Below are 256,112 nucleotides of genomic sequence, written 5' to 3'. Positions count from 1 at the left end.
TAGCATTTATATTCAGATTTCTACATAAATGTTTCACCCATCTACATCCTCTCTCCATTTTTGCATGGACAGGTCCTGAAGGGGTTTGGTTTGCTGGCACCTGTCCTGCAGTCCCTCCTCAGAGTGCCTGCAACTTGCTTGCTTTCCAGTCAGAGACACAAGCTGAAACTGCCATGGTTTTCACCTTTACTGTAGTTAAGGGCATTTCCTTTAAATCTTGATCAAAATAGCCTTCCACTGCAACACTGACCTCCCACAGAGTACTCCAGTCTCCTCTGGGAGCCATGATTTGATTACTGCACCAGGAAAGGTGGTGACCTAGGCCAACCATTTTTCCTAACCCGTATTGAAGTTCTGGTAGCAATCCCTGCAAGTAACCATTCTTACCCATGGCTTTGCCATGGTGCTGAGCAGTGTGTAAATGGGGAGCATTCACCAAAATCCTTCCTGACGTTGGTGTAGCAGCAGCAAGATGGGGAATCTCAAACCATTGGAGCCCCTGATGCTGCTTGTACCTAAATAACTACTTAAAGGTTGGATGGGTACAATAATAATAACAATAAAGTTTGACTTTATTCTTGCTCTTTCATTCAGCATTTTGGTTTTGTTCAAATCTTGTCTGGAAGCTTTTGGAAAGCTTGGAAATGGAGGCAACCATATCATGGGGATGGGGGAGCAAAGCCATTGACAGTTCTGTGAAGAGACTTCTCCTGCACAGGGCATGCATGTGCTGCCTGGACATCAGAGACCTCTGTCTTTTTTTACTTGCTGTCACTGCAATCACATTTATGGATTTTTCCTGGCCTGCCAGACTTTCACTCTATGCAAAGGAGTGTTCTAAATTTAATTTACATGCAGCTAGAGTTTCTGTTTCTGCATTTTTTGAAAAATGTTATCTTTACTGAGGAACTTAAACAGGCTTATATTTTGCAAGGTTCTGCCAGGGTATGTTTTGTTACAGTCATTACTTGGAGAAAACTTACATATACAGATTCAAAGAGCAAGTATTGGTGCAAACCCAAATGTCTATGTTAATAAAAATGGGGGGAAAAAGAAACTTCAGAAGTTATGAAATAAATTCACTCAAGCTTTTGGATATTAATTTTCTGGGGCTGTTTCTCTAAACACATAAATCAAATTACATTTTTTATTAAAAATTTCATTAAAGGAGATTCTTTTCAGCATTAGCACTCATTCCATTACAACATTCATGCAGCAGCTGGCAGTTCTATCTGTTTATTTTCCTCAAAAGCATGTCAGTTATATGAGCAGGTATAATGTCACCGGTTTTCAGGATTTTTATATATCCAGATACATATTTAGAATAAAATACAAAGGTAATTCTGAGTTATGTGGCTAAGGATAATTTGCATTTCTAGTCCATCTTTCATCTAGAGAGATCCCAAAACACCTTCATTTCAAAAAAGGAAAATTATATGTAGAACTATTTTACCAGCACTGAAATGCAGCAGCTGTTTAACAACCAAGAAAAATACTAAGAATCTCTCTCCTACAATTGTAATGGAAATATGCCTTTGAATTGGCAGAAAGTTACCCCAATCATAGGTCCATGATGGAGCTGGTGGATGAGTTCCTGCAAAAGGTACTACATGATCATAAGTACTCAGGACTTTCCTTTATCTTGTTCCACTCCAAGTGTTTCAAAAGTCCTCCATTAAGAAAAAATATTAATACTTCTCTATTTAGAATATCAGTGTTTCGGTAGGCATGAATTGTGGCAGCTACTGCTGTTCATGTTAATCTATATATGCAGGAAAAAAATCCTTTTTTTTTTTGTCAGAATAAATAAAATAGTAGCTCACTGAAGAATAAATGTCTCCACTCAAAGAGCTGTTTTTGTATATCCAGAGAGGTTTGTACATAAACGTGTAAGAACAAAAAACTTTCCATTAGAAAATCTACAGAAAGAAAATGTTTCTTGAGGAGTGAACACTTTACAATGCCTCCCATCCATCTAATAAGCAGGTTCAATATGACTTAATCATATGTTCTTTCCTTTAGTAAGAATTTTATCAGTTTTGTACTGACTTCAATGCATAGAAATAATATTGAATATTATCTATATTCAAACTTATTATTAGGTTGAAAGCATTAATGAAAAAAGTTTTGAATGCTGTGTTAAATTGCAAAGATAACAGGTGCTCGGCTGAAAAATTGAGGCATCTTTCCACTGGTGAGCTGTTTTGATATTAATCTTTGGTGACCCTAGAAGACAGCTCAGAATGTTACCTATAAGCAATCATCACATGCTGAAAGAGTAAAGTTTTCTAGGAATATTTTCTGACCATAATTATGCATCTTTTAATTAAATCTCCACTGAAAATAGATATCCATGGCTTCTTGTGTTGTGCATGAATTAATAAGGTCTAAAATTTGCAACAAAAATACCTTAAAAATACCTTTGACTGGCGCTGCAATGCTGAATGATGCCTTGTATAGGTCTGATGGGCAACAAACCAGGTCTGTGAACTGCTGGAAACTTTCAATGAGTATTAAAAATCAACCGAGCAATAAAGGTGAAGGTTATAATGAGCAAGCATCACATTAGACTTGGTTAATTAAAAGAAGTGTAAGTCAGATACTCTGGGTATTCCACTGCCTGGATGTTACTCTGGTGGCAGAAAGGAGATCTCCTCCTCATATGGAGATTTCAGCTTTTCACCTGTTGAACTGTTTGAGAGAATAAAGGACAGGAGGCAGCCGGGGCACTGTGCTTCAAGAGGAGGAACTTGTTGGAGGCAAACTAGTGAACAAATGAAGAGATGAGTCAATGAAAGTAAGTATTTCTTAGAGAGCAAAAGTGGAAAAGCAACAAAAAGGAAAAAGATGAAGCCACTGAGGTTGCCAAGTCAGTTTATTTGTCCTGTGCCTACCAGTAACAGCAAAACAGGAAAGAAGAATCCAAACCGAAAGACTGAACCATCGGTGCCAATAGTTTAAATAAAAAATATTATCTTTTTAAAATCAATTTGTATTTCTAATCTTACATTATCTATCACAGGTTTTGCTGAAACCTGAGGGATGTGGACCAAATTTGTTACAGAATCACAGAATCACTAGGTTGGAAGAGATCTTCAAGACCATCAAGTCCAACCCATTCCCCAACATCTCAACTAAACCATGGCACCGAGTGCCACATCCAGTCTTCTTTTAAACACATCCAGGGGTGGTGACTCCAGCACCTCCCCGGGCAGGAGGACATACTACACTGTTGGCATACTATGAAGTGGTTTCATAAGGTAGAAATGTTCTGTAACTCTTGTTTTTTAGAAACCGCATTTTCCGAAACAGCAAACAGCTCATTTTAGGATGCAAAATAAACGCTCATTAAAATGTTATCTATATCTGACTGATAATCTGAGTATAGAATGAAACAGCACCATCTACTTCCTGATGAACTCTCTTGTGTGTGTATGGACTTTAGCTTCCTAGACAGATTGTCAGACACAAATGCAAATTTATCCCAGTAAAAAAAGCCAAATCTATTGCAGGATTGGAAAGCAATATCTCTTCATAATATGTGACCTGGCTGGGAAAATCTTTGAGAGATTTTGTGACTTAACATCTACTCGATCATTAAAGTTTCCTGACATGCTACTTTCCTACTGAGTTTGTGGGGTTTTCGTTTCATAAGAAGTGCAGCACCAACTGAAGGAAATCTCTTCCAACTCCTTCTCCTCTCCTTCCCTTCCTCCATGAATAATGTACATGTACTGACAACAGACACTCCTTCATTCCCAGCATTTTCCTCTTTTTATTGCCAGACACCGTGCTGTGCGCACACTGTCCTATGCCATCTTGCAGTGATGGCATCAGAACCTGACGTTCTGAAGAAGAACACTAGAAGAACCTAGAATCTAGAAGAACTCTAACGTTCTTCTGAGTCTGTTTTCCTTCTCTTGTCACATAAATTGGTTTTTATTTAACAATATTTTTAGTCTCTCTGGATCCTTTGTCAGATGATGGCCGTGTAAGGTGGAGAGATGCTTGGACCACACAAAGGGTTGTGATGCTGCCAAAGGTCAGAAAAGAGGGTTCATACCAGCTTTGTCTTGAGATATTCCCATGCTTATGGCATTTACCAGTTGGAATCACTGGCAAAAACTTCTGGCAGGTTTTCAGAAGCTCTTCCCCAAAAACAAAAGTAAAGTCATGTAGACTGGCTGGAGTATGTGGAAAGATCAGAAAGATCCTCCTTTTGTCACTGGGAGGAAATTTGTATCTTTCAAATTTATCAGGAACAAACACAGTGAATCCCAGGCATGCAGATAAATAAATTTATTTTTCTCATCTTTCTAAAGTCAGTGATACAGAAAGATATGTTTCCTCTAAAATACAAACACGAAGGGCTGCTTCTGCTCGGAAGACAGGGCTGCATAATAACACACAGCAAAGGGTTGGCTACTACATCTTGAGCCATAGAAGTTTAAAAATATATAAATTATTAATATAATAAGTTTTCTTTTATGCCTTTTCCTTTCCTATGACTTAATTATAAAGAAATGTTCTTATATTTTCATTAGAAAGTTTGATAACTTTAGCAATATTACAACACAATGCTGAAGAGATGGAAACAATTTTTTCTTTGTTTAGCTCTATTTCCCTTAAGTGTAGTCCCAGTTGCAGTGAAGAAGAAATCTGTCTAAAAATCAAGTAATTCTAAAAAAAAAGCCTGATACAGACAGTTCTGCCTGAAATGGACAAATAAATTTACATAGCACCATTTTTATGTGAACAACAATATCCACAGTTATTTTCTCCAAAATACTTGGTGTGCCTTCAGCCACTCATGAACTCAGTTGGCTGGATGTATTGCCTCCAAAAGCAATGGCATGATCCTGACTCCTTTACAAGCTGGAATTTATGAACTCTTCTAAATTTGCAGCAGAGAAAATGTCTGCCTTACACCCTGACAATAAGACCATTTGCAGACCTGAAAGTCACTGGGCAGCTTTAGGTGAAGACTGGAGATTTGAGGAGTGTTCCTTTCCTGTTCACTGGTGTGAAGCCATGCAGAGAGAATTTTGCTGGGCTGGATGGGATTTTTTTACCCTGGCAGCTCATGAAAGAGTAAGGCATGTGTCATTCAAATTATTAAGATGTAGTGAAAATAATTGCAAGACTATTTAAATGTAAGTTCTTTCATATTGTGTATAAGATCATTGTGTTAAAAATCTTAGCAATTAAAAAAAAAAATCTGAGCCAGAAATAAAGAATGTTAGTAGTTGTACCTCACTGTAATCTCCTTTCCTGCTGAAAGCACAACAGATGTTTCATTCCCATGTTTACAGTTTTAGAGGCGGGCGTAAAAAAATTGTGCTAACAGGCAGGCAACCATAAGTATTCTCTGTTTGGATATTTAAGTATTCTCACCATCACAGATGAGCAAAATTAAATGGGAGAATAGACTGGGCTGTAAACATTTGTTCATTGAGGGTGCCTTGCATGATGCAAGAGGATCAGTGGTAGGGTGAGGGGTACTGACTGCTCCCATCCTGTGCTCCAGGGAGGTGAGGGGGCCTTTTGAAAAGAGGTGGGAAAAAAAGAGATTTCAACTCTTCTGGACCTGGTTCTCCACAGGAGCATACCAACATGTTACCATCTCAGCCAGGGCCCAAAATTATCCTGGAACCATTGAGCCAAACACTTGCAGCTACCAGCCTGGAACCCCATAACATTAGAGTTCAGTTGTCTCCAGGCTAGGATCCTATTTAGGGGAGAAATGGAGTCAATATAGTTTGTTTGACCTGAGTGGAAAGGAGTTTCAGTGCACTACTGGAATAGCTCTTGAGTGTGGAGAAATGGACTGCTTACTTTTTGTCAGGAGGTCTAATGCTTTCACATGCTTTGCTGCAAGATTAAATTTAAAAATGAAAAAAAAAAACCCAGGGTTTTGTGGTTTTTCAATGTCTTTTGAAATTGCTGAGCAGGTTTATACAGTTATCCAGAAAAGGTAAACAGAAAGTTCCTGGATTAGGTGTACACATAGGCATTGAGATAAAGCATTATGATTGAAATCTTGCTTTCACCATCTTTCTTAAATGTTAGCAGCTGAAGTTGTGTATTCTCAGCAATTAATGTTGTACTGCACTTGAAAACTAGAGCAGAGGGAGACTCCCAAGCACAGAGCTGCAACAAGTACACCTGGTGACAGAAGCTGGCAAAACCCAAGTCAGAACTGAAGTGCAGACAAATGCTGCAGTCTCCAGTGGTGGCAGAGCCCAGGCTGTGGCAGCTGTTGGATGCTGTGGGAAGCTGGGATTGGGTCCCTCCCCAGGCTGTGGGAACACCAGGGCTGCATTTGCATAGTGGTGCAAGCTAATATTAGGAGTGGCTGGGCTCCCAAGCTGGAGTTTACCAGGGGTTCTTTCACTGTGGGGGAAGGACTCACCTCTCAGGATAAAAAAAAAAAAAAAAAAAGAAAAAAAAGTAAAAAAAAGGATGGAGAGAGGGTTTACTTGTTGATGCATATGTTCTTTCAAAGACCAGCTTCTCAGAAAATTGTGTTTTGGGTGATTGTGGCTGGCCCCCTCAGTCAGTCAGAGAGTTTCTGTGAAACACCCACTTAGGCATGGGGAGAAAGGTGATCCCGTTTTACTTTCCAAGAGCAGCAGAGGAAATGGAACTGTACTCAGCCAAGCCTAGTGCCTAGTGTCACCATGTGCTCTCTCTGGCTGTCATGCTTGTCAACCTTCCTCCAAACTCAGAAGCTAAGCAAGCATTTTATTCTTTCTCTGACTCAATCATGAAAATTTTGGTTTTTTGTACGGTGAAAATGATGAATCTTTAAAGTGTATTGGATAGAAAGAAATTATTTTCAAGACTTCAGGTAGCCCAGAAAAGAACACTGCCGTGTGTAAGTTAGAACAGAGGGGTATCTCTGGGAAGTTTTCTCTTATCTCCTATGTTACAAGGGCCATCTTCATCCTGCATGGTGAAATAACTCCCTGCTTGCCCATATCAAATGTGGAGCTGAGGTATTTATTCAGTTCCTAGAATGTATCTATACCTGCCTGGAGGCGCATCTACACAGACTAGAGAGTTGTTTACATAAAAAGAATGAAACTCAGAAGGGTATAGCCTCCTCTGCTGAAAGTCAGACAAAAAAATTCCTCTCACTTGTGTGGACTGAAAACCCTTCAGGCCTGGTTTCAGGCAAAAACCTCTGCAGATAAGATAAGCCTGGCTGCAATCCCAAACTGAATCTCAAACTGGAGTTCTTCCCAGCCAACTGGGAGAGCTGGGAGCTGTGCAGGGGCAGTGCCTCCAGTTCTGAAATACAGTGGATGCCTCAGAAAGGGTGAGAAGAGCTCCCTGGCTGCTTCTGCTGGAGGTGGGGAAAAGGATCAGCAGGGAGATTGCCACACTCCAGATCTTAAGTAGCCTTTAGCATGAGGGGAAGCCACTGACTAAGCAGACACTGCAACCTGTGCTACACCAACACCAAGCTTTCCACAGCAGGAATACACCATGGCAGACAGCTATGCTGGTGGCAGTGGGTGGCCTTGAAGTCCAGTCCCAGGTAAAGCACATCCTAAATGCTGATGCAGGACAGAGCTAATGATCATGCTAACAAGAGCGGTCACCTGCTGGCCAGAATCTTCCTGCTGCCTCCTTTGGCAGTCATAGCACAATTACAGATCTCGGCTATCAGCTAATGTATAATTTTACAAATCTCAATCAGCAACTGATGAGAAGCCCATCGCCAGCATGGAGCCTGGCTCTTCACCCATCAAGCAGCAGGGCTGTCTAACATCCCACATCACAGCAGGAAAATAGCCCTTTCTAGTCTTCCTGAAACAGATTCTGAGGAGACTTTTGTAGGTGTAAGATCATTCAAAATGAAAAACCTCAAAATAAAAGAATTTATGTTTAAAATAATTAAAAATAAAACAAACTATTCTGACAATATGAACTTGGCAAAGAAAAGAATAAAGCCCTGTATAATAAAATTTTAAAAATATAGGACTGCTTTTCTGTTCTTTTTCTTGTCCAACTAGCGTTGTTGTAGAAGCATGAAGCTGAGTTAAAGCTCTGCTAGTCTTTCTGCTGAGAAGTGTCAGGAAAGATGAGTGCCTATCCTACTCCTGTGCTTGTAATGAGTTGTACTGCTTTTGTTTCTGTCCACCCAGTGGAGGCAAGATCTGATATCCCATCTACAGGCAGAGGAGGAGCAGTCATGGTCATATTGCTTGCTTAATAGGATGCTCAGTCACTTTTTGTTGGTTCAGAATCAGCACTACTTGTGCAAGGGGAAGGGAAAGATTGCAGTTTTGGAGCAGAGTTGGTTGCTAGCTCAAAGCTCGTGCTGACCCTGAAAGCAGCACACTGGGATGTAACAGCTGACCAGACCTCTCCACTTGGGAAGGTTGGTTTTCTGCCTCCCTCCAGCTTTGCTTAGGAAGAAGAGAGTGTTGTGTGGGTCACACTTCCTCATACAAGGGGAAAGGGTTCCCATATCTGGCCATAGAGGGGTTATCATTCTCCTCTTCCTACTGTTCCAGAAGAATGAGAATAGATGTAACAAGACATCTTGTGGAGTGAAGGGTGTGCTTAAACAGTAGGGCTCTTTTGTCAAGTAAAAAGCAACTCCAGCCTAGGTGTACTTCAGTTTGCCTTTTTTAGGTGGAATTAACGGAGTTCATGTGCACTCCCTCAGTCTATTTCTGGGCTTTGCTAGTTTATGTAACAAACCTTTTACATCAGTTTGGGCCCAGATCCCATAAGAGTATTCTGAGCAGATGTGAAGTCTGGGTGCTGGTCACAAGGAAACAGAAGTAAATATACAGCCAGGAGTGAGCCAGTGGCAAAGGAATGGACGGGATGCCTTTGCTAATGATAGGATCTGCAATTTTATCTGACTTGACTGTTCAGGAAAGAGTGACGGGAGTGTTTGAGAGCTACCCACTCAGTATGCCAATATTCAGACACCTCACCTTTGTTTTTCTGAGTTGGAGCTCTGTCATCTGATAACACCTAAAAATTGTAAAATAAATGAACCAAGAGGCAGATATAAAACCTCACAGCAGCACTGAACTTTGCACAGTTTAATTAAAATGCCTAATTGGATTAGCAAACAATAATTTGGATTATTAGACTTGCCATGCAACAGTTTTCAAATGCATGATGAATCTCAGCAATGCAAATTCTCTCTGTTAAGTGGGGAAGCAGTTGAAGTGCACTAATTGTTCCAAAATATAGCTTGGAAACAACTTTATGAAATCTTTATTAAAAACAAACAAACAAAGAAGGGGAGCAGAGTGTCCCATCTCTGAAAGTGTTCAAGGCCAGCTTGGATGAGGCTTTGAGCCACCACCTGTTGTAGTGGAAGGTGTCCCTGCTATGGCAGGGGGATTGATCTAGATGATCTTTAAGGTCCCTTCCAGCCCAAACCATCCTATGATTCTATGATGATTCTGTGTTTCTCAGGAGCACTTGAAAAGAAAAAAACAACAAAAACAAACAAACCAAGTTGAAACAACAACAAAAAATCCTTGACAGGAACCTTTTTGGCAAAGTTCCAGGACTGTCAATAGCATTTACTAATTTCATAAGCCTGATCTATAGCTCCCATCAGCAGCTTGATTTTTCAGGTTGGACTAAGTAACTCTGCTTTGAAAATACATGTCCATGTATGCCATGTCAGGTATCTAAACTGAGCAGCAAGATCAAACATTTAGTCTTGGTCTGTGGTCACTGCTCTGACTCTGTATTTGCTACTCTAAACAAGCTTGCAGTAAAAAAGATACTGTGCTAATGCTCAAGCTTGAAAATACCTGGGAGCCATAGTGTCCATAGTAGAACTAGCAAACAAACAGCATGGATTCAGCCAGGTTAGTGGCAGCTGATCATTACAGACAATGATCTTCCATATCTGACAAAAGACAAACTGATTTAGATGTTTGACATTTTGCAAACATGCTTAAAGTGTAAAGAATGGAAACACAGTGAGGAAGTCTGGCACTCAGAATACAAAACCCCAAATCCAATGAGGTGTCTGATACTTAAAGAAATGTCTAGGAACTGGACAGGCTGCAAATGAATTTTCACTGTAGAAGCTTGCTGGAAATGTCACTGAAATATGATTCCCAGTAATTATTTGTAGCCCCAGACAAGTGTCATTGTTCGTGACCAGCAGTGTGAAAGTAACATAAAGTGAATATGTGGAATTCTGTCTAAAACAAACAGCTCAACATTATTTGCTCAGCTAGTGAGGAGCATTGTTTCTGTGAATACCAGCCATAATAGAAGTCTGAGCACAATATTTCAATAATAGCTTAAATAATCTTTGATCAAAGAGCAACAGGGTGGTATTAAGAGCCAGACAGATTAAATCTTCCTCAGAGAAGAATATGAAGTCCCAGACCTCACCACTGCTCCAGATGAATTGGCTGGAGGGACTGGTCTTTTCTCATGCAAGGGATGCAACCAGGCAGTAAGTGAGCAGGGAGGGAGCAGAGCAGGGCTGTGTTCCTTGGGCAAGGCTGTGCTGACCCCCACCTTACAGATGTAGAAGAGGGGCAGTGGAAGATGCCCACAGAGAGGCACAGTGTCCCCTCACTGTCCCTCTGACTGCCTGGCTCCTGCGCTCTGAGGCACAGCTGGGGTCCCAGTCCTCCCTGTCTTGGTGTGCCTTTCTCCATTCCCTTGCTCAGCTGTTCAGGGTAGCTCACAGCAGCTGATTCTTTCCTGGCCCAGGAAGTGGCAGAGGAACTGGAAGGAAGGTGTGAGGCTGACGGTCATCACCTGCTGCGTGCTGTAAGGTGCACAGACTGTGTCCAGATGGACAATACCTGTGAGACACTGTGTTTGCATGGACTTATGTGATTGTCACCCCTCTGCTGAGTGCTGCCAGATGCCCAAAGCCTTGCTGTCCTGCTATCCAGCGTAGAGAAAATAGTGACGTGAAGTCTGAGTGCATTTGAAGAGTTGGATGCAGCAGGCAGGGCAATCCCTTCTATGCCCCTGAAGCACGCTGTGGACACACCACTTGCTTCCCTGCAAGAAACTCTGCCTCAGCCACCTTACACAAGCTATAGCCCCTGGCAGAGGAGGCTCTGTGCCTGCGTGGTGGCACCAAAACAGAGCAACTCCATCAGAAAACTCTTGTTCACATGCTAAGGAAAAGGCATTTGGATGCAATGCTGTCACATTATAATACCTGCCACTGCAGTACAGAAATTCTTTGGTTTCCTACCTTTAATCTGTATATACCTGTGGCTTTCCCTATACACAGAAAGAGGGGATTAGAAAGGATAGTGTGCATTCAGCCCTTGGTATCACAGACTATCCTAACATCTGGATTTGTGCTCCATTTTAGGGTGGAGCTTGGTAAATCAAAATTGTTCGCTGTCTGCGGAATAAAGAAGGAGGGAAGTGAATGTGAGAGGGGATTTCATCACTGTCTCTGATTATCTGAAGGAATGGTGTAGTGGGGATGGATCCAGGCTCTTCTCAATGGTGTTGAGGAGCGGTAACAGGCAGGAACTGGAACAGAGGAAGTTCCACCTGAACATGAGGAACCTCTTTGTGTGTGGGTGACCAAGCACTGGAACAGATTCTCCAGAGAGGCTGTGGAGTATCTCTCACTGAAGATATGGAAAAGCATCTGAACAGTCCTGTGCCATGTGCTCTAGGATGACCCTGCTGGAGCAGGGAGGCTGGACCAGATAGCCCACCGTGGTCCCTGCAACCTGACCCACTCTGTCACTCTCAGCAAGTGCTGCACACCAGTCTTATTGGGAAGAGGCACTCCCAAAATGAATCCTCCTGCCCAGGACTTAAGCCCTGCAATGCTTATCTTTGATGGTGTACAGAATAGCACTCTCTGGTGTGTACATACAGATCCTGAGTTATTCAGGCAAGGCAGCGCCATACCAGCCAGCTTAACTAAATAATCTACTTGTTCTTAGTGCTTTCCCTCATTACAGCATTTTACAAAACCTACCTTAATTAAAGTTCACAGCAGTCCTGTGAGTTAGCAAAATGTCATTATCCCAATTTTACAGATGAAGAAATTGCAACAGAGAGGTGAAATGCTGTGCTTGAGGGCATAGAAGGAGAGTTTTAGGGGCAGGATTAGCCATTGGGAACTTTTGGCTCTGTGCAGCATAGCCAGCCTCCAAGGGCACTGAATGGGCTCTCAGAGATGCTGAAAACACTGCACTCCCCCAGGGCTCCTTTGCAATCTCTGTGTGCTGTCCATAAGGTGACAAAGGACACTGTGTGCTGGCATTTGTTATCCCATACTTACCTTGCAGAGCTAGGCCGTGACAGGCATGTGCTAAGGAGAAGGAGAAAATCGGCAACATGACCTTTCTTGGGCTGTTGTGGAGTCTCAGAGTGCTGCTCTGAACAAAGAGGGGCCACAAACAACTTAGAGCAGTCTGAGGCTGGGCCAAGCCACAGCAGGCACTGTACCACCTTTGACCGCTGCTGGATTCCAGAGGGCTCAGGTCTTAATCCCCAAACCATGCTGCCTTGCTGAGCCAAAAACCTCATGGTGACCACAGACATATCAAAGACATCTACCAGCAAGCTGAGGCAAACATGGATCCAAATGGTGTGACACTGGCAACACATCTGGAGCGGTGCAGGGGGCAAACTTCTACTCTGAGTCATGCAGCAGAGGTCTGGAGCTGGGGCTCCCAGCTTTTGAGCCACCACCCTAGCCAGAAGGCTCAGGTGCGTGCAGCTGACACTCCTACACCTTCCCTTTTCATGTAAATATTCAGAAGGGTGTATTTTTCCTTATAAGAAAGGAAAGCCCCCATTCTACATGTTAAAAAACGCTTCACTGCAAAGCAGAATCACTACCTGCTACTCAGCTGAGCATGAAACATTTGAGTCAAAAGGCACCTCAGGATGTCTCTATTCCCACTTCCTGCTCAAAGCAGGGCCAGCTCTGAAATCAGACCAGGGTGCTCAGTGTTTTATCCAGTTGTGTCTTGAAAATCTCCAAGGATGGAGATTGCACAATGACCCTGGGCAACCTGCTCTAATGCCTAATTTTCCTCCTGATGGTTTGTTTTTCCTTATATCCAGTTGGAACCAGTTGGACTGGTGTCCTAGAAAGTAGTGTGTTGTTTCACCTGTGGCTACTTCCAGATTTCTTTGTTTAAAGTTCTGCTTAAAAAAAAAAAAAAAGAAAAAGAGGCCATGGAAACTTTCCAGTATGGATTTTAGTACAGTAGCACTTTGTCAAGATCTCAAACTGGAGGCTCATGATTACATCAGAAATACAATAAGAATATATATTTTTTTAAAATGTGACAGAATGCACCAACTTTTTAAAAACTCCAGTGTTATTTCGTTTTCTCCCCTTGTTTTTATGACACAGTGCTTTCATGTCTCTGTAATGGAACACAGATCAGAGGTCTCTCAAGCTCTCAAATCTGCATCACATCTTAATACCCTAAGGCACAGGTAACGTGATTGAGATTTACTGCTGAAATTCACCTAATATATTCTTGTTACATCAGTTATGTTAGTCACCTGTTACTTTCTTGAAATTCTTTTATAGAGACATAATACTCAAATTTTCCTGGGAAGTTATTTCTATATTTACTTCCCTGACTTGGGGGAAGGGGGGAGCCAGATGTGTAGTGCGGGATCTAATGCTCCCTGAATCACTTCTCAGTAATTATACACGCACCAAAGCCAGGAATGGTGCGCGCCATGCGAATGAGGGGGGTAACATGGATCTCATTTGGCTTTGTTGTGACAAACCACACCATAATGCCGTGTCGGAGTAAGCCTGACATTTATCTGGTCGTGCCTGTATCTGTGTATGGCACGGCTGTGAAATGTTCTGCCGTGTTTACTTTGCTCAGTGGGCAGGAGTTACTGCACCCCCCTCCCAGACAGACCTACTTACTCCATGGGTATGGAGCACTCAACAGAAATGGAGCGTGGAGTCTCCCAGAGATCAATGGACAAGAGAGTGAGGAGGTGGATGTAACTGATAAGGGGTTGTGCCAGAAGTGGTGCCAGGCTGTTCTGCCACTGGTATCTTCTGGCAGGAAGCTGATGAAAGGATCCTTCCCATGAATGCAATACCGAGGGATACTGTGCTAAAGCTGCAGTGGTTCAGCCCTCAGACGGTGCCATTTGCTGATGCACATTGAGGGCCGTGCCTCCTACACCTCAGACTGCAAAGGAAGCTGTGGTAATCAGCGGCCACATTTCCTGGGGAGCGCTGAAACCCCACTGTGAGTCATCCAGGACCTTGCTGTGCTTACCCCTCCCTCCCTGGTCAGCTCCTGGATGCTGTCGCTGCCTTTCCTCTCTCCCTCTCAGGTTTCAGCTGATCTGCACTGCCTGAGCAGGAGGGCAGCACCGGGGGCAGCCAGCTCTGCCGTGCCTGAAGGGAGAAATGCAGCAGGGAAGGCTGATCCTACCGATGGACTGAGATCCCTGAGAAGGAAAGGGAGTCATACACCTGAACTCTGGCTCAATGGTACATGTAAAGTAGCTGTCATTAAATGTTCTGGACAATACTGACTTTTGTAACTTTCACTTTTCCCCCACCCCCCTCTTTTTTCTTCCTGTTTCCACTGTTTCTGCGTCTAGTTGGGGGACGGAGAGACAAAGCCGGGAGCTGGCTTAGGCACTGCTTGGACCACAGGTGCCACGGTGCTGCTGCCAAAGAGCTGGCTGAATGGAGAGGGGAATTTGCACTGGTGTCCCTGCTGCCAAGGCAGGCCTGGGACTGAGCTCAAGCCTAACTCAGGTTTACTCCTGCGACCTGCAGTGCAGACATATGGTCTGTTTCACTCGAGGCCAAAAGCGACAATTATTTATAACTCAGTCTTGGGCATGGGACTGCACTCCTTTATCTCTCACCAAGATGGGTAAGAGGCAATAAGAGGGTCTTATTCTCATGCTCTTGTTTCTCTCCTCCCTCTCTGACCAGAAAGATTTTGATTGGTTTCTGCTGTCCTTGTTTTGAACGCTCACGTGATTTCATCGGGAAAGTGTCTGATGTGAAAAATACCTGCCTATACTTGGACAGAAGCTGACAAATAACTCAGCAGGGTGAAGTTCCTGCATTTGTAAATACAACATCATTGCTTAGTGTTCAAAGTTCAGCAGTGAAGCAGCCGTATAACCACTAGTATTTCACTGAAATTCAATACAGAAATTCTTAGCTGGTTTTTGTGCACATACCCTCTTTGTACAAAATGGTCAAGGGGAACCTGTGTCCTTTTAAAAGCAGGCCTGTGGTGTTTAGGAGTGACATCCTGGTAAATGGGACATGCAATCCTATCATTTTGTTACACTTCTAGAGTGAAGTGAAATTTTATTAAGTACTGAGAAGAAAAAAAATCAATAGAGTATTGTGGAGTTTCCCCTAAATTTAGCTGTGAGGATCTTATTTGCGCTAGAAGGTTCATCCTGCTGTCCCTGGCATCTCATTCCAGAGCCCAAACTGAACTGAAAGCACAGAAATTACTTCACTAAAGCTCATAAAAGGACAGGGTGACACGCTGACAGGAGCCCCAAAGTCTGCAGCCCTGGGAGGTGGGAGCAGTAAACACAGTGACTTGTGAGAAATGCTGTGCCAGAGCTCTTGGTGAATCATGGAGCCTCAGAGGAAGAGTAGATGAATTTTCTCTCTCCTGCATCAAGGATAGCTAGAAAGCAACACCAAACACACTGATGGCTGTCACCCACTGAGGTGCACCCAAACAGGGCTCAAAATGAATTTTTGATGAGTTAATATTTGTTGTGCCTAAGGCCAGGTTTTGACTTCTGAGTGGGTCCTGGCACTGTGAGCAGACTCCTTGAAATCTGTGGGAGTCCACACAGAGAAATGTGTAACCCACCACAAGGCAGTACATCACAACATGTTTCAAATAATATTCAAGGGCCCAAATCCAAAAGGAACATCTCCAGCTTCTAGAAACTGCATCAGCAGAGAACTTTCCCTTATTTCCATAGAATCACCTGCAAGTTCAAAATTGCCCACATCCATAAATTGGACCAGGACCTTGAAGCATATTTCTGCTGGAGCCAGGACTGAGTACCTGCATTTTTGTGACCATAACTGAATGTTCTGCATGTGCTGGAATCACAAGAATAGACACAATTTCTTGAATCTGGAAGAAGGCCCACATGCCTGCTTTCATGCCCTGCCCTATTTTCACAGACCAAATACTGCTGTAGGAAAAATATGCAAAAGAAACAGGAAAACCCCTGTACCTTCTGCTTGGGGTAAGGCTAGAAATGTTTCAGTTCCCAGAGGTTTGCTCCATAACCAGTAATGAAGTGAGCTCTTAGTCCATAAGATGTATATGGAAAGAAAGCAGATTATACAGTGGCACATCTTGTCTCTGCACAAAAACTGAGGTGCTTTTTAGCATGTTATAGGAGCACACAGAGTGGTTTGAATCCCACTGGTATTTTATTAAAAATATTATTTTTATTGTACATTATTTTCCTATGTGTGGTGAAATATTTTCAGTTAGGAAAAAAGACTTATGTAAAAAAAGTGCTTATATCTGTAACTGCAGGGTTCTGGGGCATGCAGGATGTATTAGGCACTTTTGGTCTATGAAGTTATAGATTCTCTTCCTCAGTGTGGAAAAAGTGCATGGGCAGTCAGTTATCAATAGAGGTATCTATCACAAAACAACCTCTGTGACACTCTAATATTGGCCAGTCCACTATAATAGGTTCCAAAAAATGAAGTCTGAGAAAGGTGATTTCTGTCTCTTCCCTTTCCATGTCCCAAAATTGCCATCTATTTCACCTCTATTTGAAGGTGACAGGTATCATCTGTCTTTGATCTTTAACAGGAAAACTAAGCAACAAATGACTTGGTACAAAGGACATTTTGAATAGGTACAAATGGATGCAGCATGAAGAAGCAGAGGTCAACAATGAACACGTGATCTAGAAACTCTGTCTTCTGACAGCAGTGCATAATTTGCATTAATTATGTCTATAGCCATTGCATCTGACACCAGCCTAGGCTTCTCAAAGCAAATGAGAGATGCCAAATTTGTATCAAGAGTATTGCTTTGTCTGCCAGTGAATTGGACTTTCTGTCTTTGAGCAGAGAGCTTTGTGATCAGGTCTCCAATAGCCATGTTTCTCACAGCAAAGTTTCTCTGTTTAAAGCCTTTAGCATTGCATGAGAGCATTCTGCAACCTGGAAGTGATTATATGTTTGATGGTATTCAAATGATGTTTGAAATGCTGAGGTGCATTTTTGTATGTAAGGTTTGCAAGTTGTGGTGAGTTATACATACCAAAAATAGCTTTTTAAGAATGTTCAGCCAAATGGTTTGCTTTTATACAAGAATATACACAGAGACCAAACCAAGAAAATTTTAGATTTAGTCAGGAAGCTATTGCCTAAATATCAATCAAAATTTTCATATAATTGCAATGTGAACTGAAGAAGAAACCTTGAAGTGATTTTTCTCTGCGGCAGTTTTCTTGGTTAGCAGTTCTTTGAAATGTTTCCTTTTCCTCATGAATAACTGTGAAGTCCTGCAAGACTGCTGCTTTTTTATTCTGGCAAGTGTACTGCAACACATCTGCAGTAGCCCAAAACACAAACTGCCTGGGACTCTCTGACCTGAGACAGAATAAATGGAATAATCATTTACCTGCTTCACTGCAAGTTATGTCAGAGAAATACAAACTATTATATGCATGTAAGATATTTTATATAATTAAGCATACTGTCTATAATATGGAGAGTAAATGCTAGATTCTTTATAAAATAAAACATAAATAGACAATTGAATCCACTTTCTGCTGACCTTCTTGAAGGGGAGACTGTTGTGATACACAGAAACTTCAGGAATCCTCTGTTCTTTAGGAATCTATTTTCTAAATAGATTTTATTTGAGCAACTATTTCCACAGAGGTTCTCAGGCTAAAAGTGACTAAAATGTAACCATTTTTACTACTACCCGGAATAGCATAATTATTCCCCATCAATTTCATATACTCATGAATATGCATGCACTACTACTTTCTTCGCAAAATGGGAGAAATGTGAGAAAACTAACTTATGGCTTCAGAATATGTTAAATATTTCACTTACAGGAATCCATGAACACCGATTTTTTCCCCCCCTGGATTCTACTGACAACAGGAATTGATTTGCTGCACTCTCCTCAGAGAAAAGGTGCTTGGCTGCAAAACTGCCAGAAGCTGCAAAAAGGGTCTGCCTAATATTCTTGCACACACAGATAATGCATATGTGAGTGTACACACATGCTAAAGCACCATTGCTTGGAAAAGCTGCTTGAGGCATATTCAGCATTTAGCTTGGACCAAGCTGACCTATACTGAGAATAGCTGCTGGAGATGCGAGGAAGTGAAAAAGAGTCCCGCTGAGAATAGCAAACCACCACCAGCACCATCTACCAATTAGTGCCCTTGCTTATGCATGCTGAAGACAATCCTACACACCATTGTATCAGTGAGCATCAAAGTGCAAGCTGATTCTTTGAAGAGTCAGAGAATCATAGCATCATAGAATTATAGAATAGTTTGGGTTGGAACAGACTTTTAAAAGTCCCCCAGTCCAGCTCCCCTTTAATGAGCAAGGACACTTTCAAATCAGGTTGCTCAGAGCCTGGTACAACCTGGCCTTGAATGTTTCCAGGGATGGGCTATCCAGCAGCTCTCTGGGCAACCTGTTCCCATGTTTCACCACCATCATTGTAAAACACATCCTCCTTATATAAGAATATATTCTTGCTTCTTTCCATCCACCAGGTTTCTACTCAGCTCCCTACCCCCAGGAGACGTCTGCTAGTGAGAGAGGGAGACTGGTGCCACCGCTGAGAGAACTGAGAAACAGGCTATTGCCAGGCCTGGCAGGACCAGCCTACCAACCAGCAGGGACATGCAGCCCATTTTCAGTGCTGCTGCTGACACTGGGACAGGCAGAAGGGTTTCTGTGAAGCACTGTCAGTGCTGACTGCCTCACTTGTTTAAAAATGAGCCTGCAAAATTTATTAGATGGAGCCATCTGCTTCTCAGTCATTCTCCTACACTACCTCTGACAGTGACTGACAGGAGAGAAACAATGAATTTACAGCAGTGGGTGAGAATCAATTGCATTTCTGATCCCTCTTCAGAGCTGCTTGGAGCCCTTACAGTTCAACCTGGACTACCAGGTAACACATCTCTTGAACTTTTAGGATGCAGGGTTGGTATTCTTTGTCACTTTTGCTTTGCTCCTTGCAAAGGCCAATGAAGAAGAGTATGCAAAGGGGTTGAGTTTGCAATCTTTATTGTTAATCAAGCTAGGAAAGGGGGAACTTCACTGTGACAGCCCCAAGTCTTCTCCTGCCTTTAAAAGGGAGCCATTCAAAGGCCATTTGGATCTTGTTGACATAGAACTTCTGATTTCAATAGTCCAATAGATTTTAATAGTTCTATAGGCCTTAATGTGGTTATGAGTGTATGAGTGCATGTTCCTTGAACAAGGAGTGAACAATGAATTTTTTCATTAATGGATTCCAGTCTAGAACATTAACTTTTTCTGTCACAAGTACATAATCGTCATTGCAAAATGACTTGCAGTTGTGTATGTTTCTTTTGGCTGTTTATTCAATTTCTAATGAAAACTGAAAGCATTGTGGGTTGGTTTCTTTCTGATATTTATTTGGTGTGAAAATCAGGTGCAAAAAATAATGAAGTTTTGTCAAAACAAGAGAAGAAACTGCTTTGATTCACTTGTATTGCAAAGAAATGTATTAGTTCTGCTCCTTCCACTCCAGACCTAAAAAAGAAACCATATGTCCCAAACTTTGGCTACTTTTCAAATTGTACTGGTTGATCTAACTAGCAATACTACTTTTGCCTGCAAACCTCAGATGACAAAAATATGGACTCTCTTGAAGCTAATCAGTGACTTAAGGCAGCAGCAGAGCTAATTTATTTCAGCTACTCAAGCAGATAAAAGAAACAACTGAAAGATGTGGCTGCAATTTCTAAAAGCTGATTCACATGTCCTCAGGAATTAGTTTTTAATACCTGCTGCATAAGCTGTGTATGTTCTTGGTAGGGTTTGTGAAGGAAGCCATGCACGAGCCAAGCAGAGCACCAGCAGTAGCTCAGCAGAGAGAGGAGCCCTCAGGCCAGCTGCTGCAGAAGGCAGAGCACAGGTGCCTGATCTTGCAGTGCACGCTCGGTGGCAGACACCAGACCTGCTAAATTGGATCTGCTTCTCGTCAGCCTGCACACCTTTGCCTGGGGCAGCTCTTCACCCAGGCTGGCTGCATGCTTGGGCTTCCCCTTCTCCCAGAAAGCAGCACCCTCCTGGCTTCTTGCTGGCCAAGCAGCCACCCCTGGCTGGCTGGCTAAGGTGAAAAGTCCTGAGACAGTGATGTCTCTTCCTTCAGCAGTATTGCATGGCTCAGGGGTTCTTTCTGTGCAATGCCTCGCTGGTGCTGCTGGCAGGGCCACCCACTCACAGCTGTGCTCACCACAGGCTGGAAAACAGGCAACACAAGTGGGCCAAAGCCAGGCAGCATCCTGTCTGTGTTGGCTGCCACCCATGGACTCAGGATCCATGACCAGTGCTCATCACTGTGTGGTCAGCTGCTCTTCTGTGCTTTAGGACCCTCTCTGAGTGGCAGCTGTAGTCATTCCCATTTAGAAAGGTCCAAGCTCCAGGCAGGGTAGTGCCCAGGTTGACTTGCTGACCTGTGCTGGAGCTGCAGGGTGTCAGAGGAGTCAGCAAGCCAACACGGGAGCCTGCAGGCAGCCCAAAGAAAACATTGAGGGGTGGCTGCACCTTAAGCATGTCTATCTCAGGGCAGGCTACCAGGAGCCACTTCTCTCTAAAAAATCTGCTAGTCTTTACTGTCACCTGGAGATTGATGCTTAAAATTCTTGTGTTTTCCTCCCTTTGGTATTTTTGAAGTATTTGGGTGTTATATGTCAGTGGCAGCTCACCATACAGGTGACAGAAGGCTGCTCCCTGCTCAAGAGGACTTAGGCCAATGTCTCTCTCCTCTGCTGGCTGTAACACAAGGAGGGATGGAACCTGGGGCACTCGTGCTTCTCCTGGAGGAGCTGTCCATCTTTCCGTGGCATTGCAAAGCACCAGCTGGAAGATGGAAGAGATCACAGGTAGCCCAAGGCCACTTTGGTCTCGGTATTTCCCAGGGGAGAGGGGATGGTCTGTGCTCCATGCCCTTCCTCTTGGGCACATCTCAGATCCCTCCTCTCCGTGGGCAAGCTCACCACTCCTGACCGTGGCTGTACAAAGGCAAATGCCATCTTGGGCTCTTTCTCGCCCTCAGGGAACATTGATTTATCCCATGCAAAGGGGAGCAGCATAAATAGGGCCCTGTGCCTTGCTGCAGAACAGCAGTGGCAGACATCCCGCTCTCGTGGAGCATTCCTGGGCCGGAGTTTGACAGTGCCCTTGGATCAGGCTCTGCAGGTGGGACTGGCAGAGGAGCACCTGGCCTGTGGCTCCCCTGGGGAGGGAGATGTGTGATAAGGGACTGGCCTTTGTGCTGCTCAGCATCATCAGGGCAGGAGCATGTCTGGGCATGCTGAGAAGCAGAATGTGACAACCCCGAAAAATCCAAGTTTGGGGAATACTGATGCATTCAATTTTGGGGGAAAGGAAAGCTACAGAAACAGTTCATCTATTGTTGGTGAGCAGTTTGTGGTATCAGCAGATACAAAGGAGATGTGGTGATACCAAGAAGTGTTTGAGCATTATTAGATTAGATGTAAGAAACATAATGTTGTTCTGAGCCATGTGACTGGGTGATGATTATATTTCTAAACCTACAAGACACAAATGAGTGCTTTATAAAAGAAAGGGGAGAAAGGTGTCATGCAAAAGGGGAGAAAAATGTCATGTTATCTCTTGGAATTGCTGCAACGTGATGAAAGTGATTTGCAGAAATATGCACAACTCACCAAGAAATACTGCCTGTGTCTCATCCCATCCGTAGGAGAAGAAAGCTGGCATGTGTAGAGCTTCTTGATGAGAGTACTGAGCACATCCTCCTCCTTCTCCTGCCTTGCCTGGTGGCATAGCAAGCACGTTTAGCTTTCACTGAAATCAGGAGCTGGGGTCATTTAACATCTACCTGGAACATTTTGCATCTTGCAAAATGAGGTACCGTGAGGCTTTGGGGTTTTTTTTGCCCCCTTGCTGTGCAGGATACCTGCTAAGAGCAAGTGCTAGAAAGCAGAGGCAGAGGTATTTTCTGGTATTCTCTGGAGAGGCTGAGCTTGAGCTCCAGCAATCTGTGTTTTCTTTCTATAACAGCACCTCTCACTGTGGTATCTTAGCACTTGCTAGAAGGTAATCTCAGAGAGTAAATACATGTCCACTCCTCTGAGTTGCCTAGATTGGAATTTGTCCTTTAATTCCATGTTCTGGTGGGATTGCTTATGTAACAGGTTTGGTTTTTTTTCTTCCTTAAAGTAAGGTTATAATTCCATGGTACATAGAATTAGGCAAACATTTCATATCATAAAACTACAGCCTGTGGGTGTGATGGGCTTTGGGCCAGCATCTGTGAACAGACAAATGCTTTTTGTCGTTTTGAGGAGTTAGGAAATCAGACAGATCACACAGAGATGAGAAATAGTAAATGTGTTTAATTAAAAATTATTTTCTCAAGATGGTTTCAATAAAAATATTGAACATTGGAAATGTTGGAACACCTTCCTCAGCACTGCAAATGTAGGCCAACAGGCCTGCTTTAAAGGAGTAAGGGGGAGGAATGGAAACAAAAGTGGATAAAAAGTTCCCAAATGTGTCTCTCTTTCTTAGGGAAGCAATCACTTCCACACAGATGTTGACGGAGAGGGCGATACACTTTCTGTCCACAAAAAGGACTTGGCAGGCACAGTTTGAATGGCTGCATGAGGGACACATGCATGGTGTCATTTTGGTGTCTTGTGCTAGGGTGACTCTCGAAGGAGCAGAGGAAACCACCCATGAGCAAGCAGGTGAGCTGCCCTCTGATTCTTCACAGAAATGCTTGTTAGACCAACTGGAAAGGTTGATACAGGCAGGGTCTGTCCTCTTTCTGTAGATCTGGGCAGCATCTGTGGAGTCTGACTGAAAGCAGCTCACCCTTTAAAGAGTGACACCCCACCAAACCCGGGCAGGGTAGCTCCTTCTAGTACCTCTATTCTATCTGTTTTCTTCTACCTTCTGCATGATGGATGAAATTAGCTTCAACCAGCTGACTCCACCTGCAGAAACACTGCTCTGGCCTGCCTCACCACCAGAAAAGTCAAATCTTTGGCTCAGGGTGGAGAGCCTCTGTGTCTTTCATCTCCTTGATGGCTCCAAGATCAGCCACCCTGTCCCATTCACCCGGGATGAGCTATGACTAAGGCTGATGGAGCAGCTGGCATAGGGAGCCAGCACCACTTCCCAGAAATAGCCAAGCCAAAGGGACACATGGGCAGATTTTCAGTGGTGTGAAGAAGGGCCAACACTGCCTTTCAAAGATGAGAAGGGTGATTAACTAGCTGCCCAGGAAACATTGTTTTCCTCTGTAAAGCAGTCTCTCCTTTGGAGCTGGGAGACACACTGCTAATGCTGCCTAATCACTCACCTGGGACACCACGGTGTTACAGTCTCAACGCAGCCCTGGGAGGAGTTAGGGCTTGGGAGGGCCATGCCAGATTCCCATACTGTTATCCCAGCTCTGGACAAGTTTTCTGTGGTGCCATAAGGTGAGCATTTCTGTCTTTCTACCTTCATTTGCCCACCTGAATGATGGGCCACGTTGATTAGCTGTCTAATAAATTATATTGTGCTTTGCATATGCAGCACATGATTAAAGCATCCCCATGGCACTTGTATAACAACAGGTAAGCATATAAATTTTGGCAGCCCCAGTTTTGCAGATGCATCTGGTTACAAACAGAATTTAATGTGACTTCAAATAAACCATGTGAAAACAAGCTCTTCCATTTGTCTGGATTAGCATAAGCTCTTCCTCCCCTCATCTCATTTCCCGCATGTTTAAACTACAAATACAGCTGAATTTGAATGTAATCCTCATGTCTTTACCAACTCATCTTCACTGACAAAAGTGCATCATTAAGGAATAGTAGTGTAAGAAGTGGGGGGGGAACGACAGACTAGCCTCCTGTTTTTAAATGTGATAAAAGCAAACCCATCCAAATCTGTGTTAGCGAGTAAAAATTTATTCCCTAAGCACAATAAAAGGTATCACAGAGCATACAGGCAAAAAAAACAAAAAAACAAAAAAACAAAAAAACCCCAAACTTATCTTCAGGATTACCAAAGCATTTCTGTAAATTTAGGATGCTTTTCTCAGTTCATAAACACTTATTACATGTAAGCAGACCCAATGCCTGGAGAAAATGTGCCATTTAACCTATTATTGATTACTTTTACAATCTTCAGAAGCAGCCAGATTGTATTTCAGGGCAGAAATGGAGAAGCTGAACGTGCAGTGCATACTCTGGAGAGCTGCCAGCTCTACCTGTGAGCTAACAGGGGGTTGATCCAAGCCCAGTGGACCTGGGAGAGGCAAGTGGTCATTACCTGATACCCTGATCAGGGTAGCAGTGTGCAAGTCAAACAGTGCTTGTTTGTTTGTTTGTTTGTTTGGGGGATTGGGGTTTTAGGGGTTGCTACAAGATGAGCTGCTACAAGAGATATTTCTTTAAGACAAGGATGATTGTCTAGGACCTGAAGCAACTCATCACCTGGAAGTTGTAGAGATCCTTGAAGACTGATCCAGCTGTAGCTTGCTTTGCCCTGGCAAAGTCTGGGACTGTGGGAACTACAGCCAGGTATACCAGCAACCAGACCTGAAAGTGGTAGAAGTGACTTCAGTGTAGAGACCTAAAAATCACTTTTCAGGAAGATTTTGAAAACCCCTCTTCCCCAGTTGAGATACTTCTCTCTGCCATTGCCTGTCCTGCCTTGGAGAAGATAGTGACCACTGAAAGAGATGGTTATTGAAGGCACAGAAATATGTGGCTTGATCATATATCCACTGCCACAATAAATGCAGAGAGAGGAGAAACATCAGGGTTGGCCTGGTGCAGCTGTGGCAAGAGGAAATACTCAAGGAAACCTGTGGCATGTACACATCACCAGAGACACCAGAGTGGTCATACTGAGTCAGGCTATTTGCCAATTTGACCCAGTATTGAGTCTCTGACCACAGTCATAGTGGACATGCAAGCAAGAGTGCAAAAACAGGTGAGGTCTGTTTTCCCAGTATAATCTCCCAGCCTTTGCAAATTTGCAGTTCCTGATCCAGAAGAGTTATTCTGGTATTTAGAAGCTGTTGTGGATGTTTGTGAATTCACCCAGTTGTTTTTGGTCGAATATGAATATTTTACCCTGTCTCTGTGAAGAACTGTTTCCTTTTGCCAGTTCTGCCCTAGCCACTCTCTGGTGTCACTGCATCCTGGTGGGACATCAAACTCACGTGGGACAGCCAACAGTCCCTCCCTACCCATCCTTCTGTGTTCCTTGGTGGGCCTAGAGCACTTCAGTCCCTGGTCATGTCCTTTCCTGGGCTGGAGAGTCTCTGTGGCTGCCCCTGGTGTAAAAGCCATCCCACACTTCTGAATATCCTGGTAAACCCATCTCTGAATGTTTTCCAATCCTCTTATTTTTGGGATGAGGACAGATGTGCCCTTTGTGGAGCAATATTACATTTATGAGGTGCCAGCACTACCTCTATTGCTGAGATCAGTCTTTTATCCAATCCCAGTCACTCTTCTGAAGATGCCCACCACCTCTGCAGCTGAGAACCAGAGCACAGCTGGGCTGCAGGGCACTCACATGCCCCCAGCAGTGATGTTGGCAGGGGGAACAGCTGTGCCACCCCTGCTCTTCCTGATTTGGAGTTGATTGCAGGAGCAGATCCCTGTAAAACTGGCCAAGCAGGGAACAGGGAGAGAATTCAGAGAGGGAGGTGCTTGAGGGATAAACACTTCTGAGACCACCAGCCTTTTCCTCACAAGTTTAATACTTGATGGTATAACAGTAATCTTTTTTCCCCCAGCACGCTAGTCCTGTGAAATGAATGTCATCCTTTTCATGTTGCCCAGACTCACAACAATGAGCTTTGTTTTTACAGGCTGCCCAGCCTAATTGCTGTGCCACGCTGGGAGCTTACAGCCAGTTTCATGGCTTTGCTGCACATCATCTCACCCAGCATTTTTCCAGCATTGCTACTTTATAAGCACCTCCAGCCCCATCAAACAGCTACATGTGTTTCTTCATTTCTTCTGGGTGTATTAGCTGGTGTTGTTCAGGTTGGATTTTATTACTATATCCTCCAGATAAGGCTGCTGCCTCTATGATAGAGTTTTTGCCACCCACTATGAGATTAGCTGCAAATTTAATTTGAAAGCTATTCATCTCCTCTTGATACCTACCATTAACAACAATAAAAGTAGAAATCGCAACTAAGATTCCCAGAACCCCTCGGGTACCTGGCCTTATTTCAGTATACAGTTGTTGATTGTTCAGTTTTATCTATTTACAGTCCTTCAAGTAGTGTTTGGTATACAGAGCAGCTCTCTGACATGCTATTAATCACCTTCTTTGAAATGACTGTAGAAAAGATATTGGGCCAGGAGCCAGCAGTTTTGGGATCATGTTAATGGTTTGCTGTCGTATTTCAATCACTTGCACTGTGCAAAATAACCCAAGATGTCCCTCCCTCAGGGTATTAAGTAAAGATTGCAGCCCCTGTGATAAGGGAAGATTCAGAAAAGCATTAATCTGAAGGGAGCAGTTCGTTGGGAAATACAGGGCAAGAGCGTCATTCCTGCACAGGGATTGCATTTTTTGAGGGCGTGCCCTTTTTAGGAGGAATCCTGTTTCCCCAGCATTCTGTCATTGCTACAAATATTGGGGTGCATTTGGGTGTTTTTCATCATCCAGAGCTTTCAGTTTATACAGATTTAGAAAATCCTTAATTAAACAACAGAAGGCATATTATCCTGTCTCCTTTCATCAGCTTGGTACCCATCAACTACAGCTGGCACAAACCAATTATCCCTGTGGCAACCACAGCTTTTGACAGCTCATGACACAGACCGTTTTCAATTTGTAGGCACCCCATGCTATTTTTATGCTTCTGCAGATGATGGATGCACTCTGCACCTCCTTCTCTTGGACTTGTGCTGTGGCAGTCAGGAGGGAGCTCTGGCATTGCCCTTCACCAACATCAGCAGCCAAAGCTACCAGGGCAGTGGTCTCAGCTCAGTGCAGAATTTGGCCATCCTCATCCTTGGGAAGCAGGCTGTTTCCATCAGGCTGAAGCTGATGCTCCAACTTTCTCACAGTGGCTGTCATTGCCTGCAGCCCAGCACTGCCAAGGTCAGTGATGGTACCCTGAGATAAGCCTGTGGAATGGAACTGCCCTCCTGTGACAGCCATCCCACTGTGCAGGCAGGCTCTGGGATAGTCTCAGACTGCCTACAAAGCGCTGCGATCTCCTGTCAGCTGTGGAGCAGTACGAGGAGATGGAGACCTGTTGCATTATTTGAGAGGAAGGGGAAAAAAACAAACCGGGAGGTCTTTCAAGTCAGCTAGGACGTCAGTTCACAGCTAATTAGAGGGCAGGAGTCTCTTTGTGGGCTGGTGACCAGACTGGCTCTGCTTCATGGCTGCCCTGCAGCTGGCAGCGAGCCATAGATGACTGGAGCTCAGGCTCTGGGCTGGGTGTCACCACCCCACTCAATGGCAGAGCCAGCCAGAAGTTCAGCAGTCACCTCCTGGGCAAAGATTGTCTCCTGGCTCAAAGGGAGATTTAGCATTTTTCTTAGTTTGATCCATTTATCCTTCTCCAAGGGCCCAAGCCAAAAGCTATTGACTTAAATGGGCTTTGCGTTGGGTTTCCAATTTGTTGCAATGAGGCACATATGAAATTGTCCCAGATTTCCTCATTTTATAAGAGTCTTACTTATGTTCCCTCTCTGCTTAGTTCCATGATCCAACAGAAGTCCGAAGCATGTAGTAGGAGATAGTTACTGCCTCAAGGATAAAAAATTGTATTTTTCTTTGCAACATCTCCCCAGGGATTTTTAGTCCAAATCTCTTCTCATGGAAATCAATGAGCATTTTAGAAGTGAGATCAAGGAGGATCCAGAGCAGAGTCCCTCAACATTTTTTGTTTACCTCAGCTAGGCTGCAAACCTTTTCTCTCTTCTTTTAACAGAACACCATGCTGCACATTTTCTGGATAAACCTGCAATATACAGACTTTTAAAGAATCAATATAGATTGTCAAAGAGTCAAGAGTCGTGATTTCCCACACACACAGATGATGGTTGGCTTGTTTTGGGTTTTTTTAAATGTTTAAATGAATACCAAGCAGAATACCAAGTAAGACTCTGAGGAGCAGGAGAACAATTGTATTACTAAATGCAGAACATTCTTAAACTCCTGGTGTTTACCTTTAAAATGAAAACTCTAAGAGCTTGAAGTTGATATTTTATATGTTGCATTTGTGGGTATTTTCTAAAAAAAAAAAATTAGAGAAATTTTCCCTCAAGTATCTCCACGGGTAATTAACTGGATTGACCTTCCAAAAATTGTGTCTTCAGGAGAAAGATAATACTTTGTAAAGTTCTATACTAAAATTGTATGGATTTTTGTGAAGTTGGATGACACCATCAAATATTTGAATACCTCTTTAATTCACTGGTAATTTAGGCTCTATAATTTTAGCCACTGGAGGGCTCCCCAATTTTTTAATTAATTTAATAGGACATATAGTATGAAAGAGTAGAGGAAGAATACAAAGCAGAATGGTCCTAGTCACTACAATCATCTCCACAAATACTAAATTTATTGTGAAATCCAGGTATTCCTTGGCACAACAACTCAACCAAAATACTGGCAGAAAATAATTTTAGTGGTTTTGGTAGAATAAATAGTCCACTATGAGTTGACCAACCAGCAAAACTGGGTGTAATTTTTTAGCTAGATACGCATTAAAAAATAAAGTTTCAGGACTTGGTAACATTATGCAATCAGGTAAATTCCCTGCAAAATCCCTACAAAGTTTACTCTAATATATCAGTACTTTAAAATATCTGTTTTTCATGTGGATGCTTTAGTTATCATTGCAGCTACCCCATGCTCCCAGCCTACCAGCTCACCTCTATACTGCCAATTCGCTGATACCTTTTCCAGGGGCAGCTGCTCAGAAAAACTGCCTTGGTTTTTTTTTTTTTAATAATTATCTACACAGACCTTTCTATACTGAACATGGCTGCTCATGGCCAGAACAGATTCTACTCCTGCTTTTTGCTCTAGCTCTGGGCACTGAGCTAACCATCTTCCAAGATCCTAGATCTGGTTACATGGCAATATCCATGTCAGAGACCTGGTGGTGTCCTTGCCACAGCTGTCAGCAGAAGGAGAGGCCAATAACCCTGACCATGAAAGATTTGCTGGTGAGCACAGGAAGGCAGGTCACGGGCAGGCCTGTCCCACTGGCAACCACTTTGGCAGAACTAGGTTTGAGCAGTTTTTATAGACAGTGTTGCAATCCTCTCTGTCCTACTGACCTGCTAGCTGCCATCCTGATCAGCCACAGAGCCAGGGATCTGGCATGGTTTGGATGATGCAGCTGCACAGTGGCTGGCATGTACTGCAGAAAGCAATGTGAGTGGGAAAAAGCTGAACTCTGAGACTCAGGCTTGCAAATCAAGGCACAGAGAATGCAAACGCTCATCAGTATGGATGCATTTGGTGCACCCCTAGGAAAGAGAAATGAGTGGCACTAATTGTTCCCTCAACTCTTGTCTTTCATACTGCCTTTGTGCAAGGCAAAAGTACCCATACCTCAGCATGGTGAGCAGTAGTTGTAGACTCCTTAGCAGAAAAGCATATTTGCTGCTAATAAAATATTAACCCAGATGAAGGGCTGGTAAAATATTTAAATATCCAACATTCCTCTACTCTTCAGCTTCCCAGCTGGCACAAATCACTACCATGATTTGGAATGTGATCAAACATGTTTCATCGGTACAAAGAGGCTAATTTATAAAGAAGGATTAAACCCTTTGCAAGACCAGGCTGGTTGGAGTTCCTCTTTCCCCTTTTCATGCTGTAAGGCTCTTAAATATTTTTCCACACAGCGCTTTTCACTAACTTATCTTACAGCCTTTTGAGGCCACATATTTTAATTCGGAAACCTGAGGGCTGAAAATTCCTATTTATCCACAAGGCAAGTTCTATTTTGCCCTTGGCCCTATGAACAGCTTTGCAGTAACCTCTCAGCATACCTCGAGCTTGACCCGTAGAAGGGCAGCCAAGGTTACAGCAAGTCTTGGGACCAAAAGAGATGATAAGCAAAGGTGGAGAATCATTCCAAATGTGGAGCAGATACCTAGAGGTGGTGCAAATGAAGTTTGCCTGGGACATGGCAAGGGAACAGAAACAGCTAAGGGAGCACACGACAACCTTGGCCTCAGGTAATGCAGGTGCACATAGCACGGTGATGAAGGCCACATTTCAGTTAGAAGTGGTGTGGAACAGCATTGCTTTTTGGGTTAAAAGTGGGCTGCCTCATCCTTTCGAAGGGAGCCCCTGAGCACTCTGAGAAATGGGACAGGGAGGGAAGTTCTTGTACTTGTCCTGTCATGGCTTTGCTGGTTGACTTCCCTCTCTTCTCCATTTCAAGCGGACAGAAGAAAATTTAGGTGTTACTGAAACAGGAACATCACACAGAAATGCCTTAAACAAAAGCCATTGCTTCTTGGCCACAGGCAAGTCTGAGTCTTCTGTGGCATTTTGAAGCAAGATGCCCTCCAAAAGTCTGCCTTGGAAGAAGACCCAGTTGGCAGCAAATAAATGATATCAAAGGAATGCTTGGTCTGAAAGGTGTATTTTTCACCTCATCCAGAACCAGCTACCCACCAAGCTTACTGCAGTGTCCTGGGACAAGATCCATGCCCCACTGCATTTCTTGTTCTGCTCATCACATTAGCAGAGCTGCAAACACACACACAGAGGTAAGCTTGTTCCAGACATATGCATTGATAATTTGCTAGGTAAATTAATTTAAACAACAAATTGGCATTAGACCTATTTTGGAACTTTAAAATCATTAAGTGTTCAATTATTTTCTAGGAAAGCTTTGAAGTGGTGCAGTTAGATTCAGCTCTCCAGCTGCTATCAGTGAGCTGCAGAATATGGCATTTGCATACTCCTGGCTTGGATGCAGAGAGCTTTCCTGTCTATTATTTTATTTGGTCTAGGTGCAGATTATGGTGGTGATGTAAAGGTTTGTCAAAGTTTTTTTTTCTTATTTGGTTTTAAATTTACATTACAAACACCTCTTAAAAAAGATCCAGTTAATCTCAGCTTGGCCTGTTGCCTGGGAAATTTTCTGTGTGATGTTTAATCTTAAATATTACTCTTGAAGATTTATTTATTTTCTGAAGTGTTTATAATTATTTCTGTTTTCATCGCAGTTTGAAATTGGTTATTTCATGAGTACACAGGTAAGAATGAGACTCTTCCTATGCTTCATGCAAAAATCACCATTATTTTGTTAATCACTGAAAAGAGGTTGCTAATACAATAGCCTGCAGAAGATGAGAAAGGGAGAACTGAAAGGTTTCTGTAAGAATGCCTAGAGAAATGGTAGAAACATGATACAGCTTTCAAACACAGACAAGGCTTCATTCTTTCTGTCTTGTTTGATAAAAAATGAACCACATAGTGAATACTGTAGCTTCATGTTACTCCTGTCAAATCTTTAGTAAGTGGGTGTCCAAGGAATTAGATCATAAGCAGAGGGAATATTCCTCTCATTTGAAAGGTTTCTCATTGTGTTTATTAATTTAACTGTTAAGAAGGCAAAATATGCTATTTTCAAACTGATTCAATGAAGTGAGACATGCCTGACCCCTTTACAGGCTATTCTGAGAGACACATATCCTATGTATCAATGGAAATACCCAGAGAGAATACATGTAATATAATTATTCATAAAAGAGAGCTAAATCACAGAGCAGTTACACATCACTTAGGCTGAAAATATCTTCAATTAAGGTAGGAATGAAGTAATATCACATTTTATGCAAGTTCCCATCAATAAGCCTGACACATGTCAGCTCTCATTTAATAACATATTTTACTTCTAATAATTCCCCTTTTTTTCCAGGTTCAAAAAATATCGAAGAAAGCTCAACTGTTCACAGAAATGAAATGTGGTTGTAGGAGGAATTAAGGTTTCATGTTTCAGGACACAAAATAATCCCCTTCTGAGGAGGCTAAGATGCATTTTCCTGTTTGGAAAGGAGCACCAGCATCACTGGGATGCCACATCACTGGACTCAGGAAATGGCAGAAGTGGGAGCAGAGGGTATACCTAGCTTGATAGTCCTGTGGTTCATACACCTCCACTTCTGTCCCCAAAATATTTGGGGGGTCCTTTCTGCCTGAGCCAGTGCTGTTTGCCTCATGTAAGTAAACAGAAAGGGCCACGTCGTTCTGGCACACAAATGTTTCCAAAGCATTAGGCTTTCTCAAATAAAGTGAACAAAATGCAGCTTCATCCTGAGCAGCAAATGGGAAGGGAGACAAGTGAAAAAAGCACGATGTTAGAGATGGGTTAGGACTGGGGAGTCATCCTGAGTGATGGGCTCTGGGCAGCCAGAACAACATTTCCTGCCCAGGCAACACTGCAGCTGGTGAGCTGGAGAGACGAGGCTGCTCTTTGCCCCCATTAAGCTTCCTAAATCCTGCTCCCCATAGATTGCAGGGATGCACTGCATGTAATCCCACCCCTCAGCACCTGGATCTCAGTGTCTGCAGCATGGAGAGAAACCAGGCTGGGAAAGGAACCAAGAACACATAGAAGCCATTCCCACAGGGAGCTTCACTTAATCCAACCCCACACAAACACGCTCCGTCAGGAAACAGAAGGGCTGCAGCTCCTGCCAGGCAGCTCTAACAGCAGTGTTATCAGAGGGGAAAAGCAAATCCATCCTGCAGCAGCTCTTAAAAAGAAGCTGCCAGGCTGCAAGAGCAGCAATGTAGGCAGCAGCAGTTAGAAACATGAATTTCCATGTCAGCATCTCAGGCTTCTCTCCCTCCATTAGGGAAAGGGTTGCAAACTGGGATTCAGCTCTTTAGGTGTGCAGTGCCATTTTGGGCACCCTTAGATTGCAGAGGAGTTTGCACAGCACTGACAGGTCCCTGGGCAGCCGCTGGAGGCCAGGTGGGAGAGCACAGAACATCCCAAACAGCATCCCAGCCCCATGTTAGGCAACTAACTCAAGGTAAACTCAGAGAAATCCCAACAGATACATGGATCTAAAATTAAAGGGATGAAAGGCAAAATTGCAATGGATTATTGTCAAAATGCTAAATTTAGTTTCTATAAACACAGACATAAAAATATAACTGTACACATTTGTAAAAAGAAATAAAAATAAAATTTACTTTTTTAATGTACTATTATCCGTTGTGAGACACTTTAAATCAATTGAATGGGAAATACAGTGAATTCTGCATAGCAAACACATTTGCTGAGATGTTTTCTGATGCATCTCATTAGTGTTGCTCTTCCAGCAGAGACCCAAATTTTGTAAGTTCAGTGGCATGAATGATTTTCTTGATCTTTTTGGCTATTTTTTATATACTGGGATATGCCAGCCCTGTGCACAGCCTGGCCTCCTTCGTCTCACAGAAACAAAGTTACGTTTTAGTTCCAGTGACAGTGCTGTCAAATTTCTTATGATTTTAAGGTATGGGAAGAGTGGAAGTAGAACTTGAGCTTTTCTTGCTGTCTTGCTTAAACCTATCCATATTTATATTTATTGGTATTTCATAACAGACCAGCTCTCCACGCACTCATTAAAGAGGAAATATGAAAGCAAAAGGGACCAAGTAAGCTGCAAATTAATGCTGATGAAAATGAAGAGGACAGACAGGTATTCCAATAAGTCTTTCCTATCTCTCCCAAGGGGTGCTCCAACAGAGAAATAATCTGACCCTCCAAACTGCAATCTAACAAGTGCAGGATTCCTTCCTGACTATAAACTACACAGAAAGCCCCAAGTGTAACTCTTGCTATACACCCTATGGGAATGTAATGATTTCTCAAGTAGACACAGTTTGCAACAAGTCACAATGTCGAGGCAGAAGAGATTCTCACTGAATGATTTATGGGAATTTAAATTACATTTCATATGGCATAGCTGTAAGTGAAACTAGCCATGAATGTAAAGAAAGAGAAAGGTCTTTATCATGTTGAAATAAATTGCTCGCACGTGACTTGTGAGAAAATTATTAAGTATCAAGTCAACATTTCCCAGACATTCTGGGTAATGCAAAATTTGAATTTTCTTATATCCTGGTTCCAGTTTAGAAGGATTTTTCCCCCTTGTATAAAATGGCAGAATTGTCCTTGTAAAAGACATTCAGGTTCCCAGCAAACTCTACTGTTGCTTTGTTCACCTCCACTTCTGGTCTCCCGAGCTAAATGAAAATTGTTGTGTGTATTAACTCTGCTCTCATGGGCATGAGCTGGTTTACTTCACCTGTTCAGAAGTCACTTAGAAAGTGTGAGTTGTCTCTGAGCAAAGGCAGTGGCTTTCTTCTGTCATTCGTTACACCACATCTTCAGGGCAGGCAGAAGCATCGATTTCAGCGTTACCTTCTTGAATAACATCAGAAAGCTTTATGGTCTGCAATCATGAGCTCATCTCTGTGCAGCCTCTGGATACAGCTATAATGAATTTACCTATATTTATTGACCTGTAAGCTGGCTTTAAGATACACCTGATAACCCCTCGCAGCTGTCCTCCACTGCCGTTCTCAGTTATATCCGCCTGGTTAGGAACAAATGATCCTGATTTCTCTGGAGCTTTAGGATCCGGTAAATGAAGTGTGAATGTGATTTCGCACTAAATGAGTCTATAAAACTAATGATTTAATGCATGACATTTGTTTATACCTCAAAAACATCATGACCCTTTGCACAGATAGCACGGCCGAGGCCCACAGGGACTGGGGCAAATCTAGGGAGCAAAGGCACAGAAATGGGGCTGCTGTAAGGCCAGCAGGGAATTCCTGCAGAGAAGCTTGAGGGCACACATTGCATTCCACACACCCCAGAGCTGCTGCCAGCATTCCTGTCAGCTGGTTGGCACAGGCAGAGGGTGCCTGCCCAACACCTCTGCACCTCTGCACTGCAGCAGCTGCCTGCCCCGTCAGAGTGGGCTGAGCTGTTGTATTTCTGAAAAATACAGGAATGGCAGGGTATCACCTACAACCCTGGACAGAGGAAGGAGGCACAGACATGGAAATCAGGTTCCCAACGAAAGCTCCTGGCTGGAGATTCCTTGCACACTGGTTTCCTAACTGCAGCTGAAAGATCTAAAGTTTATTTCTGTGGAAAATACTGATGTCCTTCATGGGAGGTCCCCATCCGCAGTGGATGCCATGGCTCCAGCAAAAACCTTGGCACTTCGGTGCCAAGGGAGTCAACTCTCAGGTTTGCAGCTGGTGGTTTCTCTGACCTGGGGCTCAAATGGCCAAAAGTTTAAAAAATTGGGAATGTGTGACTCAGAATTTAAAACTGCTGTGGTTCTGTGGGATAAACATTACTGTTGATGTAGAAGGTACATTTTCATGGGCAGTGCACATTTGAAGAAGTTCCTATAGGAGTTCCTTTACGACAAGTCATTACTTTGCTCTGCTGAAACATTATACAAACATGGTATGTACAAAATCTATAGTGAGACAGGGCAATCCTGTAGCTGGCTTTATGATAAAGGAAAGAAGTAATAAGAACACCGAAACAGCTCTCTAAAAGTCTCATAAAGCAAACCAGATTGAAAATCGTTAGTGATAATACCAGTGTAATTCCAGTTTAACTCCATTACACTGAGAAATTACCAATAAATGGCAAAGAAGTGCTTGCTGCAAGCCAGAAAGCCCAGACAACAACAGATTTTGTCAGCTTCTCTCCCATTAGCTATATACAATACTGCTCAGCTTCTTAATGGATACAAGGTTTGAAGCTGATTTTGCTTTGTTCCAAACAATGGTGCCTTCTGTTGGTGTGGCATGATTGCTAGGTATTTTTTTCCTGAATACACGCAGTCATTTCCTTCCACCTTTGCATTTAAAGGTGTTATGCATAAAGACAATGTCCCATAAAATTGTATTGTACAATCTGTGACTCCATATGAGTTCACACATTCCCTGGATAACAGTGTAATATTTGTTCGAGGTCCAGTAGTCACCAACGTTTTTCACTCATTGCCTGTAGGTAGATTTGTTTGCAGTGTGCCATAGACTGTTCATGAATGCCTGTGTTACATTTTCTGAGAGGCTGTGTATTTATTTTAGGACACCTGTACACACTGTCAAGCACCTAGATTCGGCTGGAAATTTCTTTCACATCAATGGGTTTTTCTGTTTCCCTTTTTTTAATAATACTTCAGAAAAATCCACAAGAGCACAGCAGTATAAAATGGGCATACATAAGCACATGTATCTAGTCAAGATTAGAAAGCAAGCTCCCAAAAGCATTCAGAAGCAAACAAAGAGACAAGGCTACCCTTGAATCAAACTGCAACTCCTTTCAGCAGTGTTAGCAAATACTTTTCTGAAATATGAATACTTTCCCCTTTTCCAAGACCAGTTAAAAATTAGTTCCGCTCTGAAAATTGCCTGATACTGCATCTAATTTATCCAAATCTAATCTCTCCATCACAGATGTCACGTGTTGGCTCCAGGAAAAAAAAAAAAAGAAGTAAGCTGTGCATAGCAGAACTCTGAACTTGGAAAGGCTGCTCTTGTGTGTGTGTGCAGACCTGCACATGTGCTTGTGTGTGGGCAAGGGGACATGGCCAGGAAGACAACTGGATAACCAAGCAGCTGGGGAAATAGGTTTAACTGTCCTTAGTCAGAGCTTTGCCATTTCCTATCACCCTCCCCACTGCCACCAGAGCCTCTGGGGACTCGTCAGAGCAGTTCCTCCACATTGCTGGGAGCAAAGCTTACCTGCCACATACTGCCAGGAAAACTCGCCTCCAGGCTGGGGAAGTGTCGGGACCTGTGGCAGGAAGACCAGAGTGAACCTTGTAACCCAGACCAAAGGTTCAAGCCAGCATGTAAACAGAAACTGGTTATGAAATCCAAGTCTGAATTTGGTGGTTGGTGTGAGTGCCATAACCTAACGCTGGTCAAAAACTGATCCTTGGAAACTGAGTGCCTCTTAGGGGTGCTAATAACACCAAGATTGTGGGTTTGATCCCTCTACTGGCCATTCACTTAAGTGTTGGAATCGGTGATCCTTCTGGGTCCCTTCCAGCTCAGACTATTCTGTGATTCTGTGACAAGCACAGAAGCTGACTTCGAGGGATAGACTCACCTGTCATCATTCAGGATGCATCCTGGTGTAGTGCAGCAGATGGGCACGAAGCTGGGTAGGCTTTTGCTGGAAAGGTTCAGTTCATGAGGGTAGGAGAGCAGTGACCCAGCACCAGATGCCTGTAGTCACAGTCATCCTCAGGGAGCAAGGATCTGTCTGGCCCAATCAGAGGATGACTAGGCAGTGACTCTTCTCAGAATGGGGTTAATCCTCTTTAAGCTTCTGATTTTGGCCCAAAGCTTTCCTTATGGCTTCACTGGCACCACATAAATTTCCGTTCCCTGGGCTGAACAGGGAGTAGTATCTCAAACAGCTGCCTCATGTTGGAGCCCATTTCAAATATCCAGATCTTGGTACTGCTTCCCTAGGTGCTGGGGAATGGGGGAGCAGAGAGCAGTGGCTGGTAGCTGCTCAGAGAGTTCTTGTGACCTGGTCTAACCTTCAGTACAGATGTCATCCATAGGTGGGCTGTGATAGATCATGTGTAGGGAAGGCATTTGAAGCAATCTTCATGTTAAACGAAGATTTTTTTTTTTCCCCTGTAATTACCAATTATCATAACAAAGAAACTGAAGGGGCTGATCAGATTTGTATTGAGAACAGTTTTGTTTCCACCTCTTTTCTCTTGTCTTGGGAATAAAACATGCAAAGTACCACAGAAGAAACTTTCTTATAAATTGTTGAATTATAACTAAGCATTTCAGAGGTTACTTATATATCTGTGTATCCATATAAGAAAGCAAAGAAAAGCACCAAGTTAACAGAAATAATTTGTCTTACCTTATGACTAATGTGCATTTTTCCCTTCCTGTATTATGCTGTCATAGTTTCTCTTACACTCAACTGCCTGCCCCTGCAAGCCAAGTTAACAATTCAAAATCTGGAGTTTCTCAAAGAATCCTAATTACTATGCCCCACCACTTGGGGAAGACAGTGAGACACATGCACTCTGTGATGCTTTTGGGTTTTACCCCAATTATTATATAAGCAGTAATATCAGAATGCTGCAAATACAGATGAGGCAATACCTGCTTCTTCATTTTCTTCTGCTTTACTTGTGATCTAAACAATCCCATTTCCCACCTTGACTACTCTTAGGATCTAATTCAGCACATGTGCTGTGGAATTGCTGCTTGCTGAGCTCCAGTTCTGGTTTTCTGGAAGTGTTACATCAGCTGCACTGGTGCACTGGTAGCCATGCTAGTCACTGGTGGATTTATGTGACAAGGTTTTGATAGCAAGGGTGCAAACATCAGCTTCCCATGTGGTGCCACCAATGGGGCTCTCAGCAGTGTCAGGAATCTGGAGGATCATGGCACCTTTGGCCAAGCCAGGTGGAGTCTAGAAACATTGAGCTTTGAAGTAGTAACAGCCCTCCCCATTTAGATTTCTTAGAAAGAAGAAAAAAAACCCAAACAAACATATACCCAAAGAAACATGGGTGAACATGCATTTTTGGAACCTGCAGCCTTTTCTAATGGCTTCCCTTCTTTATCCCTCAGATATTTGAGCTGCATCAAGGATTTTTTTCCTTTCTTATCGCTGATTTTTCCATTTCACTTTGTAGGTAATTTTAGGTCGACAAACTAGTTTCCCTTTCTCTATCTAACATTCACTATAACTTCAGAGGATCCAATTAACTTCCTGTGCTTGTCTTCTTCTCTGCCTTACCAGTTCACCATGTTTGTCTGAGCTTTCCTGACTTCTCATGGATGTCCTGCTCTTCCATGCCGCTCCTTACCCTGGCAGTTAAAATGAACTGTCATGTACCTTGCCTTTTTTCCTTTCTTGTCTCCTGATTCTTGTAAATCCACTTGCCTTAGGGTGTATTCCTGTGACAGGAGCTGTCCCTCTTCTGTGACCCTCAGCATTATATCTCATAGGCCTTCTTTGATCAAAGTGTCTCCAGGGGAAATGGCTTCTCTTCACTGTTCTGTGAACTTTAATCAGTAAAGCTCCAATCCTCACATGCTTGAAGAAATTTAAGTAATTCATATATGAGCAGCAAGAGCACTGTAAATATCATCTTCTCCATAGAAATGTAGACCAGTGAATACGAGGTTAGAAGGCAGCTCTGCACTTGCATTATTGGAAAAGTGTGCATAAAGGGACATGTGATAAATACAGCTCTGTAATGGATTCTGGCTACCACAGGATTTGCTGATTTTCCTGCACTAATGTACCCTCTCTGAGAGGCTGAGAATGAAAGCTTGACTGGGCGTGGGTGCATTTATACCAAACTTTGTCTTCTTGTTTGTCTGCAGCTACTCATTCTCAGACAATTAACTTTTCTAAAATAAGTTATGGAATTTGGAAAACACCAGTTTATTTGGCACAAAGGATTAAACCCAAAGAAATGAGGTGGTTTTTAACAATCTTGGTCAATTTAGCTCTGTTTTCTTTTGAAGATTCTTATTAAATAGTAACCACATTTGAAATGTAGTCTAATTAAGAACAATTCATGAAAGAGAAGGGAAGAGAGAAAGGTTTGACATGGTTGGTAATTGTTAATAGTTTTTCTACAAGCACATTCTAATTCTGCATCATTTGCCACGACTGTGGAGTTGAAATATCTGAGCCTTGACTTCTATGTAAGAAGTAATCCTCACTTCTATTCTTGCATAGGTGGTGAACAGTCTTTTAAAATTTATATTGGTGCCTGACCAGCAGTCCCTCCACATGGCTGAGTGTCTGTTTCTTATTTACTACATTCCCTTCAGCTGCATTCATATTATATGTGAATAAATGCCTTCCTTCTGGTCCTGAGATCTGACACCAAGAGCTGCAAAGACATTGTGAAATACCGTCTTTGAGCACTTTACCTGCTTTAGACAAAGAGGATTTTAGAGCTTAGTCCAAAGCCTACATCTCTGTATTTCTGCAGTTCTTTATTACTTTTCTTCCAGGGCTACTTGCACTTTGACTGCTCAAAAAGTTCTACTCTTTTCCACAGTTCTTCTTTCTCATGTTTCTTATAAACCACCACCAACTATTACCCCCATTATACCCAAGTCTCTTCTTTTAGATCACAGAGCCGCCTTCTGGGCACCACAATTAAAAACATAAATAGAAGGGAAAACTTTATATTTGTGGTGGTATATGGAAGTCATCTTTTTGGGCATCCTACATATTGTTGATGAATACCCCTCAAGACCACCATCACATTTATGCTGGTCTCACTTTTGTTTGTGTGTTAGAAAGCATCCAGTGTGGTGTTTGGTTGATGTGACAAAACCACTCTAAAACAGAGCTCATAATACAGTAGGGTCACTTATGACAGAGTGATAACACTGTCTGTTCCTGCTTGTCATTTTCCAATTCCATGCTAAGTCAGGTGCACTCATCAGGACACTCTATAGTTATTTTGAGAGATTTTCTGATATTTCAGGCTGGTTTTTTTAGTAGATGATCTTTCTCTTGTAGGGACAAAATTTCAGTGTTTTCTAGGCTTTGATGCTCATCTGAATTCAGCAACAGCTTAGAGTTAGAAAAAACAAATCTCTCTAGAGGAGAAATAAAGCAAAAAGAATTCCTCAGCCACCCCTTGTGTATAGCATCTATGCAAAATCAGAAAAAGCAATTGAAAAAAAAATACTGTGGTCTACCCAAATATCTCTACTAAAATAGGCTGCTAAAATAGATGGCATTTTCATGCACAATATATGAAGTGATACTGATATGGAGCTATTTTGTTTTTCCTAAGAGAAAATGTTGGTAAGGTGAAACAGAACTTTTCCATGAAAAGGTTCAATTAACTTGGTATATTGATCCAGAAGGCTTACTAAGCCCAGGATTGATTCTAGAAGGTGAAAGTGACTGAGATTCAAACCAACCAGTACTTAATCATGAAAACATTCTCCTGAGATGAATGAGGCCCAAACTGAAATCCTTACCTCTCATTTTACTCTTGTAATTATTTGGCTAAATATGTAAAACATGGTAGTTTGATTTGAGAGGTAAAGCTATTTCTTCATAAATCTGTTTGTCCAAAAAGCTGCTTGAATCATGGTAAACAAAGGCAGACTTACTCCTGTGACAACCACATTCAGCCAATTTCTGTCCACAGAGTAATTTCCAGGTTATTGTTTGGACTCTCTTTTCTGTGTTCTCTTTTCTAAGCAAGATGGTTTTCTTCACACTGTGTTCAGAATGGACATTTCAGACTCCCCATTTTTTAAACAAAAAGCAAACCTCCTCAGTTTTCTGCCCCAAGCCAAGTTAGATTTGTGTAAATGGCTAAAGCCACAAGAATACCACATTGTGCTGATGTACCCCTGTGCAAGCTATCAAACCTAAATAGTGTAACTGTCTTTTATACATGTGCTTGAAATGGGATTTCTGTCTCTTCCATAACACTTCAGTTATCTCACTTTTTGCTGCTCCTCATTACTCACAGCAATTTTGTATACTGCTTTCTATTTATCATCTGGCCAGGATGAAAGCTGCTGACAATGACAATCAGGGCTCTGTAATCCTTTCCCATGTCTGATGCTCCAAGTATCACCTGTGGCCCTGGGACATATGTCCAGAGAGAGCTCTTGTAGAAAGTGCACAGTCACAGGGATTCCCAGGTGCTGGCAGGACACGTGTGGGAATGCATTTGAAAACAAAATGAGTGAACACATTAATGGAAAGAACCTGCAGTACTGGGAAAAAACGCCTTCTAGGAGTTAATGATCCCTTGTCTAACGTGGCAGTGATGCATTTGGTTGATGTGCTCCTGCTTGTCTTAGCTAAGCCCTCTGAACTTCTGAACTGGACCCTTGTTTTCAGTGTTAGCATTACCAGACTTAGTATGGCACGAGTTGCTGACATGTCCAGACACCAATCTATTATTGAAAAATGTGCCTCTCCCTGAGTCTGATTGGTAGTCATCATGCATTTCAGAGGTAAACAGCACCTGTGGTGAACACTGAATCCAGCCAGCAGGAGCAATGAGTGTTTATTAAATCAGCATTTGCGTTGAGGTGGTTGCAGCAAAAGCAGATAAATTAGTTCTGTTGTACTGTGTGGTGCCTCTCTCAAGATCCTTTCTTCAATATGCTTCTAAAGCCCTGAATTATTATAATGACACATGTGATCTGTTGAATCTGAAAATTAATATTTAACTGCATTGACTTGTTGGTAGTTGCATCACAGACAGATCCTGGATCCCATTTTGACAACGGGAATGAAAACAACAAAAAAAAGAATGGCTTAAATCTGCTTTGTAAGACTCTCATCTGAATCGCTGTTTGTGTTTGCATTTTTACAATAGGGGAAAAAACCTTGCTATACTGGAGTGGGAGTCTCTACCCTCCATTTCAGAGATCTAGGATGAAAGATGCTAAAGCATGTCTAACTGTACACTGTCTGTGAACAGAAATCCTACCTCCTATTGTAGCAAAAATCTGTTCCGTGCCTGACCGGATAGCAGGTGGTGGAAATTTTCTGCATGTATTAACATGGAACTAAAATCCAAGGAGATGCATGTCATGCCTACTTGTACATGCATAAATAGAGAAGTTAGTTTCTGATTTCTAAACATTGTATTTAAAATAAGTAAACAGAACTATAGCATGACTACTGAGTAACTTAATGAATAGCATATTAGAAAACAGGATATCACAGTTCTTGTTAAAAGTTCTCATTTATCATAGCAGACTTGAGTGATTTTCATCAAATAACTTCATCCTGCTGTTCCTCATATTCTTCTCTAAAATATCAGGATAGATAGATCTCTTAAAGAGTGAAGCAAAGATTTGCTGTCAGTCTGTGCATCACTTCATTATAAAATACTGTTTTTTTAAAAAATGTGCACTCAAAACATGTAAAACCTGTAATTTCCATCAAGAAATGTAAACATAGTTTTTTCAGAAATATTTGAGACTTCTACAGTGCTGGAGTTGTGAGGAGAGGGCTTAGGGGTACTTTACAGGACCCGGATATTGTGCTGTGCAGGACAAGTTACAGAAGTTTCCATATTTCCTCATGGCTTTGTTTTGAAGCTAAAGAGGATAGTGGCAGTGGTAATTGAATGTCAGAGTAGGATGGGCTCAGGGATGAACACTGTGGCTATCCCAGGGTACTCAGAGATCAAATAGCATGGCTGATGGCCTTCACCAGCAAGTACAGTCTGACATCTCCAGTGAGAGCCCGCCTGTCACCCAAAGATCAGCAGCTGAGCAATTTGTCATTGTGGAGAGGAAACAGTGCTCTTCCCATAGTGCTGCTGCTGCCCTGTAACCCCCATGTTGCTGCCCCTGGGGCTCTGTGAACCCTTCTGGTCACCTAAAATCATGCAGAAGGGGTTCAGAGTGATGTTGAGCATGTAAATGTGATGACTGGGGAAGGCAAGCATGGGCACAAAGAGCTGGGGACAGGTCACAGCAGAGTAAGTTACGGAATGGCAGAGAGAAGATAAAAGGGGAGCAGGAAAGCTGTGCAAGGAAAGAGCTCAGGTGGTTGTTCCTTTAATTAGGACAGGAGCTCACTGCCACAAGAACTCAGTGAGTCATTCCTAAGATAATTGAGCTGTTGTAGGTGGCAGATTCTGGAAGAGATACAAAACCTGTTTCAGACCACAAGCCAATTTTGGGCTACTGAGGGCCTACACCTAACATGGATGCTGTTCACTTCAGGTTTACACAGCTTTGGCACAACCAAACCACGCTCCCTCATCTATGACAAGACTCTAAACTGGAAAGGTAGGTGGAGCAATCCAGCCAGATCACTATATAGCAAAAAGCATTTTAGGCAATGAAGATAAAACTCATGTGAGTAGCAGAATCAGCTTTTGTCATTACTTGCAGTGAAACCCAGGTGACTCATCTACCCTCAAAAATTTATTTCCATGGTACTCTCAGTGTCATTTTTGACTGCAAAAGGTTCAAGTGAATCATTTATGAACATATTCTGGCAACTCAGCCCAGGGATATTCTTCCAAGCCTGGTTTCTTGATGAGACAAAAATGGAGAATGAAAACCTGCATCAGATCAAACTAAAGCTTTTTTCAGAATTTCACCTCAGCCTAGGAAAACTGAGTTCAAAAATCTCCTCTGGTCTAGGGCCAATTCAAACTTAATGTCTCTGCCTGTCAGAAGGGATAACATATAATTACCTACCTCACCAGGGCATTGCAAAAATTAGTTATTATTTGCATAGAGCTGTTGAGTAATTTAAATATCTTCATCTCAGCTCTCATGAAAGATTGTCTTGCTAAAGTAAATAAACTCTTAGTCTTTTCAAATTGGTAGAAGCAGGTCTCCAGATCACAACTTGAGTAATTCAGTGATGCCCAAAAGAAACAGGCAGGTACCAGGGAATAGATGGGATATGAAGGATCAAATAGCTTGCTTCTGTAGCAGACCTCCTCTTGTAGGATTTTGGACCACGTGTCTGTCCTTCAGATGGAAGACAGAAGTAGTAATTAAAGAAAACATCAGGAAATTGCTTAGTTTTTTGTTTGTTTCCAGTTCAGCTGCCCTGCACTTTCCCTCATGTCCTGGTTAACCACACCTAATGGCACCCCTTTGCCCCCTCAGGTCTCAAGGGGTGCCTGTGCCCCAAGTGCAGTGAGAAAATGCACGCCCTCTGCTCTCATGCCAGGGCTTTGTGCTGCTTTCACCTCACACAGCAGTACTGCCATGACACAGAAGCTGCAATTTGGTTTTGGTATTTAGATTGCACTTATCAAAGCAGTTCATTTGCATTCACAGTCTCACCCGTGATGACACCTGACATTTGAGGTCCATTATATTTGAAAATGTCTTGTCTGTTGCTTGCAAGATAGGAGAAACAAGGTGTGCTGTGTTCCCAAAAATTCCACGACAAAAATCTCTTCTGTCCACTTGCTTCCTCTTTTGGGCATTAGTTCTTGTTTCCATCCACTGTGATGGGGGTGGCACATCAGGACTGAGCAGAGCTATGCAGAGGAGACCTGCTCCAACTGGTTTTTAAGTGCTATGCTGCAGTGCCAGCAGCTGTGGTCGGGACCCCACGCTCCATGCACCACTCTCTCAGGCTGAGGACACTGGCTCTGCATCGGGGTTTTAGGGCAGGGACTTTCCACTCAGAGTGTATCCTGGCTGCACAGTGCCTAGAAAGCCTGACCAGATTTCTTTCTTGGATTGCCTGATCCAAAAGGAAGTACTCAGAATTCAAATTGTTGCACACTTCTACTACAATTTATTTAAAATTCTGGTATCCAGGTTTCCTCCATCCTTAAGACAAGTGGCCCTTCACTCACACAGGGTGCCACCACATTTTTTAGCCAGGCGAGATACATTACACAAGGCTGCAGATATGGTGCCCCCGATAGGTTTGCAATAAGAAAGAACTGTAGCAATCTCGGTGTAGAAAGCTTCTACAGTTATATTTTATTGCCTGAGTGTTCTTAATCTACCTAAACACCCTTAAATCCCTACCTAAAGGGTGGAGGAAGGAAGGAGATCAGGATGAGATTACCATGAAGACAGGGTGTTGAGGAGTCTCCCTGAGGTATGGGAACATTAATTTGATTTCCTAGGCTTGTGCTGTCTACTCCAGTATGAGCTTTTGTGATTTCACCTTCAGAGTCACTCGGGTCTGTAAAAGTGAAAAACCAGTAAATACAGGCATTTCATTTTTCCTTTTCAAGGAAGACTCACGGATATAGTTGGGTTTGAGCATTCACACATTTCTTTGTATTAAAACAACTTTCTGGCTAGGAGTTTCCTGACTGAGATAGGCATGTGTCATCCCTTATCATGGCATAATGAAGTATTCCTACAGGAGCAGAGGGTTTGCCTTGTGCTTTGTTCCTCCATCCAGGATCAATGGAAGAAATGAGAAGATAGATAAAATAGAGAAGCAAAAAGGGACATACAGAGGAGATAAAAATGAGCTGTATGTTCACCCTCCTAACCACCGAGGAATATTCTTTCCTGATTGCATAAGCATTAGTTTTATCATCTCATTGCTTCTCCCCCTCTCTCTACCCATAGCTTTGTTTGGGGCTGGGATTAATTAGCATAAGATGTTAGAGCATATGAATTGCAGCAAACTTCTGCTTTATTCCTCAGCTGGGGTGGCCAAGGCACTTAAAAGCAAATTCTCATTGATGTTTCTGGGAAGAGATTCAGAAAGGATTTTAACCTACATAGTTTTGACATGTAACAGGAACTAAAGGAAAAAGGATTACATTAAAAGAAAAAGATATCCTTCCCTACTCACCCAATCTTTCAACAGTTCATTCCAGTTATTTATATAATGAAAAACAATAGTTCCAGCAGAGAGGGCAATGTACTATGAATTTTCCACTTCTGCATATCTACCCCCTGTGGTAAAGTTCATACCAATGACAAGGAAGCTACTCAAAAAGAACAACTTTTGGGTTTTTTGTTTTTCATTCACAATACCATTTATAACTAAAATCCCTCTGAACCTTATTAAGAAATTCAAGCAAAGATTTTTGCTTCAGTTTCTCACTTATATCAGCCCAAAGGCATAAATTAGAAGCTTATGCTTACATGTGTACCTTATGCATGTAAATGTCCTTGGGCATCTACATTCACAGGAGAGCCCTAGTTCTGCAGGAATATTACCAAAAGATGATACAGTTGTGAAAATATCTGTGAGACTGCCTTTTGAAAAGCAACGGTCCCTGAATGTCTTCTCACTAATAAGTATTTCAAGCTACATTTCAAGACTGGAAGTGCTTTTCTTGTGAAACTGGGTTGGTAACACAGAGATCTGTCTGGCTGGTGGAAAAGGACATGCATGGAATGTCCAAATGTGCCATTCCATGAAAGACCCCCTTATTGTCTTCCTATTCTGATGGAAGATGTTTCTTTTTTTCTTTTTCCCAAAGCTATTTCCTTCTCCTTCCTTCTACCTACGAGTGAAAAGTACGCTCATTAAGAGCGATGAGATCTCCTTTTCTTCATTAAAAGTATATTAAAAAACACAAACCAGAATTAGAGCTGCATAGTGCAGTCCCCATCACATGATAAAGTACCACCAACAAGAAATATTGCTATCAACACTGTCTTATATTCATTAAGCAGGCACTGCTTGAGATGATGCTCAGATTTCCTTCATTTTTCTACTGCATGATCCATCGGACTTTATTTTCTTGTGATTATGGAAACAACTGAACATTACACCTATAAGTTCTAGTTGCTTGCTCTATCATTTTCCTTTAATAGGTCTCAACAGCAAAGAGAAAATTAAACCAGGGAAATCTTGTAACAGAAAATGAAGAATACCTGATTATGTGCATTCAGCAATTACTGAGGAGGAGGGGGTGGTGCAGCTCTTTTTAAGCTATGCCTACAGGGCACTTCCACTGCTTTGGTACATGGGCGTGCAGTTTGCCACTCACTCATATTTTGTGAAGACATTTCACGTAAAATTCTGACTACTTGCAAGACAGTGCTTTGATACCTGCTTATCCAAAATGGAACAGGGACTGGGTTTGCAGTTCATTCAATAGAACTGGCTTTGCAGTTTATCCAACAAATGAAAATGGACTTAGGCTTCAGCAAAATTCCAGCAACAGCCAAAAGGATATTTCTCACAGTTTGACTGTCACTGCCTTGAAGGTTCCTAGGTCCACTGTGTCTGATTGAAAACCTGCCCATGCATTAAGCATCATCCCATGCCATGAGATGCTCCTCTCCCAGCTGGGCTAAGTGATCATGCACTTTGTTTCTGCTAAAGCTTAATACAATTCAGGAGATGAGGATGTTTCTGTCCATGAAAAGGGGTGAGCTGCCTCCAGTAATCATTGTCTGAGCCTGCTGGACTGATGGTACAGGGCACAGAACAAAATCCAGCTGCTGACATTTGGAACAGTGATGGCAGCTGTTGCACTCTCAGTTTCCATGTCCCTAGACCCTTCCAAGGTGCAATGTTTTCTTAGCAGTGGGACAACTGCCCTCCGGGATTCGGTTTCCAACAAGAAATCAGCAGGCTGCATCTCCCTGTAGAAACTGTGCCACCTTGCTGGAAAAGAGAGGATGCAAATGCCTGCAGTGTCAATGGGACATTCAGCTGAGATTTGAGCCTTTGATTCACAAGGAATCTCAAGACTGCCACTGGATGTTATGCAGAAGCTGCAAAAATAAACAAATTTACCAAACTAAACAAATCCCTACCGGTGAGAAATTCCTACTCTGCTCTGGGATTTTTAATGAGCCATGGATATAAGGTGCCATCTTTCCCCATGATAGTGTTCTAGATGGCAGATGGAGCTTCTGCCCTGGAGCCCTTGATAAGTGCCTAAGGCATCGCCCAACTCGACTGCTGCAGCAGGATGCAAATTTGGCTGATTGCAGGTGACGTGGAACTCCCCAGTCAGGCTAGTAACTAGTGCTGGTAACTCAACAGGATAGGAAGAATAGGCAGACAAGTCTCTCCTTGGAAGCAGAGAGGTTCTCATCAATTAGGTGCTGCAAAGGTCACGTTTAGATTTTGGTCCTGTTACTACCAATCTCTGGGGCCTCTCTGGCAGCTCAGTACTACCTTAAAAGTGAAATTTAAGTCCTCTGCAAGCAATTTGCAGCAATATAAAGAAACCTGACTCTAAAGGAGAGTCAGGCATACGTAGAAGATATATGTGCAAAGCTCTGCAGGTCATGAAAGGACTCTGTTTCCAGCACAGCAGTTGGAGATGAACTACCACCATTCTGTTGCTTCTAGGGCAAAGACAGCCTGGTTAAGCTGAGCTGCCCTCTGTCCTCTTCCATAATGCAGGTATCATGCTGCAAGAAATTTATACGTTCTGTGGAGGTGAAAATAATTCAACTAGAGATTTGCCTGTCTCCATAATAGCAATTGTATGCTGATTTTTACCTCTATAATTGTCCTGGTTTAAGGTCTACCAAGAATAATTAAAAGATTACTACCTAGAATCATTAATACAAACATTTGGGCTTGTAGCTGGAAGGAACATGGTCCTACCTTCTTTGAGCATAGGGAGCACTTGGCTGTTTGTTGCTGGAAAACGTGTCACACAAGAAAAGGACTCAATGTCAAAGTTGCAAAGCTGAAGGTAATCCTTGGCTCAGAAAAATGTGCCATGAATTAACTCCACTCAGCTCTTCTGTTCAGAAGACAGAAAAGAGGAGTTTGTGCTAAAGCACCTTGCTGCAATACATATCACATTGTTAATCTCACTTTGAAGCTGAATGCAGAAGCAGCATTTCAATACTTCTAACTAAGAGAGAGAACAGCTCCACATATAAGCAGCCTCACGCTGACAATATTTGTGACCACCCCTGCCTGGGTCTGAAGCCACATGAGACTTTGTTCATCAAGATTAAAGGGGCGCAGTGCATGTTTTGTGAGGTTTCCCAACCTATCCTCAGATACTGCAAGAACTCATCCTCTCAGGCATATCTCCAGGAGTTGTTCAAGGGCCATCTATGAAGACGCTATTCTTATAGAATGTCCTGGTTTGAGAGGAAGTAGGTTTTTTGGGATGCTGCAGTCAAACCAATAAGTGCTCAGATTTGAATATTGGCACCTGGTGTGGCCACTGAAGATATAGATAGGCCTCTGAGAACACAGGGGGTTAAAAGCTGAGAACTCCCAAGAAGAAGCTCTCTTAGGTTCTGTCTGTAGAAGAAGTCAGACCTCGCCTGCCCGGCCCCAGGCTGGGCGGAGGAGGAGAACCCACGAGGCCTGAGTGAAGTAGTCCAGGCCCTAGACAGAGAAGGGAAGTGAAAGCCCCTGAGAGATAGAAGAGTGGAAGAACTCTGAGAGACATCGGGCAGCCCCCACCCTCGAGGGAGAGAGAGAAGGAGCTGGTGTCTGTGCCTGTGCCACCTTGAAATTTGATAGCATGGCCAGCTGAGAAAGAGAAAAGAGGGGTGTGCTGAGAAGGTGCCAGCAAGGCAGCCATGAGAGTCTGGACAAGCAGAGCCTGAGATTTTTAACCCTTTTCTCAGATGATAGAAACCTTATAAATGCTGATTCTCCTGGAGTTGAATGAGAAGAGAGATAGATAAGAGGAAATGGGCCACGAGAGAAGTTAAGAAGAATCCTAGTTGAGAAGAAGTGATAGAGTGGCCTTTAGCTAGACTTTTCTAGCTAGACAGAACCATTTTTTCCTGTGACACAAAGACTGCATTTAGAGAAAAAGCAATGGCTTAGAGCCAAGAGAGTGCAGTGATGTGATGTGAAAGAGTAGCATGAACAGAGACGACAGGTGAGGAGGGTAGTGGTAGTGCCCTCTGTCTTCAAGGAAGAAGAAGAAGAAGAAGAAGATCTCTGTTTTCGAGACCCCTTAGCCCCAGGAAGTGAAATTTAGGGGGAACAAGTGTCCCAAAAGTGAGAGACTGTGCTCTTTTTTAGAACTGAGCAAAGCATCCTTAAAAAGAAAACCCTAGAAGCATCTCTGGTCCATGCACAGTGGTGAGAACACTGGTCATGGAAGGAAGATGCCACGATGGCAAAATGATCTCTGGGCAGTGCCACCTGTGACATAGAAACACAAGAAGTTTCAACTGTGTTTCCAGGGGAAGCCCATGGTGCAAGAGGGACTCCTCTCTCCTTGATGTACTGAGAATTGATTATTTAAAAGATAGTGATAGCCTGAAAGTTGATGATCTAAGAGGTAGAGGTATTGGAAATTTGGTAAGAGGAGAAGAAGAATGTTTTTAGAAGGTTTTCATTCCGAGTTCTGTGTGTTTCTCATTATATATAGTTGTAAGTTAATAAAGTTTTTTTTCCTTTTATTCCTAAGATGGAGCCTGCTTTGCTCTATTTCTAATCACATCTCACAGCAGACATCAGAGAGAAAGTATTTTCATAGAGGCACTAGCATTGTGCCAGAGCCAAACCATGACATAGAACTGTCATACTTTGCAATTTGGGAGAGTTTGCACCTTTGTTTTCCCAAGTAGGAATTATTAATATGTGTTGCTGTAAGAAAAAAAACCCAGTCAGTTCAGAGCATGCATACACCATTTCCTCTGCTGCTGGGATTCATGAGTACTACTACTACATGAGTACTACAAACTACTGCTTCTTTTAATCTCACATGACCACAAGTTGTTTCCCAAATGCTGGCTCTAAAATCAGCTTGTGGTTTTGGAGAAATATAGGGCAAGTAGCACAGCCAGGTTTGCTATGAGTGCTGTGACTGCCTAGAGCACCTAAGGGTGAAGAAGAAACCAAGACTTCAGCACAGTTCCCTCTCTTCTGCCTCCCCAGTCTGGTGCAGCTGTAGCAGTATTCTGCCAACTGCTCTGTTGCTATGCCAGCTTCAGTCAGAGGTTATCTGCGTGGTAATGCACAGCTGCTTACAGGCAGCAGCCCTGCTTTACTAGCATTATACAGAATAAATGAACAAAATGAATGTAAGTTGCTGGAGGACTGCAGGGCACTTTCAGGAGTAGCATAGCACTTGCCACTCAGCCAGATAACCTGTGCCACCTCTGCTTGCTTTCCCTGGGCATGGGCTTGCTGTCCAGAGTTCATTGGCAAAGCCAGCACATTCACATAGCATGCAAGGAGAATGGATGTGTGTGTCCCTGTGCTCCTGCCCTGGGGGGTTTGGTTTCCAACCTACTTACAATACCTTGGGATGTTTTTCTCACACCCTGACCCCCAACTTGGTCACTCCTAATGATCTCTGTGGGTCTCAGGCCAGTGCCTGTGTTGTATACCCGAGAATTAAGGTTCTGCCTTCTGGTCATTGTGATTTAATGCTGTATTGGTATCTATGCTGGTACCCCCACCAGAGATTACTGTCTCAATGACAGAGGCAGTGTCACTTTTCCAGATCTCCAGCAGCTCAAAACCCCAAACCACTGCTGATTTCACCTTGTTTACGTATTTTCAGCAACAAACTGCTGCAGATGAGGAGCAGAGGTGCTCACTGCTCTGCTGCCTTAGCTGGCATGCAGTAGCTCCTGGGAGGTGTCTGGGCATCATTCCACCTTAAATTCCCCTCCAACATGAATCCTGGTGTGGTGGAATAATAGAATTGTTGAGTTTGAAAGACATCTCTAAGGTCATTAAGTCCAACCCTTAACCCCGTTCTGCCAAGTCCATGACACCATTCCATGTCCCTTGGTGCCACATCTACAAGTCTTTTAAACACCTCCAGGGATGGTGACTCAACCTCTTCCTTGGGCAGCCCATGCCAATGCTTGACAAGCCCTTCTGTGAAGAATTTTTCCCTAATATTTAATCTAAACCTCCTCTGCCACAACTTGAGACCAATTCCTCTCATCCTGTCACTTGAGGTATGGAAGAAGAGACCGACCCCCCCCACCTGGCCACAATCCTTTTCAGACAGTTGAAGAGCAATAAGGTCCCCTTGAGCTTCCTCTGCTCCAGGCTGAGCAACCCCAGCTCCCTCAGCCACCCCTCATCATGCTTGTGCTCCAAACCCTTCAGGACCTTTGTTGCCTTTCCCTGGACATGCCCCAGCACCACAGTGTCTTTCTTGCAGGGAAGGGTCCAAAACTGAACACAGGATTTGAGTGCTGAGCACAGGGGAAGAATCACTTCCCTGGTCCTGCTGGCCACGCCACTTCCGACACAGACCAGGATGCCACTGGCCATGAAAACAGCAGGTGCCCAGGAAAATCAGGCTAGCTTGTTTTTTTAATTGACAGAGTTACATTTTCATGGAAAGAACAGGAGCATCTAGTGCCTGATTTTTAACCCAACAGCTTTCAGTGTGACCTAGAGACGCACACTGGCTCAGGCCACACAGGTGGCAAGATGCTCTCTCACAAACTCTGTAAGACCAGCAGATTCCTAGAAATTGCTGATGTACATGTTTTGTTTCTCTGTGCCCTGCTGCTCTTTCCTTTTTGCTTTTGCATGTCTGTTTGCATTCCTTTATCCTGAATCTTTTCTGCTGTTTCTTATACATGCCGGTGCCCAGTACAGCATAATACAGCTTGATTGGCTCAGAATCAACACTTCATAATAAAAATCACGTACTATTGTCTGATATAAGTCAGACATAGTGGAGAATAATTTGATATTTTCCTCTGTCTTATACCAAGAAATTTGAGGACACTTTGGTAATTCTGCTATATAATGCTGTGTGTCACTTTGGAGACCTTCAGAGGCCACTGCTTTGCAAATAGCTATCATTTTCTGAGACTTAAGCAAGCTTTATATAGCAGTTTTTGCATGTAGCATAACTGCAATAAGCACCATTTTTGCCTATAAACAGGTACTACTTCCCATTCTTTAGGGATTTCTTTGGTAGGAGGAATTATATTAAAAATAGACACTTTTAGTTTTGCAATTATCTCAGAAATCAAGTTTAAATGCAGTTTAAAGGGTAACCCTTTACTGACAATGGATTTTGCATTAAATTTTCTCCTCTGTTCTGTGCTGACTATTTTTAAGCAGTGTGCTATGGTATCGCTCTATGAGGTCAGCTGAGATTCAGAAATTAATCTTACTCTCCATTTCCTTGTCCTTCCTACAGTACAGGCTGCCTTTTTCATCAGGTTTTTATCTTCAGCAATCAAGAGGATAATACACTTCAGTGCCACGAAGCCTCAGCCCCACAAAATTCAGATATAGTCTTGATGATGTGAAGTTGTGTCAAACTCTTTTCTTAAAAGAAAGTTAAACTTTACACTGAACAAAGCATACTTACATTGGAAATTTGTACTAAAATAAGAGAAACAAACTTCTGCCTCCCTTGAGAGGTCTGTATTACTTAAAAGCTGCCATTACCTAGGCAGGCAGAGGAGTAACTTACCCATCTTGCACAAAGACTGCAAAGGCATCTCACTGTGAGATGCTCTGTCTACAACACTTTTGAATGCAGTATCAGTAGACCTTTACCCACCAGTTCCCTATTGAGTGGCATTCCTGTGGCTTCTAGGAAAGGTATTGAGCCGATACCAGACTTTAAATAGTTTAGCCCTAGCTGACAACTAAGAACCAGGGAGCTGCTATCTCACTCCCCACCCCTGCCCTTCCCCAGGTAGGATGGGGAAGAGAGTTTGAAAAATAAAGGATAAAACCTGTGAGTTGAGATAAGAACCCAGTTTAATAAATGAAAAAAAGCCATCCTCATCCTCATGTAATGAAAACGGCACTAACAAAAACAGAGAGGAATGAAACCCAAGAAACACAACTGATGCACGCTACAGTAGCTCACCATGTTCTGACTGATGCCAGACCCTGTCCCTGAGCAGTGATCAGCCCCTCCCAGGAACCTCCCCCTCAGTTTATATACTGGGCATGACATTCTGTGCTATGGAATATCCCTTTGGAAATCTGGGTCAGCTGTCCAGGCTATGCTCCCTCCCAGCACCTCCTCACTGGCAGACCACGGAATGCTGAAAGTCCTTGGGGTAAACACTGCTGAGCAACAACCAAATCATCAGTGTGCTACCAACATTTTTCTCATGCTAAACCCAAAACACAGCTCTGTGCCAGCTGCTAGGAAGAAAATTAACTCCAGCTGAAACCAGGACACCTGGCTAAGTATAATGCAGTAATGTGAAGTAAGAAGGAAACTTTTCTTCTGGACATTTAGTCAGCAAAAGCAAGACTGTAAGAGGAAAAAACCAGACACCAGTCATTATGGCTTACCATTAATCAAAGAGCAAAGCAAAACTGGAGATTTGGCCAAGAAGTGAAGTCATGCTGAACAGCACGAAGTCACTTTCTAGAGGAAAGCCTTATGGACACCATTACTAATATTTCCCATCCAGGTGGTGTGGTTCTCCACATCAGCAGAGATATCCTATCAAATGTGGTTTTTCTCTAGTCCTGTGCAGGTTAGGCATTAAAATGTCCCCCACACACTGCAAACAGGACTAAGCTAGTCTACAAGCACTAACATGATGGAGATTTTTAGAGAAAGTTTCCAAAATTTCTGTCTTGCTTTTGGAAACGGCCAACTTGTGTCAGCTAAGATTGGGTCCCTCCTTTCTTCAAACAAGTAAATACAAAAAAGTTAGTCTGAGGCATCCCTGCAGCACCAAAAACATCTCATCCTTATATTTACTGTCAGACAAGGCTAAAATAATTCTTTGCAGAATTATTTTAGGTCTGCAGAGTGAGGACCTGACTGGTAGAAGGAGCCTTTGATGACAAATGATAAATTTAAAGTCTAACAAGCAAGAAAGGCCTATAGACTTGTCTGTCCTGCAATTAGGGTGAACATGCAATGTAGAAGTGCCTTGTACCCCATTTTTTCTCAGTTTCTACTGTGCTTAGACCAATTTGTAGTTTAGGTTGGGACCAGTGGAGTCCTGGTGCTAGAGGCACATTAGCTAAAGCTGTCCCTGTAACTCAGGCAATGCCATCTGCCTCTGCTGTTCATCTCCCTTAAAGATTTCTGGCTTTGGCTGGTGGCTGAGTAGAAAGGGCCTCACCAAATTTACTCATCACTTCTGATACTCCCTGTAGCACCAGGCAGGATCCTGCTGGATCTGACACTCACTCAGAGAGTCAGCTCAGCGCCATCTTCAACTTCAGAGCCATCCTGGATCATCACCAAAGACTAAAATCAGGAGAAATCCAGGATTTTTTCCCTATTACAATTAGTTAAGCTGCTAAACCAGATGATGTGTACTTGGAGTTGTGCAAAGCCTTTGACACTGGTGACACTGGTGACACTGGAACAGGTTGCCCAGAGAAGTTGTGGATGTCCCATTCGTGGCAGTGTTCAAGGTGGGATTTGAGCCCTGCTCCAGTGGGTGCCATCCCTGTTCAGGGCAGAGGGCTGGAACTAGAACATTTTTCAGGTCCTTCCAACCCGAACCATTCTGTGATTGTGCAGACCTTTCTGACAGCTTCAGAGCATAACAAGCAAGAAATCTTTCAGAAGATCCTTTCAGTAGTTGTCTTGCTCAGTGCTCACCAGCTGTTGGAGGCAAAGAGATCTGTATCTCTATAGCTTCAGGCCACATGGCTTGCTCAGCAGTCAGTGTTCCAAGCCACATTTAAAAGGATTGCTAACTAACTACTCTTTGCTATTATCTGTCACTAGACATTAATTTTGGGGTAGAGGTTGTACACTGGAGTTTCTAGGAGAATGCTAATTATGTAATGGTAGGGGAGGGGAACCTTTTGATGCCACAGTAACTGAAGAGAGAGAAATGAAGCCAAACCAATAAAGAATTTAACAAACCAATACAATCAATGGAGCAAAAATCACTTTAAGTGGCTTTGTATTTGCATTCACCATCAAGGTCTCATTTATGCAATTACTGTAATATTCATCCCTTTGCAAAGGAAAAAATGTAGTGATAATTTTTTCAAAATATTAGAATAATTTTTAAAAGTGTTCTTGTAAACACTTATAAGAAGTCTGGAGCTCAATTATTTACCAGCAGTGGTTCAAATTCTAAATCTCACTTTGCTCATCCAAATCACTTATGAGAAGGACTTGGTTTACAGTAAATTCCTTTGGAGCTATGTCCTGCATTGTCTAGGCATTTGCAGAGATGAGAAGTGGGCATGATTTCTGGAAGCACTGGGTTCCTAAAGAAAGTGATTATGCATTTAGGAGCGTTTTCTGAAATATCTAAATAGCTTGTAATTTATTTTTACAGGTTTCAGCTCACTGTGATACCTCTGCAGACCTTACCAGGTATGTATTTGAATCCCAAATGTCTTCAAAAATATACAAAAGATACTGCAACCACCTGTCCCAGTTTGTGTTACTGAGCATTTCATAATTTACCTGCATTTTGGAAATCCTTTGCACACATTTTAAGTAAATATATCTCCGCAAAACTCCCCAGGGGTGAGATAAGTGCATTTCTGAGAAACTGTAAGAGAGCCTGGGCAGATCTATCTCAAATATACTGTTGCCTTTCCATGAGGAAAACTGGTACCCATTTCAGTTTCAGGCTCAGTGCATCTCCTGAGGTACAGGGAGTTTGTGTCCAGCCAGTATGTAGTCCTTGCTGCTGATTCCACAAAGTCAGCACCTAATTTACAGTTTTAACATAGGTAAAGCCTAGATCAAACATTTCTGTTATTCCAGCAAGTTGTAATGCAAGTCAGTCTGTCAGTCATGCCCCCACACAGATCTATTATTCCATTTGATTGCCAGATACAAGCAATTTCAAAACAAATGCTCCTAAAATGGCTTGATTGCTCTTCTTGTAAGTAATCAATTACTCCTTAATTGATTAACAAATATATGATTTTATGATGTCTCTTGTATCGTCTCCCTCTCTGTTTTGTCCGTGTGCTCAAAATAAATATCTGCCCTATGAAAACCCCTCCTCCTTGCCAGCAGCACAGAGATCCTCAGCCAGCAGCTGAGACTGCTTCCAGCACAGAGTAATCTAGTCCAGCAGTGGCCTTTGATAGCCAGCTCTGGTCAGGGCAGGACTAACATTCCCTCTGAGCATGGAAATTGTTGAATTTCAGGTGGGGCTGGGATGAATTCTCTATTCATGTCAACCTGCTCAGCAGCACCTCACAGCAACAGGGCTGCAGTGCTGTGGGGGCAGTCAAATAGTGAGTGGTTAGGCATGAGCAGAACATTCTTGATGAAAGATAGTTGGTGAATCAGTCATAAACCAGCTTGTTACCACTAATGGAAAGATAAAAACTGAATTTCATGTAGTTAGGATGCGACCTTCCCTGGGAAAAAAGGCCAGACTTCAAAGGACCACTTCTGCTAAGTGTCTGGGAATAACCTTGCACAGCTCTGGAGAGTGCCATTTCTATGTCAGCTTGATCTGATCTAGGACTGCATTGCTGCTGAAATTGATGTCCTATTCCCTCTTCTGACTTGTGGTTTCAAGTCCCTCTGCCTGACTTGTAGTAATGGAAGTAAAAGGGCAGGAAAACATGAGGAGGAGGAGGGATTCTTTCTGACTGGGGCTTGCTTGGTTTGCTGCAATAGCCAGGCTGCCAGCCGAAAGGACAGCCTCTGCTGTCTGGTCAAATATGCAGAGGAGAATCATACTGAAAGCTTTCAAACTGCTAACAGCACAAAGTAGGTGATGCACTGCAGGAGTAGCAGAAATCTCCTTTCTGCAGTGAGCACCCCTGCATTGTCTAGAGAGAGTCTGCTGCAAAGGCAGAAGTTGTCATGGCAGAGAAACAGAAGTGCAACTGCAGCATGTTAGCACTGAATTCAACTTTCAATAAATAGGAGCTGAGTAAGCTTGATGTCTCAAAATCAGCTATCTTGTTGTGGTTTTGCCTTTGAAATTTTTGGTGTGGGAGAGAACAACAGGTAAAGTCTCAGCTGCACTTAGGAAATGTGATGTTAAATTATTTTATTTGAAGGAAATTAAACCATCTCCTTCCCAAGTGCTGATCCACAAGCACATTCAATTTCTGCCCTTCTACTGCACAGCTTCAGACCAGAGCCATGTCTTTCCAATTTCTCAGTGTGCTGCTTTCTGACTTCCTTGTGTTGCATCTCTGCCCAGAATTCACCCCCAGGGTGAAGGACTTGTGGGAGAGAGTTTAGTCCTAGCAAAGGCTCACTCAGAACAAGCACAGGGACCATGACCTACCCCTCACAAGGGACCGAGGTAACGTGTGCGAGCAGCCCCACAAGAACAGCCTGCAGCACCTTTCTCTTCATCTGGAGCACATCTGGAAAAGGTAATGTAGTGGCTGAACTGCCTTTCTGTCAGCTCAGCACAAATGCCAGTGCAGAGGAGTTTCATGGGATGGGGTAGTTCAGTGGGGTGAAGGCTGCCTGGGCTGCCTGAGCTTTCATACAACTTCAGGAACATTCTTTATCTGGCTAACACTTGCTTTGGAACACCTGAAAGCACATCCAAGCCTTAGCAGAACATGGCCTCTTTAGCCCTCTCCTCATGGAAAAACTGGGTGTTTAAGACATCACAACAGCATTTAGACACTTCCTCAACAACAACAACAACAATTAAAAAAAAAAAAAAAGCATTTGTCCATATTGCAGAAGGATTTCACAGGGAAGGAGTCTGAAATCGGCATCTCAGATGCTCTTTGTGCATCAATATGTGGAGCTGTTGTAGAAGTTGTTAAGCTTCCTGTTACCTGTCCTGCTCTTCTGCTGTCACTTCAGCTTCAGGAGCTTGCTAAGCTTTGCTGTAATACATCTTCTGCCAGAAACAAGGAAACAAACAAACAGGAAAGCAGCTGCAGTTGAATAAAAAGTTTGAAAGCCATAACAGCAATGCAGAATCTCTGATGCTGGTTCTCAACCCAGTGCATTCATTATCTTGCCCTGCACAACAACATTTTTCCTATTCCTACCTGCTGCTGCGACCACAGCCTTGTTTACCATTCATTTAGTGCACAGTCTTTAGGAAAGGATTTTTATGAGATAATTTGTCTCTCTTCACATGCATAATAAAGAATAAATTAATAACTGCATTAATAAAGCAGCTACATTATTATAAGTTCTTTTCTTTATTGCTAACATAAATCATGAATGCCCCTCCACCCAAATTATAGCACAGAGCACAATTCTTACTCATAACTCAGAACTTTCAATTATTTTTTCAATTTATAGCAACTTACCTTCTCTACCTACTACTATGTCCCCAACAATTCTGTTGCCTGCAGACACTATCTATGAACAAATCATGCATTACAGCTTGTAGGAATCCCATTGCCACTTCAAAATTTAGGCAAAGCATTAACAAAGTTGTACATATCAAGAAGTGGATTAGCACTACATATTTCTTCTCAAATGATTGTGTAATTAGTTCTCATCAACCTCCAGACTTCCATACCAACAGCTGGAATTGCATTCACTTCCTGGCACGTATTGTGAATGATGACTACAGAAATCCTGTGACATTCAGAACTTTGACATGATGAAAATTAATCTTCATTTTAGGAACATGGGAGCAAGCAAATGTGAATGTTAATGTAATTAAAGACTTGCCAATTGGGGAATGTTTGGCACGAGGTTTGAACTTACGACTAACATTACTTTTTCCCGGCTGTGATGCATGTGTTTAGGGAGAAGAGCAATGCATTGAATTCTATACCATCTAACATTTGCAAATAGGTGTCATGCTCACTCTGTGTAGGTGGGTGCAATTCCAAATGAAGCCACCAAACCCACTTCCATCTTGTACTTGGGATATATTACCTGCCTTCACTTCTATGTGGTGCAGGCCTGCTAGTCCCAGTGATGGAGCTGATGGCAAACCATAACATCTGGAAATGTATTCAGTTTTCCACAGGGTTCTCTATTTTGATCCTATAGGTCAGAAGGGGATTTTCTCTTACCAATTTTCATTGCTTGTGGCCAGCAGGAGAGTATATTGCAGCAAAAATAGACATTTCAAATATATTAACCTAATCTCTAGCACACAAGGAGTTTATTTCTTCTGAAAAATCTCTTAATGTAAGATTGTAATGACTAATATTATGTAACTGGGCTAAAGAAATCCAAAAAACAACAAGATTCTTTCTATTTCTCTACCAATATTTCTGATTTGGCACAAGAAGACAGTACATGACTGTGTATTCAAACACTGAAATACTTGGATGCCTGGGAGCAAATTTATCTCCAGGGTAAGTGTTTCACAGGCATTTATTCCATACCCAGCCTACTGAACCCAGCCTTTAGACTGGCATCTGCCCAGAAAAACGGCCATTACCAGCTTTTCATTTTTATTTCAGGCAGAAATGAATTTGTTAGCAGCTGAAGATACCCAACATTCATTTCCCATCTAGGAGAGGCCTAGCTCAAAAGCAAAAATCTGCTGTTGTCTTTCAAGGTCAAAGGCATGCTGGCCCTGGCATTCAATGTCTAACTATAGCAAATATTTCTCTCTCTTACCTCAACACAACCTTATAAGACTATGAGGAACAGGGTGGGTAAAAGCCCAAAGTGGACATGCCACATCCAGGTGCTCAGGAGGACCCCAGATATTCCATGAATTGTGAATTTAGATCATATTTCTCTCATATACTTGTCTTATAGGAAGTGCCTCTCTAGTCTTCCCTCCCAGGCATGGCTCGTTCACTTGAGCTTCGGCAGAGAAAGAAAAGTGGATGAATCTCTTTCTCTTTGAGACTGAAAATGGGATGTGATTTCCCTCAGCCAGGAAAAAACAGAGAGGTCTATGGACCTCAGGGCCAGTCTAATTTTTCTCTTCCCTCCTTTACCTGGGAGGATGACAGCAGTGGGGAAGTTCTTGCGGTCAGGTGGCCCAGGGCAAGGGTAGGGCACTCCCATCCTGAAGAGACTTTTCTTCTGGAGGGGTTTCAGGGGGGCAGGGGATGGGCAATAAGACAGAGATTGCTCCCAGCACTTCTTGAGGCCAGCCTTGAGGACAGGAGAAGGAGGACCAAGGACAGCCTGGCCATCTGTTCAGCTCACTCGATAGGCACCAACATGTGGTAGTGGGATGCGCTGAGATGAAAACACCCTTCATCTACTCTTCCAATGAGCTATGTTGTGGCATCCCTCATTTCTCCTCCATTCTTCCTTTCCCAGGAAAATGCAGGAATGGACCTCATCTGCCATGAAAGGCGGTTTACCCCCTGCTTAATGAATTTACCTTATTATAATGAGTTTCAGCATACTTTCATGAAAGGTTCATGCTCTTAGCTTGGTCCTCTCTTTTTTCAGTTCATTAAACTGATAATGAAGATAAAGCTCAAGTACTAGGACTGCTAGTGAGCTGATCATGGCTAAAGTGGAACACCCATTAAAGCCCAAACTAACTGCTTCAGGTAGACTTTCTAGTTATGAAGCTATCAATTTATGGATTTCACCATCTTAACAAGTCCTGTTTCTTTCATGTACGTAATAAAAATGAATCTATTAAGCTTCAATGTGCATATCCCCAGAAAGAAATGAGCAGGAACATTTTAATTTTCAATCAGCATTTCTGGTGGATGAACACAATTAAGTACTGTCATATAAAATATCTATGATAGCTTTAGGGCTTAGAGTAAAACTACATGAATAAATAAAAGGGCCAGTGAATGAATCATAAAAACTTACATCCAAACCACTGAATTCTTCTTTAAGATAATAAATCAGGATTAACCTAAGCACATGAACATATTTGTGTGTACATACCTATATGCTCAACCTGCGTTTCAAATCCCTTCAAAAACCTCCACTTTTTAAACTAGTCAGCACACATACAGTTGCGTGGTGTTATTCTAAGCAGCAAGAAAATTCTGGCAATCAAAGCTTTATGGTAAAATATTTGTAAAAATTAATTCATAAATATACAAAGTCTGCCCCATTTCCTGTTACAAAGGCTGTTCCACAAGACCAATTGTAAAATCTTTCTTTCCATTATGTTCCACATGTCTGCTCCAGGCAAGCTCCAAGCTCTCCATGCATCCTGGACAATCCTGGTGGAAAAAAAATTGTGATTTAGGTGAAGATGGCACAAGTGATAGACTGGCAGAAGAAGTCAAGGCACAGCAGCTGCGGGGCTGCCTGGTCACAGAGGTGGAAGGAGAAGTTGAAATGGGTGGGGCAGGAGCATCAGGAGCTGCTGGGTGATGTTTTGACAAGCAGGAAAGATATAATGAGAAATAATCTGGAGGGATAAAATCCTAGGACAGAAACAATGACAGATGTAAGAGAGATATTTACTGTTGAACAGGAGCAATAGGAGGTAGATAGGAGATGAAGATCTAGGGCCTGAACCAAGGCAAGAGTGGGGTAGAGCATGGAGATCAAGATAAAGATTGAAGGGGATTCACCAAGCAAATCTGTGGATAAAAAGCAAATAATGAGACTTGAAAACGACATCTGAAGGGAGAAGATGTGTTATAAAGTGGTGGTGGTAAAGTAAAAATGAGAGAAAATATATCCCTACATGCAAGTTTATTTAATTTTCCTTGCACATTTTCCAGAGGAGTGGGATTAATTTTTCATATCTATTGAACATTTGGATTGATTAACTTTTCTTTTTCTCTTTTTAAAGCATTTTGGTGCATAGAATTTATCCTCTGCACACTCCCACAAACACATGTACCTACGTCACAAAGAAATGAACCACTGAAAGATAAAAAGTACTAGCTAAAAAAGTGTTAATGAATTCCTCAGGGCTTTGAGAAGTGATGAATAATAACCACCAAAACAAATATACATGCTGAAGAATATTTTTAAACTGACTTGTTCACAGAAGACTTTTCCCAGACATATTTATTACAAAATACTGTGAAGTGGTTTGTCTGGATTTTGAAGAAGAATAGCCTGGAAGCTAAGTCATAACCAAGTCTGTAATAAAATTAAAAAAAAAAAAGATGAAAAATGTTCAAATAGACCACATTAAAGCTTGCTTATTACATTAGTATTCTCAAAATATTGTTTACTGTATATTTTATCTTTCCTGATGGTAGATCCACATTTCATTTTTCCTATCTGTCAAAACTATTTCACTTAGAGTATTTGTACCTTAAACTCTTTCTCAGTGGCAGCAATTGTATTTCTCTGTTGTCTCATCACCTGCTCCCATTCAGGTATAAGCTTTAGCTGTAGCAATATAAAGCTAAATGTGCTTGAATATTGTTTCACATGATCTATGGAGGCTTTAGATTTCATTAAAGGTTTATTTGTTCTACTGAGTATATGCACTATTTCAGCAGTGTGAGAATTATTTCAGTAGTGTGAGAATAAAATTCAAATAACCAAAAATCAGTATAAGGTCTGCTAACAGTATTTGGCTCATTAAGATTGGATTTGAAATGAGCTACTCAAAATGACTATTTACCTTCTTTTTAACAGTCACAGAATGCTTACATTTTAAAGTCTGTGGCTTTTATTGAATTAAGTAAAAAGTAGGATGTCTATAAACAAAAAAAATACTTATTCTTGAGTTGAACAACATATCAAAAGTTCGTGTCGAGGTTCTAGCAGTGCAGGAAATAGAAGCAAATATATTTTACATTTTATGCCATATACAGCAGAAGAAGGAGATTTTTCCTACTTAGTAAGTGAATCTGCCTATTCCTGATTGAAACAGGCACATATACCTAAAATGTGCAACAGTGGTAAATACCACAGTTTAATATTTAATAATCCTATAATCAAACTGGCTTTATCCTGTGAATGGAATCAATTTATCACTCATTACGTTTTTGTCTGATATCCAGCACTGGGGGTTTATTTCAATATTAGTTGATGATGAGATGGTGTCTACCATTCTGCTGCAGATTGGTAGACATAATTTGGGTCAACCTTTACTGGCTGACAGAGATCAGCAGTCTGAGAGATCTTGATACTGAACAAGCAAAGCTTCACTAAACTCTCCTCTAGTGAGAAGGAAACTTTACCACTCTTATCTGATCATCAACTCTCAGAACAAATTATCAACATGTGATGGAATAAGATTTGGAACAGAAAATCAAACATGAAAGCATCTTTTTTTAATTTTTCCTAGTTTTTGGTGCTGGTTAATCCTTTACAAACTTACCTTCCATTAAGGCCTTGCATGTGGAAGTGTCTTCCCTGGAGTAAGTCTTTTGGAAGTGTTACCTACTCCAGTGGACAATCTGAGCCAGAAAAGGAGTGGAAATGGGGCATGCCCTGCCAGCCCACAGCAAGATTAAGTATTCCCTGGATGAAGCATTCTTCTTGAAGACCTGAATTTTTTTCTGAAAGTGTTGCATTTTTTGACAAGAAAATATGAAATTTTACCTTCTGTCAAAGTCACATGTGAAATTCTCCAGCTCTGACTCGCCCAACACTGGCTTCTTCAACCTTGCAGTACTATTGCCTGAAAAGAGAGCTCCACAGCACTCTTAAAGGCTTTGGAATACATGCATTGCTCCTCCACAAATACCATTAAAGCCAAAGGTGTGTGTGTCTCATCTCAGTAAATCCTCAAGAGCAGACCTTGTGGCTGAAGTATGGAAATGGAGTAGAAAATAAGCTTTTGGTCTGGGCTCCTGTCCACCACTGCTTCTTCCCTGAGGGAGTTCTCTGTTGCACAGTTATCTTTCCTCTTTTTCACTAGCAGGCAAGCGTATGCAAAATCCAGTCCAAGCAAGATGTGACATTTGGACTGACTGAATATTTGCAAATGGACTGCAGAAGAAGCAGAAGTATTGCCCTACACTGCCCTTTCAGATGTGATTTTGCCCTGCAAGTTGTGGCAAAATCACATCTGAAGCCACAATGGCAGCACAGAAAACACTGAGCCCTTATAAAGGGTACTTTGTGTTTCCAGGAAGCTGAGGACAAAACCTTAGCTCCTGAGATGATGCACACTATTGCTGAGCATACACACAGAAAGGGGGCATCAGAGAAGGGCATTACATGGTGCAACACAGAGCTTGAACTGAACACAGGTGTCTGAAACAAAATGCCCTGGAGGACCCACATCCATCTCTCTACAGACAAAATTTGATGGAGAAATTGTATTCCCAGCAGGGATGACAGATGAGGCAAAATATGGATGTACTTGTATAATTTAAAGAAGGATCTGACAATTATTAATGGTTAGTCTTTCGGTAGTATTTTGCATTTACAAATCTCAGTACAAACTGTATTAAAATAATGATAAGTCCTTAAATACACTGGAGTTGAACTAATACAGTTTAGAATGACTGATGCATGAAGACAGAAGAATCCTTAACCTTCTTAATGAATCATGTTTGGGACAGTGGATAGAGTAAGTATTAGAAATAAACATGGACAGTGTACGTCAGGTTGGTAAGATAAAAAATTAGTCACCAAACATGAACTGTTTTGTAGCATTCCAGCTTCTGACTGTTTTGCTGGTAGATTGATGGCCATGGGGTGAGTTGGGTTGCAGTGGGCAGTGATATGAAGATACACAGAGCTTGCTGATGATGCCACAGGCACTGGTTTCCTCTGTCTCCTACCAGTACTGCCAGGGCACTTAGTGATTCCTGAGGGTTTCAGCAGATGCAGAATCAAGTCTATGAGTAACCATTACATCACTGTTACTTTCAGGCTTTTGGAATGGGACATAATGGAGCACCACTAATTAACGTGTATAATTTTAACATCAGTAATGTCAACATTGCAGAATCAAAATGAAAGGCCTGAATGAAGACCATCACCTGCTTGAGCAGATAACCATGAGGATTGTGGTATGAAATTACTTGAGATGAAACTGTTGCCTCCCCAGTCAGGCTGAGAGTGATTCTCCTCTGGGTAGAACAGCACTTCAAAAGCTTTGACCATCCATTAGTTACAGGCACTGCATCCTCATAAAACCCCTGCAATTCATTGGCTCTGTGCCCTGTCTGCTTTTTGGAAATACCAGACACTATCTCAATCTAATATATTTACAATTGCATTTTGAATATATCGAGAATAACTGGCAGACAGATCAATTTTTTTGATAAAAGTGACTCTTCTATATTAAAAAAAAAATCTGTCTAAGCAGTCTGCATTTAAATTTTTCTATAATATATTGCTGTTAAACTTTCTGTGTCTGCTTCAGTGTTTATAAGTAACACCATTATTCCATGACCAGATAAGCACCCTTCATTTTCCATTAAATTTTCTCATCCTTAGCCCCTTGAACGGGGGGAAATGGCAGGCACATCTGATCCAGAGGTTGCTAGCAGAGGCTGCAGCTGAGTATCAACTCACATGAGCGCTGATTACCCACTCTTGCACCCACGGGTGCCTGAAGGGCTCCTCCCAGCCTTGCTGCTTAAGCTTCCTTATCTCTACTGGGGCAAAAGCTGGGTTTGACTGACGTCTGTTACCGACTCCAGAATTCTTGCAGCAGCATGAAACTCCTCAGGTTGTAGAAAAACCCTTTCCCAACAGCACAGTTGTTATTTAACTGCACAAAAATCCATGGCCTACACCAGGACAGCGACATCCAGGCATAACCACACTGAATGCTGTGATTAGACATTCCTGTGTTTCAGACTTATATGCTACTACCAATAATATCATAAAGCATCTTCATATTATTCTCATTCCTCTAAGTGATCTGCCAAAATAAACAAATGTTTATTCTTTCAGTCACGTAAGAGACAGAGGCTTTGCTCCTTTGTGCTCACAGAGATTAACTCCCTCCTGCAGAAGCAAGCAAGAAGAGGACACAGCTCTTGCTATAAGTATAGGTAGCCTGGTAGCTATGGTAGCGAGACTTTGTTGGAGTGAGCCCTGTTTTGGAAATAAGAGTGAATAGGTTACATGAAGTAAAATAAGCACAGATTTGTTTACTAGTAAGCTGCTGTGATAAATAGAAATGAAAAGGATTAGGCATTCCTTTGGGAAACATGTTTCTTCTTCATATTAATTACACTGACAGTAGCTTATTAATGCTGTGTCAGCTTTTGTTTACAGTTTTCACAGACAAAAAAGAGAATTGCTACAACAGAATGTGAATGCAGACATTTATTTTTTTGCTTGATACATGTTTCCATGATTATTTGAATAAACAAATGAAGATAGCCTCACCATTATAAGATAAAGCAGAAGAACTGAACCAAAATTATAACAGAAAACTGTCAAAGCTTCACATTTGCTGCTTGGGGAATGCATAATACATGTAAGATTTTCTTTGTGGAATCAGAGTCATCTTACCCAGTTCACCTTCTATCTCACTTTCCCAGGTGAAGTTTCAGCTTAAGATTTTTGAGGGAACATGAAGAGGTCTAGGTCCTTGAGAAGCCACACTTGTTCTTTTGCTCAGCTACAAAAATCATCATCATATGTTTACATTATAATGATATAGAAAAGTCTGTATTGGTCCCCTAGAAGACATTTGTGCTCCATAGCCCCAGGGAAACCCACATAACCCCCTGCCCTAACACAGCAGGAAAGGCCTGTACTAAGGTCATGCTGTACCAAATATACTCCTGCCAAATTTAGCAAGAAGCACAGAGGAAACTGCCTGGTTTTACAAATAAAACAAGAGCTATCTGTTTTGTTGGAGAGACTGAAATACCGAGGGGAGGACTAAAGAAATGGGTTGTATTTTAAATAACAAATTTAATGCTTGATCAGATCTCTGTTCTAGGTTGTAAACAAAACTCTGGTCTTGCCTAATTTTGTGTGTAGCTGTATCAGCAGTCCCATCAGGACCCTGAGAGAATAGTGGAAAAAGTTGGCGTGCAAGTGTGTTACATCATAAAAACCTCCTTTCCACTTGTTTTCCTGTTTAGTTGATTAATTCTTTTCAAAGTTCCTCAACTTTTATTTCCTCTCTCAGGAGTTTATTGCTCGGCTCAGTTGGTTAGAGTGTGGTGCTACTAATGCCGGTGTTGTGGGTTTGATCCCCATTTGGGCCATTCACTCCAGAACTGGATTTGATGATCCTTGTGGTTCTCTTCCAACTCAGAATAAATATTCTGTGATTCTGTTATCCTGCCTCAGTCCAGATGGGAGTACCAGGTATCCCAGTGGCAGGCACTTCACTCACTAAATTGGGATCTTCAAACTGAAAATGTAGTAATTTTATAGCAGTCTGCCCTGCCAGGGATATTAATCATGCATTGTTTGTGGGGGTTATGCCTTGGTGCTTTGTCATGGAACAAACTCTAAAAATATAAGTACCAGTAATAAAACCACCCTGGCAGGCTGGGACGTGCTGCTGAGGTTTGCTGTCGGAGGTACAGGGAGAAGCTGCTGGCCCCGACACCGTCACCCTGCGTTGTCCCTGGCTTGTTTCCCCCAGATCTCCTGGCACGGCGGTGAGTCAGCCGCCGCTCCTCATTGCCAAACCTGCGTCAGCTGCCTGGCCTTAGTCAGAGAGGGACCAGGGGAGACGTCTGTCCCTCCCCACACAGCCATCACTGAAAAGGCTGTGGCCCTGCACACAGAGTGCTGCTGCAGTGTGCAGGGGCGGCCAGGAGGCTCCAGGAGATGATGGTCCGCAGCTTCACAGGGCTGGCTGGCTCTTAATCACCACCATCCTGTCTCCTGACGGTGTCACAGGCTGTCCTGGTGACAGGGCAGGGTCTTACATCGGGGGCGAAGAAGGTGCCATTCCTTGCCGAGGAACTGGCCCAGGGTCTGGGGTCCTTTGTGAAACCTGTGCAACCTTTGTGTTGTGCTGTCTGGCATGGCAGGTGCGCCTCCACCCCGGCAGGGCAGAGCACTTTGTGTCCCCCCCCCTGAAATGACTCACAGGCTGGCACCTCTGCTACCCAGGAGACCGAGGATGGTGCTTCAGAGACCGGGGGGATGCACCCCCAAATCTCTGGGAATCCAGTGGGACTGAGTTTTCTAAAGAAGGGACCTATCACTAGAAACCCCCTTATTATACTGGTGAATACTCAGATGCCTTTTAGAAAGGCTGTGAAAAGCAAGAGAGGAGGGTGTGTGTTTGCACACAGATACTTACAATGTAAAACAGATGTTCAAAACCCATTATTTTATCTCATGCAAACATTTATAATGTTCCCCTAGAAACAGGCAACCTTCTCTTCTTTGGCAATTAAATGCATGTTTGGCCACATTCCTATACATTGATAGCATCTATTTTTTGTCACATAAACAACTGAGTTAAAGCAATAAATGAAATCAAATAGGAATCTTTTTCTCTCTTTTTCTCATGTTACTTGTCACATGCAGCAAGGAAACTTCCCAAAATCCTATGTGTGTTGCTGGTGTTGTATAATGTTTAGAGTTTTGAGAGCCTTGTTTTTTTAAAGTATATACAGACATAAAATAGTAATACAGTGATATTGAATATTTACCATTACTGTAGATGGTTTTATTTGTAGAAATCCAACTGCCTAATTTCTATTTTGCTCATGTTTGGGTGGATGTTCTGTCATAAATTAAAAAAAATGACCTGATCATACATCAAACAGATGGGTTCAGTTCTTCTAGGTCTGGACTGACACTTATGGGAAATACAGCATGGCTTGTCAACAGAAGTTTTCTTGCCTGAAGTTGCCACACGTGTCCAAAGCATATGGAAAAAGGGAAAGAAAGGGATAATTAAGGACAACATGTCAGAAAGTGAAAAAATATTCATCTAGCTAAAACCTCAGAAAAATCCAATCATTTCAAAGTATAAATCTTGACAAGTCAGATCCCTTCAATGCTAACACATCATCATCAATGACAACTGTGTCCTGAGGGGAGTCATAAAGGGGGAATCCCAGAGAAGAACACTTGTATTTTTTCTTTTTAGACACAGAACAATATGGTCATCAGGCAATAATCAGCCTGACAGCAATCATTCTGGCTACATGAGAGGACTTTTCACAGTGCAATATGAAAAAAGCTGCCTTTTGATACTCAGTATTTAGCCTTGCTGTTGTCAGGGTGACTGGAAAAGAGCTGCACTTAGAGAGATAAAAGAGAAGAAAAATGATAAAACTTTTTTTGAAGAAAGAAAATCAGTTTTACAGAAAGAAAATACTGTTTTCAAATCACACCAATCATGCAAAAAAAAAATTACCAGAACTTAAAATTTAGGGCAAAAGCTGAAGTCTGACATGACAAAATGTTTACAAAATGATTTTCTTTATTCCAGTCAACATTAAATGAGAGAGAAAGGAAAATTACTTGAATGAAGGAAATTAGGGAAAATAACATTTAATGACATTTTTGAGTGACTTATCAGTGGGGCCATTCCTCAGATCTCATAACTCCTTCTCTGTAGAATTTCACTCACTTCACGTGCAGGCCCTGTGCAGCAAGTTTCACAGGTACCCAGCTGGGAATCAGGTGCTGCTGTGCCGCTGCCTCACTGTCCTACCCTATTGCTGAGCTAGTGCAAGATGACCCACTTGAAAAGCTGTACTGGCCCTGCACCTTCCCAAAGAGGCATCTCCTTGGCTTCAGTAACTTAGACCAAAGGCATTGTGTTTAAGGCCCAGTGCTGTGGCACATGGATTTGAATGAGTCATGTATATGAGTAGGACCTTGTTTTATCCCTCAGCAGTGGTGAGGGGGCAGAGAAACAGCCTCTCATTTTCCCATTCATATTTTGAAAACCTAAGACATGATATAATAGACCTCCTAGAATTAGGTAATAAATAAAAGGATAGAACTAATCTGCACATTAAAAAAAAAAAAAAAAAAACTTTCAAAGTGAAATGCCAAAGCTTGTCTGTGCTAACACTGAAATCACCAAGGAAATTTTAAAGTATTTCACTTCCTTACCTCACTTCTATGTACCAGATTGCTGATTTGTCTCCATCACATCTTGTGCGTTTTTCAAAGAACTCTGCTCCAGGATGGACCAGTCAGTGGATTTGTGCTGCTTTTAAAATACAACTTTTAATCTGTGGTAAAAAACAGTTTGTGGGAAACCTGCAAAGCAAGCCATGCAGCAGGGAGAAAGGGAGAACAGTCCCCTCTGTCCCAGTCCATCTCAAGGCCACAGTTCCTGAATGAAGCCTTCAAGGGCTGGTTTCTCTCCCTACCTCAGCTAAAGAAGACAAGCCAAGCTCTTTTTTAATGGCCCCCAACTGTGGAACCCCTGCTGCCAAAGTGCATCCATCAGGATGGTCCCTCTCTGACCGAAGGAGCATGGCAAATAAAAGTGCTTGTCAAGTACCGCATATAGGCCCACAAAGCAAAGAATAACTCATTTCATGTACAGCACTTGGTAAATCGCCCATTAAACAATACAAGAAGAACAAAAAATTTATGTTTGCCCATAAACTGGGTACTATCTGCTTAGTGTGCCAGAGAGTTTCCTGGGAATAAAACTGGTCATGCAACAAAAGGTTTAGTTATGTGCACGGGGGGATGACAGCCCCTCTCTTTCTACCACTGCAGCTCTCTACTTGGCAAGCACCACGGCCCCTTAGCACTGCCTGCCGTGTAGAGTCGCCTCATATAGTGCTGTTTTCTGACTCAGCACAGGACATGCAGACAATGCACCTCACTGAAGGAATAAATAATGTCAGGAGGTTTTTTCACCAAACTGAAAGATAAATGGAAACAAGCACAGAGAAACAATGCAAATTCACAGGGAACCTACACGTGGCCATGGTCTTGCCAGGTTGCTGTCATTTTTGTCCTCAGATAACCTGTGCTTAGTAGGGGCTGAAGCCACGTCCAGTTCCTTGGGAACTGAAATGATGTAAGGATGGCTAAGGAGAACAGGAAAAGAGAGTCAAGTTTACTCAAAACAAACCCAGGTTACTTAAAGCACATGACTGGTTTTCATTTTTTGGCTGAAACAACTCACTGAAAATGTGTTATGTGATGACAGAAAGAGGGAAATTGCCATCTGCTGGTATCCAATACAGCCAACAATATTTTCCTATCCAAGCACCAAAACTGCTTTTGCGCCATATATTCTTGAGCAGCTGGCAATCGTAGCAGAGCAACAAGCTGCTTCAGTGCTTTGACACATGGTGAATGAAAACAAAAGGAAAAAAAACAGTGAGAAGATATTGAAGAGTGGTTTGAAATTGGCAAATTGTTGAGCACTAATCTGCATCTAGACCCCAAATCCTTCATAGCTGGGGGTCGAGTGGATCTGTAGTTTGGGTCGCTCCTTTCAGAAATGCAAAATTCATCTTCCTTCCCTTGCTGAAGGCATCCAGCTAACACACACTGGAATCACCTGCAACCCAACAGATTTAGCACCTCTTTGTGTTTATGTGTGCTTATGCTCCCAAGTGACTTGGATGAGGAACTGCAGCAACTCGGTGCTTAGCCCTGACGAACACCTCAGCTGCAGGGCAGGAGCACTGCAGTGTGCTCCTCACAGGCAGCGTGACATCCATTGGCACTGTGACATGAGTTACTGTGAGCGATCAGGAGCCCACAGATACCTCTGCAGTGTCACCTCCATGATTCCATGGGCGTTGGTTGTGAATGACACTCAGGAGGAAGGCAGATGGAGACCCTGGAGAAGCAGCCTTTGCAAAGCCAATGGATAAGGAAAAGTCACAAAGTTCTTACTGGCACAGACTGGACCAGCAGATGACGCCTAGTATGCCTTTCCTATTTCAGACACTTTTTTAATTTTAGAGCAATCTTTATAAGACAAGCCTGGGTGGCTTTGCACTTTTTGATAAATGTTATAAATAGCAGGTCTGGTTTTGTTTTCTTTTATTAACAATGCCTGTGGTTTTGCTAGCAAGCCTCTGAACTTTTCTATTTGTTTCTGCTGCTGACATCTCATCTCGTCAGATCAGGAACCTGTGTCTGTGTACTGGTATAAACAAAATACATATAAGCTTCGGGTGTGAACTTTCAGAGCTACTTCTTTCTCCAGATTTAGCTGTCTCATAACTCTTGTTTTCCTTTTATCCTTCTCTCAATTCCCCATGTCACTTAATGTGAGCTTCTTTTCTTTCTTGAAATCACAGTATCACAGAATTGGTAGGGAGATCATCCAATCCAACACCCCCTGCTAAGGCAGGGTGACCTAGAGCAGGTTACCCAGGAATGTGTCCAGGTGACTTGAATGTCCTCAAAGAGGGAGACTATATGACCTCCCTGGGCAGCCTGTTCCAGTGCTCTGCCATGCTCAACATAAAGCAGTTCTTCCTCATGTTGAGGTTGTGGTTTAGTTTATGGCTATTGCTCCTCATCCTGTCACTGGACACCACCAAAAATGTCTGGTACCTCTTGACACCCACCTTTGAGATATTTATATGTATTAATGAGATCCCCTCTCAGTCTTCTCTTGTCCAGACTAAACATCCCCAGCTCCCTCAGTCTCTCCTCATAAGAGAGATGCTCCAGACCCCAAATCATCTTTGTGGCCTTCACTGGAGCCTCTCCATTACCTCCTTGCCTTGTGCTGAGGAGCCCAGAACCAGACCCAGCACTCCAGATGTGCCTCACTAGAGCCAAGTAGAGGGGCAGGATCACCTCCCCTGACCTGATGGCCACACTCTTCCCAGAGCACTCCAGGATCCCACTGGCCCTCCTGGCCACAAGGGCACTGCTGGCTCATGGCCAGCTTGCCATCCAGCAAGGCCCTCAGGTCCTTCTCTGCAGAGCTGCTCTCCAGTGGGTCACAGCCCAGCCTGTGCTGGCACTTGGGGCTTTCCTCCCCAGATGCAGGACCCTGCACGGGCCCTTGATGAACCTCATCAGGTTTCTCCCCAAACTCTCCAGCCTCTCAAGGTCCTGAACGGCATCTCAGGCTTCATGTTTATCTGCCATTCTCCCAGTTTTGTACCATCATCAAACGTGCTCAGGGTACATTCTATCCCTTTGTCCAGGACACTGATAAACCACTTCAATAAGACTGGAGCCAGTATTGATCCCTGGAAAACACCACTGACTACACACTTCCAACTGGATTCTGCTGTGCTGATCATGACCCTCTGAGGTCTGACATTCAGGCAGAGCCTGCCTATAAAATAATATGTTTGGTCTCAGAAAAGACAAGCTACAAAAGGTGTAACCTGGAAAAAGAAACCACCACCTCTTTTTCTTGCGTTTGGGAGAGGAAAAGGGAGCCTGTTTTCAATTTCCTCAAAGGATTATACCACTTGTTGCTTCTTTTATGTTTTGCAGGTTTCAGAGTATCTGGGGATTGACTATCACTGATCAAGAAGGACAGGGTGTTCCAAAGGGTGGTAGAGGTGTGTGGTTTCCCATATTTTTTTTGTTCACTGTATCACATTTTTAGCATCCTGCTGCAATATGACTTTTTCTGGCTGATGCACAGACACTGTTAAGTAGAGTTCCACTTCACAGCCTAAATTCCTTACTAAACATGAATACAAAGTGCAGCTATATCTGGGATTTCAATTACTGTTGTGGAGAAATCTCCTGTTGCCACAAAAACTAAAGAGAAGCTCCCTGTGTTTAAAAAAAAAAAAAAAAGGTTTGCATCTTCCCTGAAGAGCTGGAATAATAAAAGCTTTCAAAATACTCCATGGCCTGTCATTTGCAAGCCTCATCTGGGTCTGTGTTTCAAACACAGTTGGTGTATCTCCTCCTATTCTGCACTGCAGACTCCCAGAACTGCAGCTCTTGGAAAAGGAGTAGTTTGCTGACAGAAGATACGGCAGAGGCATTTCAATTGCTTAAACATGGGCTCCTATTGCCTTTTTAGATGGTACAGAGCATCTTGGATAAAGATGGGACTATCCATCTGTCAGTACTAGCAGGATGTGACTCAAACCCCACAGGAGACCCCCACACATCTGGGGAAACAGCTGAGGACCAGGTAGTTTGTAAAACCTGAAATGATGCAGGATCTGTGTGGAGAATAAGGCCAAGCTTGTAGTCTGCGCTATACTCAGCTACTTCTTTCTTTCTTTCTTTCTTTCTAGAATTTACTTCCAACATAAGAAGTAGGCAATGCTTTCTGTGCTACCCAAAGTATGTTTGTTTCCAGTAATTTTGTTTCAGAAGCCTGTCTGTCATTTTGGGCTTCCCTCTTGGACTTACAGATGTTTGAAATATTGGCAGCAACCCCTAAGGTACTTGCCCTGACGCCTATAGTCCATATATCCTATCTGCACTCCACAAAGACAGGCACTACCAGATGCTTGAGACCAGAAGGATGAATTGATAACTGAAACTACCACCAACTGTAGGAGAGAGAATTTGGTTAGACTAGACACTCATTTCAGGAAGTTCAAAATTAAATTAGAGGTATCTTCCAGTTTGAGTAAGACAAATGTTATAAATAAACCCTTCTGTGCTGCACTTTTATCCTGAATCCTGGTGTTTCCACAAGTTGCAACACAGGTCTCACTCTTCAAATGAAATCAAGCCCTCTCCTTATACTTTGGGAAAGCCCAAAGTTCTTTGCCTTGCTATCTTCATTATAGGCACTAATAACAAATTTAAATTCAATATAAAACCTTCCAGCCCATTAGTTAAGGAAGATGCACTCACATCTATACAAACAGAAATAAAGAAATGCTGTCTCTGCAAGTGTTGATTAGACCTTGAATGAGGAAAAGAAAATGGATCTTGGATTCCTGGAATGATGTGAAGTGCTTAATTTGAAAAAACTCTTCCCTAAAGTGAAAGTTTACTTTTTATTTCTTGAGATGTAAATTACTTTTAGTGAGTAAAACTGATGGTTGCTTATTTAAAATGGTCATTACAGCAAGCTTCTTATGATTTTAGGGTTTTCCAGACTATTAGAAGGTGACAAAGATTTATGGAGGGTTGGGCAACTTTTAGGCTTCCATGTTTTTCTTTATTTACCAGTAGAGAAAGTGAAATTTTGAGAAAATCCTGAGCAACATGGGCTACTTTGAGAAGAGACACAGGGCTCAGGTTCACAGTTAAACTCCATTTAATTAATAAGTTTTGCATCTGTTTGTTCCAGGGCTGGGAGGCACGTCCAGCTGGGCAAAGTGGCTCAGCTCACACATAGGTGCCATCTGGATGAATATTTAAAGTCTCAGCCTCCCTGTATTGTGAGAAGCTGTGGGAATCAGCCAGATTCCTCATCAGCTCTGAAAGTGGTGCCTGGCATTCCAATGTGGTGATATGCCTTGATCAGGCATTTTACTTGATAAAGAATTTGGGTTTTCCACTGGTGAATAGATCTGACCTACAAGGAACCCTTCTGCCGCAAATTATGATCCTGACACAGAACTTTGATGCCTGTAGGAGCCTCAGAATGCTTTTCAGCCCATCTTTAAGCTATGAGGAAAGATGACAGAGCAGCGCTGATAGTTATTGGTCTGCTAGGTATTTCTCAGAGAAAGTCAGTAAATAAAAACGTCCCAAGTAAACATTCCAAATAATCATTGGTAAAATAAGAATAACAAGGAATTAAGATGGCATGATTATTCATAATGCACCATTTTTCAAGGAAAAGAATAGAGGTAATTTGCCAAATATATCCCATTTCATGCAATGGATACAATTCACACCTATACGGTATAGTATAAGAATTACCCACAGAAGAGACTTTGGCCCATCAGTATGATCAAGGCTTTGGGTCACTCCAATAAGTATATTGTAATTTATGTTTTTATCCAACCCTCTTCATTTTTCCCTCATATTAGTCTGCTGAAGGTTCCAATTTGAGTGATCTAGATGATTGTATTTGCAGTAGGTAGTAGGAGGAAAGACAGCATGTGTAACAAAGAGGTATTCACCTGTCTGTGAAAATCACCTGTACAAAAAGCCAGCTCATAACTTATGCTACACTTCTGTAAACTCCAGCTCCATAGCAGACACCCTTAGCTATGGACAGAGAGATCTAATGTTAAACAGAGTATTCCCAAAAGGAGTGGGAAAGACTCTATGGTGGATGAAACACCATTCACTCAGTAGCTCCATAGATGTAGGCAGAGAAGCAAACCTGCCCAGCTCAGTCAGAGGAAGCACTTCAGAATGCCAGATTATTTGTAAGAGAGGGTATTTTTATAGCATCCATCAAGTGAATTTGGCAGGATAAAACACTGAACATGGCCCAATCACTTAGTTACCTGCCTAGTTTAACCATCTGCTCAGCTTTGTAATTTGTATGTCACTGACTTATAATCATACAGCATCGATGCTAGGATGCAAAGGAAGAGAGGAAAATACCTTGGTGCCCACATACTAATAGATGTGCCTCACCCATTTTTGGATTTAGTAGATAGAAACTCAAGATGCTAACTCTTCTCTAACCCCTCTCACTAATAATAAAAGTAATCATTTCCTGGGGTAAATATTTACCCAAGCTTTGGCCTATTCCTCTTCACTTCCTAGATGAGTACAACCTAATATTGCCCTTATGGTATCACAGATCTATCCTATACAGTCATTTATTTCTGAGGTAAGCCTTCTTAAAAACACACCATACTTAAATGCTGATGGTCAGGAGCTGATTCTGGCAAGCAATTAGCACTCAAAGAGTGGCTATCTACACAACTACAAACTTTCACAATAAATTACCTGGACATAGAACCTGGTTCTTACTTTTCTCTGCAGCAGGAATTCCAGGATGTATGTCAAAGTAACTAAATGGGAGGAGATGCAAAGCAGCTAACAGCTTACACATTAAAACCTTTTTCTAAATTTCCAGTAATAAACTCTTTCCAAAAAGGTCCTCTCAGGGAAATGGGTCTGCCATGTACCTAATATAATTATCCCAGAGTATGCCTTGATCTGCTATCTTGATAAATACTGTATGGGCAAGGGCACTCAAAGAACTAGCACACAGAAACATGATGCCTTACAGGAAGCTATTGCTAATAATGGAGACCTTTCAGGGAAAAAAAAGAATCTGTGTACCATATGCAAATGAATTGTAATGTAATGAATCGATGGAATAAACATATCCAGGAATACCAAACATAAAAACTGGATGTCTGTATGAAAGCAATGTGTCCTGTGTGATTTCTAAAAATAATTTTTGGTGATAGCAATTATATTGGATGGCAATACTAAACAGCTGTGTCAAAATTACCCTCCTTCCCATGTATTTTTTAGACACATATAGTCTTCCCTCCTATAATAAGTAATTACACACAAGATAGGGCACTGTCCCAATAAGACTTGACTGTACATCAGCTATGCTCCCAGGTAAACAGGGTTGTGGAACTGAAGCCACCTGATAACCTAAGCATTTACCTTTGTGCCAGACACATAGAAAATACCTCCCCTAGCTGATGTGTATACTGTATCATTTTCTCTCCACCCCATTATGGTTCATGTGTCAGCTTTTGGCAGGTCCTTCCTAAATCCCACCCTTGCCACAGGCACACCAGATTATCCCACCTCCCCATACAGTTCTGAGAAATCAGATTCCTCCTAGCTCAGAGGCAGCAGTGCTGAAAAGCTGGCAGTGAGACAAGAGTAGAACATGAAGTATGGGCTAGGGAGGCAAACAGTGTCAGGTATAAGACTGGAATGAGAAGGGACCCAGTAAATAAACCACTTGGATATTCACTTACATTAACCTTGGCCAGCAGCCAGGCATCCAGCCAGCCACTTTCTCATTCCTCCTTCTCAACAGGGCCAGGAAAGAAAAAATGATGAAAATTCTGGGAGGCTGGGGTAAAGACAAGGAGATTGCTTGCCAGCTGTCATTTCGGGCAAAGAAACCTGGGGATAATAAAGCTAATTTATTGCCAATTAAAATAGATTTGGGTAGTGAGAAACAAAGGGGAAAAAAAAGAAAACAAGCCTTTCTCTCTACCCACACCCTGTTTTTTTCCTAGACTCAGCTTCACTCCTTCAAACCACTCCTTCATACCTGTTTCCTCATCGCCCCAGCCCAAGCAGCACAAAGAGTTTGAACTGTCCATGATGTGCCCATCACCAGCTGATGGGCTCAGCTGTGTGTGGGCCCAATGCAGACATGGCTGTCTTTGGCACAGGGCAGTCACTGGCTGCTTCTTACTGTGTTTTCAAGAAGGTTTTCAACAGTTAATAGGTCTATCTGTGCTGGTAACACCTTGCCATCTACACCCAATACATGCTGCATTGGTTTTACTTACTGTTGAACAACAGCTGAAATCCAGTTTAACCCAGTAGTAGGTGGAAAGAGGAAGGGCATTGTATTGCATGGCTCTAACACAATATTCTCTCTTTATGGAGAACATTAGCTAATTCTCCCTTGCTCACCTTCACTGTCATTAACACCCATAATGCAAAACAGCCACTCAGTGGCCTCATACACACAATTCTGCTTAAAAAGAGTTTAGGAACTCGTCATCTGCATTTTGATTAACCTTACCATGCCTTTGAAATGAGACCTGTCATTACCATTACTGCTCCCTGGCACAGAACCCAAAGTGCCATTTGCAAAGATAGCTGTGTCTCAGTCAAGGCAGGGTGAAGCCAGAAAACAACACAAAACAACAATTACAAAGTGCTGAATTTGAGTTTATTATGTGCAACATATGCAGAATTCCCCTGAGTCCTGGAAGATGGAGTCCTCCTAAATCCCTTCTGATTTGGTGCCTCTGCCTCCAAGAGCAAATACAAATAACTATTACTTCTTAAATGAAGCAGATGAGAATTTCTTGGCTTTAGGGATCTTGAAAAACATACCCCAGCTTTCCCAGAGGAATATCTGCGCTGGTTTATTTTTTATTAAATGAGTACTAAAACAGTGATTTATATTTACAGCATCTATGTAATTTTTTTAAATAAACATACATTGAGTAGGAAAGCGATACCTATCATTATGAATAGGTTTGCTTTGCTGCAAAGCTTTCCCTCTAAGGATTTCAAGCCTGTTTCATTTGCAGTCCCTATAGATTATCCCTGGGGATCTTCCCCCTGTGTAAACCTGAAGGAGGTTGGAGGCTTGGCTGGATTACCATTGAGACACATGGGCAAATGTAGCTAGGACTATGCCTGGATGATTTTGATTTACAAAACTAGGTTGGAAATATTCATCTGTCTCTGGAGGAGTGAACAGCAGCTTGTCACTGCTTTTAACATCCCCCTTTCTGCGTAGGGGGTTAATACATTACATTGGATGCTGCAAGGTGAGCATTTAGAGTGGGGAAATATATTTTGTTTCTTTATAACATGTACGTATCTTTACTCTTGGGTGAGCTTCTGGAACAATGTTACTTAATTCTATTGAAATATGTTTTCAGGTTTTTTCCCTTCCAGGTTCATCTTTCTCCACAGCTCATGTTCACAACTTCTCCTGGTTTGTAGACTTAGAAGTCTGCGTAACCTATGCACTGTGAATTTCCTCTATCCTTCTGGTGCTGTGGCTCTGAGTTGTAATCAAACACTGCAACATGGGAGAGAGGATCCTACTTCCAGAGATGATGATCCTGATTCAGACTAAATCCACCCTGTGGAGGCAATGCAGAGAAAGCATCACCTCCAGGCCTGACTGCAGATACCCTCTAGCTCTCAGGCAATGGTCCTTGCAGAAAGGACTCTCTAGCTCTCAGAAATGGTCCTTGCACCTCCTGCCTTTAGAAAGGTGTGCTTTCTGCCATTCACACTGTGCTACCTCTCCTCTTCTTGCAATTCTCTCCAATGAACACGGCTGTAAAAAAACCCCACAGCTCCCCTTCTACTGAAACTTCACTAATTTGATGTCCCTCCTTGCTTTATTGATGGTAGTTATAAAGGCTCATTTGCCATAGCACTGATATTAGAGATATCTTTTCCTGAAGAGAAGGAACTGTTTATGTGAATCTTTTTTAATTTTTCTGGCCCACCTAAGCCACCAAACTTGTTATAAAGCTCTTATGCAGATTATTACCAATAACATTAGCATATTAATTATTCCTCTGTGAATTCCTAAAATGTTAATTCACCACATACTGCTAATTAAAGAGGGCACAGCTATGAAACTAGGCAGAGACTACAGTTCAATATCCAACAGAGTTTTCTTTACCTGACAAATCAGCTTTCACTACTTCTTTTGATACTGAACTGAAAGGACTGCCTGCCTTGACTCACCAACACAAATAGCTTGGAATCCTTAGGCTTGTTCCTAGTTTTGCCCAATAAATATGGACTCCTGGATATCACTATATGCCCTTGTTTCACTCTTTCCAATACTGGCTTGCTTTGAAATCAGGGATTATTATCCAGTTATACTGTTTGGGCTCTGGATTGGACCATTAGCCATCATGGGCAAGCAACTTGACTTGGATTTAACTTGCATGTCATGTTGCATCCCAGTGCACTGGTCTCCAACTCAAAAGCCAGTTTCAGTTTAAGGTATGTTTGTGCTTAGACTCTAATTTCATTTACAAATGCTTTGTAAGTGAACCTGGGACAAGAACCTCTACTGCCGTGCTGCAGTGAGCTGGCATCACCAAACCTCCCTTTTCCCTTCCTGTTGAGGATGTGTCTCAACATCCAGCAGAACCAAGAATAATTGCTGGTGGCCTACAGAGCTTCATACTTCAGAAAAGGGAAATTTCCACAGCCTGTGACTTGCATGTCCCTAAATAATGTTTCAAGATCTGTGCTAGTCAGAAGGATAAAAATCACATTTGAGGAAAGGCCCAGGCTCAGGTCTGAGACTCAGAGGTGTACATACAGCACAGGGTTCAGAGATTTTTGGTTCATGAGTTTTTAACTAATAGGTACAGCAAAATCCACACCCACTTCTGATCTGATTCCCTTTTTTTGGCTAATTATTATGATAGATTCCCGTGAATACATCTCCTTAAGATTTGCTGGTTTACCACCCTATGTAGCCAGCTAATCTACCAAACTAGCAAATTTTGTGAAGAAAGCCCCAAACTGCTGTGAGTCTTTTCAGCAAGAGATTGCGGGAGATGGGAAGTTTGGTTACCAGTTCCATGTAGCAGAAGCTTGCACTGCATAACTTCTCACTCCAAATCTCAAAGCCTGTTTAATCAGACTGCAGAGGCAGGGGCATGTTAGAAGCTCTCCAAAGTCTGCTTTATCTCAAAAGATGGACTGGCTAGGTTGAAAAATACCATTAATGGAAGCAAAGAAAGAAGATAACACACTCACGAGAAGAGAACATCCCTCTGTAGACTTGAGCAGCTGAAGGCTGCAGAACAGAACTGAACAAGCCCCTTGGCTTCCTGATCTGGGACAGATACAATTTTTCATAGAATCATATGATCACTTAGATTGGAAACAACATTTTAAATCAGTGAGTTCAACCACAAATCAAGCACATGACTCTAAACCATGTCTCTCAGTGCCACATCTACATGTCTTTTACATACCTCCTGGGATGTTGACACAATCTCTTCCCTGGGCAGCCTGTGCCAAAGCCTGAAAACCCTTTCAGTGCAGAAATTTTTCCCTAATATCCAATTTAAACTTCTCCTGGCACAATTTGAGGCCATTTTCTCTCCTCCTGTCACTTGGTACCTGGGAGAAGAGACCAAACTTCATCTCCCTTCGACTTCCTTTCACATAGTTGTAGAGAGCCCTCTGAACTTCCTTTTCTCCAGATTAAACAATCCCAGCTATCTCAGGTGTGTCTCATTGGACTTGTGCTCCAGACCCTTCTCCAGCTTCATTGCCCTTCTCTGGACACACTAACTCAAAACTGAACACAGGTTTCCAAATGCATCCTCTGAGCACACTGCTGAGTACAGGGGCTGGTAAAGTGCCCTGGTCCTGCTTGACACACTGTTTTTGATGCAGGCCAGGATGCCATTGGTCTTCTTGGCCACTTGGGCACATGCTGGCTCACATTCAGCTGCTGTTGACCAGCACCCCCAGGTCCTTTTCCTCTGGGCAGCTTTCCAGCTGCTCTGGGGTTATTGTGACCCAAGGACAGAACCCAGCAGCATTTGCTTTAGTGGACCTCACACCACTGGTCTGGTTCCACTGACCCAGCCTGTCCAGATCTCTCTGCAGAGCCTTTCTGCTATCTGGCAGATCAACACTCCTGGCCAACTCGATGTTGTCTGCAAACTGCCTGAAGGTGCACTTGATCCCCTCATCCAGATCATGGATAAAGGAGTTAAACAGGACCAGGCCCAATACTGAGTCCTAGGGAACTCCACTGGTGACCCACTGATGTTTCACCATTCACCACTGCTCTCTGGGCCTGATCATCTAAACAGTTTTTAACCCAGTGAACAGTGCACCTGTCCAAGCCATGGACAGACAGTTTCTCCAGGACAATGCAGTGGGAAAGGGTGTCAGAGGCTTTAATAAAGTCCAGGTAAAAAACACCCAGAACCTTTCCCTCATTCACTAGGTAGGTCACCTTATCATAGAAGGAGATATCGTTGGTCAAGCAGGAACAGCCTTTCCTAAATCCTGGACCTCATCCCTTGGCTGCCTTGCATGTGTCACACGTTGGCACCCAGGATTATCTGCTCCATGACCGTCCCCAGCTGATAGGCTTGGAGCTCCCTGAATTCTGCTTTGAACCTTCTTGTGGAAGGCTGTCACATTTTCTCATGTCCTCTCAACTGGGGTCTCACCAAGTAGCCAGGACTGCTGGCAAATGATGGAAAGTGACTCAGTGGGCACATCTGCCTGCTCCCTCCATACTGCCAGGGAGATCCCATCTGGGCCCAGAGACTTGTGTGTGTCTAAGTCTCATGACAGGTAACTGATCATTTCTCCTTGGATTATGCTTCATCCTGCTCTCCATTCATGTCCCAGCTCAAGGGGCTGCATATCCAGAGAACAATGGCCTTACTATGGAAGATGGAGGCAAAAAAGGCATAATGTGCCTCAGCCTTTTCCTCAGCTTTTGTCGCTTGTTTCCTCCCACGTGCAATTTTTTCTTACTTTGCCTTTTTTTACTCAAGGTAATGTAAAGTTGTATTTAGACTTGCTGCTAAAGAACTCTGGGATCCTCCAATGAGGAGTGCTGTAAAAAGTTCAAGGCACTGTCAGACTGGGAATTATCTAAATCACAGGGAATTAACTAAAGAAGATAAAGCTATTTAACATTCCATAACCCAGTTGTTTCAGAGGAAATGCGGAGAGATAAGTATTAATGGGGTTTTTTAGAAGATAGAGGAGTGAAGAAATGAAATACTGATAATATGTCTTTTGTCCCTTAAATAAGAAATATAGTGTGTCTAGAAAAAGCAGAATCCCTTTTTCTTAGAAATAAAATTACAACAATTACAGAAGAAAATCCCACATGCAAGTTGTTCTCTCATAATTCCTATTAGGACTTGAAAGCATGGATTGAATTTCTATATTTTTGGTAAAGATGCAATAATATTTGCAAATTCATGGCAATGTTACGTATTTGATGGAAGGATCCCCTAGACTCAATATCATGAGTACATTGCTTTGGCATATAGCTTTGCTTTGCAGGAGGAAAATTGCTTCCACTGGTCAAACACAGATGGTTTGATGAGAGCAATGGAAAAAACAAGACACGCACACGTAGCGCACATGAAATTTCAGTTGGTTGGCATACACAACTCTACCCAAAGGACAGAGGACTCAGTGAGCACAATTATATCTGGGCTAATCTGTCAAATAACAATAAATCACCACACCAGTACTGTAGGCCCTGCTCCCTGACAAGCACCTTCCCAGCTTGAGAAAAACCACGTAGAACAAATCATGCAAGCAGAACTCTCATGGCTCTGTTACTGCTGCACCTGCTACAGCAAAGGCAGTCCTATTTTAAAAAGCATGTCTACAACTGTACTGGCTCACTTTGAATCAGAGCTCATATCCAGGTCTTCTTTTGGCTGCAGTCAGTATTTTACTGGCACCATAGAGATATACCTTTCCCACATAACCCTTACCGTTTGAAATGGTGCAGAGAATCCTTATTAACACCTTAAGGGCAAGATAATGGCAGGTCTTTGTTTAAGCTGTTTATCTGAGTTCCACTTCTTATGAGGGGATTTAGCCCCAAAGCTGCCTGAGTGCCTCTGTTTATCAATTTCAGTATGCTAAAAAAGCAAAAAAAAAGACAAAGTAGTGTTTACAACTAGGTTTAAGATCATAGCCAAAGGATATAATTTTGAGTCGAGGCTGTGTGTGATCCTGCTGAAAGTCATAAACCTCTCTGGCTTTAATAGTTCTACCAGAGTGCCCTTATTTAGCAGCTATGAAAGCATAAGGCAATGGCACTTATTGAGAAGCAAAGTTTGTGTCTGGCTCTGTTCAGCTGGAGTGAGCCCTCGGCTCAGCATGGCTAAGTTGGTCTCTGTGCATGTCAGCCCCTCTGTGCCTGCTGGCACTGACATTGCTGTGCTGCTGCAGTTCTGCTGTTCATCCTTCCCCTCCTCCTCTCCCTACAGCACATGGGAGGCTGTAGGAACATAGAGACTCTAACAGAGGAGGTGTACAACTGCAAATGCCTCTAATCCAGGTTGTAAAAGGCACAGAGCAACCAAAATCCAACTTAAGCATGACACAGAATACTGGTCCTGGAGCATTTTGGAGTTTGTTTCCTTCTCCCCATGTGAAATCTCAACAGGCAACCAATTCACAGCGGCATCAGGGGTAGATTAGCTGGTAAACTGCCTGCTCAAGACAAAGGGGCAGCTGAATGAATTGTGATCACATAGGTAGCACTCTAATAACCAGCATTTATAATAGCCTGATAGTACATTTAGGGCCCCAGATTACCCTCTGGAGGTGCCATACAAGGCTGCCAACACCAAACTTGCTGGCTGCACCTTGGCTTGGCCATAACCCCTGAGCAAGAAGACTGTGTATGAGGAACTGACTCTGGGATGGGTCCTGATCCTTGTTTGTTCATACATGGCATAATCTGCTTTTTGGCCCTGCTCCCTGTGCTCCAGCTTGGGGAAAAAGCAGATAGAAGATTTTTTTCTTCTTGTCTTCTGATGTCTAATGCAAGGTGCAAAGGCAGGTTGGAGTGCTTCTTCCTGCAACCTCTGTCCTGGAATGGGGATGTATCACTTTGAAAATAGTCCAGACCTTGGAGCACATCTTTTCTAGAACTACAGATGGAGGGAGAATAGCCTCAGCACTTGCAGAATGAGATTTTAATTTTTTTAATTAGTGAGAGTATGTTAAATTCCATTCTGGAATGGAGTTGGGGAATCTGATGATGAAGAGACAAAACTGACACAAAGAGGGAGAAGTTACAGCTAATGTATTCATAATGCAAGACTTAGCTGTCTCTCCTGGGACAAAATCAACGTGAAACTACCCAAAGCAAAAGAAAGAAGCCAATTTGCATAGTAAGAAGGTGAAGAGCTAAGTGTACAGTAGTGTGTCATACACTTTCAGGGCCCTGGTTGAAGAGTGGTGGGCTGTTTCCATTGGAAGTTGCCATTTTCAAGTTCTTTATGAAAGGAAAGAGAAAAAGAGGTGGCAAAAAAAGAGAGCGATAAACTCAGGGAATTTTTTGTGTTTTAATTTTCCTGTCTACAATCTTCAGCTTGCAGATGAACTTCCTTCAGTGACATGTGCCCATTCCAGGCCTCACTTTTGCTCCAGGCTGGGAGTAACTTGGCTGCAGATCAAGCAATCAAGTGCACTTTCATTAATTCAGGGCTGAGCTGCCTTGCCATTATTCTAACCTTGTCCTCTGACACAGAAAAATTTCCCCCTCCCCACATGCCCTGGGTAGCACAAAGACCTGCTGCTTGGCACCAGGGAGGACTCATAAAATTAGTGTATATATTCAATAAGCACAATGGAGTGGAAATGGCCTAGGTATATTGGTAACACTGCCAATATAGAACTCACAGAGAACAGCAGCTTTGACAACTTTGAAGCAAACAGGAAAAGCTGTCATTAGTGGAAAGGTCATCATGCTGTCAGCAGGGTGAGCAATGTGACAATCAAACAGTTTAGCATTTTGAAAATGGTGCCCAGGAGAAGATGATGTGTCTGGCCTCCAACAGCGTTGTTGTCACTGCCTGTGGGCTTCCCACTGTGGTGCTGGCATTGCTGCTCCCCATTTTCCCAAGATGACACCACAAGAGAGGCTTGGAGAAGGTGGTTGGTGACCAGGATAACACACCTGGGTGAGACACCTCCAAGATGAGCTTGACAGCCAAGCACAGCACCTTGCACAGCCAAGGGTGTGTTGCTGTGGTACCCGGTGAGGACATCAGCAGGAGCTCACCTCAGAGCAGTGCCCACCTTTGTGTGTGGTAATAGGTCCTCATGCCCACAGGATACTGTTTAGACCTACGTTAGATCAGTTCATTGCAAATTTCAATTCCAGCTGGGGCTGCATGCATGTAAATTACTGCAAAGGGGTGATGCAGGGTGATGATTCTCCACAGGTCTATCTGTACCATGTGTTGATGGCAAGTTGAGTATGAATCAGCAGTGCCCTGGTGGCCAGGAGGGCCAAGCATGTCCTGACATCAGGCACAGCATCCCTGGCTGGGCAAGGGTGGGGACTGTCCTGCTCTTCTCTGCACTGGGGTGGCCTTGCCTCAAGCGCTGGGGGCAGCTTTGGGCACCACAATATGAAAAAGATTGAAAAGTTGTTGGAGAGCATCCAAGGGATGCTACAAACGTAGTGAAGAGACTTGAGGGGAAGTTGAATGAGAAGCAGCTGAGGTCACTTGGTCTGCTCAGCCTGGAGAAGAGCAGACTGAGGGGAAACCTCACCACAGTTGCAACTTCAGAAAGTGTTGGACAACGCTCTTAGGCACATGGTGTCACTCTTGGAGTGGTCCTTTGCAAGGCCAGCAGCTGGACTCAATGATCCTGACGAGTCCCTTCCTACTAAGTATGTTCTATAATCTTTTCCATGTGTATAAAATTGGCCCTTTCTGATCCGGTAGGATTTTGCACATTTGTGTGAAGGACTATAGCAGAGATCAGAAGTCAAAGAAGAATCACTTTCTCATATGTGATCCAGTTTTCCTCAGGTCGTTCTCATTCTCATCAGAAAGCCTTTAGAATTCTAATTTCTGTTCCATTTTAAGGAATCAAATGAAATACTTCATGGCTCATGATACTCTGTGTCTTGTTTTCCAGCCACTTGCTGTAACGGAAATAGGGATTTGTTTTGGATAAGGGTTCTTTGTAATTGTTGAGACTGACACATTTAAATAGTGGGTGCACTAAAACATAAGTCCTACAGTAACTGCTATGAGAATATCTTTTGCAGTGTGTGGTGAGTATCTCCCAGCTCTAGTCCATCTCTCCTGCTTGTCTGCCTGAATACCCTCAGCATTGCCAGGATCACCTTTTTTCAGCATGGAGGGCACCGAAACACCCGGTCTAGTCACCATTTAGGTTTATTGATGAATTAGAAAATTGCAAAAGCTGTTATGGGGATCAGTGAATGCATCTATTTCACATAGCCCACTTCTTCTCTCCTAGGCAGTCCCACACAGACTGTTCCCTCTGGAAATTATACTTCCAGTGAGGCCCACTATGCAATGTGTCTGACATCCTGATAGCACATACTCTTATTAGGCAAATCCCAAGGATAACTCAGAAGCTAATGAGAATGGTTACAGATGCATTAACAAGGTCACTGATAAGAATACAGTCACAAATCACCTAATTAGGAGGGGGAAAAATCCAGGCAAGCTCTTTTATATTTCTGTTTTACGAGTCACTCTCTGCAGCCAGCTGCTACCTATTGCTTCTCTTTCTCCTGCCTGCACAGATGGCTGCCAAAATACCTCTCCCAAGCCTTGGGGCCTGAGAAAAGAGGAAAGAGCAAAAACTCCTGAATTGTGGCATTTTTGATGCAGTACAGAAAAACCAGGTTGTGATTCTGAGAGTATCTCTTCAGGCCTGCTTCTTTTGTAGCCTGAAGTGTTGCTCACGTCTCCCTACTGCCCTGCCGAGCCAGTCTCATTCTGCACTCATTTTGTGTCAAAGGACATAGGTGGGATGTGGCACTGAATGCCAACCCCACAGAAATTAGGAGATTTATTATTCAGTTTTTCATGAAATCTAACCTCAATTTAAGAGAATTAAGGTCAGTGAAAATCAATTCTGGCACCATTGGGAAATTTTGATTTCTCCGGGTTCTGTTTGCTTGGCTAGAACCAGGACAGAAAACCAGACACACTGGTATTCCCAAGGGACAGAATAAAGTCACATTTAAATCTGATAAAATGAATAGGATGGAACTTAACACTGACATAATACTGTCATTATACAGGAAATATAAAGCTGATATAATCCATTCCAATTTAATCAAATGCTCTATATTTCTATGAGGTCAAAATAAAACCCACATCAACTGCATGAAAGCAAAATGTTTAAATTTAACATAGGGTTTTTAATTTAGCTGAATCAACACCTTTTGAAATAAAACAAAAAAGTGCTTTTATAAAACTTTTGATGCTACAAGGAAATGCAAAATAACAGAAAGCCCTGCGTCTGCAGCTCTGCTTTAACTACTCCTGCCTTACTGTTAATGGGCAGGAGATTTTATTCTACTCCTAATAATGAGAATTTACCTGTTAAAATATAAACTACTACAGCCTGATTCTATTATGAGTTTATTAAACAAATAATTTGTAAAATTGTAATAATGTACTCCCTATATAGTTGCAGTAATATGTACGTACAAATATAGAATACTATAAATACTGAACACAAATACTTATAATAGCTTTACAAATTCTAGACCAAAATTCTTACATAAGTTATACTGGCTGTATTTATATAAAAGCAGAATATATATGCTGACTCTAGGAGAGGACAAGGCCTTGAAAGCAGAGATATTATACAACCACAATATGCCCTTAAGATAGAAATTTATCCCCCTCTCTATTAATTCACTAAATCCTGCTCACTCTTGCACAATAGAGCAAACTTCCCTACTATTCCCCATCTAGTGAGGCAACTTCATTCTCTGCTGGCACTTTCAAGGTTACTCTCTGCCTGATACCCATGCTGTCTTTTCCTGACTTCGACAGAAATCATCTTGTCCTTCATGACTGGTGTGCAAATGTGTGAGCACTAATAAATAACAGCACTGCTCATTCACACAGCGTCCTTCACAGGGGCACCTTCCAATCCAGCAAAATTAACAACAACGTCAAACAAAACCCTTGCCAACTGAGATATAAGAGCTAAACTGAGTAAGGAGAGAAATCAAGGTAAGGAATAAATATGGGAAATTTATTCATGCATTTCTGGAAAAAAATAAGGGGAGATCTTTTGTAGCTTGGTAGCAAACTGCATGGGGAGCCATGCTGGAATATAATCTTTTTTTGGGTGCTCTGGGTCAGGTCCCCCTACCCACATAGGTACCAGCAACACATGCAGACATGTTGGTGGCAGGGAGTTTCCCGGAGGGAACAGAGGTTATTTCATCCTCTGGGTAGTGAGGGAAGCCCAGATACTGTCCTGAAATATTAGGGTAAGTCTTGCTCTCAGGCAGCTTTTAAGCCCTTCCTGGTGGGCAGGGAGGGGAAAGGAGCAGGGGCAATGCCCAGAGCAGATGCATGAGGAGCCAGCTGCTGAGTCTGCTCAGGTCCCCAAGAGTGGGCAGACAGGACTTTCAGCTCCTGCTGTGAAGTGACTGGGTGGGTGCCCAGCTTGGTATTGGTATCCCAGAGCTTAGGCAGACAGGAGCCCGAGGGTCTGTAAATGCACTCAGCACCTCCCCCTTATTTTAGGTCAGACCCTGCTGCTGGCTGTAACAGAGCTTCCAAACAGCAGGGAAAGGAAGTTAAAAGCCAGCAAGAAGTTACCAATTGAATGTCAGCACTACTCCAGAGCCCGAGTTCCAATTGAAATCAAAATAAATCAGTGGTCTAAGAAGAAATCTGGGTATTTCCCATTTTCAAAGATCTCTATGTCTCTTGGATGAGCAGTATATCTAAACTACCAAGTATGCTGGTTAGCTGGAAGAACTGTGGAATCAGAGAGTACCTTTAGAGAAATGCCAAGTGCCACAGGTAGCGCTGCTCAGAGCTGCAGTGGGTCAGTCGAGTCTCAGCACCCAGAAATCTCCACTGCAGCGAACATTTTGGTGATAAATGGATAAACAAGGCAGCCAGCACAAGACCCTGAGCGAAGCCTATCCAAAGGCAGCATTCAAAGGGAAACACGAATAACCAGCAGCTTGAGAAAGCACAAAACATAAAATAAACCACAGACAATCCTGAGTGTATTTTGGTGGTAGTCCTGCATGTCCCTCTCTCCACTCCCACTGACATCAAAAAATGATACAAGATTGAAAAGCTACACAAAAACACATTCCAAACCTGTGGTTCAGCTTTTCCAGCCATTGCCACGGCCTCAGCAGCAGCTTCTGGCATGCACCCTTAGGGGCAGGGAGGGGAGAACAGGGGGATGGAGCAGGCAGCTGGAGAGGCCCTGCCATTTTCAGGGAATGCATCAGCAGCAGCTTGCTTGGCAGACTCCAAGACACCAGGCACATGCATACACAATTCTGCATATGATTATTTCTAGTTCAAATTAAAAGATGAGATAAAGTAGGGAGTTCATCGGTGCAGAATAAGACAAAGAGAGAGCAATCATGCCTGACAGCCAGAGGTTTGTAGAAACTTCATGAACTGTTGCTCTGAGCTGCTTGCAGAGCTTTGCACCCACGTCCCTTCATCGCTACCCTGCAGCTCCCATCTGACTTCATTGCTGGGTGCCCCATTTATGCTCTGGAGTTTTAAAGAAAACTGAAGCTTATTTAGAGGGTGGAGTTCCTACTGATTTTGTTAAAAAGACAAACACTATCTTTTGGGGTCTGGAAAAAGCACTGTTGTGTGCTGGAAAATTCAGACTCTGATCTCTATTCTTTCTTATTATGAAAGTATGCGCCTTGGTGCTTTCTATAAGGGCCGCATAAGCAAAGCTTTTTGCCTGGTTTTAGAATGCAGATGTCTAAGCCAAACAAAAAATCTTCATGGTTCTCTGTTGTTGGTTTTGGCTTTTTTTCCTTTTCTAACATAGATGTTTTAAACAGTATTACCTGAGATAAGCAAGACCTCTCTCTTGCAGCTGGCATGCAATAAAAATTATAGATTCTGATTTAATCTGCTTGTCCAACTTGCATGATTCTAGCTAATCAAGTAGAAAAACCCCAATAATAATAAAAAATTTGCAGCTAGAGCATCAGTCCTTCCAACTTACTATCTTCTCTCTTCCTAAAACAGTCGCTTATTTATGCCAACATATACCTTACAGTTTGAAGGAGAATATATTCATTTCTCCTGGATCTGAAGGAAAATATATTGTACATTGACAAATCCTTTGCCAGCAGGGACAAACTCAGACTGCACATTAAACCCAGGCCTGCAAAACACAGTTTAAAAAAGGGGATGTAATGTTCTTCATGTGTGAAAAACACCCTATTCTTCAAACTGAATCACATTTCTTTTCACAGACAGGTCAATATTTTATCTTGATTTGCCATATTTAGTGTTCCCAGAATGAAAGTGGGTAAAATAGAAAATCTCCTAATTGTCACAGATTCTGTGAGAAGCCACAATGGCTGTATGTCACCTTGAAAAGCAGCTTATCCAGTACAAGAGACCTGCGTTCACAAATTAATGTAAATTATGTGAAAGCACCAAGGAGTGGAACACAGGGCTATTATTCCCTGAAATGAGTGACTCACAGTATTGCTGCTGGAGTAGAGCTCAGAAAAAATCCCCACTCTTCCAAATCCCAGCTTTGGTTTCATTTCACAAAATACTGTAATTCCACTTTCTAACGAAAGCAGATTTGGCCTTCAATTCATTGGTCTCACGATATTAAAAATTGATCAAATACAATTTAAATTAATATTTTATTCCTTTCTTTTTTTTTCCCATGGCCTTTCCTTTCTGAAGGTAGCTGCACTGGGGTGTTGCTTGCAGCAGCAGAGTCCTGCAGGCGCTGCCCCATCCAGCACCGAGATGCGCTGGCAGAGCTCCTGCTGGCTGCGAGGGCTGGGGAAGGACTCCGCACCCGTTCTGTAAATCTGTGGCAGAACATGTGTGGGCTCGTCCTGATGACATCTTGCCTGGTGGGCACACTTTGCTGTGGGCTGCCTGCCCTCAGGAATGCACAGTTCCCAGCCCTGAGGCATCTTACGGGTTTTTGGGCTAGCCTCCTTCGCTCCAGGGCGTGACAAAATGAGTCTCCAAATGAGCTCAGCCTGGAGCTTCCCAGCCTTGCACAGGACTTTGTCTGCTGAGCACCAAGCTCAAAGCTTGTCCAACATGAGCTGCATATTGGGAAAGCTCTTCCCAGCACCAGGCCTCCATCCAGTCAGGTGTGTCATCCAGGGAGATACATGAACCAAGGCTTCTTGTGTCTAACTCTATACTTATTCCACATGGTACATATTTTTTTCCCCCCAAGAGATTAATTTTTCCCTGAATTATAAAAACAGTGGGAAAATGCTCTGGTCGAAGTAAAGTTATGCTTTGCAAATGTTCTGTTATTCATGTTCCATGTCACTTATTAAAAGTGAAATGTCTTGGAGCTTCACAAATGTACACAGCACTCAGAAGCTGAGGGCAGTTTTCTTCCCTCTTCTGTTCCCAAATTCACTAACAGCTGGTGAAATCCCACCTTGAGTACCGTGTTCTTTGGGCCCCTCACTGCAAAAAGGACATTGATGGGCTGGTCTGTGTGCAGAGAAGGACAAGGAAGCTGGTGAAGGGTCTGGAGCACAAGTCCTGTGAGGAGCAGCTGAGGGAGCTGGGGTTGTTTATCCCTGAGAAAAGGAGGCTCAGGGGAAACTGCATTGACCCCTATAATTACCTGAAAGGAGGCTGTAGTGAGGTGGGGCTCAGGCTCTTCTGTCATGTCCCAAGTGGAAGGACAAGGGAAATTGGCCTTCAGTTGTGTCAGGGAAGGCTCAGATTAGATATTAAGAAACAAAAAAAAAATCACTGAAAGAGCAGTCAGGCGTTGGAATAACTTGCCTGGGAAGAAGGTGGAGTTGCTGTCTCTGGAACAGAGGAGGAGTCTGGATGTGGCACTGGGAGATACGGTTTAGACGTGATTGTGGTGGTGTGGGGTTGACAGCTGGACAAGATGATCTTGAAGGCTTCTTCCACCCCTGATGATGCTGTGAAAGACACACTATTTTCTTTCAAGTTAGAGACAGAATTTAACTGCAAATGAGACAGAGTTTATTAAGCATGATTTGTCATGCTCTTGTAAAAAAACCCAAGTTCTATATCAGCAAAAAATTTAAAGTCTATCCATACTGGTGGCTTCTGCCCTCAACAAGAAACACCTTCATGCTGATCTCAGTCTTAAATGCTTCTACCCTTATTTTAGGATTCATATCTTAAGGTTTTCCACAGCCTCTTCGTGGAGTAGCTATAGAGCAGACTCTGACTTCACCTTCTTTTTTTTCTCTAGAGCAAGCCTTGCCTCTCCTCTTGCACTTGGACATGTCAGTTCTGGGTCAACAGGCTTTTTTTAGTTAACTCTTACCAACTGCACAGTGTTTTTGAGCACTTTTGTGCCTCCCCAGATTTTCCATCTGGCCCCCCTTTTTAATTTCTGTGTTATCATATTTAATTTTAACTTTATATGATTCAGCCATGAAAAATAATTTTGCAGTATAATCTATAAGATAGATATTTTACAGAATAAAAAGCTGAAATGCATTTCTCAGGAAACAAGAAAAATATTCAAAGATGGTATGGTCTCTATTCAAGTTATTTGCCATTTTTAAAATGCTTTTTCCTCTGCTGCAAAAACTTCACCCACTCTTGTATTCCAGCCCACGGCCACTGTGAATAGTTTGGAGCACCCACACACATGTTCAACTTCCACAGGTCTAATCACAGAGTCCTTTTCACAGTGATTTTCAGAACAACATAGATGGAAAAAAATAACAAAAATTGAAAAATCAAGGTCAATTTAAAGTCCTGAAAATTTCCAGGTGGTTCTGCAGAAGTTGAGTCAGACTTGACCATGACATAAGCACTGTCACAGGGGTGTCATGCTGCACCTGCCTTCCTGCCAACAGCTGATGGGACTTTCCAGTTGTTGATCTTTGTGCACAAATCCCTGTGATACTGGTGCAAACAGCTGACATCCACAAATCAGGCTTGTTATTTCTTTTTTATACCCCAAACTGTCTTATCTTTTTACCAGTGAATGTAATTTCGGACAAATCAGCTTAAAAAGTAATGGCAGCCACTCTCTTGCACAGTGGGAGGAGAAATGAAAGATAAGATCATTTTTCTCCTATCTGTCTTTATAATGACCATGAAAAAAAGCCTCTGAAATTAGTTGAATGAATCTTGGCACTTCTTTTTTGGCTGAGATCATAATTTCATGGTTAATTATTCTGTATCTCAATTCTCTCTGATTGCAGCTTCCATGAACTTTTATTACTTTAGCAATATTCCTGGTTATCAAAATCTCAGTTTCTCTTTACCAAGGCAGCAATACCCAAACTCAAAACAATGTCTTGGCTTGTCTTTGGGCTGTCTAATTTCAGGGTTTCTTTTAAGCATACAAGACAGCAAGTGGGGTATATATCTTTTCTAGTCACATTGTAGCTACTGAGCATCATTAGTGCGGGAAACAATGAATTTTTGTTTTTCTTAAGGGTACAGTAACTTAAAATTAAAATCTGAGGAACAAGTTTGGGCAGAATCTGTCTCTTCTCTTTGTCTGTCATACTGCCAGCTGGGCTTTGCCATTCCTAAAGCACCTTTTTCTCCTCTTTTGACAGGAGATGCAGGTTCAAAATTTCATGCAAAACAGAATTAAATACTCAGTCTGGGAAAGTGAAAGTGTGGGCTTTTCCTTTTAGTGTATTTCAGATATAGACTATTTGCAGTAATATTTTTTTTTTAAATAAAAAGTTCCTAGTATACCTGTGATTTTAAGCTGTGTGTCTCTAAAACATTGCAAGGAGAAACTTATATTTTCATGTGAGTACTAATGAATAGATGTCAAAACTCACTTTACATAACACCTAACAATACAAACGCTCCCCAGTTTGATTTTGCTTTTGAACTCCAGTTTAATGGACAAGAAATGAAATTTGAAAGTCCAGTCATTTTACCCTTGCCTCATTCAGAAGTGCTTTTTCTCCTTGGCATTTCTATTGACTGTGTTGTTTCAATGGAGAAAAAATAGTTGTCAGTGTGGAGACAATAATACTGAGTAGCTGGGGCAGGATCTTGCTCTTGAGCGTTGCTTGGGAAGGGCTCCTGTAGTTTCAGGTGGATTAAGCTCACGGCTGAATGTGGATCTGGCTGAAGGCTGGTGGTGGCCACAGGCACTCCTTGACCTTCAGGTGGCTTTTCCACAGCTGCTGTCCTACAGCTCTTTTTGCATTTACAAGGAGCACAGGTAAGTAGTCACAGACTGGTGTCCCCCCAGCAGAGGCAGCTCCCATTTATCTTGTCTTTGGAGGCAGCTGAGGGCACTCCAAGTGCTGTAGGTTCAGGGAGTTGATCAGCTGAAGATGTTTATCAGCGCTCGGCGCTGCCCCTGCCGCGCGCACTCCCGCGAGCGTTTGCGCGAGAGCTCCTTGGTCGCTCGTCAGGCGCCGGCAGAGATTGTTTTGACAACACAGCTATTCCTGATGATTCCCCCAAATGGAAACATTTCACAGCAAAGTTATTCACGCTCTGGGTGAGATTTCTGAGCACAACCAGCGCGCCCAGTGGCTGCTGCTGGAACCACTAAGAAGCTGTTCGCTGACTGACAATCAATGAGTAACATGGGCCTAAGTGTGGCACTGCACAATTCTCTACTCTGCAGCAGGGCGGAGTAAAGAATTGAAGCTGAGCATTTTCCTCTTAGATGAGTTTTCTAACCATTGGGGAGCTGGCTAAGAAATATTTTCATTTTTTGGAGCTAAATTTGCAAGTTTCTCGACAGGTAGAACAGGAAATATCTTGAAACTGATAAAACTTTTTGTCATGGGATGAGGTAGCCCTTTTTTGTCCAGCCTCTACATCAGCAAACTGCTTTTCAGGTGATAAGGAAGTATACTACATTGCTAATGTGGCTGTGACAAACACAGCCCACATCTGATGTACTAGCCTAGGAGCACAAGCATTAGAGTGTCCAGTAGACCAAACAAACTCATGCTGGGATGTACAGATGTGCTGCCTGAGGATGTACCTTCTCACCAGTCTCTGAACAAGCTTCTTCTTTTTTCTCTCTGTATGAAAATAGTAGATTTTTTTAGGGAATATGGTAGATAATATAGCACTTTATAATCATAGGCGTCTTCAGAGTGCAACAGCTCTGTGCTCCACTCTGAAAAGTGAACAGACTCCAAGATGAGAGAGCCAGTTAAAAATAAGCAAAGTAGCCATAAATGAAGCTAAAGGTTTCTAACTATTAAAATGGCAAAATTCTGGAGAAGCTCTGCAGAGCTACTCAGACTAGAGAAAAACTAAGTAAATGAACAAAAAAAAGCAAAAAAAAAGCCCAGCCAAACAAACTAATGTTAGGCTATCAAACTTCATAAAGTTAACAAACCATAGCCCTTAGTACCAGAGGTTATCCTTTTGTTGTATATATTGACCTGCTTTGATACACTTGCTTTACTGCCCTTGGAAACAAGCAAAATCCTGGTTGTTTCTCAATATTATTTGCTTTTCATTTATTTTCTTCTTTTTATTAAAGGCAATAAAAATGGATAAATATGTATTGCCGGCATCAGGTACAAGGATGGTGTTAAAAGTCAAGGTAGTACACAGGATGAACAGTTTAAAAGAGCTGTCAAGAAAAATCATTCTTAGTAAAGGGAAGGTGAGTATTCAAAAATAAAACAAAAACTTCTCTTTTTGACAAATTTATATTGAAAACTGCTTTTATTTTTTTCCCTTACTTTCTTCTCCTCAAAGATCTGTATGTTGGAGGCCTTACTGAAAATTAACTATTGGAGAAGACTCATCTAGGCTGTTTTGATATGGAATGAAATGTTCCCAGCACAGGAAGGCACTTCCCCAAGGAATGGCCATGCAGGAGACCTTGTTAAGGCAGACACAAGTGAGCAGTTTAGTGTTTGCAATGTTTTCCTAACCAGAGAGTAACTAGAGGAATACCTACAAAGCAAGGCAGACAGATGCAAAAAAAGCCTTGCCATTGGTACCATTCATGACCCTTGGGAGACAGAAAATATTATGTAGCCGGGAACGGCGCACAATCCATAAATTTTCTGGTGTATAGGGTTCCTGTGTGCAGTGTTTAAGCAGCACTAAGCTGGAGGGTGGGAACAGAGCTGCAGAAGAGGTTGTTTTCAGTGCTGCAGAGTATCTGAGGGAATGCTGGCTTGCTGAGTTGCTCAGCTAGTTCCTACAAGCAGGAATTATTTTCCCATGTGTGCAGATTTCAGGCTCTTCTTTCCTCATGAACACACAGATGTACATATCACCATTGAAAGGCAACCAAGGAACGTGAGGTGAGAAAAATACAGCTGATAACTTTTGGGGCTCTTCCCTTATTCTGTCAAAGGAAAAGCTCACTCAGGCAAGAAAGGGAACTGATAAACCTTTGAGACAGCCTAATTCATTCAGCTCATCAAAAAGCGAAGAGATGCACACACAGCCCCATTCATCCTGGTGCCCTTGCTGTACATTAATAAGAGATGTATTCACCCTTTCAGGGGCTCTCAGTACATCCTTTCTTTTTGGACAGTGCCTCATTCACCTTCTCCTGAAGTGCTTCTTTCCAGCAGCATCAGTCTAGGAGGCCATCAGCCCTGCATGCTTGATAATTTTCAATTAAAACAGTAACATCTGCATTGTATGGGAGGAAAAATGCTGGGAGACTAAGGAGGACAATTTCTAAGTTTAGCCATCAGAGGTGAATGTAACCTAATTTAAATGTGATGAAATTAGACCATTTGCCCTAATTTTTCTGCATTTAGCATTGTCTCAAGAATACTGATGAGGATAGAATGAACACCTGAGAGCAGCTGGCAGGCAGCATGGTCACTGTGCTGCATCACATTCAAGGTTTGATTTCAGATGGAAAGACAGAGTTATAAAAATGAGGAATAGAGGTAGGCTATCTGGCTCTCCAGCTTGTTTGGGAACAGGAGAATGCCAGCATCCTCCCTTTTCTTTTACTTCTTTTACTTCTGCTAGCCTGCTCTGCCTTTGCATTGAAATAAACTCAATACTGCTGTTTTAGGGGGAGGGTTGCTCTTTGAGAGGTGTTGATGGGGAAATTGGGATTTGGGAGATTGTTTGCTTGCATTTTACTTTTTTAACTAAATGGAGGTAGGAAGAGGAAAGCTTTGCTCCTTGAATCAGTCCATAAGCAGCAAAGACACTACTACTTCCATCTATTGGTAGAAAAGTAAAAATTATTTTACTTACCTTCCAAAGACAGGAATTACAAGAATTTCTAGTGCCATCTATGAGTGAACACAGAGAATTGCCAGTATTCCTATGCCTTATTTTACACACACAGAGACACACAGACACACACACAGATATATAAAATACAGAAATGCACATTGCTCATCTTGCCATCTCTAAGTCCACACAAGATCATTGTGAATAAAATCCTTTTGCAGCTATTTAATACACACACTTGAAAAAATCCTGTTGAAGTTATCAAAACTTTAAAACTCATCCCCATAGTTTAAAGTACCATCCAAACCAGCTGACATTCAATGTGCCATCACGATGCAAAGTTCTTAAAGGAAAGCCTAAAGGAGATATCTATGCTCAAGGCTCTAAACTTCCTAAATGGCAGCAATCCAGGGTCAAAATCTGTATTTGACCCATACCACACTGAAGAGAAGCATCTTCCCACCACCCCTGCTGTAGTTCAGGTTTTTTAAAATACATCCTAATTCAAAACCAGCTGAAACCAGCAAGATTCAAAATCCAGTTGTTGTCCTCCACTCACCCCTGAAAAGAAAAGAATGATCCACCTGGAATTCCCCCTTGGATCTTACTGGCAAGCAATTTAAAACCTCAGAATGATAATTATCTTTTTCTGATACTCAACAGGTTAAATTTAAAATGCTTTTGAATACTCATCATTAGAGACTGTCAGAAGCAGGGATGTGGGAAATCACAGACTGTAATATTTCCTTTTTGGATGTTCCCAGATGTATCAATTTCAAAAAGTGCAACTTATGCCTGGGAGAGACTTTCTATTTTATTTCTCCTCACCCATATCTCAGTCTATTTCCTGAGTGTTTTCTCTCCAAAGAGGACAGCAGCAAAGAGAATTGGCAATCCAGAAAATAAAGAATGGTTATACTGGATTCCATGAGAGAAAAGCACAGAGAAAAGGACTACAGCATATCTGAAAAAACACATTACTGTCCCCTGGGGAAAAATTTAGGAGTTCACATTAAGGCAATATTCATTTGCAGAACCTTCTTAACACAAATTTGCAACATAAAGTATTATAAAGGCTGTCATAAAAAGTGAAACACCAAGCAAGTATTTCCTGGTATTTTTTTCTACTATTGTTAAAAGAACCAGAGCAGAGCCCCTCACCAGGCAGAGCATGGGAGATTAGCTCAGCACCAGCGCTGCCTCTCAGCTCTCTGCAGGGACATTCCTTGTGCAGCAACACAGGCAGTGTGGACATTCCCATCCCAAGTTCTCACATCCACACTGCCCCAGGCTGAGTGAGTGCAGCCATCTGGGCCGAGGGATGCCCTGGGTTTTCATATGGAAATAGACAGGACCTCATTAGGCCATGGAGAGATGTACACAGAAGTAAAAATGTGAGGCCCACTCTGGTTACAAAGTTATTTTTAGTTTTAAGGGAATGTTCAAATAAAAACCTTGTGGAGTGTGACACAATTTCTACATTAAACAGTAAAGAAAGTGTATTCTTTGTTTTGTGCTTCCTTCAGTTTCTCCCAAAAGCAGAGGTCAAAGGAGACTTTCATTAGCTGGAGACTTGCATTTTCTTGATATCAGGTTCATGGTGAAATTCCTGCTAAATATGGATTACCAAAGGAGCATTTAACCAAAAAATGTCCCCCAGAAACAGAATCCCAGGAAGAAACATGCATAATAGTGTATTTCTCATCACTGGGAGGCATCAATGGAAAATGTGAGGGGAATAGAGGGGGGTGTTACATCCATTGTATTTTCATCTCAGTATTTTCCTCTGAATAAGAACATTTTATGTTAGTTTAAAAATTTCATCTGATTTATAGTAGACATGACTAAACTAGTCATTCATTTTCCAGAACCAAGCACAAAGGCGAGATAAAAATCTCCAGAATTTTTAAGTTAATACATTTTAGTTCAGAGACTGTGAATGACACCCTTGTTTTAAAGCAGCTGTAACAGTGAGTAAGTTTGTAAGGGCTCTATATGGGGTTCTGATATGACACTGTGAAACACACTCTGTCCTGCTCTGATCTTTCCCTTCTCCTATAATCCTTCAGATTCTGTGATGTATGTATGTTTCCAGAGTGCATGTACCTAGGTTTTGTCTTTATTCCATCACATGGAAGATCAGTTGGGAAAGCATGCAAGTACTCCTGTCCTTGGGCTTTCCACCCACACCCTAAGGCATAAAGTCCAACAAATCCATTTAAAATGTCAAAATATAACTGCAGACAAGTATTTCCCCTAAACAGAGGCACTATTGCATGTCTCATCTTTCTCGAAATTATTTATTACAAGACAGCAAAATATTTGATTTCTTTACCCAGGATTTTTCTATTTTCACACTCAAGAGTCTGTGTAGATACACAAGGAGAAGCAATGGCACAACTGCCATTGTTCTCGGGACTGTGTTACTGCAATTTCAGCACGTTTCCAAGCAATAATGATATGTAGGTTTTTAACAATGGTCCTTTATCTGATCTGGTTGCCTGAGGTATTCCCCTTCTTTCTGTAAGGTACCATCATGAAAAGGTACCATCAAGGTCTGGTTCCTGAAGCAGAAGAGAACAAAAAGAGCTTCAGTTTTCTAATGTCCATTATGAGGCTTTTATTTTTCTAAATGTTGCTAAGCCTTCATTGGTCTTTGGGTTTTGTTTGTTTGTTTGTTTTTTTGCTTGTTTGTTTTTTTTTTTTTTGTTTGCTTTGGGGTTTTTTGTGGGGTTTCTGTGGTTGGTTTTTTTTTTGTGTGGTTTGGTTTGGATTTTTGTTTCATTTTCTCTTGGAGTTGGGATTTTTGGAGGGAGGGTTTTGATAATCTATATTTAGCTGTATTTTTACCATGAACCATGATATCAAGAAAGTACAAGTCCCCAGCTAATGAAAGACTCCTGTGACCTCTGCTTTTGAGAGAAACTGAAGGAAGCACAAAACAAAGAATACACTTTCTTTACTGTTTAATGTAGAAATTGTGTCACACTCCACACTGTTTCAGGAGAAGAAGAAAGGATATACTTACTTTGGTATATTAACAGTAATTTGGCTATGTGGTAATTTCATGTTATAGTTTACATACAGCTCTTAGTGTGCATGTTAAATGGCATAAGTAAAACTATTGAGAAGACAGTTGATTTAAAAAAAGAAAAGAACCAAACATATTTGACGAAAGCCAGAATAGACCTACAGAAAATACATTTGCAGGCAGTGGGCAGGACTACCATGCATATTTCTTCACGGGAATGGAACTCAGAAGATGCCCTTTGGTTTTGCCCTTGAAAGTAGTGCATCAAGGGAAGAAAATTTCAATTAACTAGAAAGCAGAAAGACAAGTTTTTTAGAAAATTCTTCTGAGAGTTATGAAAATAGATCTTTATTTTTCTCTTCTTTATTACTACACACTGCCTGCATTGATGTAGACTTATAACAACGTTGACCAGAAACACAAATCTCTGTTAAAAGAAACCAGAAATACAGAGGAAATCAAATTAACACCTTTTGCCAAAAACAAAGACGTTAGGAGGCCAGTTTGTTTTGGCTTTTTAAATAAAAATATAATAGTCCTTTTATATTATCACCTGGGCATAAAATTTTTAAATATAAATTGTGAAAATGCATCCAAAAAGTAATGAAATAACCCCCAAATTTCACAGAGCAGCTTTAATACAAAAGGCTTTCTTTGGAGTCAAACCAGCGAGATTTTTTTTCCTCCTTCATTTTAAAGTAAAAAACCCCAACCAAACAAAAAGAAGATGCAAGAGAATTATTCCTCCCTACAAATTTTCAGTTTAGATATCAATTTCATCCCCCTTTGCACACAAATTCCTTGCTCAGCTCTGCTTTTGACCTTTTATTTTTAAAACAAAGGGGGAAATAAGAAGGGAACTTGAAAATTCATGCAAAATAAGGCTACCTAATTTACTAATGCAAACATTCATATTTAGAATCCTGGAATTGACCAGCATATCAATTTGTTCCTGACATTGAAGTTAGAATGTGAAAGAAGGGTACCTCTCCCACTTGCTTGAGATTCAAATGTGTCACACTTCTGCACATGTCCTTCCCCTGCTTGGGCTGAAAAGGATGAGCAAGAGTAGCCCTAGGAGCCAGGATCTTCCCTGGAGAGCCTTCAAGCACGGCATGATAAAGGTAGTGGTTTTGTTAATTCAATCACATGAGTGTTTGCCTTCAGCCACTAATGATGGCAGAACGAGTCCTTCCTTTCATATTTTAGGAAATCCACCTTTCACATCCTCAGTGGATTCAGGTTTTGGGGGGAAGTTTGACCAATCTGTGCCAATTTCTCCCCAGTTCCATACCCTTGACTGCGCAGCGGGTTTGGCTCAGTCTCCTCCGACAGTGGAGAGCACTTCAGCTGGCTGCTGTTCTGGGCATGGGATGATAACCTGGTACATCTCTGGTGCCTGGGCAAAGAACCTGCTGGCTCTGCCTCGGCATTTCCATGGCCCAAAGCAGTTTGTGAGGCGAGAGTACACGAGAGTACAGCTTGTGCCATGATAATCCCTAAAAATTAAGGTCCCTACACTCATCTGTTAATGGGCTCATGGCAGAAATGGACAAAATAAAAGACTGCTGGTATAAATCAGAATGATCTTGTTATCTTCACCAATATAGAGTTAACAATCATTTGCAATATTTGTAAAACTGGCCTCTCATGTGTAATGGATGACACAACACAGCTGCTGGGGAGGAAGAATAGATATGTCCTCCCACATTTTATGAAGAAGCTCCATTTTTTAAAACACTCAGCAGATAGAGGTGACTCCTAAGAAGTCAACATGCATCATGAAAAATCTCAGATATTCTGCTGGTAGCTGATAATTGTATTTTATCTTCAGCTGTCAGTGCCAGTCAATTGCAATGCTAATTAAGGTTGTATCACTTGCTTTCCTTGGGTGCAAGGAATGGGATGCTTTGCACAGGTCTGCACAAATTTTTGCTACAAGCTCTCCAGGTACACTTTGAATTTAAAAAGCTTTTCTACATCTAAGGACCTTGAGTGCATTCCTCTTTGAAACAGGTTTGATTTATTCCCATGGCTGGTGCAGCTGAAAGAACAGAACCAGCAGCAAATAGCTACATCCAGCTCATTTGTTGTATATTAAATGCTTGCTAGTTGTTTCCTCCCTGCAAACATATTCCAAACAGACAAAACTTTTTAGGAAGTCTCTTTACTGCTAGTAAAGCACATAGAAGTTGGAGTGGATCTGTCTGCCATGAATATCATCTCCAAGGGCTATGAGAGGGGATTTTAAGACATGTCTGGCATTCCTGCAACAGAAACTAATGCTGGGATGGCTTCTTGGAGTCACCATCCTCAAATGTTTCCTTTCCACAACCCTGTACTGTGACAAAACAGACAGCAAAATCTTTCATCTCAGCAATTCTGGCTTCAGCACTGCTATCTCAGCAGGATGTGAAGGCAAGGTAAAAAAGCCAACAGTGACTTTGCCTGTAGATGGGTCAGAGAAAATTTTCATGAAAACAATTTTCATTTCATCCATAAGATGAAGTTCAGTGACTGCAGCACAGTCAGGTCCCAAGCTATTACACATGTAATTAACAGCTCAGACATAATATACAGCAGAGATAATCTGTGGGTTTTTTTTCCTTTTGTGTTTTCCATTTGTTTGTTTGTTTGTTTGTGGTTTTGGGTTGGTTTGCTTGTTTGTATGTATTTTTGTTTTGGGTTTTGTTTGGTTTTGGTTTTTGGTTTGGGGGGTTTTAGGTTTTGGTTTGGTTTAGTTTTGATTTTTTTGCTGTTGTTGTTTGGGTTTTTTTCTTTAACTTACTTTATACATGAGATTTAGCTGAAAAAGGATTTGTGAATGTGTCTTTGCAGACACATGACACTGGTCAGGCTCCTGCCCCAAGTACAGTACATTTTTCCTGTGATTTAATCCTCATGAGGGGCAGCAAAATAATAATATTTAGACTTCATAGGACCTGCCACCACCTTTTCCTGGCCCAGCCAGAAAAATCAGGGTACAGCAACCATCACTGCACTGAAGTAATCCAAAGCAACAAAGGACTGGCCCAGCCTTTCCCAATGCAGCACCATGTAGATCAAAGAACTTTACAGAACAGCCATGTTTCAACAGAGGTACGTTTCATAAAACAAGCCTCAGATTAGATAAGCAAACACCCAGCTCTTGCTAGCTGAAGGTGAAAACATCACAGACTCAGGGTCTGAGCCCTTGCCGAAACCATGGCGCAGCTGTGCCCACACCGTGATGGAAACTGGTGGGTGTCAGAGCTGCCCCTGAGCAGCCCTGTTGGGCAGCCCAAGGACAGCAGGGGTTTTTGTGGCTGGAATGATGGTGGTGCAGAGGGGTGAGCAATGTCTGCCTCCTGCCAACCTGGCAGGCAGCTTGCAGTGATCCCCCAAACCCCAGGGCAGCTGCAACATCCAGAGGGCAGCTGTTGGGGTTTTTCCAGGGCACCTGCAGTGTCAGTGCCCTGAGCCCAGGGCCTCATGTGCAAGGCATAGAATGGGCAGACTGCCCACTGTTTTCTGCCTGTTTTGAGGATCAGAAGGGGACACAGATCATTTCCACCAGGCCAGCTGTGAGCAACTCTGTGTGTTTGGAAAGGGATGTCACATACGATGGTGCAGCAAGGATGACCTTGCCTGCTGTGCTGTCCATCATGAGGGAGCAATCTCTGAAGAGCCCATGTGTAAAAGTGGCAGCTGTGTCCGCCTCCTCACTCCTCCATGCCACAGCAGAGCCCTTGTGAGGATGGCCATTAGCTCAGGACAGCACACATTCATTGAGCATGCATGTACATTTGGCTTCAGTCAGGAAGAATATTTGCTTTATACCGAACAGATTTGTAACAACTATTTGTACAGGACCAACCTTCCTGCAGTGAAAGGGAACTAGGAATGTGGAGATAAAGCTGAAAGGTCTCTTCTCAAAGACACAATATCTGAAGAATAACAGAAGCATATTTCTGGATCAGTGGAGTGGAGGTCATAGGCTGAAGCGTTTTCCATCTGCAAAGACTTCTTAGCCCACCAGAGGAGCTTTTTTATACCTGTGTCCAAAAACAAACAACAGAGTCGGGGAAATTTGACCTGAATGAATAGACGTGTTGCCAGTATCTTCCCTACACTATTAAATGGCCAAGAAAATTGCTCTTTATCCATTTCTAGATGTAGATAGAAAGCATGGTTCTGTCAGTGAACTCATTGCCAAAAAAATCATTCCTTGTATAAAATGACTATTTTGCAGATATCTCTGCTACAGGCCTTTGCCATGTTTGATTAAGCATTCATAGCTAGTTCAAAACCTGTAGTAAGCTGCACAGTTACTAATTAATCAATATAAACAAACTGCTGTGTCTTGAGTCCCTTAAGAGGAACGGAGAAAAAGAGAGAGCAGCTATTTTTGCATCACAGTGACTCAGGGGTACTGCTCTACGTGCTGAGCAATTTGTATTTTCCAGAGAACATCCACACCTTTTCATTTCAACAGTAAACTCCAGAGAAGTGCTCCTTCAGCTGAGCACACACTCCACAAATTTCTCAGGTAAACCTGAGAGAGGATGTTTAAGAGTCATACACCTAAAATGTGCCTTGAATACTTGAAAAGGAGAGGTTTTGATGTGTGTCAAAATGAGAACTATTCAGCCAGGAATTGTCAACGTGAGAGCTTAAATCTTACACGTTTAGCATTTCCACCTGGAAAAAGAAACATTAAAAGAAACTTGAAGACCACCAGTAATGTGGGAAAAAACCCTGAACCAGTGTGTACAAACCGCAGTGGCTCAAGGAAAAGAGACATAACCTTATTTGAAGAAAAGGCTTCATGTGTCAGGAAGAGAATAAGTTTGGACAGTAGAGGGACAGCAACACTCTACAGCTGTGACTTCCAAAATTTGGGGAAATGACACAGGGGAGGCAGGCAGCAGGGGCAGGGCTGGAGACACACAGCTGTGTGGTGGATCCCTTTGCTGAGCAGGACCCTGCAGGGACCGCAGCCCATGAAGGACCCACAACAGGATGAGGAATGGGTGGCATGGATCAGCAGAAAAAAACCTGCTGTGCACCAGCCCAACCTCATGGGTCACCTGTCACCTCACTCAAAGGGACAGGAAGGGATTGAGAGTAACATGCAGGGAAGTGGGGTTTCCCCCTCAATAGCCAAAGTAGATATTAAAAGTTTTCTTTTCGTTCTTTTTTTTTTTTTTTTTTTTTTTTTTTTTTTTTTGCAATCACCACAATGTGCTGCTAGGGGGATATTTCTTCTTTAGGATAGGGATGCTCAACATAATCAACATACAACCGTGATGCCTGTGGAAGGGGACTGCAGGGCAATGAAAATATTGGCCCTTCCTGGCTATCACTTCTGAGCATCACTCATCACTCTGCTCTCTCCCTGCCACAGTCCAGACTGACCTGGGGACAAGTGGCAAAAGCGGCCATGCTCCAGCCTACTCCTGCAAACGGAGTGTGAAAGGAGGCCACCACCCTTGCTGCTTCACACAGCCTTGCACCTGGCTGGGAACAAACAGGGACTTTCCTGTGCATAAACACCAGCTTTGGCTCTTTTCTGGCTGCACCACCCATGCCTTGGGTGCGTATTTGGGAAATCCAGCCCCTGCAGAGGCAGTCAGGACCTGGCAACCACAGCAGGAGGCTGGCTGCAGGGACAGCAGAGAGACCCTCTGCAGCCCATGAGGAGTAGCACTGTTGTGAAGCTCAATGACAAACCCAGCCATCATCCACATGATAAGGCACCAAGGAACTTCTGCCTCCTGAGAGAAACTATGCAGCTTTTCACACACAAAACTATCCTCTCCTGTCCAGAAATCATCACAGCTCAGGAGAAACTAATGCCCGCATAACAAAAGGATTACTGAGCTTTCCTTATGAGGTCAGGAGAGCCCGGAGTGTTTCAATCAGCTCTTTGATATTTGCAATCTAGGCAAAGCCCCAGGATACTGGTTTAAGGATTAGAAAAAATAACAGAAATATTTCTTAAACTGGTTTTGAAATCTGTAAATGTTTTATGCAACAGGAAGACCAGGCTCCAGGAATGAGGCAGTACCAGCAGCTTGTTCAGCAGAACAGGAGATGGAGTCCACTCAAGAAATATTTGAGTCTTTTGGGTGGGACCAGGGTTCATAGATACAGAAGAAAATAGAGCTGTGTGAGGCCTTCACGAGTTTGGCATCGATACCTAAACACTGGCTTAAAAATGAAGCTGTATTGGTCTCAATTAAACATTACAGGAGTGCTGAAAATAAAAGAAGGCAGGAACACACTGAGCTCCATGAATGGTTCCCCACTGTTTGAAATTGAGTTCCATTTCCAAGATTTGCTGATGACACTGAGCTATTTTGGGTGTATTCCAGAGGAAACTGGAGAAAGGTGGAAAACCAGACAAAATGTTGTCACATTGAAGGCATGCAGTTTGAGCTGTTTCCAAATTATACCAGGTACTGAATTGAGCACACCAATTTGGAAGAGATAATTTACTCTATTTTAGTAAAGAATTCAGTACCAATCTCTGGACAATCTGCCAGTGGCAAAAAAAAAAAAAAAAAAACCCAAAACCAAAACAAAGCCAAAAACACACCAAAACCAAAACAACAAAAAATCTAAAAGGAAACAAAATGTTACAGAAGATAGAAAGGCTTTCAAGTAGCTCATCAGACAAGTGAGCTGGTATCTAGCTAATCATTCAAATTCTGTTTATCTTCTTTTGAGCAATATAGCTGTGGCAGAATTTGAAGGTATCACAGGATAAGTGTGTGAGTTCCACAAGAAGTTGGGCTGATATAAACCACCTTTTTAATATAGGCTACTCCAGGCTGTGTGGCTTTATGTGCTGATCATATACAACAATAGCCTTGCTTGGGTGTGGTAGTTGTGTCAGCACACAACATAAGTTTTTAAAGAAATCAAATTATATGACTAGTTGCAGCAAACTTTACACCCCCACCCAGCAAAGCACTGAAATGCACTCTGCTCTCTCTTCAGAGAAAAGTCAAGCATCAATGCTGCCTCAAAAGTTTCTGATGCTAAGCTCTGTCAGACTCAGGAAGGCTCAGAGGGCCCAGGATGCTGCGGGAAGTGATGTAGGAAAGGTGCTTTGAGAGAGAGATTGACTTTGTCACCCACGAAGGTAATGGCCAGAGGGAAGGTTCAGCCATCTGCCTGTAAAGTCAAAGTCCTCAGGTCATCAGGGCTATGGCAAAGGCTTTCAGGGAGGAACCCTCTTCAGGATGGGTTCCAATAACATCTGACTAGGTGGGTGACTAGAAAAGATGAATAACATGTTCATGACGTTTACAGATGCTGATTAATTAAAAAATGAAGCAAAGAGCTAATATGCAGCTGAAAGGCAGTAATAAAATCAAACCCTGATGTGTAAGGCATACACATAGAGTCAACACACACACACACACACACACACACACACACACACACACATTTATATGAATGTTCACATCAGCTTCCAAACATAGTAAGGGAAATTATTTTCTGAATTACTGTTTTTATTGACATTGGACTGACTCTGTTGAATGGCTGAATGAAAACACTTTTCCATCAAATGCAACCATCTAATATCTTTCACTGCTGTGCGCAGTCGTGTTGATCTAGACCTTTGCTTCCACAAAGGTGATTTTGATCAGATTCCCGATAATTTTTTTCCTCCTGTAATCGTTTATCTTTTGTATATCTGTGTTGTAAAAGCAGCATGTAAAAGCATTTCAGGCAAAGTCCAAAAGGGAAAGGGTAAAAGTAAAAATTAAAACCTGTTAATTTTTACCTGAGAAATCAAAACTTTGGTTATGTCCTGGACATGACCTTGTAGTGAGAGGAGGAAGCAAAAGGGGTGTGATTCCTGCAGGTGCAGGTGAGCAGCTCTTGCAGTGACTGTAGGAGCTGGCTCTCTTTGCCAAACAAACACATTTTTAAGCCCTTTCAAACCCTTTTGCTCTGACTGGATTCCAGATGGGGCTGCCCACTGGATGTGGTAGCAGGGGGATGGCAGCCAAGGCCTGAACATCTTCCCACCTGCTTAAGGCTGGCAGGATGTTTCTTTTCTTTGCAATTACTCTGTGACCTGTGGAAAAAAAGGTTTTCATGTTTCACTTCTGAGCGCTGGGAGTCAAGGCCACTCACAGTCAGTGCAAGGTCAAACCACTGAATTATTGCTCATTTTCCATTGTTTCCTTCCTCTGGAAAAACAGCTTTTTCACAAACTGCTTGAAAATCCTGGGTCTGATTAGCACTGCCAGGTTCATCTGCCCAGGCACAAGGATGAGGATGCGAGGCACCACCTGCAAGCAGCAGGGAGAAATATCAGGAGCATTGATCTGTGCTGTGTACTCTCACACATTTAACACAGATTCACTGGGCCAGGGAGGCCTCAGTAAGCTGAAAGCATCTCACAGGTTTGAGTGGGGGCAGATTTTTAGCTCTTGGATATTAAGGCTTAAGGGTTGGAGTTTTTTTTTCCATTTTCACATACACCAATCTGAAGAGAAGGAAAAGGAAAAGCCAGCAACCCTCACATATACACATGCATTCAGAATGGATTGGAGAAGTTGCTTCAAAGGGTTTATTTCCTTTGAATCTCTCTGCTTACAAACCCAGCCATGTATTCTGGGTTAGAGCTGCCCTGTGAGAAGTCATGTCCCAGGTTACTTGGGGCAAACTAGTCACTCAGCCCTGCTAGAGCTGGGTGCTGCTGACCTCCTGCTTATCCCCTGTTCCTCATCTGTGGCTGCTCCCCCAAGAGACCTCTCTGCAACACAACTCTGGGGTGTCACAGGAAATGTAGGAAAAGAAGATGCAACTCTGCAATATGTGGGTGACAAAGCCAGCTGATGCTGTACCCAGGGCAGCAGGTCCGATGGACTGGACGGTGAATAAAATGATACTGGCTTTGCTGGTGTGGCCTGACTGGAGTAATTTGGCATACTGGGTGACCTATAGCACATCCTTGCCTACTCCACAACTCTACTGTGCCATACATGCAAAGAGGAGCCTGCAATTTCCCTGGCATAATTGCCACAGAAAGACCTCTTAGCCTAATGAAGTCATTCAGACTTTTATAAAATGGCAGGTACAGCTTTACAAGAAAGCCTGACAATTTGACTATAAGAGGCAAAATTAGTGTGACTTTGTTAGCCTATTTTCAAGGTGTCACAGCAACAGAAAGAAATCAGCAGGACACTCTTGTAACTCCTTGGGTGTCAAATCAAGACTCTTTCAGAAGGCAACACAGAAGCACAAACCACCCTCCATTAGCAAAGAGAGCTTTGATAGCATCTGTGTCTCTCAAGTAGTTTCAGGCTGTGGCAGGCAAACCCCAGTCTTTGCTGTGACACCAGGGGCAGGTGCAGGAGAGCCTTGGTGTGTGTCCCTGCTCAAGGCTTGACCCTTCTGGCTGCCGGTGGAAGAACAGACACAGGGTGAGTGAATGGGCAGGAGCTCTGGGGAAGCTCCACCTCAGCCTCTTGGGGTCTCAGCTCTCCACTGCTGCCCACCTGGCTTCCCCTCACACCCAGCCAGGTGCCCTGCCCAGGAGGCTCTGTCAGGCTCCAGGCATTGCTGGCTGCTGACTTTGCTGCTTTTTTGGGGTTCCAAGCACACCTGCAGCAGAGCAGGACACCTCCATCCGCCCTTCCACCAGCAGCCACAGCTTGGCATCTTACTGCAAGGCTGGTGTGCTGCTGTGGCAGACACCAAACAGCTGCCTGCTCCAGGAGAAAGGAAATTTAAAGTGAATGGCTTTAAATCCAAGTGTTCAAGTCCAGTTGCTCATTTTGACACAATGCCAAGATGTCTCACAAGAATTCATGCTTCACTCTCCTCTGCACAGCCCACGATGCAGTGCAGTCTCTCCTGGTGCAGCCAGAGTTTCACTGTGGCAGCTGCAGCACTGCAGAACATCCCTCTGCACAAATGGCTCGGTTTTGCCTCGCCACATAAACAACAGCAGTCCAGGAGTGATATCTCCTATTGACACTGAAAAACCAGCTGTGATGTTTGTGGGTAAAACCACTGAAAGAGAAGCATTTCATGGCTAACTTGTAGCACACTCAAAGTCCTTGTCTGCTTTGGAATTTACAGGTCTCAAGCACTGCTTGCACTCTTTAAGGACCTGGGGGATGCACAGGACCCCAGCAATGTGGTGATTCCCTACTTCTCCTAGTTGTGACGTGCTGCATTGCCATCTTTCATTCTGCAGGGATGATTACAACCCATGCACCTCATTTGCATCAGCCTCATCAGGCTTTGTGGAACTTAGTCAGCTAAATATCAAATCCAGCTCTTGCAATTCTGCTTACCTAGAAGAAATAAACCTGGATGAATTGAGGAAAAAGTAATCAGCTTATGTTGTTCTGATACGAAATATTTGAAGTTGATCTGGGATCATGAATATGGGTTACTACACTGGTATTTAGAGTATTGTGAATGTTGGGTATTGGGTGCCCCAGTAAAACCTTAAGAGGAGAAGTTGAGACTGCTGCTTGCAGCTGTGTGACACCTGAGGGTTGCAGCACACCCTGGACATGCTCAAGTAACTCTGAGATCCCAGAGTCCAGATGCAGCAGCTCCTACATGCAAGAGACAGAAGAGAGAAGCATGCTGGACAACAGCTGGCCAGATGCATGATTTTCCAAAAATCATGGAAAATGTTACTCTTTAGGAGGACCCGATGGGACTCCTACCATTCACAACCAGAGTCTTGCTCCAGCTCCTAGAGCAGACCACAGAGTCAGGGTCCTGGCCATTTGCCTGGCACTGCTGTTGAACCCTGGGTGAATCAGTCAGCATCATCTCTGCTGCTCCACTGTCCTACAAAACAGATGGGGACTGTGCATTTTCCACAGCATTGGGAAACAGAAGGCATATTATCATGTCTTTCTAGGACCAAAACTCAGATTAAAAAGAAATAGATCAAAAAATCTCTTTAAATATTTACTAGTGGAGATTTTGTTCTAAGTAATGAAAAATGTCTGATCAAACATAATACTCCTTTGCAAATATTAGGGTAACAAGGCAAAGAGAGCATGGAGTGAAACTGCTCATTTTTTTGAGATTCTGCCTTCTTGTGGAGCAAGAAACTCTGAAGACTGTTTAATTTCAATTTCCCCATAAGTAAAAGCATGTTCAAATAAAGCCCAGGGCACGTATCTCTTTGCACTTACAAATCTACAAGTTTTGTGTGAATGTGAGACACACAGACCTGTGCTATTATTTGAAATGTGAGTCATAGAAAAAAGGAACGTAACAGCCAGCACAAGGACAACTGAATGAATTTTCATCAACCTCCTTGATAATGATGTGATAAACTGTCATCAGGGCTTCCTCCTGTTGCCAAAGAAAGCCCCATGACCCATCAGAGCAGGAGGAACCCCTGGCAGGGCCCCTGCCAGCTCTCAGTATAGGCACTGCAAGTCCTTGGTCGTGCCTGATGAAGGCAGCTTGCACATGAAGCGTGGGCTTCATCAGATGATCACTGAAACCAAATTTGCTCCTTGGAAAACATGCACACATTCCCACAGTCCCAGGAAACAGTGGGCTGCCAAAAGAAGATTGCCTCAGCTGACCTGGCCTAGCTTTTTTCCTAGCAGAAAATACGCATTGAAGATCTCTTAGGCCAATTTGCCAACTTCTGCAAAGACCTCACGGTCTGTCCTCATCAAGTCATTGAATGGGCTCGCAACTGCCCTTCCACAAATGCTGAGGGTGGGCAACCAAGATGATTTTACCCACCTGTATTCCCACAAAGGATGACCACAGTGTCGAGCCAAACAGCCCATGTGGGAGCTCCAGGAGAAACCAGTGAATCTGCTCAATGTTTGAACTGTGTTGTCTCAAGGCTTCTTCCTTGGGCACAAACCCTGTCACACTGACAGTTTTATGAGTCAGGAGGTGAAGTGCATCTGGCTGCTGGGGAATTGATAGGAGAAATAAAGGGCTCTCCTTGAAGCATAGCTACGTGCCAAGCTTTTCATGCAAAGTTGCAGCCTGCAGTGTGCTGACCGCACTGCCCTTACAGGCACAGAGAAATCAGGCAGCAAAAAGCAATAAATGGTTTGCCAGAAACCCTTAAAAAAAAGGGAAGAAAGAATAAAAGCACCTGGCTTTAGCCACAGTTTACCTTGGAACAATGTGGTACTCTGCCTTTCCAGAGAAGGTATTATCTTGAGCTTTGGGAGGTGGGTTCTGGCGCAGAATCTTTCATAACCCCAGGATTGGTTTCCTCTCCCTAGAAAGAACATTAGTCCATCCAGAGCAGGTGCTATGTTTGAGCCAAGTCATTGTAAAGAGATCTCTGAGGCCAGTTTCTGGCTGGGGCCCCAGAGTGCCTGGGAACACAGGTGTCAGCTAGTCCTTCTTGGTTCCTCCTCATCTGCAGGGAGCAGGCTGGAGATTAGGCTGGGATCTGCCATGGTCCTTGCTGTGCCTTGTCTATAGGGATATCACTAGGTGGCCCTGTTAGATTGTCTATTTCTAATGAGCAAGTTTTTAATCTTCAAAGAAATATTGTACTGTTCGTGATTGGAGCTTTTAATTTTTTTTCTTTTTTTTTTTTTTTTAATAAAGGGTTCTAATTTTGAAAGAAATCATTTCATGATTGTGGGAGCTTGCTGGGAGGTTTATTACCTGCATTTTGACAGACACCCTTCAAAACCACAACTCTGGACTCAAAGAAATTAAATTTCTTTCAGAAGAGGTTTCTTTGTACATGGCTTGAGATGACCTTGGCTCTAAAGTTAGTAAATGCATATAAATAAAAGAAGATGGGCTTTGAGCAGCTGATAATCTGGTCTGCTTCAGTAGAAAGGTAAACCACAGGTTTGCTACAGTTTTGCTCAGTGCCAGGTGGAAAAGGACAAGGATTTTTTTTTTCAAGTGGAAAGCTGACACATTTGCTAGGACCCCTTACATTTACCTGGAACTGCACAAGGACAAAACATCAGCTTTTCAATCTTGCCATGTGTTACTTGTCCTCTAAAAGGTTATTTGTGCTTCTGTGAAAGGCCATTGCAACATTCAGCTTTTCATCACAATCCTTTCAATTAGAAAAACCAAGAGTGTTTATACAGTGAAACTTGAAACCACTTGTACAGCTGCAGCATGAAGGCAGCTTGGGAGTGAAAGAGTTTGTAACTACAAAAAATCCCACGGTTTCCCAGCACTGAGGATCTGGACCAAGGCTCTGTGTTTCATTCCTTGTACAGCTGCTTGGCTAGTCAGCATTGTGAATTTTAAGGAGAGCACAGAGTATCAGCACATTGTGTTGAACTTCTCTTGGGTCTGCTGGGAGAAGGGAGACTTAAAAGTTCGGAAAAGAAGAAATTACTCTCCCAGTGCCTGGGAGAAATACTGGGAGCAGAGGACGTGCTGCGTAGAAAAGAGTGATGCAAGCTCTGAAAAGTTATTTTTGAGTAATTGGTGAGTTACTTCCTGCAAGCAACCACCTCTGCTACAAAAGAGAGGTTGGCGCTCCACCAGTTAAGGAAAACCCAAAGACCAGTTTGGCTCTTCAGCAGTGAACTGACCTTGCACTCTGAACACTTGATAACTGCTGTAATTCAGAATTGTGCATGCTCCAAAAGACCAGTTGCCACAACAAAACTCACGGAGATGAGAAAAACCAGCGAGCAAAGAAGCCCACAACTCTTCAATTTATTCACCAAACTAAACAGAACAAATCTTCATCCCCAGAAAGGTGTCAGTGGAGAGGGGAGGGAACAGAATATTTGTCCAGCTGGCGCATTATAGCCAGAAAAACTGCATTTTAAAATTCTCACTGTCTTTACACAGGATAAAAAAGCAAGGGGTGGGTTTTCTCCGCTAGCATCAAGTCAGCAAACCCACCAGTGACATCTGCCAATGTCAGTGGAGGGAAATCTATCCTGGATACTGCAGAAATGATCTTTGTATGCCAAAACAGCATCAGCCACAGTAAGAGAACAAAGCCCAGGTTCTCAAAGAGAATATTTCTGTTCTGAACATCTTGACTAACAAAACCATGAAAGGTCTGCCTTAGGACTGAAAAAAGACCCCTCCTCTTTTTTGAAGCCATTTGACTTCCACAGTGCTGGGATTTCTCTGGGAATTTGCTGGGAGGCTGTTAGGAAGACTCAGGCCACATGTAAGAGGAGGCATCCGCTGGGATCCCATCCCAAGGACACAGCTTCCAGCTGAAGAGCTTTGAGATGAACCCATGACCACCTTGCTGATTAGAGCTGGCCACTTGCAGGGCTTTCCAGGGGTTATCTGCTTGGTCTAGCCCTGCACTTGAATAAACCAAACCCTCACATTAAGTGGCAGAGACCACAGCCCATCTGTAAAACCTGCTGACTGAGCTGCCTGAGAATCCCCTTTGCTTACCCATGGTTGCAGGGAAGGTTTTGCAATTAGAAATGGCAAGGCAATTTGGCACAACAAGAGGCATTTCCCACTTAGACATTCTCATGATGACACAGGATCAGGTGGTGTGTCCAGCCATGCATGGCATGGTGACGACAGAGTTCTCTCTCAAGCACTACAGAAGCCAGCAGGTTTGTAGCTGTAAGCTCTAGAGAGATGTGTCACCTTTCAGCCACTGTTCTTAAACTTGAGCACGTGTCCCCTGTTACATGCCAAAAAATCACATGGGTCAGAAATAGAAATCAAAGGATACTTAATGCAGGAAAACCTCCCAGAGAAGAGGTTTCTGCTGCCTGCATCCCTTTCTTCAACAGCGGCACCTCTCATCCCAAGAATAAATTACCCACATATTTCTAAGCACTGAGGCAAGCAACAAGGGCTTTTTACATCTCTCCCAGCCTTGCCTTCTCCATACAACAGTTGTTTTCAATTACAGCCAGCTTCCATCAGCATCTCTCACTCTCCTTGCTTGCAGGAGACAAGTTACATACTGACTTTGTATTTTCACCTTAGTTGTTCTCTGGGCTGTGGAGGAGGAAAGGGAAAGAAAGAGAAAGTGAGTGTAAGTGAATATCAAGAACTTGCCTTAGATAAAATATTCAAATCTTACAGTGAATAATACATGGGAATGGAAAACGTTTTTCCAGCTACGTGCAAGCCCAGTGCACTGTAGCAGAGACCGTACCAACTTGGCTAGCAGCACCCTACAGAGGACCAAAAGAGGCAAAAAAATCTGTAATTAACTAAATTCCCCTTCAACACTGCAGCAGCAGACACAGACACAGGCCATGCATGCACTCACACACACAGCCATTCTTTACTCTCCTGCTCCAGCAGCAGGGATGCTGTGCTCACACACAGCAAAACAGCAGCAGAACTTTCTCGGAGGTTTCGGCTGGAGGCTGGGCTGCCCCGTGCTGCTGATCAGCAGGGACTATCCCCAGGATGATGAACAGAGGTTTGCTTTGCAGCTGCCATCACCACCACTCTGCACTCCTGCCTGCCCCCCCTCTCCACTTTGCTGGTGGCCATAGCAACATCCCCAGCACTGCCTGCAGTGCCAGCTCTTCCCTCCTTCCAAGCAGCCTCCGCTCTAGGAAACCATCCTCGTGAGTAGCAAACCTGTGTTCTCCACACTCACAGCCTTTGAAATCTGTCACCATTTCCCAGCAGGATTCTGACATTCCCCAGGTGCCAGTGGCCCCCTCAAGCCCTGCCTTCCCCTGCCCATCCCACCACTTCCCAGGAGTGAAACGCTGCAGGCAGCAGGCTCAAAGCACAGCTGGCTTTACCTGCTGGCAGCATTTCGTGGGCACCTTTGGAGCCACTTCTGCCCTTGACAGAGGGGATGAGCCTGGCCTTGCTGCAGCTCTGCTTGGTGCACTGGCCCGGAGTGCCTTGCCTCTCCCTTCTTTGTTCCTCTCTAACCAGAGAGTTGGCTGAGTTAAATCCTGGCAAGTCCCTTTGTAAGAGCTGCTGAATCCACCTGGGCACCAGCTGTAGCTGGGGAAATGTCATCCCACTCCACTGGATAGGAAAATGCTCATCTAAGGACATACTGTAGGCTGGGCTGCCTGAGCATCCATTTAATGGGTGCCACACTGCTGTGGGAGCTGCTCATCTCCCTGCTCTGACAAGGTGCAGATGTTTTCTTCAGTGTTATTTTAGTTTCAGGCACAAAATGCACAGAGGCTGGAAAATAAGTAGCCCTAAGGGATTTTGTGACCCCCCCCCTCCATCTGCTGCCTCAGGATACACGTGCACCCCTGCTGTCTCAAGGCACTGTGTACATCTAGAAACCAGGGAAAGGAAAGGGGGAAGGAGAGGGAGCACAGAGGCTCTCAATTCCCACTCACAGGCTCTGGGGAACAACTCAGCACTTGTATAAATGCAGGGACAAGGGCCTGTACTGCTCAGCAGCCAATTCAGGTAATGGCCATGCCAGGCTGAAACTGCTGCTCTGGATCAGCTCTATTCACAGCTTCCCTCTTTCCAATTTTTGCTGGCACAAGTGTTCCAACAGGCTCAGCTTTCAAAGCACTTATTGCTCTTAAAAAAAGACAAAAAACCACAGACTGTCTCTAAGGCTTCCACAAGCATACATACAGCTAGAAGGAAAGATTTTGTTTACTTTTTAAGCTCTCCACCCCTTTAAGACATAATTCATTTATGCAAGAAGATAAAAATATTTCTTATTTCAGGCCAGTGTATTTCCAGACAGCACTAATCATCATTAGCCTATTTGATTACTAAGTAAACAACCTGCTTAAGTATTGATCATTAATCTATGATATCACTTGGATTCATTTTAACTCTGCCCATTAATGTCAGCTGCTGTGAGATGCAAATACAATAGATTCACTTTCCAATTTCTTGTCAGAATATTGTACATGTGCTACTGCAGTATCCCAGGCTCAGATATTGCATTTCTCCCCTGAGGTCCAACAAACAAGAATTTCAAGTGGGCAGCAAATGAATTTTTAGCCTGAGGGAAAATATTTGATGAAAAAAGTCACATTGTTAATAGTTTTCATGGAAAATGAAATGAAAGTGGGGTTGAAAAAAAAAAAAAAACAGGAGTGGTTTTAGCTGCAAGTGCCACTGAGGGCCTGATAAAAGCTGTACCTTGTCATTTTTTAGACTAGTCTCTTTTGCACACTAGGACTCCCACTCAGGCTCACACAAAGTATTCCTCACTGGGTATAAGGTAGGAGGAAGACTGCTGCTCCCCGTGGGCAATGTCAGGAAAGAGAGCCTGCCTGGTAAAAGCTAAAATATAATTCAGGAAGCATTATGATATCTGGATTGACTAAAAACCATTATTTTTATTGGAAGTATTCTTTCTCATGGCGAGAAGTTCTTTTCTCCTGTGAATAGCTAGCACATTCCACAATAACTGTGAAAGCTCAATTTATCCAACAGAAATGTCGATGGAAATCGTCTGGGTCAGCTTTCAGAGTACCACCTTGCACTTTGGAAACAGCAAGCAAAGTAATCTTCCTGTTTTATCCATCAGGAATCCATGGCAGACCAGCCAGGTGGATTGGACAGCAAGTGGGTTTTAGTGCACAGAGCTGCTGCTCAGCTCATGGATTCATCACCAGCTGAGGGAAAAGATGTATTGGGGCATTAAACAATCACTGCATGCATTACCACGTTGCTCCCTTGAAAGTGAGGCATGGGGACTACAGAAATCCATCTGTATTTTTCTTGGATTCGCTATGAGCAGTAAACTGATGTGTAAAAACCCCCCAGCTACAAACCATATATAAAATCCAAGCAGTCCTGAAGTGCCAAGAGATTTCGTAGGAGCCCCTGGTGAGGCAGGATGCAGCTGGGGTAACCTGCTTCTCCAGCCTCCTAATTGCCTTGATCCATTTTCAAGGAAGAGGATAAAATGTCACAATGACATATTTTGCTTGAGCTAATCAATGCTGTGGGCTGCAAAGCGAAAGAAAACAGCCCCATTAATTCACAATAACCTTCTTCTGAAACCTTTTGGGATTTTATGCTTAGCTGCTGCTAAACAGAGGAGGTTAAATAGCAAAAATGCAGAACCACTTGCTTTGTTTCTCAGCTCTGGTGGGCAGCCTGATGAGATGGATGCTGTGGTATGATCCAGACCAGACACAGCAGCTCCCTCAGGCTCCTGTGCCAGCTGCAACACCCACGCTCGCATCAGTCGCTGCCGGGCTTCCTCCTCCGTCCCCAGCGAGCAGCGCAGACGCGCTCTGGGGAGCAGGGGAGCCTCCTGAGGAGCCTGCACGGAGCTAAAGCTGGAGCAGCCTTAGGGCCAGGACAGCTGGGAGGCTCAGGTGGGGAGCAGGACATGCCAAGCATTTCCTGGGTGCCTCTTCAAAGGCCTGCATGGATGAACCATGTCAGAGCTCCTGGTGTGGGCTGGTTTGGTTGGGTAGCTTGTTTGCAGGTTTGCACTTCTTTCCTTAAATATGAACATAGGTTAGGCTTATTCAGGGAGGATGTCCTGAACCTTCTTTCCCAAAACTGTCCTCTTGCCCTGACACTAGAATGTTTTCCCTGCCTCACTGCCAAACCCAGAGGCTTCTCCCATCCCTTTGTATCAGGCTCCCTCTGTGCTCCATAGCCTGGGTGCACTGAGAGTGCAAAGAAAGCCAACAGTTTTCCTAGGATTATTTTTCAACAAAAATGACTCCTTTTTTAGCAAATCTTACTAACTCACTACTGCTACTTACTAGTTTAATTTATTTTAAAAATAAAATCACTCTGAGGAAAGCTTCCCTTTAAAAAGCAAACAGGCTGGTAGTAAAGGAGTTAAAGCCATGGATTTCAAAGCAATTGGAAAGCCAAAAACTTGATAGGTGACACCTGTGGATGGACTATTATGGAAGAAGTTTATAGCTGTTTAGAAAGGGCAAGCAAGAGTAAAATAATTAGTCTGGTATGTCAATGAATAATTCTTCTAAAAAAATGTATTGTTTTAAGTCTGACAGGACACAGGATAAACCTAGAAGTCTCTACTTAGTAAGGAAAATCAAAGAGGCAGCCTGGGACACATGAGAGGTCTGCTACAGGTCATCTTACAAGCAGCTCTATTAGGTATAGAGTTTTAATTTTTTTTCTTTAAGAAAAAAAATTAAGTCATTAGCTGAAGACTTTGGTAGCCTTCTCCCTTCCCAACACAAAGCAATGAAACAGGCAAGAGATTCAAGAGCTTCTTGGGATATGATGGGAATGATTTTCTGCAAAGTTAAAAGGAAGAGGGAGGTTTGGAGGATAGGTAGCTCTCTGAAGAAACAGTATTGAAAGCACACACACAGACACACACTCAGGCTCTGCCAGTGCGGAGGAAGCATAGCAGGAGAGCAACTTGGCTCTGCTAGGAGCTATGAAACAGCCTGAGACTTGAGAAGAATAGAAAAATGGGACATAGGGAAAGCTATTCAGGAGAAGCATGACAGAAGAGCATGAATTTATAAGGGTAAAATCAAAGGCCAAAGACACTGAACAGGCCCAGAGAACAGCAGTATCACCAGGAAAGTATGTAAATTGATACATTAGCAAGAAAATAGAGATCAGTGCTCAGTGGGAAGGGAGCGGCTAACCCTGAGGAATGGAGCAATGCATTCAACTTTGCACTGAAAAAAGACACAGCTAGGAGTGGATGGACAGAAGAATAACACCCAGGAAAAGGGTAAAAGAGCCAAGATGATCCCAGAAGAGAACAAGGCATAGAGTACTCTGGTGAGGTAGAAAATGCCTGAAATTTGTTTAACTGATTAGACTGAGGAAATGTACCCAGATTGCTCATCAGCCTATGGAAGAACATGTCAGAATGACCAGAAATTTTTGTTGAGCACTTGGAGAAAAAATGGCACTTGGTAATGGGAAACAGAACAGCAAAACGGTCCTTAAAAACTTACTTCAATGTCCAGTGATAGCAGAGCAAGGGGTTTCAATTGCAACTCCTAGAAAGGCCCTGGAACAAATAATCTATGTGAACATGCAGTAAGCAAACATGTTACAAGCAACCAACATCTCCAACTCATTAATAAAACCCACATCAAATCAATCTAGTTTTTAACACGTTGCCATACCAGAATATAAAATCTGAGAAAGGCTTTTGGGCATGAAATGGAGATTTTTTTGTGATCTCTTCTCCATCATTTTGGATTTGAGCTGGATTTTTTTTCCACATCCAGCTAGGTTTGGAAAGGAGAAATAATTGGTCACTGAGTGAAACAGGGGAACCTCAGGGGACTTTGGTAATACAGGCGCTTAATAATGTGCCATGAAATTAGATCTCTTTAAATGTTTCTCTTTATTTGTATATATTACAGACACTGCTTTGTATGTCTGGCCATCCAGATCACTCACACTGGCTCCCCACCAGGACACAGGTGCTGCAAAATATTCCTTTAAGCAGCACAGTAGGAATTAGGTTTACAAGGAAATCTGGGGTTCACAAACACCAGATGAATGTAAATACACATTTCTGTGTGCACATGAAAGCGTACTGCAGTGGTATCCAGAGCTGTTTTAAAAATAATTATGTGCATTAGTCATGGGGTTGAGCAAGGAAAGGTTTCATAAAGGCAGAGCTGTCAGCCTCCATCCACACACAGCCGAGTGTGGGGAGGTGCAGGCAGAGATCTAAGACGTGAAACTGGCTGATAATTACCTTACACCACTCAGCAAGAAAAATTAAGCTGTAAAAACCATACAACATATGTGAATTATCACCTCACATGGAGGGTGGGTCTCTGAGGACAGGGACACAACATGCCAGCCCTGGGGGCAGAGGGTGGTGAAGAGATTCTCAGTGCTGCAGCTGCCTGAGGATGGATGGATGGATGGATGGATGGATGGATGGATGGATGGATGGATGTGTAGGCCTAGGGAAGTTCTGGTGAGAGACATGAGACTGAGAGATGTCAGGGTTCCACAGGGGAAACCTGGTGGGTGGCTGCAGGCTTTTCCCTGAGAGGGAATGTGGGCAGCTTCCAGGCCATGGTACCAGGCTGGGCAGGAATGGTACAAGGGGCAGCTGACCTGAGGTAGGGGTCTTGCTTTCAATAAGTGATGGGGATATAACAGAAGAAGATGGGAACACCTGGAAGTTGTGGACTGTGGTTCAGAAATTTTAGCTATCAAGACACAAAAAATCATTGGTTAGATTCCTCTCCTCCTTGGGTTACCTTGGCTCAGTACATGTCATCTGAAGAAATCAAACAACTGACAACCACTGGCCACTGAAAAAAACCCAATTAACCTCAACTTTCCAATTGTTTCAATCCAAATAATTAAGAGAAAAGTAATCAACCTTTTCAACAAAAACTCTCAATTTTCTCTTTTTCCTTTAGCAACCTCCTACAACACATGAACATAACTAGTGGCTGCATTGCAGACACCATCTGTTCCAGCACAACAGCAACTCACCCACTTCTACCCACTCAGCATGACCAGAATTTAGCAGTGCATGCTGCATGTGCAGGGGAGGCACATGTGTTATGAGTGATGGAGGAGAGCAAACTAGGATAAGGAAGGGCAATCACTGCTAGAGGGGGAGCAGAGTGCAGCTCTGCAATGAATCCTTCTTTTTGAGAGGACAGCGAGTTGGCCACACTCGAGGAGAGTGAGAAAAATTTATCCTGGGATAGCCAAATGTTTCACCATCTTGTAAACTGCCTAGTGCTGATGCAGCCATCCAAACCTATTGCTTCCTTGCCACCAGCCACAGCCAGCAATCCAACAATTTTTAGTGTGAAAATCTTCTAGTACTGTGCTTCACAGAGTATTTTCCATGGGTAGGGCATCCCATGGAATATGGGTAAAACATTCTAGTATTCAGCCTGGGAATTCTGCCATCAGCCCTGGCACAGGCAGAGGACTTGAATTCTCTTCCCTCATCCAATAATTTTGCTCTGTGGCCATGAGATTCTGCACCTAACCTTGGGGGAAATACAAATTACTGCATCTCACACGACTCTAAAACAAACTTTGCTTGGCAACAAGACACAGTACCTCGTCTGTGGAGAGCTGTACAAAAACATATCCTCTTCAGCTGAACGTCAGCTCTAGCTACATCCTCTCACTGTCCCCACAGGGAATGCATGAAATCTACCAAGACCTTTTTCTGTAAGCATTTGAAACAATTAGCACAGTTCATGAAGGAGCAATTTCTAAGAGGCAGCAGGAGCACAGTGAGAACAAGGTTGTGCCCAGGGTTTCAATTATCTTTGCAGAAAGGGCTCTGTGCAGAAAGCACTGAGGGCTTCTTCTCAAGGCATGTTGCCAGTGCTGTACTTCCAGTTTCTATGACTTTATGCTCTCTTGCTTGCTATACTTGGATAATCCATGTTCCATGCAGTATCATTCCCTTTGCACTTGGATGCTTTGGTAATTCCATCCGTTCACACAGCTAAAATCCTGCTCTTCAACTATCTGCTGAAGTAATATCTGCCTCATTTCTGTAATTGAGCAGTTATTAATGAAGTTATTTTCTCCTGTATTTAACCCTTGTGGCACACCTGTTTCCTTATATACCAGCACTAGGTTGACTGTGCATGTATGAACTGTTCTGTCCCTCCTCTGAACTAACCTGAAAGCTCATTGGAAGTGGGATTGCATTCGATAGTTACGTGCTCAGCATCAAGCACCCTAACTGCATCAGATTACAAACTTGAATAATAATTGGCTTGATTAGGGCAAAAGGCATGATAAACCAGTGCTTGAATATACACTGAATGCAATCCTTGCTACATAAAGTATTTTATTTTCTCTATTCTCTGCCATCTAAACTCCCTGAAATACCAGGAAATCACTTTCCTAAGTCATTACCCTTAAAATAATCCTCAATCTACATAACCTTGTTATGACAGAAGAGCAAACAATTTATGCAGATGGCAATAAAGCAAGCAAGATTCAGTGTCACTTGAAGTAGTGAATTATGCATGTATTACAGGATTTTACAAAAGCAAAATCCTATGCATATAAATAATGAAACCAGCTTATATACACATTTTTTTTCATTAGTTCGAATCAAGCTTTTACTTGAATACAAAAACTACTGTAGCACGCTAGAAAAACCCCACTCCTTATTTATACATATTATTTATATCACCTGTATGGTCAGCTTCATAGACTGACCCTTTTTAATACTGTTTATGGCTGAGATGTCAAACTGAATGTATGCATTCTCTGCCCATTTTTGGAGCTACTTTTGTTACTCACTTAAATGTTCTGTTTTCTCTCTCTATACATGTGCTCACAGACACATCTATCTCACTCTCTCTATACACCCCCTTCCCATCCTGTCTTCATAAAGAGATAATATTTGAAAGGAATGCCATTTAAACAAATCTTTAGGACTCCTGTAAGAGCACTTGCCAAGATGGAGCTTCTTAGTTACACAGCTGAGGAGTTTTAAGCCAGGCCAGTTCTGAGCAGTTGCTGCCATAGAGGGTGAAGCTGAGTAACAGAGGCCAAAGAGGAAAAATCCAGCATGACCTGCACTAGGCCATGAGAGAACACATGACTTTGAAAGGGAGCTCAGACTGGCTGTGGCACTCCCTGGCACAGGGATTGAAGATGGAGAGCTTGTTCCCATTAGTAAAAATCCAAGGGGAATGGGGAGGAGAACGAAGCATAGCAAGCTCCTTGTAAATGGTTATTCTCCTGTCTTCAGTGGGTCTAATAACATTTGGGTTCTCTCGGTTTCCTGCATCCTGCATAGCATCTAGGCTATGTTCAGTCCTAGCTTTCCTGCAGCTGGAAGTTCTACTTCTCCTCAGTTCCTGCTTTTCTTACCAAAGTAGGGGGAATATCCACTGTATAAGAAAGAGTTCCTCCAGAGGTGGCACTTTCCCAGCTGGGTGCCTGAGACAGCTTGAGACACTTGCTCATGCACTGACATCTCGTTTGATAGAGCAGGCAGAGTCACTGAATTAGCAGAGATGGAATATGACAGTCCTGAGAGCTGTTCTTATGGAGGACAAAACAACATCCTCTATTCAAAATGCAAGTGTCCTCAGCAGTAGAACATCGGGAGGTTTTCTTGTAATAGTGTTTCAAAAGAAAAAAAAAAACCAACCCCAAAACAAAACAAGAAAAGCATCACAAAACAAATGAAAAATCAACCCAGCAGGACAGATGAAAATTAAGCCCTGACTCTTCTAAAAAAAAAAAACGAAACAAACAAACAAACAAACAAAACCCCACTCACAACCAGTCAGGAGGCAGCAACAAGTAACTTTGTAGGCAAAATGTATTTCAGTTTTTGGCACAGTTACCTGAATGCTGGAGTCACTGAATCCTTTTAAGCTAAGTATTATGCATAAGCAAATTGGCCCATTTGAAAGCAGCAACATTATGCTGACTTGGAATCTGTATAATTGAATGCAAAGCTAAAGAGCTACACTACATTTCCATGACATTTGTATGAACATGCATGAGCAGAGTCACACAGATCAGAGCTGAGGACTCTCATGCTCAAAAAGGACAAACCACTTAGCAAGGAGTAACATTCAGTATTTAAACAAGAATTTATCAGGTCTAAAAGAACAGGGCATTTGTACTGACACAGAAAGCTCTGAAGGTCAGAATTACACTTAACCAGGAACAAACCCATTAGCAATCAGCATTCCTATTCCCACAGCACTCTGGGCTACATCAAAGTATTCACTGAGGGTTTTCAGGCACCTTTCCATCCTGTTATTGCCATCTGACACCCCAGCTCACACCATCATTTGTGCCAGTGCAACCTGACTGTCCTTAAGCAATTAACCCTTGGGACTGAGACACAGCTAGTGCTGAGGAAACCTTTCTCTATCAGTGCCAATTAACTAATTTTTTAAACTGTAGCTGATGCACAGATGAACTTAAAGCTCCTGTTATAAATGATGCTGCATCTTTCGTGGGTGCTAAATACAATGAAACAGAAGTAAGTCAGAACACCTTTGCTTAAAAATAGTGTGTCGCAGTTCTTTGAGCTCCCCAGTAGCAGGCCCAGGAGTGTACAGAGGAGTCTGGCCTTTTATCATGCTCCAGCAGAATATTGATGCCCCTCATTCCTGAAGATGGACCTAGGAATCTGAACTGGCTCTGAACCCAGAGACCAGCAGCAGTGATCCCAGTCTCCCCAAATGACTTCCAGTTATTCTCATAGGGTTCATTTTAACAAATTGTGAACTCTTAATTTTGCCACTCAAAATGAAGAAACAAGTTTTCTTAGCAGATTGGCTTTTGCACATGCCACCTCTGCATATTTATTTTTTAGTACATGAAACCCAGTTTAATTACATTATACTAGGACTGACAAAAAACAAGAACTTAATTCCAAATGGGCATGAAACCAGATATTGATAATTTTTATTATATTAGTTAAAATATTTTACTTTGAGTACCAAAAGGAAGATAAGCTAAATTGGTTCACTGCTTGAAAATGCTTATATCACTGAACTAAGGCATGAAAAAGCTAGACATGAAAATACCATATATACTGGGGAATGCCATTTGACATTTATATTCCCAATTGTTACAAATTCAAGCAAGTCTGTTAAAAGGGAGGTTCTCTTGCCTATGACTGCTTGTTAGGAGTCATAAAGGCACTCCTTTCACACTCCTGGCTCCCTGGTGGAGCACCTCACTCCTCTGGTAGCCATTACCATAAGGATTTTAAAGGATTCCCTCGTATGGAGGAATGGAACACCTTCATGTCCCAAAATCATGTGTAACACTCAGCAAATTAAAGCCCTCTTCTCCCTTCTAGCAATCAGCCATGATACAGCCACAAGCTCGGAGTTTACTTCTGCCTTACCTCCTCCAGAGGCCCTTCTTGCACCCTATCTTGCTATCAAGCTGTGAAGATCTTTACATAAACGGCTTCATTTGGATTTCCAGCAAAGCCTTCATCTTGGATAGCTCTCTATGTACGTATAAGAGATTCCAATGTGCGCACATATCCCGTGTCCAAGCTGTCCAGACAGGTGGTTTTGGCCTTGTGCTCCCTTTCACTAAGATTTTATTGAATTCATAACTTCATCATGAAGGGTTATTGGCCTCAAGCTTGAAAAGACTAATCAGTAGGCAGAGCCACGCCTCGTAAACAGCAAAACGTGCTGGCTGACAACCATCCCCGTTCTTAAAAAAATCCCAAACATATTTTCAGGTCAATGCTCTATCCATCTGTTAGTGTTTCATTCAATGTGTTCTCTATTTTGAAACTTCTGAACCTGCATTTCAATATGCATATAAACAGAAATAATTCAAGAACAGCATCACTGGGCTCTGATATGTTGTGAAAACGTGATCACCACCATGGGGCAACAGACGGTGTAGAAGATTACTCAGGCATGCCTGGTGAGTCCCCTGAGAACATGTGAAATCCCAAAAGGAAGGACAGGCTGCAGATTTCATCTATAGGAGCAAAAAAGAAAATCTGCACTCGAGCAAAAAAAAAAAAATCTGCGCTCAAATGGTTATGTGGCCTTGCATGACAAGACTGCAAAGGTTTATTCATTTAATTAATCATGACAATCCTCTTTCATATAACTTGTTACAAGTGAAATATTCCTAGGAGCTTGTGACTTGCTTAGTTTCTTTTTTGTACTGCAGTGTATAGACCAGACATTTCCCATACAAGCTTGATTGCTTAGATAAAATTCAAGCTGGATCCACGTGAGATTTCTTAGATGATTTCTTTCATATCAAAAAGGCCAGTAACTTTTAAGTGTAATTCATATTTGCTTTTTGAATAAGCCACAGCAAAAACATATAGCCAAAAATGCTTTATTTGACCATTACCCATATAACCAATATGCATAAAATGGTGGCTATATTTTTGTTCAAAACAGTTCCAAACCCCAAGAAAGCTCTACTGAAAACATTAAACAACCCTTTATTCCTATAAAAATAAAAAAGAAAAATTATACATTCAAGAGGTTTCTACACTTTAAAACAATAAATTAAACTTTGTAATATCAACATCAATTTACATTTCAAATGACTTAAAAGAAAAGTACAGCATAAGGTACAAAATAATCTCTTTCCTTACCTTCCAAATACATCAAATACATTCTTTTATTCCTTTAATGCACTGGCACCTAAGATCTTAGAAGAAACTATAGAGTGGTACCAGAAAAAGAAAAAAAAATTTAAAACCTCCAGCTAGAGTCCCTAAATGGATATTCTCTTCCAAAATCTTGCTGACAAAACTCCCTGACAAAAATGCTAACTGAACTTTTATGAAAATACAAGCTTAGTGACTAGAATAGTGAAATTTTCTTCAAAACTTGCAAAAACACCCAAACAACTTTAGTTTTCCCAATGGTTATGCAATTTATCCCAGTACTATAAACACATTTCCATATCAGTTGTAATCAAGGTCAGTTTTAACCATTACATCATTTGTGAGAATGAATGGCAGGGAGAATTTTAAAGCTTTTATAGGACTGTCCCCATTATATACCTTGTATTTCTCTATTAAGGCTACACAGTGAAGTGTAAAAACTTAAATAAATTATGTTTAATGCTCACTGCACAGGTTACTGGAATGTAAGCACTGATACTCTTCATTTATTTTGCAAAACTGGGAGTAGAAACAGATTTACATTTGAGTGCATACATTAATTGCCCACTTAATTTCTACAGACAGTAATTCAGTTCCTGCCAAACCCCACGTTTTCAATCATGTATGCAAAGCTCTGAATTAGAAGGGCTCTGATCAGGACTAAGCCAAGTGCTGCCACACTCACCTGCTGCTTGACTGAAGCAAATGAAGCCCACTGCAATTAACACTGCTGGGCTGAGCTTTTTGGTTTTTTGGAATGGAGTGCTTTGATATCCTTGCAAATAGACCTGATCTCACTTTGAACTAGACTGCTCAAGTTAGATAATACAAATACAACCCCACTAGGATCAATGTAGGCTGTGGATTTACCGTGCAGGATATTTCAGTCTCTTTCCCAAAGGAAGGCAGCCCTTTTTCCTTACTTCCTGAATCAGGACTGCAACCAACCATGTGCAAGAAAGTTGACAAATAATGAGGCCTTTGGGCTGATGATGCGCTTTCTGTGCTTTAGTGGCCATACTGCACACCAGCTGAGAGCCAATTTGCTTTATGACTAGGTAAGCTGCCCCCGCAGATAAGAAGGTACTTCTAGCAGCTAACCTTTGCATCTTGTAAGAAAAACTTTTTTTTTCCCTTTTACAAGGTATATTTTGTACAGAATTTGGTAAATAGTCATGCCTTACTTGAAGATTTAGATTTTAACTTTTAAAAAGATTTTATTTAGGGCATAAATTCCAGCTTGGTGCAAGACTACTTCCTGATACTTGGGAGAGTAACTCTAAGGACTATTTACAAAATGTTTATACTCCAAAAGGCTGATAGAAATATGATGCTACTCTGGCTTAAGTTGGTTACTGATGTTAGGTGAGGGGTTTAATAGCCCTAACAAAGCATCTTCTTCCTCTTAAGCATGCAGGTCAACCTCAATAAGGTTGCAGGCAACCTCAACCTCAACAGCAGGGCAATCCAGCCAAACGTAGGTTTCATTTATGTCTCAGGAAAAGACATCAAATGAAAACAGACAATATCATTTCTAAGACAAAAATATTTAAGAGGGTATTTTTTTTTAATGTTACTTAAGAGCACAAACCAGTAGATGAGGAAAATGTTCCACTTAAAATTATTTTCTAGATGGGTTTGACAAAAATTAAATCCTGTGGTCAACAGTATGGCTCTTTACTAAAGAAATTGTTCCAAGAGAAATGATGTGTTCAAAACACAGAAGTGTTTTAAACGAAAAAGAGTAAAAAAAGTACCTTTTCCACCCCTACTTTATCTGTTAAAAACATTTTCATGTTCACAATGTTTGATTTTTTTTTTCTTTTTATATTTAAGTTAAACCCAGGTCTTATCTGCCCCAAGGAGAACATTTCTTACATGCTTTTCCATATATCTCTATGATTTCGACCACTGCTAGCAGCACTGTTTAGAAAAGAGATCAGTTTGAGACTGGTCTGAACACCACACTGCCCTTCAGCAGGTGAAAGAAAAACATCCTTTCTTAAGCAACATCACTTTGCCTGCCTGAGACAAAGCCAGTTTCATACTTGGAGGAAACCTCAAAGGGATTTTACAGGGCAAAACAATAACATTTCAAGAAACAAAATCATGTAAGTCAAGTAAACAGAAGTTAAACAGTTAACAGTAAACTGAAGTGTTTCACTAATGTCTATTAAAATAAACACTTTAATATTTTAAATACAACTTTAATTAAAGGTTAACCTGCATCTAAACCCAAAATAAAGCATAAACTAGGACTACTCTGAGCCAAGTAGTCTGCAAGCAAATGTCCCCTCTTGAGATTAATTTGTCTTTAAAAAAAAAAAAAAAGGACAACAATATTTCCTGGTCTCTCACAGTCCATACAATTTGGTTTTTCCCATAATATTACTGATCTTCAACATTTGCTTTTTATATGAGTGGTAAGAATGCTACTGTCACAGTGGCATTGAGTAGCAATGTAGCACAGTAGTCTGAGCTGAAAAATGGTTAAATCCATTGATATTATGTGGTGGTACTTCTTTAGATTTAGAGAAACTTACTTTTTCTTTAGAATGACAGGCTTCATGATTGTGGATGTTACTGTTTGAAGCTTATACTGTGTTAAGTACCCTAAAACTAAATCATATTGCATTAGACCTGTATATTGAAACTGTTAATGTAAACTACAGTTAAAACAGACAGACATTTGAGATGGCTGAGCACTATCAGTGCCAGAACTTAAATACAAGAAACCCATATAATCAAAACATTGTTTTATATAATGAATTAATCATTCACTTGGCCTTTGAACAAAATATTTAATGAAAACTTTAGCTTCTATATAGCTCCAATTAATAAATGCTTTTAACCAAGTAAACTGGTTGCAGGTTATGAATCAAACCACAAATATTTCCAGGACATGTTTTCTGAAAAGGCTGAAAGAATTAAATAAACTTGCACTTAAATGCTACATTTCAGGATAGAAAAATAAAGCCATTATCAGTGAAATAACTATGTTTAAATTATAATTGACTGAATATGACTATTTTTAACATTTATGCATTTAGTTTGACATAAGAATACTGTCTACAGGGAAGAGCCTTTTTGTAAAAAAGTATCATACTATAAAGCCAATGCAAAGTTCATTATATAGTCCAGAACTCGAGTTCTTTTAAAATAAATATATATTTAACCAAGTACTGCATAGTAGGAAATATGATGTGAAAAAGGAAAACCAACACTTAAAAAACTGAGTGTATATGAAGACTTATTGCTGAATTTGTGGGTACATTTTGACTGCATACAATTTAGTATCAACACCTAAAAGACAGAAAGACAGGATATTAAAAGCAAACCCCTAGATTACAATTTTTGGTTTTTTTTTTTTTTTTTTTTTGCAAAACACCACCAGTATTTAAGGTTTGGTTGTATTTTAATGACTTGTATTTCATACATCTGGTTACACAAAAGGCATTCATGGTTTAGGGCACTGTTTTTCTTATTTTTAACAAATAGCAAGACCTGTCCTTTTCACCTCTATCTCAGAAGTGTTCCCCTGTGAGATTTCTGAAGACATGCTGAATAGGCAGTTTAGTTACTTCCACATCAAATATAAAGCCTCTAAGTTAAAATTTGCTTAATTCTGTAGAAATAAATGTTAGTGTATTTCACAGTGATGAAAACATCAAGGGTTTATTGCTCCCTCTACATCCACCACCACACCAGACATTTTGAATACTTATTTTCATGACCATGCCAGCACAGGAAAAATCAAGGGTAAAACGTTTATGAAGGTTATACAGAATATTTTCTTCACATCTTCTACCACTTGCCAACTGCTTGACAATTAAAAACTTTGTGCTCACAAGTTTGAACTCCCACCAAAATCCCCCCAAACTGACCATGTAAATCTATATCTTTGTGATTCAATTTTTGTGAAAACAAAAGCTGGCAGTAAGATGTTTTCATAATTATGCTTTCATTGCAAGATCAGATCTAAGGCATACTTCATTCAGTGCAAAGTCATCACACTCTACAGAGAGAAGACAAAACCCCTTCAATTCTCCCATATGGACCCTACAGGTACATGTGCAAAACCCAGCAAGACTGAAATAAAGATGGACACAATATACAGGATAATTGTGTAGCTAATATTTCCTCCTAGGTATTAAAAAAAACAAAAACAAAAACAAAAACAAAAAAAAACAACCAAAAAACTTACAGAGATTACTGTTTATATAGCTTTGAGCATTCTCTCTGTGGCCACAAATTTCAAACAAGTTATTAAAATCCAACAGTTCCCCAATAGTATTACCAAACCCATCCAAGTTTACCAAAACAAGAGCAGCATTTGTTGTCACAATATGACAGTCATCCTTTAAATGCACACATACTAACCCAAGTCAAGCCTATACCATGTATCTTGAGACTGGAGTTATACGAGAAATACATTTATAGTGCTTTGGTAAGTACATATTAAATATGAAGATACATAAATAGCAATTGGAATATAGGAATAACCTTGAACACAAAGAAACCATGAGTACTTCCATGAAAGACACAGATGTCACAAAGATATTCTAAATATTTTCTTACAATTTATTTTCTTGCCTTTTTTCAATTCTTTACAAACTATTAAATGCAAGTCATGGCAACTGCAAGGGATGACTCTGGGCAGGGGACCTGGGCAAGGGACCTGGGCAGGGGAATACTTAAAAAAAAAAAGAGATGTTTTAACAGACAGGCACACACATAACAAAGCTTCCCAAGTAATATGTGCATGTCCACTACCATTTTACATTTGGAGTCACAGACTGATTAAGTTACCTGATGCAATTTAGCAAGATAAGAGTGAACCAGTCTTTTGGTTTTTAATCTATGCCCAATCAAGCAAGATGACAATGATCCAAAATATTACAGAAAACTCCAGTCGAAGTGAAATTTGGAATGCACCGTGTAAAGATGAGCACAAACCTATTCACTATTCAACCTAACAAAGCCAAGAAGGTTTCCGTGTTGCCAATTACTCTGCACATCTCAATTAAAACTCTTTTGATCAATGAACAGTAACCAGACATCCTCTTCAGCTATAGCTAAAAATGTAATCTTGGAGAAAGGATCAAGCCTACAAAACACAAGTCAGCAATTTAGCTCATCCTACATGCACTTTCTGGTTACCTCCTGAGGGAAAAAACCATAGTCTTCCAGTAACATGAGAGATGCATATTGTACAGCTGTGATAGTTTCTATAATGAAACTCCAGCTATAAATGATAATATCCATAATACAAACCATAATTCTAAAATACATTTGTGTATTTTATGTGTGTGCATATATACCTCTCTGAAAAAAAAATTATCTAATTTTCTTTTTTATACATATAAATATCTGGCTAATATGCCCCATAAAAATTTTTCCCTATTTAGGACTAATTTTTTAAATAACAGAGTTTTAAACAGTCCCTTAGAATATTTTTAAACACTATTAAAAAATTAATAACTATCTCAGGTTAATCAAAAAGCACACACAAAATAATTTAACATTATACAAATGTGGTTATACTGTTCAGAAAGTCCAATTCTCCCATCTGAAATGAAATATAGACCAGTGTACCTTAGGGTGAATTATTCATCAATGTACAAATTCATTCTTTCTTTCCATGTATATCTTCAGGTGAATTTAACTGCATTTCTGTATAAGCAAGAAACACAGTAAATCTGGAGAACTCTTGCAAAAGGGAGTCGTGTTTCGCTGGATAAGAGCGCTCTGCTGGAGGGCAGCAAGTCAACATTTCATCACCATCTGAACACTAGCAACACCTGTGCCCTTGTAAGCTTCACACCTTGAAATAGCAGCAACATATTTGATGGGTTCAGTAGTAATTTTTCTTCCAGTATTGGATTAGACTACTTTGCATATACAGTAAGTCAAAAGTCTAGTACTTGTGTGCAACATTAATCCACATTTACATCTGAGAACTCATAAATACACATGGAAACAAACATGACAGAGAATTAAACCTCATTTTAAGTTAAAATATTTTCAGTACACATATAGAAACAGCAGTGAAAACTATAAAGGAGATGGACAGCAGAAACAGAAGAAAAGGGGTGCAATAACTAAAACTGTAAGAAGTAGGTCAATGTCAAAAGGGCAAGTTGCAACTAAAATTGATCAACAGAAGATGTAGACTGTACCATCTGCATAAATGCCTAACTGCAGCATTATTTTCACATCACATACAGTAGATGTGATTTCTAAGCAGCATATTATAACAGCTGGCATACTCACTAATAGATTTACGGTAACTGAATACTAAATTTCCCCAGCTCAGTGTACAGTAGTTATGCATTAGCCTTTAAAGCTCCTCGTCAGCCTTTTAGTCAAGGTTACAGTTCCATGGGTATTTAGTATCCCAATAAGAAAGTTACAAATATTCACCTTCAATGGGCTTTCATATGGTACAAATATATTAAATACCTTCTTAAGAAGAATCATCTCAATAATAGGAGTTTTCCTTTTGCTATTTCAAAGGTAACACAAGGAACTTCCAAAGTAAAGGGTGTTTTAAGGCAGTAAAAGATGCGTGTTAAGGTTTCCATGATTGTTTATGGTTGTCTATGTGAATAAAGCATATTACACACAATTGCTGTCATATATTTATCTGTGTGACTTTGTTATACTGTACATGATTTAGCAATCCTCTTGAGAAATTTAAAGTGCCACAGTTCAAATGTGCTCATCTGTCTTTTCATGGGCTTCTAGTCCATTCTAGTTGCTTTCAAACACAAGTCCTTGCTTTACTTAAAGAGCAGGCTTTTTAGGTAAAAAAAAAAAAAAAATTATCCTTCACTGCTGTGCTAACTGGAATCCAGTGGTCGAACCAATCCTTCTTTGTAAACACGAAGAATAGCTTCACAAACAAATTTGTATTGACTCTGTGGAGGAAAGAAAACACAAACATTTACGGATGTTCAGTGAAACTGCTGATTAGACAGTATTATTGAATAGGACTAACAGTTCCATGGCTTCCTTTTTTCCTGAGCAATGACAGGAGAGGCTCTACAAGGATGGGAGGAGAAAATCCTTCTCCTCTGTCTGTGTTCACGGTAAACAAAGCTGACATTTACTCTTCCTTGAAGGACATACATTAAAAAATCACACACCAAGGAAAATATAGTTCTCCAAACTAAAATAATACGTGCTTAATTTTCAGGGAAAAGGAATTATTTGTAAAAACTATGCATGACTTTTGACTAAATTTAATTTGTTATTTACCTTCTTTATACATCTCATCTATTTTAGGGGGGGTTTGGTAGTTATCTGATTATTATGAGTATTCTGAACTTGCCAATCCTGCAGTTACATATTTCTGGGCACATTGAAAGTTGACATATAGGATCTATAGGTGCAATTACCTAACTGAAACCCTTTTATTCTCCCAAACAACTAACAGTACTGCAGAAGGAGTCGCTTTATTTTCAATTTTTGATCAGACCATATATCTCCTTTTGTAACAGAAGGGGATCAAAACCTTTCAAATTAATATATTTGAAGAGTAGCAGCCACATTAATTCTTCTTTCACTCAACATTTTGATCTCAATTAGATCTAAAAGTCTTCACAAATTAGACTTTCTTTTCTGCATTATACTATTACAAAGACTAGCTATTCTACGACCTTGTAATGTAACTATTTGTTGAAAACAATTAGCCTGTATGCCTCTTCCTAAAAAGTGATACAAGGAGACATTATCAATAGGACTCGTGCAGAACTAAAAATCCAGGTAGCCTAAATAAATTTTTTTGACTAACACAATCCTGAGAACACAAGATGAATGAAATTTAAAAGAACTTGCAAAGATCAAAGCATCCTCACTTCTACTACTATTGAAACTACTGTGAAACTACTATTGCCAAAACCCCCAAATGAGCCCTTTTCTCCAAAGTTTCATGACATACATTCAGAGAAGCAAAGCTTCCCATTTTTCATATCCCTTTTTTCCATCTTTGAAATGTTCTCCCAGTGTTCTCCCAGCTGCTCTTGTATTGTCAGCTCCCATCAACTCTTCTGAAGCATCTGGAAACATTCTCCCACCATCTCCCAAAGGGCAGGGCTAAAAGATAACATTTGGACTGTGAAGGACCTAAGGTTGCCTCTATATACTAGCAGCTAGGAATGTTATTCTTGTCTATAACATAAAACAATACATTTTCTTTCCAAGTACAGAAAAACATAAAGGAAAACAGGAAGGTGGAAATGAGTTTTCTGCATCTCAATTTTCCTGGCTTTTCTTTCAACCTTTCAGTCAATTACTCCCACCTTCAATATCACTTTGTTCTTATTTCTTAATTACCTTGACTTGTCTCTTCACTGTTATTGTCATTTCCATATTTCTACTGCCTGAACAAGCCAGGTGTGGTATTTAGCTGTCTGTTCAATACTTCTGTTAACTTGTGTGATCAAGTTACTGAACAAATAAAAGAATGAGCATTTCAGCACTGCTTCCTCTGACTCAATCTCTGACTACTTGTTTTGTTTGCTCTTATCTGTTGCATGTATTCTTACTTTTCACTCAGCTAGTAGCTACTTCTATTTTGTACATCCTAATGTATTCTGCATTGCTTGCATACCTAATGTCTCTTTATTGGTTAATCTTTTTTTTTTAATGAAAGAGCATAGAGTTCCACCAACTCTGTTATAGATCCATAATTTTGGTTGAATGATGAATTTGCTTTTTTTGCTGCTCACAGTAACAAAATTGCTGGTCTTTGAGAAGCTACAGCTTCCACATGATTAACAACAGACACTAAACTGACCAGGTAATAGCTCTGATCAGTTCATTCTTTCTGAGTATGCTCTGTCACAAACATGTATCTGGCAAATCATATCACCTTAGAATTGGAGCATACACACAGTCCCCACAGGGCAGCTAAAAATGCTCTAGGCAAGGCTATTAAAACTGAACAATCCTTTTATTACAACTGAAGAATCTCTAAGAGCTTCTCCCAGACACCCTAAGCAGGATCTCAAATTTGAGCAGTGAGGCTAGCTGGAACACAGGCATGGGAATGGGATCGAGCACCCAGGATAGATCAAAATATTGACACGCAGCTCTCGGGTATTCTGTTTCCTCACAGTTGAGTGCTTGCTTCTGTGTCTCATTTACAGCACAGAATGCCAGTTTTGTTCACTGGCTTTTCACAACATTATCTGCCGTCTTCAGAAATATCAAGCAAATTTACTTTCACAGTATTTCTGCCACAGATCATCCCTTTCCTGATTGTGCTGACAGCAAACTGTGTAACCCAGTAAGCAAGGTAAAGAATCCTATTTGAGATATTCCTTTTCCACACCAGGAATCTGACTGTAGCTGTATTTATTACTATTCCCTGTATTCTTCAGTTATGCCAAAGTGTGGAGTGAAAGGACAATTCTGGCTGATTTCTGTTGTAACAAAAGGGATTCAGTCCTCTGGCAAGCTGAAGTTTACCTCAGGTTTTTCCATCTGGTTCTCAAGAAGAGGACCACTTCTAAAATGTTGAAGCTTGAACTTGTTTAGGTAATTTTAGAAACAGAGGGGGTTATAGACAGGTGCAACTCCAGAAGTTAACACTCAGCTTCCTTAGACTTGAAGATAGTATTCTTCATCTCGTGACCACCTTTGTCACCAGCAAGGAACAGGCAGGGCACCCTTCAAACAACTTCCTTTCAACCACACAGTCCTGACCCTCTTCCAGAGGGTGTGCTCCTGCTGCAATGAACATGAATCCCACCCAGCAGCATGCATGGACAAGCTCTGCTCACTGAGCACTCTAATGGTACACAGGCAGCTGCAGATCGTGACACTTTTATGCCTTTTGATGATCCAAGATTTCCCCCACATCTAGTCATAAGGCTAATTCTGCAGTCATTAACCTGTTAATGAATATAATTTGTCTTTTTAAGTTAACTTTTTGTGTGATCAAATGGATTTGATTTCAATGCATTTCAGGCGTTTTATTTGTAAGATGAGACAGAAATGCCCAATTTCATTGTTGGCTTTCCGTGCCTAAGCACGCTTACTTTCATTTCTCATAGGGCATTTAGCTCTCCAAGATAACCCACACTCAGAATTCTTATCATCCAGCCTCTCCTAAAGAAAGAACAATCTCTCATCCTTCATCCGTCCCTAATGTCAATATGTTCATTTCCAAAGCTGACAAAAAATGGCTCTCACAAACTCAAATTGTTTCACTTTTATCTTAAAATTGCCATCTACTTTCATGTTTCTGTTACTGGTGCTACACAACTTGCCCTTCATTTTTTTCCAACTGGGTAGTGGCAAAATTGAAAATAAAAATCTATATGTTCTTAGAGAATTTCTACTCTGAAATGGCCTTTTGAAAAGCTACTTCCTGCTTTTCAAACCAGGCCACAAACACTTTGATTTTACCTTCAACTTAATAACTTCCTAAGGTGTTCTGTACCAGAATAAAAAGCAAAAATTTACTCTATCTTCTTGCAGAGAATTTAGACAAAGGACCAGGAACAGATGATACTATACAAGTCTGACTTTGGGCATTCTAACTAGTCACAATGTATCAAAATCAATTATCTTTTCATGGCAAGATAAGAGATATTTTAAAACCAGAAAAATACATACATCATTAGCAAAGCAACCTTTGTCACTATGCTACATTATGCTAAATTTATTTGATATATAAAGTTTGATATATAATGGCAACTCAAGATTCATACTACTAGATCTTTTATAAAAATTTTGGACCTGTTTTATAACATGACAAGCACAGTATATAAGAGAAAATAATGCTTCCTCTCTATCACTTACTGATGTTTGCACCATCATGGCTCTCTGGTCTCGCATTTTCCGTACAATATCCAGTGGATAAACAGGCTGGTTCCTTTCAATTAAGCACATGGCTGTTTCCATAGTGACCAACACACCAGTGCGACCGATTCCTGCACTGTGAAATACAACAGGAGAATAGCCTATAAAATTAGGTTTTTACAATACACCAAATTCATATCAGTCTTAATAGTAGGGCAGACTTGGAAATTACAGGAAGACCCTAGTAAAATCCAAAGAGAGTGCAAAGTTTATTTTTACAGCAACTTCAGTAATATTTTCTGGTAATTACTAAAAAGAAAATATTTTTAAATATAAATAACACTAAAACCTCACCTAAAGTAGATGCATTTTTAAACAACTGAACTGCTCAAACTTTACAGGTTTGATATTTTTGTCTTTAAAAAGGTAAGGTCTAATTGACCGCTTTTATAACACACACACTTGAACAGCAGGAAAAGAATTTTAGCAGTACCATTCAAAATGAGATTACAACAGCGTAGAGGATAAAAATCAGAAAACAGACTAAATTGCAGATTATCAGATCTGTGATAATTATGTGACTAAGCCATTTCACCAAAAGGTTGCAGGAGAAAGGGAGACAAAGTAAACTCATCCTTTAGATATAACATCAGTGTTTCCATCATCAGCAGTAAATGCTCGTATTGCACAGTTTAACATTTTCATCTCATTCAAGGATCTATAATGAAAGTTTTAAAACACAAGTACCTGCAGTGAACAAGAACTGGCTCATTCTTTACTCTCTTTGGCCTCATACAGGTCACAAACTCCAAGAAGTCCATGGAGTCATCAGGAACGCCATGATCAGGCCAAGCTACGTACTGGAGATGGGTGACAGTGTGCTGTTGCTCTGTCTAAAATACAATAAAGTTTTTTAAAAATGGCCAGTGTTATGACTCCTGTATTTAATGTTTACTAGATACAAGTCATATTTTTCACAGCAAGTGTTTTTTTGCAGATGCAATAAGAGGCAGATGGTGTAGAAAACGTTTGTAATTTTAAAATTCAGTGTGAAGTATGGACATATAATTCTTGGAAAGAATTCATAAGGCACAACATTTTTGAAATAAATGAGGTATGATGTTTAACTTTTGTGATCTAAACATTTAAATTTTTTTGATTTATTGACTGCTGACCCATTATACTTTGACATCATTGATTCACCTGAGGTGAAATGCTACAAGACATAAGCATAACAGTACTATACAAGAGTTTAGAACTGGCTGGAAGAAACTGAGAACAGCAGAACTACTGACAACAATACCAATACAACAGGGATTTAGGGCTATACCGTCTATTGCAATTATGTCTGTACACACTTACAGATTCAGGTATAATAAAGTTGCCTGCAACGCTTGCTAAATCTGGTTTCTGTTAGAAAACAATATATATACATATATATCATTCATGCACACATGCTTATTGTACATATATGAATGACATGATCCACAGGAGAATACTTTTCTGTAAGAAAACAATATAATTAGTTAAAAGATTCTGTTGTACAGAGAGTTCTTTTTTTTTTAATTTTTGAATTATATGTAAAAACCCTGCAGTTTTACAGAAGTTCTTTCAGTTTAGCTTTTCGTTAATTTTGATTATGAAATCATTCAATCATCTCTGCATTCAGATAGAGCTGAACTGATATTACAGATGTAACTAATGGTTAGGGTGGAAAGGAAAAGACCTAAGATGTTCCTGAGCTCTGAAGCATCATGCAGCGAGGATGTCAATCTTTACAAACCAAGACAAGTCTTCACGTTCCTTTGTTCCTTCCACACGTTTTGCAATAGTTAAGCTGTTACCTGCATTTAATTTGTGTCCATTATCAGACTTAATATTTGGCACCCTTCTGAAATAAAACTCTCCTTTATGACTAGTTGAAAAAAGCTGGCCTTTCCCTAGTGGTCCACACAGTTTCTGTGATGCTAGGGACTTTAAAAGGTTTTTCTCCTTTTCTCTTGTGCTCACGACTGCTGAAATATAGGACCTGTTTTAAATGTATTCTGCTGCTTGTTTTCCTCTCCCACTTGAGGATGTTCCACTCCCAGGGAGCAGGCTAGTAGAACACAAAAGATGGAATAAGTACTACCTATGTACTAAGTAGAGTCTTAGGGAACACATTTATTCCAGTCAAAGCAATTGCAGAAATTTACAATTGCCCACAGGGACAAAAAGAAAATTGACACAGCTCATACTTTGCTTCTTAAAAGCAAAGCTCGGGCAATCAACAATTAAAAGGTACAGCATAAGGCCCACATGGACAACGTAATCTAACGTTAATGACCAAGCTCACTGTAATACAAATTACATTGTTATCTACCATCCATGCCATCAAAAGATGCACAATGACCAGGGTCTCTGCATGAAAAAGTATGCATGGCTTTTGGCTATCCAGCTCTACTGAGTAGGAAAAGTTGACCTTGATCAAACGATTACCATTCACATTTTTCTGAAATGCCACAGATTAAAAAAAAATACAAAAATATGTCTAGGAAATGTCATTATAAAGTCCTCCTTTGAATATCTGCACTTGCTTAATCAGAACCTCTTCAAAAGGGAAATGAGATAAACCAGCGATTACATGTAACAGTTTGAGCTGATTCTCTCAAATCAGAGATGTTTGAATTACAGCATCCTGGTGAAACAAAGACTTGATTAATTTGAAAATTATCCAAGACTGAATATCCAGTTTCTTTCCAATTGCTTCAAGAACTTAAAGCTATGCAACATGCATAAGTGCCAGTGGTATACCTGAGAAATCCTGACAGTGATCTGTAGAAGAAAAAGTCATTTTACAAGCTTAGAACAAAGGAAAGAGCTGAGTTAATTTTTATTTATCAGTAGTACTTCAGCTCAAATAGAGTGAGCTGCATTTAGTCAGATAGTTTACAGACATTAGGTACAAAAAGTATGTTGCATAAGACCTACTCAGAGTAAGAATACACTGAGAACAGGCACTTAGTCCTCACAGCTGCTGCTTTTGGTGTAAGCATCTTCAATTTTGGTTATGTGCCCTAGTGATCTTTAGAGACCAATACAGGTGGTTGTTAATTATTCCAGGTATGCCTCAAGCCTCAGAGTAGCCTTCCAACTATTTGTGCTTTAACATGATCAGTTTTGATTCTTCTGTTGAGCTCTTCTGAGATGATTCAAAATGCTGAAACTTGACTATGTTGCTTTCCACTTGCTTTCCAAAATGCACAAGTATTTGAAAACACTTTATGTTTTATTAGCAATGTAAACAGTAAATATATTAGTGTATGTTAGAATTAATTTTTCTGTGTATGAGTTTTTATCGCTCTTGCAGAAAATGTCAAAGCAGTACTCTGATGAAGTCCAGATTTTTAAAGTTATTTTTAGCAGGGTTTTTGGCTTTTTTAAAAACATATTATCTTCAAGTCTAGTTAAAGTCAGTTTTTAAATACAGAAAATGTCAGCCAAACAACACCCCACATAGAAATAACTTACATTAAAAGACCATCACAGCTACTAAAATCTAGCACTTCTACATGAAAAAAATCCTAGAATTGTAGTTACTGGTTCTATAGCTAGCCCTACAGTACATATTCTATTAGCAAAACTTATTTTTGAACACTATTCCTCTCAGATCTTGCTCCTTTATACAAGCCTGATAATGGAAAATAAGAGGTAACTTCTCATAGTCAAGTTATTAATCAAACAATATTCTCTACAATTCAGTTTAAATCTTTTCCACAATTTTTCTTTTAGCACTGAGGTTTTCAATGACAATCATCCTAATGACTGATAAATGTGTAATTTTTCTTCATAAAAATCTGGCTTTATTAGTCCTGTTTTATGAGTATTAGAGAAAGTGAGACAGCAACAGCTGCTTATGGGTTGGTTGCTATTTTTGCTTAACTTGACCTTGTACACCTTGCTATTCCAAAATTATTTAATTTTTTTTTTGCATTCCTGTGGACTAATTTCAATGGAATTCATGTATTTGGTATTTCTCCAAATCAGTTTTAAAATTATGGATTAAAAAAAATTAGCCCAAACAACAGACTCCAGTGATACTTCAGTAATTTGCCCAGTTTATCATCGGCCCTTTGGCCAACATGTAACTTCCTCATGGCATTGATCCACATTTACTTAGTAAGGAGCTACAGAGGTGTTAGACATTATGTTTGTGCTACATCTCTGCAGAGGTGTAAGACATCACCAGCTCTTTGTTACTGTGTTTCTTTGCTGTCATTACAGCAAAGCTGTTCAGCAAAATAACTCCAACAAAATTATGTACTTGTCCCTATTCCTCCTGCGCAAATTCAAGATATCTAACTGCAGAAGCATCTTCATTGTGTTTAAGCTAACATCCTAGATTTTACTCAGAAGCACATGATCTTTTCCAGTGAGTCTGTCATTGGGGCTGAAATTCCTGACAAAGAATACGCTTGTCACTGGTAGTGCTTCAAATGAACTTGCAATGCAGCTGTACTGTCAAGACTTTCAGCCACACAAATATCCAATCTTCATCCTTCTGCAGTTTGTAGCCTTGCTTATTATAATTACATCAAAGGGCAAACTTCCTTGTTTCATTCTCCTTAAATGATAGACTCTCCCTGATTAATAAAAGATTTGTGTGCTCTTCAGAAAATCAACACACAGAACTTAGAATCATAATAATCATATAGAAAGTAGGAAATTTAAACTTGAAATGTCAACCTTCGTTCTTGTGTTAAAACCCAGCAATTGATTTTACATTTCAATGTTTCAGTTAATGTCCTTTTTCACAGAAGTTGTAACACAATCTTCAATAATGAGACAAAAAAAAAAATCACAATGTAGTACTACATTAACCCTGAAATGGTCTTTTTCTCTTCTAAGCAGGAAAAGGTGAGTTCTTTGCCACTCAGCTTCACAAACATACCTTGAAAGCTGAGTCTGAATGATCAGGGATAAAGCCCAGTTTCTAAAGAGTAGATACTCTGGCAAGTGGCATTTGTCATTTCTTGGACAACTGTTCATACATTATTATGCTGCTGTACGCACTTGCCATCACATTTCTCACTTACTTTTGTTATTTGGTTCTTTATGTTTCAAAACCAGTGAAATTTAACGGCCAATCATACATTGCAAGGCATTTATCTCAAGGAAACAATGAAAATTTCTTTCAGGCCTCTTATGCTATTTTGTCAAGGGTCATTAAGAACTATGTATTTCAATTTACAAAAAAGTGCACTGTGTGATGAACTCTGCACTCTCACTTCATGATTTCTTTCCTTTGGTCTTCTTGTTCTGGTCCCCAAAATGCTCTGAAGCTTTTTTAAAAAAATAAAAAGCTTCAACCAACCCCAAAGACCCCCAAAGTTAGTGCTACAGTATAGCTTTTGATCTTGGTCTTGAAAGAAAAAAGCCAGAAATTAAACCTTTCTTCATTTTATGAGATTTAGAAAGGTTATAAATAAATAATTTGAGTGAAAAGGACTAAAATTTTGGGTACATATAATTGCAGTACTACTTTTATGAGGTTAATTTCTTCTGTGCTTACATTCAGGTTTATCACTTAGAGTAATTGGCCAAAATACAGAAACAAATATCATGCTGCTCCCTGACTGGGCGGTTTCTCATATCTAGAAACAGAAGTACAGTAAACTGTCTTAACTGAAAAACCTTTAAGTACTGACATCTGACATCTCACATGTTTATGACTGCAAAGGAAAACTTAGTCACATTAAAGCAAATTTGGATGGACTGTCAAGTGAGAGAATGTCAAGTTACAAATGTATGAGACTAAAGGATTGGTCATGCTGTAAGAACATTGATTAAATATTATATTTTAAAACAGATATTGCCTTTTCCTTGCTTACTACTTACTATTACTACTAGTAATTCTGGTAACAGTAAAAGCTACTTAACTATACAGAAGCTTAAATGACTGGCTGCAAATTAGCCTTTGGTCAGTATGCAGTGATTTCTTACATATCTTATGATGGCATAAATCCTTCATCTTTTTAGAAAATACCTATGACCATGGAATTTTGGAAAAGAGGGAAGAAGGGAAACATATAAGAAATGCAGGTGAACTTAGAAACAAAAACCAAACTTCAACCCATACAATTCAGGTTGTGGGAAGTCTAGATGTGACCTGAACACAGATTTCACAACACAAGATAATATGCTGTGTGTCACTGACATGTTTTATGAAAAATGTTTTCTTTAGGATTTTTCCTCCTGAGAAACTGAGAGGCCTCAGGAACAAAATCTAAACAATGATTATCTGCTGCTGTAGAATGCAACAGGTGGATCTGTGATTGGTCTCATCTGGTTGTTTCTAATTAATGGCCAATCACAGCCCAGCTGTCTCGGACTGTTTTGGTCAGTCTGAACTTCTGTTATTCATTCTTATTCTATTCTTAGCTAAGCTTTCTGATGAAATCTTTCTTTCTAGTCTTTTAGTATAGTTTTTAACGCAATATATACCATAAAATAATAAACCAAGCCTTCTGAACATAGAGTCAACTTTCTCGTCTCTTCTCTCATCCTAAGACCCCTGCAAACACAGTCACATCCTGTGTATTGCCTTCTCTTTGCCTTCTGATTTTCTAGACATTAGCATGAAAGTATTAGGAGTTATGGAATATAAGTATTTTTCATAAATTGGACACATTTCAATTGAGACACATATGGACTTTTTTCTTTTTAAAAATCTGACTAAAGACAATGGAAAGGAACTGGTGAGATTCTGCATCTTCTCTCAAAACAACTTTACTGTGCTTCACTTCTTTATTAGCTGTTCTAGCTGCATGTGCTACTAACCAAGTGACCCAGATTTCATTCCTTGAAGCAGCAGAGTTACTTAGGAAAAAAACTCTTGTTATAAATCAAAGTATTCTGAAGAGTCAGTGATGGCAAGACTGTTTAAAGAAAAGCACTAAACTTCCTTATGACGCTTATTGCAGTACCTGTATTATAACAGCATCATGTATTATAGAACTTCAAAAAGTGTGACTTTGAAGAAGCTCTAAAGAAATAATCATCCCATTTTGATCCATATAATATACACATATCCTGTTTTTAGGATAAGGACTGTGTGTTTGACAATGTATATGTGTACATCTCTGTGTGTAGACATGATGTGTGTATATAGACACACATCATGTCCACACACAGAGTTAAACACATATACATTGTCTAACACACAGTCCTTATCTACCCAATCTATAAATGTACTGATTCAGCTTGGCTGGGGACATTTAAAGGCAGGGAGCATTTACCTCAATGTTTGTAATGACCATTTCTCTGACAACATAAGCAATTGTGCAGTCTTCAGAGTGGCACCTGACACGGAAGCAGCCATATTCCATTACATCTGGTGGATCAGGCCAATACTGATGACATTTGGTCTGTGAAGAAAATCAGGCACACGTCAAGACTTTAGTATACCAGCCCTCCCATTACTAGCCATCTTCTTGTGTTGGGGTTCAGGGAATTCAAGGAGTGGTACAAAATCTGTTTTAGTTTGCTGGTTAGGTTTTTTTTCCATCCAAATTGAAAAATATCAGGAAAAAATAGGCTAAGTTCTCCATAAACTCCTGTTTTAATGATTTATAATAAATATTCAGGTAAATTGGATGCATGATGCTTTGTCTGCTGCTTATCTGCAATAGCAAGAATGAATTCTCAAGGCACGTGGGAGAATAAAGATGGAGTTATTCTGTCCTAAGAAAAGAAGTGCAGGGGTTAAATTCAAAACTAACTTTAGCCATCTAATATCAGGTTACAGCAAAGGCAAAGCCACACTTTTCTTGAAAGTGAAAAACAGAAGGACAAGAGGCAGCTGCAAAGAAGCAACAAGGGAAACTCTGACTAGATGTTGGCAAAAAAAATCCAAAAAGAGCGACAAGCACAGAAACAAGAAGCCTTATGAGAATGAGAAATCTCCACCTGTGGAAATTATTGAAACTTTAATGTGACACTGCAACCTGCACAAAGTTCAAAGTTGTTTTTGTCTGTAACTTTTAAATTGATAGAGTAGCACGAGCTGGAATTTTTAGAACATTAAAATTTCTTAATTTTACCTTTAATCAAGCTCAATTTTCAGAGGCCTGAAATCCAAATTGTAACTATTATGCCTGAAAGTTTCACTGTCTGAATTTATTTCAACTACTTTCTCCTTCAAATTTAAGCCAAAATAATGTATACATTTTGGAAAAAAAAATGAACATTACTGAGGAGAAACAAAAAGTCCTATCATAAAAATCTTACCATTGGAAAGAGATAGTCTGGAATAAAAAATCTCCAGAGCCTAGGAAAACATTTGGCCTTTGCCAATGGGGATATTCTTGACAAGAATATACATCTTTTTCTGTGCCTGAAAATTCTCCCACAAACTGGGCAAATCTAAATATTTTCTGAAAGCAAACAAAACTCATAAATGTGCCTGGTGTACAAAGGTACCAGAAGGATGATTAGAAGCTATCAACAATTGCCTTGAAGTTTCCAATGAACTGTATGAACTCCAGACAATTACTAATCTGTGTTCCCCTTCAATACAAAGAAATTAATACACCTACACAATCAAAAGATGAAGGGAGCACTTCTATGTCAGGTGATGTTAAGTAATATCTGCTTCCATGAGTAGCTACATAATGTGACCGTGGTTAGAAACTGATTGTTGCTTAACTCTACTTCCTTACATCTCAATCTTTATGCTGTTTAAGACCTAAAAATACTCACTCCCTTGCTTTCCAAAAACACTGGGTTTTGACTGGGATGTCAGATAAATTTCATAGTGTAGGACAGATCACATACGAAATACAGAGAAAGGCTACAGCGAAGGCATACAGGAGACACCATGTTCTCCACCTCTTAAAAAATCAAACTGTTGAGTTTTCAGCTTCTAAAACTTTAAAACCAATACCTTCCCATTTAATTTAATCTAAAACCTTAATTTTTAAAACTACAAAGGACAAATTAAATCAAAACACACCAGATTTTCACTGTGCAATTCCAAAATTCAAGGAGAGACAGAATTTATCTAAACATAATTAAAAAAAATTATCAGAGCAATACTAGGAAGGAACCTGAGATGTAAATAAAAATAAGCAAGCTAAATTTTGACCACTAGTAAATACCACAATGGCAGACTCCTTTTTACACTAGACTACAAGGTTCCCTCAACCTACTCAGTGCTTCCAGACTTTTCCTGAATCTTTTGGAGAGAAAATGCCACATGGAGGCCAATGATCAGGGAGAAAAATGACAGCAGGTAGTACCTGTCTGATCAGCACAACAGAGTGATTTCTGTTTATCAGACAGCCGGTTGGTTTGCAAAGCAGCATAACAAAAAGCAAATTGAGAACTAACTGCCCTGTCTAAGTAATTCAGAAAGCCTGGCCATCAGAAGAATAATTCAACCGAATAAGTTGGCCTCTTTTAGGGTTATTTAACCACAAAAATGGAGCAAAGTTCAAAGTTACAGTACATTTTTCAGCATACAAAGGACCTGGGCACTTACCCGTCCTCGTTCGGTGAGAGTTGTTAGCATGATGATCAGTGATAATTTGTGATCCCAGACTACTTGCCAGAAGTGTGCACATGTGTGTGGAAGAGGCCCCTGAGTAGCAATGTACCGGTTCACAATGCCAGCAGAAGGAATTTCCATCTACAGAGAGAAAGAAAAACTCTATGTTAAGTTCACTCTCACTACTCAAGTACTTTTTAAACTTTTTTAACTTCAAGGAAGTTTTGAGGGAAGATTAAGGCAAAAAGCTAATAAGACAATCAAGATTACAATTTGATATGTGAAAAACTTTTAAATCATTAATTTAGAACAGATGTAAAGCAGAGATTCTATAGTCCTTCATGCTGAACTATGAGCAGAAGATTAACAGTGAAAATGCACTTGAAGACTTGAAACTGCAAAGCTTTCTAAATTTTCTTTAATATTTAGTAAGGAATGATGTTGGGATATATACAACAAAGGTACAGCAAAAGCTGTTTATTGCCTGATACTAAACACAGGAAGTTAATTAGGTGCTTAGCTTATGTATCTGACAGAAATATATACACATTTTCCCTCTTTTTTCCCTTACTACCAGCCTACACTTGATTGGTTAGGGAAATCAAGGCTCTAGTTTATCTTCTGGATCCTTCATAGCACAGCTATTAGGTCATAAGTCGTTCTAGAGGGAAAAAAGGCTTAGTTTTATGGAGACAACCTCAGCATTTGAAGTATATGGAAAAATAAAACAATTTTCACTGGTTAAAGACTGCACATATCACAGTGTATCACCCACTGTGTGTTAGGATGGTCACCTGTTTCACAACAGACGCTATTTTTTAGGTTACAAAATTTTACATTTTTCACATTCACAAATCCCCCAAATTTAAACAAAATATCCTTATTCCCTAAAAAAGCCTTTTTTTTTTTGCTTTAGTAATATAGAAAGTGAGTAAATGCAGGTCTCTGTATGACTTACATTCACATAATTTGCATTAATGTAATCTTCATCTCCTTGCAATATTATCCTTGTGGCATCATCTGCACACACACAAGAAAGAGGGAATAAAATTAGCAATTAAGAGACATACTTCCCCTCTATTAAATTAACAAAAAAACCCCCGAGGACTTGCAGAAACACAAACAGCAGAATACAAACAGAATAAATTACCTTTTAGAAAATAAAATGACCAATTACATGACTTCAATTATATAATGAAATCTTTAATCAGCAAGTTCAATACAGCAGTTTTGAAAAGCAAAATAGGCAAAAACTGTACTTTAGACTCACAAGGTAGAACATCTTTGTATCTATTCTTGTCCATATTCTGAGGTACCTTTGCACACGTAACAGCCAATCCTGGTTTCTTTCTATAGAGTTGCTGAAAAGTAGAATGAAAAATTACAAGATTTTGGGGCATGTGATTATGTTATACACACACTAATTACATTCACACAAAAATACATAGACTGAAAAAAATTCCCTATTTTCTTCAATGTTTTTCCTGTCCTTCTGCAAAATTCACTTGAGAGGTTTTTGTATTTAACGTGACAAGAATTTCTTTTATTGCTAGTCCATCAGGGTAGCTAGAAAAATTTCTAGGAAAAAAGCAAAACCAGCATGTGAGCGTCATTGATATAAACCATTGCTCTGCAAGTTTGCCTTTTGCTTTTAAAACTGCAAACCAGAAGGACAACAATGACTGAAGGTGGAACAAGGGAGCAGTGAATGGCATCAGAACAAAAAAATAGCTGCAGACTTATTCTCTGGAATCAACTATAATACAAAAATTTCAGAAAAGTTTTATTCTCTGGAATAAACCTATCCATTTCAATCTGCAAGTACCTAAAAAACCACAACTTCAATGTATCACAATCTCTTAACATGTGACTTCTTTGCTTTTAGGCCAAACTTTTATCTGGAGTAAATGGACATAGGAAAGGGGGTATATACAATGTGTGTACAACCAAAATTTTGAAGGTTGGTGTAAGGTTAATGGTTGGATTGTACGATCTTGGAGGTCTTTTCAGACCCTAATGATATTTGTTTTTATGTACATCAAACAAGACCAAAAAAAAGTACAGAGGGGAAACAACAACAACAACAAAACCAAACAAACCCACAAGAACTGTAATTATAAAACTATAGCTTTTGTGTATTAAATATACATGAAAGCACCTTACAACTGAGTTATTAAATCTGGCTGTGACAGAGTTTTACATCCTTCACGGAACACTTACCACAGAGTTCATTGGATATGAACCCATATGTTTAATGAAGATTTTGAATATGGTTCCATATATAAAGTGGAATGAAACAAATAGGAGGCTAAAATCCCCTACTTCTAGTTGAGAGAAAAAGAGCAACACACAAAAACATTTATTCTACTGAGATTTGTTGGACCTTAAAACTCTGTATTCACAGATCACTGCACTTTTCAACTTATACAACATAAACAAGCCATGTGAGAAGAGAACTTGATAATATATGTAATGGAAAAGCTTCTATCTGTTGTAAGTCAAGTTCCACTTTACTACAGCCTGGATGTAATTTCTGCCTTTTTAAGGAAGATAGGAAAGAATAATTTAAAGTCAAGTAACCATTCTTGAGCTTCACTGTTGCCTGGCAAACAGTCATTTGCTATTGACAGACTTCTTGGAGGAAGGTATTCTGGAAAAACTTGATTATTCAGTCTACTGGCTAATTATTTACTATTTTACTAAAGTGAATAAAGAGCAAAGCTGATGAGGAGACATTGCTATTGCCTCTGCTTCTGAAGATCACTGAACAATGAACTCAAAGCAAGAAGACCACTGAGTTGTAGCCTAGTTTATTAGATTTCAAAAAGCTTTTGCACTTTTTCTGTAAAATACTTTTATAAACATTGCCATAAAAAATGATAAAATACAGGCTCAAATATCCTTTGAATATCATAATATCACATATCTGAATATCATAAAGGATCAAATATCCTATGAAGTTCACTGCAGGAAATTTGTGTACAAATTTAGTCAACAAATTTGACAATTAAGGTGTTGATTGGTCAGTTCACATTTTTAACCTACTGCTTCAATACCAATAGCAACTGATTCATTGCAATTGCTGCATTGCATCCAGTACTGTGCATTTTGGAAAGCAGTTATGAACCATTGTCTACAATTCCTTAAAATCAGGGGAATTCCAACTCTCAGAAATCATAGAAAGAAAGACAGAAAACCTCATAAAAAGAGGGGTTATACAATAAAAAATCTGCAACTCTTCAGCCGTTAACATTAAATTTTCCAGCTTTAAAAAATAACATTAAAGGAAAAAAAATCAAAATAGGGAAGCAATTTTATTGATGTTCTACAAGTTTTCAGTGACAGAAGAGGTTACTCCAGAACTCAACATTAATTTTATAAATCATAATAAACTAAGGTTTATTCAGCGCTACTACAAATGTTTAAATCTACAAGAGTAAAGCAACCACAAACATACATGCTGCACTCCATTGCCATTAGAGAAGAGGATGAATTAACCTTTGGAATTTCTTATACTAACACTGAAGGAACTCATTTAATAAAATAGGAAACATTTTATTCTATGCTAACATATTGTGGAACACAGAAAAGGAAACAAAGTACAAGACTGACCTCTGTCAAAATCCTACTACTCCATTCAATTAAACAACTGCAAAAAAATACTGATTTAGCGAACTTTGGGTATTTGAGCCAGAAACATTAATTTAAATACATTTTTCTCAGCAGATGGTATTTTGTCTAAGACTTAAAACTCATTATTCCCTATTCTAAGTAGTGAAGTGTGAAACTGATGGGCAGGTCAAATTGTTGCTCTCTTGAGATAAGAATGAACAGGAGCAATGAGATTTGCAGCTAATTACAACCCCTCCATTACTCGCTGGTTACAGTAATTGTTCTACACTAACAGCATTACAGAGCTGAGTATTACCTACCTCAAACTGAATAAGGACAGTCCCACTTTCTAGCCCACTTCTTAGCTGCTCCATAGACTCCTCCAGTGTATCACCACCATATTCAGAACAGACAGGAAGAATAGAGTCTGGCAGAGTGTGGGAATCAGCTTCATCTTCTGATACGGGCTCCACAAACTGTTTAACTACTGAAAGATGTGTATGAAGTTATAATCCATTACATAGAGCACTAATGTGTTTTTAACAGATATAAAAATTTACCAGCTTGAAATAACAACAGAGTTTGCAAAACCTCAGAAAAGCAATTAATCCCATTTCTTTTTGTACTATATTAACCGTAGAAACTACAAAGAGTATAATGTCTCTATGGCCTTTCTGAAAGAAAAACTCCAAATGGCTGTTTATGGAGGCAAAGGACTTGAATTCCTAGCACAAGGAGGTTTTTGCAACCTTATCTTACATAATGAACTGCTAAACAGGCTAATGAAACACAACATCCACCATGGTAAAAAATAAGGGAGTTTTACCTAAAAAAGTGTAGATCATAATTAGTGGAATATTCCTACAAGACACTTCTATCATTTTGGACCTCCAACAGCAAAACAAACGCAAAAATCCCTTCATCAGACTCCTTTGCCATTAGAGAAGACAATTCTCTTTTGCAATTTCTTATGCTAACATTGAAGAAACTAACTAAAGTTAAAAAGAATTATTAGTCCAATTTCTACAACATCCCTTGCTCTTGAAGAACATGAAAAACATGAATGAAGTAATCTGCATAGTAGTTTTGTCCCTATGAAATGTATTGTATCACCAGACATGTCCAGCTGTGGTTTATCCTCTGCAGTGATGGGAACAGTTCATACCTGCCAAACTTCAGAGAATGGGGAGCTGGTTATACTCATGCCTACAAAAAATGACTGGTATGGGGCCACAGACCATCTTTAGATAAAAGCAGATTTCTCTTATCTGCAAGTTGGAAGGGGACTGGAAAATTAAGGGAAAACTAAATGCTGCATAAAGCCAGTGGAAAACAGATGCCAATGTTACAGAAGTACATGTCACTTAGGCTCTTTAGTTCCCTCCTATTTCCTAGTAATGCCTAATCCCTTCAGATTTTTATGTCTTCATGCAATCAGGAACTTTATGTAATTGTGTGTGCTATTGTCTTACCATACCCTTTAAGGAAAGCAAATAACCTATTAAGAGTTTGACATCATCTGAAAGCTCTTGGGATCTACAGGTGTTTAAATATGGAGCAAGCAATGCCAAGATGGATGAGTTTTCCATTTTTAAACATACAGCTTAAGACCCTGCACATTTCAAAGATTGTTTCCTCTTTGCAGGCAGCAGTTCTGCAAGCAACCAGCACAAGTTTATCTCAGTATTGTCACAAAATGTCTATGGTAAGAATGCAGCGAAGAGCAGCTTATTTGACTTGTTTCATCACATAATTGTGTATGGGAACAGCCCATGAATTTTTGTGAATCTGCAGTTGGGGGGTTTTGAAATTATGCTTTATTTACAAAAAAAACCAACACCCCACGTCACCAAAAAAAAATTTCAAGGGACTACTTATTCTCATAATTTTTAGAACAAAAAATAAGAAATTCTAACTTGCAAGACTCTTTGTGGCAGTGGTAAGAACCTATATAGTTAAAACTACTTGTACTACTATTTCAAATTTAGTGGGACCTACTCTTTGCACAGACCAATTCCAAGTGCGCCGAGAACATGTTTATGCAAACAGAAGAGAGTACACCACCAGACACAAGAGCAATAGTCTCAAAAACATTAGAAGTGAAAAAAATTAGCCCAGTTACCTTTCCTCCTGACCAAAAGTGCAAGCTCTCTTGTGTGAGATTCTCTGCTGGCTTTTATGAACATGACCACCTGGTCATGCGTGTGCTCTGAGATATCTCGGCCATTAATTAATACTATCTGATCACCTTCATTCAGCTTTGGAATGCATTTATCAGCCTGTTAAAAGTCCAAAGAAACACATTAATGGCATCACAACCAGTGGTGCAAACAGGAACATATCAGGATATTAAGTACATTGTGTAAGCAAAGTCTTCACCATTCTCCTGGCAAAGTTTCATACTCTGTATCAGAGGTTCTATCAAAGGTTTCAGCTCTAAAGCTCTCATGCTTCAAAGTTTCTCCCTGACAATAAGGAACAAACAATTCAAACAACATATTGATAGCTTAAAAAAAGGAATTCACATTAATCAAATAGCCATAACCAAATTGCTCTCAAAGATCTGTATTTCAGACTCCAAGCCTCAACAACATCTGAATTTTTCTCTTTGAAATATAAATATTTGAAAAGATAGGTGATATAAAGACCCTAGAAGGTCAGTCTAGGAGAGTCAAGACAACAACAAAACCTTGGAAAGAATGGTTTCTGAGTTCCTATATTTGCCTATAATTTAGATTTCTTGGCTGGCTGCTATTAGTCTTTATTACAGATGGACTAATAGCTTTGCTCAAACAAACTTTGTTAATCATGTGATATGTTAATCCACCAGCCTTCTTATTTGAATCATCTGACTATATAAAATATATCTCAAAGGAGAATTAATTCCTCCTATGCAAGCATAATTTATAGATTTTTCAGAGTCTGAGCTCTTCCAGGCAATTTATTATGTCAAAGGCTCTCTGTCCTATTGATACACCCAATGTGTCATTTTTATGCTAATCACCTGCTATTGCTCCAAGGAGAATGCATGGGTTTTTTTCCATTAAAAGCTCTATTACATAAAACCATAATGACCTCTTTAGTACCTGAGAGCATTAATACTGTTTGTGAAAAAAATCTGTATAGAACTTTAATTTTTTAACTTTAATAGAACCCAGACAGATGCAATAAGCCAAACAGATGCAATATATGGTTGTTCCTTCACTAAAATGTGCCTTCATAAAAATTTTGGGTACTCTGTCCTTCAGTTTTCCCAGCACACTACATTTTTACTTTAAAAGAACTTTAGGAGGTGAAAGAAAAATGCTGCCTTATTTTGGGGAGTAGATTTGTTTCCCCTCCTCTACCAAAAATACATATCTTCTTGTAGGAAACTGAGAAAAAGGTGACCTACAAACCTGAGAAATAATGTTAGCAAATAATATTACCAAATAGCATCCCTGAATACATTTTACAGGGTAATGAGTGAATCTAGAGGAAGGTAAAATAGCAGAAATGAAGGTAAGGCATAACTGAGCTAAAATAATATCAAAATGCATTCAATAGACTTTAATTTGAACTATCAGCTACATTTCATTAAACAGTAAAGAACAGGTAAAGTTTTGTTTATGGAAAACAATATAATCAATGTTAATACTTATATTCTCTAAAAATAAGTATATTATTTTCCTCTTGCTATAACATGACATGATTTCCCTAACACTGTTACTGAGTATTATATATTGGATAGCTGTTTCCAATTTTTCTGTGATCCTGGTAACTTGCTCACTTGGTGGTTTACTAGGCTAGAGAGATAATGAGTCACTCTTGTCCATGCTTATGACACCAAAGGGAGACACTTCAATGAAGTGTTTAAAGTTGGAAGAGCAGCCCTTTTTCCATCCAAGAGAAAAAAAATACAGATCAATACTTTTCAGAAGACCAGCCGAATCTGACAAAGGAAATGACTGCCTCTGGAGAAACATCTTTCATTCTCTGATTGCAGAATGAGCCTGTTTGCCCTATGTAATTTCAGAATCTCAAATCACCCTTAGAATATTTGCTAGGTTGACCATGAAATGTCTTAGGAACTGTTTCATTTTCAATTCCTACATGTAAGTTATAATTTCCTACCAAACTTTTTTTTTCAAATAATTATTATAGTTCATAAAGGAGTGCTATGAACTGTGTAAATCAGGCCAAAAATCATAAATGTGACAAAAAAACAACTTCTCAAGCAATCTGTTTCAGCTGGATTAGCATCATGACATTTTGATATCAGTCCTGTGACTGCTTATCAAATTGCAGAAAAGTCAGAAGATTCAGAGTGCATTGTATTTTTAGGATTAAGTCAGTAATATTTCCTAACAAGTCTGCACTGAAATTATTTTATGAGAATTAGGAAATGTAGTTTGGAAAAAGGCAAGTGAAAAAATTTGATATAACATTTGTCCTCACAAATTTATGTAATAATTATTTAGGAAAAAAGTTTAAAAATATTTTATGCTCCTATTATTATTTCCCAATTCAACAGAAGAACTCAATGACACTGCTGATTCTTATAAACATTTCACCTAGTCTATAAACATTTCCATAAACAAAAGGCCTATGGCAAAATAGCAACGGAGGAAACATATGCTCCCTTTTTATGCTCCCTCTCTCCTGCCAAGTACTCTCCCATCCTATAAATAATTTTAGCCCTAAGGATTTCCTCAGCCTATTGTGGCTAGCTTAGTCAATAACAATAACTTTTTTCCCCAAGTATTTGTCCTGTCCTGACCACACACAAAATTATTTTAACGACACATCCTTTGTCAAGGAATTCCACAGGTCTACTATCTTCTGCACAAAGAACTACTTCACCAAACATGAAGAACCTGACCTTCACAAACTTAATTTAGTAGTCCTGTTTCTGTAGTCCTAATTTTAGTAGTCCATATTTCTGATGGAATTTCTTTTTCCACAGTGCTCCTAATCTTGCAGAACCCTACTACATCTCCCTCAAACCAGCTATTTTTTCCAGGGTGCAGGGGCCCAAATGATTTACTTCTTCAGTAAATGATATTCCTTTTCCCCAGTTCTTGCCCCTCAAGCATTTTTCAGTTCAGGATGCACTTTTTGAGATGACAGGAGAACACAATATACTATACTTTCTACTTATATCTGGTTTGACAGACTCTTCCATATCTTTTAAGCTCTGGCTTAAGAAATCACTGGTTAAACCAATCCCTAATGAGAACAGTTCTGCTGCTATCTCATACTGGTTACAGGTGTCCAAATTTCTATGTTTACAGACCTTTGAGAGGTGGAAGGAGTAGCAACGGAAGGGATTAAAAGCCTCAAGAATTTACTTACAGGTGATCCTGGAGTTATTCTTGATACCAGCAGTGGCATTTTCTGATCTACACCACCCTACAGGGATGACAGAAATGTCAAGCAAGTAGCAACTATATATCTATCATTAAGCATAAGCAGCATTTAAAAGCAGTAATTGCTTACTTTCTTTTTATGTAATTTTTTTTTATGCTGTGTCATCATGGACAGGGTTGGTAGGACTGAATTGTCATCAGTAAATGGGGAATTATGGGGTGGGTTGTGGTGTCTTTGAATGTACCAATTTACAGTAAACTAGACTGGGTGTCTGTTTCAGGCCATACATTTAAATAAGCATAAACAGATAAAATGGAACATTTTTTGTAACCCTGCGCTTGAACCAAGCCTAATTTAACACTTGAACTTCCAAGGAAGACAGTTTTTTTAGATTTTGTGATAAATGTGCAAGGAATCTGGTAGGATCAAAGTTCCAGACAAGTGTACTTCTTTATTCTCTTTACATCACCAATAAATAGCCAAGGTGAAATGACCAAACTCTCATTTTGATATTATGGCAAATTTATAATAGTCTGCTTAAATGGAATTTCAGTGAGGGAATGTAAAAGATTTACAATAGTCAATTATCAATCCTAATATAAATTTTCTTCACAAATTAATTTTCAAATTTTCAATATGATTCCTAATGGGTGTAATTAAATAGAAGAGCACAAACTATTTAAATTGTTTTATAATACAGAGGTACAATTTTCCAAAAGTCGATGCCTTAAATTAGGCTTTCAATTTCATATTTCAGCAGCCAAATAGGCAGTGTGCCTTGGATATGGGCCATGCCCATAATATATGCAACTGACAACCAGAGAACTACTAGATGCTTATTTCTGTAAGTGTTGCTTTAGCACTTAAGGATTAGGCTGCCACTTCTAAAAACTCTCAGTCCACAGGACATTCCTGTAAAATAGGCTGCTTTCTCCAAATCATTATACTAAAACAATTTTAAAAATCATGATGTAAAATCATCTTATCTATAAAGCATTTAAAAATAATTAAAAGACAACTGGTGTACCTTTAGATTAAATCCAAACTTCCCTTCTTCATCTGGTATGATACGCACCAAAAGTAAGTCTCCATCAATTAGGTCATTCTGCAATATATAGAAAAAGAAAGAAAACGTTCTGATTTTTAGAAGAAAATATGAGCAAATTAGAAAACAGTGCAACCAAATTTAGAAATGCTGAACATACTGAAATATTCAAGGTAAATCCACCTTTGAAATAGGAAGAGGATATGGTTGTAGAATATACCTATGGTAGTAACCTTCTAAATAATAAAAATAACAACGTACATCTCAGCAAATATTTTCTGGTTGCTCTGTGTTTTAACACCATTACTCTTATCTTAGCTTTCCTTCCCAATTGATAAATCCTGTATAAGTTCCAATCTGTTGTCATTAAAAGCTTAGGTGCAACATAGGAATAGGAATTATTCTACTCCAAGAACTATGAAGTGACCATTTTCCCCTTGACTTTTCTCCTTTAAATAGGTGCATTTGTATGCAACAGATCCACAGAAGAATTATGCAACAGAAGGCAGAAGAATTAAAACGTGTCAGCAGCTAACAGACATGTTGGAAATGATAGAACTAGTCTAACTAATTTTAGTTAGTTGTTTTAATTAATTGTAAGTGCCCCCTTTTAGCCAGAACCCCTACAGGCGGGTACAGGCGGGGGAAAAATGATCCACGACCATAATGTTAGCAGGGAGCAGCTGCTCTCCAGCCAGGTCAGAAGGCAAAAGGATGATGTTTAGTCATCCTTAAGAGATGCCTGGGATAAAGCAGAGCTGTGTCTGCTTTTCAGACAGATAGCGACTTGACTTGACAGATAGCTGATCTTTTTTTCCCTTGGAAGAAACAAAATTCAATCATGTAAGGATTTCTATTCCACTGGGAGCTTTCCCTGAAGCTTCTAGAATGCTGGACAGTTTGGAAACCAATGCACTTGGTAAGTCTGTCTATCACACAACCTTGGATAAATGTGAGTAGCAACACAAGATCTACTCTCATTGCTACATAAAATATGCCCATCCTGAAATACGGCCACCACTTTGCACATTCTCAAACTGCAGCTCTAAGTGACACTCACTACTAGCTCTGACTTCAAAGGCACACAAGTGCCCGTACCTTATCGCAGTAGTACTGACTGGAGTCTTCCGTCGAGCTGCTTTTTGTAACGTTGTCATGCGCTTCTAGGGGCTGCTTATCCACCCCTTCCAATGGGTAAGAGCCAGAAATGTTGCCAACTCCATTGGGAGACTGAGCCAAGGCTTTAGGTGAGAGACGGGTCAGAGAGCTCCGCGTCGGACTGTTTCCCAATACGTTCCTTCATTTTGAAAGGATAAATATAAAGGTACTGTTATCCAGATTTTTGAATTAAAAGATTTAAAAAGAGCAAGTTCTAAGAGTTAAAAGATTTAATACCACTTAGTGGAAGTGCAGGGAAACAGGATTGGAGTGTGTTCTAAGCTATCATAGGTCAGTGGACATCCAGGAAAATATTCAAAAATTCCGGAATAGCAAAACCATTTTATGCAAAATATTTGGATGTTAGCAGTGAAAGCACTGCTGTAGGAATTCACAGTAACACATGGAGAGGGCCGAATCACAAGGGAAAGGCACTTCAGTTGCCAATTCTATCAATGAAAAATCTTTTGCAGTGATTCCACTCTCATTCCTACAAATCACTTTTTTTTTTTTTTTTTTTTAAGATTCCTCCCTCTTACAAATACCATCTCAACCTTATCCCTGTGGGAGAAGGCAGTTTGCAGAAAAGCCAGGGTAAGCTGTCAGAGAAACAGGAAATGAAGTGAAAATTAAAGGTTTAATTGCAGTTAAAATATTGTGTTATTGAGGTAGTTATAGCCACACGAAAGGACCCAGAACTAACTTAGGGTACAGATCGGGCATTCAAGAACTTTAGCATTCGATGATAACAAAAGTCAGTAACTAAAACCCTCAAATCTGGCAATTGGCCAAGTTGCCTGATAGTGCTCCAGGACTTCCCAAACATTCATTTAGCTACATTCCCTCTTATGAAAAGGATGACATACAGACCTCTCATACAACCAACCCCCTTCTTTAATTGGGCCAAACTCATGGATACCATACAGACTAACTGCTCCATCCTTACAAATACTACCTAATGTGAAAATGTCTTGGGGAAAGCTCAAGGTATAGCAACATCACATTTTGACAGTGTTAAAGTGGCAGAAGTACATATCTTGCCAAGTAAACCTTAGCATTACAATTTGTGAATTCAAACATTTATTTCTGCTTTGGTATTTGTTGATATATGTGAGCTCTTTTGAACCATTTCCAGCAGCCATTTTGAGTTGTCCATGAAGAAGTAATTCTACAGTCCAAGGAGTGTAGCTTTTAGCATTCAGGACTTGTATTGCAGCAAACTTCAATACTGCAGACACTTGTTTTTCAGCCTGTGAAAATCTGATCACAACAAATGCAAATGTCCTGAAAAATGCCATCAAGGAAATGTATTCTTGCCATAATACCTCTGACTTCCAGTTAGACAATGTGTACTTGGCAATGGCAATGAGGTATTTCATGCAACACTTGTGGTACTTTCAGTTACTACAGAAAGTGGCACTTTTTGAATGCATTCAAAGTTTCAGAATGCTTTAAAGAAGTGAACTATAATTACACTGTCAAGATTCTGGTTTTATGTGATAGCTTCCAAGACTATCCATGATTCTGATGAAGTCAATGTTAAGCAAGGAGGAACACTGTATGTAAATACATCCTAATAAGTTCTTCAGAACACAGTCCAAAAAACCATTTCACTTTCAAGGTGAAATTACAGCCTATGTAATGATTTTTTAATGTAGAAAAGAAATCTAACAATATCAGAAAAATATTATTTCAGTCAGTATCATCTGGCACTATATAGAGTCACCACATAAAATTACCAGTGGATTTTTGCATCATTAAACTTTTGTAGCAGTTTCTAAACAACTTTTTTTGTTAATAGTGACAAAAGATCTATTGCAACTTAAGGCTTTCCAAATCCTGACCTCAAAACTTACTTTTTTTTCAAAAATCTTTACAATCTTCATTGATTTATACATTTATTTGTGTCTTTTAATCATACAAAACCACTACTTTGAAAAATCAGTTGAAGCTATATATTTCATTATTTTACTTAAAAAGGTAGGAGAAAGTATAAAGAAAACTCACTTTGGTGATTCTTGTTCAGATGACCTGGTAAAAAACCACAAACACAAAAACAACATTAAATGAACATAAGGTAAATCTTAAAAAAAAAAAAACAAAAAAAAAAAAAACAAGAAGTAAACTCCAACTTAAAAAAATCCCAAAAAAACCTGCGTAAAAGCCATAAATTGTGCTCATAATGAATTAAAGAATACTTAACCCTATGGTGAAAGTCTGAATCAGATAACTGGGGTGTTTATGAGACACTCAGCAAAAATCCCAGGGCAGCTCTGATTGCTCACTTCTGCTTTTGATAAAAACCCAGTACAGGCTGCACACATCAGCTACTGCAACTCAAACTCTGCAGGAGTTTACACAGGCAATTATTTAGCCAGACACACTACATCATTTTAGAAAGTTTCAGGTGTGGATTACAATGACTACAGATGACCCTGACTGCATTTTGTAATAGTCAAAATGTGGCAAGATCTTTATGTTTAGGTAGCCAGAAATGAGCACAGGTGGCTTCAAAAGCTTGATATATCCAATGCTTATTCTCATGATGTGAGAGCAGAGGAGGTGTTGACAGAAAACTTTGAGACAAAGTATAATGAAAGTAGAAGTGGTTATAGCAATGAGGACAATCTAAAATGGAAAAGAAATCAAAATTTGCACTGCACAGTATTTTCTAATGCATTCAATTAACTTAATCAAAAATCCCCTGAAACAGCAAGCTAAATGATATAACATAAATTAAAACAGTAGCAGTGATACTAAGACAAAATTTAAAGTAAAAGTTACCAAAAAAGGTGCTTACAAAGCAAAGTTAAAGCAGATTGGATAATTTTACAAATTCATTTAAGGAGTGACCAAAAATCCTGGAGTGGTATATGTCCATGCTGGAAAAAATACGTGAAGTAGTTCAGATTGAAAAGAGACTTGCTGAATTGCCAAGTTAAAGGAGGCCATTCACAGTATGCAGTTAAATTTTCAACTCATGCTCTCTAAATCATCCTTAATTCTAAGAGTTACATACTATATTCCACTAAAATTACAGTAAAAATAGCACCAGTTTGAGTCTAGTTAAGATTTCTTGTATGTAATTTGACAATATGAAGAAATTCTTCCTTGAGAGGCAGGGACAGTAAAGCTTGATCCTCGAGGAATTTTGGAGGTTTGATTTCTGTGTACTTTTAATACTTTTAAAACATTAAGCTTCTTCTTCTTTTATTGCAATCATATCTAACTTCTGACCCCACTGACATCCACCCCCACTTACCCACTAATATCTCTGGTTCTGTTTGTCCATAATCCCCAGAGAATTTTTACCCTCTAAGTGTAAGCAGATCCTATGGGAATGCAAACTTACCTGCTGCCTGACCAGCCCACATCTAAATGGAACAAATACTGAACTTGTACTTTAACTCCTCAGTGAGAGGACAATGTAATCTTAAAGTTTTGGGATTTTTTTCCTGCCTAATCACTGACTTTCACTAATCTTGAGAAATTGTGCATGTTCAAAAACTCATCTCCTACATTACATTTCATTGCATTGTCCAAATATTCTCAAGTGGAAAGAGAGGCAGAGGGGCTGTACAATGACATAAGCCTTATTTCCTTAGGAAGTCACACTAAAAATAAAAAAACATTGAATTTACTTTCATTAAGCTAATGGATTTCCTTGTAAGGCAAAGAACAATGAAACTGAACATCTTTTTTACATTTTGTCACACGAGACCTGCAGCTCTATTACCAAATCCTGTGCAGAATCAAAATTTTCCTGAGTTAACCCTTTCAAGAGTCTTCATCAAAAACTTACAGACATAGAATTGTGATAACAATCAATACAATGCCCTGGTTTAAGATATTATCTCCACTCTACCTTCCCAAGAGAAAGAGGTAAAGCGAAAGAAAAAAAAAAAACAACAACTTGGGGTTTCATTCATAGACCTTCTATAAACTTAGAGTAAATTTTTCATTATCTCTACTTTTGGAGACTTGAATGTGGGATATAAATTCTTAGTACTATTTGATGAATATTTATTTGTTAAATTATTGCACTTTAATTCAAACACATCAGCTCTAAATGATTGACTGAAAATTCTGAAACCTTTTAAATTGGGAAGAAAGGTGACCAAATATTTGACCGAGAAAAGCGACCAAATTCAGTGTCTAAAAGAATTCATCAGACCCAGCGCAGCTGTGTCTTCCTCAAGTCCTCAGTAGGTCAGCATGCTAGAGCTGCAGAATTTTGCACCCCAACACAGTTAAATAGTATTCCTATCATTTAATTACTCAGCAATATGATAAAATACCTTAAATATTAATAACTAAGTGATTTTTTTTTTGGCTACACAGTGTTGCCCAGTTTACTAATCCATCCTCCTCATTTCACAACATGCAAGGACTGTATTTTAAGTCAACGAAAGACAACACTCACCAGACCAGCCATTCAACTTTTTCATCAAGGAAGAGAGCCCTTCCTTGCAAGGAGATTAAGCTTTCCATTGGTGCAGCAAACAAGCAATCACTTCAAAACTTCAGCTAATTTCTCTTCCTCACTTCACAATATAACTCAAATTATGCCATTTCAATCTTGCATTCAGTATGGATTGACCTATTGACAATTACCTTTAAATACAGGTCTTTGCCCTGAATGGTCTAACTCTCTTCTGTCAAAAAGACAGAATGGAAAGGTTTTAAGGAAAGACCCCTCCTCCTCATTTTGGTGTGACCTACCAGGGAATTTTGCTATTCTGAGAACCAAGGATGACAAACTACAGCAGAATAAAACCCCGAGAGAAAAGGGTCAACTGAAACAATAGCACTGAAGCAAAACTCCCCCTTTACAAACAACTGAAGGAAACATCTGTAGGTTTTGCCCTTGTGCTGTTCTTGAAGTTCTTAATGCTTCTTTCATTGTAACACCTGCAGGGCTGGGGAAAGTGAGTATGCCAGCATTTCCATTATCACCTCTTTTCTGAGGACTCACTTTACAGTTACAACTGGGATTTTTTATTCATAAGCAAAATACATGGAAGGTACTTGCAGCAGCACCTTTCTGCTGCCTTTTGGAGGAATTTATACATAGAATATTCAGCATTTCTGTGAAGAGAATAACTGTGTAAGGTATAATAAGTTTTTTGTACTGCATAATTAGGAGAATCAATACAGAAAACTTGAGGACTTCATAGCATACACAAGCCTTTCAGTGATTTCCTAGAAATTTCAGTCATTCACATTTGTAAGCTGCTGCCATCACCTTTAAAGGGATACTTTGTTACTCTGCATTGCCTCTACTGACTGCGCCCAGTTTTCTGGCTTGCCAAGAAAGTTTCATGTGTTTTGATACGCAGCAACTATTTGGATTGCTGCAAGGTTTGCCTTATCACAGATTTGCAATTCAACTTTGAGACTTTCCATCTAGATGCAAAATTATTGCATTTTGAACTGGCAAGGAAAGAGTAGTACATTTGAATAAGGATGTATATTTAAAAAGCAAAGTTTGCATCTAAGGAAAATATATACATGTACTATTTTCATGTACATTTGGGTGTAAAAACACGTAAAACTTAGTAGTAGCATTATAATTCTAATTTGAAACCAGTTGAAACATTCCCAGCTCCACTGTCTAGTATTAGAATATCCTCCTCAAGAAAGGCTGAAGTACAAAAAAGGACAATAGAATTTTGCGAAATGCCACAGATTTTGTAGAAACAAAGAAATTATCATATCTGTGTATGATTAAGTACTAAGGATAAATAAAAATTTAAAACCGGGGGGGGGGGTTCCCTTATTTGCAATTTTCTACCCAAAAAGTAGCTACAGGGACTCAGCAGGATAAATCTGAAGAGTACTTTTACCAACAGTAAAGCTTTAAAAATTTTCCTCTTGTGAAAAATCATATTTTATTTAAACTAATGATGTGTTCCCATAGTCCATTCACCAAAGCTCACTATGAAGCTACAGTTATTGTCTATCAAATGCTGAGCTAAAAGAATTGAACAAATGCAGCATCCGTTCAGGAAATCTATTTTCAGTGCAATACCTTCACCAGATGATGCATCACACTCACACTAGGAACGTATGTGCACTTCCAGAAATTCATAGCACAGTGCAAGTGAATTTCCGTTCTGTATATTAGTTCATCATTTCATTTCCTTCCCCTCCAACTCTGGGGCTGCACACATTATTCCATCTGTATCACTAGCAAAAGATAGTTCTACAATGTAAATTGAAAGATGCTTATAGCTTTGCAAGCATTTCAGACAAAAGTTTATGAAGAGATATATTGCATTTATAACAAGAAGAATTATAGACTCAAAATAATTTATGTTGGAAGGGAACCTGAGAGATAATGTAAACTGTTATTCAAAGAATAGACATCAAAGCTAGATGAGGGTATTTGGATCCTTGCCATGTTGTGTTTTGAGGTTTTCCAAGGATGGAAATAACTCCACCTTTTTGCTGATGTATAAAAAGGCTTAAATAATCAAAATGTGATTCCCCGCCCCACCCCATCTTTTGAGCATTTCCCTAGCTATAACTTGCATCCAAGGCCTCACGTTTTTGCTCTGCATCTCCAAGAAGAGTTGGCTCTATATTCTTGATAATCCTCTTTTGGCAGAGCAAGGCAACAGTGTGCCCAACCTCTCCTCAACTCCCCCAGCCTTCTGGTTCTCATGCATCATATGCTTCCACCTGTGAATAACTTGCCAGATTTATCTCGTCAATCTATCTATGACTCTAAATATACGATCTATAGCATTTCACCTGTCAGGAAGTTTTTCTTGCTGACTCTTACTATACCTTATCACTTAGAAATATGTTTTACAATAATCTTTTTTCTGGTTAGACAGAAAATTTCACTAATCTTTTCTGTTAGGCCAGTAAATCTACTCTAAAAAAGTACCAAAACACTTGCTCCTACACAATCTGCTGTTCCAAACCAAACAGACGTGTTCAGTTTATTTAATGACAAGGTGAACAGGAGAAACTGAATACAAATCAGATAACAAGACCCTCCTCCACACAGCTTATCAGGTGATTTTTCCAAGCCAAAAAGCCAGTTATTTTTTCTCTTTAGCACCTTCTACACTGTGCTGGTTTTGGCAGAGGTAATTTTCTTCACAGGGTCTGCTATAGGGCTGTGTTTTGGATTTCTGCTGAATTGCGTTTTGGATTTGTGCAGGGCTGATAATATGGAGATATTTTTGTTATTGCTGAGCAGGGCTTACACAGAGCCAAGGCCTTTGCTGCTTTTCATACTGCCATGCTGGTGAGGAAGTTTTGGGTACTTGGGAGACTGGGAGGAGACACAGCCAGGACAGGTGACCCCAATTGACCAAAGGGATATTCCAGACCATATGACATCACTCTCAGTGTATAAAGAAGTAGGAAGGAGGAGAATTTGGAGCGATGGAGTTTGTTTTCCCAAGTTACTGTTACATGTGAGGGGGCCCTGATCTCCCAGAGATAGCTGAACACCTGCCTGCCCATGGGAAGCAGAGAATTAATTCCTGATTTTGTTTGGCTTCTGTGCATGGCTTTTGCTTTCCCTCTTTAACTGTCTTTATCTCAGCCTATGGGCTTTCTAGCTTTTACAATTCTGATTCTCTCTCCCTGATTCCATTGGTGGGGGAATGAGTGAGTGGCTGCATGGTGCTTGGTTGCTGGCTGGGGTTAAACCAATACAAATTTATATATTCTTCCTGACAAGTACCCTTCCCATTCAGAAAAGTGCATTCAAAAACAGGAAGAAAGGCATTAAGAGGGCAAACAACAGCTATATTAATACTCCAAGCTATTTCATCTGTGATATAAAAAAACAATTTAAATATATTTTTAAAAGCACAAACTATTAAACCTGAATTTACACAGTCAAAAATAAGTTCTTCTCTTCATATAAGGGAAAGGGGAAACAATTCCTGTACAGGTAACATGACTAAGATTATTCTGAACTGCCAAAATAAATTACTGTTTGTTTCTCTAATCCTTTGCATATAACACCTTCTTTTCTTAAAGAAACCTGAGCTTACTAACATTCAGTTAAGGGGCAGGTGCACTTGCTGGCCACAACACAGGTCTTCCCACAAAAAACCTTAAGTCCATGAACAGAGAAGAATGGAGTTTACTCCTTTTTCAAACTGAATGGTAGAAAACCATGCAGCTTCCCACAGCTGGGTTTTTGGAGGTTAAGAGCATTAAACAACACAGTGGTTTTCAGTTTTCATTTTTTGTCATTTGTTTGTTTCTATTTGTCACTGCCTAGTAAAGGGTGAATATCTGTATCACACCTCATGTACCCAAAGATGCTTGATAAAAAGGAAAGGAAAAATGAAAACAAGAAAAAATAAAGTCCAAAGATCCATAAATAGTATTTGTTTACATTGAATTTAAATTTTCATGGCAGACCTTGGTATTTTAGGTTAACCAAGTGTTTAAAAAGTGTATTATTGAAAAATTTAAAATTACATTTTTAATTTACACCAAATACCTTAACAAAAAGACACCAGTAAAATCACTATAGCAGTTTAAATTTTCACTTATTTACTTGAGGGTAAAGGGCAGGCTAGTTTATTTTAAGGAGTTTTTCTTTTACTGTCTTCTAAGAGCTCATGTATGAAGAAACCTACATATATTAAGATGCATTTTAATTTTTTTTTAACCTACCAATGCCAAGCACCAGACCTTGTGCTGGGGCTGGGCAGTGCAGCCTCTCAGGAGAAAACCTAATATCTGATAAAAGACCAAGCATGTCAAAGTACACGATTCCAAAACAACTAGTCTAATGCCCCAGTTAAAACCAAGTTTGATTTGAGGGTTACTGCAAAAATCAAGGATGTTTTGGAATTTCCCAACCTGATATTGAAATAATGTCACATACTTCAGTATGGCTATTTTATTTTTCCTGTACCTTTTCCCCTCAAGTGACACAGTAGCATAGAGATCAGAGTGGTGTCAGGGAAGGCAAATCAGCAAGGATGACTTGTTCCTCTCTGTCTGTGAGTCTCTCCTTATTCCAAATATGGAAACTGTAGTGGTACCTTTATCAAGACAGACTGCAACAGTGGTAATCTTCAAGCACTATGCCAGGCTAGACAAAGCAAAAATTGCAGTAAAGAAGAATTCCCTGGACAAGTCTATCAGTCTGCCTTTAAAAAAACCAGCTGTGGATTAAACCTGTTCAATGTGTGGCAAAAGCCCAGGGGAAATATCCATATTTAATATTAAGGATATGCAAGGTAAACTTTTTTCTTACAAAATAGATTTAGCTGATAGGGTAGGATTTCATCCATCAATACAGCATTCATGGAAAGAAAGATTTTACTGCATAAACATACTTAATTTCACTTTGCATCTTTCAACAAAGGAAGTGAAGTAAGTAATAACTACTGTAAGATTGCAAAAGGAAAAAAACTGGAATGTGGACTAACAAACTTCAGTGTAGAGAAAAAGTGGGTTTTATTTTTAATGGCTACTATTTTACCTCAATTGTTAAAAAGGACATTATTAATGACTATTTTGCTTCACAAAAATCTAACAGTCAATGCAACAAAGGATCATTTATTCCATCCTTCTTCCAAAACACACAAATTGAATTTAATTACTCAGATTTATGAAGGCATTTTTTCATTTACCTGCAGAGTATCAAATATTATAAACATACCCAAAAAACTGATAATGCATTTGGGACAAGATGCAAGAAAAAAAGCAATGATTTATATGTGGTAGTAACAGTAAAAATCTCCACAATGAGTGATATTACTAAGATTCAGCACAGTCACTAAGGCTCAGAAAATAAATGAATATGCTATTTTCAAATTTAGAACATCCTTTTTTTCATTGTCTGAGAAAAGGCATGAAGGCAGGCATTTCCACTCCATTCTCAATAGGTATAAGATAACTGAAACAGGAAGGAAAGAAAAAACTACAAGGGAAGAAAAGAAAAAAGAAAATAAAAGAAGTCCTACAATGTACTAGCTGGCAGGACACAATTTTCCAGTCACAAAACACAGCATGGGAACATAATTTTCTGTCTACAGCTTCTACCCTCATCATCTCTTCTTATGTCTGCCTCTCAGTATTTTTACTCAGAAAATACTTCTAAAAGTGTATCATCTGCAAACTTCAAAACACAGCAGACATGGTTTCTTATCTATGACTATTCAAAACATCTAAAGGCCTAACTTTTATGTATTATCATGGCTACTACTGCCATTAGTACTAATAAATTATTAAGGTTCAGCTGTCTTCCAGTCAGGAATATAGAAAAATATTTTAAAAAACCCACTTAATATACTCAAAACACTCAATATACTCAAAAGAGTGACAAAATCCAAATATGCATACAACATGTCAATTTTCTTTTTATTTTAATTGAAAACTCTCTGCTATAATGTTGCAATAATATTATTATAGAATTTAAAGAAAATAGTTTCAATCAGAATTTAAAGCTGTATTTAGTACCTGCACACTGTCACAGAGGCAGGTGAGTCCTATCAGCTTCCATTAAGATATTGCTTCTCAAAGTACACCTTGCTTTAAACTCACTAGGCATCACTAAAAACCATTTTTCTTTTGCAATGCTACAAAGGAACATGCATTTCAACACACAGCATTCTCCCCTGCTCCAAGTTTTAAAAGTCGCTGTTTTCTTTTTGAGACTAAACAATTAATGACTTCACACATTTGTGATAATCTGATATTCATTAAGAAATGAGTGTAGCCATACATATAATGTAATACATGAACAAACAAATAATCAGAGTGCACAAAGACAGGTGCTTCAACCGCTGGCAGCAAACCTAGCAGTTGTTAAGGCACTGCAGAGGAGAACAAAGTAGGACCTCAAGGAATACAGCCAAAAAAGCAGACACTGCCTTTAGACAAGCCATTGACAGTTCCTCTGAAGAAGAAAAAGATGCATGACCACCAGCATTGTGAAGTTCTTGTGTATGCTCAAATGCAATACCTCTTTCAACAGACAAGGCTGAGCTGATGATGTGCAACGTGAGTGAACTCTTAAAAGAGTTCACTAAGTCTTTCTCCCCACAAAAAAGAGTTTCTGACAGGTAAGAAAGGGTTGCAAAAGCTACTAGGAAACAGGATATTACAGATTTGAACAGACATGCCTTAGTAGTTCTTCTAATTTTATTAACAACTCAACTACTATGTATTGTTTCATGATGAAGGGTTGGTATGCTTTTGACTTGCATTTTGTGAGATGGCATTTGCAGTATAGCAATTGGTCAAAATAAAGCTTATGCAAACAAAGCGGTTTGAACTCATTGTAGCATTACAACTGATTGTGACTGTCTCACACTACAGCTCTTCAGGTGTTTTGTTTGGTGCTTTTAAAAAAAAACAAAATAAGCAATGGATTGTTTGCCAAAGTCCTTACCTCCTCTGTGGACTACGGTTCTGAGAGAACTCTGAATCACTGTCCTTTGACGTTGGAGAGCCCTTATATGTGTAAAAAACATCCTCTGTTTCAGTAATATAACTTATCTCGTTCGTAAGGTTATCTACAGATGAGTGTCGTGGTTTGCGGATTTCGTGACGTAGTCTAGGACTCCGCCTTAAAAATACAGAATACAAACACAAGCAGGAAGATTAGAATATCTCACAAAACTTCATAAAGGAAAAACTTCTATTGCAGTTATGATCTGAATCTTCATACCAGGCCTAAAGTCTCACTTCAAAATAATCAATTTTTAAGCATTCTGTATGGTGTACTAGGCAACCATACACTGCTAGATTCAGTGTAGTACACTGAATTGAGTTGTGTTTCTCCCCCTGTAAAATGCAACTTATATTATTATGTTTTAATTATAGGATAATCCTGGTTGGAAAGGACTACTGGGGGTCACCTAGTCCAATCTCCTGCTCAAAGCAGGAGTCAACTAAGGCCAGAGTAGGCTGCTTAAGCTTTATGCACTCATATCTCAAAAAATCTGAAGGATGGAGACCAGAAAACTTCCTCAGGCAATGACTGTCTATGTGGTGAAGCAGTTTTTCCATTATATCATGACAAAACCTCTTTTGTTTCAACATATACTTGTTGCCCCATTCTCCCACTATGCAATAGTGAAAAACCCAGTCTAATCCTGTAGCTGGCCTCATCCTAAGTAATTCTGGGCTGTCCTAGCCATCTGAGCAATCCCTGCTTCTCCAGGTTGAACATGTGCCACTATGTCAGCCTCTCCTCACAGGAGCTCCAGCCTCCTGACTACCTTGGAGCTGGTAGTCTTTGCTGAGCTTGCTCCATTTTGTGTCTGTTTTATAATTGCAGACAAAAAGGGCTGCAGCATTCTAATGATATCTAGAGAATGCTGGGCCAAAAGGGGCTACCACTTCCACTGACCTACTATCTACAGCTCTGTCAATTCTGCCAGGTTGGACTTGTTTGCTGTCAGGGCATACCAGACAGCTCATGTACCACTTCTGCCTATACAGATTACCAGGTTGTTTTCCAGAAAGCTGCACTGTAGACAATAGTGTTACACTGGGTTCTCATTTCCCAGGACACTATGTTTGTGTCTGCTGATTTTCACACATTTCCTATTGGCCCGTTTCTCCAGATTATCGAGATCACTTTGGAGAGCAGTCCTGGCCCCAGGCTTATTGACTCACCCCCCAGGTTTGGTGCCATCTGCAGACTTTATGATCAAGCATACCATTGCTTCCTCCAGATCACAAAGAGGTTAAGAAGGACAGGTCTCAAGAGCAATCCCTGAAGTCATCTACTTTTTATTGTTGTCCAGGTAGTGTGTGACCCATTAAGAACTCCCCTCTTAGTCCAGTCATCCAACCATTTTAACATTTTTTTTTAAACCACCCTGCTGTCCACCCATCCAGAAACATAATGTCTTAACTTCCGTAAAAGATTTTGGCAGATAGCATGAAAGCCTTGCTAAAGTTGAGGTGATACCCACCCTTCTGTTGTCATATATAGTCTCAGAATAAAAATATTTAAATATATCTGTACACACTACATAATTATTCTGCTAGAGTACATACAATTAGAAACAGTAGGAGGCTAGAAGGTGTGGAAAAGGCTGAAAACGGATTTACCAATTGGGGGTAACTGGAGGTGATCGAGAAGGAAGGCTTTTGGTCTCTAGGTGCTCAACTGATAAGGATCGTCTCATAGATGGGTTCCAAACCATCCCACCTATCACTTTTCTGCAGTACTGGTTGTTTACAGACCTGAAAAGATATAAAACAGCTATATGTGAGTTGTTTGCATAGAAAACTTAAATATGCTTATGAAAGTCAATTTCATAATTTAAGCATCCCCCTTTGCTTACCCCTCCTTATTTATGGATTTACATTCTCACAGAGACATTTGTTGTCCCTCATTTGTGACAATAAAAGTGATTGTTAACCCCTGCTACATTGCTTATCACAAGGTTGGGTAAAAATAACTTTTTCTGAGAATTATTTTTAACCCAATTCTGTTTAAGAAGACAGAGGGGAAAACAGGAAATTCAGTATGTCCTACTGGTAGTGAACTGAGCGCCTGACAAAAGACAGTTCAAATACAGGTAATATGTTCTGAAACTTCCTTGTTAATATTCATAAAGGGGCAACAATTCAGCATGAGTTTCACTGAGCACAGGACAACTTTACCCATCTACCTGCTGCCTCATTAAGAGCTAAACCAGACAACACTATTGTGAAAGGAAGCCACATTTGAGTGATGTATTCCTGATAGAGATAAACCATTAAAAAAAATCTGACATGAAAATAAGATCTTCAGGCCTGGACTGCTTCTTTTGACAAGAAGAAGAAAGATTTGAGAAGAAAAGGGCTGCAACAGGATAAGTACCACAGCTAGGAAAGCAGTAAATGTATCTTAATAGTGAAAATACACAGCATAAAGAAAATCTTTAAGTAGACTGAAATTGAGATAAACTCTTATGCACCATTTTATAGCATTCCACAAGCCAAGCTGAGAGATAAGCTGCTCACCTTTAAGTTTACAGGCCTAGGATTTCTCATAGAAGAAACAATTTATTAGTTACAGAGAAAACACCTTTGGCCTATTAAGCCCTGAACTGTACATAATGGGCAGCTGGGCTAGCAGGCTACGTAAAGATCTTACTACAGAACTGAAAAGCCTCAATTTTACACAGTATTAAAAAAAATTAAAAACAAATAAAATAAAAATGTTACTAAAGCTGTGGGTATTATGCTAAAATCAAACCTTAAGGATGCTTTGAATTGTACTAATTTTGCTAATATATATTTTTGCTAATATAAATTAAAGAAAAAGCAACCCATAATTTTTTTTATATACCGAAGTATTTAGTATATCTTGTTCATGATTTTAAATGAAATCAATTCCCTCATCTTCTAAATGTACTTTAGAAGCTTCTCCACATATAGAAAACAGAGGAAAAACTTAGTATGAAGCATCTACATATTACAATCACCTATCCACATATGTTTCCATGCTTAGTGAACAAAGTCCATCAACTCAGAAGAAGCTTTTGGGAGATACTACCTATTTTATTTTTCTAACACTTTTGAATACAATAACTAGGTATCAGCTACTCATCTTCTTCAGAAACAGAGATCTTTCAAAGATCCTTCAAAGGTCTTTCTTATACAGTTGGAGCAGAGGGAAAGGCTGGAAAAAGATGATGCATTATGGAAAATGCATTGTGAAGAACTCCATATTAATAAGCTTTTCATTTTTACAAGTGGCTGTTGAGGCATTTTCCAACACAGACAACTTAAAGTGCAACATAACTCATGTGATGGAAGCCAGAACCCTAAACCCTAATTCTAATCTTAAACCCCTAATCCTAACCACAAAATCACTTATAGGGTACATCTCTAGATATTTCAGTTAAGGCACAGAAGATAAATAATCTCCTGAATTCAAGTCGTTGCCCTTCAAATGCCAAATATCAGCATATTTCTCAGCAAACATTCTGGGAGGCTGCCAAAGCCTTTCTGGAATGGGCTGTACTATCTGGAAATTATGCTTCCTTTTTCCTATCTATTACTGAGGCTATCCTTGGTGAAAAATACAGATACATTTTTTAGCTTTTCATCAAGGAATGAGAATGAGTCTAGGAGAGGTTATTCAGCCTTCAGTCCAGAATTTACCTCTCAGAATCTGGGAGATGTGATTCAGTCTGCTTCTTGAACAAGGCTTACAGCTTATTTATACAACTCAGCAGCCTAATTTAAATGGAATGCCTCTAGTACCTTAAGCTAAGAAAATCAAGAAGAGCACAGGTACGTGCAAAGAAGAAATTGTACTCAAGTACTGCAACTGTCTGAACTGATGCAATAAATGCCAGGCTATCTCAAATATCTCAAATAAGTGTACACTATCTCAAATAAGTGTAAAAGAACACACAGAACAAGAAAGCCACAAATTGCATAGGAAAACCTGTAGTACTTAAGATGGCAAAACCTGAATGTGGCACCCTTCGAGGCTGGTGGAAGCTGCATGAAAAGAATTCTTGAATACGAGTCAGTCTTAAACCTCCAGGGCTGCATGCTGTGGTCAGTGGAGCTTTTGTGTGCACATTTAGTTTTGGGGTTTGGTTTGTCAGTGTTAGTTTGATTTATACAATGCAAAAATTTCTTCCCTTTTATAAGGGAGAATGCAGAATCACTTTTTTGGTTGTGTAACTTCCACATGAGTTCAGAGCCATCCTTGAAAAGGAACATGGAAAATCTTACAACATTCCATAATCATAAACAAGTCGGTAAGTAAAAAATTTCAATATGTGAAATATGACCTCAGAAGTGACTTTTTCACAATTTTTCTTAAATGTTGCTTCTTAGGTAGGTAGTTAGGGAGTTTTTCATAGCAATGGTTGCTGAATTACTTCTTCCTCATGTAGATCCCAAAACTCCTGCTTACTGCTGTTATAAATAAGGCCAAAGAGGTTATCCTAAGCTGATGGAAGGTATCTCCGTAACTGATTCTCCCCCTGGAGATTCCTTAGAAGTCTAAGTAAGCAATTCAGCAGAGACAGTGCCTCAGAGCATTGAAATTACTTGAAAGGAATTATTTCTTAGTAATTCAGATCAACAATGAGAACTGTCCTGTATGCTACAAAATATTAAGAAATTGTAACAGCAGATTTGCCAAAATTAAAATGTTTGGTAAAAAAGATGAAATTATACTAAATTGGTACCCTTTGGAACTCATACTCTTTTATTTCTTAACATTACAAAGGCTGTGGAATCACTGTGTGTATATATCTGTCTTATAGGAGGATCAGGATTTTCAATCTCTTTGCAAATTTGAAAGAAATGAAGGACTCCAAGACCTGACAATCCAACAAACTTTGAGTCACCTCAACACCTCCACTGTAAGAAAAACAAGGTCATAACACTCCATAAATGAGTTAATTCTCAAAATAGGGATTTTTAAAATGTTAGAAAATCAGAATACTGTTTGTACAACTACTTTTTTTCCCCGTGACCTAGAAACCAGATCATCCAGATATGACCTAGTACTAGGTGAAAACATGGAATTATATTCCAGCAAGAAGCATAACATTTTATCAGAATTCCTACATTGCTCTCAGGGGTTAACTGCTTCATTTACAAGTAATACCAGTGCACTTATTAATTGTGGTATTGGTATTAATTGGTATTAATTTCTGCAGCATCAAAAGACATCAGAGTGTTAAAAGCCAGAGAGCCACTAAAGTCTGAGGAGCTGTTTGAAGCATGTTGATACCATTCAGAAGTTGAAGCTTATCCAAATAGAAGACAGAAAATCTCCAAGTCTAAAAAATTATATGTAAAGTTAAACTGTTATGAGAACACACTACAAAAAATTCACAAAAACACATTACCCACGAACAAAAAGAAAACAAAAAAATACTCCTCCAAAAATCATGAGAAGAAGCAGGTTTCTAGAGAGTCTACAGATCAAAGGGTCAAAGAACCTCCCCAGAATCTCACATCCAGAGAAGATAATGACACAAGACTTTCTTTTTCATTCACTATTTATATGAAATATTTTTATATATGTTTCATTACAGAATGTTTTTGGGAGGTGGGGCAGGTGGATTGGGATGGGATGGACGAGACAATGAAGCCACAGGACATGACACCTTTGTAGCTGAATTGCTGATAAACGTAACAACAGAACAAATCAACGTAATGGAAGAAATCACTGTGACTGATACTTATCAAAAAAATGTAAAAGCCCCTAAATAAAAAAACAGAGTAAAAAAAATTACACAGGATAGACAAAATAAGGGCCAACTGCAAAGAAATGGAGAAGGACATTACAATGTCATGTGACTGGACAATAAACTGGCAGCTTAACTTCAATGGCAATAGGGCTCAGAAACTGCATATGGGGAGGAATAATCCCAGCTTCATATAGGAAAATCACAGGCTCTAAAGAATTATTTCCTGGTAACTAGATCTTAAACAACACTAGGAAACTCATGTTTCTAGTGCTTTGTAACTAGAAGAATCCAATGAGACAAAGGATCAGAATTGTCACAACAGGGCTATCTTGAATACCTGAATGGTAAAAAGCTTTTCATCCTTGTGTCAGTAATAAGTGGTTGGTGTGATGCACTCCAGAAACTGCCCCAACATTTTAAACAGAATGCGTATATGACAATAATGGCCAAACGTTTCAAAACAAATCTGTTCTGCAAATTTTCTTACCAGATCATAAGCTACATGACATTTTTCCTTTTCAGTGTTTTTATACTTCAGACTGAAGCAACAAGTTGAAAAAATAGTAGTAAAACTTATATCCAAACACCTTTTGAGGCAATTATAAGAAAAGTTCTACTGTAAGGAGATCACATTGCAGAAAGTGAAACCACAACCATAACTTGTCAAATGGTTCATATACAGACTGGAACAAAGCTATGGACAGGACTGAACTCTGCCACTCCAACTTGAGCTACTACTGACACAAATCCTCCCATTCCCATCATAGGGCAAAACATGCTTTCACACAATACTTACTTTGCTGGATTTCTAGAACCCAGAGTCCAATAATGTGATAATATCTTTTTTTCATGAGGTAGTGACTTCTTTGCCTGAAAAAATGTGTGATGCTCTACACAAGATTTCCAAAGATTTTTGCATGCTCTGTAATTTAACATGTTGAAGGCAACAATATGCTCTCTGGATTCATTCTGTAACAGTAGGGAACACAATGTTTCAACATATACAAGTAGATGAAACAGTAAACAAGAATCATAAAAAAAATAGAATTATTTTAAGCTTAAACATGAAAAATACACTGTGGCAAACAAACAAACAAAAAACCAGCATATAGTAGATTTTCAGCTGGAGACGGGCAAAATACCTCTGTGATTATTTGAAATTCCAAACTGCAAAATGTGCACTTAACAAGTTCATGAAATGTTAATAAAATATTGAAGTCTAGAGCAGTAAAGATTTTGTATATATGAGTATCATGTTATACTGATAAATATATTTTCAGGCTTCCAGTCAGATTTTGACCTCTTAAGACAAACAAAATTCTTTAAAACATTCAATTAAGGGTGTAATGTCAAAAGAAAAAAAACCCTCATTCTTTGAAATCAAACTCTTCATGTAAGGCTTCAATTCAATAATGTTCTTTCAAGCACCATAGTATGCAAAAAGCATATTCTTGATATTCTTTCAGAAGAAAATGAAGATGTTAACAGTGATCTTTCTTTGGGGAAAGAAAGTACTTCTGATGGGACTGGAGCTGCTGCAACTGCTGTTCAAATCCAGTCCTGCTTGGATGATAATGTGAGGCCATAGTGAGAAGGTTCAGAAGGCAGCAGAATATAAAACTGGCGTGTCTCAATGCAAACTCTCACAAGTAACTTCAGTGCCAAAGTGCCAGTGAAACATGAGTACAACACAATTGTGCCATCAATGTTTATCCCAAGAGTTTTGTACAAGAGAAAGCTTTGTTTAGTTAATCTAGCTATTGATGCAAAGAAACTGGAATGAAAGCAAAGCAAAGAGTAGAAATAAAGGTAACATGAGACCTGAGACAATTGCCAGCATAGCTCAGCACTTCAGTGAAAAAACAAGTTTTCATCACTCATCTTTTCTAGCTCCTCTAAATTATGACTAATTTTGACATCTCAACATATAATTAGACAGGCAACCTTTCGTTTGTTCACAGCAACAATCCTGTTGGGAAGTAACTACAAACCATTTTGGCTGGTATAGTCAATCTGTTTTTGTTGTGTTCTTTTTATTTCTAGGCAGCCTTTTACAATTGACACGTATCTGAGACCAATCCTGCATTTTGCAAATCACTTCACATCTAGTCCAGAGAATCTATGGCTTCAGACATGCTTTTAAGAAAAACTGTGAGACTCTCAAGAGAAAAAAATATTTCCTCTTGATTTTACATAAGCACTGAAAAACATTTAAGTGATTACAGTCTTTAAGGAACGCTTTCCCTATATCTATTAAAGCATTTAAAACATATTTTCTTTTCAAGATGTGGGTTTGTTATTTGAGTCTCTTGCATATTGGAAACAATTTGTCAATTCATCACAATTGCTTCTAAGTAGTTACGCAAAATAAAGCAGGAAAGCATAGCAAATCTTAACTCCGAATTTCTTGAAATATACGAAGCACACACCACAAAGATTTAATGACAAATGCTATTTCTGACATACTCCCTGTTGGTTGAATACCACTTGAAGGGTTTTACTACTCCAGCAGACAAATAAAAGTAAGTGTATAGATATTTTCGTTGGCCTGAAGCATTGGCCTTTCAATTGCCACAAAAATTATTTTATCCAACATCTCAATTATACTGAAAAGCTATAGTATAAAGATAAGGAACTAAGTACATCTAATATTCTCTTTTTAAATTTAGGTTTGATAGCAGCAATTAATTTTGCTTGTTACAAGTGTGCTTTTCTGTCACAGAACCTTCTTAGCAGCCTTTAAGTGGGCTGAAAGTTTCAATATGGATTTAAGGTAGGAAAAATATTTTGAGAGGTTTCAAAAAATTTATTAAATTTTTAGACTAACAATTTTTTGTTAATAACAATCTGCCTCACTAACAGGCCACCTTGCAAGTTATGCTGTTAAATGTGTGTACTTTTTTGGAGGTGAGGAGAGTTCTAGAGGGACCCAAGGATTTAATGTCCATCATACTTCTCAACTCAAGTTCTAAAAGAATGGCATTTTCATGATTATCAATAAATGAGGATTAGAGAAATTTGAGGCAAAGGGAACAATTCCACACAACTAAAGTGCTTTGCTAGTTCAACATATGGAAGAATCTCCACTTCAGTTGTATGCCTACCCCATTAACAGAAAATCTGAAAATATCTACAGCATAAAATGTGAAGATATATTTTAGTATGCAGGAAATGAAGTTGTTTTTAAGCATTAGATAAGCACATTGAAAATAAAATTTCATTTCTGAAAGGTACAAAATGTTGCCTTTAAACAGCACAGTTCCTATTCCTACCTTAAATCCTGCACCCTTCATTAAGCCTATATGTCATGAGCTTCTCTAGCATCAGACATTCACTGATTCATCAGTCTTGCTCCCCAGTCCTTATTTGGCTCTTCAGTAGAAAAAGAAATCCTGCATACTCCTAATCAAGTAGCTGATCAACAGACTGGAGCAGTGGGAGGGTAAAAGAGAAGGTGAGTAGAAGGGAAAGAGTGAGATAAAGTAAGTTGATTTTTTCAGAAAAGACTTATAAGGAAAGAAAAATGGACTAAATGAAATAAGGAGAGAAAATCAGTGAAACATGGAACATCCCAAGGGACTGCAAATCCATTTTCTTTGAGAACTTTCTGTAGATTTTTGTAAAGAATCTACATATGACATATAAAATATAAAAGAGGTTCTATAGCTCTCTCATCCTCTTTAGCCAAACCTTTCTTAAGAATATACTGTATCTGCTCTGTTTTCCCCACACTCTTTCATCTCCCTTACTTTCAGATTCATTTACCTATTTGCTTCTGTCTTTCCAAGCAAAAAACTGATAATTTTGAAGACTGACACCAATGCAATAATCTGCCCTCACACACCCCTCAAGCATCCCACTATCCTGGTGAAACCCCTAGGACTCCACTCCCCTCTCTCCCACTGCACAGACAGCTTTTCCAAGCAATACTGCCAGAGCACTGCACACTTGATGCCCTAAATTTCAAACAAAGGGGGCTGACAAGGATGGATGTATCCAAAGATTCAGTGGCACACCTGGTCTGCTTTTTCATATGAACTGAGAAGGAGTAAAAAGGTCATGCAGCTGGCCTTACTTTTCCTACAGTTCTGTAGCTCTTTAAGCGTGACACTGCGTGCATTACTGTCATCTCTGTAGGTTATGAAACAAAGAACTATGATCACTTAAGAGAAGGTAAGCTGAAAGAATCAAGAGCCCTGAACTGTCATCATTTATCAAATGTTTAATTGAACAAATTAAGATTGCTGCTCTCTTCAAAAGTGACACAGGTCTCCAGAGACAAAAATTCTCATTTTGACAGCAGTCAAGTCTTTATGTAATGAACACACGTGTTTTACATTTAGTCCACAGATAGTTCTATATTGACACTTTATTCTTCCATATTACAAAACCACTGTGAATATACTCATTTTCAGAGAATCATAGAATGGTTTGGTTTGGAAGAGACTTGAAACCATTGAGTTCCAAGCCCTATTGTACTAATCATTCTCAGAGAGTTCTGTTACTACATTTATTCTCACAGACACATTTGGAAACTGCTGTCTGAAAGCCTGTACTTATCTGTATAATTGAAAATATTTAGATTTTAAAATTACTATTAATCAGTGAATTTTTAATCCTCAAACCCAGGAGAGAAGTTACTACTTGCAAGTGTTTACACTCACAATTGAGTAGAATGGCCTATCAACCACTGATTTCTTCATGCAGTGAAATATATATGAACAGACTGTGACATGTCTGCATATAAAAAACATATTTAGAAACTTACAGCTAGTAAAAAACCCTTAAGATCACCCTACTGTGTGTAAGGACATACCCTGTGCATGCTATGTGTGTGTGCAAGCATTAGTGCAGTAACACTGTGTCTGGAAACTAACTCTTCTTAAACGTGAATCCTGAAAAGTAACATGCATACTTGCACACTCCTCAAATTTCAAAGAGCCCACCAAACTGGGGAAAAAGAAGGACAAACAGAAAAGAAAAAATAAGAAAACATTTTTCTTTTAGGTAAAAAAAAAAGGCCTCCTTAGGAATCTGTGTTCAGCAGGCCCTCTAATCTATGTGGGTCAAGAGGTGGTCTTGTAACACAGTTCCTACAAATTTAAGAGCTTGTGTACTACCAGAAAGAGCCTCCATGAACTTTAGGTACAAGTTAACACTTGCCTTTTACTAAGTTTTGTCCTCAACTGAATTAACATATTTATAGATCTGCTGATCACTAGTTTCTGAGAAGTTTTTTCTTTCTGTCATATTAAATAATCTATGTTCTTTGTAAACAATATCTTCTTTTTTTCATATTGTGGCAGCACAATAATAATCAGTAATCAAGATTTCTTTCCCCATTAAAAAGACTAATATTTCAATTGTTCTGCAAAGAGCACAAAGCAACCAACAGAAGCCATCTCTTAACAGCTGAAACATTTCATATTTGTTATATCAACTATCTTCACATAATTTGCCAACTCCTAAAGCCCTCCATGTTACACACAGCAGCGTGTGGGCTATTCCCCTTTTCAGCTTCCTGTTTTTCATCTGCAAAGCTCTCCTTTCCTCCAGGAGCCTTGCTTTCTTCCTGAGCTCTGAGCCCCTAAGCTGAAGGGACCTCACAAACTCCCCCTAGATGGAATAAGCAGTTTAGTAGATTCACTGCATTAAGGAACTCCACAGGGCAGGGAGAGCAACAAGGAAAGAGCAGCAGATGCCGGTGAGAAAGGGGAAATATGATATGTTAATAGATTTTGGAGAAAGGATGGAGATTTGCATTTACCCAAAGTCTCCAAGGGAGAGGAAACCTCCATGGGAAAGATACAGCCCAACAGACTGAAAGTGGAGGGATTCAGTGTTGGAAAGGAAATAATAAAAGGGAAAAAGAGAGGGGATAAGCCCACCAGAATAGCAAGACCAAGGTAACAAAACAGAATTTCAAAGGCACATTACCCCAACAGAGACTTTGGATCAGCAGTTTGCTGGTTACATTCAATATAATATATTGAATATAGTCACTAGAGCAAAACAAAATTAGAGGACTACTTACATGTTTTTGCCGTTGTTGTATAAAAAACTTTTTCCTTTTAAAGGAAATTTTTAAAATGTTCACCCTAAAAGACAGAAACAGGCCATGAAATACCAAGCAATGTTTAGAGTGATAAAACAATGAAAAATAATACTGTGTACAGTGAGCCTGAAAGATTAGAGCTGAGAAATATTCAATGAATAATATGCAGCCATTTCTTGTGTTGAGTGGCAAATAGATGTCCTCGTTTAATCTTTAAATAGTTCACAGCAGTTCTCTCCCACCAAATCTATTCTTGCAGCAAAAAACTTGATGACATCTTCTACACTAAGCTGCACAAATGTTAAATGTGTCAACTTTTGTATAACTTTAGAGTCATATGACAACTGTGACTAAAGGAACAAAATTTAAGACCCTAATGACATGACAAAGTTGGTCTTACAATAACTGAAACTTTGCAGAGGCTTTGCAGAATTGGTTTCATAATGTGAAAGACATCATGTATTTGTCTTAATCACTAAACAAAATCTCTAGATAAAATAATTTCATAATTTTAGAAGGGTGAGAACTGTAGGAATGAGTGTTAATATATTTTTCACTTCATTAACATTGCTATGTAATTTATGTGGCAATTTTAGAACCGAACATATCTTTTTAAATATACACAGTGTGAATACATATTTTCTAAGGTAAAGATTACAACTGGAATTGGTGCTCAAGCAATTTTCTTTTTAATTATACACTTATCAGTTTTGCTAAATTAAACAAACTTCTACCCACCTGCACACCTTCCCACAGCAAAACAAGATTTGCCTAAAATACCTAAATTTTCTCTGCAATAGTTCTACTTCAGTAACTGAAAACCTGCACTTTTACAAAAAGAAATCTCTGATCTACCGTCAGCTGGAATCTTATGGAGGCCTTAAGGAAACCTATTTAAGTCCTAAACAAGTCATATTTGCCGGAAAAAAAAAATCATGAAAGAGTTTTGTAAGTTTACTGCTAAAAGTCTCATAATACTTTTGTGATGTTAGATGTCAGGTATGAACTTTGTTGAAAGTCCCCTCAGTTTGGCACACTTTTTGCATTACTCTCATCAAGTGGGATGACATAAAGCCTCATTCCCAACTGCTCATGGGAGAGGCACTTGAGTTATAGAGCAACATCCTTCATGGATACAGGAGAATATATTTGCCAGTTACTAACAAGAATATTAATGGAATTACCTATCCCTCTTCCAGCACAAGAGGTGGAAAACAATGCCATTTTCAGAAAATGCTTTTCTCCATCAATTACAGAATCAAAAAGAAACAGGTATTTCAACACTATTCTTTGACAAGACGAATTGATGTGAAAATTAATGGAAAATTGAAATCATATCCACCTCTCCTGTTAGGCCAACTCTTAAAATACTTGTGTCATTTGACTTGCTACCTCAAACATCAGTGATCTGCGTTGCTTATGTAAAAGCTCTTGATTCTGAACTACCTGACAAGTCATAAATTTTCAGCTGCATTTTCCTAAGCTGCAATTCATTGTATATTAATTCTTTCTTGATTCTAGTGCTACTCTGCCTGAACTAGTACCACTCAAGTTTTGCACTTCTGATTCTTTCTTACCATATTTCTTGACTTAGACTAAACTTCAACAAACAAGTTTTTGGAGCTATTCCAAAGTTGCCATCAAGGTCTGGTCTTACCTCAACACGAAGCCAGCTGAAATACAGGACACAGAAAACTAACCTTGCAGACTAAGTGGAAAACCCTCCATCCAACAGCAGAAAGGAAGCTAGCATCCTAAAGTACCAAAACTCCCTCAATCACTCTCCATTTTCTTGAAAAACCCCCAAACAAACAAACAAAAAAGATACCAAAACTCCATCAGAACCAAAACAAGTGCATGACCATATAATCACTTCAAGCCAAATCAGGGCATTAAGTCTCTTTATTTTGACATTCTCCTAAATAGAATACCCCTCTCAATTCCATTCATTCTTCTTAAAGTACAACTAAACCTACTTAGTTCAGGTATGAAGAACACCTTCTACTCTGACATTTTTATCTAACAATAACTAAAAATCATTTGCAATGTTATGCCCACAAATTGACTCAATGTTCACATCTAGAAAAATCTAGAAAAAAAATCTAAGATATTAATGTGTCAAAGCACTTAGACTTAACCAAGTTCTTGAAGATGCCATGTTCAAAAATTATATTAATAGAATGCAGTTACTGTTATTATAACTGGTGGCTCAGCGCCCTTCTCTCTCACCAATAATCTGTTCAGTGCAACATTCACAACTGTGCAACAATCACAAATCCTTAAATTTCATGGTCTACTTAAAAAGCACTCACTAGTTGTAGCATGTCAAGAATGATGGATCTTTTGGGTCCCATCTTCTTATCATTCACAAGCATCAAAATAATTTGTCACTCTGTGGGCCACAGAATTGCTAATTTTTGATTAAACTGGCAGTCCTGTCCTAGAACTTAGTACTAACAGCTGGTACTTGGGACTTGAAGCAAAGTTTGTTTACCTGTAAATCCTATACTTTGCCATGGAAAAAAGATTCTGTCCAATTTGCTATGCAAGATACTTGTTTTCCAAGTTTTAACTAGCAATGTATTATGCATTTCCCCAAGCAGTTTCTCTGAAATTTTCAAAGCAGTGAAACTGCAGACACAAAATGGCATTTACTACCTAACTTTAGTTGCTGCTGATATAGAGAGTATTTGTATGTTTTTGCCATTAATATTTACTTGAAATCATTTAGAAATTGCCACATAACAGCTAAGCACCCTTGAGAATAACTCTGCAGAGTGCACAAAATACTGCATTAAATCCAAAGCTATTTTTTAAACCTATCTTGACTTGCATTGTCGCTGACTGATCAGTCAGCTCTTTACGTAGGTTGCTTTGATTGAAAAGCATCTTTTTGCCAAGGCAGAACTCTCTCACTGCCTCTGTTCCTGAAAACTTTTGGTCCCCTTTGACTACTACCATATGGCATAGTTGTATTGTTGTCATCCACTGCAGAGTATTTTACTTCAAATTTTGGAAAGAGTGCTTTGATGGTGTTTGCTGCCACCTTGAGTTCCAACTCGTTATATGGTGAAGTTTGCACACTCCATAGGAAAAACCACTTGATACAAATGGTGGTACGTAAAGAGCCTAAATAAATACCACTTCAGGCATTACAGAAATACATCCTGCTTTAGAGCTAAAATAAAAGTGAGAATCCATACTACAAATCCATCCCAAGCAACTCCACTCTGGTGGTTTTCAGCGTTTGCTTGTATTGGTGGGATCAGGGAATGAACACCAATCCTGCACAAAGAATTATTATTAACTCGTGCAAGATGCCAGAAATAAAATATCAAAAAGTTAGCCCCTGTAGGGAGCTTTTGCTTTCAAGATGAAATGAAATTTTTAGAGAGAGAGGCAGAGAGAAAGTGAGTAGGGAAAGCTTGGAACAACTGCACGAGCTGTCCGCTGAAAATATTACTGCCTAAACCTCATATTTTAGAGTGGGAATTATTTGAACTGAAAAATCTGTGGGTTTTACTTCCCTGATTTTTTTTTCTGTAAATGAGAATAGGCTTTTGTGAAAAATGTTTTAGAATCTGTGTTTTATTCCTCTGTGCTCTCCAGGAGTAAAGTAGCACAGGAAGTCGTAGATTCCTCCTGTCCTGTGTGCTGTAAACTATCTTTCCCTTCCTTGAAAAAATTCATATAGTCACAGATTTTAAAATGCCATTACTCTGTGATTTTCAGGAACAACTATTATCAATTCATATCTTACTTAGGCCAACTAAGTTGGCAGAACAAGACTGGCAGAAGACAGAAAATGTGCCTCCAGCTGGCAGTTTTTAAAACCTGCAGTGGTTGAAAGAGGCTGAGAAGCTGATGTATGAAAGAGCAGCACTCGAGGTACAAAGATGAAAGACAAGTCTTTTGTGCTTCAATGTGCATTAGAAATGGAAAAATACAAGTTTTCACTGTGCTGCTGCATGAGAGCATTATTACTGACATGCATTTACCCAGGATGATTGCAGTGTATCCCAAGGAGTTGAAATGCAACTCACAGCAAAGAAAAAATGAATCCAGAGACCATGCAGTATAGTTTCCCCTAGAATTTAAATTGAAAATGATTTTATTGCTTTTCTATAGGAAATAGCTGTTTGGTTGGGTTCATAAATGAAATGGTGGAATGACACTAGTATTTAAAGACTACAGCTAGGGAGTTGCTTTGTTGGTTTTTTTTGTATAATTAAGGACCAAAAAGCAAGTGCAACTCACTAGAATGCATTTTTCTGCCATAATTAAGAACACTGTACTATCTTACTGAATAATTTATCCAGAAAAATAGTTACAAATTCAAAGAACTCATGTGTAACATGACAAAGCTATAGTTTTATCAAGCAAGGAAAAAAAAAAAAAGTTCATACTTCGTTTAAAAAAGAAAGACTGGAAAAAATTTCTTTATGATCCAATACAAAATCCTTAAGGAAATGCCTGACCTTCATATATTTTCTTATTCAGGTTATAATTTTTAGTATGGTATAACTAATGAAGCCCAAAAGCACTTAAAAAAAATTATAGCTTATGTAACTTCTCATGTTATTCACATTCGACTTCTTGGGCACGTTATTTCTTTGCAGAGGTTATTTTCTACAGCACAATCATGCATTTTAATGTTTTATGTATCAGAGAATAATGTGAAGGTCTCTCACCTCTTGCTAATGTTATATACCCATATTTGATGAGATTTAAAAATGTCTAAATTATATTATCCTACTTGTAAATCTGAAACTCCAAAAACCTCATTTTACCTTTCTACTCCAAGAAGTACCTTCTTGCTGAATGCCATGTTAAAAAGTTCAGATTGAATGTAATTCAGACTGAATTAGGAGCTGAACTTTAATAGCAATACTGATTAATTTTGTTTGTTTTTAAAGAGACATGTTATTGAGCATAATAGCAGCAAATCTCTAAGACCACAAGGTCCTCCTAATAATGTACTCATACCTGCACGTAAATTAACTTGATCAAGACTTCACACAGTGCAAGGACTTCAAAAGTCTTAAAGATTTAAAAGCCTAGGCAAGTTTTAATTTTTATCTAAGCACAAGGAAATAATACAATACTCCATAAAGAACAATATATATGTATTGTAGGCTTCTTTGGAAAAAAATGTGAAAGCAAAAGGAGGTACAATTGAAAAAACTGGACACATTTCTTTACAATACAGGAATTTACCAGGGATAGAAGCTTGTACAGATGAGTTTTCTATATACAGCAATGCCACTGGATGCAATCCCAATCATAAGATCTAGATTATGGAGATCCTAAAAAAGAAAAATACTGTAAGAACAGAGATGCAGTTTGTGTCATTCACATTTATCTACTAATAAATTTATTTTCAAGCTTTCTATACCTAAATTGCTACACTTGAATAAAATCAATGACATTTTTGAGTTTTGATTTTTGTGCATCTCTTTGCTTTGATGTTATCTATTACACATTCTAAATATTATTCATTCATAAAAGTTGTGACATTCATCCTACTACTCTAGATGCTCCTTAGGTCTGTATCAAGAGTAAATTTGCACGTCTAACTTATTAATTTCAGGAAAGAAGTTGAAATACTTCCCAAGATTAGTCAGGTAAATGTCTCATTTAGATAGAATTTTGGGAACTGAACAAAAATTGCCTGATTACATGCTGTTAAAAAAAAGAGAGGAAATAATTCCTTATTTTTTCCTAAAAGGTCTTACCAAGAAAGACTGCACAGGAGGTGACCATAATTTCGCATATGAGAATATGTTGGAGAAATATACGTGTACATGAATATTTCATATAATAAATGAAATCCATTATTAACTAAACCAAAAGCTGTGCATTAGCTTAACACATACAACTGGGAAAAAAAAAATCATAATTTTACAATTCTTTCTAGGTACTGAGATACTCAAGAGAAAACATAAGCAAACATTTGAATTTAAGAAAAAAAAAAAACAAAAACAAAAAGGCAGAGAGGAGGATGCTGGATGGTCATTTTGAGCCTAAACCCAGACTGATGTTAAAGTTACAAACCTTGGCTTCCCATTTCTTATGATCGATACACACTAATGTGCCATGACGCAGATTTCTAAACAGAGCTAAAGCATACATAAATCCACCTATAAGTAGAATCCATGGTTTCAAACATCAGGTTTGACTCAAAAGCAGTTTCAGATTGTTTTTAAAGGACAGCCAATGGTAACAGATTCTCTTAAACCCTTCAGTAGCTCGGTTGCTCCTCTAGATGGTACTCTGGGCTCAATTAATACACGGCTTTCCTCCATGTCCAATCCCAATTTCTATATATTAGTAAAGTACGGGAAAATAGAACAGGCAGCACGTGCTCTGGCAATACTGTGGAAAGTCTACAATAAATCCTTTAAAAACAGTTGACTAGAAGTGTGATACAGGCCCATGAACGAGTAAAGTCCAACATGATTTGCAAAGCATAATACAGGAATCCAGAAGTGACATCCCTGTATTTTAATACTTGGGAAGAACACTGAGGTATTCAGGAGATTAAGTGCCTACAGTTTAGCTGTTTCTGCCATGATATGACCAACCTAAAGCCGGGTAGAAAATTGCATTATTAGCACTTTGAGCTTACTCTAGGTTCCTGCTTTTAAAAGTCAATACTGTGAAGAAAAAACAGCTTTTAAAGTAAAACCTTAAAATCGACATGATTAAGTAGAAATAAAGGATTATCTAAAACACTTGATGGGGATTAATTAGGCTAAACTACTCTGTTTTCTCCAGAAGCTTTGTCAGAACAAAGTTCATTCCTTACCCTCCTCTGCACCAGCCCAAAACACTAAGCTCCCATGTTATTTGTTATTATGAATTCTCTTGTATTGAGCCTAAGAAACACAAAATCAAGAAGCTGGAATAGCATAAAGAGAGGGTCTTTTATATGAAACATGATATTGATGTACAGTATTTCACTTTCAAAACATGCTGTTAAACTGCATAAGAAAGAAATAACATGCATATTTTTATTAAAAAACAGGTAACATGAAGAAGATAATAATAAAAAGTTGTAAAGATAAAAAATTGTCATGCCAGGCATCTAACGAGTTAAGTACTTATTCATGTTTTATTTAATTTACAAGTACCATTTTGATTTTTGCAGATATGGAAATAATATTGATTCAAAAAATTTCCTTTCTTCAGCTTTCTGACTAAAAATGAAAGATATGTTAACAGCAGATTAATTATTGAGCAGAGGGGATAGCGAAAAGGAGATTAGAAAATCAAGAAATATCAATATAGTTTTAAGATATTGAATTTACTCTCTTGAGTCTCCTAACACTCTCACATATTTTAATATTTTAGCAGTTCAGGTTTTTCAGAAAAAAAGCAGAAATGTTTGCAGATGAAGACTGAGCTCAGATTGAAGTTGTATGTTTAGTACATTGCTAAAAAAAAAGGCTCACACTTACATTAAACATTTAACTTTGTATCACAAAACAAAACAAAAAAAAAGGAAGCTATGTATCCATCTGCTCTTCAAGAAACATTATCCAAAAGTATCTCAACCACTAGTACAGGAGCACCAGCTTCTTTGGGCCATTATTATAAAAGCCAGGTGTTACCTGATTCTTCTGCCATACACAATTTAAGAGCAACAAGATCATCAGAACCCACAGAAATAAAGCCTTTCACAGAAACACTGTTTAATTAGCCCCTGCTAAATCTGGCCAAGGCACTGGGATGTGTCAAAACTGAAAGGATTAATTAAAAGCAGTGTTGTGGGAGGGGAAGGATATCAGGACAGTAAACATCCCTGCCAAAGCAGGGGCAGGACACAGTAGCCTCTGTGAAGAAGCAGCTTATAAACCTTCACTGCAAACTTCTTACAGGGAGCAAGACCAACCTCATGTTGGCTGAGAGGTTTGGCTCATGGCATTCAATCCAAACAGAGACTGGCAACTGATGTTTTGGAAGGACAAGACTTCAGAGACAACCAACTACACCCGAACTAATGACTTCCCTTCTCAGCTTCAGGTCATTTACAGGTAGATGATTTCCTGGTTTAGAAGCGTCTTTTATGTTTAATGGACTCTAGTGACTGCCTGCCTGCTCCTGATAGCTCCTTCACCTTGGGCATCCATTAAATCAGAAATAACTACTACGGTTCAACTGCAGCACTGAGGGAAATGTTCCTTTACTTAAACCTGTCTCTTTTTGGGTAAACTGAAGATCTTGTTGGCTATTCACATTCTCCATGCTGTTGACCTGCTACAGAAGGCTTTTCCTTAAAACATTCATGATTGTTATCCTTCTCTGTACTTTTCTTTTTCCGTTACCTACTCTGAGATAAGGAAGGGAGAAGAAGAATGAAGATCAACATTCAAATGATATTGAAACTCAGTGTGAAAGGTGGCATGATATTTTCTGGTTTGGGTTCTATTTCCTTCCTAGCATCTTCTAAACATCTAGCTGTCTAGTTCAACATCTAGCTGGCTAGAAAAACCAGATCACTTCAAAGATTTCATCCTTAAAAAAAAAAAGAATTTTGATAAAACTATTATTTTAAATAGAACAGTAGCAAAAATCGTCTGCACTGAAATTGCGTTTAGCTGAAAATGACTGAATCCAGTCCATTATCACTACTGGCACTGGTAAAACCACTACTGACATCCTGCATGCAGTTCAGCAGCCTGCAGCTCAGGAAGGATAATGGAAATTGGAAGAGCTTTCAGAAAAAACATCCCGTCAATATTAAGAGACTGGTCACAGTCTAGTGTTGAAGTCTTAACACTCAAGTTGACTTATCAAAATACTAGGCTATAATAGAAGTTAAAAGGAAAAAAACCAATCAAGTTAAGTGCATATAGTGATCTCAAGTGTAACACTAAGAGCTTCTTCAATAAAGTAGAAAGGTGACAGATGACCCAATGGACAGACTATACAAAGTCAGATTTAATAAGATAACTTCCTTTTCTTCCTACTTTTCTCCATTATTAAAAAAGTGTCTACCTTTTCAGCACTGTATTTCATGAATATGAATGTAATTACAGTGGTTTCATATGGAAGTACTTTAGGAATTTCTAAAAATTCAATGCAACTTTCACTTATTTATGGCAGCATAAAGAAAAATGAGAAGAAAATATGCTGAAGGAAGCAAATAACTCATTCTATTCCTTCCTCATCATTAAAGAAATTTATCAATTTTTCATTCTAACTCTTAGTGTCAGGATTATCAACAAGCCTGAAAAAATGTTAGGAAAACTAGAAGTCATCTCCAACTAGGAAATCAATTATCTGTAGTACACTTCCTTTGGTTTTTACACTACACGTCTAATACAAAAACAATTTACTATTGCACAGAAGCACAAAAGGTAACTTGCAACCTAGGATGCAAATAAAAAAGCATTTTGGGGATTCACTTCAGATGAATACTGTAGTCAAAAAATTAAATTGCAGTAGACAATGAAATACTAAGACATGTTTCTTATCAATGAACACCTTGTATCTAAAAGAATTCAAATACATTTTTACTGGTCATCACTCACACTGTTAAATACTTAGATTTAACCTGGAATCAGGGAATATAGGAATTTAAACAAAAAAGAAAATCTCTATATTCTTAACATTTAAGAAATTAGTGCTAGAAATTCAGAGAAATTAAACTCTTAAAACACCTGCCAACTAATAGCACTAAACAAAGCATTTCATTTTCTTTCATGCTAAGACACTCAAAAACCTTTGTAAAATTATTAAGTAAAATATATTGCAGCAATTAAATAGCTTATCTTAAAAATACTTTGCTACACTTTTGAGGAGCTCTAGCTTATTTGGTTGAAATTCTAGCACCTATGTCACACATACGTTATTGAAAAATTACCCAGCTCTACTTATAAATAACACATAATAAAGTCAGTACTTAAATATTACTTTTTTGTTTTATTCCTATTAATTAATGGAAAAAAAAGCATATAAATTTACTTTCCAAGGGAAAAATTACAATGTAAACATACTCTACCACTGTGCAATTCCACTCCATAGAATTCAAGTGTTCTTGCTATATTTATATAGCAGGACTCTGCTTCAGATTGCTTGAGGCCACTAGAAGAAGGGAAAAATAATAAATATGAACCACAGACAAGTCAAAAGCAAAAGATATTAAACCACATTTATTCCAAATGCATAAAACCAGAAGAATGCTGAAATCTAGTGTCTCAGAAATAACCCCACATTAAGTAGTGCCACAGATTCTTTACTGGTGAATGCCCTGCTAAAGTACTCCCAAAAAATTAAGTGAATTATATGTGATTTTATTACCTTAGCCACTCTGGACTAGCTATTTCTAGAAAAATCTTTGTTATCTGTTATGTTCAAAGGGATGAGGAAACAATTCCCCTATAAAATCTGACTTTTTAATAAGAAGCTGTATCTGTAAATATTGTGCATTTCATAGTCTCTCAGAATGAAGTCATGTAGAAGAAAGATAAGAAGCACGAATGCACTAATAAAATAAAGGGGAGAGAACAGACTAAAAGTTAAAGTTACGAAACTCACCAAGGGAAAGCCAGCTGAGTTTATCTAAAATCTGTAAGTCCTAAAATATTTTTTTCTCCTGCAGCTAAGACATTAAAATGATAAAAGCATTTGACCTTCTTGTCTTCAGGAAAGCTTCTACAAGTATAGGTAAAAACTCTTTGTTAGGTAAGCTTCCAAAACAACATGCAAAGAATTACAATCAAATGTAATTTAGGTACAACCTGCAGAAAGTTCACATAATATTAAGTTATGTTAAGAACTCCAGCCTCTATTACTTCCAATTAATATCCCTCTTTTTAAATGCAAAGCCATCCAAATGCAATGCCCTGAAACAGCCACTCTAGGAAACCTTATATCATGCTGCAGAAAACTGAAATCTACCTTGAACTGGAAAGCCATGGCCAGTGTGGCTTGAGGATGGCATAGTATCAGGAAAAAAGAGAGCAAAGATAAGGAAAACTTCTGTTTGTCACAATACTGAGCTAATCTGGTTTCTCAGATCTACACGTATACTGACTAGTGTCAGCTTGATTCTCAAAAACTTTAGTAGACCCCTATATCTTTCACTGTGTCAGAAAATTATAGAAGCAAACCAATGTTAAATGCCCATATTGTTATATAAAAGGATGCTGAGTATGTTTGCAAGAGTACATTAGTGTCATTTAAAATAATTTGATCAAGTACTTTGTTCAGAAGGTCTGCTGCACACTAACAAGATATGCCTGCAAATTTTAATTCTCAATTTGTGTACTCCATCTACACCAGACCAGTCATGCCTTGTGTCTTGAAGGACCAACAAGTATCTCAGAACAGACTTAGGTTTTTTACTCATTGTTGTTACACCCTCCTACTCAATTAGAGGTGAAACGAAACCTTCAGGTCCCTAAGCAGATGGTAATTATTCAGTGAGATAAACAGGCAAGAGGAAACTGGTCTTGATGTTCCAATTTTTATAGTTGTTGATACCCAAGGACTAGTGAACCTCATCTGGAATACAAGCATCCTATTTAGTTTCAAAGGCATCTTTCTCTTCAAAATGAGGGCTGAATCTAGCAAGCACTATGAAAACCTTACCAATTTGGACAATATCTGCATCCTAAGATCTCAGGCTGCTAATGTTACTAAGCAAAACACAGCAGGAAAACCATGTTAGAACCAACTATATGCAGAAAAATCCCCCTATGGATTTAGGGATGAACACAGAATGAAAATTTCTGAAGCTATACCAGTTCAACATGACAGCAGTGGCTTTCTTAACAGCTACATACTGTCCACTGTGACATGGACTTGTTCAGGGAATGCTTCCTCAGATTTTGAAAAGAAACGTAAGACCTAGGTAACAAAAACCTTGCACTGAGTTACAACACATAACAAGACACAACATAACTTCTCAAGTTTGTATTTCAGCAATTCAAGCCTTTTTATTTTCCTTTGTGAAAGTTTCCCAAAGCATAGACACTAAAGAATGAAAAAAGGATAGATGTTTATAGGGTTGGCTTTGAAACCCTATTTACAGCAACATTTTTTTATCCCAGATTAGCAGAAATTTCAGTCCAAAGGAACAATGTTCTCTCAAAGAGTAAAAAAGTAAATTCTTCCTTTCCACCTTTCCTTCCCAGCAGCTCTGGTAAACACCAGAACCATTCTTGTCAAGTATGTTCTTGGCACTGACCTAGTCAAAGTCATGTCTGAGACGTACACATGCCAAAGGTGTACGCAAGAAATACTGCCAGGATATACAATAATTTGTCTGCCTCTCCTCGCACTCTGAAGTAAATCTGCCTTAAGAGCTAACTTTCGAAAGACATGTTAAAACAACAATGAAAATTTTTTTCCAGTCCAATTTACTCAGTATTTTTATTCAGACCTTCAATTACCAACATCTCTGTTAATTCCAATACAGGCATTAAACTTCTCAACCCTCAAGGCTTCTTCACCACAAAGACACTCAATGAAAGCATTGGTATCACTGAAAGGACACAGAGGAGAAAGGATTCTTTCCAACAGACCCCCACCACACCTCAGTCTGGACCAATGCTAACTTCTGATCTTTCCTCTGCACTTTTATATCTCTTACTACCACAGCACCAAATACCTGAGCTCAACCCAGCCAATCCAAGACTCTTCACAAACTGCCCTCCGTGGTCTCCAAGGGGTCTCTTTCCTAAAGACAAGCAGGTTTACTCATTCCTGTCTAAAAGTTCCCCTCAAAAAACTACTGAGCCTACTGGAAACTGCAAATTAATTTGGAAGGAGTAGAAAGAAGCATCAGCTATTGTGTACCTGAATACGAACTGTTTGGAAAGCAGCCCAGATTTAGTATCTCCAACAGAACGAACAGCTGGAGTTAAGAGTTCAGTGGTTATCTTCTTTAAATTACAGGGCCTGCTCTGGATGGCTAGGGACCATATGCGAAGTTCAGAACAACTCACTACACCCACAAGCAGTAAAGAAACCAGAGGAAAAAATAGAGAATTGAAAGATGAGAAAAAAGCAGCTGAGGGACATTAGGAAGACATGAAAATGGAAATATTTCAGGGTATAAATCAAAGAAACTAAGAAAGCAGGGAATTAGCTCTGCCGCAGTAAAGATACAGACGGAGAAAACAAGTCTACAGAGATTTGGATTTCATTTGCTCACAGACAATTTCTTAGATTGGAATATTTGCATTCAGCTTTCAAGTATCTGATCAACACCACTAATTCCAAAGCTGCAGTCTTACAAGAGACAAATCAGCAGGGTCTGAAAAAATAATTAGCGGCGCACTGACTGGAATAATCTGTTGCAGCCTTTATATTACACTCAGGAGAGGGGAGTGAAAGCACAAAGTTAATTGAAGTGGTTTATGGTTATGGCATTTCTTGGAGTTTTTTTCACATATATAGACCAAAAAAATCTGTAGAATTTCAAAAATGGTCAAATGCTCTTCATACAGCAAACTCCTCAAACATTTAGAATAGTGTTCTAGACCGTTGCTTTTAATAATATTTAGGCTAACTAATCTCCTGGAGGTTATAACTAGAAATGTATTTAAATGTTTCAACGCATTAGCATCATACTCTGAATATAATTAATCTAGCATGTCTATGATAAACCCAAGTATATAATTTAACAGAAGCTACATTGAATACAACTGGCTGTTGTAATGAAACTACTAAGAACTTGAGTCTTCCTTTTGACATCTTTTTTTTTATTTAAAAGCCCGAGAGGTGAGAGAGAACTAAAAGTCCATATTACCTGTGTTGCTCATGCAGCGTTTCTACTTTGGTAAGAAAATCTTTGTTCTGCTCCGGTATAAAGTTGTAATTTGAAAGATATCCTGAACAATGCACTGAAGCATTATAGTCTCCAAGTTGTGCTGTTAAGAAACAAGAAACACATATACAAAGTTTTCATAGTTAATTGGATTTTTGTTTAGAAGAAATTCCTTCTCATTAAAGCACATACACATATGGGAAAATGCAGAAATTTCCAATTATTTCCCAACAGACAAGAAGTGTCGAACATCGGGAACTGTATGACCTCAGCGAGGTAAGACTTTTTTCAAAATACATTTACCATAACTATAATCTCAGGCACTGAATGACTCAGTACTTTATTTAGTTATTTATGTAGCCTCACTTTTGCATCACAACCTGTAACAGCACCAGACAGATGTCATGTGCTGTGCTGACACAGACATGCAGCACTGTAACATCAGAGAACAACAAATTGGTTCAGTAAGAGATGGCAAATGAAATCAATTTGACACATTTACTTGACTAGAACCTATTAGAAGTCTTCAACAAGATCTGTCACTTAAAAAGCATCCATTCTTCTCAAATTCAGGTGGAAATTGTTCTCCTACCAACTATGACACTGTCCTAGAAATTGAGCTGTGAATTACTTAACAGAAAATGTGAAATAACTGCTGATTGGCATAACATTATCAAGCTGCTACAAAAAGTAAATAACTATAACCTGTACTAACCTTCTTTTTATTAAGGAGTATGGAATAGTGATTACAAAGCCTTAAAGTTTCCCAGAAGTTATTGGTATGATTTGCAAATTAACACAAAAGAAAGTAACTGATAGGCTGCAAACAATTCAGCATCAAAAGCTCGTCAACTAAATCAAAGTCCAAGAGCACGCTTTTACGATATACTAATACTACTTTCCAGAAAATTAAAAAAAATAAAAGTACAAAAGAGATACATAAGTGATTCAAGTTGAGGGGCATGAGAGGCATATCAGAAATAACTTACACCTAGTAATTATGTAGGATCTGTAATGCAGGGGATAACTAATATTTGCCATATATATATGTTCAAACTGCATGATTTATATGGTCCAAAAATGGAACTACAATGATACAATACAATTCCCAGGAAAATGCAGTCAAAAGTAAATATAGTTGCAAACCTAATTGCCTGCGTCTAGCGAAATATTTAAATTAAAAAGAGAATGATAAAGAGAAACTAATTTACTTTAAATGCAGAAAGTCTTGCCTATTTAGTTACTTCTTTCAAAAGGTAGCCTAAACTTTAAATTAATTAGCAAATGGCAGGCAAAGGACTAAATATTTTCCATGAGAGCCAAAACATTTTTTTGAACATTACTGTAAATCTATCTGAAGAAAAACAAAAAAAAGCAAGAATTAATAAAAAAAAGCCAAAAGAAAAAAAATCATCAAATCAACCAAGACAGACAATGCAGAAGTATCATAAGAAACTGAAATGATTTTTAGAAATATCCCTATATTGACAAAAGTCCAAGCCTGACAATGCTAAGTCTAAGGCAACAATAATAGAAGTGAATATTTGAAACTTTTAGAAATAAGTAGTTTGCTAATAACAGTGTAAAATAAAACCCACAATTTCATAATTACAGTAGTTGATTGAGGATTCCTTCCTTTACTGGTCCTTAACACAACCCATCTTTTCTATGAAACAATCTACATCTTTAAGGTTTGCTGCAGCCAGTCTGAATTCCAATCTTGCCAATGGGAAAAGACCAGATTGCCAGAAATAAGATAACTTCAATTTTCTTTGCAATAGGAAAAGATATTTTACTGTAATTTTACCTTCTCTAAAAGGGACAACAGTTATTCCTTCATATATTATGAGGCAGTCTTCTTTCTAATCTTCTAAATAGGCTATTCTGGGTTTTTTCCCTCTTGCTACCAGCTACCTGAGGCCATGCCAACAAGGGGAGCAATTTAGCTTCTCCAACTCCCTAGCCAGCTGTTACAGTAGAAGAGAAACATCTTGCTAGACTAATGATCTTGCATAAAATTTAATTATCCAAGCAGGAAAAAAAGTTAGGACATATTGAGACGTCGGCAAGAATAATAACCCATGATGCTTCTATCTCTTCACTGGTTTTCTCCAGAAGAGAGAAGGGCAGGGAATATTAAAGACCTACTTCTAATCTGAGTTTCTCCTGACATAGTTTCTGCTCTGATCACAAGTCAGCAGATACTAACTCAGTGAAGATAAAGTTAAAGTATAAAAATAATAATGTTTTAACATTTCTCCATTCTAAACCACTGTTGGTCTTTAATTTATTCTAACTGGCAAACAATATAGAGCAAAGTGAGAGAAAGTGGAACCAAGGATGAATCAAAAACCAAACAAACCCCTAATATTTGAATATCAGAATGTTGTATTTTAGAGTTATATATCTAATATGAAAAGCCTTAAAGAAAGGGATGTGATGAACCATTAATTTAAAAGGACATATGCAGTAAAACCAGAATCTTTATTTTTAATTTCTAGTAAAAGAAGAGTTCAATAGCCAAGTAACCATGCCAAAATACTAGTTCTACAAACTTTCAATAAAGTAAGAGCTTATAAGTGCTTGAAACACAAGTCTTGAGATCATAAATGTTTACAGAGCATAGGATCTGTCTATGCCTCATTGAAGCCTAAACAAGCCATATATTCTCCATACTTTTTTCAAAAGTAATTTGTTCAGATATCCCTCGAGGTGCAGATGACATTGCTCTCCAACTCTACAGACTTTGCTTGTAAATAATAAGAAAAATAATTGTATCCAAAGTAATAGCACAAGAACCTATTTCTGCACATGGGCATTTCAAATAACTTCAGATACAAGAAGGGAAATGTATGAATGGCTCATTGCCGAACCATGATGAGAAATCAGTTTAGATCGTATGAACAAACTGACCCAAAGGAATGCCTACAAAAGCTAGCCTTTAGAAACTGGTTAAATATCAACTTTCTATAGACCTGAGAAATAAATCAAAAAGTAAACAAGCAGGTTCATATTGAATTTGGAACTTTTTTGCAATTTTAATATTTTAGGTCACATGAATAAAGCACAAAAGTGAATTGAGTTGCCTGTTTTAAAAAAAGGATAACTACATATAAAATCAGGTTCACAGGGCAACAGAATAAACAAACCGCAGGAGGAGTCTTGCATAAAAAATCCCTCACATATAAAACTGCAGTTTAGGATTAAAACATAGTTAGGATCATATGACTGGCTTCCAAATCAGGAAGCCATAATGACTCTCATTCTTGAGATGAGGGTGAAATGTAGTATTAAAGGCTAATGATTAATTTATCTTCATATGAACACTGAGGTACAAAAAGAAAATATACTTAATATATACAGTTTAATCAGTTTAGAAGTTTTAAGTGATTGCTTCTTGGCACAAAAAGAGAACAGAAGAAAGATGAACTTCCTAGCATAAAATGTTTCTGAACAGTAACTAAAAATTATTCAAGTGTTAAAATGTTTCTGGAATCAGAAAAAAATCTGCTACAGCAGAATTCAATTTCAAAGAACCAACATAAAAATACAGATGCTTACTAAAGACAGACTGAAAAGGTACATTGGAATGAGCAAAATGACACCATGTTGAAAATGGTTTTCAGAGAGAAATTTCCTGAAGGACCAAAACCCACAGAAGTGTATGTTGAGAGAAGGAAAGGTGTTTCAACGAGTGGAACCTGTATCCAAATAAGGATGTGAACATGAACACTAACCTACTCAGTCCCTAAGAAATTGTGATGTCCCTACAGGACAAGTAGAACTAGCTATCATGTGAGTTAAAACTAATTTGTTTTGTAAAAGGAAATGATTCTTCACACTCAAGAGCCCTTACAAAATGTTCAGCCTAGGCATGACTGTAAATAGCTGCTGATGACCACTTACAACAGCTGGCCATTTTGTGGTAAGACAGAATGAGAAATTAGGCATTAATAAAAACAAAGGAACATTTGTAGAGGAAAAACAGAGAAAACTATGCATGCACAATGGTAGTCTCCAAGTTATTTACCACTCCAGAATGAAAAATGAGCCAGTCATTGTAATGCCTTTTATTAAAAGAACTAAAAAATAAAAATCAGCAGTTTAAAACCCAGACACAGTCAAACAACAACACAAAACAATAGTCACAAGGAAAAGGAAGAAACAAATTAGAAACTATAAACTATACTGCGTTGCTGTTTCTGCATCTCAAATACAACATGTACCTCAGAAACAATACAGATACAATCAAAAAACTATTGAGAAAAGCAAAGTATAATCCAAAGTACAAAGAGTATTCATTTTGAGGAGACATTGGGATGAAAGACTTAAAGGAATAGTTACCAGTACTCCAAAATATTGTGAGGCTTTACCAAACTAATGCATCTGATCCTCTGCCATATATGTTGTTTTTCAGCATTCATCACTACTCATTTGAGAATCACAAAGTCATTTAGGTTGGACAAGACCTCTAAGATCATTTAGTCCAACCCTTAAGCCAGCACTGCCAAGCCCACACTAAACCACATCCCTCTGTGCCACATGTACCGTTTTTTAAATACCTCCTGGAATGCTGACTCCACCACTCACCTGGACAGCCTCTTCCAAAGCCTGACAACCCTTTTGGTGAAGAAATGCTTCTTAATACGGAACTTAAACCTTCCCTGATGCAACTTGAAGCTGTTACCATGAGTGTAAGACTGTATTATATGGACCTTGACCTTGGGAAACTCTCCTTTCCCCCTTTTTGGTTGTGTTACACAAAAACATTTAATATGTTCATCCAACTCAAAATACAGAAGAATAGTAGTGTCAAATCTGAGGCTCTGCGGAAGTCAGCTCCTTCAGCTACAGCACTTGCCAGTATCTCAGTCTGGGGTTATCCACTCTGGAGACTGAACCTTCTTTTAAACTGTTACATTACAAAAAATTATTTGTGGCTTAATGGAAGACCATCACAAACAATACTTCAAGCAATGATCTCTTGAAGTGGCTTCTGTATTGCCTAACACAACTGTAAAATATAATTAGAGAAAATCAGCCCAAAAGAGCTGGAAAGTTGCTATATATAAACAATCAGCACACTTAGATGATCTGTTGTACAGAGATGTTAAAAAGCTCAGGAGCAGTGATCTAGAATTCAGTGAACTATATGGAAGAAAATGGGAATGTTTTTCAATTAATCTCTCCAAGCTGATTCTTGTATTGGGAGTTTCATCACCATCACACAGATAACACTGGCACTGCTGATGACAGGTAAGATATGATAAAAGGTACCTCTGACTGAACAGCATTGATGCAGGCTTCAGAAGAACAGATGTGACATGCACACAATCCTCAGACTACCCAAAACACCCAGTAAGTAATTTCAAACCCTGGAAATTCAGCTCAAAGTTCTCTCTGCTAATCCAGTCTGATTTTGATTAAGACACAAAGGTTAAAGATGCCCTGGAAAGAAACAGAAATCTGGATGATCTGTAAGCAAGTCTCTCAGCTTATATGAGATGTCCTTATGAGCATTATTTAACTTCAAGTAAGCATGGGTAGGGAGCACACACAGAAAAATTCCCAAATGCTAATCATGAAAAGAGAGTGGTTTCCATAAACTAGGAAGTCTGAGGGGTCAACATAATTTTTATAAATTAAGTAAGGCAAAATTATGTCAAGTCAGAAGAAAGAGTCAGGCCTCACTGTGGTGTTAATGTTTCTCTAAGTCTTACAGCCCACCTCTATCTCTGGGGCATCAACCTTCTGGCATTCCCAAAATTCTAACACTCCTATTCCCAGTTCCTGAGAGACTTTCACACTAAGTTCAGCTTTCCTTGACTCCTCATCACCACCAGCCTTCCTTTCCTTAGAAGAGGTTAAAGTCCATTGGAAGCCCTAGCAACCAGTTAACGCCTTTCTGAACAAAGTCCCGAAGACAGATCGCAGTGCGCTAGAGATGATCCCTGGTTCTCAAAGCAGGGCTGAGAGGAGCAGTACCACAGGAGACAAGAGCAACTGATGCCCAGGAAAAAACAAGCTTAGAAGCATTCATAACATCTTTGCTGGCTTTATTGCTGTGCTTCAGATTCAAGTTCCAAGTCAGCAATGGATATATTAACATAAGAGCATATTCTCACAAAACTCAAGGGATTTCTTACACACCAGTAGCTGGGCATTTAAACAATGGCCTGGAAATGGCAATTTGCTACATGAAGTGATAGAAAACAAGTAGTGTTAAATCACCATTTGAAATTTTAAAAAAGAAATAGTCGCACTTATAGGTTTCCTTATTTGGTTTCATAGACAGTACAACATTCCCATTTTACACTACTAAAACCACACGATTTATCAAGTTTTTTTTCAGTATGAGTGTATCCTTCCTACTTCACAATGATGAAATTATTTTAAATGTACCTTGACAAGTTCTTAAAAAAAGAGTAATTCAAAATCCACTGACTGTTTTGTTCCAAAGCACATTCCTGATAATACACTGACAACTTATTCTCAAAGTGTCTGAAGTATGCTCGTAATCAGGTTCAGTCACATGTTCTTCAGACACAGTATTCACACCCACTTGCATTCCCCTGTAACTTAGCCCCACCAGGCAACGCAGGGTGTGCTGCAGCAGGGCAGAGGGACACGTCAGAGCTTTATTTCAGAACCAAATGCCTGCACACAGAGCACTACAGAGAAGCAGCATACCAGCAGATATCACCAAAAACTCTCCCCTTGCAAAACTCAGACAAAGCCTCTAAAGGCCAACCAGCATGTGGAAAACCTTAAGTTAAGAAGCAAGAGCAGAAATATCAAACACCAGACTTCATACACTGTGAAAGAGGTTGGTTTTAGCCCTCCCAACAGCAACAACTGCTACACCTTTTAAATAAACAACCCACAAGGTTGTCAGACAACAAGGATTTCCCCTTCTGCATACAAGGGAAGCTAGAGAAGGAGAGAGCAGCCTGAAAGACGCCAAGAAGTGGCAGTAAATAACTCAGGTAGAAATGATTCATGGCAACCTCAGATGATGGATTTCTCATAAGCAGCTACCTCATACCAAGAACTTCAGCTTTCCTTACTAAGGATGATTAGAAATTAAAATGCTAATAGAAAACTACTTAAAACAATTTCAACTGACAGGAATCACAGCAAACATGACTCAGTAAGGAGACTGAAATCCTTGATTTCAAAAATGAAATCCTTGATTTCCTATGACATCATCTTCAGGTAAAAGTAAAACGAAAAAACTTAAGGGAATATGTCTTTCTATTAAACATTTCATTCCCTACCAATTCAGAGAATAAATATCAGTATCACACAAACAGCAACAGAAAGGAAATCATATAGCAAAAAATAGTTAATTTTGGGTTTGGGGTTTTCTGTGCTGTGGCTTTTTTGATTAAAAAAGAAACAAAAAAAATCCCCACCATCTGGTAAAACCAGCACTATCAGAAGTTAGGAAAAAGAGATAAACAGCTCAATGGAAAATCCAGAATATACCATGAAAGAAATGATTAAAACACACTAGCACCCTTTGACAATCTTCACCGTCCTTCTATCATTCTCCTTTAGTACAGATAACTGCGTTAGTAGGTATCCTAGCCTAAGTACTAAAAAGGGAACAGTCGCAAAACTGAAGAGGAAGTAGGAACAAATTGGAGATTTGGGGTACACTACATACAGCATGAGAAATTTCCCTTTTGATAAAACCTTTGTATTCTTCATTTTTGAGCTTTAGCACAATTGGATCACCAATTCATTTAGCAATCCTAATGGTGCAGAGTGTTTCAGCCTTCAAGTGCCCTTACTGGGCCTCAGAAACACCAGAGCAGGATGCATTTCATTTGGCACCAAAACTGGGACTATGGAAACTTGGAAAATTTCAACTGTGCTTACTGAAGCTTGAATCTGATTACAGTTTCATTTTCTAAAAGGATGTGACATATGATATGCTTTAACATAAAGCAAATGTTTCATAGACTCTTAGGGTTTCAAGAGATACTAAGAGTTTATCACATTCCTCTTTGAAAACCACACTTTAATTATTTTATCTTCGTTCTTATTTCAAACAAAAATTACCTCAATTGTTTCTGTGGGCCTTGTTAGCCTTTCCATAAAAGAAATGAGATTCAGCCAAATAATTACACAACTATTCTCAATTATTTTCCCCTGACTATTTTAACAAATATGCAAACTCCACTAAACCCCCAACCTGTTTTTTTTTTTAATTTGTTTAATGAGAAAGTGAAAAACAGCTGGAGGAAGACCTATCTGTTGAGGCTGCTTGCAAGGCATTGTCAGACTCCAGTTTGGTTTTCCTACAGATGTTTTTCTAGTATCATCATTTGAAATTTTTTGCTAGCTCAAGGCAGATGAAAAGGATGTAAGTTCTTACATGTAAAGTCACCTTAAATGTGTTGCCAGTTTTACATAACTAAAAAACCAAATTCCATGAAACAAACATTGTGTAAGAACACTGTAGTTTCTTAATCATGAGTTTACCTTCCTCTTATCTGCTCCCGAGATGACCACTTATTCCCTTGGAATGCTTTCTTGTAGCTATTGTAACACACAGTAAGTTTCACAGTTTTGTTTCCACTGACAATGAAAACCTGACTTTTTAGTCAGCAGACAGAAGAGCACATAAAGGTATCAACTTTTTTTTTTTTGTACAGGCCTAAAAAAGTATTCTTTTTCTATTTAGACTGCCTCTGGAGGCTGCTCTAATAACCTTCACCTGCATACTGAATACTCTGCACAAATAGATAAGAAAATAAATCTTTCCTGACTTTTCAGTGCCAAAGAGCCAAGAAAGTAGTTAGTCAAATAAATTTATTAACAAAATAATGGTTGGTTGGTTATTACTTACATTGTACTGCATATGATGCCAGGACAACAGCAGAATTAATGGGGCATGACAACCTGGAAAGGAGAGGAAATAATTTTATTTAAACATAGGCTGTATGCATGTCTTATTGAAACTGTCTCACAATTGGTTCTGTATGCAAAAAACTAATTTATCTTCAAAAGAGTATCTGATTTTTTCTTACTAAGTTTGATTGTTAAAGCACAGTACAAGATATTAAACAGTCCCTTAAGTGAACAGAAGGAACTAATAGGAAAAGACATGCTCAAACTCTTGCTGGATGCTTAGTCAAGAAAGAAAAAGGAGATAATATTTTTATGGGGCTCTGGACATTACCTTAATAGCTGAATTCTGGTGTATTTAAAATGAGACACAAACATTGAAATTACCCAAATGCCAAGCACAAAGACAGCTCTGATCTTAGGACCAAAACTGACTCTATAAAAGAAAAAAAGCCAACAGCTGTAGGCAACTGACATTTGGCAGCAATGCTTGGACCATGTTTTCCTTGTTACTTTTTTTTAATGTACAAACACATAGAAATCACAGCCAAATAAACCATTGGATATATGCCCACCATCTAAGTAATATAACCCTGAAGTGAGAAATGATAGCATGAATTGCCCATTACTATTCATCATTACTGCACTAGGTAGTGGGTCCCCAGGTTTGGAATTCCATGACTGGCACACCAAGCCTTGCATAAATATTTCTGTGGTTGATGTTGAGCCTGTTGGCACACAGCATCTCCTACAGCTCATTCACCACAGACTTCTAAACTGTTCTTAGTAAGTGAGCTATGAGAAAGTTTGTAATATTTCCTAGCAATGTGATTTTCCTTAAAAGCAGTGTTTCACAAGCCATATTTATGGGGTAACTGGGATAATCTTACAGCAACCATACCCTCAGGTCAAAGACTTTTTAATTTTATTTTTAAAAGAATTATAGAGAAAGTGAAGATTCTTCTAATTACCTTCCTTCTGCAATATCAATCTTCAACTGCAGAAAGAATAAATGCCTAGAAAATATTTTTTTGGAAAAGAAACAAATGAGCATTTATTTTTAAATGGTATGATTTAAATAGCTACATATATTAGTTTTACTTTATTAGATTTCCCAGCAAGCTATACAAACAGAAGAACAAATATTGGTGGCATTAACTAATATGCAATCATATACCCACTTACTCTCACAACATTTTTAAGGATCTTTAGCAGTTTCTACTGCAACTCCAAAACCATAGTATTAATGTCACAATTAACACTACAAAAACCAAATCACCACTGTAATGGGCTGTTTTTCTCCCTGGAATACTCATTTTGAACACAAATTAAGAAAAGGAAAAACTCCCCAAATCTCAATCAAGGTTTGACTGTGAGAGTCCATCTTGGAGTTACTCAATGAAGAATGAGACATTTCTCAAGCAGCATATGCTAACAAAATGCTCTTAAACAATTCTCCAAGAGCAGTTTAGTCTTCCACTTATTAGAGGTTTTCACAATGTTAGTTTATAGTGATACTGAAGAGTGGGCATGTGAAGAACTTTAGAGAGCAGATCTTAGAATAATTTCAGTTTTAAACTGCAGAACAGCTTAAAACTGCGTGATTAACAAATACCAAAACAGATCAAAAGCTAAATTTTCTACAAGAAATATAATTTCACATGTTGTACTACTTATATTCCCAAGTCACTGAAATTAATAAGCAATGAAGGTGCTACAGAAATGCCAGATTAATGGCCAGATTAATGCGTGCCTTCAAATTCTAAACTCCAAATTACAGGCACTGAACAAAACAAGTATTCAATTAAAATCTTGTGACAAATTAATTGAAAATTGCTTACAATTCATGCACCCTGCTACCCCAAAAACTCAAAGACAGGTTTAAAAAAAAAACATCAGAAGTCTACTGTAAACTGAAGCATTATACATGTTTGCATGTTACAAGTAATGGGCAAACTAGAAAACAAGACCTGTTATCTGTTCTTTCCCAAAAAAAATAAACCCCACCCTCCCACACCCTCAGCATTAAATCTACTACACATGTTCAGAACTGACTCAGTGTTGATACAAAACTTCTAAGATAGATAGACCTAGGGCATGCAGACTCAAAAAAAAACCAAATTCAAGACGCAAATAAAAGTACTTTTAACACCTACATCTTTGTACTAACTTATACTCCAGCTGTATCTCAGAGTTGTAAGCTGTGTATATCAGAAACTACTCATCGTGAGCATGGCATTAAGCTCTCCTTCCAAATGCATTCAATACCAAGAGTAATAGGAAGTTATTTATGTAATAAAGCATAATTTACCAAGCTGAAGACATGGGCAAGACACATTCTTAGAAGTTACCTGGTTTGTTCTTGCTGAAGTGTGTTAGGATCAGGTATAAAAAACCTTACACGAAAATGAAGCGTGCAGGGAAAACCTCCTGCAATATTTTAGAAGAGGAAATCAATATTTAGTTTAAAACGGAAAGAGTGTAATATTTTCATTTCTATATATACAGAAAAATTACATTAACAACCACATACAAATCCTAGGTATTTTTTTCATGAACCTAAAATAAACTATGAGAAGTGTCTCCTGATGCCCAAACACCAACTTTGAGAAGAAAATACTCTCAAATGTCAAATGTAGTAATGCTTTCATTTAAAGTACTTTGCATACGCTACTTTGCATAAAATGCATTACTGGGCTTCCTTTGCCTTCTAAGTATTAGAAGAAAGAAAAGCACTAAATATATTTAAGGTATGTCAGCTGGGAAAATTCTCAGTTCTACCTAACATATAAATACATTAAATTACAGCAATCCAACATGCTACTTTAGTATATGAATTGAAATAAAAATGCATGATCTGTAGCACAAGGTAGAAATGAGAGTGCTGAAAAACATATCTCAAGTGTCACAGCACAAACTGGGACAGGGCCACTCAGTGCCACTCCTAAGCCGCTCTCTGGCCAGGGTGATGCTGGCTGGCCTGTCCCTCTTGGCAAGCATTCTGTGTTACCCAAAGCTGTATAAAACAAGACATACTAGAACAACAGATGCACCTGGAAGTGTGTGGCGCTGGTTTTTTTGGTTAGTTGCTTTTTAATAAAAATGCATAAATTTGGGGTTTCTTATTGTATGTGAGACAAGAAATTATCAGAATCTACACAGAAAATTGGCTATTCCTCCCTCAATCAAAACCCCTCTTCCTTTGCTTCCTCTCAGGAGGAATTGACTGGCACCACAATATGACTACTGCTTTCATGGCCATCTAAGCATATCTAACACTGCTCAGAAACCAGTTTTAGCTGCTATTATAGCTTCAAAGTTAATGATCTACCAGATCTTATTTCCACTCAGGTAGGAGTAAGGAGAAGTAGAAGGATCTGCTGAAAAGAATGGCAGACACAAGACTTGCCCTTGAAGAAAATTCACCATCTGAACAATATGCATTTGTTCTAGCCATAGAAAAATAGAACTGCAAAGTTACAATCAAGATAGTAAAAACAAGTCTTACCTTTTAACTGTTTTCTAATAGGTTTGCTTGGTTCAAGCCATCGCTGTGAAATGAAAAACTATTAGATGGATTAAAAATATTTACAAATAAATACTGTTTATGTGCATGTGTGTGCATGAATATGTGTGTATACATACATGTGTATATATTTATACACACATATACATGCACACACATTTATTTTTTTACTATACTTACTGGTGAATCTACTGAAGTCTCATTTTGCTGTAAACCAAAATATTCCTTCTCTGTCACACCCATCTGGTTATAGGTCATATCCAACAAAATCTGTCCAGTGTCTTGTTTCTGAAAACAAGAAAGGTTTATAAGTGAAATCTGCAACACTTATACATTTTAAGATACAATTAATTGAAACTAATTTAGTTTTGGTTTTTTCCCTAAATTAATTCATCAATAAAATAGCTGCTAATTCATCAATTCAAAGCTTTTCGGCAATAAGAACTTTATTCTGATAACGGTTTGGATTTCTTTCCAAAATACTTTAAGCACATGAAATTTCCTAATATGAACAGACATGTATTCCAGCTCTTGATGTGAGTGCAGCAAATTAATTGTAAGCAGGTGACCCCTCCCTTGCCCATAGTGGGAGCCATGCCCTTCCCCGGAGTGGCAGCCTGCAGGGATGGCTTGCAGACACACGGGGCTGCTCTGGTCCCTGCTGTCACCACAAAGCAGCATGCTGTGCTTCCACATCAGCTAATAAAAGGCAAAGTAAGTATACACCAGGATGGGAAAAAAAGAGAGGGATCTTGTGATCCAGCCAGGAGATCCCATAAATCAGACTGCACTCTCACCTGGCCCTTAGTGTCCACATGCTGAGCTGCCATTCAGCCACCCCATTTTCTGCCCAGATGTCCCCTGTGACAGAATCACAGAAGAACTGGTGCAACATGGTATCAAACAGGCAGCAGAGATCAGAGGTCTAAGGCTCTTTCCCCCAAACCAAAAAAGAATCTCCATGCCATGGCATTGTGGAGAACAAATTAACCAACTTCTGCCAAAGAACACTATGAATCAATTCTATTTTAAAAAGCCACCACACACTGAATCAAAAAAACCAAACCCCCTCAACAAGACTGCAATCCTAAATATGCTACAAGTAATAGAGAGGTAGCTGTATTGGGTTTGTGCGGCTAGATTTTGGTACTGGGGAGGTACCAGAACAGAGATTCCCCTGCAGATCATGGTGAAGCAGCTCTGTCCCTGCAGCCCATGGAGTCCCACAAGAGAGGCAGAGATCCACCTGCAGCCTGTGGAGGACCCCATGCCAGAGCAGGAATTCTTGAAAGGGGCTTGTGAATCAATGGGAAGCCAGGGGTGGGACAGGCTCCTGGCAGGGACCTGCAGACCCATGAAGAGAGAAACCCACACTGGAGCAGGTTTGCTGGTAGAACCTGTGAGCCTGAAGGACTGCACCTCAGGGAAGAGTGACCCATAGTGTAGCAATTTGTGAAGAACTGTGGCCTGTAGGAAGCCCATTGAAGAAATTTGTGAACTGTCTCCCAAGGGAAGGACAACATTGTGGAGCAGGGAAAGGACTCCTCTCCCTGAGCAGCAGGAGAAACAACCTGTGGCAAACTGACCAAAATCCCCATTCCCTGTGTTCCTGTGCCACTGCAAGGGAGAAGGTAGAGCCTGAGAAGGAGGGATGAGTGGTGGGAAGGTGCTTTTAAGATTTATTTTACTTCTTATCCCACTCTGATTTTGTTTGTAGTAAATTCGATGATTATCCCAAAATTCAGTCTGTTTTGCCTGTGAGAATATTTTGTGAGTGCAGAACTGTACCGCATATTAGCTCTAGATTTTTATATACAGAATTGCTGAACAGAGCAGAAATCAGGCCAGTTGGCTTTTTTTTTAATTGAAAAAATGAAAATCAAAGAAAACAAAGTTTCCTAATTAGTTTAATATTTTTCCAAATGTCTCTCTTAAAAGAAAATAATCTGCACACATTAAAAACCCCAACCTAAACAAACAAAAACTCAGAGGAAAATTATTTGAACTGCAAAAGACAAGTAGTTTATTCTTGAAAAAATTTCTTTAAAATTCCGCTCTGGTTTTATTATGTTCCAATTTCTTAGAGAAAAAGTCTTGATTTTTTTGAAAATAATCTCTTGAAACAAAGGACTTAATGTATAAGCCACATTACTGTGGCTGGCCCCAGTCTTGCTCAGTATGTAAGAGTTCACTTATTGTTGCTCTTGTGCTGAGGTTGGGACAGGAACAGGTGAGAGGCAGGATTGTAGAATAGGCAAAGAAGGCTTTATTCAAAAGAACTGCACGGTTTTTATAGAGTGGTATGATAGGTTCTATCCTATTGGCTAACTAACAGAAACATCTTCCTCACACACTGTCCTTGAGAGGAACAGAAAATTAAAGTAGAAAAACACTACTTGAAAATTGTTTACAGTCAACAAGTTATCACCTTTCTAGCTCTTTAAAACTTCTCACAAGCTGCTGTGAGAAACACTTGCTGTTTCTCTCTCTCTGTCCTGTGGCATCTACAACTTATAAGCCAATTCAATTCTTTGCTTAAACATTTTTTTATAACAGAGCAGCCCAGGAAGTCCCGTTCAGAAGAGAGATTTTTATAATTTTTTCAATAGGGTACAACACTGTTGTGATTGAGTGCTTTAAACCGCATCATATTCCACAGCCTTTCTTTATCTCATAGGAGCATTCTTCCTATTTAAAAATACGGGAAAAGAAAAACAAAATTTCAAGCAAAGGACACCCACTTGGCCCATCTTATTTTGGAGGATGGATTCAACATTTTCTACTGCTAGAGCAGAGCTCCTAGTAGCTCATTTGTGACTTGAATGCTCAGCATTACCATATCATGCTGCTGGCCTCCCGTGAAAAGCTGTGTCCATTTTTCTGGAGTAAAGTCACATGTGGAGAAAACAATGTAGGCAACATCCAGATGTTGAGACTACCTTTTCCTCTGCAGCACTCTCCCATCTTATTTAACTTTGAGAGAAAACAGTTGGATCTCATAATAAATGTGAGTCCACCCAGGCCTCTAAAGGCTGTGTGGCTGCTAAGAACAGCAGCTTTGCGCCCTCCTTCTACCCCAGCTGCACATTGCCACTCCCTACCTTTCAAACAGGCTGCTGGCATAGTCAAACCACAGCACGGATCAAATCCCACTTTCTTCTGAAATAACATAGGCCTAACATCCAGCTTAGAAACTGAACTGCCAGTGACAGGTAAGGGCCATGCAACCATGCATTCCTTGTCACACAAAGCCATGCCACCATGCACCTGTCAGGCAGCTCTGTCCAGCACCATCAGGGGCATTGCCTCCACCATGCAGACTGAGATTTGTCCATCCAAATTATCCATATGTGTACACAAGAGGGCCCCATGGAAACAGCAGACTGCACCTTATGAAAAAATGGGCATTTCCTGACATCAGTAAGCTCATCTTTAGCGCTGACCATATTCGTTTCCCCAGGGTTGGGTTTTTTAAGCAGAAAGTTAAAACATTTTAAAGTGTCATCACGACAACTGCCCAACTCAGAAGCCTAATTGCACATCTATGGTGTGCACTTTTGACAGCACCTAAATGAGCTCCTAAAGTTATATTATGACCAAAAACAGTAATTACAGGGGATGGGATAGATACTTTGATGAAAGAAGGTGTTCAGGAATATCAGGTTTCATGACAAATGGAGCAGGAACAAGACCACAGAGGGTGGATTCTTCTGCTAATTTTTAGTTTCAATTTCAACACTTCTTACTCCTTTTGGTCTCCTTTCTTCACAAAAGCTTTATCTCCAAATTCCTTTCTCAATTTCCATGCTTCCAGTCTTTCATCCCAATTCAGATGCCTTCACCTTCTCTCTCCCCAGCCCCACACAATTGCATTCCTGCCTCTCCCCCAGCATATATGAATTGCTAAAACTTCTCATTGTTCCCTGTAAAGACAAGAAAGCTCCCCACTATGACATCTTGCTCAGCAGAGTTCTCTCTTTGCAATGTTCCCATGTGTCTCCCAACCCTAAACCCAGCCGTTCAGCCAGCACTAGTCTCATCTACCTACACATCTATTTACTTCTCTTCTTCCTCTCCACATTTCCTAGGAAAAAAAATAATTTCCAGCATTACTTTTATGTCATTCCAGTTCTTGCCCTCTGGTACTAAATGCACAGTTTTTTTCCCAGTGCCTAGATCAAGCATCCAGTCAAGAAATCTAAGCAAAATAAAAAATGTTATTTTAAATTGTTCAAGTCTTGTTAAAATTCCCAGTTATAAGGGGATTTGTTGCTTTTCAAGGAAATGTTTATTTCCTTAATTTTGGTATTGCTTTAAGACACATTTGAATTATTTTTCGGTCTATATACCTAAAAATGGCCGCACCACTCATGCTGCACAATCTTAAACTTACTTTGTAAATTAACAGTTTTGAGACCTAGGTGTAAAGTGAGGCAGGTTAAGCGTCAGAGCTTCTGAATTTTGACATCCATTCCAATACAATTCATAGCCACAGCATATTCAAATATTACAATGTGTCAGGTGCTTTACAACACATCCTATTTTCACCCCCCTGTGCCATAGGAGGGCAAAACCAACATGAACACTGCTCAGCTATACTGGGCATTAGAATCAAGTTCTCCTTAACCCTATCAACCATTAAGGTAAATATTTAAGATGTTCCTAATTAAGCTCCTGTTTTTCTATAGTGTAATGTAAAAAAGATGTGTTTTCCTCACTAGCTTGCACTGCTATAATGATACAAACTCTTAAGAATTTCAAAGTTTTTGCTGAAAAGAAACATTTTCAAGAAGTTTGTATGTTTCCACCTGAAAAGAACTTCCTATTTATTTCACCTTCATGATATCTACCAATCCTTATTCTGAAGTGCTAAAAGCTTTGCATCAACCACCTCATAACCACGCACTATTCACCTCCATTTAAATCTGTCTTCAAATCAATTACAACTTATGTTGGATAGGCCAAAAATTAATACTTAAAGCACTCATAATTAAAACCTGTTACATTCTACTCATGCCACAACAAGTTCCTACAATATTTAGGGAATTTAAATTAGTCAATTTCAATTTCTAGTAAGTTAAACAACTGTGAAGAGAAAAAAGCCCTTCATTACTTTTTCATGTCAAATACTGCCTAGAACCTGGAGTGATCAAAACTCACTGCCCTAAGAACTGCATAAACTTAAGGGGAAATTGTTAGAACCTTGGACTAAAGAGGTAAATCTGCATGTAAAGTTCTTCAGGTTGTTAACTTCTACAAGGTAAGTGGTACAAAGTGACAATTTTGGAGGACAGTGCAATCTAAAGCATATCTCCCTGTCCTCTGCAGAAGCTTTGCCCCCACTCTCTGGTAATGATAACCTCCCAGTTAAGCACCACCTAAGCTTCTGCAAATTCAGTCTGACTTAGACACAATGCCCACTGCCCACCACGTGCTGTTTGAGGTCATCCTTTCCTAATTTAGCCTGTAACACTCCTTTGCAACCAGACAGCCTATGTCCTTTGGTCCTAAAAGATGCATGAGCCTGAACACAGTGCTACCGCTTTCTTTTCATTTCCGCAGTAATTTAACACACAGCTAATTTGCTCTTCTGCTATCTCTGTCCTTGTCTCTTCCTGGAATTTATTTACCAACCTGATGCTCCTTTTCAACCGTGGAAGATTTAGTTCATCTAGAATAAACAGAACAGGCTTTTTCCTAAGGTCCAGTCTTCTGCAGAGTAGCCTAGTTTAACCTTCTAAGCCCGCCTGATTGGAACTTCCCTCTTTTGTCTACAAGTGTCGAGGATCCACATGTGACATTCCCTGGAGGGTTGCCTCAATGCCAAGACTAACACTGCTAATACTTCCTTGACACTGGCTGAAGATTCTTGCCTGGTGCATGAAAGCACTCACCTTTTTCAGAACAGTAATACATGAGCAGTTCAGTCTGCAAACTGCCACTGGTCTCTATTGTTTGCAACTGAAAAATGAGCTTAAAAAAACATTACCTCATCTCATAAAAGCTATTAGTTTACACTACTGATTTCCCTCACTGCAATTACTCCTTGTTCAAGATAACCTGCTACCTCATATTTCTCTATCTTTTTGTTGTTAATAAGGCCTCAAACTTCATATTTTTGATTTTTTGAAAAAGTTTCAAGAGCAATACATTAAGGAAATCTGACTGTCAAGAACTCCCTTTAATGTCCTTGCACTATTTAATATCTCCTTCTCACCAAGATCTACAGCCGCCTCCTCAGCCTACTCTGGCCCACCCTGTAAGGTCTCTAGATTCCATACACTTTAGCACAGTATTTTCCTGCATAAAGGTCATACAAAATATTTGTCCAAGGACACAGTTTTAACCCACTGCATTTCCTCTGCCTCACAAAAATGATTTAAAACAAACATATATATGAGGTTAGTCATTCCATTCTAACTTTAGAAAAGTTTCCCCTCCACTAATACTTTCTTTCAGCATTTATTATGAAGTCTTGCCCCACAAAGGGCTACAACTAACAAGCCTGCTGTAGGGCAGATCACTTTCTCACTGTCCTCAGAGGCATCATCAAATTTCATACTGTCTTACTGCTTTCCAGTAGAGCATACTGACCTGACTCAATACAAAACTAAATATTTGCTGCAAGCCCGAAACTTCATACAGCAGTTCTTTCAACATGCAGGGACACAGAGTAGCACTAAACCATTTTGTATTATCAAACAATACCAAGTAGGAAAACTTAGTGACAGATATACAAACATTCTGCAAGATTGCATTTTTCTATGAATGGTTTAAAATTATAAAACTCACACCCACAATCAAAAAGAACCTCTAAGACTTGTAGCTCTGTCCATCATTTTAAATATACCAACAGTAATTGTGGGTATTCATTTTAACCATCATATCCCTTCTCAAATATTAGAAGAAACTTAACTGAGGTGGAAGGAAAAGAAAAACATTCCTTACAATTCAAGCTTCAATTCATGCAACTATTTGAATTTTTACAGCCTCATCATTTTATTTCTAGAAAGAAACACTATTATTAAAAGACAACTAGTCTAAAAGCAAAAATCCCAGGTAATAAGACAAAAACATTAACAGTCTGTTAGACAATGCAATTCAGAAGTGATCTGCTGCTGTCAGTTTTATACCTTCTCAAAAGTCAGTTTACTTGAGAGATGCTTCCCAAGTGGTCATTCCTGGTAAATGAGTCAAAGTAGAGCAAAACCAGAAAATATGTTCATATCAAAAGTTACAGACATATTTTCATTATTGCATAATGTAATATACATAATATAATAAATACCTATCAAACACACTCATGCATGGTATATGAGCAAATTCTCTATGTATCACAAAGACAGCTAACATTTTCTCCAGGTGAAAAGCCTATGCATTATAGTCTTAGAACATGACAGAGGTGACAATAGGGACAGAGATGAGTTAGCCTTAGCATAAAACTGAAACACCTGAAATTTACTGGGAGGCTTCAAGAAAGCCTGGATATAATTAAAGTCAAGTGCAACATTCAGCAGTAAATGCAGTCAAGTCTTTGCCTCAAAAGTGATTTTGAAAGAACATTTCCAACTCTCAGCTTCCATGCACCTTCTATTGTTTGCCTGGACTTTGGACATGTTCCATCTAACATGGAACATGTTGTTCCACATAACAGTGGAACAAGAAAGGCCATGTCAGCCTGGCATAGCTAACACACTCTGTGAACTGTAAGCAATGCAGTGGAATGTGTCTGCCTGTTCTCCCATGTGAACTTTCTTGATAATGATGACCTAAAATCAGCACATACCACAGGTTATACTGATGAACTCTTTGTGATACCATGAATTCAAATTTCAGATTCACTGCAACTGTGGTATAACACTTTTGTATAAAAACATTGAACAAAATAGCCCATCACTTCACTACTCTGCCAAAGCAACAAGTCCAGGAGAAAAATGGCACTGCTCTCTTGCAATTAAGTCTTTGTTTACAGCTGGTCAGAATACCAGTATTCTTTGGGACAAATTATTAATAAGAACAACTTTTAAGAAATGAAATTATGCAGCTATCTTCAGGTTTCTCAATAGGTAGAAAGTTGCTTTGGTTACATCCATATGCAAAATCTACCTTCTTTTTTCCTTTGTCCAGTATTGTAAAACTGGGTTTTATTCACCCTCCCACAGACAGAACCACTGGGAAAACAAAGTAACATCTGAAATATCATTCATCAGAATGATTAAGAAGAAAGAAACATATAGGTGTAACTACAAAAGTGCCATGCCATGTGGTAAAAAAATTGATGAAAATCAGCTCTGTAGGCTCTATAAAGATCTTGTTCCTAGAGAATGAAATTAAAGTTTCATCTCTATTCTCCCTGTTCTATTCTCTGAAAGATTCAGTATTTTGGGATAACATGAATGTTCTACCATCATTTTAAAGATGTTAGTACTAGTTCAAAATTCCGAAATATATAAGTTATCAGTGTTGTAAGTTTAGACTATTCAATCAATTATCTTTTTATTAAATTTAAATCCACCCCATATTTTGTAGTGTTGAGCATATGTACAATGTCAACAAGATAACAGAAATGACAACATAGGAATGTCCATTTGTTTAAACTTACAGTAAATTTATCTTAAGTTTCTTCTTACCCATGAGATTTCTTTTCTTCAGTGTTATTTTCCTATATAATCCCCTTGTGACTTTGAAAGAAAGAAATCCTTTCGCAGTAAGAATTCTGTGTTCAGAGAGCTGCTACATGACAAGCAATGCTCAGTTGTTTCTATCCCACTGTCTTTAGAATGGGAGAACTCTCCAATTCCACTTATGCTATTATATGGACAAAGGCCAAGCTTCAAGTATTCTGCTTTTCCACTTTTACTTTCTACTATTTGTTGACAAAAAATATAATTATGTCAATGAACAGAAAGCACACTTATGCATATGTGAATATTAGCCTAATGTTAGTTCAAAGTGTAACATCTATCCAAACTTAGAGCCTTCACAGATCAGAACCAGGTACCACTAGACCACAAACAATCCTGAAGAATTCCCGGCCTTAATTTTCCACTGATAATATTGAAGTTCTTTTAAAGAGAAAACACTGAACTCTATGCTTTAAAAGAGGTGATCCTGTTCAGGTCTAGTTCTCCAAACTCTGACAGAGGAGAAAAATTCAACATATTTCAGCAATAATTGTAAAAGCAAAGAAAGTAAAAAACGTAGAAAACTTATTTAAAATATCCAAAAGACAGAGTAGGTCTTTTTATCCATGTATCTTGTATCTATGTCTAGTCACTTCAGAAAGTACCTTCATTTTAATAATGTACTACTACATTATTTAATACATTTCTGCTAATTTGTCTTCTAGATAATTATGCCATGTGATGTGCATATTTAATTTCTTTAAAATATGGAACTGTCAATTAACATGTCATCCAGAAATGAATTAAATGTGGAGAAAAACATCTTGATATGAGAAACAGTTTCTCTAAAGCAACACAGAAAGCTTTCACTAGTGGGGAAAATCTGTTCAGAGCAAAACTTACTGTTTTTCAATAATTCCATGCCCTTCAGTTCATAACCAGCTGATTCGCAGATTGACCACAGACCCAAGTTATTCTTTGCTCATAGAGATAAAACTGAATTATGTTGACAATTAAAATAAACACACAAATACAGAGTCAGGCTGAATTTTTCTGCTAATGTAAACAGAACTTGGATACAGAAATTTTCTGCAGCTGGTTTCAAATCCTTTTGAAAAATGGACCTTATGACACTACCAGAGTGTGGCAAAGCCTATTCTTAGGCTGATATCAAGGTTAGATAATCAAGAAGGGCCATCCTCACAGAAAAGTGCAGCCTCCCTCATTACCAGCTCAGTACTCAAAGAACATAAATCTGCTAAACCCTTTTCTTAGTCCATAACACAGCAGGGTAGCTGCACTCCCTGCTTGTTTTATGTAGAGCAGTAATGAGTCCTACATCACCCCTGTGAACAGTTCAGCATCACAGCTGCAATAAAGGAGGCCCTTACAATTCCTTGATGGAGGAGGTAACCAGCAGGGGTAACCTAAGGATATGCTGTAGGTAGGGAGAGAAATCAGTCGGGTTCAGAATTTCAAAAAATCACAGAATGGTTTTGGTTGGAAGGAACCTTAAATATCATCTGGTTCCAACTCCCCTACCACGGCCAGGGACACCTTCCACTACTCCAAGTTGTTCAAAGCCCCATCCAGCCTGGTCTTGAACACTTTCAAGGATGGGGCAGCTGCAACTTCTCTGGGCAATCCATTCCAGTGCTTCACCACCCTCACAGCAAAGAATTTCTTCCCAATATCTCATCTACACCTACCCTCTCTCAGTTGGAAGCTGGTCCCCCCTTGTTGTATCACTACATGCCCTTGTACAAAGCCCCTCTGCAGCTTTCTTTAGGTACCAGAAGGCTACACAGTTCCTTCTTAATGGTTTCCCATTTTGCACTCACTGCCTAAAGGAGGAAATGGGGAGCAAATTTCACTTGTATAGAGCTGGACTTCAGGCCAAGCACTACACCTAAAGCTGTGTAAACATCTGTATACAAATCTGTTTACAAAGAACAAATATACTACTATGCATGGATTTAAAACCATTTTGAATTCCTCGCGTTACACAGATCCTTGTGCAGGGCAGGTGGCAATTATGCCAGCTCACTGACAGACAAGACAATTCCTAGGGCATGCTGGAGACAGACAATGGAAACTGTATACTAATGTGTTGGTCCTTCTCTTACTTACTCTCCTTCTACTCCACTCCCCAATATTACACACATATATGAACACATAGCATGCAAAATACATACTAAAATTAGACTAATTCTGGATATACTATGGTGAAATAACCTTTTAAATAACCTATCAGATAATTTATATTTCAATTAAGATCCAAAAGACAAAGTAAAAAAACAAAATGAGAGAACTGTAGAGTTCAAAAAACTGCAGACAACTGTAATTAGACTTGGGAAAATACAACTTTTGGGTGCACTTTTGAATGTCCTATTAGAAATTGAATGTCCTATTTGAATGTCCTATTAGTTTAGTCTAGGATATCTAAATACAGCCTCCTCAGCAAAATGCTTCTTCTCAAACAAGGCAAATCAGATAAAAGAAGTATCATATAAAGAAATAGACACAAATCTTACACACAATTCTACTTAAATTCATCCACAGTTTTTCTGCATGATCAAGTAATTCTATTGAAAGCTGATTGAGAAGTTTCCCTTGTTTTCATTTAAAAATGAACTGATATTTTAAATCAGTACTAAAAGCTATAATCCTTGCAGAATAAAATACACTAAAAATACAGAGTACAAACCTACATTAATCCCCTTTCACTCCCCACACCCAATAAAGAGACCGTATTGAAGTACAAAAGACTGAACAGAACAATCCTACTGAGCCACAGCATCTTCACTTTTTACATCATCTTTGATTTTCTGAAAATATGTACTGACATCACTACAGGAATTTATAAGGCCTCCGTCTTTCAGGAGGAGTACTTTTTACTAGTCCTTTGAAGGAGAAGCACATCCCAGTTCAGGAGTTTCCTTTAAATATGAATTACTTATTCATAGTTGATAATGTTCACCAGATCTGTTTCTTCGTGGTTCCCATATCATACAGATGACCTTTATGCAGACACAATCTGCATGCCATGATTTTATGACATTGAAGTTGGTTGGCTTGAACGTAAATTAAAACAGCTCTTTTTAAATCCACTTCATAAGCAGTAATTCTGCAATTTGTTATGACAAAGCCACATCGCTAACGTCTTTCGGAGATACCATGCTTCAGGGTCTCATATTTCATTTGCAGCTTTCAAACAAATTTCTATGTATTTAAAAAGAAAGTAATTTTCCAAACTTACGTTGACTTTGAAGCTTTGTACTGAGCCATCCAAAAAGTGGACGTTACAGATTATTTCTGATCGGGTTTTCTCTTTTGGTAGCTCTGATGCTCGTATGTTATTTATCCTCCCACCTAAGGCTCGTAAACGGGAGTTCATAACTATTGCTGAATAACCTATAAAACAAAAATTATGTTTAATGACAGTTCTTATAATTCTCTATGTTTGTTTTTCAGAGTAACTTACAACATCATGAAGACCTCATTACACCCCAAGCTGACAAATGCTTCTTATAGAAAAGAATAAGTTGTAAAATTAGCCTGTTGTAAACCAGAACATAAATGCATAAATATAGAGGGGTTCCCATACTATCAACAAAATTACAGGTAATCCCTGCAATATATACCTGGGTTAGGAATGAGTCACTGCCTTAGTTTAAAACAGTAAAAAACCCCAAACACCTACTATAATGTAGGAAGGCAACATCAAGACAAGTTTTTATCATCTGTAACTAGGAAACCCCTTACCCCCTTTTACATTTCCTACATATTCCTCGATTTACAATACAAGTTCCACTACAATAATTCTGTTTACTCTCAGCTGACAAAACACTCTTGAGTTAATGCAAGTAACACTTTGTTTCAGGAATATATATGCAAACACCATATGTAAGTCAAGCAGAACTAACTCTTAAAACGTGTCAATATTTTACAGTCTAGCATACATAAATTCATGAAGCCAGAAATTAATATCAAAGAACATCCCACAAGAAAACGTTTATTTTGTTGATTAGGCTTTTTTCTTTTTTAAAAAAAGCTCTTAATGAAAACCAGTATTTACAAACTCTAAAAACCAGTATTTACAAACTAAAACAAACAAAAGAACATCCCATCAAACCAAAAAAGCCATTCATTGAAATAAGAGGTGAATTAAATTCAGACAAGCCTGTAAACATTTCAAGCCTCTCTTCACTGGATCAGTTTACCAATTAACATCACGGCCAGTTGGCAAGCGAAGCAGAGGATAGTTTTCCAGGTTAATTACCATACCAATTACCAAACCATTCCTCACTTATAAGGGGACAGCTACAAAGGGACTTGCATAATATGAATGTTACATAGACTGTTGGCCAAGCTAGACAGGACTTATATGAGCACTATTTTGCCATCTCCATTTTTTTGTGTATCTGTCTTAAAACACAGGCTGGCTTTTCTTTTACGCAGCTACAGAAATGGAACCATTTAGAGAAAAAAAAATCACTTTAAATACCAAAACATTGCCTCTACTACATATCTCTTTGAAAGGGAAACATGAAAAGCATGAAGAGCCATGAAATGTAAAATTGTACAAAGTGGTCTTTTTGGGGTTGCAAAGACAACAAAGCAGAGCAGTGATCCTTCTCCACTCAACTCCGTGTCATCTATACTCAGAAGCAGCTAAAACAATTGCCTTCTCACAGACAGCTCAGAAGTCAGACACACATTAGCATTCAACACTTCCAACAACACTCTCATGGGTTTTTTTGTCAGCCAGTTGACAGTTCACCATTGTATATTTTCTAAAATCAAAACTGTAAGCTATCAAGACTAATTTGCATGGCTGGCTAAAATGTGTAGGTTGGGGGTTTTAGATGTTTCTTTTCTCTGGCTCTTTATTTTTTTTCTTTTGTTTTTAAATGAGGGGATAAAAAGGAAGAGGTAATCTTTAAGAGAATTATGAACAATATTTCCATATAAACCACCAAATACTCCTATTGCTTTGAAATTTTTCTTGATATACAGTCTGTATTTAATCATAGGTTTTGGTTTTTGGGTTTTTTTTAATATCCAGAAAATGGGGTAATTCATGACTGCTTGCTGTTAAATAAAACATACAGTTATCCAATTATCAAGAGTATACAAAAAGTTGATGACAAACTAGGATTGTAGTTCAATCTCACATTCTCTAATTTTCTAGCAGCTAAGTTTTAAACTATTTTTCAGCACTGTGTTCGCCTTTCACCAAAAAGTCAAGTGACTATATAAATTAAAAGTCTTTTCTCCACTCTCCACCTCAGCTGGTAAAAAACACCTTCTCATTTGCAGAAATAGCTCTCTACCCACTAGTCCACTGATGGTTTAAGTGGAAGGTCATCCTTCACTGCAGGCTAGCTACTAGATGAGAGAGAATGTTTTGGTAGCCAGATTCAAAGCTTCATCAGCCTGGCCTTAATGGCTCAGTCTGCATTGCAACACCTAGCGGTCCCAGCACACAGACTTCTCCATTCTTGGGAAAAAAAGGCTATTTGACCCTTTTGCTTATAATCCCAACCTATCTTACACTTCTACCATTCCCTTTCTCTATGCCCTAATTATATTCAAACTTCGTCAGGCTTCAGCAGAGTGCAACAGTCCACAGGAGTCTCCAGCACCCTGCTCCTGATCTACCCAGAGAGAGGGAGCAAACAGTCCTCAGCCCCTGAAGTCCTAGTGCAGAACAGTGCTCAAGTTAAACTACACTTGGAGACCCTTCAGACATATTGATACCTAACTCTAATCCCTCTCCAGCAGAGCATTATTTTTTCAAGTGTTACAATATAGCCAGATCTTGCTACTCCCTTGTTTGAGCTTCAAATGCAGAAGCCAATAAAATAGCATCAATAACATTTATATACATATTGGCTTGCAATCCAGAAAAAAAAAAAAAAAAAAAAAAAAAAAACCACCAGCAAAAAAAGAAAACCCTTATAACCCTTATAATTACAAAAAAGATTAACCTGAATAAACCAAACAGAAGATTTTTATTTAAGTGACTGTGCATAGTGGCACAAGTAATTACAGGTCCATTTCATACCACAGTCCCTCTGTAGGAAAGCCAGCCTGTCTCCTAGATAACCTAAGCTAGCCAAGAGCTAACAGTAACACATATACTTTCATACTGCAGTTCATTATAAAATGAGAGGCGCTCAGTTTGAAATTTGTAGCCTTGTGCTAGTTTTTCAGTAACCTCTGGTTTAACACCTCCAGGTGATCTGCTGGCTGCAGGGTTATGTGCCCAATGCCCCAAGTGAAGCACTAAGTCAGAAATTAATAATGAGAAATTCAGACCTGCTACTGTAACCAGTTTGCATTGGGTTCACAAATGAAAACCTGCAATTCCTTTATTTTTACCATTTTATGTAAAATCACACCAGGAACACAGAGTTCATGGTTTGGGCTTATGGCAAGCAAAGAACCCCAGCTGAGGCTGTCCTCAACAAAGCCAGCTGACCACAGGAACTGTGCCAAGACAGGGACAAACGGCTGAGTGTTTGGAGCCACAGCTATCAGTCAACTGGAGCTCAAGGGGACTAATCAGGTCCTGGGGAACTGCCACCAGCTGGAGTCCCCAGCAGAGAAAGTCACACCTACTTCCTGCCTCCATGGCCTTGAGCACCACTGTGCCAAGTGAGCTCCTCAGGGAGCTGTGTTAGGAGTGTCACACCACAGGAACCTGCCCACACCACTTTGCACGTCCCACCTCAGCATGCCACATGCTCAGCAAGTCTGCAAGGAAACAATTTAGTGAATCCCTAGCCTAAAGGGCAAGAGAAGGAGAACAGGAGACAGGTGAGCAGCTGAGTTGTTGGCATCTGCTCCATGACTTTTCATCATTAAGTGAGCTGTTTAAAGCTGCATTTCAAATCAGGCCAGATTACTGGAATGGCTTATGGACCCCAGCGCAGCATGTAGCAGCATATGAAGTAACTTGCAATGGTAACTGCTTTGGGGGAAGGGAGAGGGGCCACTGAGATCCCCAGCACAACCAGAAACCTTACACTTCTAAGACAAGGGCTCTTAAGCCCTAGCAATCACCCTCCAGCCCTGAGCAACCAGAACCAGCCATTACATGCAAATCTCAGTTCCTGTTTGTAGCCTCAGGAAGGAGGCTGATTCAGAAATGAAACCAAATTTTAAAAACCTGTAGGGCAATTTAATATTATCAACAAGTCAGTACCTCAATGTTTTTTTCCCTTTCCCTAAAATAAGCATGTTTTCCCTAAAAAAATCCAGGAAGTTGGGAGGTATATGTTAATTAAACAAACAAAACTCATCAAAATACAGTTATTTTCACAGTTATAAAGCAAAAAACAAACATGTGGAATTCTATCCCACAATGAAATCATGCAGCAGGCTTACAGGAGAAACAAATACAAGTACAGCTATGGAAAGAAGTTAATATTTTCCAAGTACATTAAACACATTTCTGGACAAGTTTGGTTATGCATGCCTTCTCCTACAGTAATGCTGCAGTGAAGCAGAACAAAAACAACATGTTTTCCTCATCTTTTGTATTGAAGACTGACTTTTATAAATACTTCTTTTCCATACCAGCAGTTGATTTCTTTCCAACTGCTTGGAAATTGCTGGTAAAAAAGCTTAAGACTCCATTATCAGTATAACTGCCATTAACTTATTTTTTACCAAGTAATTAAATCAAGGGCAGATTTGCTGAGTATACACTCAAGGACCTTCTACATATAATCACACTGTGTATAACTGTTAATAGTTTTGTTGGGCTTGTGATTGTTTGAAGTTTTTGTTTTTTTGGTTTTTTTTTTTAATAAATTATTTATTACCTCCACTTCTTTGGGTCAATAGGGATAATTTACTCCTATAAATGGGTACACTCATAGTTTTTGTAGGAGGAGATTACTGCATTAAGTTTTCTCAGTTTATTACAGTCTTGACTAAAAATGTTGGCCTCTCAAAAATCATATATATTACAGAATCTGTGGGAATGTCATATACATAAGGATAGTGCTCCCAACCCACTTTCATTGTCTGAGGGACCACCCCTGACAAGGAAGGGGAAAACAGTAGTACTAACAACACGGTCAAGTCTTGTCTGTCCTTTCAATAACAGTTACATTTTGTGGTTATCTGTTCCTTTACTTAAAAGGTACAAAATAACTGCTACGGGAATGGAAAGAGGTATAACAAAGTAAAGGTGTCTTTGTGACAATGTATATCCCTAAGACAACTGATACAAATGCTCTTCAGCATGCATCAGCCCATGTAGTTAAGAATTACACACCTCAAAGCCCTATCTATCATCAGTGCATCCTAACGACAACTAAATTATTCAGCCAGATTTTCTAAATAGAAGAATTAGCCTCAACTCACTACGTATGAAAACCATGTTCTGCTTCCACTTTCTGCAGAGGAAATGCTTCATCTTTTCTACATTCCCAATAAGAAACTAGACACCTCCTTATTAATAAAAAAATTCAGCTCTTCTATTTCTCTTGTGAAAATCCCAAGAGATATTGACCACAATACAAATTACCAAGCATTACTAAAGCAACAACCAAAGTAAAAGATAAACTTCATTATGATCAGTGCGCGCAGATCATCATTTTATTCTTATTTGTAGTTATTTCTTCACAACATTTTCCTGACATATTCAATTAAGTTATATAGAAAGTAATTTGTGGAAGCCAGAAGCAACATGATGAAACTTCACGTCACTTGGAAAAATAAAAAAAAATCCAATCCAAAGCAATTAAACCATAAATATAGAAAAAGCATGAAAGCCTTAGATGATTAAGCCTTACAGATTATGGTATAAAAATAACTCACAACTGAAATACAAAGAATAAAAGACTTGTTGCAGCATGGCCTTCCTTATAACAGGAATAATGGTTAATATCCATATTGAAATTTGGTGCATGTGTGTAGATACACACACAACTTCCAAGGCAGTAGCTGCAAGTTTCCAAACCACTGCCCTTTATGAAAGACAGCAATATCATTATAATACAGACTCTTCACACCAAGGTTAAAATCAAACATTAATAAAATTAAAGATTTGGCTTTCTTAGATTTGTTTCCAGTGGCTATGACACCTATGATATTTTCAAGTGCAGCAAAATTCCTTATTGCTGTGTAAGTAACCAATAGGTTTAGCAAAGTACTCTAAGAATGATATCAAAAATTGAACTAATAAGGCTTAAATCATTCTAGTTATCATCTTTGGTTTTCCAGGTAAAAAAAAAAAAAACAAAACAAAAAAAACCTAAAAAAAACCCATCCAAAAACTTATAGGCAGAGATTCTTCAAAGAAAATTAGTCCATATAAGCAAACAACATAGGCATTTTGAAGTTAAACCTCAAACAGGCATAACACATATTGCCAGCCCATAATTTACCAGTACCAGTAGAGAACTGAGAAGAGAGAAAACATCCTTCCACAGTAAAATATAATGATACCTCTTCTTCATTTAATAGCCCTTAATGCCAGAGTTCACCCACAAATAACCCTTCAGGGTAGACCACATACAGTATGACACCTCTATTTGTTTATTTAGAATGTACTTCAAAGCATTTTAGTTTCAATGAAGGTAGGTACAAGGAAGAAAGGCTCATTCTAAAAACAAAAACCACACCACAACTAATTGTGAATACCCTTTCCTCTTCTAACCAGCACAGAATTGGAATCTAGCTTTTTATTTCACTTTTAAAAGCCATAAATAAATAAACTAGATTTCTTCCCATGTCTAGGAATCAGGTACCTATCTACAGTAGTCATCGCCTCTTAGAAGGGGATTCAATATATGCAGGTAAATAAATTTTTAAAAATCCCTATACCACTACAAGAGGTTAGATGCTTAATTAGTGCATAATATTGAGTAATTAAATGATTTGCAAGCCTTCCCTGAACTTAATTTAGCTTTTCATTATAACACAACCCTAGTAAATTCATATTGCAAAGTGTTTTCATGGGAAATCCAGCTATTTTAAACTCTGGATTCAGCAAGACCAGACATGAATGTCAAAGACAGACCGGAAGAGATGGATGGGAGAGGAAATATGCCTTTCAGTTCTAGCATTATACTGTATCCTGACTGACATGCCGCTGAGATCCCACTAAACCAATATCATACTGGAGGTAATGCCAGCAGTGTGAGCAGCTGCAGTATCTGGTGCAGAAAAGCCATGCACCACAGTAAGCCACCCATCCTTATTTCAGTTCTGCTGCCTGGGACCTGCATACACTCATGCAGCTGCACTGAGAACATTATTTCTGTTGGCAACCATCCTACAGTGGCAGAGAAAAAACACTAAGTGACCAAATTATCCTTTAAAAAAAAGGGAGTATTCACATCAAACATTTGTTCTGTATATACATATATATTCATTCCAATACAAGTTTTAGAGACAAAGATTTCATTTCAACTTTTCTGAGACCCTTCTTTCTCTCTGCCCTCCCCTTTTGAAAACTGTATGCTTTACCCACAAAGATTTACTGAAAAGATTTTTACCCAAAGAGTTGTAAAACATGCACAGCTTCAGGCATCCCAAGAGTTCTTGCTCTCAAGACTGAAGAAGCAGAACAGGCTGCCATCAGGGTAACAGAGATTATTCGACCAAAATAACCATACTCTTTACATAGTAATAGCCTTTACATGGGGGACTGGGGGTTAGAAGGATTATCCCAGCCTTTCAGCAACATGTTCAGCAGCAAAGACTGCTTATCTGAAAACTTAATCTTGAAATCAGATAACCCAAAGGTAACTAAATTCTAGAAGAGCTTATTGGTGGAAAAACAATACTGACCATCAATTTCAGCATTGTTCAGATCTTGTGCTTTTAACATCCTTTATTCCAACTTCTGAGGTAAATATTTGGTCACATTTGCAAAGGATCAAACAAGATTGTATGAATAACTCCTCAAACTTCCAGGGTACAAATCTGGTCATGCCAAATTCACAAATGCTCTTTTGCATACATACAGTAAAGCCACGAAGGTTAGGCATGGTAGGATCCAATGTGTCATTTCAAAGAGAATGAAGCATTATTGCTAGACCTGAGACACAGGATTAGCACAAGTAAAGAGATGGTATCTACTGCATGCAGAATGATTGAGTGCAGAAAAACTAGGGGGAAGAAAAAGCAAGAGACCTGCTCCCTGCACTGCTAAAATACTGTTAAATATAGATGAGAACAAAACACATTTTTTGCAGTTTTTAGTGCTCATGTCAGAGATCTTTATGATATTTATTTTTAAAAAGGTTTATGAAATAACACCTTCAGCCAGTGTGTTGAGGACAGTAAACAGCACGCTGCTTCACTTCCTGCATGCTGCCAATCATAGCGTTCAGGAACTCTATGGCTTCCTCTATTGCCTGCCTCAGCTTTAAGCAGACCACAGAACAAAAGAAAATCATCTCACCAAAAAAATGCAAGGGCTACCACTACTTTATTTTCCACATAATGCCTTTGGGAGGTAACTAACAATGTTGCAAGAATTCAAAATAAAAACTGCAGAATGAAAGCCAAAGTTCACTTTTCCCAGCTTGATAGTGCCTTACACTAACAAAACTGAAGAGTGGAAGTGAACTCTGAGTCAAAGTGAAAGCTGAGCATTGCAGTGCCCAGCTATCAACATTTCCCATAAATATATGAGCTTATATACAATAAATAATTTACACCTTCCAATTTTCAAAACCAAGTAAATAAGCATTCATCACTGAAATTTAGAAAGACAAGCAACTAAAATATTCTGAAATCTAAGTTAGCAAATTAATCATCATACCAAAACTGAAATACAAAAAATACCTCATTCTATTAGCAATGAGCTGTGTGTCATGAAACTTTAGTATGACACATAACATGAAACAAGAACCATCATGTCAATTCTCCTGCCAAGTAAAGCTGTTATATTTAAGCAGAATTATAATCATCTGCATGACAGATTCGGGATGAGATGTAGAAAAATAACCAAAGCTTTGCGGATTAAAACACATTTCCAAAACATGCTTTTAGAGGGAAATTCTACTTTTTTACCATATCCATGATACGAATCAAACAGTCGAGAAACTACCTGTTCTACTTCTGGTTTTAAAAATACCCTAAAGTAAAACTGGGTTTATTGACACAAATCTCACGCTATTCACTATGCTTACAGGTTAATATAAATCTCTACCTCCTATAGGGTAACATAAACAAATACATATAATTTTCCCTTTTGAGAATGTTGCTGAGAGTGTCAGAAAAGCATCAAGTCCCCATGTCATGTTCCCTGTGTGAGACATGTCTTTTCTGACAGCAACTTTGAACTGTTGTCCTCCACCTGAGTTAAAAGACTACTGATCTACATTGAAACATTTAATTTGTCAATACAGCGTGATGATGGCCGACCAAAAATGCCTCTTATGAGTACAGGCACAGTAAAAAAAAAAAACCCAAACACAAGCTATCTAAAACAATCCTCTCTTCATATCCCAAATACATGTCTAGAGGAATTTTTTCCTGTACCTATTGACCAGACAAATAAAAGAGACCTTTTATCATTTTTGCCTCCATTAGCACAGTACGTTTGCAAGTCAAAGCTACAGTTATCAAAGATTTCAGTCTTTTCAACAGGACTGATGCCATTGTGTCTCACAAAGCAAAAGAAATTTAAGCTGTTTTTTAAGGAGCAGGTAAACAGCAGAACAGAGTATAGACTCAACATAAAGCTGCGAATCGAAACGTACACACAATATTTCTGATGCTGGCACTATTGACATTTTGTGAACTGGTCGCTTTCCTCCTCCTCAAATTGAACATGGATCAGGACAGAAATAATTGCCAAAGCATACTCTTGAAAACTTTGAAAAAACAGAGGTATAGGTAACTGGACTGTGGATACACTTAAGAACTTGTTCTTCTACAGAAGGACTGAATGGCCCTTTAATTTGTCAGCTCAGAAAGATGCTGCTGGCAGTGGTGACTGCCATTTTTCACCAAGGGGGAAAGAAGGAAAGAAAACACCTTAATTGTGGATGTGAGAGTATTAATGAGTACTAATGCCACAGAAAGCTAGCTCATCTTTTAACGAAAATGGAAATTCCACACAAAATTCAGTGCTGGATTGTTAAGAAATAGCCTGAAGTTGAGAAATAGGCTGAAATTACAGATGATTGAAGTTTCCTTTGTGCATGGGCACAATTGAGTAGCAGATCAAGACGTGCCACTGTTACCTGGTGTTTTCCACTATGGGCAATACTCAATCTGCTTTGCAACACAACAGAGGACTGTGTACCATTCAAGCTTGGGAAGAAGAAGTCTTATCACTGGCAACAAAAATTCCCAGTTCATATGTTTTGCAAGAAAACATTTCAGATCTCAGAAGAAAACCTATCTTGCAAATTGTGTTAATGAACAAAGAACTCTTCAGAATTACTATGAATTATCTTTCTGAATCCAGATATTTCTTTTAGAACTTAAAGCTTAAAACTTCACAGAACTGTTTTCTATACATTCCTATTACATATATTTTATAATACACATTCTGCTGCAAGCTTTTGAAATATATTCCATTAAGCATGACAGAAGACTTCTGTTATAAAACCTATGGCTTCAAAAGGTCCCCAAAGAGATTTTGAACGCAGCACAAGCAATCTGCAGTTAACCACAGAATACTATTGAAAAAGATTAAACGGTAAAATAATCAAATGACAGCAATTCTTCCTTTAAAAGAAAAAGGAAGGACATAATAGCAATCTGGAAATTGAAAGTTATGTTATGAAGGGAACTTCAGGCTGTATGGAGAGAAAAAAGTATTTCTTTCAAAGACTATAATACTATAATGCAATTTATACTCCAGCACTGTTCAAAATGATGAGTTCAGGAGATCCTCAAGTCTCACCAAACTAGTTGAAGGAATTACACAAAGTTCTACCTCATGATTTTTAGGAAAGAATTTGAAAATGTGCTGCAAAAGTCTTGCATCTTAGAATCAAAACCTAAACCACATGATAAAATTAAAACACCTCCTGATACTTTGATCATAATGTCTTGTTTTTACACATTCAGATAAACAAAACTGAAGATGTTCATGTAAGAAGTTTACTTGCACTATGAGGGGACTAAGGGAGATGAACACCTCCAGAAAATTTACAACTTTTTACATGGGCAGGTAGTGATACGAAAAGGGGTAAAAGAGGAGAAATTCAGTTTAGAATTTAAGCAGAAAATCTTTTGGATGGTGAGGATGGTGAGGCACTATGAGGATGGTGAGGCACTAGGATGGGTTGCCCACAGAAGCTGTGGATGCCCCACCCCTGGAAGTGTTCAAGACCAGGCAGCATAGAGCTTTGAGAAACCTGGTCTGCTGGAAGGTATTCCTGCCCATGGTAGGGGGTCTGGAACTAGGTGATCTTTAGGGCCCCTCCCAACCCAACCAATCCATTATATTTGATTCGTAAGCAAAGAAGAAAAAACAAAGACACACTGCGGAAAGCCAGTCTAGGAACATCTGCATTTTGTAAACAATCGGCAGAAATGAACAGCTTACTACCATTCTTTCCTTTCTTCATCTCATCTTCCTCACGCATTTATGACTAAAAGAAAAATTTGTATTTTAAGTTTACCAAAGCACACCTCTTTCTTCCCTTTTCAGGTTTCACGGACTTCAAAACATCTAGTATCACAAGAATTTGTTATCAATAAGATCAAACTGTTCTCCAGGACATACAGTAGCACTGACTGCAGCTCTGTAGCTTTTGCACAAGTCCTCCTCCTCCTGCACAAAAGAATAGGCAAACAAAAAAAGCAACACTGCCACCCAAACTAGATAGACATTTTTCCAATTCCTGCATGTGCTTGGACATCCTTACTTTAAAAGAAGAAAGTAATTCCTCCACAGAGTGAAGAAAAAATAAAGTAAACATACTACAGAACATGTCCTAGCTTGCAAACACTTTGTGCTGGTTTTCCATCAGTATTTAAACAGAGTATGTTTCAAACCAGCAAAATCTAAACATTTACATCTTTACATCCCTGTTAGATAATTTTTTGACCACCCTACAAGATTAACACACACCCTGTGACCATGCTGCACCACACTGGAAGGAGACCACTCCAAAAAGCATTCACCTAAAATAGACGCTCCTGCATCTTCCCTCCACTGCAAACCCAGTGCTAGCTATCTCTTGGTAATTTTCTTCCTTTCAACACATTAATAACTTCAGCCCCCAAAGAGCCAAAAAGCAACCTCCCAGTCAGGATTCAACAAGGTTTTGGTGCCAAGGTCAGGCTGGACAGCCACGTCCCTGGCAGCACAGATACCGCCCTAGACCAGGGAAGGCAGAGCATTCCTCCACCATCATAGGCATCACAGGCTGGGGTGAGTATATTGGGCCAGCTTTTAGACAAATACCTTCTACCATGAGGCCACCGAAGCAGAGTGAGCATGAGCATGCAATCCAAACTGGAGTTTGGGGAAGTAAAATTGAATGGATTGGAGTGAGATTTTGTAAAGGAGTCTGGTAAAGAACTGCTTGCTCTTGGGTGAAGTCCTACTTTGGTTTTGTTGGGAAATGGGGTGGGGGGTGGGGGAGGGGTTGTTGTAGGTTTTTTGGTGTTTTGTTGTTTCTTCTCCAATTCTCCTATTGACATATAACACTGGCACAAGTAATTCAGCCCACTTAGGTCCTTTTTGTTCATTTTTAACGCAGCTGTCCAGCAAATGCTCATTTCTAAAAAAGCCTCCTGTTGCTATCTGAAGTAATGCAAGTCTCATCAACCTTGTGTTTACAAGGTTGTCAAAACTCCCATGCAGAGCCAAGATCACATAATTTAGAGAATTAAACCATCTCATTTTTGAGAATGCATCCTTATGTATCAACTGCAGCTATTTTTCAGAGTTTATAATTCAGAGTCTAGTTTGGTTTTTAAGTTTCAGATCATTCAGTGCACAAGACAATGCCAAGCATTTTCAAACACACACACCAAATTTTGCCAAGTAGATCTGACATGCTCCAAGCCTTTCTATTTCAGTTTTTGTATTCCTGGCTGGCAGGTAGAATATTTATCTACTTCTCACAAAGCAATCTTAGCATGCTGTGGCAACCGATTACAGAGGAATGCAGGCACTAGGCCAGCATTGCTGGCTTATACTGAAACAGGAGCAAAAAAAGGAGAGCTCTGCTTACAGTCCTGAGATCCAGTATCTCTCCCAGTTTCCTCACTGCTCAGCACTTTTACAATGCAGAGGTAACAGGCAATGCCTCCCCACAGGCAAATTCCTCAAAACCTAATGTGGAAGGGCTGGGAGAGGTAGAGGGGTTTGGCTGCAGCATCTCATCAGGTTAGAGCCATGATCACAGAACAGCTGGAATGAGAAACAGGACAGAAGTCCACAGCTACTAATGGTTTTTTGCCTTTGTGTTTCTTTCATGACCCAGCAATACACCAGAAGTGCATTTTAAAGGAAAGGCATCAAAACAAGGACTACTTGAAAACATAGTACTGTATTTCTAGTTTTGCTTAAGACTAGTCAATTGACCAGAAATGAGCAGTACAGCAAATCAATGACAAACCAGCCTTTTTTTCCTGGAAATAGCTGATCATCATGAAAGCTTTAAAGGAGAAATTAATTTGAAATGGGTTCTTCAATGTCATCAAGCTTATTTTACCTTAGCAACTGAATAAAACAGATTAGCAACTTGATTTTGAAAGCTATTAGCTAAACCTTTACATAGATCTCTAATATTCAAGCTTATGCTGTAATCAGTAACAAAGGTAATGACCCCTACTCCAGATTGCCTACCCTAAATTACACCTAAATAAAAATACTCAGCGTAGTTTATTTAATCTTAATTGCTTTCCTAGTGCAAAATGTACCCTGTCATGACCAAGTGGTCCGCTTGCCCACAAGAGCTTTCTGAATGTGACATCAATATTTACTCATGCTGAATGCTCTCAACTGCTACGTGATCTTTGGAATCAAAGTACAAATTCTGACCTACACCACATACACTTTCCTACTATTAATAAAACCTAGCATTTCACCCAAGCAAGTTTGTCCCTTGCAAAAATGGGGTGGGGATTCAGCTTCAGCATGCACTGCAAATTAACTGCTAGATCTAGCCAAAACTTGCAAGGTATGTAACCTTCAACCGGGTTAAATTCATGCTGCAGCAGCATAGAGCTCCCCTCTTGAAGCAATATGACAAGAACAGAAATTCTTTCAAAGCAAAGGTAATTTGCAAGACTAGAAAGAATAATTGGTAAGACAGTTTTGCTGAGGACTAAATGCAATGGCAAGCTGGCTGCCTACCCTGAAACAGCAAACACAAAGCAGCCAAAGTGAATTGCAGCAGCATGTTTGGAAGGGAAGTCTAAGAGATCTTCATAGCAGAGCTCTGGCTGGGAAGCACTTCAAAACCTTGAGGAAAATCAAAAGGGAATGACTCCTGGTTTATTTCTTATCACATTCATAAAGAAAGAGTCCCCCTTTCCATAAATTTCAAAAGCATTATATCAGATGATGTTCAAAGGTAAAAATAAATCCAGACTGATAAGACTAATTGAATCAGGAACTAGTGCAGGGTCTGAAGAATATAGGGGGTTTCAAGTAGAATAAGCAGAAGACCAGACATAAAAACAAGTGCTGGTTGAATAAAAGCATAATGGGATGGAACAAAGCAAATGATAACACGGGTATGACAACCATGCAGAAGTTGGAAGAAGAAGAAATTAGATAAGATAGTGAAGGGGAATTACCTAGCATCTTTAAAAAAATGAATGAAGTTTGCTCATGAAGAACTAGATCAGTGCCAGGCAAAAAAAAAAAAAAAAAAAAAAAAAAAAAAAAAAAAAATTAAGGCTTTGTACAAATTCCTACTACCAACCTTAAAAAAAAAAAAAAAAAAAGGAGAGAGGTTAAACCCTTGGTGTTTGGGGCATTTTTTTGTTTGGCTTTTTTTGGGAGGTAATGGTTGCTTGGTTTTTAAAATGTCCATTGAAGTTTCAGTATCTTTTGTGGGTTTCCCTTCATAAATGCTTGATAGCATGATTTCATGCTGAGTCTGAAGTGCTTCCTTGAAAGCACCTCTTTTTAGTTCCAGCCAGTCTCAAGAAATGCACAGTTGGGTGAGAAGTCAGATGCATCTCATTCAACTATCTGACACTCTCTTACTACTGAATTTGTCACCTTTTTTCCCAACATGACTCAAATTATTTGTGTACAGACAGCTAACAGTGACCACATACACCCCTTAACTTCTGTGCCAGATATGCACTACTACACTTAAATACAGATCTTAACATCTTGTTTTACAGATAAAGGTTTGATCTGCCACACTATAAAATATTTTGCCATCATTCACTTTTAATGTTTTGAGACCAACTCCTCAGCTCCACCTTTTTAAAATCTCCAGAAAGAGAATGAAATGAAAACGTCAGAAGAACAAGGATGACAACTCTTTCCTTCTGGTGGTATTACTACAACCATCATCACAGACCATACTAATTACTGTCTTCTACCTCAAGCTTTCAGTATGCAACAGTTTAACAAACTATCACCTTCTTATCGCTAAGAACCTTTTGCTCAATATTTTTGACCAATATTAAGCCATGAAGGGAAAAACTGGCAACGTTATCAAAGATGTACAAAATTAGACAAGCACTGTAGTATACTAAGCTTGTAAAAAAGAAATGCGTATTCTCATTCATATAGGTGGAATTAGAGGATTCACACTGTAATTTTCTTCAGAAAAAAACCCAAAACTATTTTGATCAATTAATCAAACACTGGGAGAGCAAAAAGAGCAGAATATCAGTGTAGTTGAAGTAAAATTAAATCCTTAGGAGGCTGTAGAACTTTTCCCTAAATTTAGAAGTTCAGCTACTACAAAGTGTTATCAAACTTTAAAAAAAATCAGTAATACAGCTGCTATTACAAATGCAGTAAAGAAAGGATTAAAAAAATTCAAAAATGCAGATATAGATGGCTACTTTCCTCTGGTTTTCAGCCGTGCAAACCTCCAAAAGAGGCTTGAAAGCTGAGCTCGGAAGAGAAGCCTGGCTGTGCTGAGCCCACTGCCACCCCCAAAAGCGTGGCTGCAGGTCCCCAGCCCAGCACACCCTCCCGCTCTGCCGCGGTGACCCCGTCAGGCCGCTGGAACACGGAGGTCCAAGCTACTCATTAACCAGGGCCGGGCAGGTGGATCCCAAAGCCCGCCGGAGGTGGGGCCGCTCCCAGAGCACCTGCGAGCCGAGCTAAGGCAGCGCTGCTCCCGCCCGGAACAAACTCCAGGGAAAGCCCGTTCCCCGGCAGAGCGCTGACAGCAGGCGGTCAAAATCACCAACCCCTCTATTCTAGGAATAATCCGTTTGATTATTTCTCCCCCTTTCCCTGCCCTGTGACGGGGAGCTGTCACCTAAAAATATAATATTCTTTTAATTGTGCAAACAGTAGTTAATTATAAATCTAGCTATCCAGAGAAAGGTGAGAGCACACCAGAGCAGGGAGCAGCGCTATTTGAACACGGTCTGTGATGGCTGCAATTATGCTAAGGAGCCATGGAAGAATAAAAACTTCTACATCAAGCATCTCTTCTGGAAAGCAAGCACATTCTGCCCACTTTAAGAGCAGGTCCTTAAGTGGTCAGGTGCCAGGAAAACAAAAAAAGTAGGGCTGATCTAAATGCAATGAAAGTAAAGATATCAAATAATTTAAACAAGCAACAAAGAAAAGAATAAAACATTAGCAACACCAGGTTAAAAAAAATATACAAAGTTTTCATTTAGAGAAATGCTGACCTTGTAACTGTTTTTCTCCCTGCTTGAAATACTTTTACTAGCTTAATAAAAAGAAACAAAAGAATTAAAAAATTACCTGATGAGTCATAATGAAACAGGCTTGTAAAGTATATCCATATATATACATATTCGTCTTCTATTGCAAAGTTAAGCACTGGAAACAGTATTTAAAATTTGCTAAATATACTCAAGCCAAATCATAACTAAACCAAGTAGTCCCTGCACCTAATTTTACATGCAAATCAGTCACAGGTTAATATAAAAGGTTTTGAATATTTAAGTATACTTTCCCATGAAGTAGCTTACAGGATTTTGCTATCTCCAGTAAGAGATCCTTAAGTTCCACTCTGAAAGCCAGGTCTAAATTTTTAGGTCTTCTGTACAAATTTTACATAGTATATGCACAGACATCACCACAGAACTCAGGATTATTTCCTGAACCAGCAGACAGCAGAATTACCTTGGCAAAATTTGAAAGGCTAATTTGAAATGTCATAGAGGGAATGCCACTAGATTACATTGACTTTGTAACAATTTCTACAATAAATTGCTGGGACAAAACCAAAAAGACTTACACCAAGAAGGCCAACCACTACAGCTGGCCAATTTGGAAAACAGACAGACAAACAAACAAACAAACAAAAAAATCCACCAACAAAAATGTCCAGAAACCAACCACAAACATGATATGTTTACTTCAAAGTGTTTTGAAACAAATATAGCTCCACCATTTATAAGCTTGTTTTAACATGTTCAATTTGTTCTGCAACAAACATATCAATATATCTGCTATTTTCATATATATACATAGACAACATGCCATCAGCCATAAAACCTTCATTCAGGCATTTATCATTTACATAAAACCAATAATAAAGTGGTGGTAGAAAATATTTGCTACTAACAGCTTTCTGATTAGGTTTGAAACTAGGTTGTTAAACGCTACTTAAGCAGCATGGTGTGCATCAAGCAAACTCCTTACAGGATGTAACTTCACTAAGAGCTCTTTCTGCTCTCATATAAGTAAAAATAACTGAGTATCAGCATTTTAGTTAGTTCTCTAATATAGAACAACAATGTAAATTCTTTTAGTAAGTTTATCATTGTGTACTGGCAACAGTATTACATTGGCAGACTGATTTCTCACATTTCTTTTCAACAGAAAAAATATCCTTTATTTTAACAAGATCAATGTAATTTCCATTATACTACCACAAATATTTTAGAAAAACATGGCTATATATGACCTAGATCACAGAATTATAGAGAAATCTAGGTTGAAAGGGACCTCTGGAGATCATCTGATCTAACTGTTCTTGAAAGTAGGGCTTTAAAATAGATTTTCCAAGGTCCCATCAGGTCAAACCTTGAATACTTCCAGCAAGGAAGATTTCACTACTTCTCTATATAATCTATTCCCAGAGTTATATAGGTCTCAAAGCAAATATTATTTTTCCCCTTATATACAGGCATCCAATTAAAAAAAAAAAAAAAAAAACACCAAAAATGAAAAAAAAAAACAGTGAATACAAGCACCCTGCAAATAAAAGCAGAATAGTAGAATTTAATGTCTGCAGAATACTTATTTCAAGTAGCTATAGGTTTATAATAGATGTAACTGGTCAAGTCCTGTATTTATTATTAAATAACTTGATAATATATCAGTGATCCATTTTGGTGAGTACCTCTGATACCATCCACTTTCCTAAGAGAGTCACATAGGCATTCCCAGATGCCTCTGAGCATGCACCTACTACTACTCTCAACTCTTAGGGTTCCAAGCTGCCAGCTCTCCAAGCCTGAGCCCTTGCCCTCTTCTCCCAGACCCCAGGCCTTTGTGAGTCCCACACATTCCCCCAAACTGCCAGTCTTGCCCAGCCATCAGACAGAGGATGCAAAGAACACTAGTGTAGGTAGTGATTGAACATAAGTCAAGCAGCTGCTCACTCTCTGCCCTGTGGGCAGAGCAATACAGACACTTGCAGAGCCTCTCACAGAAGCCCCAGCCCTAGGGCAGGCAGCAGCCTCTTGATGTAGTTCACAGCTTGAGGTCTGTAAGACATTATACATATAAAATGTGTTGAAACCAAGAGGATCAAGCATTACAGGTGCAGGGATGGACAACCAGCATGCTTCTTAAACAGCAAAACTCAGGAGTGGAGTGTTTATTTGTCCCAATGTGTCTTGAGGTCACCTGACAGCACATCAGAGTTAAGTGTATGAAGAAACACAAACCTGTACCTCATTTACTTGTCACACATCAACTGCCAAAAGAGATCTCTATGAATGGAAAAGGACATCAATAAAGCCAGGCTCCTCATGCTGTCTAATCTTTTCTGGCAAGAGGCACATTTGCTGATTGCCTTGAAGCTGCCTCTAATCAATCCAGTATAACAGGCTTTTTTATTACCCATGTTAAAAGTTCAACTTTGCCTTATAACATGCAGATGGTTGTAAAGCCAGTTTTTCTCCACACTGCCAGAAAAGGAAAGCAAACGTGCTTCAAGGAATGCTGTGAGCAGTCTCTAAGCAAGAGAGGCCATTTCACAGCTCTGTGTGCTGGCACGTGGCAGCTGAGGACCACTGGTAGACACAGGACTCCTGTAGCGCTGGGACCATCTACACAACTGAGGTGACACCTACAGCAACACTTTATTCAGAGCTTCTACAACACTAGGCCTCCTATCTACTTTTGTAAAAAAAGTTGTAAGAATAAGCATTGTACCTTGACATTAGAAGTAATTTTACTTAATTAAACGAACTAAGCCTTCTAGTCTCTAAAGGGGCACTACAAGAGGAAAGGGAATCTTTTACATGAACATAGTGACAGGACTAGGGGGAATGCCTTCAAACCAGGAGAGACTAGATTCAGATTAGGTATTGGGACAAAATTCTTTCCTGTGGGGGTCAAGACCAGGTTGGATAGGGATTGGAGCAACCTGTTCCAGTGGAAGGTGTTCCTGCACACAACACAGAGGTTGGAACTTGATGGTCTTTAAGGTCCTTTCCAACCCAAACCATTCAATGACTCCATGATGATAAGCAATGGAGGAGACAGACCATGTTTGGTGGTTACATTAATGTGTTCATAAAGGTCTGGGGAGCAGAAGGCAGGGAGACAAACATGGGCCAAAAAAATCTACTTTTGCCTTTGGTAAATGAGGCGATAAAGATGAAGTGCTAGACATTTGGGAGACTAAGCAACATGAAGATTTATTTCCTTCATACCCAGTTAACACAGCTTGTAATTGTCTTTGGCAGCTTACTTGGACGCCCAAAAGAGAAATTTTAAGCCAGTTTTTTATACTGGGAAAGATTTACTTCCTGGGTAATCAGTTAAAAAAAAAAGCAAAACCAAATAAGGATGACCATAGTAAACAACACGACACTGCTCCAAGTCAGTCCAAGGTAGCACGCACTGGTTAACAAGTAACAGAGGTTGTAACTGATAATAGTAACAAAATCACTTGCTCCTGAGAGTGCTCACTTGGTGACAGAGCTAACTTTAGACCCCAATACAACAGATTCTAGAGGCTTGCTTTCAAGACCACATTAATTAATCTCTGAAAATTGTATTTTCAGAGCACATTATCCTTCAAATCTTCTTTTAATAAAGGGTTAGAGACCTCCTTTATAAGCTTAAGAAAATGGGTAACACATCATGAGAAGGGTTGGTTTCCTGTATAAAACAATCACAACTCCTCTGCAATCCTTTTGCTCCAAGATGATGGAGGGTTGTTTTGAAGAAACTTAATTTATATTGTGCTTTCAGAATCAAAAAGTCAACACAAATAACAAGTTATTCTAGTGATCCATTACCTTTACCAGAATCATAGAATCATTTAGTCTGGAAAAGATCTCTAGCATCATCAAGTCCTAGCACTGACACCACTCATCCATGTCCCTAAGTGCCACATCTACATGCCTTTTAAACATCCCCAGGGATGGTGACTCCACCACTTCCCTGGACAGCCCGTTCCAAAGCTTGCTAATTCCCTTAGTGAAGAAAATCTTCCTAATACTGAATATGCCAAACTTCATATTCCACTGCATCATTGTTTGCCACAAGACCTTTGATGGCTCACGAGTCACATAAATTTGCTTAGAAACCAAGTATAGTTAGATGAATGATGCAATAAAATCAAATGTCCTGCTATCTCAGGATCTAAAGCCAAAATCAGAATCTAAAGCCAATATATATTAACATATAATAAACAGAGTTTACCAGTTTAGCACCAATTTTAAGCAAGTGTGTGATTTTAAGCAATTGTGTAATTCTTCTCTTCATAGTTACAAGGAGAAATAACTGTGAGGTTGCAACCCTATGCAATCTGCTCCAACAAAAGTATGGTGTTGCTGATTCATTTCAAGGAGATACTACCTGATATATGCAGAATGCTGTTGGCCAGTTCAGGCTCTGTAACTGAACAGTAACAGGACACTTAACATGATACATCAGTTATTTGGTACCTTTGGTCAAAGGCCCAATGTATCACATGAATGAATTGAAAGATTAAATACTTATCTGAAAAATATTAAAGCACTATCTGTTCAAAAAAGGTATAAGTTGAAAAAAAAAACCAAAACCCACAAAACACACAACCCGCAGCTTTTCCCACTATCAAACACTGAATCACTTCCTAGTTACCAAGAGCCACTGTGCTTCCCTTAATCCTGGAGCCTTATCAGCTGCCAAGTGCCAAATCAACAGCTTCCTTAAGATAGGTACTTTTTCTCCAGATGTGCATTTACATTATGAATAGGAAGCACATTAACCAAAGCTGGAGAATAAACTTAAAAAACATTAAATTTAATTATTAGAAAGCTACAATTAGGACAGCTGCTTTACTACTGGGGAGTTCTAAAATACGTCAGGAATTTTTGGTTTCTTGATTTCTAGTGTTCCTTGAATGGTCTGGTCATGTAAAAATTTCCTCTACTTATTAAATTTTCTAGCAACTACTTCAAAGAAAAACTGTGTTGCTAAAGTCGAAAAATCTGAAAGCAAGAAGAAGGAAAAACCTCCATTGTGGCTGCAAATGTAAACCCTACACCTATGTGCAGTCTTACTAAAAGCTGTTAATTTTATATATACAAAGTACAAGTATCACATGTATTTTCACAAATTAGGAGTTGCCTAATATTTGCACATCTGAATTTTCTCAGTGATACCTCAAATTGCTTATACTTTTAGAGTAAACCAGAGAGCATTGATTCCACCCCAAACTGTTTTCCACAATTCTAGGTTATAAAACGGTATTGGATTTTTATCACTGGCTTGCAACCTTCTATGATACAGCCATCAAATGCTGCATACCTCTCCAAGCAGCCTATGCTGTCTTGGTCTACAACTGCATTTTTTAAACTGTTTTATTAAATACATGGAAAACTTTAGTTTTTTAACTAAGCACTCATGCATGGCTAAATTCTTAGCAACATTTTCAGGCACCACACAAAATAAACTACACTTACAAAATCTTGCTGTGAAGATAGAAAGGTTTATGATCATTAAAACAGTAAGGTCTTGCTGTAAAAATATTCTCAAAAGACATGATCTCTTTTCAAACTAATTATTAATAGAATAATGCAAAAGACAATTTTTAGAGTGGCTTAGGCTCTACTGAAAGTGAAGCTCATCAATGAGTTTCCATCAAGTGAAAATTGTGACATCTTTCTTAGGCATCTGAAAATGTCATAGATGGAAGTGGCAATGGGCAGAACAGATGGCAACCAGGTTTACACTATTATTAATAGAAAGATTGTTCTAATAAACAACTGCCCGATTCACAAATGGAGAGAATCAAGACTTAAAATTGAGTTAGGCATAGGAAAGGGTGGAAATCTTAATCAAACAGCGGTAGTCCAGGCAATTTTATGTGAAAGAAGAAACTATCAGAGTGCAATAATTTTATCCCCTTAAAGTCTTTTGATAATCAACACAATCCACTGACACACTGAACCAAAAAATAAGAAGCCAGGGACATCACAAAAGCTTGAACTATACCATAACTATGACCTTAATGCACCCAGTTGGCCAGTATGCCAGACAAAAGTTTTTAAACAAGTTTCCAAAGTGTTTTAATAAACCTTCACTGATATATATATGGCTAGAAGCATGTGCAAAACCTAGAAATGATCTAATCCTACAACAAGCTCTGAAACCCAATAAGGACAGCTTGTACTCACTAGGTTTGTTCAAAGATGCCTTTCTTTCCTATAGTAAACATGGACTCACATATTCTGAAAGAACAATGTGAAGATAAGGCAAGCTGTACTTTAACATGTGCTACCTGATCTTCAGCTTGACCAAAGTACAATCTGCTGTAACTACAGGCTCTTAACGTGCTAGTTAGAATATCAGCAACACAGTCAAGAAGACACCTTCTTCCAAATCACTAGCATTGAAACCATGGCAAAAAAAAAAAAAAAAAAAAAAAAAAAAAAAAATCACCAAAACTTGCGTGTCATTAACTTTAGGTACACATTCACATTTGCCTCAATCAAAAGGTGTGCCTCTATCTACACCATTTTAGTTCCAGAAGCATAGTCCCTCCTCATTTATGTAAGAATATGCAAAAAAAAAAAACCCCAAATCACAAAAATTATGAAAAGCATTTAGATTGACACAGATGTAGAAACAGAGTACTACTATACATGCACAGAATAAAAACCTTAAGTTTAAAAGAAAAAAACACCAAAGCTGAGTGAAACTGCAGAGATCAGACCTCTGCATACTTGGGCCAATCCCTGGGGAACACCCCACGTTGAACAAGAGGATCCATAGTCACAGAACTGCAGGCAAACAACACAAGAACAACCCTACAGTAGGAAATCCCACATGTATACAAGTCACAGCTCAGGCTCCCAGCTTTGATTCATAAAATGCGTCATTCCAGAGAGTGTAACTGTATCACATAACTTGCTAGGGAAATAGCCATGGTTACTCATCACAGCTTGGTGTTATGAACCGCTGTCTTTCCATAACACTGCACACTCCAGATTAAAATCTCTCTGGGGGTGGAGGGAGAGGATAGCAGGAAATCAATGAACAAGATGTCAAATCATAACTACTTTCATACTTCAAAGTGCAAATAAAACAGCATTTGACTTAGTAGTGAAATACTTCACTGTTGATTTCAGCTGCTCACAGCTGCTCCTTCTCTAGAACTATTTTTTAGTCTTGCTCAGGCTAAGAGAAGAAAAAAGTTTGGATGAGAATAAATAATAAAATACTTAAAAAGAGGCTTTTTGCATCTTGCTACACAAAAACTTAAAAGGTAGCTTTACTTTGTGCACATGCACGTTTAATTTGACCTTTAAACCATATTGTTGAGGCAAAAGCCTTGGCTAGTACTACTGGCACCTGTCAGTATCACCAAAATTAGAGCTACCACCAAAACACTGCAACTGTATTTGCCAGCTACGAAGGCTGAAGCATTTTATGATTTCACACAAATTTTACCATTACTTCTTCTTCAGAAAATATAAAAGTGAAGCATATTTTGTATTGTTCACCTTAACATCAGAAACTAAATATTTTAACTTGTTTGAAAGGTTATGTGAACTGAAAGGAGTACGCAATTAGTTTTATACTACATTGCAATAGAGGAACAGAGTTGAAATCACTTTCTGTACACTCAGTTTTCTTCTTGCAAAGAACTTAAAAACACACTGATTTTATTTTCACCTTGAATTATTAAAACCCCCTTGAACTCCTTGTAAAACTTTACTTCTCCTAAGATAACACACATGTACAGGTTTGAATTGAAGACTAGTTTTTGCTTCACTTTTTATGAATTTCTATGAGCAACACCACTTAATATTGGTGGCAGAGTTCCAAAAACAAATCTAGTGACTGAACCTGCAGCTGGTAAGTTACTACCTTAGTAACACAGTATTGATTGAGAGTAATTACTTAACCAATATCAGAGTGCACCAGCCACCAACTTGAATTAGTAAGATAAAAGCTGGCTGTTGACAAAGATGATAGAGTAGGTGGCTGTGACAAGGGTTACTACCTTGCCTCTTGAAACATACTCACTGAATTGGTCAATACAAACAAGCATGCAACTTACTAGCTTGGCTGCATCTCAACTTTGTGATGCAGGGAAAAGAACCCATTTCATTTTTGGCAAAACAACACCTTTTAGAAAGCCTAATACTCCTTCTCCCAAAAAAAGTGATTGAGATCACTTATCTTGAAGAGTTCCTCTCAACTCCAAATTCTGAAAACCACAGTTTCCTCAGAAGTGTTTTTAGTCATAATTCAAAGCTTAGGACACTCTCTCCCCCCCAACACATGCTGCTGTGCTTGTGTCAAACCTAAACTTGCCAAGAGAGAGAACTGATGAAATTACAGCCAATATGACAGATTAACATATGCTCATAGCATGCACAAGCTTCCCTGCTTCTAGGATTTCCATTATATTTGTAAAACTGCATTACCGGTCTAATGTTCTGTAATCTTCATATTGAAGAGACATTTGCAGAAGTTTAACAGAGGGACCTTAGTCAGAGAGATACATCAGACAAGACCACTCATAATGATTTTCATTTCCAACAGAGGCCATTAGGATAACATGCTGGCTCAGACTTAGGGACCTAGAGCCTGCAGAGAGCCACCACATCCCTTCTGCAGTGATATGCTCTCCTGTTAAATCAGTGGTGACAGTTCTTGGACAGAAGAACTGGATTTCTTAAAAGGAGAAGTATTGTTATTGGATGAAGACACATGCTGAGAAGGGACAGCAAGATAACGTGAGACCAAAAGGCTCTTGAACCACAGAAGTGTGACAGACAAAGCCAGAGGAACTCTCAAGACCAGTGAAGAGGCAGATAGAGTTCTGCTTGTATCTTTTTCAACTTTTTCCTGGAAACTGAAGAAAAATACCTTGCATCTTCCTGAGGAGTAGTACCAGATGGATAACCTGTATTCCAAATGTATGCCCAGAGCCCATATTTTGTGACATCTCTAACTTGTAAGCCAAGAGCATGTGAGACTCACCAGGTGAACAACAGTAGAGCAGTGCACCCAGAACCTACAAGGTTTTCAAGTCTCTCTTGATTCCTCTTGACCCAGAAGATGGGAACCCTTTGTTACCATTATTCATGTGTAATGGAAATCTAAAGCAAAATCTAGCAGACAGACTTCATCTAGCATGACCAGACTTCAGCATGGACCAGATTTCAGCACAACTCAAGCAACCAAATTATGTATGAAGTATTGGTGTTTTCTGCAGAAAGAAGGCTCTTCAAGATTGTGAATGCAGTTGGACAATAGGAAGAAAAATTAAGACCAATAAAAAGCAAGTATCAGACAGTGTTTTCTATAGTATCTGATTTTGTAACATTTCATGAATGCCAAGATATTAAAAGAAGAAAGAGAAGGAACACAAAGTCCCATAGTGGGCGTGTCTGAGTTTCATATTACAATGCTAATAATAGAAATTAGAACTACTCAGTGAGGTTCAGTACATGCTGACTGAAGGCAATGGTATCTTAGGGTATGGGGAGATTAGAATCAATTATCTCAAGGTACGTCAGGATGAAACTTGCAGCACATCTGTTACTCCACTCCAACTGCTTGTGTGCCTGCTCTTTCTCCTTAGCAAACACCTCAACAGAAGAATAATTTACCTCCCATAAATTTCCACTTGTCATGAGGAAAGCCCACATACACCTTCTGACTTCTAGGCTTTGAGAACAGGAAAACACCACAGATCATGAAAAACATCCAACTCCAAGACAAAACTGCAGGCAGAGCATTTCTAGTTAATACTGACACTTCACTTTCCTGGATTACTCTGTCTCTCTCTTAAGAGACAAGCCCAGTTCAGAGTTACTCGATTGATTCCTATTCAAGCGAACCATCCCATGCTCCAGCCCAAGGTATGTGATGCTTCCATCAGGGGCTAAAATGCCAAGAGCTATGGCTTCTCATCATTGTTGTGCCAAATCTCTCTTGCTGACTAACATCACCTACTCAACACCATGGAACAAAATGTACACTGTGCTGCTACACATAGGTACCCAAAAGAGAAACCAATGCTACAAACACCAACAAATACAAGGAGGAAGCAAAATAAATATTTTTTGCTTAATATACTCAAAGCTGCAGTTTTGGGAAAATGAGTAAAAAATGCTGCTCTCTCATTTTCCTGTGCGAACTTTCCAGTAGATGAGCACACAGTGTTGCCTCTGACAGACATCAGTTCTCAAGGTCACAATTATGAAGCTTAGGGAATGTGCTTCTCAGTCAAAAAACAGACAAACAACAAAAACCCCAACAACTAAATCCAAACCCACGCCACAAGGTTTCTATAAAACTTACAATTGATATTTACCACATTTAAAGCAATAAGACTGGTAACTGTGGTCCTCATCACCACTAAACTACATTTTACTTTTAACTGGTTGAGTTTTAATGAACAAATACCTCTATGTATAGATGCCAGCATGGCAAATACTACTTGTGAATAAAGTGACACAACAGAAGAACTGTTCACTGTACTGGTATTTAGTCCCCCTTGGAGAATCTAACATTAATGACTTCTGTGCACAAGACTTTTGGTGTTGTATCTATGTAAGGTTACTCCTCCAGTGTCTATGTAAAGCTATCATTTACCCATCAGTGTAAAAAGTAGGTCACAGCTTAGAAAACTATGCACAACTGTCTCTGCTATAATACTGACTACTAAAAAAACAGTCCACCCAAGACCTTTAGAAATCAGCTGATATTTTAGACTCCTGGATTGGATGAAAACATGATTTACCATGTGGTAAGCCATGAACATATTCAAGATGATGATACTACCACTAGCTTTTTTGTTACTACTTTTTTGTTGCTTCTCTCTACTGCTTTAAGCATACTACACCAATAACACAAAATGATGAATTGAAAAGCTGTCATGGAGCTTTGCAATTTAATAGCATATCACTCAACTATAGCTTTATCAGCATCTTACTTTGTACTGAAAGTATTTTGGAAGCATGAAGGTAAAGAGTTAAATACTGTAAAGTACAACATGACACAGTGATATTATCCAAAGTCATGTCCTAAAACAATGAACTGTCCCGATCTTAGAAGATGCAAAAAGTTGATATGGGAACATTAGAAATGCTTATTATGTCAGAGAGAGAGACGACAAGTGTTAAAAGTTCTTCCAGGAATCTACTGCCAGCAATATTGGAGTGTTTAATGAAACAAAATTAATCTTATCATCACAAGCTAGTCCTTCAAATGAGCTGTTATGTTAAGTGTACTTAGAACTATGTGGAGTATTAAATTTTTTTCTTATGAACTAGAAAACAAAAATGTATCAGGTATTTGTCACCAACCTCTCAAGACATTTTTGCCACAGGACAATGCCAGAGAAGATCACCATCATAAAAATTTAGCATTAGTATTGCATTGGTGAGCAAGCCTTTCTAGATGTGGTAACTGAGGAGAATCTTCTTCCCCACAGTTCTGTTTGTTGACTGTTTCCCTTATGATGAAAGCCACTCAGGCAATAGGGACAACTTCTTGTACAACTAGTTTCAGAAAAATTTTGTTTAAAAAAAAGTGAAAGAGCAACTGCCCTCCAAAACGAAGTATTCTATAAATCTACATTCACTTTTTATAAATAATCTTTCAATGCAACACTATGCAAAATGAATACTTCAGTAATAGATGCATTTCTACTATAAAGACAGTTTGTGATTAACAGAGTAGCAGTAGCAATATTTAACAGCATTAAAGAACTACCTTGTTCTGCTTTCTGTTGCATAGGTATTAGAGCAGTAGCAATTTGTGACAGGCTGAAGAGTGCCACAAGGGAAGTGACTATTGTAGCAGAGAAGACAAAAAAATCCCAACTGTATCTTTGAAAGAGAGGAAAGAAGGAGAGACTGACTAATTACTTTGGATAAGTTCATTCAAGAGAGGAAACAAGAAGTGCTGCAAGATGAATGAGAATTTTATATTAAAAGAAGCATCCTATTTTATTGCCGTTGCATCTGTTCCATAACACCAGTGAGGCAAATAGTTGTCACACTTGACATATATGGATATATTATATATATCTTAGATATATCACACATATACTAGATATTTTTGTATCTCCACAGGGCAAGTCAGCACCCAAAATGCTGAAAAGTAACCGTTGTGGAGCCCCGGCAACCTTCGTGGTGGAGCAGCTACAGCTAACTAGTCTGTAGTACTGTATCTCCGGGCTTTGGGGTTCTGATCCTTCGGCAGACCCATCGGGGGAGGGGCACGGGAAGGGTCGCTGTGCGCCCGCAGCGCTCCCCTGTCTCCTAAACACGCCCGAGGCACTCGGGGCTCGAGAATACTCTGAAGTCGGGTGCTCTGCCAACGTTCTGGGGGTGGAAGAGAAGAAGCCAAATTCGCCCCATATTAACAGGCAGCAGAGGCGAGCGCAGGGGAGCCCGGGGACGGGACGGGACCTTCCCCGTGCCCTACCCCGTTCCCGGCGCTAAACACACAAGGCGCGGAGCGGAACAGAAAACGGAGGGACAACGCGGAGAGGAGCAGCGCCGTCCCCCGAGGGCACGGCACGGCTCGGTGGGCGACGGGCTGACACCCAGCCCTGCACGGCCGCGCACCTTCTCGCTCGCTTTCCCCCGCGCCGGCCGCCGGGAGCAGCGCTCGCCCCCGCGCTCCCGCGGGGCCGGCGGAGAGCCAAGCACCGGCGCGGGGCCAGCCGGCCGCCCGGCACTCCGCCGCCCCGCCGAGGTGCGGGAGGAGGAGGAGGGAGGCGCGGGGGCGGCCCCGGCGGCACCGCCGCCCCCGCCTCCCGGAGGCGCCCCGGCGGCGCCAACTTTCCCCGCGCCCCGCGCCGCTCCCGCCGCCCTGCCCGGTACCTGCCGCGCCGCCCCGCGCCGCCGCCGCCCCGCTGCCCCAGGGGGCGCAGAAGGCCGTCACGGCCGTCGCGGCCGCCGCCACCGTGCGGACCAAGGAGAGCAGGTGCGGAGCGCGGCACCACGGAGCCGATCCCGATCCCGCCGCCGGCTCCGGCTCCTGCGCCTGGGCTGGGCGGGCGGGGCGCGGCGGGGCGGGGCGCGGAGGAGAGCCCACAGCCCGCGCCCGCCCCCTATCGGAGGGAGCGGTCGGACGGGCCCGGCCCAGGGCCCCGCCCAGCCCGCCCGCGCTCTCCGCCTCGGCTGCGCTCGGAGCCCTTCGGCACCTTCCGCCGCTTCCTCAGGGGGAACCGGAGCGGGGTCACCGCGGATAGCGGAGCCGGGGCTGCTCCACCGCCTCCGTCCCCGCCCCGCAGCAGCCCTGGCGGGGACTGCCCCGCCGCCACCTGCTCCCGCACGGCCGTGGTGGCCGCGGTCCCGCCCGGGTCCCTCCGTGCCCACAGCTCCTCCCGGGCTGTGCCCGCTGGCAGGGCGGCACGAGGAGCTCTGGCGGCTGGCTCCGAAGGCTGACACGAGCTCGTACCGCACCGCCGGCAGGCGGACCCTGCCAGGGGACGAGGAACCGGCTGTGCCTCGTGCCGTCGCCTGGGGAAGAACAAGGCCGACACAGGAGGTGCCAAATGTCACCAGAGCCCGCAGTTGGTGGCACAGCCCGCCCGATCGCCACCCCTCACGGGAAGAGGCGCCGGCGAGGCATGGCGAGCTGGCCAAGGCGTGGGGTGCGTGTGGTGCCTCCAGCTTCCCTCGCGTCCCTGCTCCCCGCCGGGCATCGCGCTGCAGCGCCGTGCCGAGGGATCAGCTCCTGCGAGCGGAGTAACTGTGTCAGGGCAACTCTACACCCATGCTAATTAGCTGAGCCTTACTGCAGCGCTAACTAACTGAAGCAGAGTACTTCAATGGCCGAGCAATCCCCTGGCATGTTTTCTCCGGTTTCAAAGAAATTTCCTGGTGCTTGTTCCTTGTGCCCTTGTGTTAATGCGACTGTACATGAGATCAATGAAACAGTCTGGGTTAAAGTATTCACAAAAACCCTCCAAAACTGTGTGAAACTTGACTGGTGCTCTCCTGATCTGTTTTGGCCCCTGCCTTCAGTCATCTCTGTTAACTCAAATGCAGGGGTGGGAGCAGGGAGAGAGTGAACCGATGCCCCAGAAGCTCCCTGCAAGAGACCCAGATCCAGAAAAAAATCCCAGAGACAAGCCCAAGAAAAGCTTATCAGACGATTCCTTGACATGGTTGTATTGTTTCAAATTCCAAATTGCCTTTCCAAGCTTAGTTCAGGGACCTCTATGCTGCAGTAGACATTATAAATATGTCTGCTGTGGAGATGGGGCATTCCGAAATGCAACTTAGCTCTTGCCATCTGCTTATCTGTACTGCCCTTCTAGTGAGCCATTTCCTGGGATGCCACATTCTTGGCTAGTTTGGGGAAAGTAACATGAAGGCAGCAGCTCCGGTGAAGGCAGAAGAATGGGAGCCAGTTTGAGCATGTCTACACAGTACTGCCTATCTGAATTTGAGTACTGGGAGGAGCATAGCCAGGTCACACATTTTCCCACCAGGTACAATGCCCACTGCTGCTCAGCACAGCTGATTCATAGGATTTTGCAGATTTCCTACAGCCTTCTCTGAATGGTTCTGTCTTATGCTCGTGTTCACTAATATCTACCCTGAAAAGTGTACTTTCCCAAATGTTTGAGGAAACCACCTAATAATCTAATCTCCCGTCATTTATTAAAGGTACAGAAACTTAATTTTCCATGCATTTAAACCTTAATGGAATATTGAGGCTTCATTCTACTTAACTGTTTCTGAGATTCAGAATGAGAATTAGTTCACTTGTTAATTCTATAACATTACTCCAGAATGTGAGCTTATTTAACTCTGGAGCAGTAAGAGTGTTAAAAAGCATTGGCATTGCCATCCCAAATCAGCCCATTAGGTCAGTGTGTTTCCACCAGAACCTCTTCTGCTCAATAAATGAGGATTAGACCCATATAATGCTTTGTGCCCCATGGAAGGAAATTTAATTTTCTTTGAACTGATACTTACCATTTTCCAAAGTACTTTGCAAGCAATAGTCAACATCTTTTCTTTTAGAGAGATGCAGGAAAATGGTGCTACATAACAAATACACAAACTGAACACACCACCAAGGGCCAAGCTGCTGCTCCCCATATTGCACCTTGCCCTTCACATAGTCCCATGTAATTCTGTAGGAGCATTAATTCAGAGGAATGAGAGCCTATCCATTCCAATTAATCACAGTCAGGACCTGGTGACTTTTGAGATGAAATACAAGTGCATCAGGCTTTTGATTTAGTGGTGCAGTTCCTGGACTCAGGTCCAAATCTGTGCAGCAGAAAACTCTTTCATTACAAGCATCAGAAATTCTACTGCTGGGCCTCGGAGGAAATATGTTATCCCTTGGAGGAAATATGTAATTCCCCTGAGTAAAAACTACTACGTATTTCATCAGGTGCTATCAGTCATGCCAGTGAAGAAGAGTAACCCCCACTTTTGATTGGGAATTGCATATTTAATAGGAACGGACTGCAGATTACTTTCAGCTCAAAAATTCTGTTCTTGGAGAGCACTTTCCCAAATTCCTTGACTTTATGGGAAAGTAGAGAATCTTATATTATTAAGACCTATTAATACCTAGGATTGCTACACAGAGGATACCATAGAAGCACTCTCTCACCAAGAGATGATTTGTCCCTCCAAATGTGGTATCAGCTTATAGCAAACATTCCTGAATCCTCTACTCATCACCTACTTGTTAAGTTGGGCTAAATTAGATAAGTATTAATTAATTTAGTGTAATTTGTTTTCCTATCACACAATCAAAAATGTGGACAAGATACTAATTCCATGAGAATAACAACCTTAAGTGAAAAAGAAAAAACACTACTCCTCTCAGAAAAAAACCCAGACAAACAAACCCCATAAAAACAACAGGATAAAAGTTGTGTCTGTTATTTTCACCTTTTGTGGCTGAGGCATTATTATTATTTTCTGTAATTACACAAACAAACTCTCTTTTTGCAGGATCATCTTCCATTCACTGGATATGTTTATCCCTACAGGCTGGATGTCTGTTTTCATACTCTTGAGTATCCAGTTGAAGACATCTAACAGTTTTTCAACTAAAATTCTGAATGTGTTCATTAATATCTCTGAGCACTTTAAATAAAAAGAAATCACAACCTGAACCTCTGCTCAGTTTACTCAGAAAATAAAAAACAAAAGCTCAGTTACTGATCAGAGGAAAGAAGTCCAGCTGGAGTATCTTCCTCAGCATCACCCAGAAGTGTTGTCACAGTAACAAACATCTCTGAGGGCAGTTTGAGCAGCTGTCTAGCCAGGGATGAGGTACTGATTAAAACCAGATGAGGAAAAAACCTGTGAGTAGTGTTACTTTTAATATAGATAAATTCTGCAGTTAGGTTAGCCAGTAGTGATTTGAGAAAAAGTGTGCAACTGTAAAAAGCTGTCAATGTTCTATCCCAAGAAGTGTTAAAGGGCAGGGTGGATGGATCTCTGAGCCACCTGGTCTAGTGGAAGGTGTCCCTGCCCATGGCAGGGTGGTTGGAACCAGATCTTTAAGGTCCTTTCCAACCCAAACCCTTCAATGATTCCATAAAATATATGCACACAGGCACACACAGATTTTCAGAATTTAATCAGCCAAATTTAGGAGGAATTCCTTCTTGTCAACAAAAGACTCCTTGCTGTCAGAATCATGAACATGCTACAGCTTCTCAAAAAATAATTACAAATAGGGAGTTTGTGTGATTGTTTATAATTAGCAATTCCTTATCTTAATTCTTCTTGAGAAGGCAAAATTATGATCAGTTCAGCCAGAGGCAGAAACTCATGATGTGAAACTTCATCCCAAATAATTACATTCTGGCATAGTTGTAACAAAAGCAGGATCTCTGTAAGAAAAAGTATTTGGCAATCTGAGCTGTGGTTACTCTGCCTTATAGGTAGATCTGCATATGCAAGCACGGAATAAACTTCTCTCCACTTCCAGAGAGTCTACAGTTCTAACCACTGTCCTTATCTTAAATTCACAAGACATTTAAAAACATAAACCAATTGTGAACTTTAAAAAAAAAAAAAATCCTAAGTGGCTTAAAGTATGTTCTCATTATCACAAAACACCAGTTTAAATGAACACAGACTGGGAGAGTGAATACAC

General features: G+C 39.8%; 1 protein-coding gene across 3 annotated transcripts; it reads right to left on the bottom strand.

Annotated features, from left to right (window-relative positions):
• Positions 1-132,607: 132,607 nt before the first annotated feature.
• On the bottom strand, positions 132,608-252,003 carry PTPN3 (protein tyrosine phosphatase non-receptor type 3). 3 transcript variants are annotated; one of them, XM_084219187.1, is made up of 27 exons: positions 251,849-252,003; positions 222,453-222,607; positions 210,750-210,857; positions 210,552-210,609; positions 209,395-209,473; positions 208,015-208,059; positions 207,045-207,097; positions 198,170-198,290; positions 194,409-194,496; positions 189,625-189,713; positions 184,387-184,450; positions 179,149-179,321; positions 174,247-174,381; positions 172,574-172,750; positions 163,195-163,218; positions 161,128-161,326; positions 160,012-160,089; positions 158,970-159,026; positions 155,758-155,914; positions 153,956-154,122; positions 151,294-151,384; positions 150,982-151,043; positions 150,018-150,164; positions 147,775-147,903; positions 141,245-141,390; positions 140,498-140,633; positions 132,608-136,605 (listed from the first exon to the last, which is right to left on the bottom strand). In XM_084219187.1, exons 2-27 carry the CDS (start codon positions 222,588-222,590, stop codon positions 136,528-136,530), a joined length of 2,799 nt encoding a protein of 932 aa, XP_084075313.1. In that variant the 5' UTR covers positions 222,591-222,607; positions 251,849-252,003; the 3' UTR covers positions 132,608-136,527. The 3 variants fall into 3 exon arrangements, with proteins under 3 accessions (XP_084075313.1, XP_084075314.1, XP_084075315.1); XM_084219188.1 differs by having other exon boundaries at positions 210,552-210,594; XM_084219189.1 differs by lacking the exons at positions 207,045-207,097; positions 208,015-208,059; positions 209,395-209,473; ... (2 more) ...; positions 222,453-222,607; positions 251,849-252,003 and having other exon boundaries at positions 194,414-194,496; positions 198,170-198,222.
• Positions 252,004-256,112: the final 4,109 nt, after the last annotated feature.

Source organism: Fringilla coelebs (assembly GCF_963513975.1).
Source record: "Fringilla coelebs genome assembly, chromosome: 1".
Taxonomy (NCBI): Eukaryota; Metazoa; Chordata; class Aves; order Passeriformes; family Fringillidae; genus Fringilla; species Fringilla coelebs.
This window is presented reverse-complemented; position numbering and strand designations above follow the sequence as displayed.

Coding starts and splice junctions, on each gene's coding strand:
- PTPN3 (XM_084219187.1), bottom strand. CDS start 222,590: ATGAACTCCCGTTTACGAGCCTTAGGTGGGAGGATAAATAACATACGA. Junction 210,610..210,749: donor AGACTTCAGTAGATTCACCA/GTAAGTATAGTA, acceptor TCCATCTAATAG/TTTTTCATTTCACAGCGATG. Junction 179,322..184,386: donor TACAACAACGGCAAAAACAT/GTAAGTAGTCCT, acceptor CTACTGTTACAG/AATGAATCCAGAGAGCATAT.